Source organism: Stenella coeruleoalba, assembly GCF_951394435.1.
Source record: "Stenella coeruleoalba genome assembly, chromosome: 14".
In the NCBI taxonomy this organism is placed as follows: Eukaryota; Metazoa; Chordata; class Mammalia; order Artiodactyla; family Delphinidae; genus Stenella; species Stenella coeruleoalba.
The window spans coordinates 81,942,436-82,147,585 of NC_137160.1; the positions used below are offsets into that span (position 1 = coordinate 81,942,436).

The window sequence follows — 205,150 nt, forward strand, 5'->3', positions numbered from 1 at the left end:
TCTCAGTATGCTGTCCACATACCTCATTCACTGTGACCACCCCCAAAACTGGAATCCTAAACGTGTTATCCTGTAAGTCCATCATGAACAACAGTCAGGTCGACTTTGGTTGTGAGAAAAGCTGGCCCTAAACATTCTTCCAGCCCAACTAGGCCTGATCTTGGAGGTAAAGATCACGATGAGATGACATGGCACCAGGGCTACAGTAAAAGAGCCTTATACCTGCTCATAACAGGCTTTGCAAACAAACTTCCCATACTTTCAATTTTACTTCTCTCATGAACTCTGTGGGATAGTTGGAGCAAATCATTTTGCAGATGGGAAACTGAGGCTCAGAGAAGTTTTGAATCTGGTTGATTGCTTTACCCTCATATCCTCCCCGGTGTCAACACAGTGATCAGACAGATAAGTGGAGAGGAAGTGGCTTCCCCATCAGAGATCAGATGTGAGCCGTCAGCGTAAGAGACAGCTTCCCCCTCACTCACCTTGAAGTTTCCTGTCCTATCTTTCTGTGTTTTTTTCCACCCACCCTCCAAAGACTACTCGTTGAAGTCTGTTTTAATCCAAGTCCACTAGCTGGCGAACTTCAAAATTTTTTTCCAAACTGAAATCGCCCACCTTGGCTTAATGGGCGTGAGAGGGGTTTTGCCTTCAGCCTCTGTCAAGAACCAGGGACCATTGTATTTGCTTCTCTCTTTTGCAAGAACCCTTTAAGGGAAATAGTTTTGTTATTCCTCATTTTGCAGATGAGGAAACTGTAACTCAGAAAGGGAAAGCCAATCCCCAAGATCACACAGCTTATATAAATGGGGCTGCTGGGGCTCAGACTGGAGCCTGCCTCTGCCATCACATCCTTGTTTTGGATATTGACCATCTTCACTGCTCCCACATAATGAGATAAACCTGTTCAAAGGAGGGTGCAGTGGGCTGGAAGGTCATGAGTTAAGTGCAGGAAAGCAAAACTGTGAAATAAAACACTTGGTCTTAATTCTCCTTTCCTCCCAAAGACCCTACAGCCTCCACATGTGGTCTCATGGTGTCCCCAAAAGCTGGTATCAGGAAAAGACCCAATGGCAGACACCTTAGTGTAAAAACAGTTAAGTCCATATATCACCCCGATGGGGAGTTCCTGGCCTGTCAGAGTGGGAAGGGGTTGAGTAGTCACCTAATTTAATCCCCTCCCTCTACAAACCGCCAGGAAACCACAGACCAGAGAGAAGAATGGGCCAGCCGGGGGTTTGTTCCCCTTTGACGCCCCCAGAATGCCTACCCTGCCGCCCGCTACTAAGTGGTCACTCAATAAATGTTGGGCCCTTGATGGATCACCTTCCCAGCAATATTTGCATTTTCTCTTTATCAGTAATTGGCAGATGAAAGGCTTTGTCCTCCTGTTGAAAGAATCCCAGGCATTTGCTCAAAGTGGGGGGAGGAGGTTATATTGGGCCGAAGGGGGAAGGGCCAAGACCCTTGAGCTCCTTCCTTGGCTAATTGTCCCCGAGGAGTGGACTGTAGGTGAGAGAGCAGAGGGAAGCTTAAGGTGATTCCCCAGGAGAGGGTTGTTTGTTTGTTTGTCTTTTCTTGCAGGAAAAAAAAGACCAGGCCAGTTGTATTTGAAGCATAATAATAATGACTTCCTGGAGCCTCTTGCTCATTCTTACAAAAGGCCCAGTCAGATCCTGGCTGTATTGGCCCCATTCATTCATTTCTTCATTCATCAAAGGTTGATTGAGCGGCTCTGTGCTCTAAAGACAGAAGGTAGAAAAACCAGCTCCGATTGTAGACTTACTCCAGGCTGGGCAAGGGGTGGGCCGCCAGCTTCCCAAGCAAGTTAGGAAGGGCTGATACTCTATGGAACTCTTAGAATCCAGCATTTTCACACTGTTAGAAACTGAAGCTGTCATATTCATGTATAATTACAATAGCTGCTGATTTTTGAGAGCTAACTATGTCTTTGAGCAAAGCCTCTCACATTTGCTATCTCTGAAAACTCGTCAAAGTTCTGAGGGAGGGTCTGTAATTGCCCACTTTTACAGCTGAGGCTCACAGAGAGGTCAAGTAACCTGCCCACATTTTAGGGCTGTGAAATAGCAAAGACAGGATTTGAACCCAGGGCTTGTAGGAATCCAGAGCCCACAGGCTTCTCACTATAACTCCCTGCAGGGCTGCCCCATAGAACATGCAGATGGAAATGTTCTATGTCTGTGCTGTGTAATATAGGAGCTTCTAGACACATGTGACTGTTGAGCGCTTGAAATGTGGCTCGTGGGATAAAGGAACTGAATGTTGAATTTTATTTAATTTTAATTAAATTTAAATAACTATATGTAGCTAGTGTCTATCTTACTGGACACTAGTCCAGTGCAACCTTAGAGTGTTTTCCAGAGTTCATCTCGGGGGAAGGAGGCCAGGAATATCTGCAAAGTTTTTCTAGTAGGAGCCATCTGGTACAATGTGAATGTTTGGAGTGTTAGCCCTTAAACCACCCATTCTGAGTGCCTGCAAGAGCATGGCACCTGGGGATGCCAGTCGGATATAAAATTGTCCCACCTACCCAGATCTGACCAATAAACTTCTCAGGGACAGATCATTGGTGATGGGGCAGGAAGCCTTAGAAATGGATAACTACTTCCTGATATATATCCTATTGGCAGACTCAAACCCAAAGATGCAGTTCATTGTAGCCCTGTTTCCATCAGGAAAAGATTGAAAACGATCTAAAAGTTGGGGAACTGATTAAATAATTCTTGGACCATTTATCTGCCCAATGAAATGCTATCAAATCATTAAAAAGAATAAGGTAGCTCTATATATACTGATGTAAAATGATTTCATGATATCCTTAAATTAAAACAAGGTGCAGAATGATACTAAATTGTGATGACCACTTATGTAAACCAAAGGGGAGATATCTACATCTACATTTTTTTTTTATATGCACAGAAAATTTTCCTTGGAAAGAAATACAATTTTTGAATGGGGAAAAGAACTGGGAAAAGAGAAGAAAACTTTCTTTGGTACAGTGTGAAACTTTTACCATGTATATGCATTAGTGTTGCCTGATTTTGAACCTTATAGATTTAATTTCATTTTATATGTTGCAGTACCTTTTGAATTTTATACTATATAGATGTATTACCTACTCAAAATTGAATTTCATTTTATTTGTGCTTTTTGAGCCTATGAGTTTCAAAATCAGGCCAATCTAAACCAAATAAATATTATTTAGTTATAAATACATAAGTGGTAAAGCATAAATAAAAGCAAAGGAGTGATTAACACAAAATGCAGGAAAAAACTCAACTCTGGGGCAGGGAATATGAACAGTGAAAGGTACTGGTGATTTTCTGTTTCTTAATCTAGATGGTGGACAGCTGAGTGTAATTCTTTAAGAGTACATAAATATTTTATAAATTCGATTGTATTTATGAAATGTTCCACTATTTAAAAATTGTTTTTAAATTGCTTTCTTTCTCTCCCACCCCCAGTTTCTCCTCTCCACACTCCCATCCCCAGAAAACTTAGCAAGTCTCTTGTGTACCCTCCTAGAAATGGTTTATGCTCTTACGAACATCTACATGTATCTTCTTTCATTATTGTGTCACACAAATATACACTGTCCTTCCCCTTCCTTTTTCATTTAATGTGATCTGTAGAACTGCCTCATTCTAAAATATTTAAGGATGAGGTAAATCTGAATGTTGTGATACAGAAAAATTCAAGATTGGTTAAGAATCAAAATAAGTCACAGAATAACATGTATGTAATGATCCCATTTATGTTAAAACAAACTATATATAGGTAATGTATAGATATGCAAAAGAGAAAAAGAAAGAAAGGTAGAGAGAAAGAGAAAGGCTTGAATAGAATAACAAACCATTGTTTGATAACTTCTGAGGAGAGGAGAAAATTTTGAGGGGGTTATATAGTCTATACTTATATATTACTTGCATTTTTAACAACCATTATGCCCTTTTAAATTTATCAAATATTTCAAACATAAAGAAATGCAGAGAAAATAAATATATATATAGCAAGGATTTGTGTATCCAGCACCTACCTTTTCCAAACCTTAGAGTTTTGCCATATTTTGTGTTATTTTTGCAATTCAATAAGTACTCTGGGACAACAGACCACACACTATTACAGTTAAAGTGGCTGTAGTTCCCAGAGACTTTTGTTTGTTTTGGTTTTTGTTTTGCTCCTCAGTCCTTGTGGATTGAAGTATCTGAGTAAGAAAGAGCAGAATTACACATGGCCTTAGTGTCGGGCTTTGGTCATTTGGGGAAGACAGGTTTATGTCTAGAGTTTTGCATATTCTAATATCTCCCTTCCTGCGTGAGAACTGGAAGGAATCTTGGAAATAACAGGTGAGTTAACCAAGGGGTTAACGCCAGGAAGAGAGTCATGAAAGTTCAAAGATACTTTCAAAACTTGCATCTTTGGATTGATGGACAAGTGTATTAACCAATGGAACTCAAAATGCAAGCATTACTTCATCATGTTAAGTTATCATTGGTTGGCAATCCCAGAGGGCTGGACAGCCGGGCTGGCAGTTAACCCTTTCAGGGACGATCATGCCCTGTGCATTCACTTCATTTTGAAAGATGAAGCAGGGACAGATGAAAAGCCTAGAAAGTTCCCCAAACCTTCAAGTGCCACCTTCGGTTCTCACCCCAGAAGAAAGAGTTTCGCCCTGCAAAGAAACACCCGGGGACAAATTTCCTGGAGAAAAGTTTTGAACTTTTAAAATGCAGAATCAGCTGACCTTGCTTAGTAAGAGGAGAGGGGAGGAGAGAGAAGTTTGATTCACTTTTTGTGCTGTCAGAACGGAGACCAATGCTGGAGATGATTCCATTAATCTTACAGAGCAATCAGTCATTGAGAGGATTGAATTGCATTTCCTGCCCGAAGATGTAGAGACAGATGACCTTTGCAGCAGCCCTCAGACCCCCCAGTTCACAGCTGGAGAGAGGATGTGTCAGCATTAACTTTCCGTCTCACCCTGCCCTTTGTTCAAAATTCAAACCCTTTGTGTTCAGGCTGCTGCAAGGGTTTTTATAGTTATTGATGCTGCTAGTTTTGTTTTTTGTTTTTTAACCTCCCACGTCTTGTAACTTCTGAGAAACAAACTCTATTTGGCAGAAGGTAACATCTGGAGGTGCCCCAGAGAGGGAACCAGAATAGACATGGGGGAATATTAAGAGAGGCCATTGGGGCTTTTGGTTTTCATTATTGCCCCTTCCTAGACTCCCTGAATGTTGCAGGCTGAACTGGATAGAGCCAGAAATCCAGCAAAACTAAAAGTAATGCTTCATGTTTACATGGTTCTATTACAAAAAAGCTTTTACATGCATTACCTCATGTAAAAAAACTGCTAGAACAGAAGTATTTACATAAAGGAACATTCTAAATTCCCAAATGTGGGACTTCCTCGGTGGTCCAGTGGCCAAGACTCCACGCTCCCAGGGCAGAGGGGCCTGGGTTCCGTCCCTGGTCAGGGAACTAGATCCCGAATGCTGCAACTAAGAGTTTGCATGTCGCAACTAAGATCCCCACACACAGCAGCAAAGATCCTGCGTGCCGCAACCAAGACCCGGCGCAGCCAAATAAATAAATAAAATAAATTCCCAGATGTAATGAGCTACATGACCTTGGACCAAGGGCCCAAGGTGAGCCTCAGTTATCCCACCTGTAAAATGGGGGTCATGATATCAAATGTATAAGAGATAATATGACAATTGAATGAGCCAAAGTTCTGCAACAGGGTGGTCAGTAAATGGTGTGTCTTCACTAAAATGAAGGCGACCACCTGGACTTCATAACCCTAACTAGTTGTGGAATCAAAATTTGGTTTTCAGGACTTCCCTGGTGGTCCAATAGTTAAGACTCCGCGCTGCCTACGCAGGAGGCGTGGGTTTGATCCCTGGTCAGGGAACTAAGATCCCACCTGCCGCAACTAAGACCTGGCGCAGCCAAATAAATAAATAATTAATATTTTTTTAAAAAGAAAGAGTGGACTTCCCCGGTGATGCAATGGTTAAGAATCCACCTGCCAATGTAGGGGACACGGGTTCAAGCCCTGGTCCAGGAAGATCCCACATGCCGTGGAGCAACTAAGCCCGTGTGCCACAACTACTGAAGCCCGCGTGCCTAGAGCCTGGGCTCTGCAACAAGAGAAGCCACCGCAGTGAGAAGGCTGCGTGCACACCGCAACGAAGAGTAGCCCCCGCTTGCCGCAGATAGAGAAAGCCCACGCGCAGCAACGGAGACCCAACACAGCCAAAATTTAATTAATTAATTTTTAAAATAAAAGAAAGAAATTTAGTTTTCAGGAATTCCCTGGCGTTCCAGTGGTTAGGACTCTGCCCTTCCACTGCAGGGGTCACAGGTTCGATCCCTGGTCCCGGGAACTAAGATACCACAAGCCGCGTGGCAAGGCCAAAAAAAGAAGAAATTTAGTTTTCCCCCAAGAGGAAGGCTGCCTGAGATGAGTGCAACAGCCCTGCTTTTCTCTCCAATATTCCTTGTCTCCCCAACAGGTCTCCTTCAAAGTCTGAACACGCCGAACTATTTTGAGTTCTTCGAATAAAGCTGCTTTCTCTCCTCCAGACCTTGGCCTATGCTCTCTCCACTCAGAGCACTCTCTCCTGCCAGCCCTCCTCCTCATATTTAGAATAGAATAATATAATAGCTCTTATTTATCCTCCTGGCATCATCCGAGATGGCTTCTCTTTGCTGGCCCCTCGTAATGCTTATGACATTATTTCATTGTTGCTTATGCTCTCACCAGACAGTGAGCCCTAGGAGGGCAAGGACCCCGTCTCTCTCATTCATTGATGTATCTTCACGGTAGCACAGTGCCAGCACCTACTCTAAAAGTGTCTAATGGAAGTCCAGCACCCCTAATTTTCCTACGCTAGTCCCCAAATTCCTCCCCTTCAGAAAGCTAGGAATAAAAGTACTAAGATTTTCTCTTTACCTAGCGATCCATTGTATAACACCCTTTGCAGATGCCTTTTTAACCCTCCTCGAAATGACAGTCAGTAATTCACCAATTATTTATTAAGTGCCTCCTAGATTCATACACAGAGCGGACTTTCTAGGAAACCCTCTTCTTTACCCCGCAACACCTATCTATGCCTGAGAGCAGCCCTTTTATCCCGGTGAGGCTAGGATGTTCTGAAATGAGATGGACCGTTGGCTCTTATCCCCAGCCTGAAGAGAGAAATCTTGCCCATTGCAAATTGAGAGCAGGTAAGTTTGCCCAGTTTACCTTAGCACAAAACCTTTTCTCATCCAGAGCACTTCTCACAATTATAATAAAATGCTCACGTATTAATAGTCTACTGTCTGTCTGTCTCACTGAAAGGAGAAGTCTCTGAGACTTGGTCTCACTCACTGCTTATCCTCAACCCCTAGGGATGGGCTCATAAAATATACGCAACAAACATCTGTTGAATGAATGAGTCCTACAAACTCCAAAATATGTCTGTTTTCAGCTTGATAAACTAAACCTTAAAGTGTACCTCTTTGAAGAAGATGCAAGGGTTCTAAGAGGCCCTCGTGAAGTGCAACAGACAAGGTGGTGGCCTGGGGGAGGCAATGCTCTACACTTTTCTAGCTCCAAAGCCCAGGCTCTCCACTCTATTCCAGACTGCCTCCCGGGTTCAGGGTTCATGAGATCTGCTGGGCAGAAACCGAGCCGCTGGGCCACCAGGGGGCAGGGGACCAGCTGTCAACGCTGGCAGCTGAGGCCTGCAAACACGCATCCCACCCCAGACCCCAGACCCTCAGAGTGTGGGAGGCCCCTCAAGCTGGTAATGCTGGATGGGGTGGGGGAGGCCCTATTTGCATGTGAGTGTGGCTTTCGGTGGGGTTGGGTAGCACTCTGTCACTAGCCACTTTCTAAATCTCTCAGCTTGATGGCCTGGAGGCTGGAGACCTAGGGCAGAAGCGAGTGGAGTGCAGAGCCAGCTCTGGGGGCAGGGCAAGGACTGGTAGGCCTCTGGGTCACCAACAGCCCCAAAATGAACTAGGCGGCCTTCATCTTCTGCTCCTAATCTCTAAAATCGATTCGTCAGCCTGAGCCTCGACTCCAGTCTCAACGTTAGCATGTCCCACAAGCAATCGCGCGCTTAATGTCTGCCCCCAGCAAAGCATAGACACCTGAATACTGCTTTGTGAGTCCTCCACTCACCTGGGTTAACTTACCAGCCTTCCAGATCTTCAACTCTTGGAACTGGAACAAAGTTTGATGCTCCTTTTGTTTCCAACGCGAGGCACTCAGTAGGTGCACAGCAAAAAGTGCATGATGGGTTCCTGTGTTTTTCCAGAGTTCAGACTTAGCCTGTGAGCTGTGTGCCTTTGGGGAAAGTGACTTCACCTCTCTGAATCTCATTTTTATGATGGGAAAAATAATAGATTGTTGGGGGGATGAAATGAGATCATAGAACCACCAGCCATAACACTCCACATTTCCTTTTTCTGCTTCCATTTGCTCTGTAGCACTGATCACCATCTATCATATATTTTATTTATTTTGTTTAGTTTTTTTTCTCCTCCCACTAGGATGTCAACTCTGCAAGGCAGGGATTTTATTCTGTTTTGTTTGCCTCTGTACCCCCAGCCTCTCAAACAGAGCTTGGCATGTTGTAAGTTTTCAGTAAATATTTGTTGAATAAATAAATGGATGGATATAAAGAGATTAGTACCCAATAAGTGCCCCATAACGGTAGCTATCGTTAGTTTACCATTCTGATTAAGAACTCAGTCTCTGGAATCTAATTGAAAGCATCGTAATTGGGACAGGGGAAGTTTAACACTGTGATAGGAAGTTAGGCATTCTGGCTGAGAAATCTGTCTGCACCATTTACTAGCTGTGTGATCTAGAACAAGTAGCTTCACCTTACTAAGGCTCAGTTTCCTCATCTGTAAAATGGAGGTAATAATACTACCTCCCTGGTAGGATGTGAGGATCGAATGAGATGGTAAATGCAAAGCACTTAGTAGAGTGCCTGGCACATAATAAGTGCTCAATAAACAATGGTCATCATTACTCATTACAGTAACACTCAGACTAGGGGTAACTTCTGAACCAATTAAACAGTTTTAAGTGCTTAGCTCTAAGCACTTAAAATAGGTAAGGGTCCAGCAAGCTCAATTAATGTTTGTTAAACTTTATCCGTGAGTTCCTCAAGGAACAGGATTTTGTTTACATTGTCATGATCTTAGCCCCCAGTAGATGCTAATTAATGTTAAAACATGTTGGAAAAATTACACACTGAGTTCGATGAGTGAGAACATAGAATAGCTATTAGAATAATAATATCAATTGCCTACTATGTGCCAGGCATGGTGTTGGATGCTAGAGATACGGCAACGAGCTGAAACAAACATGGTGGTCACAACTTTCAGGCTAGTGAAACTTAGCCGAGGGGAGACTTTGTACCAACAGTTGCACAGATAGAACATTGCAACGGATCAGTGAATCACAGCAGAGAAGTATATGAGGCTACGAGATATATAATATGGGTGGGGTGAGGAAAGGGTTGACCCAGGCTGGGATTGAGGAGGAAATCAAGGACCTGTTCCAAGGAAGTGAGGCACAGAGCTGAGCTCTGAGGAGTTAGGCTGAGTGTGGGGGAAGTGTTCTCAGCAGAAAAGATAGCAGATGCAAAGGCCTCATGATGGGGGAGCACATACAGTAAAGGAACTGAAAAAAGGCCCATATGACCCAAATGTAGTGAGCTGCTGGTGGGGGTTAGGGATGAAATAAACTGGAAAAATAAGTAGGAACTTTAAGAACTAATTGGGCAGTATCTGATAAAGCTGAAGGAACATGCAGCCTATGATCCTGCAGTTCTGTGCTAGGAACCTTCTAGAGAAACAGACGCAAGTGCACCAGGAAGCATGAACAAGGATGGTAGCCCCAGCTGCATTGTATGCAATCTCAGAAAACTTGGAACAACTCAAACGTGCATCGACAGGGGAGTGGACACATTACAGATATGTCTTTCTTGGGTTCCTCAGAAAGCGGAGTCTGAATCAAAAGTTTGCAGTACTACTTTATTGGGAAGTGCAGTCCAAGGAAACAAGAGTACAGAAAAGGGGGCGTGAGGCAGGGAAAGAGGGGGAGTGAATGAGAGTACTGAGAAAAGGCCATATTTACTATGGCAACTTAGGACAGTTCTGGGGAGAGGAAGAAGGGAGAAGAATTATCTACTGGCTCCTGATCAAAGGTTTGCCCCATGGGGTGTAAACTTCCTTATTCTTCAGCATTACCCACATGCGAGCACCTAGGCAGTCACTCAGTGTCACACAGGGAAGCCCAGATGGAGGCCATTTGGTCAGAGCCCACGCAGAATCGGTCAACATAGTAATTAATGGTTAGGATGAAACAAGTGGCCAAAGGAAATCACCTGAGAGGGGAGGCGGAAAGGCTCTGAAGAAGCCTGTGACAGGTACCTTGTAAGGTGGAATACTGTGCAGCAGCGAAAAAGAATGACCTAGAGCTCCTTGTGTCTACAAGATGACTCTGACCAAAAAATGTTGAACTGGAAGGCAAGCTGCAGAAGTAGGCACACAGTAAAGTTTATATAAAGTTGAAAAACAGGCCAAAGTAAACAGTGTATATAGAAAAGCAATGTTACAGTAAAGGATAAATCCAAAACTGAGGATAGTAGTTACTTCTGGGGAGTGAGTTGGAGAAGATTGGGATGGGGCGATGCAGAATTTCAATGAGAAATGCTGGTAATGTTAGGGTTTTTCTTGTTACTATTGTTCTTTTTCTTTTTTTTTTTTTAGTGGAACACTTCACAAATATGCATGTCATCCTTGTGTAGTGGCCATGCCAACCTTTGTATTGTTCCAACTTTAGTAGACTGAGGTGAGCACTTTGATTTTTAATTGTGGCAAAATACGTATAACATAGGATTTATCATTTAACCATTTTTAAGTGTACAGTTCAGTAACATTAAGTACATTCACATTGTTGTGCAACTGTCACCACCATCCAACTCTAGAACTTTTTCATTATCCTTGTCTTAGTTAGCTTGGGCCAGTATAACAAAATTCCATAGACTGAGTGGCGTAGACAACAGACATTTATTTCTCACAGTTCTGGAGGCTGGGAAGTCCAAGGTCAAGGTGCCGGCAGATTCATTTCCCAGTCAGGACTCAATTCTAGGTTTGTAAGCAGCTGCCTTCTCCCTGTGTGCTCGTGGAGCCTTTCCTCGGTATGTGTGTGGAAAGGGACCTTTCTCTCTCTCCCCCTCTTATAAGGGCACTAATCCCATCATAAGGATCCTGCTCTCACGACCTAATCTAAACCTAATCACCTTCCAAAGATTCTATCACACTGGGGGTTAGGGCTTCAACATAAAAGTTTTGGGAGGGGCTTCCCTGGTGGCACAGTGATTAGGAATCCACCTGCCAATGCAGGGGACATGGGTTCGAACCCTGGTCTGGGAGGATCCCACATGCTGTGAAGCAGCTAAGCCCGTGCACCACAGCTACTGAGCCTGTGCTCTAGAGCCCACAAGCTACAACTACTGAGCCCGCGTGCCTAGAGCCTGGGCTCCACAAGAGAGGCCACCACAATGAGAAGCCCGTGCACTGCAACGAGGAGTAGCCCCACTCGCCGCAACTAGAGAAAGCCCGCGTGCAGCAACGAAAACCCAATGCAGCCATAAATAAATAAATTCATTTTAAAAAAGTGTTTCAGGTCTTACCTGGTGGCGCAGTGGTTGGGAGTCCGCCTGCTGATGCAGGGGACACGGGTTTGTGCCCCAGTCCGGGAAGATCCCACATGCCGCGGAGCGGCTGGGCCCGTGAGCCATGGCTGCTGAGCCTGCGTGTCCGGAGCCTGTGCTCTGCAACGGGAGAGGCCACAACAGTGAGGCCCGCGTACCGAAAAAAAAAAAAAAAGTGTTTCAGGAGGAAGTAAACATTCAGCCCAAACAATCCCAAACAGAAACTCTACACCTAATGAGTAAATAACTCTCCCCAAATCTCCATCCACCCAGCCTCTGGAAGCTACCATTCTGTTTTCCATTTCTATGAACTTGACTACTCTGGGTACCTCACATAAGTGGAATCACACCATATATGTCCTTTCGTGACTGGCTCATTTCACTGAGCACAATGTCTTCAAGTTTCATCCATATTGTAACGTGTCAGAATTTCCTTCTTTTTTAAGACTGAATACTATTCCATGGTATGTATATAGCGCATTGTTCTTCCATTCATCCACTGATGGACATTTGGATTGTTTCTACCTTTGGCTATTGTGCATAATGCTGCTGTGAAAGTGGTAAAGTTTTGTTTCTTAAATTGATAACAATAATATATTATTATTTTAAACCATATATATGTTTATTTCCTATTTTTTTAAGCTTAGAACTGCATAGTATTCTTCTTCATTTTTATACTTGCTCACAGTGGCACAATCTTTATTACTTTGCATGCCAGTAACTCCAAAAAGTAATTTCACAACTTCATTTTACTACGCCAAACTCCATATTAGCCATTTCTTATCAAAACAATTGGTACATTATTAAAGTTATCTTTGTAAATATTCAAACAAACTGATCATTAACTGTAAGACCCCAATAAAAGACGATGAGCAAATAGTGAATTTTTAAATTATTATTAAAAAAGAAGGGAAGGATGCTGGTGATGGTGGCATAACAGTGGGAATGTACTTGATGACACAGAACTGTACACTTTAAAATGGTTAAAATGGTAAATTTTATGTTATGTAAATTTTATGTTATTTTTTAACCACTATTTTAAAAAATAATAATAATTTATTTATTTTTGGCTGTGCTGGGTCTTCGTTTCTGTGCAAGGGCTTTCTCCAGTTGCGGCAAGCAGGGGCCGCTCTTCATCGCGGTGCGCGGGCCTCTCACTGTGGCGGCCTCTCTTGTTGCGGAGCACAGGCTCCAGACGCGCAGGCTCAGTAGTTGTGGCTCACGGGCCTAGTTGCTCCGTGGCATGTGGGATCCTCCCAAACCGGGGCTCGAACCCGTGTCCCCTGCATCGGCAGGCGGACTCTCAACCACTGCGCCACCAGGGAAGCCCCTAACCACTATTTTTTTTAAAAAGAAGAATGGAAGGAGGGAAGGAAAGTGTCAGATCAGGCAAAGTCTTGTGACTATGGTGAGGATTTGTTTTGTTCTGGTTTTTGGCCGCACTGCATGGCTTGCGGGATCTTCCCCGACCAGGGGTTGAACCCAGGCCACCGCAGTGAGAGCCTGGAATCCTAACTACTAGGTCACCAGGGGAATCCCTTATGGTGAGTACTTGAATCTTTAACAATTTCTGTGCATTGCCTGAATTTTTATAATAGATTATATAGAAGTCCAGGCAAGGAGTTACACCAAGGAAGGAGACCAAATCCTTCACTGATGGCTGGAAAAGTCAGGCCAAATGGGAGGGTGGGTAGCCTGTCAGAGGCTCCCAGCTCACTGCCAGCAGCACCAGGGTTAGGACTGAGCTGCTGCCCTCTTGCCGGAGGTATGAATGAAGGAACAACTGCCAGTAGGGGATCAGCAGTAATCAGACAACAGGCATTCATTGAGCACGTGCTACAGGCAAGATCCTTCCTGGGTGCCCAGGGGATGGACAGGCAGGTGAATGAGGGGTGAGTCTACCTGACCTTCAAAAAGCTAGTTCCCAGGTGAGAAGATAAGACTGGGAAAGGTACCTGCCAATACAAGGTGATAAGGGCCCCCTCTGCACTCTGAACACACCCATGTTATAGGCTTATCTTTGTGTGTTAGAGTTATTTATTTACAGGCCATTTTAGCAGGCAGACTGGGGACTCCTTGAGGGCATTCATTGATTCAGACATTTATTTAACTACTGTGTACCCAGGCACTAATTTGGGGCAGGTGGTATACAGTAGAGGCTTATTAAATGTACATTGCCTAGCATTCAGTAGGCACTCAAATGCTCCTAGAATTGAATAAATCATGCATGAATAAGTAACTTGCACCAGCCCTGGCACACAGTAGGTGTTCAATAAATGTTGAATTGCATAAAGGAAAGACTAGCACAGGGCCTGGCACACAGGAAGTACCCTCCTGCCCTTCTCATCTGCCTCCATCCTGAGCCTGAATCCTGGACACTGAAGCCCTGAGACCAAATTGGACATCCAGACCATCATCATCATCCATCCATCCATCCATCCATTCAAAACACATTTATCAGGGATACTGTGTACCAGTCACTGGGGATACAGCAGCGACCAAGGCAAGGAAAGGTTTTCCTCTCTCATTTGCTCACATTCTAATGGAAGAGAAAGACAATAAATAAATTAAATAAATAAGACAATAAATAAGTAAACAACTTAAAAACAACAACAACAACGAAACAGTAGCATTAAGTGCTTATGTTGACATTAAGTATACTTAGGTGATAAGAGAGACAGCAGGGAGTGGTGGGTGCGATGGATTAATCTGGGAAAGACCTCTCTGAGAAGTCTCTTTAGACTTGAGCTAAAGTCTAAAAGGGAGGAAGTGGCCAGCCATGTGAAGATCTGGGGGGAACGCAATCAGGCAGAGGGAACAGCATGTGCAGAGACACCTTTAGACAAGAGTAGACTTGGCTGTTGGAAGAACTGTGAGAAGCAAGTAAGCTAAAAGGGGTGGGATGGGGCAGAGCATGGTGCTGGAGCAATAGGAAGGCACTAGGTCAGATGAAGCTTTCCCGTACCTTTTCTCAAGGGTAGGGAGCTTGGGTTTTTTTTTTTTTTTTTTTTTTTTTTTTTTTTTTTTTTTAGGGAGCTTGGGTTTTATTCTAACTCAGATGCAAAGCCATTGGAGGGCTTTAAGCAGGCGTGGTAGGCTGAATAATGACCCATGAAGACATCCACGTCCTAATCCCTGGAACCTGCGAATACATTACGCATAAGGCAGAAGGGGCTTTGCAGATGTGATCAAGAATCTTGAGGGACTTCCCGTGGTGGTACAGTGATTAAGAATCCACGCTTCCACTGCAGAGGGCACAGGTTCAGTCCCTCATTGGGCAGCTAAGATCCTGCATGGCGTGTAGCAAAGTGGGGGGGAGCTTTAGATGGAGAGATTATCCTGAATTGTCCTGATGAGCCTAATGTAAACACGAGGGTCCTTTTAAGAAGTAGACAGGGGCCTCCCTGGTGGCGCAGTGGTTGAGAGTCCCCCTGCCGATGCAGGGGACATGGGTTCGTGCCCCCGTCCGGGAAGATCCCACATGCCGCGGAGCGGCTGGGCCCGTGAGCCATGGCCGCTGGGCCTGCGCGTCCGGAGCCTGTGCTCCGCAGCGGGAGAGACCACAACAGTGAGAGGCCCGCGTACCGCAAAAAAAAAAAAAAAAAAAAAGAAGTAGACAGGAGGGCTCAAGAGAGGAGATATGACAACAAAAGCAGAGAGTGGACTAATACGCTTTGAAGAAGGAAGAAGGGGTCACAAGGCAAGGAGTACAGAAGCTGAAAAAGGCAAGGAAATGGACTTCTCCTCAGAGCTTCCAGAAGGAACCAGCCCTGTCATCACCTTAATCTTAGCTCCTTATGATTCATTTTGGACGTCTGATTTCCGGAAGTGTAGGAGAATACACTTGTACTGTTTTTAAGTCACCAAATTTGTGTAGTTTGTTACAGCAGTTTTGTTACAGCAAAATAATACAACCAGAGAAGGGACAGGGTCAGATTTGTTTTAGAAAGATTTTTTTTGGTTGCTGTTACAGAATGGCTTTAGAAGCAGAGACGTCAGGGAGCAGGTTACTGCAGACCTCTCGGCGAGCGATGATGGTGGCCTGGATAAGATGGAAGAGGCGATGCTGACAAGAAGAGCTCAGATTTTAAGAAAATGTGAAGGGCTACAGTCGACTGGGTTTCCTGATGGATTAGATGTGATGGAGAAAGGGCACAGTGAAGGGAAGCAAAGACTCAGGGATGACTCCTAGGGTGATCAGAGCCCCAATTTCCTCACCTTCTCCAGGGCCTCTGGAGAGAACCGCAGAACCACATTGCACTTGACAAGCCGTTCCTGGGATGCTGGGCATTTTTATGTGATTAGGCTAGAATAGTTCTTTGGGAAATAAATGCCCTCGGTCTAAAAGGCTTTTACAAGCTAGGGCAAGAGATTAAAGGCGGCCAGGCTGAGGAGAAATTCCAAGGTCAGGAGACAGCTGGGCATGGAGACTTTTAATCTAAACCTTAAAAGTTTTTATTTTTCACTCCCTGAACCCAGGGTGTGACTTTAAATATGTGTTTGGCAACATCTGCTGTTCTATTTTTCTTTTTAATTATACAGAGAGAGATCCCGGAAACAGCTCAACCCCAGGCCGGGAGAGGTAAAAGAAATCTGGCAGCGGTTGGATGCAGAGACACCAACTAAAAACCTAGTGGACTGAAGTCCTTTTGAAGGAGTGGAGAGACTACCCTGAACTTGGTGTGGTGAGCCCTGACTCAGGGTTTCTAAAAGGAGAATGACAGTCACCAGCTTAGAACAGAAAGAGGACAGATGGGCACGTCTGCAAGATAAAAATATCACTAGCACCAGCATTGCTCCAGTACCTTGAGTTTATTCCCAGGCCTCTGTCCTCTTCTTCCCTTTCATCCTCTGAGCAGAGAACAGCTCACTAGGTGATTCATTCACATTTACAGGGTACTGCCTACTATAGGGCAGGCACCAGGTTCAACTGTTTCTCCGTGTTGTCTTGTTTTATGCAGTCAGCTATTCTGTGAGTTGATACTCATAGATATCATTATCCCCATTTTCTACATGGGGGATCTGAGGCTTAGAGAGATTAAATATAACTCTAGCTCCCCAGTGTTGGGCCTGGGCTTGTTTGCCCTCAAATCCATTCCTTGCCCTTCCTCTGTTTAGCTCTGTATCACAGGAAGGCCAGCCTCTGCAGGCTGCCAAATCAACTGACTTCCTGTATAGATTGACCAATGGGAGTCAGTGATAGGAGCCTGGTGGGCAGGAGGAAGGGAGAAGCCTGCGTATTTCTCCCTCTCTCTGCCTCAGGTAATATTTCCAGTAGCAGCTACATTTCCTATGTTTCCACCTCCCATCAGACAGGCCCACTGTGGGTCCACCTTCTGTCTGGTGACCTCAATCCTTCCTGGGTACCAGAAACACCACCTCCTCCTTTGGTCCCTCCAATCCCAGGGGTGGTACTGGCCTTCCTGCTGTCGCTAATCTGTAGGTTCTTTACCCTCCCTCCCCTGTTTGCGTGCTTCCATGGTTCTTCCATTACCTAGGAAGCAATTCTTTGCATAAATTCCCCTATTCTAGTATCTGCTTTTCCTGGTTGGATTCTCACTGGTTTTCTGCCTTTCGTGAATACTCACAGAGTAGTCAATTCATCAGGTTCGGAATGAAACAATTCCCTCTCCTTGAGCACAGCACATCCCACAAAAAGGAAAATAGTAACCACCATTTATTGAGCATTGTGCTCAGTGCCAGACAAATGTTCTTTTGTGGAACACTCATAGCAGCCCTTTCTGCCAAACCCCATTAATTACTATTCCCATTTGACAGGTGGGTCTCACAGAGGTTGGGTTGCTTGCCCAAAGTGGTACAGTTATAAACTGACAAAGCTGGGATTCGAGGAGCTCCCAGCTCCAAAAATCTGCTTGTCTTTTTCTAATCTCTGCTGACATCTTGAACACACTTGCAACTCCCTGATAAACCTATTAGAACTCAAGTCCCTTGGCTGACTGAAGATCCCACCTCAACTTACTCTAGGGCAAGTATATGAGCTTCCTAGGGCTGCTGTAACAAAGTACCACAAACTGGGTGGCCAAGAACACCAGAAATTTATTGTCTCATGCTTTGGGAGACCAGAAGTCTGAAATCAAGGTATCAGCAGGGCTGTGGTCCCTCTGAAGGCTCCATGGCAAGTTCTGACCCAGGCCTCTCTCCCAGCTTCTGGAAGCCTCAGGCACTCCTTGGCTTGTGGATGGCCGTCTTCTCCCTGTGTCTCTTCATATCATCTTCTCTCTGGGCCTGCCTGTGTGTCCAAATCTCCCCTTTTTATGAGCACACTAGTCATATTGGATTAGGGCTCACTGTAATGAACTAATTTTAACTTGGTTACCTCTCTAAAGACCCTGTTTCCAAATAAGATCGCGCTCCGAGGTACTGGGGGGGACACAATTTAACTAATAACAGTCCTTCTTGACCCAGGTGCTCAGTCTCTACAGTGTGACCTAGTTGGTCCTATTTTTTTTTTTTTCTTGGCGGCTCTGCGCAGCTCGCGGGATCTTAGTTCCCTGACCAGGGATTGAACCCAGGCCCATGGCAGTGAAAGTGCAGAGTCCTAACCACTGGACTGCCAGGGAATTCCCGGACCTGTATTTCTAATGGAGGATGCTAGATTTCCAGGAAGACCCCACCCCTTTAAGAGATGCAATGATTCCCAAGTCATGTATGTATTCCAAAATGTATCCCAACATTTTACCCCAAAATATAGAGAGAGATGTAAAGTACCTAGTATAGCCAAACCAATTTTGAAAAAGGAGGACAAAGTTGAAAGACTTAACCTACTTGACTTCAACACATTTTAAAGCTAGAGTAATCAAGAAAGTATATATTGGCATATTAGCAAATAGAGCAATGGAATAGAATAGAGAATCCAGAAACAGACCCTCACGTATTGTCACTTGATTTTTGACAGAATGATCCATGCATTTCAATAGGGAAATTTTACTCCACTCAAAAATCAGTTTGAGATGGATCGTAAACATAAACATACAAGGAAAAACTCTAAAGCTTTATACTTTTTAAAACTTTTTTAAAATTATTAATTTATTTATTTGGCTGTGCTGGGTCTTAGTTGCAGCATGCATGCATGTGGGATCTAGGGAATACGGGATCTAGTTCCCTGACTAGGGATTGATCCCGGGCCCCCTGCATTGGGAGTGCAGAGTCTTAACTGCTGGACCACCAGGGAGGTCCCTCTAAAGCTTTTTAAAAATCTACATTTAAAAATTTTAAAACATAGGTGAATATCTCCCTGACCTTGGGGTTGGCAAAGATTTCTTAGCCAGGACAGAAAAAGCACTAACCATAAAAGGCATGAGCACAAACACACAGTCCCAGCAATGGCTTCTGACCAGGGAGAAGAGTGAGCCCTAAAAGCCCAGGGCCTGGGGAGCAGGGAGGCAGGGCAGGGGTTCCCCTGGACATGGTCTCTGAGCTTCAGGCACAGAGAATCATTTTGAAATCAACACAAACCCTAATTCTGAATCTTGTAACCAGTCCCCTGCTTCCATCACCCAATTCTTTGACTCTGAAAGCCCCTGGATCACTTACTAATGCTGCCTTCCAGATGTCCTGTGGAGGTGGCACCCGGGCTGGGCAGCAGAGGGATTTCACACATTCTGTGTGACACACAGAAGGAGTCACAGGGAGGCCTGTACCAGCTCCACAGAAGGAGAACTTTTGAACTCTTAGAAATAACTGGTACAGAAGGAGGGCACTGGTCTATAAAGGCACGAGCTCAAGAAATGATGGCTCTGGACTTCCCTGGTGGCGCAGTGGTTAAGAATCCGCCTGCCAATAAGGGGACACGGGTTCGAGCCCTGGTCCGCGAAGATCCCACATGCCACAGAGCAACTAAGCCCGTGCGCCACAACTACTGAGCCTGCGCTCTAGAGCCCGCGAGCCACAACTACTTGAGCCCACGCACCACATCTACTGAAGCCCCCGTGCTCCACAACAAGTGAAGCCACCACAGTGAGAAGTCCGCGCACTGCAACAAAGAGTAGCCCCCGCTCGCCACAACTAGAGAAAGCCCACGCGCAGCAACAAAGACCCAACACAGCCAAAAATAATAAATAAATATAAATAAATGAGATGATGGCTCTTTTATTATTATTAATTTAGGGGTTTCAAACCTAGAGCAATCAGAGGGTAAGGCAGAGATGGGGGAAGGAAATAGAGGCAAGCAACCATGATGGGCTCTGACAGAATGCTCTCTTTTCAAACTGAAAGTGGGGAATTCTTTGAGGCCATTTTGGGCAGGAACGGGCAAGGGATTTCCTCTTCAGCTGGGCATCAGATTTACCCCTCCTAAAATCTGCCTCGGGAAGGTGACTGGGTGTCCAGACTCTGGGTGTCCAGGGTCCATGAATAGGTATTTGTGATGTCTTTATTTTTGCTAAGGGTATTGGTTGCTCAGAGAGGTTAAGTAGTTTGCCCAAGGTCACACTGCAACTGAGTGGCCAAGGGAACAGCCAACCTTAACCACTGCAGAAGACTAAAAGTACTTAAAAACTAAAGCTCATCTAGTTTGGTGCTTCTCAAACTTTACCCAAAAAACTTGCTAAAACTAAACTGTTTTGGTGGGTTTTAGTAACTTGCATTTAAAAAAATACCTCTGGAGATTCTGATGCAGGGGTAGGGGTGACTTTGGTGGTAGTTGAGCCCCAGACTCTGGAGACCCACCAACTGGGTTTAATGTCCTGTACTACTACTTACTGGCTCTCTGTGCATTTTTCTCATCAGCAAAATGGTGATATACACCTGAAGCTAACACAATATTGTAAATCGACTACACTTCAATTTTTTCAAATGGTGATATTAATACAACAGGTTGTTGTAAGGAATTCTCGAGTTCAATATAATATATTCAATACAATAAAATAATAATAAACAACAAAATAATTTAACATATTTAATACAAGATAATATAGATATATTAACATAACAATGTATTTAATAAATGTATCAATTATTCTATTGTATTAATATATTTTATATATTTATTTAAAATAAGTATATAAATTATTTACTAATAAAGAACTTGGAATAGTGCTTGTCATTCATAAGTACTACTTAAGTGCTAAATATTTTGTTTACCCCATGTGATAGGGAGCTTGCTACCTCCCAAGGCAGCTCCTGCCATCTTTGGTCAGCCCCAGGCTGTGCCCACTGGCCACAGTGGTGAAGCAGTTTGCAGCAGTCCCTTCAGCTGGATCTCTATACCCTCATACACAGAGTTGATTGAAAATTTCTATTTGGCTTTTTCAAATACAAACCCCAAAAGGCTGAGAGCACACACCCTCTAGCCACTAAGGGGACCCATACATGGTGCTTGGAGGCACTGCTGGGATGGGTAGCTGGGGTTCCAAGGCTCATTCTCCACTGGCTTGTTTGGTGTTCTTTGGGAAGGTGCTTTCTCTCTGGGGCCTCAGTTTCTGTTAAGTAGGGGCTAGGAATGGGGTAGGTGTATCTCACGGCGCGACTAGCTCTAACAATAGTGGGGAAAAGTTATTAACCACTGGCCCTTCAGGGCTCTAGGACCCTAGAGCAGGAAACAGGAATTGCCCAGATGCTCACCCCTCTCCCAAGCCACCAACCCAAGTCTTGATAGTATTTTTGTTTTTCTTTTCTTTTGCTCTGTGCACATGGTAGGTCTCAAAACCGCACAGAATTAGGAGAGTGGGAGGGGTATGATGTAGGATCTTGAGAAAGGAACCTGGCCCCATCCCCACCCCAAAGCCCCCTGCTGAGCTGCCACTCCCACCTCTTTTGTTCCTCCTTAATCACCAAATCTTTCCTCCCAGCTTCCAGGCTCTTCCCTTCCAGACCTGCTAGCCTCCCTCAGGCCCCATGGGCCCTCAAAACGTTGTGTGTACCCAATTCTGAGTTGGGGGGCTCTTAGAACCAAGGACATTTCATTATCTTTTTCATTGAACCTGTTCCTATTGGGAATCTCCGGTGCGCCATATCCTGTGAGAGGCCCTGGGTGATAAGGAAGTAATTTAAACAGAGGGGAACTTTGCTCTCAGACACTCATCTCCTGGGGGAGCCGGGACGGGGGCGGGGGGAGGAGAGTACAGCCAAACAGGTCAGTACATAAATTAAGTGATTTCAGATACTGTAGTGATCAGAACTATAAGGGAAATAAAACAGGGCGAGGGGACAGAACATGAAACGGGGGCAACTTTAAATAGAGAAGGAAGGTCTCTCTTTGGAGGTGATATTTGAGCTGAGACACAGATGGTAAGTGAAAGAGGTAACAAGTACAAAGGCCACCAAAGAAACAAGCCCAATGGGGTGAGATTTAAAATTCCAAGTTTCCCGGTCTCATAAAAACAAAGGTCTCTGGGAGAATCCCAGAGACTTTTGGGAGGAGGGGGCCTTCAGTTTTAGCCCATAATGTGGGTGAGTGGAGGGGCGCCCTCTAGTGGTGACAAGAGTTAAATTTCACATAGCTGACCTGGAATGCCGCATGCTTGTGACTTGACTCTGGGCTAATTATGAGTTTCACTCATTCCTTTCTCTCCCGCACTTATTCATTCAACAGATATTTACTGAGCAGTGTGCCAAGCAATAACTCTAGATGCTGGGGGTAGAGTTGTGAAACCGACAGTGAAGGTCCCTGCCCTCCTGGAGTCGATACCCTAGGGAACAGTTCTTAGCTCACTACTCTACCCCCACTGCCCCTCTGCCCTCCAGTATTCTGCAGCTTAACTGGCCTCCTAATGATCCAACGGGCAGATATCGTTGCTTCAGCGTCTTTGCATCTGCTGTTCCCTTCCACCCCTGGAAAGCAGGTCCCTGCTTCTTTGCACTGCTGGTTCGGGTCTCAGCTCAAAAGTGACCAAGTCAGAAAGATGTGAACTTATTTTGTTTGTTGTTTGCCTGTTCTCTTCACTAAACTATAAGATTCCATGAAAGTTACCATTTTCTTGGAATCCCTCAGCCTAGCGTTTGATAGGCGCGCAGTAAACTTACTGAATGGGTTTATGATCCTGCACCCCGGCTTGTTTCAGAAGACAGTGAACTGTAAGTGAATGAGTTGGACAAAACAGACAAAAAAAATCCCTGCCCTAAAACAACAACAACAACAAAACACCTTGTCCAGAGCATTTTCAATTAAAATTGCAGCCCCCGCACTACCAGTGCCCCCTTTCCCTGCTTTATTTTTTTCTATACATGTATCACTTTCTAAACTATTATAATTTACTCCTCGGTGTTTGCGTGTCTCCGCCACTAGAAAGTAAGCTCCACGAAGGCAGGGGATTTTGTCCATTTTGTTCACCACCCTACCCTCAGTGCCCAGAACAGTGTTGGCACCCAGCAGGTGCTCAATAAATAGAGAATGAATGAACTCCAGATCACAGTCTGCTTTTTTTCTGCAGACCTTGAGTCACCTTGTTCCAAGGGGGAAACGGGCTTCAGGAGGCGCCCAGAGGTGACTTCAGGTGGCGCGACCCAGGAGTCCGAGCTCTGGAAGAAGGGCCACTGGAGCAGCTGTGGAGATGTGAGGCGCCGGCAGCAGGAGAGCCGTGAGGCCCGGGCGCTGGGGCACTTCCAGGAAGAGACGCGGACGCTGACGGCGCGGGGCCAGGGACTGTGGGCGGTACCGTCCGATGGAACGAGTCACCTGACTCGTGCAGGCCACGCCCACCCCCTCGTGGGCGGGGAGCATGCAAATCAGCCCGCGGCGGCGGCCAATCGTGGTGCGCGCCGGGGGTCCGGGGCCCAGGGATCCGGGACGCTGCCTCGCGCGCAGGCTGTCGTCTCTGCAGACCCGGGCTTTTGCAAGCGGCGTGGCGGGCTTGCGAGCTTGTGCTGTAGTCGCTTCCTCGACCTTCTCGTCTTTAGCGGCCGGCCGGGTCAGGCCGGACCCGCGCAGGGGCCCAGGCGGCGGCTGCCTCAGCCGGAGGCGGAGGCGGAGGTGCGGGGGGTGGTGGGGGCCGCTGCCTTCGCAGGCGCCTGGGCCGGCCCGCGCCTTTTCAGCGTGCTCCATGCATCCGGAGCCCGCCCCGCCCCCGAGCAGCAACAGCCCTGAGCTTCCCCTCAGCTGCGGCAACACTACCAGCGGCAGCCGCCGGAGCCGCCGGCGCAGCGGGGACGGGGAGCCCCCGGGGTCGCCGTCGCCCCCGCCGCCCGCCGTGACCTACCCGGACTGGATCGGCCAGAGTTACTCGGAGGTGATGAGCCTAAACGAGCACTCCATGCAGGCGCTGTCCTGGCGCAAGCTCTACTTGAGCCGCGCCAAGCTCAAAGCCTCCAGCCGGACTTCGGCTCTGCTCTCCGGCTTCGCCATGGTGAGCTCGGGCCGCCGTGCCCTGCCCCCTTTCAGGTCTGGCCACTGTCACCCGCAGACTTGACGGGGCCCACAGGGGAGCTGGCTGGGCGGGCCAGGCGGGCTGGGGGTGAAGGGAAGAGCTGGGAGAAAGCTGTCGTGGACGCGGGAGGGGTCCAGAGGTGCTGGACATGAGAGGTGGGCGACACATGACACCCGATGTGGGAGACGGTATCATACACATGTCCAGGGTTGGGGGGCTCAGATACCTTCAGATGGGCAAGCTTGATGCAGCAAGGAGGGAGAAACAGCAGGATCCTCGACGTAGATCTGTAAGAAGACATTCCCACAGATGTTCAGGGGGAAAGGAAAGACATAACGTGGACTGATCTCTTTGGAAGCAGGTATCAGGAGGTTGGGAGGTAAAGGACTCCTGAGGCGTCTCCCTAGTTCCCCCACACTTGAGGCCAGGTTCTTTTATTACCTGGTAGAGGGGATTTCCCGACACCCTGTCTCCTATGGCATTTTCCGAGGCCTCAGCCTGGGGGTTTGACAACCGCTCCCCACCTCAGTTTCTTCTCCAGAAACTTGCCAGTGAGTCACTGGGTGTGGGGGAGCAGCATGGGACATGTTCCCGTTGAATGGGCTCTTTCTTGATGTAGCTGGTGGACTTAGTTTCCGCTCCCCATTCGGGCTGGGTCGGAGTGAGAACCAGCCTCTGGGGAGTAGGGTAGGTGAGGCTGCAAGTTGGGCTGAGAAGTGGCCCCGAGGATGCCTTCATGCTGGGGATCTTGGAGTCTCCCAGGGCAGGGAGCTACAGAACAAGCCCTGATAATCACTTTCAGTGACCTCAGCCTGCATGAATGGGGTCTGCTCCCGCTCCCCCAAGGTTTTTAGCCCAGAGCACTCAGTGAGTGAGGTAATTCCCTGGCCTTGAGGGAGGGGTGGCTGCACCCTTCGTGTTTTCTTGGGAAAGGAGCGTGTCTGGCACTCTCCCTGTGCTCCTCAAACTAGTGGGCGATGCACGGGAGCAAGAACTTTTTAGAAGCCCTTAGCAGTCCCAGAGCACCCTGGGGCCACGGTGGAAAGGCCAGGTGATTGAGGTTGGGAAAGAGCTCTCCCGGCTCTGCCACTTGCTGCCTGTGCGCCCTCAGACTAATCCCTATGTGGGCCTCGGTTTCTGAATTGGTGAATGAAGGCTGCTACTGAGTTTCTCTGACTTTCAGAATTTAATCGAGGAAGCCTTTGAGAGGGGAGGAGAGAATGTGTGTGTTTGTAAGAAGTGTCACTCTAGCTTTTAATTTAGGTCTATATGAAGGGGTGCTGTCCTATCAGCCCCAAGTCCTAGGAATAGCTGACACTTACCAAGCACCCACTAGGTGCTTGGCACTGTGTAGGTTCCCTAACTTATGCACTAAGTCCTCGACCACTCTTTGAGGTAGTTTTTTCATGGGACTTTCCCGAGGCCACACAGCTCACTGCTGGAGCGGGATTTGAACCCAGGACGGCTGACATCCAGAACTCTCTTGGACACTTGTACCATTTGTGGTGTATGGAGCTTTGAGCCATGTCCTGCCAGGGACCTGTTAGGACCAGGCCTTGTAGGGAACGAGAAATAGAGCAGAAAAACTTCTCTTAAGCAAAATAAAATGTTACAGTTAGGGGGTGGGTGTCGGCTCTTCACAGCAGCTCTCTGGGTTTCAGATGGTGGGATGCTTATATTCCTCTGTTTTCTTTTTTCTTTTTCTTTTCTTTTTTTTTTTTTTTTTGCTGTACGCGGGCCTCTCACTGTTGTGGCCTCTCCCGTTGTGGAGCACAGGCTCCGGACGCGCAGGCTCAGCGGCCATGGCTCACGGGCCCAGCCGCTCAGCGGCATGTGGGATCCTCCCGGACCGGGGCACGAACCCGCGTCCCCTTCATCGGCAGGCGGACTCTCAACCACTGCGCCACTAGGGAAGCCCTGCCTATTCCTCTTTTTCTTGGGGTCATAAATTCACAGCTGCCCAGGCCCCTTCCCACTCCAGGAGAAGTAAGGGTGACGCTTTCCTGCCTTCTTGAATCGTGTCTTAGAAGCCGGGCCTCCTAATCAGATGTCATCTCCCTCTTCCTCTTGCTAAAAACAGTGTGGGGAAGTCAGGCAGCAGGGGTGGCCAGAGGCACTTGGTGGGCCTTGACTCACCCAGGCTGTTTCTTGGGGACCTTTATTTTACCCAGTCAGGGTGGAGAAGGCTTCCTGGCTCCACTGATGAAATCCCCAAAATTCTGCCAGCCGGGAAGGCTAAACCCTATAACCAGCCTCTGTTCTGGGGAAGCAGTTACAAGAGAGTGCATTTGCCATGAGTCTGGAAATGAGTGGAAGAGATGGCGTTAGGGTGGAGAGCGGGTGCTCAGCAGGGCAGGTCTGCCCGCATCCCGATCCCACCAAAGCCACCCAGCCTCGTGAAGGATACTTGGAGAGGAAGGGGTGCCACACAGCCAAGCGCCATGGAAACTAGAGTGAGCAGGTTTCCTGGACTACTCTCCCTTGGCCTGTGAGTCAGCACAACCAACTTCCTGCCCCCAGAGGGCTTCCTTCCTAGAGACCTGGAACACCAGAAGAAGTGACATGATGTGACCTTTGATTTCCAAGGGTGGGAGAGTTGGTGAAGATGCCAGACTCACCTGCGCACAAGGTGAGATTGAGGGAGGGTCTCCCAAGAGCCTGGAGGGGATGGAGAGACTCCCCGTTCGTGGGTGGAAGGGCCTGGCCAGGTGCCCTGAGGCCGTGGGACCTCAGACAGCGGCTTTACTCTTCAGGGCCAGTTTTCTCATGTGTGCAAAGGAGGCACATATTCTGTTCTCCCGTGGACTTGCATGCGGAGTCATTACAAGGTCCGATGGCCCACGAAGGATTGAGGAATTATCTTCAGACAAGATTCCCGTTCCTGATGGCATTTCCAGAAACGGCAGAACTTGTCTGGGCTCAGCACCCAGACTCTTAAAACCAGGGGCCCTGGATGTAGCACATGATCAGCAGCCTGCAAGTGCTCCTTGAGCCGAGGGTGCCATGACTCGGGCCATCTGTGCCTCAGTTTACCTCTCAGCAAGAGGCAGCCAGCCTCGGCCTGACCCTGTCCCCTTGGGGCCGCGGTGAGCACACGTAGCCATCGTGGTGTGCTGGGAAGGGCAGCCTGTAACGTTAGCCTAAGCAGTAGATAATTGGGAAGGGTAAACAAAATGCTTTCTGTGACCTGGGATCAATTATTTTTGGATTATCTGCCTCCTCAAGTTCTCCACCTGCCAGCACCCTTTTGTTCCCAGGTTCCAGAGTGGGTTCAGAAGCTGCTTGGAATTTCTCTGAAAATGAGTTGGAAGGAAGGGCTCAAATCATAAGGCATTATTGAGCCTCTGTGACACGTTCCGAGTTCAGGGGGCGTGGAGATGAGGAACAAATTACTCATGGTGCTCATTACTTTTTTTCTTTTTTAATATTTATTTATTTATTTATTTATTTTTGCTGCATCGGGTCTTAGTTGCGGTTCGTGGCATCCTCCACTGCGGTGTGCGGGCTTCTCTCTAGTTGTGGCCCACGTGCTCAGTAGTTTTGGTGTGTGGGCTTAGTTGCCTCATGGCATGTGGGATCTTAGTTCCCCAACCAGGGATCGAACCCACGTCGCCTGCTTTGGAAGGCAGATTCTTTATTTTATTTTTGGCTGCATTGGGTCTTCGTTGCTGCGCGCGGGCTTTTCTCTAGCTGCAGCGAGCGGGGCCTACTCTTCATTGCGGTGCACTGGCTTCTCATTGCGGTGGCTTCTCTTGTTGCGGAGCACGGGCTCTAGGCACGCGGGCTTCAGTAGTTGCAGCACGTGGGCTCAGTAGTTGTGGCTCTTGGGCTCTAGAGTACAGGCTCAGTAGTTGTGGCACACAGGCTTAGTTGTTTTGCGGCATGTGGGACTTTCCCAGACCAGGGCTCGAACCCCTGTCCCCTGCATTGGCAGGCGGATTCTTAACCACTGCCCCACCAGGGAAGTCCTGGTGCTCTTTACTCATGGTAATCATTGCCATTGTCGATTGGGCTCTTGGAATAGGCTAGACGTTGTACTAAGTATGCTCCTTGTACTATCTCTTGTGATTTTCACAGCCTGGGGAGTGAGGGTAGGTGTGGTTCCGCAGTGAATGACTTGTCCGAGGTTACCTGGCTGGTAAGCTGTGGGGCCCTGTGACTGTGGTGTGGCCCCACTGCTACGGGAGAGGAAGCACCAGAGAGAGTGGTGGGAGGACAGAGCTGGGAGGCTCGCGTATTGTAGAGCAGAGTAAGAACCGGGACTCTGGAGCCAGACAGCTTGGGTTTAAACCCCGGCTCTACCACTTATAACTGTGAGATCCTGGGGAAATTGCTTAATGTCTCTGGGCCTCAGCCTCCTCTTCTGTAAAATGGGGGTAATAGTAATACCAACCTCGTAGGCTTGGTGTGAGGATTCATTTGTATTTGCAAAGCACTTAGAAAAGTACCTGGCCCAGGTACAACGGAAACTCTCTCACCCTTGTTCCCATGATGTTGGGACTGCTTTTTTTTTTTTTGGCCATGCTGTGGCATGTGGGATCCTAGTTTCCCCACCAGGAATTGCATCCGGGCCCACGACAGTGAAAGCACTGAACCTTAACCACTGGCCCACCAGGGAATTCCCAGGGCTTCTTTTATAAGGGTTAAATGGTTTAGAAGAATGTGATTCCAGCCTAGCCTTGAGGGTGGTAGAGTTAGGGCTTAGGGAAGAACCCTTTGTCAGAGGAAGTATTAGGAGCACAGTTACTAAGGTGAGGAATTATAGGGTCTCCAGGAAAAGGCAGAGAGTGTGGTGTGGCTGGAGTTGAGGGTGTGTTGGGGATAGTAGAGGAAGATGAATCTAGCCAGACTAGATGGTGCAGGGCCTTGACTTGCTGTTTGGGACGTTTGAACTCTGGTATCGGCAATGGGGAGCCATGGAAGGTTTTGGAGCAGAGGAGTTCCATGATGAATTCTTGAATAATGTTGAAGATGTTACTATTTACTGAACACCAGGCAAGAGCCTGGATCCTTTTCTTTCATTCTTACTTAATCCTCAGAACAGCTCTTAAACATATGTACTGTCACCTCCGCAGAGGCTTACAGAGGTTCTGATCACCCAGCTAGTAGATTTCAAGCCCCAGTCCCTCTGACTTGGAGTCTTTTCTACTCAACCACCCTCTCACCGTGTCCCTTGCTGTTAGTTGAAAACTGGGCCTTTGAAGTCTTCCAGATGTGCAGTTCTGCACTCTGGGCCATGTACAAATGGAACTTTGCTGAATGTCCCAAGGGGAAGGCACTCCCTGCCTAGCTGAGAAGCCTTTTGGAAAACTTCACAAGTGCCTGTGGCACGTGTCTGGAATTTTCAGCCAGGGTCTCTGTTGAGCTCTGCTGATTTCTGCTGGATCCAGGGCTGATGAAGGAGAGCTCTAGGGCTTCCCAAGGTGGCACTGTGGTAATCAATGTTGGGAAGGCGATTCCTTGGAGAAATGAAACTGAGAAAGTTTAAACAAGAGCAAGTTTCTCTCTGGTGGAACTTCTTCTGGGAGGCCTTGAATATGCTCCCCAGAAGGGATGCCTTAAGCTGATAGAAACACGGGAATTCCCTGGCAGTCCAGTGGTTAGGACTCCATGCTTTCACTGCCAAAGGCGTGGGTTCAATTCCTGGTCCGGGAGCTAAGATCCCGCAAGCTGTGCGGTATGGCCAAGAAAAACAAAAAGAAAACGGATGGAACCACAAACTCTTCAGAGGAGAATCTTCTGGGACTGTGGTTTGACAGCCCTTCTTGGGAGCATTGGTCTAACCCAGGAACGGACCAACTTTTTCTATAAAGTAAATATTTTCAGCTTTGCAGGCCACACAGTCTCAGTGATAACTACAGGTGTCCCCTACTTTTCGAAAGTTCGCTTTACACCACCTCGCTTTTACGAAAGACCTACGTTAGTACCTGTTTTCACTAACCTGAAAGAAACCCAAAGAGAATTTTTACTTTTACCAAAGAAAGGTAAAAAGCGAAAACAGCATTTGCAGTGAGCCATTATAGAGGCAGCCGCACCCCAAGGGGTGAGACTGGCACCACCAAACTCCCTTCCCCGGAACCGCACTCAGCATCTCGGCATCAGGTCGCCAGAGCTTTGAGCTGTGTCTTTTAGCATCTGTGCTTTAATCCCGGTTTATTTGTGCATCTGTTAGTAAGATGTCTCCTAAGGTAATTGCTCCATCCCTTTAGGCCATTTCACCTTACAAAAGGTTTCAGAGGTACATTATAGGGGGAAACCTGTACTCAATTCTGCTATTTTAGCTCAAAAGCAGCCACAGACCTTAGATAAATGAGTGGGCATGGCTGTGTGCCAGTAAAACTTTATTTGCAAAGAAGTACATTGAAGGCCAGTTTGGCGACCTCTGATTTAAGTGGTCTCCAAACTTTTTGAGTGCACACCCCGCTCAAAATATTGTCAACACTAGGCTCAGTATTTGTATACATGTGTATGCACCCTATGTGTATAGGTATACGTATACGTATGGTAATGAATGATGTGTGTGCTAATAAAACATAAGTATTAAAAGGTACATAGGGGACTTCCCTGGCGGTCCAGTGGTTAAGACTCCACACTTCCACTGCAGGGACGCGGGTTCAGTCCTTGGTTGGGGAACTAAGATTGTGTGGCCAGAAATTTAAAAAAAAAAAAAAAGTACATAAAGACAAATCAAAACAACAACAAAAAAGTACATAAAAATACAACATTGAGGGCTTCCCTGGTGGCACAGTGATTGAGAGTCCGCCTGCTGATGTAGGGGACACGGGTTCGTGCCCCGGTCCAGGAGGATCCCACGTGCCGCGGAGCGGCTGGGCCCGTGAGCCATGGCCGCTGAGCCTGCGCGTCCGGAGCCTGTGCGTACCGCAAGGGGAGAGGCCACAGCAGTGAGAGGCCCGCGTACCGCAAAAAAAAAACAAAAAACAAAAAACATTGAAAAGTTGAAAGGATGAGCTGAAAAAGGAATGTCATGAGAGTTCTTAGGGTTTCCGATGGATTACATAGGATTGTCTTTGGACACTTTAGAAACCCTGGGCTGAAATACCCAAAGGTCAAGTCTTGCCTTTAATATTCGTTTAGTGAGGCCCCTAGAGGGACAAGGCCCAGTGCTGGAAGCTAGAGAAACAGGGAAGTAGAGTGGAGGAAACCAGACGTGTCATTACATCTTCAGAACGTGTTTGGCAAGCGTAGCGGTGGAGGAGAGTTGGTGGAGGGACACTTACCACCGTCTGAAAATACTTGCCTAAACGTTTAGTACCTGTCATCCTCCCTGGGGCAGGGATTCTGCTGTCTTCCTGCTTTTTCTCCAGCAGAGCCACAAGATCCTTAAGGCACATAGTAAATTCTCAATGAAAGTTGTCCATGAGGGTAATTCTCTGGCGGTCCAGTGGTTAGGACTCTGCACTTTCACTCCTGAGGGCAGGGGTTCAATCCCTGGTTGAGGAACTAAGATCCCTTAAGCCGCGCAGCGCAGCCACAAAAAAAAAATAGTCCATGAACGAATGAATGGCCCTGTCCTCACCTGGGAGGCCATGGAACAGGGGTGACTTGGAAGGTAAAAACCTGAGGACGTCAAAATTAGCCAGATGAAGAGAAAGGCTAGGCCTGTTCTCTACCCCCTCCCCCCAACCTGCAGGTTCAACCTGTTAGTGGCTTGTGACATTGATTTGCAACCGGCAGGTTTTTTGTGTGTTCTTTTTTTGGAATAAGAGTGGAATGAAACAGAAAGCAGCAGCATGCGTCACGTGTAAGAGGAGGCTGGGTTAGCACGCTTTCAGGGTAATTATTGTTTGGGGAAACTTGTTTCTGTTATAAATGGGTGTGTGTCTATTTAGGGAAACCTTTGGAATACTGGTCGATGGTGGTCAAAAGAGTTTGTAAATTACTGGATGAGCCCTCAATCCTCTCTTAATAGATAGTTTGCATCGGAGGGGGGGCCAGCAGGCTCAGGCAGCGCTCGGTGACCCAGGGTGACTGTGGCATGGCGGCTCCAGTGAACAGGAGAAGCCCAGGCTTGGGAAAGGAGAGTTGTGTCTTCCAGCTGTTGGGCGCCCGGGTCAGGCCAGGCATGGGAAGGCTGCCTTGGAAGGGCCTGGCCTCGGCGCCAGGTGGCAGGGGTCTCCATGGAGCCCAACAGGAGTAAGAAGAGTGGTTGGCATCCGGGCGTGGTGGGCAGACGCCCAGCGAGGCCAGCCAGGCCCTGCCCTTCTCAGGAGCCTCTTCTTGGCTCGTGCTTGAGGTTTGGTGTCCCCGTGGCGGGGTGGTGGTGTCAGAGGTCCGCGGACCAGAGTGAGGTGGGGCTGGCCGTCCCTCGCCCTTCCTCACCCTTTAGGACCCATATGGCCAGGTTTAAGCAGGCCTGTGGCTGGCTGGGAGCTGTTTATTTTAGGTTAACGGCCCAGCACTCTGGCTATATTTACCTTGCGAAGCTGCTTGCAATCTGATCTGATCTCTCTGGGACTCAGCTGGGGCCCTGGGAGTTGCCTGCCAGATTCCGAGAGGCCCCCCCTGGCTTTACCCTCCCTGCCCTTGGGGAGATTTCCAAAGTGGGACGCATTCTGAAAAAAGCAGTAGTTTTTATTCCTGTGAACAGTTTTCCTCAGGAGCCATGATTTGTGCCAGCCATTCGTTCACGCAGCCCCAGGACACTGAGCTTGGTCCCCAATGTGGGAACGGCACACACAGCCCGCCAGCGTGCTCCAAGTTCCAGGAACTGTAGGGTCCGGCGAGGATGATGGGGTTTCTTCTGGAGCACGGCAAGGCCCCTTCTCCTCAGAAGGCCCAGCGTCACAGGCTGAGCTGCCCAGGCTCCCCACCAGCCCAAGACCTCGGGGGAAATTCTGGTGTCCCCAGGCCAGGTGTGTCCCAACAGCTGTGTGTACGGCTCTAGAGCCTGAGGGTCCGGCAAGGTGGTCCCTGTCCTGCCAAGGTGGCCATCTGGCCAGCTGTGCCGTGGGGCACGCATTCTCCTTGTACCGAGGGTTTGGAGCTGGAGCAGGCCAGGCCCAGAGTGGGGGGTCTGAGCCCCTCACCCTCCCCAGGGAACAGAACACGGGCACACAGGGTCAGCTCCCAGCAGCCTCAGCTGAGGGCGTGCAGGGGCTGTTTGTCTTCCACTTTAAGCCCCGTGTTTTTCTTTTTAACTAAGAGTTATTGAGTACCTTCTGGGGGCTGGCCCTTTGTTAAACCCCTGTCAAGACCTCATTTAATCCCCTCAGTGATTGTCTTAGTCTGTCTGGGCTGCTATAACAGAATACCACAAGCTGGGTGGCTTATAAACAACAGATGTTTATTTCTCACAGTTCTGGAGACTAGAAGTCCAAGATCAAGGTGCCAGCAGATTCAGTGTCTGGTGAGGGGCTGGCTTCCGGGTTCATAGACACTGACTACTGTCCTCACCTGGCAGGAGTGGTGAGGGGGTCTCTGCTGGGGGCAACTCTCCTGTAAGGGCACTAGGGCACCACCCCCAAGACATAATCACCCCCAAAGGCCCTACCTCCTCACACCATCACCTTGGGGGTTAGGATTTAAAATACGAATTTAGAGGGTTTGCAGACATTCGGTCTGTAGTAGCAGGTGTGAGGAAAATGGTATTACCCCCTTTGCACAGAGCCTCAGTTTCCTCATTTGTAAAAAAGTAATAATAATGTTGCTAGTAATCATTGACACTTTATTAAGCATATATATATATATATATATATATATATATGACAGATCTTGTGCTAAGGGCTTTGTATTCATTAATCTGTTGAACCCTCATAACAGCCCCTATTTTATAGATGTAGAACCTGTGGCATAGAGAGGTTACCAGCTTTGTAAGTGGAGGAGCCAGTTCACTCCTAATGGCTCTGTAGAGGTAGAGATGCCAGGCTTAAGAGAACATATACCTGTATATGTGTGTGTCGTTCCCCCTGCCCCTGCCGCCGTATAGACCCCCAGCAACCAGCTCAGGGCCTGATGCACCTAATGGGTCTGGACATTTCAGGTTAGTGAATTAGTAGCCAGTGGACCTGAGGCAGTCAAGCAACAGACTCTCCTGCTGGTCCCTTCTCCGGTTTCAGGTTCCGGGGCAGCAGGCCAAAACAGGAAGAGGAAGTGCTGGGGAGGGGGGAACGTGGCAGGAGGTACGCCCTGCCGGAGGTGCCCCCCTTCTCCAGTGTGGTCAGGCCCGGGGACAGAGACCAGGGAGCCCGGGGTGCAGCCCTTAACCTGCCGTGCCCTGGTGGCCTGCCCGGATGCCCTGCATCCCTCACCCGCGTGTGCTGAGCAATCTCAGCGTTGGCCTTAGGCCACCAGTGAGTGATCCTAAAAATGGTCAGAATCCTCATGGCACTGCCCCAGATTTAGATGGGCTTGAAACATTTTACAAACTCCTGGGATGAAAAGTTTATACAATCATCAGTTGTGGGAATTCTAAGACAGAAGTCTGTGACTCCTGTTGAAATTGTCTGCAAAGTCATATGACTGTATATACCTGGCTGTCTTAAGGCGTATCCAGTATTTTCACCAAATTCTCAAAGTGTCCAACCCCAGATCAGCTCTAGACAGCGACCTTAATTTTGTCACATACCCTCCTTTTTCAGAGACAACAGGGAAGGTCTTGACCAAGGTCACCCAGGGAAGCAAGGGTGTTTCTGGAGCCAAAACCCAGGGCTGCCAATTTGGCTTTGGTTTTCTCAGGCTGGACAGGAGGATAGAAACCCAGCGGGTTTCATATAGAGACACTGGGATTGAGGGTGAGGTTTTTAAACTGAATAACAATAATAATAGTAAAGCCTCTTTTATTGAGGGTTTACTCTGTGCCAGGCACTGAGTATTTAATGTGGGATTAACTCAGTCCTCACAACTCTGAGTGATGTACCAGTCTTTTTTTTTTTTTTTTGGCCACACCGCGCAACTTGTGGGATCTTAGTTCCCCGACTAGGGATTGAACCTGGGCCCCGGCAGTGAGAGCACCTAGTCCTAACCACTGGACTGCCAGGGAATTCCCCCAATTTTCTATTTTTTTAATTATTAATTAATTAATTGATTAATTTTGGCTGATCTGGGTCTTAGTTGTGGCATGCGGGATCTAGTTCCCTGACAAGGGATCAAACCTGGGCCCCCTGCACTGGGAGTGCGGAGTCTTACCCACTGGACCCCCAGGGAAGTCCCCCAATATTCTGTTTTTTACAGATAAGGAAACTTAGGCCCAGAAATTTAAAGGAACTTGCCAGAGCCTCACAGCCTAATAAAGGGCAGAGCAGTCAGGGCTCAAAGCAGGCAACCTGGTTCCAGAGCCTGTGCTCCTAACCACTGCCCTACACTGCCTTTCCAGGCCTAGGAAGCCTGTGGAGGTACAAGAAATGAAAGCAAACAGGGCCAGGCCTTACAAACAAGAAAGCTGGGAAGGAAGGAGCCCACTCCCTCCCCCGGAGTAAGGAGGGGTCGGGGCAGGTGTGGGGCTCGTGGGTACATTTCAGCATCAAGCCTCCCCCTTCTGAGCCTGGCACACACAGCGAACCCTTTATGAAGGGTCATTCTCCTTAATGGTGTTGCCATTGGCACTTGCTTCCCCACTCCCTCCAGCCTCTGCAGACAGACCCTGGCAGTGTGCCCACTGCCCGCTTCTCCCGGCCCATATCTGATGAGCTGGATCCTTCACATGGGGGTGATTTGCAAGGCCCAGGTGACAGGAGGTGGGTGGCGGGCCTGGAGCATGCCCCTGGTGACCCCAGATCCACAGGTCTCCAGGAACTGGGGATCAGCCCTGGGGCCCTGAGCCCAGCACTGGGGCTGGAGGAGGAGATGGCCCTGGGGCTTGCCGACTGCACCGCAGCACCCAGCCAGAGCCCAACTCTTCTGGGAAGCCTCTCTTAATTCCTTCTTGGTTGGTGCACTGTGTTCTCAGAAAGGGCCCAGGCATGACCTGGGAGGGCCTTCATCCCTTCACCCCACCCCTCTCCTTGTCCCCAGAGCAGGGCATGAGGAAACCTCTGCTTGGGACTTCCGTGGTGGCGCAGTGGTTAAGAATCTGCCTGCCAATGCAGGGGACACGTGTTCGAGCCCTGGTCCGGAAAGATCCCGCATGCTGCGGAGCAACTAAGCCCATGTACCGCAACTACTGAGCCCGCGTGCTGCAACTACTGAAGCCCGCGTGCCTAGAGCCCATGCTCGGCCACAAGAGAAGCCACTGCGATGAGAAGCCCACGCACCACGATGAAGAGTAGCCCCTGCTCTCTGCAACTAGAGAAAGCCTGTGCGCAGCAACGAAGACCCAACACAGCCAAAAATAAATAAAATAAATTTATTTTAAAAAATAGAATAATTTTCAATAAGAAACCTCTGCTTGGGAATTGGGAGTGTGGTGCCAACAGGAAGGGAGCCTTTTTTCATTCATGTAAACTTTTTTATCATAGTGAAATTTACATAAAACTTACCATTTTAACCATTTGTGATGATTACTATTTGGGAGGTGTTTGCCATCTACCAGGAGCTCTCATTTAATTGTTAAAATAATCCTGTTAACTGATACCATATCCCTACTTTACAAATAAGAGAGTTGAGGCACAGAGAGGTTCAGTGACTTTCCTAAGGACACGTAGCTCGTGAGTGGCAGAACTGGGATTCAAATCCAGGCAGCCCGGGCTCCAAGCCTGCGCCCTCTACCAGTACTTCCTGCCGCTTCTCAACCCTAAGTGGGTGGGTCTTATTATCCCCATTATACAGATATGGACACTGAGGCTCAGAGAGGCTAAGTGACTTACCCAGGGTCCCAGAGCTTGATGGGAGGAGAGCTTCTGAGCCATGACTATCCTGTCACTTAGCCCACCTCTTCCTCCCCCCCCACCCCAGGTGGCGATGGTGGAGGTGCAGCTGGACGCTGACCACGACTACCCGCCGGGGCTGCTCATCGCCTTCAGTGCCTGCACCACGGTGCTGGTGGCCGTGCACCTGTTTGCGCTCATGATCAGCACCTGCATCCTGCCCAATATCGAGGCGGTGAGCAACGTGCACAACCTCAACTCGGTCAAAGAGTCGCCCCACGAGCGCATGCACCGCCACATCGAGCTGGCCTGGGCCTTCTCCACTGTCATCGGCACGCTGCTCTTCCTGGCTGAGGTCGTGCTGCTCTGCTGGGTCAAGTTCTTGCCTCTCAAGAAACAGCCGGGTCAGGTGCGGCCCACCAGCAAGCCCCCGGCCAGCGGCGCAGCCGCCAACGTCAGCAGCAGCACCGGCGGCATCACCCCAGGACAGGCCGCCGCCATCGCCTCCACCACCATTATGGTGCCCTTCGGCCTGATCTTTATCGTCTTTGCTGTCCACTTCTACCGCTCACTGGTCAGCCATAAGACGGACCGACAGTTCCAGGAGCTCAATGAGCTGGCCGAGTTTGCCCGCCTGCAGGACCAGCTGGACCACAGAGGGGACCACCCCCTGACCCCCGGCAGCCACTATGCCTAAGCCCTCCTGGGCTGGGCACTTCGGAGCTTTGGCCTTACGCCCTTCCCCACGACCTTGTCCCGGCCCAGCCTCAAGGACAGCCCGTATAGGGGGCTGGGCTTTTGTCAGGGGGCAGAGAGTGGAGGGAAGAGGCTTTTTTTTAAAGAGAAATTACTGCACTTTGAAACTTTCCTCTAAGAGAATAAGCACTTCCTGTTCTTCCAGCTCCAGGTTCACCTCCTGTTCTGAAGCCACCGGTGGGAGCCAGAGAGGGGACAAACGCTCCCTTTGTCCCTCCTCCTCCCCTGTGCCAGTGCCACCTGGGTGCCTCCTGTCCTTTCCGTCTTGACCCCCCTCCCCGTTCAGTGTCGATTGTGTGCGTGTGTGTGCGTGTGCGAACGCAGAAATATACTCATAAGGGACACCTCCTCTTGTGTCTGTATTTGTTGGGTCTGGACTGCCTGGTATTTCTCCTGGTGCCCCAATAGGTGAGCCTCTAAACAAAAAAATTTTTTTCAACATTTTGGGAAATTTCAAACCCCCAAAAGTTCCATGAAGCGTAACTGAAATATATATACAGTCAATTCTTATTCGCAGTGGTTCTGTTCTATAGTCACAGAACACTGAATTAGTATTTCTCCTAAGAGAAATATGGGGTTATGTTCCTGCAAGCCTCTGGTCACAACATTTTTGTCAACCAATCAATACACAGCCTTGTTTTTTGTGTGTTTCTTTTTAAAGACGCCTTAATATATGTTACATATAACATTGAACTTACACGCTATTGCTATCACAACAGCACTATCACTCACTTGTGACTGAAACTTACATAACACACATTTTCTCCGTAAGGCACATCACAGCCTTCCTGTGCTCTGAACACTAGACAGCACTTCATTGTTACCCTTGGGGACCATTTTAAGTAGTGAAATCACCAACAAAAAGCACCAAAATGTGAAAAACGTAGCACTAAATAGACTGTGAAAAGGATACTTGTTTACAGCATGAGCTGAAAGAAGGCAGAGGGTCACCTTGTTTGACCTCAGCAAGTAGGCAAATTTGCAAATACTGAAAGTGTGAGTAATGAGAATGACAGTATGTTTTCTCCCTGAGCCATATGCATTAGTTACAGATTTCTTCCTTAAACCAAGGACATTCCTCTACAGAACCACAATTCGATGATCAAATTCAGGAAATTTGACATTGATGCGATACTATTATCTAATACAACAACATTCATTTTCAGTTTCCCTCTTTGTCCTAATCATGTCCTTTCTTGTAGTGATTTTTCCATCCAGGATCATGCACTGCATTGGGTTGTCATGTCTCTTTAGTCACCTTTTATTTGGGACAGCCTTTCTTTGTCCTTTGTAATATCAACATTTTTGAAGAGTCTGAGCCAGTGTTTTGTTTTTTTTTAACATCTTTATTGGAGTATAATTGCTTTACAATGGTGTGTTACTTTCTGTTTTATAACAAAGTGAATCAGTTATACATATACATATGTTCCCATATCTCTTCCCTCTTGCGTCTCCCTCCCTCCCACCCCTCCAGGCGGTCACAAAGCACTGAGCTGATCTCCCTGTGCTATGCGTGAGCCGGTGGTTTTGTAGAATGCTGCCTCTGTCTTGTTTCTCTGATATTTCCTCATCTGTATGATCAGGTTATGCATTTTGGAAGGAATTTTTTCTCCATTTTGCAGATGACAAAAATTGATGTCCAAAGAGGATGTTTTCGAGCCTGGAAATCTGGCTCAGAGCCTAGACACTCAAAAAATCTTACGTAGACTGATTCTGGCTTTGCTTAAGAAATCGGAAGATCCAGCAGCAGCATTACTGGGCCTGCCTTCTTGCAGAGCAACAATGAACAGGAGCTGAGTTGCAGCTACCTCTTACCCAGGAGATGTATTTGCCACAGTCCCCACCACTCCCTATTGTATGACACCAGCCCAGCTTCATATGTTACTCACCTGGCCCCAGAGGGCATTTGTGTTTGACAGCTCATTCTGTCCCCTAAACCTGATACAGAAAGTGGTTTTATAAAAACACAAGTGCTCTGGCTGAAGTGAGAGTTGGTTGTGGGAAAGTGTGGCCTTAAGCTTTTGTCCTTCTGTGCAGACTTGGACATGGCCACAGCAGCTTGGTGGGCTGAGTGGAGGAGGGGGACCCCTTTATCCTACTGCAGCTTGCCTCTGTCCTGCATGATATACACCAGGACCCACCCCTCCCCTGTCCCCAGAAGGCCCTCTGACTGGGACCGAGTAGGGTGGGGCAGGTGCCCCTGTGTGAAAATCTCCACTGCTCGCCAGAGAAAACCTAGGCATCTTTCATCCTTCCCCTAAGATACCCACCTCCCTGCTTCTGCAGAGACCTGGGTAGATAATACATTCATAGGTTCCAAACACAGCAGTGAAAAATTGCTGTCCCTCCCCTGTTCCCAGGTTCCCAATTCTCCCCAGAGACAACCATTGTTGCCAGTTTATTTTGTTCCCATCTAGACATTTTATACATAAACAAGTACACATCCTACCTTTTCTGAAAAAATGGTAGTTTTCTATACGCACTGCCACTGTTCTCACCTTAAGAGCAGACAGGCCTAAGTTTAAGCACAGTCACTTTCTAGTTTGGTGACTTGTGAGCCTCCCTGAACCTCAGTTTCCTCCTCTAAAATGACACGAATAATAGCAGGACACCTCATAGGTTGTTGAAGGGTCATGGGAGAGCACCCGTGTAAAGCTGTCAGTGCTGGGCCTAGCACTGAGTGGCTCTGTGGTTGGTTATGTGTCCAGAGGCAGCCAGGCTCAGCTTCCCGGCTTCAGAGGTACCGACTGAGAACGATGCCATGGGTCGGGCCACCTGCTTGGCATTTAGATGGCAGAGAGAACGTCAGTATCAGTGAACGCTTTACTATATGCCGGGTACTTGCTGAGGGCTTTATGAACATTGTGGTATTTCAGGGTTATTTCATGGTATTACACCGTTGAAGTTGGGTTGAATAATTCTTCTGTAGAGTGTTTACATCATAACATGTTTAGCAGGATCACAACCTCTACCCACTGGGTGCCAGTAGAATTCTTCCCTGCCAGCTGTGACAACCAAAAATGTCTCCAGACTTTGCCAGATGTTCCCGGGGAAGGAAGGGGGACAAAACCACCCTCCCTCGGGTTAGAACCACACCTTATTTCATTCTCCAGTAACCACAATAACCCCTGGTGGTAAGTACTGTTATTGTCCCATATTAGAGGAAAGGAAACTTGAAGAACAGAGAGGTTGGGTGACATACACAAGAACACACAGCTAGTAAGTCAGTGCTGGGATTCACACTCAAGGAGTCACTGCAGAACTCCTGTTCCTACCCATTATGTAAGAGTTCCTCTTATCTTGCAGGAATGTTGTCTAGAATTATAGAAAGCCCTTCCCAGAAATCTGCTTTACAACTAATCTTAGTACGTGTTATTTTTACGTCTGCTAGAAAATCCTCAAAACACCTCTGTGAGATATCTGAAGTCCCATTTTACAGATGGGGCAACTGAGGTCACTTACTTAGGATCACAAAGCCAGTAAGTCAGAGGTTCTCTGCCCCAGCTGCAGAGAGTCAGCTGGGGCGCTTTTTGAAGGCCCAGGCCTCACCCCAGACAGATGAGAATCTCTGGGCATGGGATCCAGACATTCCTAGCTTTTAAATCTCCCACAGGATTCCAAGGTTGGGAGCCCCTGTGTTAGGCTGAGAAGCCAGGTCACATTTTAATGCCAAATCTTAGTGACCAATGTACCCAGATGCAGACTCCATCTTCTCGGAATATCTCAGCGATCAGAGACCTGGAGGCACCTACCCCTTTCTGCCCCAAGGTAAATTCATGCAACCCATGGGGACCCCTCTTCTCTACCTGAAACCCCTCCTGAGGCTCCCTCGCACCCCGGCCACCCACCACAGGCCCCGGGCTCACGCTGCCAGGCTCTCCTTTATTCTGGGGTGCTCAGGGATGGGGTCCAAGAATAAAGGCGTCCCCAAGGCCAGCAGGGGAGAGGAGCACTGGCCTCCTACTGGTCAGGAATGATCCAGTGCTGGGAGGAGCAAGGTGCCTTCGGAGGGTGCCGAGTGTGTGCCCAAGTCCCCCTTTGCTCTACCAGTGGGAGCTGCACCGGTCCAAGCAGTTGGGTGACTCCGGTTTGAATTCCTCCTGAAGCGCGGGTGTTCTTTCTGCAGGGGCAAGCTGGGTGGGGTGGGCGGGGCTGGTGTCTCCAAGATGCTGTATCAATGCTCTCCCCTCGACCCCACTTATTACCAACACCAGGAGGGGTAGCACTAAACAAGGGCCCACAAGACAGATAGGCAAGTGGAGGCCCAGGGCCCTCCAGGGCGAGCAGACCACCTGACTCCAATCCGATTAAGCCCAGGGTGCAAATGGGAGGATTTGGCAGGACTTCTGCAGGGAAAAGAGTTTTGAAGGGGAGGAAGCAAAAACAACCAGCAGGACTGCGGGAGGCAAGAAACCCACCCTCTCTGGTCAAGCCCCTGAGCCCCTAGGCCAGAGGAGACCCCAGGAGCTACCCAGACCACATCAGAGGGTGGCAGGTGTGCCCGCCTCTCACCTGGCATCAATCTCCTTCTTCCTGTGTCTTCTTGAACGTGGCCAAAGCTTCCGCCAACACGTCGTCAGGATCTAGAATTTTGACCTGGAGGGAAGCAGCAGGGGTTGGTTTGGGGAGCCTGGAAGGCCCAGGCTGCCAGCCTTCGGGGCGCTCCCTGCTTTGGGGGGGTACTGCCAGCCTCCCTGGGGTCGCCCTGACTGAAAACAAAACCGTGTCTGTTTCCTGGCCGGGCTGGGCTTGGACAGGCTGGGGGTGGCTGTGGGTGCTGTTTTGTCTCTCCCTGGGCTGCATGTGGCCCCAGGATCCGGGAGAGCTTCCCACCTCAGGAATGGGGAACTGGGTAGGCTTGGGGGCCTCATCACGGCCACAGTCAATCATTGTGCCACACTTGGCTATGTTGTCGACCCAGAGGCCTTCGAACAGCTGACCATGGTCCAGGTGGAAGAAGCGCCCCCACCCATTCTTCATGCCTCTCTGCCAGTTGCCTTCGTAGCGGTTCCCGTTCTCTGGGGGAAAGAACAGGGAGTCAGGGGTCTTGGCCCACAGAACCAGGCCAGACTACATATACCCGGGCTGGACCCTTGCCACTGCCGGGCCAGACATCATGCCCACCAGAAAGCCATAGAGCCCTGGGGTGTGAGCGACTTCCCGTTTCAGACCTGTTTCACATCTCACCTCCACTACCTCCCGGAACTTAGATGAGCACCATAGTTTCCTAGCTGTAAAAAATATAGCGAATAATACTGACAGGCAATGTTCTTCCTGCACTTACTCTGTGCCTGGTTCCATGCTGTTTCTGACCTCACGTCTCACAAAAACAGTTCTGTGAAGGATGAAGGATTCCATTTTATACATGGAACTTGAAAAGCTCCAGGAATTTGACTGATTTGCACAAGGTCACAGAACTAGGAAGTGGCAGAGGCAGGGTTTCAAACCAAATCCTGTTCATATCAGGAGCCCCGGCTCTTAATCGGGAATCAATTCCACTTCCCACTGGATCTCGGTGGTGGTGGTGTAAAAATAATAATAATAAAGCCAACATGTCTCAGCTCAGACACTTACCAGCCGTGTGACCTTGAGCAAGTCACTGAACCATTTTGTCTCATTTCCTCATTTGTAAAACAGGGACAAGAGTAGCTCCTCACTCATAAAATTATTCTGAAGATTAAATGAGTCCATACACAGACAGGACTTAGAAGAGTATTGGATGAACTCTAGGTCAGAGGTCAGCAAACTTTTTCTGCAAAGGGGCAGATAGTGTTTTCGGCATCGCGGGCCATAGGGTCTCTGCTGCACATGGTCAACTCTGCCATTGCAGCACAAAAGCAGCCCGTGGGGACTTCCCTCGTGGCACAGTGGTTGGGAATCCGCCTGCCAGTGCAGGGGACACGGATTGGAGCCCTGGTCCGGGAGGATCCCACATGCCGCGGAGTGACTAAGCCCGTGCGCCACAACTACTGAGCCTGCGCTCTAGAGCCCACGCGCCCACGTGCCTAGAGCCCGTGCTCCACAACAAGAGAGGCCACCGCAATGAGAAGCCTGTGCACTGCAACAGGGAGTAGCCCCCGCTCGCCGCAGCTGGAGAAAGCCTGCGTGCAGCAACAAGGACCCAACGCAGCCAAAATTAAATTAAAAAAAATAAATTTATATTTAAAAAGACCCAACGCAGCCAAAAATAAAGTTAATAAAATAATTTTTTTTAAAAAAGCAGCCTGTGGACGATACATAACTGAACGAGCACATCTGTGTGCCAATAAAACTTTATTTACAAAACACGTGTTGGGCTGGATTTGGCCAATAGTTTGCTGAGCTCATACAAGGATGTACTGATTCTGAGCACTTACTATTCCGTGTCATGCTAAGCGTTTTAGAAATATAAACCTCATTTAACCTTCACAATAACTCTAGTTAAGCTTTATTTTTTCCTTACTTTACAGTTGAGAAAAATGAAGCAGAGAGAGTGTAAAGAAATTAATTGCCCAAGTTCCCACAACTAGTAAGAGCTTGAGCTAGAATTTGAACCCAGGCTGGCCGGCTCCAGAGTCCAAGCCTTAGAAACGGTGCACTTAGAGCTCCTTCACTGTGCGGGCCACAGAAGGTGCTCACTGAAAGCAAGCTATTACTACTAGGAGATGCACACTGAAATCAGGCACGGAGGCGGATGCACGGGGGATTGAGAATGACAGAGTGGCTACCCTTAACCCTCCCCAGCTGCCCAATGTCTTGGTTTAGTCAAATCTCTTTGGAGGGTCTTCCCTGGTGGCACAGTGGTTAAGAATCCGCCTGCCAGTGCAGGGGACACGGGTTCGAGCCCTGGTCTGGGAAGATCCCACGTGCCATGGAGCCCGTGTGCCACAGCTACTGAGCCTGCGCACCACAACTACTGAAGCCTGCGTGCTTAGAGCCTGTGCTCTGCAAAAGAGAAGCCACTGCAATAAGAAGCCCATGCACTGCAAGTAGACCCTGCTCGCCGCAACCAGAGAAAGCCTGCTCGCAGCAACGAAAACCCAACACAGCCAAAAAAAAAAAAAAAAAAAAAAATCTCTTTGGAAGTTGGAATCTTGAGTTTTCAGGAGACTGGGCTCTGGTTTGTGTCCTCACCAAGAGTACCTACTTACTACATGGCAGGCACTGGGGAAACAGTGGGGAACAAAACAGACACATTCCCAGTCCTTCTGCAGGCTCACAGTCTGGAGGGGCAATGATACTAGCTTTATCGACAGCCTACTACGTGCTAGGCCCTGTTCTAAGCACTTTACACAGACTCCCTCATCTAATCCTCCCCATAGCCCTATGAAGTGGGTACTGCCATTATTCCCATTTTACAGGAGAGGAAACTGAGGCACAGAGATGAAAAGTAGTTCGCCCAAGATTATACACCTAGTTCTAAGAAGGAAAGGAAGCAAGCGCTGAGAAGAATGTGCTTTAGGTGGAACGTACAAATGCAAAGATCTGGGGGAATCTTCTTTTTTTTTTAATATTTATTTATTTGGCTGCACCAGGTCTTAGTTGTGTCACATGGGATCTTTGTTGCTGCCTGCGGGATCTTCCTTGCAGCATGCAGGATGTTTTAGTTGCAGCATGCGGGAATTTTTTTTTTTTTTTTTTAAGTCGTGGCATGTGAACTCTTACTTGCAGCATGTGGGATCTAGTTCCCTGACCAGGGATCAAACCCAGGCCCCCTGCATTGGGAGCGTGGAGTCTTAGCTACTGGACCCCCAGGGAAGTCCCTGTGGGAATCTTCTTTCTATTCCAGGAAGAGGGAACAGCAGTGCAAGGGCCCTGAGGCAGAAAGTGGGAGCAATTGAAAGAAAGTTAGTATGGCCAAAAAGAAGGGAGTCCAGGGGAAGAGGGGAGGTGAAACTGGAGTGGTGAGCAGGGCCAGATCATGCTGGGCCCCACAGACCACAGTCAGGCCTCTGAACGGAGTCTGAGGGCAATAGGGAGCTATGGAAAGGTTGAAAGCAAGGCAGTGACAAGGTCCAATTTATGAAAAGTTGGCTCTGTTTGCTTTGTAGAGAATGGATTAAGTCCTGATACAAATGCGAGCTTCTCAGAACTCTTTCCTCTGCCTGGGAATGTTCTTCCCCAGCGCAATACATATCCCGCTTCCTTTTCCTCCTTCCATTCTCCATTCAAACAACACCTCTTCAGGGAGGCGGTCTCTGACCAGAAGCCAATCTAAACAGCCCTGACCCCAACTCCTTTGTCATTCTCCAACACGTCTTCCTGTTTTCAAGGGCAATTCCTTAGCACTTCCGACCTCAGAACAGACTGCGTAACCTTGAGCAAATGACTTAACCTCTCTGTGCCTTTGTTCATTTGTAAAGTGCGGTGTAAGAGCACCTATCTTATAGGATTGCATTGTGGATTAAATGAGCTCAGGGCTGTATAAGTGTAGGCTATGATTATTACGACCATAAGACAATGTCTTAATTGTTTATATTTATTGTTAGGCTCCCCTTTTAGAGTATAAACTTCCTGAGGGCAAGGACCGGGTCCTGTCATTCAGCTTAACCCAGTCGGGACAGGTCTATGCGGGGACTTGGCCTGATGGGTCGTGGCCATGAGGGGCCCAGAGGAATGTGACTTGAGGGCGTGGCCGGGTGGGCGTGATCCACAGGCCATTTGGGGTGGGGCTAAGCACTCACTCAGGCGTAACATGCCCTCCCCTTCCGGCTTGTCGTTGCACCACTGGCCCTCGTAGATGTCTCCGTTGCCGTAGTACATGCGGCCCCAACCGCTGCGCTGGTTGCCACACCAGTCACCCTCGTAATACTCCTTGGGTCCGAAAAACTGGATCCCATAGCCCTGAAAGCACGAAGGTGTCCTTGTTCACGACGTCCCACACCACTAGGAACTCCCACCATCCTCCCTGGCACCCAAGCCACACACCTGGGCTTCTCCCCTGCTTCCTCCCCCCGCCCTACATCCAAGCTGACGGTCGTGTATCGAAAAATCTCCCAGGCCGTCCATTCTCCTCTATGCCTTCCTGCAGCCCACCATCATTTCATCCCTTCTCACTGGTCTACCTCCTCCACTCTCCCGTTCTTCCCTGACCCCATGCATCTGCCATACAGCTCCTAGGAGATCTTTACGTTGTCTATCCGATCACATTTGCCCCGTCTCCTCAACTCTGATTTGATCCTATTAAAAGTCGCAGATGCCTGACAATCAGATCAAAGCTACGGACTTTCTCCCCAGAAAAATGGACATAATCACTTATCATGCAGCCGCAGAGAATCACCACAAACTCCCCGCAGATCACACCTGAAGAGGTTGGGTTATGCAGCCCAAGTCTACTCTTCAACATCCTCATCCCCTACATAACCTTCAAGGCCTCACTCCCACCCCTGTGGGCAGACACACCTTGCTGTTTATTATATCCTTCCTTTTGGTATTTCCTCTTCTCCTTTTTTACTCCCTAACTCCTTGCATCTTACGGTGTCACCTTCTACAGGAAGCCTGCCCTGAATTCTCAATGAACTGCCTCTGGACTTTCTGTAAAAACCTCTATCCTAGCACCATATTATATGTAAAATATTTATTTTGGGAGCTTTATCCCCACTGGCCAATAAACATTTTGAGAGTAGAGATCATGAAATGCTGGGCTCTACAACTTGCCAGTGGTGTGACCCCAAGCAAGGCACTGCACCTTCTGCGCCTTTCTGAGCTTGTTTCCTCATCAGTAAAACGGGAATAATAATGATGATGATGATGTTGTTTTGTTGATGTGAGAGTTTACAATATATCATGTTCCAGGGTTACGGTAGCTGTTGTTCCATAGCAATACTGTATTATTATCTGTCTCCATGACCTATGGTGAGGATTCAGGTGTTGATGGGTTGGGGGCATGCCTCTGGCTGGTTTCTATCCCTCAAGACCTTCCTCTCTTGGCCAAGGGTGTGGCCTCTGCTTTCTTTCTTGCTCCCACTCTTCCAAACCCCCGCTGCCACCTCTTATCCAGTCCCAACAGAAGGGGGGTTCTCAGAAAGGGATGCCAGGGGAAAAGAAAGCCAGGAAATGAGTGGGGAGGTTGGGAGGAGACTTTGGCCCCTCACAGCCTGGCTGGCTTCTTGTAGCCACAGGGTTTCATGGGCTCCTCCCTGGGCCCTCTCCTCTTGCTTCCTGTTTCCTGGGTTTTGTTCTGAGAAGCCTTGATGTTCCCCCACCCCTTCCTTCTCCCACCCACACAGCAACCCTGTTCTCCTCCCCTAGATCCCCCCACCCTTTTCTCCCAGGCCTCTCTGACTGCTCCCCCCACACACACACACACAGCCTGCTTTCAGCCTGGCCCACACCCCAGGGCATGATGGGAACCACTCACACATTTCTTATCGCCTTTCCACCAGCCTGAGTAGACTCTCCTGTAATTTCCGGTCTCTTGGTCAGAAAGGCTGAGGGTGCCATAGCCATCTCTCTTCCCAAATTTCCAGTCCCCCTCATAGATGGCTCCGTTCTTCCTCCAGACCTGTGTTCCTTTCCCTAGGGACACAAAGATGAACCAACATGGTAGACATGGCCTTTATGGGGCTGGGGATGCCGGGAGGCAGGTGCTGTGTCTGCTGGGCCTCAGGGGCCCCTAGACTGGACAATTCTCAAGAACTGGGTCAGGGTCTGTGCCCGGTCTCCAGACCCCCAACACCCAGGAAAACCCCCCAAAAGTTCTATTTCTACAGCCCTTTGCCCTGAAGCCAAACTGACATAGCAGACCCCAAGTAGAAATCTGCCTCTTCAGTGTTTCAGCTTCGTCTTTTCTTAAATTTTAATTTTTATTTATTTATTTTTGGTTGCATTGGGTCTTCGTTGCTGCGGGCGGGCTTTCTCTAGTTGTGGTGAACGGGGGCTACTCTTCCTTGTGGTGTGCAGGCTTCTCATTGCAGTGGCTTCTCTTGTTGCGGAGCACGGGCTCTAGGCGCGCAGGCTTCAGTACTTGTAGCACACGGGCTCAGTAGTTGTGGTGCGCAGGCTCAGTAGTTGTGGCGCATGGGCTTAGTTGCTCCATGGCATGTGGGATCTTCCTGGACCAGGGCTTAAACCCGTGTCCCCTGCATTGGCAGGTGGATTCTTAACCATTGTGCCACCAGGGAAGTCCCAAGCTTCATCTTTTAATAATACTGAATGGATACACCAGGTGGTCAGGATTTTTAGAAAATGTTCTGCTTATCTCTTCAGTTCTCCTGAACACACATGGAGACCCATCTCCTACTACTCCAACCCCTCTGTGTCCTCCACTCCCATTTTCCATTCTGCCCTCCAACCACTGTGGTTTCCATGCTGTTCTTGGAACCCACCTGTTATGCTTTCGCCTCAGGGCTTTTGTACCTGCTTCTCCTTTAGCCTGGAAAACTCTTCCCTCTATATTTGCTCACTCCCTACCTCCTGCAAGTCTTTGCTGAAATCTCATTTTCTCAACGAGGCCTACCCTGACCATCCCGTTTAAAATTATTCCATATAAGCTTCTTTTAATCCCTTACCCTGTTCTGTTTCTTTCTATATCACTTCTCAGCTCTTAACATAATAGATAATTCACTTATTTATCATTTATTGTCTATTGTCTGTCTCTTCTAGGAGAATGTACGCTCCACAAGAGCACAGACTGGTCTGTTCTGTTCACTGCTCTATATCCAGCACGGAAGAACAGTGTCTGGCATGTTGTAGGTGACCAATATTTGTTGAACAAAGAGATGAATACAATATTTGCGGAGTACCTATGCACGCCAACTCATGTCTTGGTCCTTGGTAGCTCAGGAACAAATCCAACATTGTCCCTGTGAGCTTTTTGATCTAGTGCAAGTAACTTAACTCTCTGGGCCTCAGGTTCCTCGTCTGCAAAATGGGGATAAGAGTATCTCATGGGGTTGTTCTGTTCACTAAATTCATTAATATATGTAGAACACTTAGGACAATGCCTGCAAATAGAAAAGATGATATCAATGATTTTTGCCCTTGAGGTGGGGTCCAGTCACATCGCAGGGGATGAAGGGTTGTTTACATCTGTTCTTCTTCTAGTTTATTTCCTTTGGGGACACAGCCCTCCCTCTCAGTCCTTCAGGTTTGCGTGGGGCTGACTTCTCCTCCTGGCAAGCCTAGCCAATCAGTGTATTCTATCCACCCAGGCCTCTGTGACTGGTTCAGTGAAGGGCATGTGACCAAGTTGGTCCAATGAGACTGTTTGTCTCCCAGATGAAGGCAGAACTTACCAAGGCCTAAGAGGCCCTATACGATTGGCCCTCTTAACCTGCCCCTTTCTCCCCTCCTTCTCTGTGTTCCAGCCCACTGGCTTCCAGTCCGTTCCTTGAACAAGAGGTAATAGTGAAAAACACCCCCCCATCTCTGATTCCACTATCTAGAAGACATGCTCCCCCCTGCCTGGCTAATCATTTGCATCCTCTGGGCTCGGCTCAAACATGTTCTCATGGCTCCTTTCGTGGCTTCTCTCTGGTCCCCTTTACATCCTGATGATACCACTTTTAGCTGTGTGGCCTTGAGTAAGTCACTTCCTCTCTCTGAGCCCCAGTTTCCTCATCTGTAAAATGGAACATTACCTACTGTGCAGGTTGTCAGTGAGACTGGAAGGACCCTGAGTGTTGGGATTCTTCCAGATGCCCGGTATAGGGCCTGGCACAGACTAGGAGCACAATGAGTATTAGTGGAGTGAGTGGTCTGGGTAACCACTGGGGCCACCCTATCCTTGCCCTGAATGACGGCTCTCTTGACTGCTTCCAGCCTGCTTATACTACAGCAACCCACTTCAGCGTGGTCGAAAGGTGAGTCAAGAGAGGGGGCATTGGACCTGGGTTCTCTGACAGATCTGCTTTCTGCAGCCCCAGCCCCATCAGCTCTATGCCTCCAGTGTCTGAGGGGAGGCAGGGCTCACACGGGAGGACTCAGAGGGCCACACCAGCCCACAAGGTCATATCACAGGCAGGGCAGCCAAGTCCAGAGAATGGGAAATGACTTACCCAAAGTCACACAGCTACTCAGTAATAGAGCCAGGCTCAGAACTTCAGGGTCCTGACACCAAGTCCAGGGCTCTGTCCACACCACAGGCTGCCCACAAGGATTGAAACATGCAGGCAGACATCTTTAACCGCACATAGAGCTCCAAGCAGCTGCTTAAACCCTGGCCTTTAAGTCAGTGCTGAGGGTGGGTGTTGTGTTACACACTGGGTGAGGTCAACTTTGGGGGCCTTCTTGGACAAGGAAGCTCTAAGTAGTGATCCCTGCCATGGTCAGCCCTCCGAGAACACTCCAGAAGTTCCCTTCTGCACAGACTCTTGGCTAAATACTTGATAGATGTCATCTCTTAACAGATAGGTATTATTCCCATTTTACAATGGGGAGACTGGGGCTCGGAGTACTGTAGTAGATCTCTCAAGGTCATAGTTACTGGAGCTGAGATTCTGACCAAGCTTTATGGGCTCAAGCACTTAACGCAGGAAGGCAGGAGAGAAGAATGGTTAAGAGCAGAGAATCTGGAATTGCAAGACTGGACTGAGAAGCCATAACACCTCTTTTGAATAAAAACTTATTTTTTTTTTTTCAGGGCTTAGTTTGTATCACAAAGAGCCCCGTACTTCCTGCTAGTTAAACTGAGCCCAGCCCAGTTAAAGTCAGAGCCCCAGCCACTTGGGGTGGGGGGTGGAAGTATAGGGGGTGGGGGGGTAGGGGGTGGGGGATAGCGGGTGTCCTCCCTCGCCCCCTACTGGTTTGAAGGGCTGAATTTGAAGACCAGAATCCCAGTTGCAAGCTGCTTTCTGGGGGCCACCTTTTCCTCCTGCTAGCCAGCCCCATGCTTAGCCCAGGTGTCAGAGGTAGAGAATGAGCTGGTGTCCTGAGAGTCCCAGCTGAGGCTGTGGCTGGTGCCTAAAGACTGCTCTGTCCCCTACTGGCCCCTTTGCTCAGCTGAAGCCAGGGCCGAGTTGGGTTCCAGAACCCCAGCAGGAGGAGGCCCCTGGTTGGTCCACGTCAGCATTCACTCCTCAGAGATACATGTTATATCCCCAGTGAGCTATGCAAGCTGCTTCCTTGGCCCCGGTTGCCCACCATGGCCCAGACCCACCACCTGAGCCCCCGAAGGTCCCCCACTTACCGTGTTTCATGTTATCCTTCCACTTGCCCACATAGTGATCGCCATTGACAGCGAACACCTGGTGCCTCAGTCCGTTCTTCTGGGCCTTCCGGTCCCATGCTTTCCACAGGGGCTCCGACTTTGGCGGGCACTTGGAGATAGGCATGGTGGCTGCTTCTGTGGGCCAGGGTGTGCTGGCAAAGGGTTAGGGACATCAGGGGCTCAGTTTGCCGTAAGTAATGCCGGGATCCTGGGGCTTCCCAGGGAGACACCTGTCTGAGGTCAAGTGGAACGCGTCACGTGTGTTCTGAGTCCCCAGGGCAGATGAGCAGCCCCTGAGGAGTTTTCTTTTGTGCTGGACTGACCCCCCTGGGAGGCTCTCTCTTCCCTTGCCTCTCCAGGGGCCCCTTGGGGCGGGGGATCTGATGGCACAATTGCTTGGGATGGGAACCCAGGGAAACCAACAGGGCAGAGGGGTTTGTGATGACATCAGCAAGAAGCTGCCCCGGGGGAGAGGGTGAAAGTCACGTATTTAATAACCAGTATGACCAACCAGCGTGGATGCGGGCCTGGAGCCCTCAGTCGTGAACACTACAACCCACTCTGGGGAGTTGGGGCCTAGCCAGGCCACTCTGTCTGGGCTGGCAGACAGCCGTGATGACACAGCCCACAGGGGCACCCCCGCTACCGCCACTGGCTCAACACCCAACACTTTAGCCCCCTGGGTCCCGCCCCCTATGCCTGGTGGACGGGATGGTAGAAAAGCCTAGGGGCTGGCTTGGCAGGGGTTTGTGAGCTGTCAGGAGAGCCCCTCAACTGAAGAGACTGCCTCTTGGGAGACCCCCTGTACCGGTTTGCCCGGGACTGAGGGGCTTCCTAGGACATTGGACTTTCAGTGCTAAAGCTGGAACAGTCCCAGGCACACCAGGATGGTTGATCACCCTCTGCCCTCTGCCCTCTGCCTAGGTACTCTTCCTGTCTGCCTGGTTAGGTGTTTTTCATCAGACCAGGGCTCTCCTCTCCACCCTGCCTGGTGGGGTTTGGGTCTCTCCCCAGACTGGGAGCCCCCCGTCTATGCTCTTCATGTCCCCAGTGCAGACATTCATGTCTATGTGTTTCTCTCCAGGGGACTTGTGCAAGGTGACAAAGATGGTCTCCAAATCTGGAGATCTCTGTTTCCCCTCAGCAGGTACCATCTATCCTGCTCCACAGTTGGGAAATACACACACACACACTCAAGCAGTGCTAGCAGCCAAGGATGGGGGTGGAGGAGTGGAGGGATGGGGGAATGAGGGGATGGGGGTGGGGGACTAGAGTGAACTATTTAACCATCAGCAGGCAGAAGTCTTTTTTGTTTTTGTTTTTGTTTGCCTCACCGTGTTGGCCTGCGGAATCTTAGTTCCCCCGCCAGGGATAGAACCCAGGCCCCCTGCAGTGGAAGCACGAAGTCCTAACCACTGGACTGCCAGGGAATTCCCAGGCAGAGGTATTGACCAATGAGAATGACCTCGGGGCTGAGCAGGTTTCAGGAGATCTTGGTGTCCCAAGCATCCACCCACCCAGGACCAGCATCACAGGTGTGCAACCTGAAGAGTTGCACAGGGCCTGGTCCTTAGAGGGGCGTGTACTTGGTCTCGGCTCTGTCGCTGTTTTGAAATTCTTAATACTGTATGAGCTACTGCCTCACATTTTCATTTTGCATTGGGCCCTGCTTATCAAGGAGTTCCCTGTAGGGCCACAGCAGGGGCCTCAGTGATTCTGACTAAGCTGGCCAACTGTACTGGCTAGTACGTATTTTGACAGTCATGCCTAGGAATTGGGAAAGTCACTCCAGGCAAGGAAGACAGCCAGGGTGAAAACTGGGCAGAGGGAAACAGTCTCAGGTCCTAAATTTAATGTTTTTCTTTTTTCTCCCATTTGCATGTATCATGTGTACTATGATTAATCTTTACATTGAAGTTAATTCACTTAAAACATCAATACATTTATCCAAGGAAGATTTTGCAAACATTACTTGAGTCTTAGCTAGACACTGGGGCTTACAGTTGAGATTAGCAAATGTTCAGAAAGGTGTTAATGCCATATTAGCCCCAAACTGACACTTTCTCCTTGGTTTACTCAGAACCGTTAAGAGAACCCAGAATCTAATAACTTTCTTACGATGTCATTGGGTGATACTTAATGCTTCATCAGTGTAACTCAACCTCTGTCCCACACTTTCAGGAACGTAGATGCTACCCTAGAGGAGGTTGTGGTCTTAATACATAGAGCTCCTGATAGGGAAAGAAAGCTTTGGGGAATTCCCTGGCCGTCCAGTGGTTAGGATAGGACAAGGCGTTTTCACTGCCAGGGCGCGAGTTAGATCGTGGCCGCAAGCCACGCTGCGTGGCCACAAAAAAAAAAAAAAGGGGGGGGGAAAGAAGGCTTTGCCACTCGGTGCGCGTACTCTACTCGTGTTGTTTTGATACTGAATAACAATAATTACCACCATGGAAAGTGGAAGGAGCAGGGCCCAGACGGCCGGCGGTCAGTCGCTAGCCCGCGCCTCGTCACACCTACGCCGGCTCACCTGCGCTGTCCTGCGGGGCGGATCCTGCATCTGGAGTTCTGGGCCGAGAGCGGTGGAGTCGCCGCCCGCAGCCTCCAGCCTCAATCGTCCGCAGCGCGCGTTCCGGCGTCCCAAGCCCTGCCAGGGTCCCTATGGCAACGCGGGGCCCCAGCAAAGCCAGCCGGCAGGGCCCGCCCCTTCCTGCGGAGACTGTGAGCTCGGGGCCGCGTGTGGGGAAGGCTGTAGATCCTCCCGCGAAGAGGAAGGACGTCTTCGGGCCTGCGGAGGTCGAGTACTGGCTGGTGTACCGGCCCGGTGGCCAAAGGCTGGTGGGCGAGCCCAGGAGACCTGATATCCGCGGAGCTTGGGCCACGGTGTGCCCCGGGAGGTTACTGCCCTCCCCACCCCCGCTTCTCTCCCGTCCCGGTTTCCCCAGAGCAAATACCACGCCCGATGCTGGCAGGAAAGTGTCAAAGGCTTTTCTGCCTTGTTGCAAAGACAGAGGGACAAAATTAAAGGGAAAGGCAACATTACGCGTGTTCTTTGTTTTGTGATGGTTTATTAGACTCCTCTGAGAATCTGAGGGAAGCTATATTGCCCCTACACACCGGAAGATGCATATGATTTACGTAGACACAAGTCGGCCCAAGTCATTCCTCAGCTCACTTCCCTACAGTGGTTCCCCTTACCACTCAGAGTAAAAGCCACAGTGCCTACAGTGTCTTCAAAGCGCTGCGTCATTTGCCCACCTCCCTCCCCTTTCCTCTCTGAGTTTGTCCCCTACTCTGTGCGCCCAGTCCCACTCTGCTCTAGCCTCACACTTGCTTCCTTGTGGTTCCTGGAAAATGCTAGGCGTGTTCCTGCCTCAGGGCCTTTGCCTCTTCTGTGCCCTCTGCCAGGCCATTCCTTCCTCCAAATAGCGGCCTGGATCAAGCCCTGCCCTCCAGGGCTTTATTCAAATCACCTCAGTACGAGTGTCTGGACCACCCTATTTAAAATTGGAATCTCCGGGCTTCCCTGGTGGCGCAGTGATTGAGAATCCGCCTGCCAATGCAGGAGACACAGGTTCGAGCCCTGGTCCGGGAAGATCCCACATGCCGCGGAGCAACGAAGCCCGTGCGCCACAACTACTGAAGCCTGCATGCCACAACTACTGAGGCCCACGTGCCTAGGGCCCGTGCTCCGCAACATGAGAGGCCACTGCAATGAGAAGGCTGCGCACCGCATCGAAGAGTGGCCACCGCTCACCGCAACTAGTGAAAAGCCCGCGCGCAGCAACGGACACCCAACGCAGCCAAAAATAAATAAATTTATAAAAATATAAATAAATAAATAAAATAAAACTGGAATCTCCATATATACTTTCTGAAACGTTTTCCTCTTTCCCAACCTCATTCCTGTTTCATGTTCTCTGTAGCACTACACACACACACACACACACACACCCCTTATTTATTGTCTGTCTCTTTGAAGCCAAAAAAAAAAAATTTTTTTTTTTGGTTGTGCCAGGCCGTTTGCAGGGATCTTACCTGACCAAGGTAAGGATCATTGAACCCGTGCCCCCTGCAGTGGAGGCGTGGAGCCCTAACCACTGGACCGCCAGGGAATTCCCAGAATATTTGTTAAGGTATAATTTTTGCTCTAGAGTTCCCCTCAGGATCAGGCTGCACTCACTTGGCTTTTTAACTTACTACCCCCTGCCCCCTCGCCCCCCCGCGCCGTCTATTAGCCAGTTTCTACTGGAAGCAGTTCCTTAACAAATCATATAAATATTATATATACATTTTTTCTTTTTTACAAAACTGGAGCCAACTTGTGACCATAGAAGAAACACAACGGACCCAGAGAATGGCACAGCTTTTCCATGATGAGATTCATTCAAGAACATCATCTTAACACCTGGATAGTTTCTTCACCAGTCTCTTGGTGATGGGCATCAGATTTATTGCCTATGTTCCCCATTGTAAATGTTGATCTGATGAATGTCCTTCCGTTTAAATGTGGTTATGCATCGCAGCTTATTTCCTTAGGAAAGATTCCCAGAGACAGAATTGTGGGTCAAAGGGTGTGAGCATTTTTGAACTCTTGATATATGTCACCAAATTGCCCTCCTGAAAGATTGTATCAGTTCCATACACAGAATAGAAGAGTGTCTGTTTTTTCCCCCATCTTTACCCTTTGCCCACATTGAGTATTATTTTTAAAGCTCTTTACCCATCTCATAGAAAAAAGTCTTGTTCTGATGGCTTTTCTTTGATTACCAGTGGGCTCCCCTTCACTGCTTTGCTGTTCACTCCCACTGGAATGGGAATTTTGCTCTAATTTCCACATGTATCACATTATTTATAGTTAATTTGTTGGGTGTCTCTCTGTCTCATTAGAAGGTAATTGACATAGACCTTATACAGTGTACCTTTTTTTTTTAACATCTTTATTGGGGTATAATTGCTTTACAATGGTGTGTTAGTTTCTGCTTTATAACAAAGTGAATCAGTTATACATATACATATGTTCCCATATCTCTTCCCTCTTGCGTCTCCCTCCCTCCCACCCTCCCTATCCCACCCCTCTATACAGTGTATCTTAATGCCTTACCCAAGGTTCCTTTGGTTGCAGGTAGAGAACCATCTCACACTATCTAATTAAGGAAATTTATTAAGGATACAAGAGTGTTGGAAAGCTGCCAACAGCAAAGCCATTCTCTCTCTCTCTCTCTCTCCATGTCTCCTTCATCTTTCTCATTCTGCCAATCAGCTCTCTCATGCTCATGGTTCCACCTCAGTTCGGTTCCAAACACTCACAGAAATTAATTGGCTCTTTCCAAATTCCAATCCCAAATTCATGACTGGCTCACCTAGGGTCTGGAGTCTGCCCAGGGCCAGTCATGCCGCAGATGCTGTGGTTCTCCTCAAGGCATTCTCCTCTCCTACTCACGTACCTGGCCAGCTGTTCCAGCAGGTTCTATCCTGGTGCAAACCATCCCTGTGCTGTGGCTTTGTCCAGAGCTGCCCTGCCACCCGCTGAGTGGCACCTCAATGGTCTAGTTTTCTCTCTCCCAAGGCCAGGCTAAGACACAGCCTCAAGCCTCAGTCCCACCCCTCCAAGAAGCCCTTTTACAACCACTAATCAAACCCTGGCTCAGGGGAAGCAAGGACTGTCCCCTAGAGAAGAATCTGGGGCAGGTTAACGTTTATCTGCCTCGGCAGGCAATCTGGATGGGCAGGTTACAAATCTATGAGATTATTCTCCTTATGGAGTCAGAATTTGGTAGCATAACTCACAAACTCCTGAGCAGGTGCTATGGACTGGCCACTCCTTAATACCGAAGTGCCAGGAACATCAAGCTTGAGGTCTTCTGTCCCGTACGCCCTTCTGATAATCACTTGCCAGATTTGAATGGCTAGAATTGGGACTTCCCTGGAAGCCCAGTTGTTAAGACTCCATGTTTCCACTGTAGGGGGCCCGGGTTCAATCCCTGGTTAGGGAACTAAGATCCCACAAGCCGAATGGCATGGCCAAAAAACAAACAAAAAAAAGAGAATGGAACGGATAAAAAATGTCATCTATCCATACAGTGGAATATTATTCAGCCATAAAAAGGAATGAAATACTGACACAGGCTACAACATGGATGAACCTCGAAAACATTACGCTAAGTGAGAGAAGCCAGACACCAGACACAAAAGGTCATATGTTGTTTGTTTCCATTCATATGAAATGTCCAGGATAGGCAAATCTATAGAGACAGAAAGTAGATTAGTGGTTACTTTGGGAAGGGGGAGATGGGGAGATGGGAAGGTGATAGTTAAAGGGCAGGTTTGTTTGTTTTTTGCAGTGATGAAAATATTCTAAAATTGACTTGATGAAGGGTGCATAACTCTGTGAATATACTAAGAACCATCGAGTTGTACATTTTAAACGGGTGAATTGTATGGTGAATTCTCTCAATAAAGCTGTTTTTAAAAGTCTCCGGTGCAGAACGAGCGCCCTCTAGGGGCTCTCAGATGTCCAGAGAGAGTCACAGACCACTTTTTTTTTTTTTTTGAGACTTCTGCTAAATTAAAAATCAGAGAAATGCCTAAAGAGGGTAACACAAAGTGCAGAAAATGTTATTTAAATTTTTACTGAAGTATAAAATACATACATAAAAGTGGAAATATCCTCGGTGCATAGCTTGATAGATTTTTGCAAACTGAGCACACCATTCTTGTCACGACTGACTCTCTGGGACTCTCCCTTGGGAACGATGCCAAAAGTCTAAATTTGAGTCCCATCGTATATATGAGGCCACCTTTTTTTTTCTTTTTAGAGTTTATTGCAACTTTGGGAAATTAGTGGTAGACCATATGGTTTTAAAAAACAATATGTGGCTGCACTTAAATTCACATAAAAATAGCATTTTAAAAACCATAATGAAATTTAATCCTTTTACACAGGTTAACAAAATGTATTACAAGAAAAACTAAACATTGGGTTTAACAAAAGCAATATTTTTGAAAGTGGAACAATGGAAATATTTTTTCAAATTTTTTACAAATGGTCACCTCTGGGTCCATTTACCACACTAGGGGATCAAAGTTGTTCAAATACAGCTGTGCTCAACTGAGCCACTTACCTACAGCACAGTAGTACTAGAAATCAATCCTAAGGTCAAGATGTAAGACCATAAGAGACTAGATCCTAAATGTTTTACAGCCTCCTCAGTAAGAGGTGCTTTTCCTTCCCCAAACAGGATGAGGTCACTTCTGAGCGACTCTATGGGACCCCTCTTTTCCTCTCCTTTCTCTCCTTTCTTAATCTCTAGGGTTATGCCATCAAAGGATTTTATAAAAGTAAAAAGTCAATTCCTCAGTTGTACTAGCCACGTTCCAAGTATCCAGTAGGCACTTGTGGCAACTGGCTCTCCTAGGGGACAGCGCAGATACAGAACATTTCCTTTACCATAGAAAGTTCTATTGGACAGTGCTGCTTTCAGGGATGAGCTCTGATCTCTTGTTTTATCCCTTCCTTGCAAGGTTTCCTTTCACTGCCCACAGCTCCCCATCCTTTTTTTTTTTAAAGTTGGTCAAGGAAATGCTCTGTCAGAACCTAACATAATGTCTACCGGGATAAGCCAGGGGAAATTATGGTGTTTGAAAATAGTTCTTAGGCAAAGAAATACAGCTAATAAATCATCCCAAGGAAATATGCACAACCTCACCAGCAATTAAAGAAATGAAAGTTAAAATAACCCTGCCATGCATTACATACTGTCTAGACTAGAAAAATGTGTAAAAATCATGGACTGTGATATTGCCAACACTGTGGGGAAAAATGCACCATTACCTACCACTAGCCATCCTGGCAATTAGTTAAATCCTCCTGAAGAACCATCTGGAACCATGTTACAGAAACTATAAAGCTATTTTCTAATTCCACTTAACGACTACTGACTACTATATATTTAATAGATAGCTGGTATGAGGCACAGTACTTGGTACTTTACAGAGTTTTTAAAAAAATGTACGTGTGTTTTCACAACAATTCTATGAGGGAGGTAGGTAGCCTTACCTTCATTTTAAAAATCTGCAAACTCTTAGGTTCACAAAAGTTAAGGAAGCTACCCAGAGTAAAAGAGCAAAATAAGTGGCTGAGCCAGGATTCAATCTTAGACTTTTTGACCTAGGAAGACCTGCTCAGAACACCACATTGCCTCCCGTTTCAGAGAATTGCCTCCAAGGGAATGGTACAATTAGGGCGGGGAAAGAAATTTACGGAAAAATATACATATTAAAGTAATTATGACACGTATTACAAAGGAAAAATTGGAAAATGCACACAGAAGACAATGTAAGCTGGGCCCGGCACACAGAAGGCTCTCAAAAAAATTTTTTTTAAAAAGCAATTCGGTGAAAAAGATCTTTGGCCCTTTAAAAGTCAGAGGCGGGTAAAACAGAAAGGAGGCGGGTTAAGAACTGACGCGAGAAGCTGCTTGCCTTATTTAAATGAGCGTGCGTAAAGGCTTGCCCTCGTTACTCGCCACGTTCCTCACTCAGTGCGCGTGCGCTGTCTTAACCCTGAGGCGGCTCTCGGCTGCTCCTGCCTATTTAGGTGGGCGGAGACAGTCACGTGAGTTCCGTGGACCTGCCTTCTCCCTCCCAATTAACCAGCCCCGCCCCTCTCTTGCACATGCGCGTACTTCGGCACTAGACCAGGAGGTCGTTGAATGGCTCCAGGAGTTGCGCCTGCGCTGTGGACGCCTCTGCCGGAAGTGGGCGGGATCGTGTTCCAAAGCCGAAAGGGCGGAGGGAGAAAGCGCGGCAAGAGTGGCTGAATGGAAAGCTGAATTTCGGGACCGCCCGAATGCCCTGCTGCACAATTACGGAAACTAGAAATGTAAGGCCAGGATGTGATCACTGGAACTTAATTTTCGATTTTAGAAACGTTTTACAAGACTATTCTTTTTTACATGTGTGTTAAGTAAAGGTTTTAGGTTGAAAGAATTTTCCCTGTTTTCTTTTTCCCCATGACTTTTTTTTTCCCTCTCTCCGCCGCACCGCGGCGCTTGTGGGATCTTAGTTCCCCCACTAGGGATGGAACCTGGGCTCCTGCGGTGGAAGTGCAGAGTCCTAACCACTGGACCACCAGGGAAGTCCCACCATGAATTCTTATATTCTGAAAGACTTCAGGACTCAATAAGGACACATTTGGGTGACTATGTGCCAGGTTGAAAAGAAGTATTATTTAAAAAAAAAAATAAGGCACACCTTCTCGCCCACATAAAAGTAGGTCCTCGTCAGGAAATCATTAGGAAGAGATGTTGAATAAGAGCCAGAAAAGAAACAAGTCTGCATAGAGGTAAGTGTGATTTTGTGACGTAAAAGTTAGAAATGTTTTGGAAGTCCCCTGTGTCAGTTCATCAACTTGATTCCTTGTGGAAAACGTGTTATCTTTGGAGATTCAAAGATGAATATAATTCAGCCCCTGTCCTTGACGAGTTCACACTCAGAAAGGAAGGACGGCAAGGTTCAGGGATACGAATACCCTGGGCAAGGTCCTGGAGGTAAGCATGATAGTGTAGTGACTCCAGACACTGTCTTGACCAAAGTGGAAGGATGGCCTCACACAACATGGGAGATCGTGTTGAACGCCCTATGAACAGAGTGGGGGTAGACTGGGAGTGAGGAGGTCCAGATGCCAGGCTGAGGAAGGTTGGCTCCAAATCCAGTGGCCAGGAACCACTGTGTTTTCTTGAACTTGCTGTGCTGGCAGGGGATGAGGCAGAAGGTGACTTTTTGACCACAGTGATTGGTTGAACAGGGAGAAGTTGGGAAAACTGTCTAAGAAAGTCTCAACCTGGCAGGCAGTAAAACCTCCCCAACTGCCAAGTTATGAATTCTAATTAAGGATGCAAACCATGAAAAGGAAAGGAAAGGTGATTCTTGGGTATCCTTAGGAAGTTGCTCAGACAATTACTGGGCTTTTCTCGTTTGGGTAGCCACCTTCTCTTTAAACTGTTTTCTCCTTGAGACAGAGCATCTTAGAAGAGTCCCAAGCCAAGAATGGACCTGCCCTGAAAGGAATGAACTGTTTCATAGGTACCTCATAAAGAACAGAAAAATAATGAAAATGCAAACAAGGAAACCCTTAAATGGACTCAAAATACACCAGTTAGTACAACCCTCCTCACAGGGGAGTCACACAGGGCCTCATGCTCAGAAGTGCCTTGTGCTTGGCTTAATATTCTGCTGTCACTGTTCTGAAATTCTTAATAACTTTTTATTTTATTTATTAATTTTGACTGCATTGGAGCTTCATTTTTGCGCGCGGGCTCTCTCTAGTTGCAGCAAGCGGGGGCTACTCCGCATTGCGGTTGCACGGGTTTCCCACTGCGGTGGCTTCTCTTGTTGCAGAGCATGGGCTCTAGGCGCACAGGCTTCAGTAGTTGTGGCATGCGGGCTCAGTAGTTGTGGCTTGCGGGCTCTAGAGCTCAGGCTCAGTAGTTGTGGTGCACGGGCTTAGTTGCTCCACGGCATGTTGGGGTCTTCCCGGCCCAGGGCTTGAACCCGTGTCCCCTGCATTGGCAGGCGGATTCTTAACCACTGCACCACCAGAGAAGGCCCTATATTATTTTTTAAACTTAATACTTTAGTTGTTTTCTGCTTAAAAGTAATTCATGCTCAAATGACTATCCCCCAAATCAGGATAGTGGTTACCTTAGGGGAAGGGAGGGAGAAGGTTAGTATCAGGGAAGAGGGGTCTGGGGTTATCTAAGGTGATGGCAATGTCTTCTTTTTGTTGTTGTTGTTGGCAATGTCTTATTCTTGACCTGGGTCTTAGTCACACAGATTCTCTTTATGATTACTATTTAAACTGTACACATACAATTTATGCATTTTTCTGTATACATTATATGTCACCATAAAAAGGTAATATAGTCTCATTGTTGAAAATGTGGAAAGCAAATTTTTTTTTTACTAAAGATGAAGAATGTTGACATATTTCCACCACCCCAGCTCTGTGAGTAGTAGTTTTTCAGGTGAAAGAAAAAAAGACTATTTGTGAATAAATCTTTGTTGAGTTTTGCCTTTTGTTGGAAGAAAAAGAAATTCTGTGAAGTTGCCAGCAGGTGGCGCAATTAAATAAGATTTAGTCTTGCAGGCACAAAAGCAAACCAAACCAAAACCAAAAAGCAGCCAACACTTCCCCTGGTGATTGGAAAACGTTTTGGTGAATTTCCCACTACCTACAATCCTCCTCCAATATCCACCATTATACAAAAGAACCTGGTAAATATGGCTTCATTAGGGAACTGTCAGACCTAATTCTTCAAATGCATCGAAGACACTGGATGTTTTCTCCCTGTTGCTTGACAGAGAGCCTCCAAAATAACAGGGTTGACTGGGACCCAGGATATAGCGCTTTTTGTGTCTGCAACAAATGAGGACAGCAAAGATGTCTAATAATAAATACATTCCTCAAACATTCTTAGATGGCTTTTGTTTTTGTTTGTTTTTTTTTTTGCGGTACGCGGGCCTCTCACTGTTATGGCCTCTCCCGTTGCGGAGCACAGGCTCCGGACGCGCAGGCTCAGCGGCCATGGCTCACAGGCCCAGCCGCTCCGCAGCATGTGGGATCTTCCCGGACCGGGGCATGAACCCGTGTCCCCTGCATCTGCAGGCGGACTGTGAACCACTGCGCCACCAGGGAAGCCCTCTTAGATGGCTTTTGAGACGAATTAGGAAGTGTTCAGTTTCTAAATCTTTATCAAGCACTTCCTTCCACTCACATCTCTTTGATAATGGCCACTGGAGGTTGGGTAAGTTTTCACATAAGAAAAAAAGACGTTTTAATCTGGACACTAAGCCAAAGAAAGAGATCAACGTACTCATCATCCTTCTCATTAAGATACACTTATTTGGGGGACTTCCCTGGTGGTCTAGTGGTTAAGACACCACGCTCCCAATGCAGGGGGCCGGGGTTCAATCCCTGGTCAGGGAACTAGATCCCGCACGCCGCAATTAAGACCCGGTGCAGCCGAATAAATAAATAAATATTTTAAAAAATCAAAGATTTATTTGGGGCAAGGTTGGCCTGAGGACTGGGGACAGGATGGTGGTGGCCATGGGAGATTGGTTACATATGAGGAGGAATGATCAGATAAGTAAATATATTAAGGATGACAGGAGCCAGGTTTCCCACTGCTGGAGAGGGGAATAGTGAATCTGGAAAGGGACAAACTAGAATGAACTCTGTGGACTGGAATTGGATATTGGTGTGAAGTCATGGTTTTCAATATTTATAAATAGAGTTATAAATAAAGGTGTAAATGTGTACATATATACATGCATAATATATAAATATAGACCCTAGATCTGTCCTTAGAGAGAAGAGAATAGTGACATCCCATAGTGATGAACACACACATCTAGTACCCAGAACTTGGTTTCTAGGGAATTTCCTGGTGGTCTAGTGGTCAGGACTCCACGCTTTCACTGCCAAGGGCCTGGGTTCAATCCCTGGTCAGGGAACTAAGATCCTGCATGGCACAGCCAAAAACAAAAAACAAAACAAAACAAACTTGGTGGGACTTCCCCTGGTGGTCCAGCGGTTAAGACTCTGCACTCCCATTGCAGGGGGCCTAGGTTTGATCCCTGGTCAGGGACCTAGATCCCGCATGTCACAACTAAGACCTGGAACAGCCAAATAAATAAATATATTAATTAAAAAATCCAACTTGGTTTCTAAATGCCATTCTCCACTGGAAAGAACCAGGAATGCTTGGAGAAATGGCTGATTTCAGAGTTGGAGCCGGGAAAGTATAAGATGTGCTTGGAACATCTTCTTGTGTCAAAAAGTAAGGAAATGCGGGCTTCCCTGGTGGTGCAGTGGTTAAGAATCCTCCTGCCAGTGCAGGGGACACGGGTTCGAGCCCTTGTCTGGAAAGATCCCACAAGCCGCGGAACAACTAAGCCCGTGCGCCACAACTACTGAGCCTGTGCTCTAGAGCCCGCAAGCCACAACTACTGAGCCTGCGTGCTGCAACTACTGAAGCCCACGTGCCTAGAGCCCATGCTCAGCAACAAGAGAAGCCACCTCAATGAGAAGCCCGCACACCACAATAAAGAGTAGCCCCCTGCTCACCGCAACCTGCGTGGCAACGAAGACCCAACGAAGCCAAAAATAAAATAAATAGAAAATAAATAAATTAGAAAAAAAAAGTAAGGAAATGCTTGAAGAATGTTGGGGATCTATCAAAAAGACAGAAGTCAGCTAAAAGTGAATCTCAGTGGCCAAGTCTGTGACAACTTGAGCATCAAAATAGTTATAGTAATGGATTATAACTCGTTGACTAAGATAAAAAACATGAGTTCATGCTGATATAAATAAATGGAAAGTTTGATGAAGAACAGGGTATTTACGTAGTTAGAGTATCTCCCATAAAATACTTGCAAAGGGAATAAGAGTAACTTGACAGGGGAGAAACCGGGAAAACACTACCTTAAGCAAAGTGAACGTCGTCAGTAGTGGGACACATTGGAATTCTGTGCCACCTGTTGAGCTGCAGTGAGGAGAAAATAGCATCACTTCTGCGGTTGTCCCAGCAAAGATACTAACCTCAGTCTAATCAGAGGACCTATTAGGCAAACCCTAAGTGAGGAAAGTTCTACAAAGTAACTGTCCTGTCCTGTTCAGAAATTTCAAGAGCAGGAAGATGAAGGAAGATTGAGGAACTGTTCCATATGAAAGGAGGCTAAAGAGACATGACAACTACACACGGCAGGTGAGCCTGGATTGGATCCATTTACTATGAAGGACGTTTTTGGCACAATTGGGAAACTTGAATGGGGTCTGAGGATTAGAAGGAGTAATGTATCAGTGTTAATTTCTTGATTTTGATGCTTGTACTTTGGTTGATTAGGAGAATGTTCTTGATTGTGGGAAATGCCCAGTAAAGTACTCAGGAGTGCTGGGGTGAACTGGATGAGCAATCTATGCTGAATGGGTTTGAAAAGTAAGTTATTTGTACTGTACTTGCAACTTTTCTTTAAGTTTGAGATTTTTTGGATAAGTTAAAAAGTATATGTATATAAATCAACACACAGAATGGGAAAAATAGAGACTTCCCTGGTGGCGCAGTGGTTAAGAATCCGCCTGCCAATGCAGGGGACACGGGTTCGATCCCTGGCGCAGGAAGATCCCACATGCTGCGGAGCAACTAAGCCAGTGCGCCACAACTACTGAAGTCCGCGTGCCTAAAGCCTGTGCTCTGCAACAGGAGAAGCCACCGCAGTGAGAAGCCCGCGCACCGCAACGAGGAGGAGTCCCCGCTCGCCGCAACTAGAGAAAGCCCGCGCGCAGCAATGAAGACCCGGTGCAGCCAAAAATAAATAAATAAATACATTTATTTAAAAAAAAAACCCACAGTGAGATACACTTCACACAAAATCACAAGGTTGGCTAAAATGTAAAACAGAGAAAATAACAAGTGTTGACCAGGATGTGGAGAAATTGGAACCCTAGTACTTTGCTGGTGAGGATGTAAAATGCAGCCACTTTGGAAACCAGTTTATTGCTTCCTCAAAATGTTAAAGGTACCATCTGACTAGGCAATTCCACTCCTAAGTGTAATACAAAGTGAAAAGAAAACATGTGTCCACACAAAAACTTGTGCACAAATGTTTGTAGTAGTAGTATTCATAATAATCAAAAAGTGGAAAAAAAATTTTCCATTTACAGTTGAATGGATAAACAAAATGTGTAACTCCAGTCTGAGCCTGAAGGCTTTAGAACCAAGAGAACTGATGGTGTAAATCCCAGTCCCAGGGCAGGAGACTGAAGTCCCAGCTTAACGGGTCAGGCAGAGAGAGAGAATTCTCTCTTCCTCTACCTTTTTGTTCTATTCAGACCCTCAGCTGATTGGACGAGGCCTTCTTATATTGGGGAAGAGAAGCTGCTTTACTCAGTTTACTGATCCAAACAATCGCTTCTGGAAAAACCCTTGCAGACACATCCAGAATAATGTTTAACCAGATACCTGAGCATTCGTGGCTCAGTCAGTTGAGACATAAAGTTAATCATCTTGATAGCTCAATAAAGCTATTATTAAATATATATACATTTTACTGTTCAAAACTGTCAAGGTCGTGAAAAAAACAAGGAAGACCGAGATACTATCACAGACCAGGAGAATATGGAGACATGATACTTAAATGTGGTGTCAGATTGAATCGTGGAACAGAAAAAGGACATCAGTAGAAAGACTGGTTAAACTTGAATAAATTCTGGAGTTTAGTTCATAGTAATATGCCTTTGTTAATTTCTTAGTTTTGATAAAGATGCCATGGTTATGTAAATTGTCAACATTAGGGGAAAATGAGTGAAGGAGAGTAAATGGGAACTCTCTGCACTATCTTTGCCGTTATGTTTGTAAATCTAAAAGTACCCCAGGACTTCCCTGCTGGTCCGGTGGTTAAGACTCTGTGCTCCCAATGCAGGGGGCCCGGGTCCGATCCCTGGTCGGGAAACTAGATCCCACATGCCGCAACTAAGACCCAGCAGAGCCAAATAAGTAAATATTTAAAAAGGAAAAAAGAAAAGACTCTGTGCTTCCACTGCAGGGGGCGCGGGTTTGATCCCTGGTCAGGGAACTAAAATCCCACATGCCGTGCGGCACAGCCAAAAAAAAAAGTATCCCAAAATAAAATGTTTGTTTTTTTAAAACCCAAATATATAAAGTTAGTGCTTTCTGGTGCTTACATATCAGGCACTTTACCTATGTCATCTCATTTAGTCCTCACAACAATCCTACAGAGCAACCCCCAACTTACAGAGAAGGCGAATTATGTACTCAGGGTCACGCATCTGGCAAGTGGCAGGGCTGGGATTTGAACTCAGGTCTGTCTGACTAGTAAATCACACAGCCCCAGCCAGGACTTTACAGTCCCAGGTAGGCCCAGTAATGCAAATAACTGAATAAGGACATAAAGGACATTTTGATACCTGGAGAGTAAATATTAAACAAATAAATTTTTATAGATAATACTGTTTACATTATAAACCTGTGAACAGAAAGATAGGGGTTTAAAATTTCTATCAAACACCTGAACAACATTTCAGGAAAAACATTAAAGGAGGGGTGGTGGTGTGATGAATTGGGAGATTGGGATTGACATATATACACTAATATGTATAAAATGGATAGCTAATAAGAACCTGCTGTATAAAAAAAATTCAAAAAAAAAAAACTGGGTTTAATCTACTGTGTTCAGACTATTAAAACCCTTTTGCCTCTACGTTTTCCGTCTATCAAAACTGCTCTATTGGGGCTTCTCTGGTGGCGCAGTGGTTGAGAGTCTGCCTGCCGATGCAGGGGACACGGGTTCGTGCCCCGGTCCGGGAAGATCCCACATGCCGCGGAGCGGCTGGGCCCATGAGCCATGGCCACTGAGCCTGCATGTCCAGAGCTTGTTCTCCGCAACAGGAGAGGCCACAACAGTGAGAGGCCTGCGTACCGCAAAACAAAAAAAACCAAAAAACTGCTCTATTTAGTGCCACCAATAAATTTTTGTTGCTTTGTTTTCTTCTTTTAAAAATTATTTTAGCAGAAAAAAGAAAATTCCATCAGTTTATATGGTGGACTATTTCTTTTTTTTTTTTTTTTCACTTGCCCCAATATTATTTATTGGAAGAGAAATTCTTTCAATTCCCTTCCTTCCTTCTACCCTCCCACCATATGCTGGACTATTTCTGTTATACTAAATTCACCCAATCTCTTTCAGGGTACACAAATGATCATATAACTTTAATCAGTATATATACATTATTTGGAGATCTACTTTTTTACTTAAACATGCTTTAATGTACCTGTTTAAAGGTATCCATTTAGTTCCCATAATAATTTTTAACAGCCATATAGTATTACATGAAATAGACAGGTTATAGCTTTTTTTTTTTTTCCTGTTTTTTAATTTTTTGGCTGCACCTCGTACCGTGCGGTACCATCTTAGTTCTCCAACCAGGGATTGAACCTGGGCCACCGCAGTGAAAGCACTCAGTCCTAACCACTGGACCGCCAGGGAATTCCCAAGACAGACTGCAGCTTACTTAACTGTTTTCCTCTTGTGGGGCACTTGGGATGCTTCCAGTGTGTGGCTGATCTGAAAAATGCTGCTATAACCATCTTTGCACAAATTGCTTGTTACAGTCTTGGGGACTATTTTTTTTTGTGGGAGGGACTATTTTGAGCAAGGGCGTTTGTGGGAAGCAGACGAAGGAAAAGTCCCTGGAATTTTCACTTCTCCCTGGGCAGCTGCTCTTATTTTAGAATAGGCTCTTGGCATCCTGCAGTGCATAAGTAACACAGCTACCAGTAGCTGGATGAGCTGGGGAAAGTTCTTTCACCTCTCTGTACCTTGGACTCTTGCTATTTCAAGTGTGGTCCTTGAACCAGTAGTATTGGCTGGGAGCTTGTAGAATTACAGAATCTCGGATCCTTCCTAGAACCTACTGAATCACAATATGCATTTTAACAAGATCTCCAGGAGGTGGTTTAAAGCACACTGAAAGCTGGAGAAACCATGCCTTAGAGTACTTACCTGTCGAATAGGGATAATAAAGGTCCTTCCTCATAAGGTCGTCGTGCATTATACATATACATAGTGCATTAACACATATACATAAAGTGCATAGAAGAACGCCAAGCACATAGTAGGTGCTATGTGTTCCTTTATTTTTTGGCCACGCCACGAGGCTCGTGGGATCTTAGTTCCCAGACCAGGGATTGAACCCTAGCCCTGGGCAGTGAAAGCACCAAGTCCTAACTACTGGACCACCAGGGAATTCCCGTTTGCTACTTTTATGACTCTCCCCAGCTGACTGAGCAAATTCTACAGCTGGTAGGTCCCTAAGTAGAGTGCCTTAAAATAAGCAAATAGGAGAGATTTCCCCCTGGTGGTGTAGGGAGGGGGTGGGGGAGGAATCTTGCAATGCACATTCTCACCATTCTCACGTATCACAGTCAAAATCCCTAAGAAGAGGCACATCCAGCCCCAGGAAGCTGATGAGTGAGTCTGAAAGCTCTTTGGGCAGAAACCAGGACAGGGTGGCAGCCAGGTAAGATCTGATACTTCTGGCACCTAAGCAGCTGCACTGATGGGGGTGGCCAGCCTGTGCCATCTACAGAAAGGCTTGTGAATAATGCACGTAAAGTCCTGACCCCACAGAGAACAGTCCCTAAGATTTGCAACCTGACCGCTGGCCAGCTTGCAGAGAAGGTACATCTGCCTAGCTCTCCCTGGGGGGCAAGGCCAGCCTCTTCAGCCCAGGATCGAGCAGCTGCAAGCATAGGTAAAGGGGGATCGTCGTCCGAAATCCTCTGCTTGGTGACATTTAATTCATCCTTCAAGGCCCTGGATTTCCTTTTCTTTTTTTGCTGTACGGGGGCCTCTCACTGTTGTGGCCTCTCCTGTTGCGGAGCACAGGCTCTGGACGTGCAGGCTCAGCGGCCATGGCTCACAGGCCCAGCCGCTCTGTGGCATGTGGGATCTTCCCGGACCGGGGCACGAACCCGTGTCCCCTGCATTGGCAGGCGGACTCAACCACTGCGCCACCAGGGAAGCCCTGGATTTCCTTTTTGATTCTACTAACCCCAATTAAATAAACTATTTTCTGTTTTTTCACCAAGTGAGTGATTTATCTGGTTTTGCAAACTTCATGACACATTGTATCAGGAGTCTCAATCTCAGCTGTCTCCGGCCTACATGAAGTAGGCTAGGGCAGTACAACTGAGCCTGCAGGGGACTGTGGCAGCTGGCGAGCCTCCTGTGAAGCGGACATGTGTTCCTCTGGTCCAGCCCATTGCCGAGCACGAACATGAGCCCAGTGTGGCCAGATCTTTCCACTTTTCAAGAGAAAGTAAAAGTCTGGATTTTTATATGAAACTGTCATCTTTTTCTTAATTAAAAAAATTTTACATTTAAAAACTTACATTAAAAAAAAACTTACATTTAAAACGTCTATATTTAAAAACTTAATTTAAAAACTTTTGTTTATAATCCAGCCAAACTGGAAACATCCCAAAGTTACCTCAACTGGTGAACGGATAAACAAATGGATCCATCCATACAATGAAATACACTCAGCAAAGGGAAAAGGAATGAATTACGGAAACATACAATAATCATCTGAATCTCAACTGCATCATGCTGACTTCTGCTAGCCAAGATGCAGTAATATGGACCAGATTTACTTTCTCACCTGAAACAATAAAAGAATGGAGAAAATAAATATGAAATGATGTGTTTCTTTAAGACGGTGGACATCAGTCAATGGAGGACGGTGATCCCTGAGACACAGGAAACAAGTGGGGTTAGCCCTGTGATTGTCCAGCTTATTGTCTTTTTTTTTTTTGGCTGTGCCATGCATTATGTGGGATCCTAGTTCCCCAGCCAGGAATCGAACCCGCGCCCCCTGCATTGGAAGCATGGAGTCTTAAGCACTGGACTGCCAGGGAAGTCCCCCAGCTTACTGTCTTGAGAGAGTTTCCAGGCCATGGTACAGGGCAAGGGGACCCCAGGTGGAGCCTGGCAGACCCCCTGAGTTGAGACGACAGAACTGAGGGTCCAGGGAAACCAAGGAGGTTAGAATTCTAGAGAGGAGACAGCTGCACATGGAGAATCCAGAGGTCTGCAAAGAGTCCCCTCTAGGATCAGCTGAGCCCTGGTCAACCCATGCTTACAAGTACAACTACCGGAGGCCAGGGAAAGAGCTACCTGAAATGATCAGAGGTAAGAGTGTGTGGCACCTACATAGGCCCAGGAATACAGCCTGTTCCTGCACCAGCCAGACTGGAAAACTTCATGATTCGTGGGCACTGGTCTTGCCTCAGTAGTGGAGAAAAATTAGCTCCAGACTGAGCACTCTTTGGGTCCCAGGTAAGTGATAAAAGCAAGATTCAGGGCTTCCCTGGTGGCGCAATGGTTAAGAATCCGCCTGCCAATGCAGGGGGCACAGGTTCGAGCCCTGGTCCGGGAAGTTCCCACATGCCGCAGAGCAGCTAAGCCCGTGCGCCACAACTACTAAGCCTGCGTGCCTAGAGCCCATGCTCCTCAACAAGAAAAGCCACCGCAGTGAGAAGCCCATGCACCGCAACGAAGAGTAGCCCCCGCTCGCCACAACCAGAGAAAGCCCGCGCGCAGCAACGAAGACCCAATGCAGCCAAAAAAAAAAAAAAAGCAAGATTCAAAAGAATCAAATGGTTTCCAAATAACCACATCCAATATAAAGCTCAAGAATATTTTTTAGAACTACTAAAATACAAAAGAAGGAGGAGGAAAAGGGAGGTGGAAGGCAACAAGGTCGACTTCACAACATCTGACATCCAGTCAACGATAACAGGCTGGCAAAAAAATCCTGTTTCACCCTTTTTGAGAGGTGTTGTTATGGGTTCAATTGTCTCCCAAAAAGATATGTTGAAGTCCCAACCCCCAGAGATGAGAATCATAAATCAAAGTTGGTCATTAATTAGCTGTGAATCTTGAGTAAGTCACGCTCTTTTTCACGCCTCAGATAAGAACTGCAAATATTTCTCTGTGTGCTCTTGTGCATTTTCCCCATGCAGAGTTCTCAGAGGGGTCTATGAACCCCAGAAGTTGAGAACCTCTGCAGTAGATGATCTTTAATGTTTATTCCTTCAACAAATATTTATTGAGGGCCTACTGTGTGCTTTAGGGATCCAATGATGACCAAAACAGAGACAAGATCCCTAAGATCTCATGGAGATTATATTATATACCCATGGAGGGAAACATGCAACCAACATGGAGACAAACACTTCCATAGAATGGTAAGTTGTATGAAGGAGATAAAGCAGGTGAAATGTGACTGGGAGGAGGCATGACCCGTTGGGTGTTCAGGAACAGTTTTTTTTTAGAGCTGTTGTTACAGGTTGACTTTTGTCCCACAGAAAGATATGTTGAAGTTCTAATACTCACTCCCTCAGAATGTGACCTTATTTGGAACTAGGTTTTTGCAGATGTAATTAGTTAAACTGAGATGAGTTCATGTTGGAGTAGCGTGGGCCCTTAATCCAAGGAGACTGGTGTCCTTATAAGAGGAGAGGACACACAGAGACAAGCACGTAGGGAAAGAGGCCATGTAAAACAGAGGCAGAAATTGGAGGGGTGAAGCTGCAAGCCAAAGAATGCTGAGGGTTGACCACCACCACCATAAGCTATGAAGAAGCAAGAGAAGATTCTACTCAGAGTCTCAGAGGGAGTATGATCTTGCTGACTCCTTGATTTCTCACTTCTAGCCTCCAGAACTGTGAGAGAATACATTTCTGTTGTTCAAGCCACCCAGTTTGTGGTACTTAACCCAGTTTGTAATTTGGGCAGCCCTAGGAAACTAATACAGGTGTCATTTGAACTAAGGCTAGAATGATGAGAAAAAGGCAACCATATGAAGATTTAGAGGGAAGAATATTCCATGCAAGGGTAGGAAGAAAAAACCAACAAAAACCGTGGCTGGAGAGTACTTATCGAGAGGGATGAGATAGGAGATGTGACTCGAAAACTAGGCAGGGATAGATCTTGCAGGACCACGCCCGGGAGGTGACGGAATTTGGATTCAATTAGCATTGAGGTGGTTATGTCATTTGAGCGACAGAAACAGCTGTCAAGAGAGTCACCTGGAGTATTAGAGGGCAGGATCTAGGATGTATTGGTTGAAGTAAATAATGACAATGTGAGATGACAGGGCCCTCTCTCCAGGCCGTCGTTGGCTTTGGCTCAGTTAAGGCAATGCTCCCTCCCCGCAATCTCCCTTCTACCTCCGGATCCCAGACACCCCCAATACACACAATTTAAGTAAAATAAGCTCTACAAATGCGGTTTGCGGACAAGTTCCCCACCCAAACTAGGCGAGAGAGATTCTGGAGGCGCAGAAGCATTCCCAAGGTGGGGGCAGCCGTAGACCCTACCAAGTTCTGCAAAGCTACATCAACCCCCCGGCAGGCCCCCGACGCGCGGGGGCGGAGCCGGGGCGGAGCGTACGCATGCGCAGGGCCTGACTCCCGGCGAGGGGTGGGGCGGGCACCAGGGCCGGGGCTGTGACGTCAGGTGCGCGCGTGGCTCCCGCTGCGCAGGAACAGCTGGTGCCTCGGAAGGCGGCCGGCGAGCGGACAGGCGTGGGGTGCTGGTGGCCGGCCGCGCCACGCTGCAGGAGCAACCGCCTCCGCCTCGCACCACTGCACCATGGCCGGCCAGCTGGAGCGTTGCGAGCGCGAGTGGCACGAGCTGGAGGGAGAATTTCAGGAACTGCAGGTAGGACCGGGCCACCTAGTCCTGAAACTCTGCTACCTGATGTGCAGGGTATTCCGCTTCCTGCTTGCCCAGCCCGGGCGGTGGGAACCATTAGGGCCCAGAGGTTGCCCCTGGCTAGGCCCTGGGGGCTGGTGGTCCGCGTGAGCCAGCCCCCTCCCATCTCCCAGTATTTCAGTTCTTCATCCCCTTTGGGCGCCGAGTCGAAGCTCCCCATTTCCCCCGCCCTCGCGCCGGCTCTTTGCTCCGCGCACCTCCTTCGCTGCAGAAAGTTGGTCTATGGCCTCTGAGGGGAAGTTCCAGGCGTGTCCATGTGGGGGAGGCCGGAGGGGACAGGTATGTTTGGGGACTCAAAGAGAAAGCCCAGCGCCCACCTCCTCAGGGGTCTCCCCTGACCCCACCGCCGCCCTCCAGCTTTCGGCAGCTCCACTCGTCCTTTACTCTGGCGGGCCAGCCCTCTCCTCTGCAGCTCCATTTTGAGAGGTGTGCTTGGGAGCCATTCACCTTGAACCTGTAGACTTTGCTTAGGGGTTAGAGACCCCTATTCTCAGTCTTTGGGGCTCCTGTGTCTGTGCCCGCCTCTCCGACGCTGCTGCAGGCCGAGTTTGGCGTTGTGGATGACATCTGTCACTTGTGACAGCTGGGCTGCCTCCCTTAGTGATAGAGGCTGCTCCCAGCCCTCACCCATTTGGCCCAGAGCCTTACACTGGGTGGGGTGAGGGCGGGTGTAAGAGGCCCCTTGAGAGAATGGCATTGCCGCCGCGCGGGCCTGGCAGGAGAAGTTGTTTCCGATAGGAGGTTCGCAGAGGCCTCAGCTATCTACCTTGGTGACTAAAGACGCCTCAGGAAACCTTAGGGTTGGCCAAGAGGGATGCCTGGACCATTTTTGGAGATGAGGCTGTTCCCTCCGCAGCTACCGGATTGTGTCTCTTTTCTCCAGAGTTGGGCTCTGTTTGCCTTAAATCACATGGAACACCCCAGCCCGCTCCTTCCTGTCCTCAGCTGGAGCAGTGACATTTTCTCTGTCCATGTAGCTCTTGTCTGCAGTTTGCTTGGCCTCTTACTGTGTCCAGAGGAGGGGAGGGGAGATTGGCAAGGGTGTCTGTGATGGGTCTTTCTAGATATGATGTCGTAGGTCCAGGTGAATAGAGAGAGGGTTGCTGGAGAGACTGAGCAGGAAGGCAGGTGCTTTTTCAGGCATGAGCACAGAGTAAGGTACCAGAACCAGAAGGGTACTTTTTCTTGGCCTGTCCAGCATGTGTGGGTTCGTGCCCTTTCCTTCAGGCCCAGGGCTTAGGGCCCACTCAGTTCCCAGGGGACCCTTCAGGCTCCACTGCCATCGAGAAGACTCAGCTACTTCTTAACGCTTTGTCCTGCTAGGCTCTCAGGTCATGTGCAGCTGTGGAGCCATGGAGGGTATTAGGGTGGGAAGTGCTTCAGAGCTATGCAATTAATGCACTTAACACCAATTAGATAAAGGAGACTTTTGACTTGTTGTTATGTTCTTACTTGGTGTCTCTGGGACTCAGGTGTGTGAGGGACAGAGAGGAATTGGGAATTAACCCTGGATTTTGTCCCCTGGTGCACAGCAAGGGCTGTAGAAGGACTGACCAGGTGGAAACCGTGATGTCCCCTGCTCACGTCTTCGGCAGTGGGGGAACTGGACTGGACTAGGTCTGACTTCTCACCCTTCCCCCCAACCCCCATAATAAATGTAAGAGCTCTGAACTCCTGAGATGAAAGTCTCTGGAAATACACATATAATAAGTAGGGTATATATTGTCATTATGTTTGTGTTGGGTGGACTTTCAGATATGAGACATTTGTTGGGGAACAGGGAGGTCACAACAGGTAGGCAGGTGGGCAAGGTTAACAATAGGAAGGCTCTTTTTTTTTCACCAGAAAATCCCGGCTTGTCTTAATTTGCCTATATCTGCCTCAGAATCTGGGATTTGTGGGTTTCATGTTCATATCTCTCTGATTCTGTCTTTCTTGGGATGATGTATAATATCTTTGTGTTTTACCTCTTCTTCCCTTTTTCCAGTGAAGGGAGGAAAGAGGAAATCTAATTTCAGATCCTAGAGGATTTGAAAGGTCTTTGGAATTCCTCCCCATCCCTAAAAAAGTCATAATCTCTGGGACTTTCTAGAGGAAAGGATCTGTTTTCTTTTGCCTGTGATTTGCATCTGCCAGGGCCTCTCTGGACTCGGGGGCAAGGTCGAGTCACCGTGAGGACTTTGGTTTTGCCTGGTTGTGGTTTCGGCCATGCCGGTGAATTGAGCATTAGTCTGAGACCAGTGCGTGTTTGGCCCTGTGGCCTGTGGTGTGACCACAGAAGGTCACTTACAGATGTGGTGGCAGGTGATTTAATGTGCATTTCCTGTCTTGCATCTCTGGAAACCTCGTCCCTCTCCACCCAGGAAGGAGGTGGCCCGAAGAAGCCTCTCCCTAACCCTGACCTCACAGAAATGCAGGGTAGGCCATTGTAAGGTTTTTGGCTTTTGTTACCAATGAAACGAGCATCCCTCTGGCTGCTGTGTATAGAATAGACATGAGGCGGACAGGGTGGAAGTAGGAAGATAAGTATTATTTTATTAAAACCCTTGAAAAAAAAAAACCCTGTGAAATAGATCCTGTTATACCCATCTTGCAGAGTGAAAAATGTACCCCAAATCACACGGCTTATGAGTACTGGATTCAGGATTCAAACCCAGGCATTGAACATCAGAGTCTATACTCTTTTTTTTTTTTAATTTTTATTAGAGTACAGCTGATTTACAGTGTTGTGTTAGTTTCAGATGTACAGCAAAGTGAATCAGTTATACATATACGTATATCCACTCTTTTTTTTTTTTTTTAGATTCCTCTCCCATATAGGCTGTTACAGAGTATTGAGTAGAGTTCCCTGTGCTATACAGCAGGTTCTTATTAGTTATCTGTTTTATATATAGTAGTGTGTATATGTCAGTCCCAATCTCCCAACTTATCCCTCCCCCCACATCCCCTGGTAACCATAAGTTTGTTTTCTATATCCATGACAGGGCCTGTATACTCTTAACTACTACCCAAGGCAGGTCTGTGCCCCGGGTACTCTTTTGTTTCTCTCCCATCTTGCATTGCCTTCTGGGCCTCTTTCCCTAGAAGTGGGTTCTGTGGAAAGAACTCCAGACAGGGAGTCAGGATTCCTAGGTTCAGGCCTGAACTCTGCCACTGCCTAGCATCTGACCTTTAGCAAGCCGCCTCTCTGAGCTTTTCTTTATCTAGAAAACAAAGGCTGACAATAATAGCAGCAACGATAAGAGCTGACTGTATGATACATGGATTATTCCATTTAATCTAAACGACAGCCTGGCTTTACAGATGAGAGTGAGGCTAAGAGATGTTAAGCAACTTGAAACTCGAGGAGCCAGAATTTGAACCCAGGCCTGCTGTATCCATCAGATACTTTTTGGGTTCCTAACACAGTGGGCTCCAACAGTATCCTGAGACCCTTGGCTCTCGAAGGAAGCTTTTGGACTTGTGGGGACTCATTTCATTTGTACGGTGCTTTAACATGATGCGTTAGTAAGGATTCTTAGTGGTAAGTGGCAGAAACCCAGTTGAACCAGCTTTAAGCCAAAAAACAAAAATGTTTTATTGGCTCATGTAGTGGGAAGTCCAGTGGGAAATGGCTTCAGGCAAGGCTGGATCCAGGTGCTTCAGTGATGTCTGTGTGTGTGAGTGTGCGTATGTTTCCTCTATGTCAACTTCATTCTCAACAGTCTCTCCCATGTTGTGGCAAAGATGAGCATTGGCAGCCTCAGGCTGATATCTACCAGTTCAGCAAACCTCAGAAACAGAGCATCTTCTCTCCTGTAATTCTGGCAGGAGTCCCAGGGCTAACTCTCATTGGCCCGTCTTGGGTCATGTGATTATCCCTTACTTAACCAGACCCTGTGGCACTAATTGGCTGGGTCTTGGTTAACATGTCTCCCCTGGAGCCCAGGACTGGAATAAGTGCTGTTCAAACCACGTGAAATAAGAGTGGTGGAGGGGTGGTCCCATGAAGGAAAATCAAAATACTGGTAGTAAAAAAAAAAAAAAAACAGAGAAGGATGCTGGACAGGTATCTTTTTAGGAGTAATAGAAACAGTCTATATCTGTGCCTCACAAACTGTGTTAAGGCACCTCCAAGGAGCTGCAGCAAGCTCACAGGGGGACTATGGGATAATTTAAATTTTCAAGGGAAACACAATATCTGTCATTAAAAAGAATGTTTCACACATCTTTTTTTTTTTTTTCGGTATGCGGGCCTCTCACCTGTTGTGGCCTCTCCCGTTGTGGAGCGCAGGCTCAGTGGCCATGGCTTATGGGCCTAGCCGCTCCGCGGCACGTGGGATCTTCCCGGACCAGGGCACGAACCCGTGTCCCCTGCATCGGCAGGCGGACTCTCAACCACTGCACCACCAGGGAAGCCCCACACATCTTTTTAATGATGTCATATCTTTGTGAAGTTGGGTTTTGGGGGCTGATTAAAATCAAATACTATGTGAAAATCAATTTAGAACAAGAAATGAGGATGACAGTGTCCAATCTATTCCCAAGGTTTGAGATTTTGTGCAGAGCCCGACAGGCACACACATCCGTAAATAATTTTGGTTACTTCTGAATGAAATAAAAATACTTTTGTCAATTTCTGTGTATTCTTTTTTCCCCAAGAGGCTACTAAGTTGGTAGGACATAAATACTTTTCAATTATTTGGCTTAAGGACTCTGTGAAAAGTTTACTGAGACGCTAAGGGTGTGGTGAACCAACAAAGTTTGGGAACCTTTGTTTTATGTCCTGATTGTGGTGGTGGTTACACAACTATATGTATTTGCCAAAATTCGTTATGTATACCTGAAAATTGGTGAATTCGTATGTAAATTCTACCTGTAAAGCTGATTTTCAAAAACCAGTACATGCCTGTTAACATATAGCTCATCCCCTAGCTCTTCCACAACTGAGGAAACTTAAGAAGTGGCAGAGTCTGGACATGAAGGCAGTCTGACTCTCAAGCCTAATCACTTAACCATTATGTTATTCTGTCTTCCAAATGCCTGACATGCATGCTGATGCCCTCACTTACTGCTCCTATAACAGACATTACTAATCGATCCTGGCGCATGACTCAGAATCTTTCCCAGTATAGAATTGATACAGTTTAGGTGAAGTCAACTTGCTATCTTTGGTAGTGTTTCCATGGCATACTGAGTCTTAGTTCAGTATATTCAGCATTCAGAAATCTTTATCTGATGTTGATTCCTTGGAAGGAGAACTATATAAATGCAGTCTCTTGAAAACTTAGCACCAGCCACACCTGTAAGTGACCACATTTTAGTGGTGGCCATGGCTCTGTTGCAGTCTGCTGGGTTGCCCACCAACTTGCAATGTTCCTAGACCAGGGCCCTGTCTGAAAATGGCATATGATTCCATTGCTGGCAATTCTTTCTTTCTTTCTTTTTTTAAAATTTTTGGCCGCACCGCGTGGCTTGCAGTTTCTTAGTTCCCCGACCAGGGATGGAACCCTTGCCCCCTGCAGAGTTCGGACTCCTAAGTGTGGACTCCTAACCACTGGACCACCAGGGAATTCTTGATTGCCGGCAGTTCTTGCAATAAACGTTTACTCAAGAGTTGTGACTCAGCCAAGCTGTGTTGAAAGGGCATCTCTAGATGTTTCACAGCTGTGCTGGCACCTGGACTCATTAACCTCATCTTCCCAGTGGGGCAGAGTTTGGGGCCTCAGAGGACAGGAGAGGCGGCAGATCTCCAAATCTTCCAGCAGAAATTCAATTGTTTGTGTCTCCCATACATGGTATAAAAGGATGGTAATCAGACATGTAGGAAAGGAGCTATGGGTATCTCAGCTTACAGAGCCAATGTTAGTGTCTGTCTCTCTCTGATCTATTCTACATTTTTATAAATAATACATATCCACATAGTTAAAAACTCAAATAGGAGATATGTATAAGAATTCTGTAACAGCTGAAAACTGGAAACCTAACTGTCCATCAGAATGGATAATTCCACTGAACATCCATAGAGTGTGGTATGAAGATCAGATGAATAAACTAGAGCTATATGTATCAACATGGATAAATATTTTAAAAAGAAAAGCAACATTGGGAGGAGATATGGGGATATATGTATATGTATAGCTGACTCACTTTGTTATAAAGCAGAAACTAACACAACCTTATAAAGCAATTATACTCCAATAAAGATGTTAAAAAAAACCCCACCAAAACCTCAAAAAAAAAAAAAAAAACAACCCAGCAACATTGTGTGAAAAGTTGCCAAGGGGTATGTATAGTATGACATGTATAATAAAGTTAAAAGCATTCAAAACAGCACTATGTTTTGCTTACTGATACATGTCTATGTAGTACAAATATAAAGACTTGCAAGGGAGTGATATGGGCCAGATTCAGTATAGTGGAGATTTGGGTAGGGCCCTGGCAGGAAGCAAATGACTCTTCCAAATGGGTGTCACTGAAAAAAGTCTAAGGAAGGGACTATTTACAGAGGTGTGGCAGTTTAAAGACGAGGTCCCTGGAGCTGGAACCAGTCCTCATCCTAAGGGGCAGAGGGAAGGGGCCGTCACCAGAGCTTGTTGCAGGGAAAGGGGAGCTGCAGGACAGGAGCTGCAGTGGTCAAAAGCTGTAGCAAAGCAGGGAGGAGGCAGGAGGAACCAATACCCCAGCCTCTCTCTCCTCCCGCTCTCCAGTCTTCTGTCCTGGCATCCCATTGGCTAGGTAGGAGGCAGGGCAAGGGAGCCTGGGAGATGCAGTCCCAGGGCACAGAGAAAGACAGAATTGATCTGGGGTGGGCGTGGGGGTGGACATAACCAGCATAGAGGTTCCCCTCATTGGGGGCAGCAGATGGGAATACCACGTAGAAAGAGTACATAGGGCCTCTCAACTCTTTGGGCCCTATTATTTCTTAAACTGAGGGTGAGAATATGGGTATTAATGTTATATTTGTTTTTTATTATATGATTTTCTGTCTTTTTCAATATGTCTGAAATATTTCATAATAAAATGAGCAGGAGACCAAAAAGTAACCTAACAGTACCAAAAGGTTTATTAAAAAAAATAGGCTCAGGCTTCCCTGGTGGCACAGTGGTTAAGAATCTGCCTGCCAATGCAGGGGACATGGGTTCAAGCCCTGGTCCGGGAAGATCCCACATGCTGCAGAACAACTAAGCCCATGCGCCACAACTACTGAGGCTGCGTTCTAGAGCCCACGAGCCACAACTACTGAGCCCACGTGCCACAACTACTGAAGCCCGCACGCCTAGAGCCCGTGCTCTGCAACAAGAGAAGCCACCGCCTGCGCACTGCAACGAAGAGTAGCCGCTGCTAGCTGCAACTAGAGAAAGCCCATGCACGGCAACAAAGACCCAATGCAGCCAAAAATAAATAAATAAATAAATTTATTTAAAAAATAGTCTCAGTCATTTATGTGGTTATGACCATGCAAATATCATTTACTGAAGAATTGAGTAGTGTATGATGCTTGCGTTTTCTCTCGGAGAAAGAGAAATATTTATTTATTTATTTATTTATTTTTGGCTACTTTGGTTCTTCGTTGCTGTACGTGGCTTTCTCTAGTTGCGGAGAGCGGGGGCCACTCTCCGTTGCAGTACACGGGCCTCTCACTGCGGTGACTTCTCCTGTGGAGCACGGGCTCTAGGCGCACAGGCTCAGTAGTTGTGGCTCGCGGAATCTAGAGCACAGGCTTAGTAGTTGTGGTGCACAGGTTTAGTTGCCCTGTGGCATGTGGGATCTTCCCGGACCAGGACCTGAACCCACGTCCCCTGCACCGGCAGGCGGACTCCCAACCACTGCGCCACCAGGGAAGCCCGAGAAATTTTTCTTTTTAATTAATTTTTTTTAATTAATTTATTTTTGGCTGCATTGGTTCTTTGTTGCTGTGTGCAGGCTTTCTCTAGTTGCAGCGAGCGGGAGCTACTCTTTATTGTGGTGCATGGACTTCCCTTTGTTGCAGAGCAGGGCCTCTAGGTGTGTGGACTTACGTAGTTGTGGCACGTGGGCTCAGTAGTTGTGGCTCGAGGGCTCTAGAGCGCAGGCTTAGTAGTTGTGGCGCACGGGCTTAGTTGCTCTGCAGCACGTGGCATCTTCCCAGGCCAGGGCTCAAAACCATGTCCCCTGCATTGGCAGGAAGATTCTTAACCACTGCGCCACCAGGGAAGTCCAGCATTTGATTCTTTGCTGACAATATTTACCTTATAACTATACTCTTTCCTCCTGCCTCCAAAGCTCCATCTTTAGATATTTTATCAAGTGCGTCTCTTTTTTTTAAAATAGATCTTTATTAGAGTATAATTGCTTCACAATACTGTGTTAGCTGCTGTTGTACGACAAAGTGAATCAGCCATATGCATACATATATCCCCATATCCCCTCCTTCTTGAACCTCCCTCCCATCCTCCCTATTCCACCCCTCTAGGTCATCGCAAAGCACTGAGCTGATCTCCCTGTGCTATGCGGCTGCTTCCCACTAGCTATCTGTTTTGCATTTGGTAGTGTATATATGTCCATGCTACTCTCTCACTTCGTCCCAGCTTACCCATCCCCCTCCCTGTGTCCTCAAGTCCATTCTCTATATCTGCGTTTTTATTCCTGTCCTGCCTCTAGTTTCTTCAGAACCTTTTTTTTTTTTTTAGATTCCATATATATGTGTTAGCATATGGTATTTGTTTTTCTCTTTCTGACTTCACTCTGTATGACAGACTTTATATCCATCCACCTCACTACAAATAACTCAATTTTGTTTCTTTTTATGGCTAGTAATATTCCGTTGTATATATGTGCCACATCTTCTTTATCCATTCATCTGTCGATGGACACTTAGGTTGCTTCCATGTCCTGCCTATTGTAAATAGAGCTTCAGTGAACATTGTGGCACATGACTCTTTTTTTTTTTTTTTTTTTTTGCGGTACATGGGCCTCTCACTGTTGTGGGCGGTACATGGGCCTCTCCCGTTGCGGAGCACAGGCTCCGGACGCGCAGGCTCAGCGGCCATGGCTCACGGGCCCAGCCGCTCCGTGGCATGTGGGATCTTCCCGGACCGGGGCACAAATCCGTGTCCCCTGCATCAGCGCACATGACTCTTTTTGAATTATGGTTTTCTCAGGGTATATGCCCAATAATGGGATTGCTGGGTCATATGATAGTTCTATTTTTAGTCTTTTAAGAGAAATGCAAATCAAAACTACAGTGAGGTATCACCTCACGCCGGTCAGAATGGCCATTATCAAAAAATCTAGAAACAATAAATGCTGGAGAGGGTGTGCTGGAAAGGGAACCCTCCTGCACTGTTGGTGGGAAGGTAAATTGATACAGCCACTACGGAGAACAGTATGGAGGTTCCTTAAGTGTGTCTGTTTTCTTTGCTTGGTCTTGAACTAGATAGTTGGGGGGTTGGGACTTGCTTCGGGCAGCAGAGTAGAGTCCTTTCTTCCATAGCTGCTTGTCTGCTTTGGTGCCCCCAGCATTCTGGGTTATTTTTGGAGGTAGCAACTTAAAGTGGGAGTCAATCATGTTTAATAAGCTGGTCCTCCTTGCACTGTGTGCAGAGACCCAACTCCCAGTTTTCAGTGAGTGTCTCCCTTGCTCCAATACACTGCTGCCTAGTTTAGAAATAAAAATAGTGGTTTGGCATTCTGGCATTTTCTTTGAAAGTTAAACATATACTTACCATATGACCCAACAATTCCATTCCTAGGTATCTATCCAAGAGAAAGGAAAATAGGTATCTACACAAAGACTTGTACATGAATGTTCATGGCAGCATTATTCATAGTACCCAAAAAGTGGAAATAACCCAAATGTCTAACAGCTGGTAGATGAATGAACAAAATGTGATATAAGTGCTGAGTAGTAATAAAAATTGATACATACTACAACATAAATACACGTCAAAAACAGTATGCTACGTGAAAGAAGCCAGACGCAAAGCCACATATTGTATGATTCCATTTATATGAAGTATCCAGAAAAGACATCTATAGGGACAGAAGGGGGATTAGTGGTTGCCAGGAGCTGGGAGGAGGGAAGAGTGGGGAGCGAGTGCTCATAGACACTGGAGATCTTACTGGATAATGGAATGTTTTAAAACTGGATGTGGTGATAGTTGCATAACTTGATAAATGTATAAAAATCACTGAATTGTACACTTAAAATGAGAATGTTATGACATGTAAATTATACTTCAATAAAGTTGTTAAAAAATGATGGTTTAGGGGCTTCCCTGGTGGTGCAGTGGTTGGGAGTCCGCCTGCCGATGCAGGGGACACGGGTTCGTGCCCCGGTCCGGGAAGATCCCACATGCCACGGAGCGGCTGGGCCCGTGAGCCATGGCCGCTGAGCCTGCCTGTCCGGAGCCTGTGCTCCGCAACGGGAGAGGCCACAACAGTGAGAGGCCCGCGTACCGCAAAAAATAAAAATAAAAATAAATGACAGTGACCAGGGCAAGAGCTTGGTAATAAAGAGTCCAAGATTTATGGCTTCTCTTCTTACCTGGTGTGGTTAACTTTGCCCAGATGGAAAGCTCTGTTCTTTGGCATGTTAATCTAGATTCTGACACTTGCCTCTTAAAAAGCCAAACAGAATAAAATGGCATTTGTTTGCTTACATTAATAGGGAAGTCAAAGGTGTACCGCCTTCAGATATAAGCCGATCCAGGGGCTTAAATGAAACCGTCAGGGCTCAGCCTTTGTTTGCCTCTCCATCCTGTTTTCCTCTCAGTTGGGTTCATTCCCAGGCAAGGCAGCCCCATTAGCTCTGCTAAGGTAGCAGGGGTAGCTCCTGCTACCTTGAGAACTAGGGGAAAAAGAGGTTTGTTTTTTTTTCCAACAGTTCTGATAAAACCCCACCACTGAGGTTCATTGGTTTTGAATGCTCGTCCCTGAGTCAGCCAGCCTGGTCAGGAGGCTGATATTCTGATTGGCCAGGCCTGGGTCATTTGCCCTGGAACCTGGGGTAAACCTGCTCCTAGCCAGATCTCATGGACTGAGTGTTGGGGAGGGATGGATCTCCAAAGAAACCATAGGGACATTAACCAGAAAGGGAACAGCTGCTGAGCTGGCAAAAACAACAGAAAGCTTCCATCTGGCGACTAGTTGCATTCAAGGACACAGGGCTGGCTGGATGAAAGGCAGGATTGGATTGCCTCAGTGTGGCTCATCCTCCTGTTCCTGGAAAAAAACATCTCAAAGCACAAGTCCAACTGAGGGTCTGTGGGGACTTCCCTGGTGGCGCAGCGGTTAAGAATCCACCTGCCAATACAGGGGACATGGGTTCCAGCCCTGTTCCGGGAAGATCCCACATGCCGCGGAGCAACTAAGCCCGTGCGCCACGACTAGTGAGCCTGCGCTCTAGAGCCTGCAAGCCACAACTGCGGAGCCCAAGTGCCACAAGTACTGAAGCCCGCGTGCCTAGAGCCCGTGCTGCACAATGAGAAGCCCGCACACCGCAGCGAAGAGTAGCCTCCGCTCGCCACAACTAGAGGAAGCCTGCGCGCAGCAATGAAGACCCAACGCAGCCAAAAAAAAAAAAAAAAGAGACAGCTGTTGTAAAATGGTACAGCCTCTCTGGAAAACGGTATGGCAGTTCCTTGAAAAAGTTAAACGTGGATTACCTTATGATCCAGAAATTCTACTTCTGATTATATACTCAAAAGAATTAAAAGGAGGGACTCGAACAAATATTTATCCACCCATGTTCATAGTAACATTATTCACAATATCCAAAAGATGGAAGCAACCCAGGTGTTCATCAACAGATGAGTGGATAAAATGTGGTATATACATACTGCAGGATATTGTTCAGCCTTAAAAAGGAAGGAAATTCTGCTACATGCTGCAATTTGGATGGACCTTGGAGCCATGATGATATGTCTAAATAAGTCAGGCACAAAAAGTATAAATACTGTATGATTCAACTTATACCTAGAGGAGTCAAATTCATAGAACAAAAAGTAGAGTGGTGGTTGCCAGGGGCTGGGCGGGGAACAGGAAATTGAATTATTGTGTGACAGGTTTGGAGTTTCAGTTGCAATGATGAAAAAGTTCTGGAGATGGATGGTGGTAATGGTTACTCAGTGATGTGAGCATATTAGATGCCACTGAGTTGTACACATAAAATGGTTAAGATGGTAAATTTTATGTGTATTTTGTTACAAGTAGAAAATTTTTTTAAATTTAATGATTAACATGGTAAATTTTATGTTATATATTTTTGCCACAGTTGAAAAAAGACTGAGAGACAGCAGGTCTGGAAAAAATTTAGAATCCAAGAAATGAGTTGATAATCTTTCCTGCTGCTTGTGGGACTGGCATGAGGTAGAATCAGCAGAGACTGGGCGTGGGCAAGGAGTGCCCTGGGAATGGAGAGCATGTCACACTAAGGGCCTTGTTTCCAGCCCCCCAGACCCCACGTTGTCCTCAAGACTGGCAAATCCTGAGCCTGGAGCCGAGGGCAGGGTGGACCGGACGTGTGGTCTCCAGTATCAGATCTCCCTTGGGAAGTGGTTCTAGCCAATGGCAGAGAGAGAGACGGAGAACTCTTAAGGATCAGGAATGATTGTATGTGCCAAGGGACAAAATTATGGGAAGGGCCATGGACTTCCTATCCCTACTCAGTCTGATGCCTTAGGATTGGGCAGAAAATATCACCAGTGAAGCATCGGAAAAGTGCCCATAAGAAAGTCAGTGGGGGGAATTCCCTGGCAGTGCAGTGGTTGGGACTCTGTGCTCTCACTGCAGAGGGCACAGGTTCGGTCCCTGGTTAGGGAACTAGGATCCCGTAGGCCGTGCAGGGTGGCCAAAAAAAAAAAAGTCAGTGGGGATAGCAGTGAGTGTTGCTTGGTGAGGTGTGGAGGACAGCTGTCATATGCTGTGGGTGGGAGTGTAAATTGTCACAGTCACTTTGCAGGCAATTTGCCAAGATCTGTTAAAACTAAAATCAAGCCGGTACCCTGTGACCCAGCAATTCCACTTCTCTTCCCCAGAGACACTTGCACATTTCCCCAGAGAGACAGTGCAAGGATATTATTCAGTGCTGCATTGTCGGTTATAGTCAGAGACTGGAAACAACCTAAACACCCAGTGATAGGAAAATGGCTAAATAAACTGTTGTATGTCCACAGCATGAAGTACTGCACAGGTCTAAAAAAAATGAAATACATCTATATATTCTTATGTGGGTAGATCTATAAGACATATTGTTGAGTGAGAAAAGAAAGTTGTGAAATCATATCTATATTCTGATACTGTTAATATATTTTACAAAATCAGAAGTATGTGCTTTAGGGTATAAGCTATGCTGCTGTAGCAAAGAGGTATCCTAATAAAAGGGTTTAAATGAGGTAGCTTCTTTCTTTCTCGCATAACAGTTCAGAGTGGGATGTGGTCCAGGGTGAGTGGTGTTCCAGTTATCTGTTGCTGCATAAAGCAACAGTTATTGCATTTTGCTCACAGAGTCTGTGGGTCAGGAGTTTAGGCAGGGCATGGTGGGGATGGCTTGACGGTGCTCCATGAGGTCAGCGGCCTTAGCTGGGAAGACGTGAATGGCTGGGAGTAACTCACATGCCTGGGGCTGGAATCATCTGGAGATTTCTTGACCCTCATGTCTGGGACCTGAGCTGGAATAACAAGGTTTGTCTTAGTTGGGGCTATTGATCAGGCTGCCTCCATGTGACTTCTCTATGTGGTTAGGGTTTCCATGCAGCATGGTGGCCCCAGGGTAGTTGAACATTTTGTTCCAAGAGCTTGTGTTCCAGCAAATAAGGCAGAAGCTACATGGCCTTCCGTGACTTTTTCTCAGAAATTTTATAGTGTCACTTCTGCCATTTAAAAAAAATTGAGGTATAGTTGACTTAACAGTACTATATGTTTCAGGTGTACAATATAGTGGTTCACAACTTTCTTTAAAATAAATTTATTTATTTATTTATTTGGTTACGTTGGGTCTTCATTGCTGTGCACAGGCTTTCTCTAGTTGCGGTGAGCGGTGGGTACTATTTGTTGTGGTGCGTGGGCTTCTCATTGCGGTGACTTCTCTTGTGGTGGAGCACGGGCTCCAGGCGCGTGGGCTTCAGTAGTTGTAGCTCACGGGCTCTAGCGCGTAGGCTCAGTAGTTGTGGTGCACAGGCTTAGTTGTTCCGCGGCATGTGGGATCTTCCTGGACCAGGGCTCAAACCTGTGTCCCCTGCATTGGCAGGTGGATTCCTTTTTTTTTTTTAACATCTTTATTGGAGGATAATTGCTTTACATTGTTGTGTTAGTTTCTGCTGTAAAACAACGTGAATCAGTGATATGCATACATATATTCCCATATCCCCTCCCTCTTGCGTCTCCCTCCCACCCTCCTTATCCCACCCCTCTAGGTGGTCACAAAGCACCGAGCTGATCTCCCTGTGCTATGCGGCTGCTTCCCACTAGCTACCTGTTTTACATTTGGTGTGTATATATGTCAATGCCACTCTTTCACTTTGTCCCAGCTTACCCTTCCCCCTCCCCGCGTCCTCAAGTCCATCCTCTACGTCTGTGTCTTTATTCCTGTCCGGCCCCTAGGTTCTTCAGAATCTTTTTTTTTTTTTTAGATTCCATATATATGTGTTAGCGTATGGTATTTGTTTTTCTCTTTCTGACTTACTTCACTCTGTATGTCAGACTCTAGATCCATCCACCTCACTACAAATAACTCAATTTCATTCCTTTTTATGGCTGAGTAATATTCCATTGTATATATATGCCACATCTTCTTTATCCATTCATCTGTTGATGGACACTTAGGTTGCTTCCATGTCCTGGCTATTGTAAATAGAGCTGCAATGAACATTGTGGTACATGACTCTTTTTGAATTATGGTTTTCTCAGGGTATATGCACAGTAGCGGGATTGCTGGGTCATATATGGTAGTTCTATTTTTAGTTTTTTAAGGCACCTCCATACTGTTCTCCACAGTGGCTGTATCAATTTACATTCCCACCAGCAGTGCAAGAGGGTTCCCTTTTCTCCACACCCTCTCCAGCATTTGTTGTTTGTAGATTTTTTGATGATGGCCATTCTGACTGGTGTAAGGTGATACCTCACTGTAGTTTTGATTTGCATTTCTCTAATGATTAGTGATATTGAGCATCCTTTTATGTGTTTTTTGGCAATCTATATGTCTACTTTGGAGAAATGTCTATTTAGGTCTTCTGCCCAATTTTGGATTGGGTTGTTCGTTTTTTTGATATTGAGCTGCGTGAGCTGCTTGTATATTTTGGAGATTAATCCTTTGTCAGTTGCTTCATTTGCAAATATTTTCTCCCGTTCTGAGGGTTGTCCTTTTGTCTTGTTTATGGTTTCCTTTGTTGTGCAAAAGCTTTTAAGTTTCATTAGGTCCCATTTGTTTATTTTTGTTTTTATTTCCATTTCTCTAGGAGGTGGGTCAAAAAGGATCTTGCTGTGATTTATGTCATAGAGTGTTCTGCCTATGTTTTCCTCTAAGAGTTTTATAGTGTCTGGCCTTACATTTAGGTCTTTAATCTATTTTGAGTTTATTTTTGTGTATGGTGTTAGGGAATGTTCTAATTTCATTCTTTTACATGGAGCTCTCCAGCTTTCCCAGCACCACTTATTGAAGAGGCTGTCTTTTCTCCAGTGTATATTCTTGCCTCCTTTATCAAAGATAAGGTGACCATATGTGCGTGGGTTTATCTCTGGGCTTTCTCTCCTGTTCCATTGATGTATATTTCTGTTTTTGTGGCAGGCGGATTCTTAACCACTGAGCCACCAGGGAAGTGCCTAGTGGTTCACAATTTTTAAAGGTTATATTTCACTTATGCTTATGATAAAATGTTGGCTGTATTCCCTGTGTTGTACAGTATATCCTTTTTTTTTTAACATCTCTATTGGAGTATAATTGCTTTACAGTGGTGTGTCAGTTTCTGCTTTATAACAAAGTGAATCACCTATACATATACATATATCCCCATATCTCCTCCCTCTTTCATCTCCCTCCCACCGTCCCTATCCCACCGTCTAGGTGGTCACAAAGCACCAAGCTGATCTCCCTGTGTTATGCGGCTGCTTCCCACTAGCTATCTATTTTACATTTGGTAGTACATATAAGTCCATGCCACTCTCTCACTTCGTCCCAGCTTACCCTTCCCCCTCCCCATGTCCTCAAGTCCATTCTCTACTAGAATATATGCTTGTAACTTATTTATTTTATGCATAGCAGTTTGTACCTCTTAATCCCCTACTCCTATCATGCCCGTCTCCCCCTTCTCTCTTCCCACTGGTAACCACTAGTGTGTTCTCTGTATCTGTGAGTCTGTTCTTGTTATATTCACTAGTTTTATTTTTTTAAGATTCCACATATAAATGATATCATACCGTGTTTGTCTTTCTCTGTCTCACTTATTTCACTAAGCATAATACCCTCCAAGTCCATCCATGTTGTTGAAAATGGCAAAATTTCATTCTTTGTTATGGCTGAGTAGTATTCCACTGTATATATATATATATATATATATATATATATATATATATATATATATACCACATCTTTATCCATTTGTCTGTTGACGGACATTTAGGTTGCCTCCATATCTTGGTTATTGTAAATAATGCTGCTGTGCCTATATCTTTTTTAATTAGTATTTTCATTTTCTTCAGATATATACCCAGGAGTGGAATTGCTGGATCATGTGGTAGTTCTATTTTTATTTTTATTTTTTTTTAATTTTTTTTTTATTTTTAGTTTTTTGAGGAACCTCCGTACTGTTTCCACAGTGGCTGCACCAATTTACATTCCCACCAACAGTGCACAGGGGTTCTCTTTTCTCCACATCCTCGCCAACATTTGTTAATTGTGGTCTTTTTTGATGACAGCCATTCTGACAGGTGTGAGATGATATCTCCCTGTGGTTTTGATTTGCATTTATTTGATGATTAGCAGTGTTGAGCATCTTTTCATGTGCCTGTTGGCTATCTGTATGGCTTCTTTGGAAAAATGTCTATTCAGATCTTCTGCCCATTTTTTAATCAGATTGTTTGCTTTTTGGGTAATTTTGACATATTTTATTGGTCAAATCAGCCATAAGCCTACTTTTAATGGGAGGGAACAGAGAACCCACTTCTCTATGTGAGGAGTGCTAAAGGCTTGGTGGTCTTGTTGTAAAACAGTCACAGGTGGGAAGCCCTGTCACATGAGGTCACCCGGGATCCAGGTTCGTTTGGCTGAGGAGGGTACAGTGGGCTTTGTCATTTGTATTATGTGGCTTCCATCTCTGGTTTCAAGGTAACTGGATCCATTGTTGCCATTTGCCAGCCAGGGAAAGAGAGAGTGGAGGGCAAGCCATTCCTTATAAAAATGTGGTTCAGTTATTCTTGGCAGAAAATGTTGGCTTGACATGTGAAAACTGAATAGCTAGAAATGGCAGGTGTAATGGTTAAAAAAAAAATATGGTTCAGAACTTACATCACTTCTGCTTGCAACCCAGTGGCTAACTCTTGGTCATATTGCTACACCTAGCTGCAAGGGAGGCTGGGAAATGTCTGTAGCTGGACAGCCACGTGCCTGGCTATCACTCAGTAGGGTCCTGTTATTAAAAGGATGCAAAGGAGAATAAGTATTAGGGGCAATTAGTTTTTGCAACAGTGTGTATTTTTCATATATATGTATACATAGTTAAGTGTGTGTATATAGAAATAGGTCTATGTGGAATATAGAAATACATAGATACATACAGTCTGGAAGAATACGTAGAAAAAGATCTAGAAGAAACTGGTAACAGTGGTTACTTCTGGAGAAGTGGGAGAAGACAGGATAGGGGTATATTCAAAGCCGACTCTAGCCATAACTGCAGTGTTTTAATTTTTAACGAGGATGATGTCTTCATGTTTACTTGTGAAATTAAATATTAATTTAAACTGAAGGCCTGGTAAGCATCGGGCTGCCGATGTTTCAGTCTTGGTCTTCTCGTGCTGTGGTGGGACCCAACACCAAAGAGTGCCAGGAGGTGGCATGGCCCAGCTGGCATTGCTGGGGACTCTCAGTCCAAAGACCCCACATTCTCAGAGGCTGCTTAGTTGGGGGGTCTCTCTGCCCCCATCCTCCTCGTCCAGTTCTGGAGGGTTTCCTTTGTTACCAGCAGATATTGGTTGAACATTGAGGACTGTTTTGGCACTGAAGCCTCTCTCTGTACAGATTACTTATTAATTACAGGTAGAAAGCTGGTCACTGTACAGTGGAGAAGACAGGTGAACACCACCTCTCCCAAGCAATCAAAGTTAACATCACAGACACCACGTCCCTCGTGATGGGAGACGCTGAGGGCCCAGCGTCACTTTACTGGCATTTCTGTCCCAGGTGCATAACTAAAATTCAATCATGCGGAAGTATCAGACAAACCAAGGTGGAGGGACATTCTCCAGAACAACTGGACCGAACTCTTTAAAAATGCCGATGTCACAAAAGACGGAAGTTGAGAAGCTGGTCTAGACTATAGGAGACCAAAGTGATATGAATAGTAATATAGGGCATCAAACTGAATCGGGTCCAGGTCTGGGGGGAAATTGCCTTCAAGAGATAGTTAGCATCCAAATTTGAATTTGAATTTGGTTGGTGTTGGAGGTGATAGTATTGTATTGTATCAAAGTTATATTTTCTGTATTTGATAACTGAATGTATAAGAGAATGTCATGTCCTTAGGAAATATGCACTAAAGTATTTAGGAGTAAAGAAGCCTGTTGTCTGCAACTAACTCCCAAATGGTTTAGAACAGGAGTAGACAAACTCTTTTGGCAAGAAGGTCAAGTAGTGAGGATTCTGGGCTTTGCGGGCCATGTGGTCTCTGTCACACTACTCTTGCTCTGCTACTGTGATGTCACAGACAATATATAAATGAATGGGCAGGACCGTGCTCCAGTGAAGTTTATTTATGGATCCCGAAGTTTCAATTTCATGTACTTTTCACGTGTCACGAAGTATTCTTCTTTTGATCTTTTCCAACCAGGCAAAAATTATTTCTAGCTTACTGCCCATACAAAATCAGGGGGCCAGATTTGGCCTGTGGGCTGTAGTTTACTGTCGCCTGATATAGAAAAAGAATACACCCAACACACATAAACGCACACACACATGGGAATAAAGCAAATATGTCATAATGCTAACAGTTGGTGAATCTGGGCGAAAGGTATAGGGGAGTTCTTTGTACTCTTACAATTCTTTTGGAAGTTTGAGATTATTTATTTTATTTTAAATTTTTTGGCCACGTCGTGCGGCTTGTGGAATCTTAGTTCTCTGATCAGGGATCGAACCCAGGCCCCCTGAAGTGGAAGCACCGTATCCTAACCACTGGACTGCCAGGGAATTTCCTGGAAGTTTGAGATTATTTAAAAATTAAAACTTAAATTAAAAAAGAGACACAGTTTTCCTCTCTTGGGGCCCGGGAAGGAGTGAGGAAACTGTGTAAGTCCAGGGGACTGAGCCCTCTCTTCTGGGGGCCGAGGGGGTCTTGCTCACAGCGTTCTTCCATGTGGCTCCGAATTGCTGTCTGTTCACTTCTGGGCCTTCACTTTTTCCTTATTTTCTGGTTTAACCTTCATATCTAGGAACCTGCTTGACAGACATGAGAGTTTAGGCTGTGGCCTCCCTGTCTGACCGTCCTCTTTTTCTCTGTCTCTCTGCTAATACAGTTCTCCACCACCCAAGCAAACAGCCACTTTAAATATGTTCATTGCATTATTGTTTTTAATTTTATGGTCCCCATTCCCCATATTGTTTTCTCCAAATTGTTGGTATTTGTCTTAGATTTTCAAACTCTAGAAGAAACTGGTCGTTTCCCTGTATATGGCATTATTTGGGGGGAGGTGTGCTGTGGCAGCAATGTCGAGAAATTACTGTGTTCCATTCTCCCTGCATTGGGGTGAAGTGTCTTGTATTTCCTCTGGCCTTATGGCCCTGAATGGTTATTTCCAGGAATGAGATGTTGAGTGTATTAGAGTGACTGTGCCTGGGGTAGGGAGGGTTGGCTTTAAGGGAAGAGGTGTGTCCTTTTCTTAGTTGACTTAGCAAGAGCTCTCTTCATTGCCAGGATCAAAAACCCAACTCAAACTGGACTAACTGGAAAGAAATTTATTAATTCATGTAACTAAGAGTATCAGGTAGCATTACATTCAGACTCGGTTAGCTCCAGGGGCTGAAATGGTGCTATGAGAATGCTGTCTCTTACCATGTCTCAATTCTGTTTTCCGTTTGGCTTCATTCTTAGGCAGGCTCTCGCCACTCAGCAGCCCCAGGTGTACCTTCTACCAGATTAGCAAACCCAGGAGAAAGAAGGCATCACTAAACCAATACTTCTAGGTAAAAGTCCCAGGGCTGACTCTCATTGGCTCAGTTTGAGTCATGTGTCCACCTCTGAACCAATCAGTTGCCAGGGGATTGGAGGATACTGATTGGTCAGGCCTGGATCACATGACCACTCTTGGCATGGGAACTGTTAGCTCTACTCAAACCATCTGGATTAAAACTTGACAAGAGGTGGCTGACCTCTCAAAGGCATATTTGGTTGCTGTTCCCATCAGGAAGGATGGAACCTGCGCAGGAAAAAACAGTAGTTCCTTATTACAGAAATGCTGTGCTGTGCTGTGCTGCCTTCCCCAAATCCAGTCCCAATTTTATAAGCCACATCTTTGATAGGTGTAGTTGTATCGTCTTTTTTTCCCTCTTTCTTTTTTAAAAATTAATTTTATTGGAGTATGGTGGCTTTACAATGTGGCATTAGCCTGCACTGCCCAACAAAATGAATCAGCCATACACATACAGATATTCCCTCCCTTTTGGACTTCCCTCCCATTTAGGTTACCACAGTGTAGTAGGTAGAGTTCCCTGTGCTCTACAGTATGTTCCCATCAGTTGTCTATTTTATACGTAGTATCAATAATGTGTAAGTGTCTATCCCAGTCTCCCAGTTCCTCCCACCCCACCCCTTTCTCCCTTGGTATCCATAGTTGTATCATCTTAACTGTGAAACTGTGATTGCTGTAGTCACATCCCCAGACACAAGCAAACTGAAAAATGACCCCATTATGTCCTCCTGCACACGCTACCTGGGCTGCTCCGTCCCTTAGGATATTCACAGGATCTACAGGCAGAAGCTGGAGGAGCTGACCGCACTCCAGACTTCGTGCAGCAGCTCCATCAGCAAGCAGAAGACACGACTGAAGGACCTGAAGCGCACGCTCCAGAGGTAGGCTGGCTGCAACTCAAAGGCTCCCCTGAATCCCAACTCAAAACTGGCCTGGCTTGAGCAGAGAATGGAAATTTTAATGGAAAAAACCAGGAGTGGCTTCAGGCATCACTGGATCCAGGGGTCAAAGGGTGTTTTTAGGAATCTGTTTTTTTCCTCTAAATTCTGCCTTCCTCTAGGTTGGCTTTACTTTGGCTGAGATGGTCACTGAGATGACCACCAACAGTGCCAGGCTTTTATCCTCCAGCCTTTCTTCCTACTGGCTCGGCCACACCAGCGGAAGTTCTGGGCATGATCCCCATTGGCTGGAATTGGTCACGTACCCGTCTGCAAACCAGTCATTGAGACTCTGGTTGGACAAGACTCGGTCATATGTTCACTTTATGGACCTGGGGGATGGGACAGCCCTACTTGAACCCTACGGGATGGGGCGAGGATGAGGCATAGTTCCCCAGAGGAAGGGTGTTCTAATAAGTCCTACTGGGCAGGTAAATAGCAAGTATCCTTCTCACGGGTGTGGGAGCTCACTCCTCACCGGGCTCTCTGGTGGAGGGGGTGAGAAGTCTGGCATCCCTGGTGGGGATATGCTTGAGCTCATGACTTAGTTCAGTTCCTGAGGCCAGGATCACCTGTTCACTTCCTAATCCCGTGTCTTCACGGCTTGAGAAGTGCTCTCATCCCCTGCAGGTGAACGCGTCCACTGGATACTGTGACCCCCCTAGGGAGGCAGGAAAACATGCTCTGAGTGGCTCGTCCCAGGTCACTTAGCTGGGCCTCCATTCCAGAGTTTGTGACAATTCTGGAATCCTGGTCAATTCTTCCTTTCCCTGGTGGACAATTTTGGGGACAGTTACTGATTATACCCCTATCCTTGACTGACCATTTTGGAAATGGAGGCCCGTTAATCATGGTGTAGCGTGTGGATGGTTCCATGTAATGACATCACCACCCTTGGAAAAACACATCTTACTGATGACAGGACTCAAGAGTCTTTCATCTGTCTAGGGTTTTTCAGTCGTGGCACTATTGATAATTCTTTGCTGTTGGGGGCTGTCCTGTGCATGGTCGGACGTTTAGCAGCATCCCTGGCTTCTACCCACTAGATGCCAGTAGAACCCTCTACCCCTGTCTTGACAACCAGAATGTTCCCAGACAGTGTCTTCATGGTTTGGGAAGTGCTCTCATCCCAGGTTTCCCCAGTTGAGAACCACTGAGTTAGAAGGTTGACCCGTGAGTTATGTTCTTACACCAAGGAGCCCTGCTATTCTGAGAGTGTCTGTGACTTGCTTTCCTGGTTTTGAGATTAAGTGTCACCAAAGAATAACAGTCAGACCTTGGTTGGTTGACTGATTATACTTTCAAAGCATCCTTCCTGTCTGTACTCTTAGTAATCTTCAGGTTGTTCCTATAGAGTAGCCTGGAAAGTAGTACTGCCAGTAGATATCCATTGAACTTGTACCTTGTGTCCGGTATTCTAAATGCTTAACATTGCACTTATTCACTTTATTCTCACATTGATATTGTCTATAAGGTAAGACTGATGGGATGTATCCCTGTGTTTGAGGTATGGAAAATAAGGCACAGAGGTTGAAGGACATTCCCAAGGTCACAAGACTAGCAGGGAGTCAGCATCAAACGCAGAGAATACAGGTGGAGGACTGAGGTTGAGAAGCATTGCGATGGCAAGATGGGAGGGCGGTACCCAGAGTTTCCAGATTCTTCCTGCAGTCTGTGTAACGCCCCTGCTTCTCTTTACGCCCACACCTCTCACCACAGGTACAAGCGCCACACCAGTCGGGAGGAGGCAGAGCTCATTCAGCAGTTGGGCGCCAACGTCAAGGAGCGGCAGAACGTCTTCTTTGACATGGAGGCCTACCTGCCCAAGAAGAACGGGTAGGAGCTGGGGACCTACTCCCCAACCCCCAGCGCTGTGGGCAGATGCCCCGGCCTGGAGCACCTGGTCTGTGTGACTCCTGCCTCCCTGTTGGGGCTTGAGTTGGAGGTGAAAAGGAGGGAACAAGGGCAGGAAAGAGAAGGAACCTTCCTTACACATCTCTCCATGGACCCAGGAGGGGACCTCAGCCCCTCCCGTGTGGTAGTGACATTCCTGGAAGGGCTTTTTCAAGGAACAAGATGAAAGATCTGGTTCCCAGGATCTGCCACATGCCTGATGCCACCTGGGCTCCAGAGGAAAGGTGTTCTCTCTTAAGAGAACAAACATTTATGGAGAGCGTGCTGTATGCCTTGCATCGTGCTGGGGGCTCTCCTGATGTCACTCACTTCATCCTCAACAACCTGGTGAGTCAGGTCCAGGAATCTGCATTCTTCAAGGTTCAGAGAAGAGACATTAGGGAATATCTTGCCCAGGTGGCTCAGACCGGGTTTGGCTGAGCCAGGATGTGAACACTAGACATTCTGACTCTAGAGCTTGTGTTCTTTCCATCTTCCTCCTTCAGAGAAGTCCCATCTCCTTCCTCAAGTGACATCACCGCCACCCTGTTCCAGAGAGGGATCCTTACAGTATTGTATCATGACTTGACGTGGGCAGCTAAAAGTACGTCCTGGGAAGCACCCTGACTTTCTTCCTGGTTTGGCCTAGCCCTAAGTCAGAGCCTTCTACCAGAGCCCTTCCTCTTGTCTTCTTTTTTGCTGTATTTGGTTAAAAACTCTAGGCTTTGGGTGGCGATAGCTTTCTACAGAATGAAACAGCATAACCTTCTTTTAGAGTGTGGCTCAGATCCACTTTCCCAGCTCCAATCTCCCTAGTCCTCTGTGCATGTTACATTAGTCAGGAGTCCTTGGACTGTAAATGACAGAAAACCCGACTCAGAGTTGCTTAATTAAAAATAGGGGATTTATTGGCTCTTGTAACTGTAAAGTCCAGGTGTATCTATAGGTATGGCTGGATCCTGCTGCTCAAATGATACTGTTAGGCTGTGTCCCTCATTTAGCTTTCTTTTCACTCTCTTTTCCAGCGTATGAGTTTTATTCTTAGGCAGGCTTTCTCTACAAGCTAGCCCCAGCAGCTCTGGGTTTGCATCCTACCCACTTAGCAAATCCAGTAGAGAATGCCTCTTTGTTCTTTAGTAGTTCTGGGAAACGTCCTGTTACTGATTCTTATTGGCCTAGATTGTGTCACATGATCGTTATTGACCCAATCGGGAAGTTGCACCACCTTGGCTGAACCTGGGTCATGTGCCTTACCCTAGAGCCTAGGGGAAAAGTGATTCTCTGAAGGGAAATTGTACTGCCCTTCTAGGAAGTGGGGACTATATGCTAGGTGGGAAAAATGGATGGTCTTTTCACACCTCTGCTCCAGGTACACCAGATGGGAAATGCCCCTAGAATTTACTCATAGCTAGAAAGAAGGCTTTCCTGTTCCCTTTTCTCCTCTCAAACTTCTACTCATCCTTCAAAGCCCAGTTCACATGTTACCACCTCAGTGAAGCCTTTCCAACCCCCTCTCTCTCCTTCTGTGAAATTAACCCTTCTTCCCCTGAGATCTCATAACCCTTTATTTGCACCTTTATTAGTGTGTTAGAGTACAGGCTATTGTAACAGAAGCCTAATGGCACAATGGCTCAAACATGCGTGGTTTTTGTCTCTTACACACCACAGTCCAGAGGTGAGTGGACTCCTGAAGGCCGAGAGTGGTGGGCTCCCAAGGTCACCTAGGGACTCAGGGTCCTTTTCCAACTTACTACTTCACCCCCGCTTGGGGAGTTGTCCTCAGCTACATGGCCAAAGCCGGCTCACACCATCTCATTTTCAGGAAACAGGGAAGAGTCAGGCAGCAGAGGGCAAGCAGATGCCTTTTTACAAAAATGTTTGCCATTTCCTACTGAAGCCAAACACATACATACCATACGACCCAGAAATTCCACTCCTGGGTGTGTGTGTGTGTGTGTGTGTGTGTGTGTGTGTGTGTGTGTGTGTGTGTGTGTGTGTGTGTGTGTGTGTGGTGGAAATGAGTGCTGAATGTTCACAGCAAGGAAGCTAGACACAAAAAGCCACATATTTCATGAGTCCGTTTATACGAAATGTCCAGGATAGACAAATCCATACAGATGCGATGTAGATTAGTGGTTGCCAGGGGCTGGGGGGAGTGGGGAATGTGCTGATAGTGGGTATGGGCTTTCTTTTGGGGGTGATGAAAATGTTCTGGGATTAGGTGATGCTGATGGTTGCACAACATTATAAATATATCAGAAACCATTAAATTGTATAATTTATTTTTAATTAAAAAAATTTTTATGAGCTCACTTTATTATTTATTCTTTTTTTTTTTTAGTTCCAGGTACACATAGTGAGTTGATATTTCTGTACATTACAAAATGATTACCACTAAGTTGCATACTTTATTTTTTAAAATTTTTTTAATATTTATTTTATTCAACAAGTTTCATGAGCATCTACTTTGTGCCCAGCACCATTCTATGTACAGTGGATAAAGCTCCGAATAAGTCAAAGTTTCTGCGCTTTCAAAGCTTACATTCTAGAAGGGAGTGGGGGATGAAAATATATATGTACATACACACATATGTACATAATATAATCATAATTTTTTTTTATTGCAGTATAGTTGATTTACAATGTTGTGTTAGTTTCTGGTGTACAGCAAAGTGATTCATTTTTATACACACACATTTGTATATTCTCTCATATTCTTTTCCATTATAGGTTATTACAAGATATTGAATATAGTTCCCTGTGCTATACAGTAGGACCTTATTGTTTATCTATTTTATATACACTAGTTTGTATCTGCTAATCCCAAACTCCTAATTTATTCCTCTCCCACCCCTTCCCCTTTGGTAACCATAAGTTTGTTTTCTATGTCTGTGAGTCTGTTTCTGTTTTGTAAATAAGTTCATTTGTATCATATTTTAGTTTCCACATATAAGTGATATCATATGATATTTGTCTTTCTCTGTCTGACTTAATTCACTTAGTATGATAATCTCTAGGTCCTTCCATGTTGCTGCCAATGACATTTCATTTTTATGACCGAGTAGTATTCCATTGTTCATATATATATATATATATATATATATATATATCAATCACATCCTTTTTTATCTATTCATCTTAAATTGTATGCTTTAAAAGTGTTTAAAAGTGTGAATGCTATGGCATGTGAATTATATCTCAAGTTAAAAAAAAAACAAAAACATTCACAGCAGCTCTATTCATAATAGCCAAAAACTGAAAACAGGTCAAATGTTCACCAACAGTAGAATGAATAATTACATTGTGGTACCTCCACTCCATAGCATAATATACACAACGGGAAAGAAGGAACCACTGATGCAGACAATGTGGATGAAGCTCATAGACTTATTATTGAGGGAAAGAATCCAGACATAAAAGAGAATACATTGTATACATTTATGTGAAGTTCAGAAACAGGGAAAGCTAACACAACAGTGGGCATCCTTGCGGGGGGGGCGGTTTACTGACCGGGAGGGGGCATGAGGGCACCTCCTGGAGCTAGAAGCATTTTATTTGATCTGGGTGTTGGTTACATGGATATGTAAATATAGAAAAATTCATCATGTTGTATACTTAAGATTTGTATGCTTAGGAAGAGCCCTTTTTAAATTGACCTAGAAACTGTACACATGCCTTCACCTCATTGGCTGGAGCTTAGTCACGTGCTCACATTAGCTGCAAGGGAGGCTAGGAAACATGGTCTCTAAGCCAGCTGAAATGGGGAGAAATGGGTTAGTCATGAAGGTCATGTCACAGCTGTCACGTTCTCTACTTAATCATTTTCATTCTCGCTCCACATGAGGCTTTTACTGCTGAGCTTAGCACCCTGTTTTCTAATATCCGGTGCTCAGTGCTATGCTTATTAAGCTTGGATATTTTTGGTTGGGGACCACTCCTGGGGCTGTTAACATGGTGACCCTCACAGGTCTTTCCTTCCAGGCTCTACTTAAATCTGGTTCTCGGCAATGTGAATGTGACCCTTCTCAGCAACCAGGCCAAGTAAGTATCCCAGACAACCCTCCACTTGGCTTTACAGAATCCAGGCATCTTGCTCTTGCAACTCAGGAGAAATGGGGCCAAGCTAGTATTTTTGCATAAATAAAAAAACGTTCACAGTTGGGAGTCTGGCTTTGGTGTTTTGGACGAGACTCTGAGGTCTCTTCCTCAGTGGGTAGACCACCTGGGGGAGGTTTCCTTCCTTCCTTTCACAGAGTCAATACCTGGGGTGGACAGGACTGCCACTTTCCCATGAGAAATGGCCCCTGCTCCGTTCCACGCCTTGTTACACACATTCCTCCTGGGAGGTAGGCAGTCCAGTCCTGTCCACCCCAAATCCATCAGTTACCAGGGGAAATGGAGCCGTGGCTTTTCCACTGAAGTAGCTGGTCGGGGGAGGAGACCCTGTCTCTGCTTCCTGCCCATCACAGGCTTGGAACGTTAAACCAGGAGTCCAGGGACATGGAAGCTTTGCACACTGGCCCTCTTTCCCTAACTAATCATCACCGTTAATTCAAAGTCTCTCCCTTAGTGTGATCAGCAGGTCAAGATCTGACGGGGTCAGGGTCCTTCCCCCAGGTGGGCTATAGTTATGTGACCTTTCCTGGGGGTGTCTGTCTCTGCAGATTTGCCTACAAGGATGAGTATGAGAAGTTCAAGCTCTACCTGACCATCATCCTGCTCCTGGGTGCTGTGGCATGTCGATTTGTCCTTCACTACAGGTGATGGGGTGTGGTGGTGTGTGTGTGTGGGCATACGGGGGTGAGGAGAGGGCCATGAGAGAGGGATCCAAGATCTCTCTTGCATCTACAGCCTTTGGTGTGATAAGGTGTAGGGTAAAGAAGGACCATTTCTTTTTTTTTCTTTCATTTTTAAAAAAATTAAATATATTTATTTTTGGCTGCGTTGGGTCTTTGTTGCTGCGCGCGGGCTTTCTTTAGTTGTGGCGAGCGGGGGCTACTCTTTGTTGCGGTGCGCGGGCTTCTCATTGCGGTGGCTTCTCTTGTTGCGGCGCATGGGCTCTAGGCGCATAGGCTTCAGTAGTTGTGGCTTGCGGGCTCTAGAGCACAGGCTCAGTAGTTGTGGCGCACGGGTTTAGTTGCTCCGCGGCATGTGGGATCTTCCAGGACCAGGGCTCGAACCCGTGTCCCCTGCATTGGCAGGCGGATTCTTAACCACTGTGCCACCAGGGAAGCCCAGGAAGGACCATTTCTTATGGGAAATAGCAGTCCTGTCTGCCCTACATCTGTCCAACAAGTATCTACTAAACGGCTGCTGAAGCGACCTTTTAACGTAGTAGTTAAGAAAGAGCCCAAGTGGTCCACCCATACAATGTAATACTATTTGGCCACAAAAAGGAATGAAGTACTGACACATGCTATAACATGGATGAATCTTGAATACATGATGCTGAGTGAAAGAAGCCAGATGCGAAAGGTCACTTACTGTATGAACCCATTTGTATGAAATGTCCAGAATAGGCAGATACCATAGAGACAGAGAACAGATTAGTGGTTGTCAGGGGCTGTGGGGAGGGGAAACGGGGAGTGACTGCTCTGGGCGACATGGGTTTTTATTTTGGAGTGGTGAGAATGTTCTGGAATTAGATAGTGGTGATGGGTGCACAACTCTGTTAATATACTGAAAACCACTGAGTTGTATACTTTAAAAGGGTGAATTTTATGGTATGTGAATTATATCTCAGTTACAAAGAGAAAGGCAGTGGGGGGTAGGGTGGGGAGAAAGGAAGGAAGGAAGGAAGGAAATAAAAAGAAAGGAAGAAAAGAAAGAAGGAAATAGATTGACCACAGACTGCCCATGTTTGAATCCTGGCTTTGAAACTTACTGGCTGTTGCCATGGGCAGCTTCCTCTGGATGCCTCAGTCTCCCCATCTGTAAAACGAGGGTGACACCAGGCCCTGCCTCCCTGGGTTGTCATGACAATTCAGTATGTTAACACGGTGCGTGGCTCTGCCCAGTGCCTGGCACCCAGCATTGTGGTTGAGAGTGCCGGCTGCTCTGTTAGCATAGGACGAGGCCAGTGAGCTGAGGCTGCGCTGCCCCGGGGGTTTCGTTCCTCTCTCTGGCCCTGGCTTTTCTCCCCAAGTGTGGCTTGGGCATTTGGCCCACGTGTCAAGGGTTTATTTCCTGACAGGCGCTTGGCTGGGAGTCCAGTTGCTGGTCTGCCCACTTGAGTGTCCAAACAAAGGCTCTTTCAGGCCCTGGGCCCGTGGCGGCCTGCTGCCTCAGACCTGGCGCATTTCCCTGGAGGGCAAAGGCTGCTCACGCCAGTAACGCCTGCTCACATGCCCCCTGAAAGGGGTAGAAGTTCTTGATGTGCAACCAGATTGCCTTGCCCTGGGGCCTCTAGGGCCCTCAAAGGACAAACCTGTGGTGTGTTGTCGAGATCTAAGGCTCACTGAGGGCCTGGCATTTCCATGTCTCCCATCCCTTTCTGTATTCATTTCCTGGGGCTGTCGTAACAAGGCACCACAAGCTGTGTGGCTTAGAACAATAGAAATATATTTTCTCACAGTTCTGGAGGCCAGAAGGCTGAAATCAAGGTTGAAATCACAGTTGGCAGGGCGGTGCTCGCCCTGAAGGCTCTAGGGGAGGATCCTCCTTTGCCTCTCCCAGCTTCTGATGGTGACCGGCAGTCCTTGGCGTTCCCTTGGTTTAAGACTGACTCCAGCCTCTGCCTCCGTCGTCACGTGGCTATCGTCCCTGTGTCTCTCTCATGGTCTTCTAATGAGGACACAGTCATTGGATTTAGGGCTCACCCTAACCCGGTATGACCTCGGGAATTTCCTGGCGGTCCAGTGGTTAAGACAACACGCTTTCACTGCTAAGGGCCCGGGTTCAATCTCTGGTCGGGGAACTAAGATCCTGCAAGCCATGCGGCATGGCCAAAAAAAAGTAACCCAGTATGACCTCATCTTAACTAAATTACATTTACAAAGATCCTATTTCCCAATAAGGTCATATTCTGAGGTTCTGGGTGGATATGAATTTGGGGGGGGGGGACACTGTTTAGCCCACTACGCCTTCTGTGGGTTAAAAATAGGGCAGGCGAGGGGGCCTGGATGGGCAGCTCATCTCTGAACCTCAGTTTCCTCATCTGTAAAATGGGAAGTAGTACTGTCTTAGTTTGGGTTCCCCCAGAAGAAACCACCCCCACAAGACAAGTATTTGAGTGCCCATAGTTTATTTGGGAGGTGATCCTAGGAAACACTGGTAGGGGAATGGAAGTGAGACAAGGAAGGGTTATCCTGTGGGCACCTGGAGTTCAGTGCTGCTGGGGAACTGTGGGACAGCGAAGGATGTGTCTCACTTATCCCACCTGAGGGGCGAAGGAGCAGGTGGTATTTATCCTCCGACTGCTGTCAGTCTAGGAAGGATTGACTCCAGAGAGTGTTAATCCCTCTGCCCTCCTGCTCTGCCTCTGGCACCAGCAGGGTGAGCTCTGGTGGCCTGAGAAAGCCTCTAGGCGCACCAGGAGTTGCACGTTCCGGCTGTTGGAAGCCATGCAGATGGGAATGGGTGGGGTACATGCACCTGCCATGAGAGCCAGCCCTGTGGGGTTGTTCAAGGGTCCAGAGAGATCGTCCACGTAAAATGCCTGCAGCGTTGCACGTTCCCAGTAGTTAGTGTTCGCCTAGTGTGTCAGGTTGAATAACGGTCCCCAAAGATGTGCGTGTTCCAGTCCTCAGAACCTGCGAACGCGTGACCTTACATGGCAGAAGATCTTTGCAGATGATTCAGTTAAGAATCTTGAGATGGGGAGATTCTCCTGAATTATCCGGGCGACCCAGTGTAATCACAGGGGTCCTAGTAAGTGGGAGGTAGCAGGGTCAGAGTCGGAGATGTGATGACAGAAGCAGAGGTCAGAGTGATGTGAGGCCATGAGACAGGGAATGCGGGCGGCCTCTGGAAGCTGGAAAAGGCAAGGAAGTGGATTCTCTCCTGGAACCTCCAGAAGGAACACAGCTCTGACCTGATGACCTATTTCAGACTCTGACCTCCAGGACTGTAATAGAATAAATGTGTTCCTTTAAGCCACTAAGTATGTGCTCATTTGTTACAGCAGCAACAGGAAACTCAAACACTTTGGCAGGGCAGACTGAGACCAGCACCTCAAGCATGTCCCTAACGTGCCAGGGCCATAAAACTATTTTCACTCCTCTCTTTACTGATATAGGAAGGGACCAGTGGAAACTATGCTGGTAACCACCGCTCGCTTCTGGGGCTGCCTCCTGTCTGGAGATATCTAAGTGACCCTCTGCAGTGGGAGGCCATCTTCACTCCCCCGTTTCCTGTGCAAGTCAAGTAGGCCTTTGATTTCCTCAGAGTTAGGCATATGAGACTCATTTCTTGGACTCTGGGCGCTCTGTGGTGCTTCCCAAGTTATTATGACGGGACACCCATGGCTCTTCCTAGGCTGCAGGCACTGTTCTAGATTCAGCTGATGCTCACAGCAGCTTACCCGGGAGGTGCTGTGACTCTCCCCACTTTACAGATGGGGAGGTGACGGCACGGGAGAATCACTGACTTGTCCTTGGTCCCACAGCTGGGAAGAGGCAGAGACTGGCTTGGAACTCGGGCCCCGTGTCTCCAGAGTCTGTTCCTGACCCTCCCGAGACTACCTCTGCAGGCAGTGGTTCAGCGGGGCTGAGAGTCTGTCATCTGTGACCATGAAACAGGGTCACATAGCTTAAAAGACACCTTCCAATGTCTTTTTTAAAGACAGCATTTAGTATATCAAATTGATTATTTGGTTTAAGATTTAAACAGATATTTTAATATACACATTTATGCAATATGTAGCATTTGTGCTATAATTGTCTACAAAATAAAAAGCGGAGCATGGGACTTCCCTGGTGGTCCAGTGGTTAGGACTCCACACTTCCAATGCAGGGCACGCAGGTTCGATCCCTGGTCGGGGAATTAAGATCCCACATGCCTCACACGGCGTGGCCAAAAGATAACAAATAAATAAGTACATAATAAATAAAAAGTGGAACAATATAAGTGAGCATAATAGGTACAAGTATCCATTTCAACAGGTCAAATTTAGTTATTATCAACACTAATGAAAGCACATTTCCGTATATTTAACCTTCAAGGCCCTACTCAACTGTCATCTCTTCTTTGGGGACTTTACACATTTAAGTAATTAGGAGTCTCTCATCTTCATTCTCACAGACTCTCCCAGACGTCTCCCAACGTCTTTTATTATTGTTAAAGTTGTATCCTCCCATTTCCCTCCCAGGGCCTTTGTAGTTGGGGAAAAGGATCTCCCAGTTCAGGGATAGAATGGAGGAGATCGGGGGTGTTCTCCCTCCCCATGCAGTCATTTCTGTTCCCACGACAAATGGATCTGTGTGACACCAGGAGGTACAGAGCTGCTTCCTGTTGGGGTCAAAGATAGAGTCTTTATCGAGGGCCCGTCAGACAGAGCCAGTGGCAGGGGAGCCCTCTGAGGGGCTGTCTGTTGCTGGCTCTGTCCCAGGATCCTTCACCCAGGAATGCTCATGGAGGGGGTCAACCTTCCCATTGTACAGATGGCAAAGTTGAGGCCAGTCAAGGTCACGCACAGCATGTCTAAGGCTCTCCCCTCTGACCAGGGCACAGCACGACTCTAGCTGCCATGTTCTGCCTGCCTTTAAGGCCTGTTCTGCCCACTGTAGAGGAGGCAGGGGGGTTTTTTAATTTATTTATTTTATTTTTGGCTGTGTTGGGTCTTCATTGCTGCGCGCGGGCTTTCTCTAGTTGCGGCGAGCGGGGGCTACTCTTTGTTGCGGTGCGCAGGCTTCTCGTTGCGGTCAGTGGCTTCTCGTTGCGGAGCACGGGCTCTAGGCACGCGGGCTTCAGTAGTTGCAGCACGCGGGTTCAGTAGTTGTGGCGCACAGGCTTTGTTGCTCCGCAGCATGTGGGATCTTCCCGGACCAGGGCTCGAACCCGTGTCCCCTGCATTGGCAGAAGGATTCTTAACCACTGTACCACGAGGGAAGCCCAGGGAGTTCTTAAGTTCATCTTTTTGTATGTGCAGCAAAGTTTACAGACGGTTTAAGGGGATGGAAGGAGTTTACACTGGAGTTAACACTGCAGATAGTTTAAAATTGCAAATTAGGTTTCCTGCTTAAAGTCCTTCTCTTGTCATCCCACCGGAAATTTCATATCAGACAGATGTCAAATTTAGAAGGGAAACAGGTTGTCGTGGGCTGAGCGGTCAAGGAAGGAGGGGAAACCTCAGCTAGAGCCTTAAGGGCGGGTAGGATTCATGTAGAAAGGTGAGCGGGGGGATGGGCATTCTAGGTGGAGAGAAGACACGCCGCCGCCTTCCCGGGGTCACTGGGGGTTTCTGGAGGCATGCCTCTGTGGGCGGTTCTCGTCCTGGTTTGCTGTCCAGCTGTGGTGGCGGGGACAGCCGTCCCTGGTTCTCATGCCTGCCCCCTCCGCCCCGGGCGCTGTTTCTCTATGCCAGGGTGACAGACGAAGTCTTTAACTTCCTGCTGGTATGGTATTACTGCACCCTGACGATTCGGGAGAGTATTCTCATCAGCAACGGCTCGAGGTAATTGGGGGCCCAGCTTTGTGGCGGGTATGGGGGAGCCAAAGGGAAATCTGTCATGGAGGTGAGGGCTGTCACCCTCGCCTTGCGTTCCCTTCCTCCTTGTGGGGGTGGGGTATTCATGACCGTTCAGACCCAGGGAGGAGGAAAACGGTATCGGCTGCTGCACCTCATTTGCTGTGCTCAGTCTCTTGCTTACAAGAAACCCTAACTCAAATGCACTACTTAACACAGTAGGAAATTTATATTCTCATATCAAGGAATGGGTCCACTGGCACTGACTTCAGGTAAGGCTTAATCCAGGTGTTCAGACAATGTCATCAGGACCCAGTGTCTCTCTGTCTCTCACCTTTGCCTTCTACTCTGCTGTTTTTATTCTCAGATTCCAGGTAGGAGCCCCCGGCAGCTCCAGGCTCACATCTTTATTTCTAGCATTCCCAGCAAAATAGGGCACTGTTCCTCTCTTCCAAGAGTCTCACTGGGTCCTACTGGCACTCACTGATCACGTGCCCATCTCTGAACCAATCGCTGTGGCCAGCGAATGCGCCGCTGTGATTGGCTGGTTGTGAGCCTTGTGCCCACCCCCAGGGCTGTCAATGAAAGCCTAGAAGCTGAGTGTCAGGAGAGGAATGGTTTCGCAGAGGAAAATCAGGGTACTGTCACCAGAAGGTTGAATGGATTCTGGTGAGAAAAGTGGATGGTCCTCTCACAGGGCAATGAGAGTCTCGGGACTGAGTTAAGATCCACGACTTGCCACTTGCAGGACCCATTTTCCACAGGTCGGATGCCTTTTGGGGGTGTCCATTTGAACCTCTGCACACCATTCTTGTCCGTTTTTCCTGAAACAAAAAGTAACAACCTCCCACCCCTCCCCACTTCCTCCTTCCTGGGGGCTGGTAAGGAACGGCCAGGAGCTGTGTGTTTAAGATTGGGGTGTTTGCCAAACCCCCAAATAATTTGCCACCATCTTACTTCTCTGCCCAGTGGTCTCTTATGGCATATCCCTGCCCTGCCGGGCCTTACCCTGAACGTAGAGCCAAGAGGTAAGGACCAGGGGAACAGCAGTTCTTAGGTATGCAGCCCTGTAGCATGTAGCCCTTTAGAAAAGATCAGTGTTTCTCAAACTGCATTCATTCTTGTCCCATGCACACCATTTTTACCATGTCCAATATCACCTGGATGATAATTTTCTCACATTTTAAATCCATCCTTCCTTTCTTTTTCCTACTTAAATAAACATTAATTTATTTTAAAAGGGAACTATTTCACCACCATATGTGGAAAAGCAGCATCAATTGCAGGAAAGAGGAAATAGTGTAAAAATAGATTTTCATTTTCATTGTCTAATTTATTGAAGTCAGTAATCTTCCTTCCTGAGGCCTGCTATTTCTCTTCAGCGTGTGTATGTGTGTAAAAAGGGAGATGAGCAGATCTCGAGAGGCATTAAAGGTGTCCTAGCATTTAACTGAGACTCTCTCCTTGACTTAATCAGGAGAATGGAAAGAAGAGAAAACATGACTTCTCACCACGTGATTCAGTATCATCTAGTGTTACACTCAGGTACCATCTAAAACTTGGTGGTACATGCCCCATGCTTTGGGAAACACTGAAGTAGAAAATCTTACCAAATAAATAACATTTGTAGTTTTCCTTAATTGTAGTGAATAGTGTCTTCCAGCTTTTGGGTGGGGTCGGAGGGGACTCAGAGTAGTACATAGTGGGGAAATGGGCCCAGGACAATGGGCCAGGCTTTCTTGTTACTAATTCTCTTTGTGCATCCCTGGGCTTGCTGTCGGCCTTGGAGTTTCCTCCTTCTGCTGGACTCATATTAAGAGTGTTCAGGGACATGCTACATCTCTAACAGTCACTAACACTTTAGTAAGAGTTATCCTGGTCACTTTTTTCTGTGGATGTGGTTGGGGAGGGGGTGGTGGTCCCCGAGAGGAGGGAGCAGGACTGAGTGGAGGTGCCTGCAAGTGTGGGGCACACCCAGAAAACAGGGAGGAGGGCTGAAGGGGGAAAGTGGGGTTCCAAAGCCCCCTCACTTTCCTGACACTTTAATGGGGCCTTTTCTGGGGCCTCCCTAGGGCTTGTGCTCTGATGGGACAACAGATGTGTTGGTGGTGGGAGTGTGGAATGAGTGGGGTGGGCCCGTAAAGGTGTCTCGTTTTCTGGAATGACTGTGGGAGTTGTGGCCAGTTTGTGGGGGAGGGAGGCACGGCAGGTGGATGGAATCTGGGTGATTAAAACTTGTGACTCATCCTCAACATCTGTTGCGTATTTAGCCTCCATCCTCCCCCAGCTCCTTCTCAGAGCTGATTCCTCTCCTGGGGGCGGGCAAGGGAGATGCCTGTGAGGTTTCCCCTCACACTTGGCACTTATTAGGGAATAGCTAAGAAACCCTTTCAAGAAAGCACAGTGAGGAAGAGGGAGTGGGTCCGGATTGGTATGAATACTACCTTTCTTATTTCTGAAGCGTCTCAGGGCTACCTCTGGAGCTCACAGTCGATACCCAGTAAACACCCCAGGGTCTATGTAGAAATGAATTGAACCCAAGCTCTGCAATGAGGGGAAGGTCATTGGGGCCATACCTGTGTTCGAAAGACAGCTGGAACTGAGCCATATGGGTTTCCTGGAGGCCTGCTGCCCAAGTTTTGGCCTGACGGGGCCTTTTTCATCCTGTTCCCAGTTGCATCCGAGACCTGAATTAGGGGTGTATTGGGGGAAGAAGGCCTGGAGAGGTGGGGTGTGGGGAGGGTGCCCCCCATCATGGGCTGGAGCCACCCTTGGTTTGTGTCTGATGCTTCCCATGTGAGATGTAGCTCATTAGCTCAATTAGTGTAATAAGCAGGTCAACCTCCCTTGCAAATTTTGCAAACGACAGAAAACCACCTGATAGGAGTAAACATAAGGGGTATTTATGGGAGCATATGAATCGTTCAAGGAGGTCAGAAGGGCTCAAACAATGTAACAGCCCCCCTCCTTCTCCTTATTCTGTTATCTCCTTCACTGGCTCCCAGCAGCCCAGGCCAGCATTCTACCAGATCAGCAGTCAGAGAGGAAAGAGCATCTTTCCTCTACTGGCCTAGGGGTGATCTTGAGACAGACTTCCAATTGGCTAGGTGCAGGTCACATGCTCATCCCTGCCCCAATCACTGTGGCTGGAGGGATGCAGAGCCCTGATTGGCTGGCTCTGGGTGATGTGCCCAGTTATCTTAGCTCCACTGAGCCACCCAGACTGAGAGTGGGGGTGAGGTGATTCCCCGAAGGAACGATAAGGGGGAGAACCAGAATAGGGAGTGATTGACAGGCAGGCAAAACAGATGTCCTCTGCCCTAGTTCCGGGCCAGAATGAATAATGAATCAGGAATCACGCTGGCTTTTCTGGCAAGCCAACCCACCAATACCTAGATCTGATGGGTTTTTATAAGGGCCTTTCCTAGGATACAGAGGTGTAGGGGTGGCAGGGGCAAGAGGGTGCCTCCGTGTAGAAGCCATTCCCCCAGCCGCCCAGATTGACCCGAAGCTCAAAGCCAGCCAGGGGTTGAATAGTGACTGCTGCCCAGGTCTTATGCACACACGCAAACATGGCTGAAGGGCCCTGAAGGGAGCTCTCCGGCCACAATCCCCAGATACCAGGACATGCTGTCCCTACATGCTGGCCATGCAGTGTGCCACCCTTCCTGGGGCATCTACCGTCTGCTCATTTAAAAAGCCCACAGGCTGCTGCAGGCTTCGTTTCTGTGGCAGAACGGGCCAGAGGGTGACTGCTAACGGGTGCAGCTTTCTGTCCGGGGTGATACAAAATGTCCTAAAACTGATTGTGGTCGTGTTTGCACAACTCTCCGAATATACTGAAAACCACTGAGTTGTATACTTTAAATGGGTGAATTGTACAGTGTCTGAATGACATCACAGTAAGACTGTCGTATAGACACACACATGTGAACGAAACCAGCCCAGAACCCTGGGGTGTGCAGATGGACCATGGGGCTGCTGAGCGCACGCTGGGAAGAGGCCATTTTTAGCCTCTCCCAATGCCGCTGAGCTGGGTTTATTGGTGGCATCTGTCAGCGCTGGGCTCTGGGCACAGTGAGCTGTGAAATTAAAAGCTGCTGCCCAGCCAAGCTTGTGGCCCAGAGCCTGTGTCTGCCTCCAGCCGTTCCCGTACAGAGAGGGCATTTCTCAAGGGACCTTTGCGGGTAGGACAAAGGACAGTGGGGCTTGCCAGGCCTCCGGGGCTTGCAGAAACTTCTTGGTAGCTCTTCAAGCTGAAAGGCTAAGGATGGGGCCAGCTGTGTTTTCAGTCAGAAAATTAGAGCCAGGGGTCCTTGTAGACTCTTGACGGGCAAGACAGGGACACAGGGAAGGGGAGACTGGGAACAAACAAGTGGACGGATGTCTCATCCTGTCCCTGAACTCCCGTGGCACCTGCATCAGTCTCCTGTCACCTCTGTGCTGGTGGCATCTAGACCAGCTGCACCTCCTGGACATCACTTTTTTCGTTTCAACATCTCTTGAGTACCTACTGTTTACCTGATGCTGTTAGTGGTGGGAATAAAGAGCCACCTAAAACCTTGCTCGTCAGCACAGCCCCTCAAGCATCCACAGGCCATTGCCTTAACCCCCAGTTTATGGCCAGAACTTGTTTTTTTTTTTGGCCACACCCTGCAGCATGTGGGATCTTAGTTCCTTGACTAGGGATCGAACCCACGCCCCCTGCATTGGAAGCACAGAGTCTTAACCACTGGACCGCCAGGGAGGTCCCTTTCATTTCTTTCTTTCTTTTTATTTTAATGGCCAGAACTGTTGAAGGGCTGCAAAGAGAAGACAGGGGTAAGATGCTGTTCCTGCTTTTATGATGTCTGTGTTCGGGCTGGAAGGTTTTAAGAGCAGTCAGATCCACTTATGAGGACAATGCAGATTAAAGCCTCCACGACACACCAATCGTCACATAATAAGACTGGGAGAAATTTTAAAACTGGGTATCCAACATTGGTGAGGGTTTGGGGAGCTCGACAGGCTCCACTGAGGATGGGAGTGGAAATGGGGATAGCCGTTTTGGAGGGTAATTTGAGAAGTAACCACGCACGTGCCCACCGACCCAGCCATCCTGCGTACTTCCTGGTAGCTGCCGTGGAGAAACAGCGTCATCGCACGGGGGGCTTCCACAGTGTGTCGTGGCATCATGGAGCATGATAGCAACATTTCAGGAACGGCAGAGCCACATCCTGAAATGTCGTGTCGCATTTAAGAAGTCAGTGACAGGTCCCCAGATAGCTGCCTGGGAGTCGAGACAAGAAAGCAAGTTGCAGGATGATTTTAGTTCCAAAGAAAAGTCTAATCCAGCAGCTCGTCCCCCAAACCAGCAGACCCTCAGGTGCCACCGTTTGGTGAGCAGGAGCGCCCTGGACCCCATCTCCCCACTTGGCTGCACTCCAGTTCTCTCCCGAGAGAGTTCTGGAAAGACAAAGGTTGAGTGCTACTCCCACGTGGATGCCTCGGGGGTCCCAATTCCTGGCATCCCAGGGTGCATTTGACAGGGCAGATTGCTGCCACATCATGTTCCGATAACTGAGCTCCTGGAGAGGGGCCGGGGAGCCCAGCAGAGGCCTGAAACACTCGGGGACTTCGAAGGATAAAGGCTGCCTGTGACACTGCGGAGCGGGTGACAGCCAGGCTCCCTGTCCTGCTGTGGAGTGAGAGCCCTGAGCTGGGGGACCGCTGGGCTCTGACGGCACGGTTCCCGCAGCTTCTGGACTGACTGGGGCGAGGGCCTGCTGTAGACGGAGGAGCAGATGAGCCTAGGGCATGGGGCTCCCAGAGAGAAGCTGCGTCGGGGATGGTGCGAGATGCAGCGTGTACAGCCCGTTGTCTTTCTGCATCTGTGTGGGGTAACGTAGGTAGCTACAGCTCTGCACAAACGTGTGCGAGTGTTCTGTGTTTATTCAACACGCTTACTGAGCACCTGCTCTGAGCCAGGTGTCACAGATGAACAGACAAAATCCCTGCTCTTTTGAGCAGGGAACGGGGTTCAGGAAACAAATGAGAAGAAAATAATTTCAGATAGCGCGAGCACCATGAAGAAAATGAAGCAGGGTAGTGTGTTACAGATCGGGGCTGTCTAGCTGTTTTATTTATTTATTGTTAACATCTTTATTGGAGTATAATTGCTTTACAATGGTGTGTTAGTTTCTGCTTTATAACAGAGTGAATCAGCCATACATATACATATTCCCCATATCCCCTCCCTCTTGCGTCTCCGTCCCACCCTCTCTATCCCACCCCTCTAGGTGGTCACAAAGCACCGAGCTGATCTCCCTGTGCTATGCGGCTGCTTCCCACTAGCTATCGATTTTACATTTGGTAGTGTATATATGTCAATGCTACTCTCTCACTTCGTCCCAGCTTAACCTTCCCCCTCCCCGTGTCCTCAAGTCCATTCTCTACGTCTGCGTCTTTATTCCTGTTCTGCCCCTGTCTAGCTGTTTTAGATAAGGTGGTCAGGGAAGGCCTCTTGGAGGAGGTGACAGTTGGTCCGAAATTTGAACTTGGACCAGGAGCCAGGCAGGCCAAGGTCTTGGAGCAGAGAGGACAACAAGTTCAAAGACTTTGTTAGTCTGCTCAGGCTGCCATGAAAAGATACTACAGACTAAGGGACTTGGAACAACAAAAATTTATTTTCTCACGACTCTGGAGGCTAGAAGTCAAGATCAAGGTGCCAGCAGAATTGGTTTCTCCTGAGACCGCTCACCCCTGGTGTCTCTTCCTCTGCTTCTAAGGACACCAGCCCTGTTGGATTAGGGCCCCACCCTTATGACCTCATTTAACCTTAATTATCTCTTGAAAGGCCCTGTCTCCAAATATACTCACATTTTAAGGTACTGGGGTTAGGACTTCAACGTAGGAATTTGCGGGGGGGGACACAATTCAGCCCATAATAGACCTCGAGGTAGCAATGGGCCTGGCAGATTCAAAGAAAAGGATGCTTGGAGCCTCTTAGGGTGGGGGGAGGGGGGACGGGGAGGCGGGGCTTGGGGTCATGAGGAGGTTAGGGATGTGTTCTGAGGGTAGTGGGAAGCTGCTGGAGGCCCGAGTGCCTCTCTGGGTCTCTGTGTGATTGTGCATCTTGTTGGACAGAAAGAGAGAAGTCCTGGCGTGGGTACGTTTCTTCCTCCAAGGAGCTATCTCTGGGTCACAGGGCACCCCCCCGCAGACACAAGCTGGGAAGCAGGGAGACACTTGCGTTTCTCTCCCGGCCTGAGCTCCTTTTCTTTCTCTTCTTTTAAGAATCAAAGGCTGGTGGGTGTCTCACCACTACGTGTCCACGTTCCTGTCTGGAGTGATGCTGACCTGGTGAGTGTCCCCCGCTGTGCCCCAGGGCCTCTGCTCACTCTCCCCAAGGAGCCAGTGAATTGAGCACTGGTGGTGGCTGAGGGGTCCAGATGCAGGGGCCTTATGGCCTGACATCTGGGCCATGACGTAAAGCGTGAGCTTACGATGGGGCTGCAGGGACACCCCAAGTCGGCTGGGGACTTCTCCGAGGAACGTCCTGTCTGCCTCCTGGCCGGGGTGACAGCAAGCGAGTCTGGACAGAACAAGCACAGGGACGAGGCTGTGACTGATGGAGGGTTAGGGGGAATCGGTGGGAATTTAGGCTTCAAGATGCCTGCCTGCACTCCCCTGGTTGTAGAATGGATTAAAGCAGTGATGGAAATTACCTGGTCCAGCCCCAGGGACATGGCGATAAAGAAGGTAGAATTGGGTTTTAAATCTTCTTTTCTCTTCTGGTTGGAACAGAGATGGGGTGGGGATGAACAAATGGTTTCAGAGCGGGGGCTCATCTTTGCTTTTCCCCCACTTCTCTGCAGGCCTAACGGACTGATTTATCAGAAGTTTCGCGATCAGTTTTTAGCGTTCTCCATTTTCCAGAGTGAGTGTCTCTTGCTTGGATTCAGGGGAGGCTTGGTGTGGCTTTCACCGATGGAGTCTGTTTTGTGAAGGGTGTGTCTTGTGTGGAAGGGAGGTGAGACTGGGGGAAGTCCCTGGTCGGCCAGGGACAGGGGAGGGTCCCAGAAATCCAGAAGGAGCCATCCACCCCCCATCAACTCCATCCTGCTGCCCAGCCCCTGGCCTTAAGAGAGCAATGTCTGACCCACACCCACGCCCTGGATCTCCAGCCACTGCCTTTTTCTTCCCTGGATCAGAACTGGACCAACTGTACCCTTCAGGAACTGAGGGGTGTTGGGGGCACTAACTCTGTTTTCCTCAAAATGGAAATTTATGTTCTTTTTCTCATTTAAGATAGCTCTGGATTTATATACAACGAGGGGTTACCTCTGAGAAGCAGAAATTGGGTGGTTGGGGGACAGGGAGAGAGTTTTACTCTCTTTACTGTTTGTTCCCCTTAAATTTGATGCCAAGTGCATATTACCTATTCAAAAAATACAATTTAATTTTTAAATAAAACCCTGCTTACAGGCAAATACAAACATAAGCCAAGAAGGAAAATTACATATAATTCCACCCTTAGGGTGTTAATTGATCTATGTCCTTTCAAACATTTTTATTCATAAATATATATATATACACACATATACTGCATTATGTGTAGTCTACAAACATGGGATCCCTCTGCACAGCTTTGTTTATAACCTAGTTTATATTCTATTAACAATTATCGTGGGTATTTTTCCACGTCAACACGGAATTCTGCCTCCTTAATTTTTAGTGACTACAAAGTACCCCATTGTATGGAACTGTCTCTTTCATGTCTTGGTGCTGGGAGCACACAGCTCCCAGCATGGTGCCACCATTCCAGCAAGCATCTGATGAGTGCCAACTGCATGTCTAGGAAAGCTCCAGAAGTTTCTAGCCTAGTTGGGGCTTAGTTGCAGTCTCAGATAACCTGAGCTCTCTTTGAAGGAATAAAAGCAGGTTCAGACGCGCGCGCGCGCGTGTGTGTGTGTGTGTGTGTGTGTCTGTGTGTCTGTGTGTCTGTCTGTGTTGCGGGTGGGAGGAGGTTGTACCCTCTGGGCAATGGAGACCTGCCAGCCTGCAGTGCAGGTGTCGCTGGGTCTTCCAGTCCCTGAGCTGGGCGCTGGGCTCCCCCTGCAGGCTGTGTCCAGTTCCTGCAATATTATTACCAGAGGGGCTGCCTCTACCGGCTGCGGGCCCTAGGGGAGAGGAATCACCTGGACCTCACGGTGGGTGAGTAGCCTAGCCTGGGGGGTGGAGGGGCAAGCACCGGCCCTCCCTGCTCCCCCAGACCTCGCCCTGCACTCCTCACTGGGAACAGGTGCCAGTAAGAACCTGACAAGACCTGCCACACGCGAAGCCAGTCTGCCGACCTCACCCCAGTTGCTTTTCTTTTTTTTTCTTTGGTTTGACATATATACACTAACACAGTTGCTTTTCATAATTCGTCGTGGGATTCCATTTCAGCTGACAAGTGCGAGACCAGCTGTGGGCCAGGCCCTGGATGCTGGCCTCTAGCTTCTTTTTAAATGGATATTTTGTGTCTGTGTCTTATGATGTACATAATCTTAGGCTAGTGTTTTTACACTTATGCAATTTATGTGTGCTTAGCTTTCACTCAGCAAGGTGGGTGCCCCATTAGGAAAAATCGGAGACTCCTCATCTAAACTTTCAGGGGAAAGTGTGGTTAATAAAAACCTTCTATCTTTTAAGATGGTCATTTCCATCGAATTACTCTGCACAGTAGGCTCTATTTCATCAAGACTCGATTGAAGTGATGCATGCAAAAGCCAATTATAAAATGCAAAATCCCGTGCAAATTAAAGAAATTACTAGAAAGCTAGTGCCGGCACATCAGTGTTCTGTAAGAGTTGTCAGCCCACTTGGTTCACGGTGACTTGAGGCGTGAGGGCAGTCAGGCCTGGTGGCAGGTGTTCTGCATGTTTTTTCCTGGGTTACTTTCCTAGTGAGCGCTCACCCACCTGGAGGAGGTGAGGGCTGTGCCCCTCCCCCATCCGTGCGTTTGAACCTGGCTAATCTCAGAGTGACTGGCCTGCCTGGGCCACCTCACACGGGCCCTTCGCTCCCTCCTTCCTCCCCACAGAAGGATTTCAGTCCTGGATGTGGCGAGGCCTCACCTTCCTTCTGCCCTTCCTGTTCTGTGGCCACGTGAGTCCCCCTGGAGTTTGTGGGTATCCCCTACACTGGGCAGACCTCCCGGGAACAGAAGGTCTTCAGGGCTCTCCCTCTCTCACCAGCCATTCCCGAGCTGGGCCCCACGGGGTCCTGGGGCTGAGACGGCCCCAGTGTCCAGGGATGCCAAAGGCAAGAGCCGGAATCGGCCCTCGGGACCAGCACGCCCAACCCCAGGCGGGGTGCCCCAGGTTCATTTTGGGGGGGCTGTCAGTGTCTCAAGGGCAGTTGACGGCAGAAGCTGCGGGGCTTGGCGCTCTCCCTGGGCTTTCCCACGTGGGTCTCCAGGGGACTCCGGTGGGCTGAGCAGTGCCTGTCTCCCCTCTCTGCAGTTCTGGCAGCTCTACAATGCCATCACGTTATTTGAGCTCTCCAGCCACGAGGAATGCAGAGAATGGCAGGTATGGTGTTTTTGTGTGTGTGTGTGTGTGTGTGTGTGTGTGTGTTTTGTGGTGTGTGTGTGGAGCGTGTGTGCGTATTGGTTGGGGGTTTCCTGAGGAAGGTTGGGGCCGCTCGGGGAGAATTCCTTCCTCAGCTCCCCCTGCCCCCTGCCTGCCCTGTAGGGCCCTGCAGTCCAGAGCTCGCTGCAACTGGGGCCTGGGAGACCGTGGGAGGGAATTCGGGAGACCAGGGAGCCCCTCAGTGGTCTGAGAAACCCAAGGAGGTTCGCGCTAGGAGGGGGGCCGCGGGAGGAGCCCCCCAGGACTCTGCCTGACCCCGTAGGACTCACACCCTTCACCCAGTTAGCCCAGATCTCTCTTGTGCCAAGGGGGTTCTGAGCTCCCGGGGGGCGCGGGGGGCATTTCAGCAAGGAGAGCTGACCCAAGCCGGCGCGGCCTTTGCCTTCTTTCTCTTGTGCTTTCTGCCTCGCCTTCCCTGCCCTGGGCACCCCCTTCTCTGCATGCCGCCCGCCCAGGTGTTCGTGTTGGCGCTTACGTTCCTTGTCCTCTTCCTCGGCAACTTCCTGACCACACTCAAAGTCGTGCACACCAAACTCCAGAAGAACAGAAGCGAGGCCAAGAAGCCGTGAGCCACGGGGCCGGCGCCCCTCGACCCCCGGACTTTGAGACTGCAGGGGATCCCTGGCGACACCCTCGCTGCCGGGTTCCTCCCAACCAGTGCCAGTGGCCACTGGCAGCAGTGACCTCAGGGGCCAGCGGCATCGCTGGGAGCAGAGCCGAGGCCCCGGTCCCCGGCCGGACAAGAGGAATGTGACCCCAACCTGTCCGTGCAGTATTAGCCCGCCCCAGCCTCCCTATTTATGACATATTTAATATCGGCTCACCCCCTTCCCTAGAATCTGCCGCCTTCTTACCCCGCTGCTCTCCGCGAGACTGCGTCAGTCTTCCTGGGGGGTGGGGGAGGCTTAGCCTCAGGGTCCCCCTCTGTCCCCCATCCTGTCGTTTGAGCCCTTCAGGTTGGGCTTCGGACGTGCCTCGCTGGGGTTGGGTTTCCGCTGACCTGCTACTTACTGAGTCCCAGGCGGGTGGAAGGAAGCCCTTCCGTGTTCCGGGGAGCCGCCCTCCCCGGGGCACCGCTTCTGCCGTAAGCTCCCGGCCTCCGCGCGTCCGCCGCGCGGGTGTTCAGGTTCTCGGAGAACCGCTGTCCGTGTCTTTGTGCCTCGTACTCTTTGTGCTTCCTGAGTCTTCAGCCTGCTGGCCGCCAGGTGGCCCTGCCTCCCACAGGCCCAGGGCTTGGCCTGAGGCGGGAGGGTTTTCTGAGGGTCACCACCAGAGGGCGCCCCTGCATCGTCTGGCTGGTGTGAGGGCTATTTTTTTTTTTTTCTCTCTCAAAGTTTGGGTCCACTTTTGGGGGCTTCATGACTCCCACCCCTCAGCCCACCTTCCCAGATTCTCTCCGTGAGCACTCAGGGCGTGGGGTCAAGCCCCTCGGCAATGGTTGGGACGTAAGCCAGCGTGGAGGTCACCCACGCTCAGGCTTCCTCCCTTCACCTCAGAGCTTCTGGAACGTGGGGGGCGTCTGAGCAGGCTCACTTCGAGGCGGCGGCCACACTCTAGAGGCCAGGGCAGGTCTGCTGGTCACCTCACGTTAGGTTCTGTATCTGTGGGGAGGGTGAAGAAGCGAACAGTTTGGCTACATTTTCTGCGTCTTCTCATATGGGCCTCAGCCGTCCTTAACGACTTACTTAGAAATCCCTGTCGACCAGAGTACATAGATGGTGTCCCTAATCATGCTCTGGGTGTCAAAGGGGTTTAAACTTTTAAAGTATGAAATTTCCCCTCCCCTCCCCTCCCCCCAGTAAGATTCCACATAAAAATCCAGATTTCCACTTTCCCTAGAGAAATGGAAAGATCTAGAAACATTCCCACAGAGCAGCATCTGGCTGGGCTGAGCTGCCTTGTCTAGGGTGGGGTGCTTGCTTTCTAATTTGCCACAGGCCCCACCACTCCCTTTCATCCCTGCCCTACTTCACTCATTTGGGTCTCCCATCTGGCCCCTTAGGCACTTGGGTTTGCCCTAGACTAGGAGTTGGCGAACTTTTTCTGTGAAGAGCCAGATGGCAAACATTTTAGGCTTTGAGGGCCAGATGGTCTCTCACTCTAGTCTAGTCTGCAACTGGAGGGCAAAAGCAGCCAACGCGTAAACGAATGGGCTGTTTTTCACTAAAACTTTATTTACAAAAATAAAGATTTGGCCCACAGACTGTGGTTTGTGGACCTCTGTCCAAGACCATCATTTGTCCACGGAGCCTTGGACCGAATGCTCTCTTGATTCCCCAGGGCGCGGCAGGGCCTTGGGGAACCTAGGTGGGGTGGGGTAGACTTCAGAAGTCTCTTTCTCAGGCCTAGTGGGCGCTGAAGCACTGGGCAATGGAGGAGGCTGAGGCAGGAGATACCGGGGATGGCAGGACCACCTGAAGCCATTATCTCATCTTAAGTAACGCTGATCCCTGGGCTTACTCAGGAGCCACCAGCTCTCAATCTCTGGGGCATCAGAATCACCTGGGGCACTTGTTTCAAAACTCTTGGGCCCCTGACCCCAGACCTTCTAGGAGGTTCAGTGAATCTGCACTGGGGGTTAATCAAGTCTGTTCTCGCAGGAGGCCAGGATGGCCTTGGTTCCAGATCTCCACATCTTGGCAGAATTGGAGGCTGTGAGAGACGGGAGCTCGATGACTCTTTAAATGAGCCAGTGCCGTCCTTCTGCAGACAGTCTGTAGAGAGACCTGACTTGCCCAAGATCACTCGGAGCTGGTGTCACTTTTCATCTCGGGTTTCTGGCAAGTAGTGGCGAGCGGAGGGGTTGCAGGTGAGGAGACACTGAGCAAGCGTCACATGGATCAGCCAGATAATACTTTTTGCTTTTTGAGAGAGGTTCTTCTCTGCCTCATGTGCGTCCAGCTCTGGAAAGATGGCGGCCAAGCCGAGGGCTGAGACTTAAGTCCTCTGTTTGGCAGGGAGGAGGGAGGGGGCTGGTGCCGGCCCCCCACGTTTGGGGCTGGGGCCTGTGTTCTTGTGATAGGCCTCGGTCCCATGCTGGTGCCTGAGTTCCTGCAGGGAGGAAGCAAGAAGCTGGAGGATGCAGCCGTGCCTATCTCAGGAAACCAGGGAGGCGGGTGACTGGGGAGAGCAGGCTTGGGGGCCGTGTGGAACGCTGCCAAGTCCACATTTATCCTCATACCAGACGTCATTTCTCATCTCAAGCACAGGCTTTGAGGACCTATTGGGTGTGCAGAAGGGGACACACAGCTGGGGGTTGGTAGTGATGAGGGCACTCCTGAGTCCTGGGGACAAATGCTAGTTCCAGGGTACAGAGGGACTGAGTCCAGCACCCTCGCTCACCACCACCATGCAGGCTGGAGGGGAGCTCGTGGTCAGAGCCCCAGCTGGGAAAGGAGAGAGTTCCAGAATGTTCCAAGAGCCTGGCCACAGGCTCTAGACACCAGGCCCGGGAGACGCCCGACTCCGAGTGCCCTTCGAGAGCTGGGGAGGGTGCAGGATCCGGGGAGTAGTCTGGCGCTGGGGACCTGCGTCCTCTCAGTTCTATCGTGAGGGCCGTGGGCCCCGCCGGGAGGTGTCAAAGCAGCAGGCACAGGCGGTGTTGTTTCTGCCGCTGTGCTTTCTTCAGAGCACTGAGGGCAACTTTGGCGGCCTCTCGGAAGACGTCCTCCACGTTCTCCCGAAACTTGGCAGAACATTCCAGGTAGAGGGCAGCTTGGATCTGCTCGCAGGCGCTCTGGCCCTGGTGGGGGGAGGGGCCGCGATTAGACGAGGGGCCTGGAGCATGCGGTCTCCTGTGAGACCCCTCACAGATTTGGGGGCTTGCTGGGGGCGGAGGCCTCGGTGTGGGGACGCTTCACCCCAGGGCCAGCACTCCCCAGTGTGTGCGGATGGACCATGAAGGCCAGTGTGGTGTGGCCTGTGGGCTGTAGCTGCTGGGAGCTCTGTCCTGGCCTCCTGCCCACGCTTCCCCTGAACTCAGGCAGAGACGGGGGCTGACTTCAGCCGAGAACTGGGGTGGTGTGTTGTGTCTGCCAGGCCTGTGAGGAGAGTTGAAGGCCTCAAGACAAAAGGGCTTCCTACGTGCTTCTCTCCCCTGCTCTTCCCGAAAGCGCAGTTAGGGCAACTGAGCTGGCTATTAGAGTAAAAACAGTATTTCTAACACAAATTTATTAATGCCTGTTCCTTTTTATTAAACTTCATTAGTTTTCCTTCGTGTTCCTTTTATTCTGCCATGCCTTACCCAGAAGCCCGCAGGGTTTGGTCAGGCTCATGAAAGGAACCCTGCTTTCCAACGCAGGCCTGCCCTTCCAGGCCTCTGGGGAGATGGGACAGGGTGGTGGTTAAGGGCTCAGGCTCTGGGGCCAGAGTGACTGGGATGGGATCTTGGCTCCACTTCAGGTTAGCTGTGTGACCCTGGGCAAGCTACTTAATCTCTCTGAGTCTCCATCTCTCCTCTGTAATATGGGGGGCGCTAATAGTACCTGCCTCAAGGTTATAAGGATTACATGAGGTAAGTAATGTAAAGTGCTCAGGCAAGTGGCCTATCATTATTAATATCTAAAAATTATTATTCTTAACCCCGGCAATCCAGTGGTTAGGACTCGGTGATTTCACTGCCGTGGCCCTGGGTTCAATCCCTGGTCAGGGAACTAAGGTCCTGCAAGCTGCTCGGGGCGGCAAAAAAAAGAAGATCATTATTTTTAGAATCCTGCTGGCTTCAGCTCCCGAAAGGCTGCTAAGGCACACCAAATGCAGAGGCCAAAGACCTGGGAGGCTTTCTGGCCATGGCTGTGTCCTGGGCTCCTGGCGATGGGGTGCAGCGGAGCGGGGCGGGGGAGGGGCCCCTGGCCCACCTGCGTGTAGGTGATGGGCTCCAGCTGGGCCGCCCGGAGCTTGCGCAGCTGCTCCTTGTCTTTCCTCAGGTCTGTCTTGCAGCCAACGAGCAAGATAGGGATCCCACGGCAGAAGTGGGTGACCTCCGGGAACCACTGTGGAAGGAGAGGGCGGGCATCAGGGCTGGGGCCCCGTCCGTAGCCCCTCCTCCAGAGGCAGGCAGGCTGGGAGAGGGGCCTTACCTTGATGAGAACGTTGTCATAGCTGGTGGGGTTCATGACGTCATAGCAGATGAGCACGAGCTGGGTGTTCTGGTAGGACAGGGGCCGCAGCCGGTCATAATCTTCCTGCCCTGAAACCAGACAGCAGGTAGAGGTCAGGGAGGTACCACTTACTTCTCTACCTGAGTCCCCTGTCTGGGCTCCGATGCAGGAGGGGTTGGGGGTCTCCTGGGCAAGAGACTCTAGGCCTCGGTTTCCCGTCTGTAAACCAGAGGTGGCGGGCTTCCCTGGTGGCGCAGTGGTTGAGAGTCCGCCTGCCGATGCAGGGGACACGGGTTCGTGCCCCGGTCCGGGAGGATCCCACGAGCCGCGGAGCGGCTGGGCCCGTGAGCCATGGCCGCTGGGCCTGCGCGTCCGGAGCCTGTGCTCCGCAACGGGGGAGGCCGCAACAGTGAGAGGCCCGCGTACCGCAAAAAAAAAAAAAAAAAAAAAAAAACAGAGGTGGCAGCCCGCAGTCCTACACGAGATAAAAGCCATGCAGGGACTTCCCTGGTGACACACTGGATAAGACTCCACGCTCCCAGTGCAGGGGGCCCAGGTTCGATCCCTAGTCAGGGAACTAGATCCCACATGTATGCCGCAACTAAGAGTTCACGTGCCACAACAAAGGATCCCACGTTCTGCAACTGAGCCTGCCTGCTGCAACTAAGACCCATCACAACCAAATAAATAAATATTAAAAAAAAAATAGCCATGCAGTGATCAGAGATAGGCCTGATTGCAGGGTAAGTGCTGGAAAAACTGCTAGTAATCATGCCAGTGATGATCACCCCTCCCTCCCATCCTTATCCCTGGTGCTCAGGTTAATAGCGCAGACTCTGAAGCCAAATCTGAAGTGAAGCCTCCCCTCCCTGAAGTTTCAGACCAGTGGGGTTGGGTAGGCCCAGGACACTGCAGTCAACCGTGGAGTGCGCCCCCCGCCCCCCGGCCCCCCTCCCGCCGGCTGAGAGGTGCATGGCCTCTGGTTGAGCTCCTCCTGCCATTCCTGCCAACACTAGGAGGAGGGTGGGGGCATGCTAGAGGTGACAGACCGTGCGCCCATCCAGGTCCACTCGGCACAGTGGCTGTCAACCCCTCTGCATACCAGACTCACCAGGAAGAACTGACAACTTCTGACACTCGGTCCCTCCCAGCACCACCTGAATCAGAACCCAAGGCTGGGCTTGGGCGACGGTTGGTTTAAAAAAAAAAACTTTTTTAGTAATTTTTTATATTGACAATTTCAAACTTACAGAAAAATTACAACAGAGAGCACAGAACTCCCTTACTCAGATTCACCGAGGCCTTACGTTTTGCCCGCTTGCTTTATCTGTATATATACACTTTGAATCACGTGAGAAGGAACTGCAGACCTTCGGCTCCCCCACCCCCACCCCCACCCCCCCCCCCACCCCCACGGGAGAGTTCCTATGCGGTTTTTCTAAGAACAAGGACGTCCTCTCACCTACTCAGGACAAGTATGAAACTCAGAAACCAACACTGACATTGTACTCTTCTAATCCAATCCATAAGCTGTATTCAGATTTCACCAATAATGTCCTGTAGTATTTTTTTCCCTAGTTCAGAAGCAGGCCCGGGATCACACACTGTGCGTGGTTGTCATGCCCTATTTTTTGTTTAAAACTACCACAGTGAGAACTGAGAGTCTTTCAGGCCCTATGGCGACCCCTGGCCACCTCTGCAGAAAGACCCAGGCGGTGACTACCTTCCAGGGAACACAGAACTCAGAGCCCAGGAATTCCTGCCCCTTCCTCTAGCCTGTGGGTGCCAGGGAGGTGCCACCTGCCCTCTGATCCCTCCGTGCCAAAGGCCTCTCAGGACAAGCAGCCTCTCCCAAGAGCACAAACAGGACACATCCTGCTCCCAGACCCCTGCTGATGACAGGACACGGCCGCCATCTCCTTTCCCACTGGCCCTCCTCAGCCCAGGGATCCTTGATGGTGTGCAGTGACTGGGAACCCAGATCTAATGATGGCTGGGCCGGGAGGACTGTCTGTGCTGTCACTCAGCCAAAGTTCCCTCAACACTGGAGAAGGGGTGAGGGGTAGTCAGGGCCCCGCAGACTCAGGCCCTCCTGCCCTCATTACCAGAAAGCTGGAGAGATCCTTGTAAGATGGTGGGAAACCGGCCCAACGTGCTCTTCCAGCCCATCTCCCCTTCCCATACATGTCCCCTCTCCTGACCTTTGTCCACATCTTTCTGATAGGGTAGTCACTAGCCCCATGTGGCTATTTGAGTTAATTAACATTAAAAATTCAGGTTCTCCGTTGCATTGGCTACATTTCAAGTAATTAACTGCCCCACGGGGCTAGTGGCTACCGTAATGGGCAGTGCGGGTGTGGAACATCTCCATCATTGCAGAAAGTTCTGCTGGACGGCATGGCACTATCCTCATCCAAGCCACCGTCAGTCTTCTGTGCCACCTCCTCCCTGGCCTCCTGCTGCCCCTCAATCCATTATCCACCTGGCAGCTGGATGGATGGTAACACAAGTAAAATCACACCCCTCTCCCCTCAACTGAAACACCTTCAGTGGCTCCCTACTGCCCTTTGCAGAGAATCCAAGCCCCTCCCAGTGGTCCACATGACCCTGCTGCCCACCAGTCTCGACTTCATCCCCCTTCCTCCTGCCCCACTCACTCGCTGCAGTACAACCAAGGCAGCCTCCTTGCTGTTTCTCAAACCTATCAAGCTCTTGTGCCACACCTGGAATGCTTTTCCCTCATTTTTTCCCCCATTTCCTTCCTAGCATTTCATTTTTAAACATTCAGACTGACCATCCACAGTATTTCCTTTTTCAAGATACTTGCCTTCTCTCTACTACTTACTGGTAATGCCACCTTATACGTCACACTTTTTCTTTTGGCGACCGCGCGGCCTTGGGATCTTGGTTCCCCAACCAAGAATTGAACCTGGGCCCTTGGCAGAGAAAGCCCAGAATCCTAGCCATTAGGCCACTGGGGAACGCCCATCACACTTTTTAGAGTGCCTTTGCCTATAAATGATTAAGAAACCTTTACAGGAACTTCCCTGGTGGCACAGTGGTTAAGAATCCACCTGCCAATGCAGGGGACACGGGTTTGAGCCCTGGTCCAGGAAGATCCCACGTGCCGCGGAGCAGCTAAGCCCGTGCACCACAACTGCTGAGCCTTCGCTCTAGAGCCCGCAAGCCACAACTACTGAGCCCGCGAGCCACAACTACTGATGTCCACGTGCCTAGAGCCTGTGCTCTGCAACGAGAAGCCACCGCAGTGAGAAGCCTGCAAACCGCAATGAAGAGTAGCCTCCGCTCACCGCAACTAGAGGAAGCCTGCGCGCAGCAACGAAGACCCATGAAAAGAAAAAGAACAGCAAAGACCCAACGCAGCCAAAACAAAGGAAACCTTGACAACAACCACCTGCCTGATGTGCTAGTCAGGGATCTTATGAATACTCCCATTTACATATAAAGAAACATGAGATGTGAACTGACCCCTCTGAGGTCACCGAATCAGAGCCAGGCCTGACTCCACATTCATTCAAGTCCAAGGCCAGCGTTCCTTCTGCTGATACGCAGCAATGCTCTATTCTGCTCTGTAGTGTGCAAAAACAGGTTCTGGGCCTCTACGATGTAATGATGCGGCTCAGAATTCTGGCCTCACATACACTCTGATTCCCTTTTAGAAACACGGCAGGAGGAGACAAGCAGTTGTAAAATGGGGCTACGGTGTTCTGACATCTCCTCCCATCTTGCCCGGCTGATTCCTCAGAGAGGCCTTCCCTCACCACGCAAAGTCCATCCACAGCCTGTACTCACACATTTGTTTACCGCCTGTCTCCCGGGAGACTGTAAGCACCCTGAGGGCAGGGTCCATGTCTGTCTAAAAATCATTCCTGGCACAGGGTAGGTGTCCAGTCACTATTGGCTGGTGGGTGGTTGAGAAGTTGTTCATCTCTTGTCAGACTTAGCAGAGACGAGGGCTGAGACATGCCACTGGGCTTTGCAATTAGGGCCTGTGCTGACTGCAGCAAGCTTGATGAGGGCGGAGCCAGACTGCAGTGGGTTGAATGAGGAAGTCAGACCAAGCCTGCTCCTGGCTCAGGGCCTCTCCCTTGCTGTTCCCTCTTCTAGAAGGCTCTTCCCAGGTAATAGCATGGCTCACTCCCTCCTTTCCTTCAGGTCTCTGCAGAAATGTCACCTCTTCCAAGAGAACTTTCCAGACTGCTCTGAAACAAGAGCCTCCTTTGCAGTCTGTCCCATGACCAGCTATGGCTTTATTTTTCTTCCTAGCAAGTATCACTACCTGACATCACAGTTGTTTTTGTTTGTGGGGGGAGATGTCCCTCATGAGCACGTAAGACCCTGAGGACAGGCCATCTCTGTACTCCTCACTGTTAGATCACCTGGCGCACACAGGCTCTATAAACATTTGGGGAATGAACGAACGAACAAACGAGCCGGTGAATAAAGTGGAATAATCATCTCTATGGCTTTCAGGTTTGCAAGGGCATTTCACTTCCATCACCCGTTAATTTTTTTTTTTTTTTTTGGCCGCACCTCGCAGCGCGCGGGATCTTAGTTCCCCGACCAGGGATCGAACGCGTGCCCCCTGAAATGGAAGCGCGTATTCCTAACCACTGGACCGCCAGGGAAGTCCCACCCGTGTTAATTTAAGCAGTCGCCCCCCCACACACCCCCCCGGGAAGCTGGGCGGGCAAGTTCTTCCTGTTAGGAGCCCACGTGGCTGGGGGTGGGGCTGCAGGTTTCAAGGTCACTGACAGGCTCCCTGTGAGCTGAAGCACCAACGCGGTTCCCAGCTCCAAGGCCAGTTTCCTGCCCAGACGCTGTAGAAGCTCCAGTCCTCCCGGGAAGCCTTCCTAATTGGGAATTAATCTCTGGACCTCAGTTTCCTCATCTGTGAAATGCGTATGTGAGGAGCAGGTGAGCCTCGATAATAACAGTAAAAATGGTTAGTATCAACAATATTTATTGGCAGTGCTCTCACTCATCACATGCCAGGCCCAATTCAAAGCCCTTTACCTGCATAGACTCATCACTCCTCACTATGATTCCTCACTACTGGCTACTGTTTTTGTTTTGTTTTGTTTTGTTTTTGTCGAGTCATGCAGCTTGTGGGATTTTAGTTCCCCGATCAGGGATTGAACCCAGGCCCTTGCCCGTGAAAGCGCGGAGTCCTAACCACTGGACCGCCAGGGAATTCCCACTACTGCTATTGTTATCACCAATTTACAGATGCAGAAACTGAAGCACAGAGAGGTGAAGTGACTTGCCCAACGTCACACAGCCAAAGGGAAGCTTCATAAAGGACAGAAGACCATAGGTAGAACTATTGGGGTGCTTCTCTCTCAATCCACCCCAGAGGATAGGGAGCTGTCCTCACTCTACAAGCCCCAACCCTGACCCAGTGAGGAAAGGCTGCCAACAAGGGGATCTTGAGAGGGAGGGACTCTGGGAGAGGATGGGTAGCCAGCCCAGATCCCATCACCTCTTCCCAGTTCTCTTTTTTTTTTTTTTTTTTTTTTGCAGTACGCGGCCTCTCACCTTGTGGCCTCTCCCGTTGTGGAGCACAGGCTCTGGACGCGCAGGTTCAGCGGCCATGGCTCACAGGCCCAGCCGCTCCGCGGCATGTGGGATCTTCCCGGACCGGGGCACGAACCCGTGTGCCCTGCATCGGCAGGCGGACTCTCAACCACTGCGCCATCAGGGAAGCCCCCAGTTGTCTTCTTGACTTGACTGTGCCTGGCTCAGCTTTCCCCAGGAGTTCAGTGTGAGCCTCCACATAGGGACCACGCCTGCAGACTATGGACTTCTGGGTGCTGTCGACCTCATGGCTCCTTGGGAGGAGTGGAGTGTCCTGGACACCCCACCCCTATGAGTCAGGAGAGCCAAGCTCCACTCAGACTCATTTTCCATGATCTTGGCACCTTCCCTCTCTGGGCCTCAGTTTCCTTATCTGAAAAAGGGGGTGATAATCCTGCCCTTGATATTGGAAGTAAAGGACTTGTAGGCTGAGCAATGCTGGGCGAAGGTGTGGGCCTGCGGTTACTATTGAAATAGAAACTGAATGGGGACCTGGGTGGGGGATTCTAACCGCAGATCTTGGGACCCACGAGCTCTAGGAGGCCTCCCATCCACTAGGTGATACAATTACCCTCCCCATTTACTCACAGTGATGCCCAGGCTTAAAGGGGGCAAAGTCATCTGCCCAGAGGCGAACAGGGGTCCCACTCTGGCCTCTGCAGATGGGCTTGAGAGGTTAAAAAAGCCCCCCGAGGGCTTCCCTGGTGGCGCAGTGGTTGAGAGTCCACCTGCCGATGCAGGAGACACGGGTTTGTGCCCCGGTCCGGGAAGATCCCACATGCCGCAGAGCGGCTAGACCCATAAGCCATGGCCGCTGAGCCAGCACGTCCGGAGCCTGTGCTCCACAACGAGAGAGGCCACGACAGTGAGAGGCCCACATAACGCAAAAAAAAAAAAAAAAAAAAAAAAGCCCCTCGGGTTATGTGCAAAAGGACACATTTGCTTCTGGAGAGGAAAGGTCTTCTGATCCACAGCTCCCCCGGAAGCTGCCCATCTTCCTGAAGCTGGCGGTGCCGCAGGGCCTGAGGAAGTGAGGCTCACGCGAGCGTTATTTCCTTTGTGGGAAGCTCTGCCATGACAGTCATCTTCCCGGGGGCATGGTCTCTAAGACCTGGTGCCGGGTAGAGGAGAGGGTGTCATTGGGCCACAGTGGTCCCCAAATCTGCCAGAGGACATCTACAGGCACGTGGTTCCCATCTCTGGCCGGGGTGTTGGTCAGGGGAGGGAGGGGTGCAGGCAGCGTGAGAAGGGGAAGCTGCCAGAAGAGGAACCCACTTTTACTAGTGCTACTGGGGCCCGCCCACCTGTGTCTCCTAACCGCGGTCTGGAGCTCAGACCACGCATGCGCCATAGACCCACAGCGTCAGCTCCCCCGCCTCCAGGGCTCCTGGCTCCTAGGCACCCCTCTTGTCCGTGATTCCTGTCTCAGCGACTTCTTTGCGCCCCACTTTTCCTACTGTTCCCATCTCTGGCTGGGAAGGGGACCACAGCTCCTCGACCTCCCGGGGCAACTCCAGCCAGTCCTGTGATGCCCCACCCCAAAGCCCAGATAGCTCTGTCTCCGGTTGGTGTCTTAACATCCCACCTCGCCCCCACCTCCCCTCTCTCTGCCCAGGAAACTTCAGACTTCACCGCAGCTTCCTGCCTCTGAGGGTGTCTGGGCAGGCAGATGAGCTGCTAGGGCAATGGGTGCTCACAGCGCCCGCCCCCTTCACCTTTGCGCACTGCACTGAGAGCTCCATCACCCCTCCATCCACCCTCCCGCCGCAGTGGTGTCTGTAACTGCTTCCGCAGGACGGAGACAAGTAGCCAGACTCTCCTCCCACACGGACCCCTGTGGCTGAGGTCCTGGGTGTGGAGAAATTCAGCCTCTCGGGGGGGGGGGGGCACCCCATCCCACAGCTCTGAGCACCACTGGTTGGCTGGAAAGATGCTCGCTCCCCTGCCCCCCACCTCCCACCATAGGGTCTAGCCCATCAGGTTCTAGAACCTTCTACCATAACCTTTACTAGACTTGGGGCTTCCCTGGTGGCACAGTGGTTAACAATCTGCCTGCCAGTACAGGGGACACGGGTTCGAGCCCTGGTCCGGGAAGATCCCACATGCCGCGGAGCAACTAAGCCCGTGCACCATAACTACTGAGCCTGCACTCTAGAGCCCGTGAGCCACAACTACTGAGCCCGCAAGCCACAAGTACTGAAGCCTGCATGCCTAGAGCCCGTGCTCCACAACAGGAGAAGCCACCGCAGTGAGAAGCCCACGCACCGCAACGAAGAGTAGCCCCTGCTCGCGCAACTAGAGAAAGCCCACACGCAGCAACAAAGACCCAACGGGGCCATAAATAAATAAATAAACAGATAGATAAATAAATAAATAAAACCACCATTACTCATCTCTACCTGGGCCACTCCCTTCACCCTGTCTCTATCTTTTTCTAGTTGATCACCTGGCCATTCTTTCTGCCACTTTCTTCGGATATCTGTCCACCCCAGAGAGAGAGACGAATCTCATCACCTTTATCACAAAGGACCTTCTCCAGGGGTGTCTCTGCACCCAGGTTTCTTTTTCATTCATTCATTCCACAAGCCTCGCTCTAGGACAAGCACCACGCTGGGCACTGGCGTGTGGAAGAGGAGTGACCCAGGCTTTCCTTCATGCTCCTCCTGACAGTGGGGCTTCTCAAGTCACAGCGGGACACCCTTGAGGGAACAGCCACGTTTCTTCCCCCCAGAATATCCCTCCTGGGCCGTCCTGCTGACTGTGAGGCCAGTCTACTCCCCCAGGGATGCCACTGAGAGGTTCAAACCCCAGCTCTGCTTTTCTGCCGCCTGGAACAGTCCTGCTGGGAAAGCAGAGGGTGGGGGCCGGCACAGAGCTCTGCAGGCAGCGGGTTCAAAAGAATAGGCTTGGGCTGGGGCCTGGGCCTGAATGGCAGGAGGTTAAAAAATCACAATGACAGTGAGCCCTTTGCAAAAGCCAGGCCCTGCACTAAGTGCTGCATGTCACATGAATTTGATGTAATCCTCACAACTATTTTAGCCTTGATTACAGAGAAGGAAACTGAGGCCTAGGTGCCCCCACTGACACGCAGCCAGGGGGGCCAGCATCAAAGCCCAGGTCTGACTCCAAAGCATGTGGCAGGAAGCTGTGGACAGGTAATCATCGCCCTGAGTGGTCACTGCTCCTGGTGATTTGGGAAGGAGCTCTCCCCATCCCTCCCACAGTAGCTCTTAGTGAAAATCATTCCTTATACCAAGTAGAAGCTTTCCAGAACCTCTACAGGACAATCTACGCTGATAAGTTCTTTGAGCATCTTTCTCTGGGTGAGGCCAGAAAGACCAGAAGTGATCCTTACTCTGGGTCCGATGAGGGAGGCTGCGGTGAAGCCCTGAGGGCAGAGGAAGGAAGAGGGTGAAATCTTCCCTCTGACTCTCCCTGCCCCACCAGCACTCCACCCACAAAGTGGGGTTAATGAACCTGCCCCCACCTGGGTCCCGGACAGGAAACATGTGAAACTGAAAGTGTCCCAAACACACCACAATTTTTACTGCTCTTGTGGCCACGCCCTTGGGAATTCCTCAGACGCCTTTGGCTTTCCCAGTTCAAGGGGCTGGAGGCATGGCCCTGTTCTGGGGGCAGCCCTGCAGGGCCCTCATCCAACAAGAGAGGGCCCTTAGAGGCCACTATAGGGGGGACACACCCATATGGCAAAGTCAGGAATGAAGGAGGGGTTTGGGGCTGGGAGAGGCCCTTTCCTGAACCTCTCCAGAGTGGAATGAGAGATGTTACTGGCAGCCTTATGGAGCGGTGGGCAGGAGGGGGTGGTCCTGGATTTTGGCCCTATCCAAGACAAGCTGGAAGACTTGACCTCATACATACAAGGCTTGGCCGACAGGGGAAGGGACACCTGATGACATAGTCCCCTGCAAATTACTGAACACTGAGTCACAGAGGCTGGGTGAGGCCCCAGCTGGGATCCTGAGCTTTGCTCCCCAAAGTTGATTCAGCCCAGAGGGGCGTCAGGGCAGGATGGAAGCTCCCCAAGGGTACCAGTACCAGCAGTGTTACCCAAATCCTCCCGTTGGCTGTGCTCCTCCACCCATCCCCCAACAATAGGAACGCTGATGACTGTGACGCAATTAGCATAAATACACTTGCCTTAGGAGCTGCAGGTGGCAGAGAGAACCTTATTTTGAACGTACATTCCCTAGAGCTCTGTTCCTTCTTCAGTGCCAGGAAGAAACAGAACTGTAGCCACAGAATCCTAGAACCACAGGCTCAAAATTATAGACCATAGAATTCAGAGTCATGCACCATAGTCCATGGAATTCCAGACACATGGGACTCAGAATGTGTAGCTCTAGGGCCCTAGAGCCTCAGGGCTGTTGGCCACAGAATCCTGGAGTCACAGGCTCTGATCTATAGCCCAAAGTATTCTAGAACATAGGACCCAGAAATGCAGCCCACTGAACCCTAGCACCAGGGGACTCAAATCTGCAGCCCACGGAATCCTAAGAGACCACAGCATGTAACACGAAATCCTGGAACCATAATAAGCAGCAGCAAAGCCCACGGTTTCTAGAGCCATAGGAGAGGAAGGAACCCGTGAGCCCTCAGAACATCAGCGCTAAGAGGGTGGCTCAGGAACTCACCTCTTCCAAATACCCTCCTTTTACAGATGGGGCGCCTCTGTCGGCCTCCAGCACCACCCAGTCAGGCGGTGGTCAACCGGTTCCCAGCCAGCGCCCCTCCGCGGCCTCCAGGAGTGACGGGATGTCAGGGCCCCGGGAGAGGCAGAAGGGCGGGCGGGGATGCCCGGCGGGGAATGCCCCTCAGGGGAAACGCTCCTGGCGGACCCTAGGACCCTCGCCGCGCAGACGCACTCACCGGCGGTGTCGTATAAGTTCAGGGTCACCTCCTTGCTGCCCACGGTCACGCTGGCCGTGTACTTCTCGAACACGGATGGGGCGTAGTGCTGTCGGAGAACGGGCAGTGTTGGTTCTTAAGAGGTGCGGCGGGGACCCAGGGTCCGACTGGATCCCCACCCCCACCTTCACCCCATCCGGCTCAGCCCCCCTCACTCTGCTGGGCTCTGGAATTCCCGAGGGGGCGCCCCGGGGTGACGGCCGCCTCTCCGTGCGCAGGACGCCAGGGACCTGGGGTCCGGGTTCGGGGCGCAGGCTGAGGTCTGTCCCTCACCCCCAGTGGTCCCAAGCCCGTCTCCCTCGCCCCCAGCCTGCTTCCAGCCCCCCGGCGGGCCTCACCTCGGGGAAGGACCCCTGGCTGTACACCATGAGCAGCGAACTCTTGCCGCAGCCGCCGTCGCCCACAACCACGATTTTCAGCTGCTTCTTGCCCGGGCCCGGGGCGGCAGTCGGGGCTGGGGCCCCAGGGTTGTCCATAGCCGGGAGCAGGCAGCACTGGCGGCGGCGCCCTGAGGAGAGCGCTAAGGTTGAGCGATCCGGGGCGGGCGGGGCGCGGGCTGGCCCCTAGGGCGGGGCTAAGAGAAGCCCCGCCCTCGAAGGCGGCACCTCCTCCGCCAGGCAGCCAGCCGGGGTCGACCTCCCAGACTATTTCCTTCCTGCTAGGCTCTCGGCCCAGAGTCTTCACCTCTCATTCCCAGGGAAACTGAGGCAACTGAGAAACGGAGTGCTCAGCGGCAAGCGCAGCTCCCATCTCTCCTGCGAGTCACGGCGCCCCCCACACCCCAACCAGCAAGATCTGATAGTTTCCGCCCCTTCCCGCCTGGCACCCTTGATTGGCAGTCTCTGTCTTCAGGCAGGGACCCTCTGATTGGCCGACTCGGCCTCCTCCATCGGGCAGGGTCTCTTTGATTGGCGGACTGCCCCCCAGCCCTCGGGTTCGAGGAGCCTTGGTCTCAAGCTCTGGGAAAAGCCCCCCAGCTTCTCCCCGCCCCAACTATGTGGCCTCGAGGAAGTCCACTCTGACCTGTTTTCCCCCAGAAGGTAGCGTCGGTGGTTCCAAGAAAGATCCTGGCATAGGGGTCCTGTCTGCCCACGTGGTCTGGCCCTATGGGAGTGAGCCCGTGTGTGGGTTGGGGAATAGCGGTTCCGCTTACCTATCACCCCACCTCCCAAAGGTGGAGATCTGGCGCCCTCTGCCGAGCGATGGCCTCGGCGCGGCAACTTTGGTAACAGGTGAGTGGCCCCAGAACCCTTTCGAGGGTTGGCCCCAAACCAAGCGGGCGGGAACCTCTTTCTAGCAAGGCCCAGAGGCGTGGGAACCAAGCAAGACGCCGTCGAGAAGGGGAAGGGGAAGGTCAAGGTAAATCTAGTTGAGATCAGCTGGGCCCCCTTCCGTCCACTTTGGAGACTGATAACCCTGCTCCCACCAAGAAATTTGTGTTCTCCAGCCAGCAGCCACATATCCTTCATCCCAAGCTTTCTCCTCAACCCCCGGACCCAAACTGCTATTTACTGAGCATTCACTCTGGCCAGGTACTATCAGGGCGTCTGGGCAAAACCACCCCTGCCTCCCACCCCTTCCCTCCCTTGGACTGTCTTTTGCACAAACCAGGCCAGTGGTCAGGACTGGCAGAGGGACCCCCAAGATCAGGCATGTACCAGGCAGGCACTGGGACATGGCTAGGTGAGAGAGCAGAATCTTTCCCAGCTGGGGTAGGACATCTGACAGTTTCCTCAGAGAAGGGCTGGCAGGATTCAGGATCTTCTTGCCCTCATCCCACCCAGAAGATTCCCCACTTTCAGGTACTCAGCAAGGATCAGGTAAATTTTACTTCGGAAAGGAAATCGTCAACCTGGCACCATAAATGCCAGGTCAACGTTTTCAGAGACTGCAAGGCATAATCTGACCACCAGATGGCAGCAGAGACTGCCCCAGGAAGCCCCCAAAGAGCCCAGAGCTGGGAAGAGAAGACCCAGCTCCAGGTTCTTAAGCGGAAAGCCCTACTCTGTCACCGGGCCAGAGGGCATCTGCTGGGTCAAGCACCCCTAGACAAATATACAGCAATTCATTCATTCCTTCTTTGCAGCACACGTTTATTGAGAGGCAATTGTGTTCCTGCCTTTGAGGAACTCAGTCCTGGGGGAAGCAGTCTAAAGGAGTCTGCGAGACGAGAACAATTCAGACACCGGAGCCCCCGTGGGGTTCAGAGGAAGTTGAGAGCTGGGCAACACATGAACTAAGCTTGGCAGTGCTTGCAGGAAGGGCCAGTGGAAGTAGGATGGGTACCCAGCCTGAGTAAATGCATGGTGGCTGGAAACCCCATCAGGTTTGGCAGTGGCTGGGGCATGAGGAGGGAGGCCAGACATGGTTGTCAACGTGGTGAGGGTTAGATCACAGGGGCCTGGCTATCAGGCTCAAGATGGGTGTCAGACAGAGGCTCTGAACAGAGGAGCCCAGCCAAAGCTCTTTCCGGTGACCAGGGGGGAGCTGTGATTGGCTGGTGAGGACAGAGCTGGGGCCATCTCTACACAGTGGCAGCCTGGGGCTGGCAGAAGAGGAGGGGGAGGAAGCCATCACTCAGGGAGAGGGAGGACGGAAGAGGGCTTTGAGGGAGGGGAGGACCACTTACCTTTGAGCCAGGCACAGGCCTGACCTCACATCAGATACCCTGAAGCTCAGGGAGTGACTGGGAGAGTAAGACTACCTCATCTGGGAAGGGCCTTGAGAGAACTCACTTAGAGTTTGCCCATTCTGAGCAAACTGTGGGAACTGCTCCAGCCCGTAGGGAGAGGGCACTTAACTTTTCCTCAAAATCCTCAGACCTCGGTTTCCACCTTTTCTGTCTAACTAATGGATTTCAACTTATAACAGAAAAAATGACTTACACGAAAGCAGGTCTTCCCAGGCCGGCCCAGGTCCAGGCAGGACAGCTGACACTGGCCCCAGCCTGCCCACCCACCCCTGCCTGGCTGCGAGGCTGGCACAGAGCCCCAGCCCCACCCTGCCTGGAGCGTGTTTGATTTGGACCTGGCTCCAGTGGTGGTGTAGGGGCTGGATCTGTAGCTAAAAATACCCGGCAGCCAGGCTAGCTGCTCGGAGCTTCCTTGGAGGTGCTGTGCCAGGGCAGGCCAGCTGAGGCACTGGGAACACCCACAGGCCCGGGGAGCCCTACTCCCTTACCTGCAAAATGTTCCGAGGACCCATGCCATTCTTCTATTCACCAGGAATTCCTGGAGAGATTTAGGAGGGTAAGAAAAAATTCTTTAAACTGGTTCTTGCCACAAAGCTGTTGAGACACAGAAGCCTAGGGGAGCTGGCAGGTGGCATCTGCGGGGGTGAACTGATTTGTGCTCACATCTAGGCCTGGGATCTAGTGAGGCCAACTGACCACAAGAGAGAAGTAGGGCCAGATCCACTTCTGTCTTGTCAGGGCAAGGTCTGGCCAGCACAGGTCAGGACGGGGACGTTAACGACAATGCTAATGGCTTCCACTTCCCTGGTGCCTCAGCATACTCTGGGAGGTCACTACACACCTGAGGGGTCATCCACCCCACGTGAGACAGAAGTAACTGACCATCCTCTGGGGCCCCAGGGATGGGAGGTGGCCCAGCGCAGCCTGGGGGATCAAGGCTGTCTATCCCTGTCCCAGGACTCTCTCCAGGCTCAACATGTGGTGGTGGGCTCAGGGGAGTCACCACCAGAGTACAAAGAGCTACCTCCACAAAGCCAGACTGAGAGACAGGTCAAAGGTTATCTGCCAACCTCCTCCTCCTGATTCACAGGAGAGACCACGACTCCTGGAGGGGTAGGAACTCATCGAGGTCACTGGCCAGATGGAGACAGCACTGGACCCAGGCGGCCTCTGAGATGGCAGGGTGCCCATCTCCACAGTCCAGGCAGAGGTTCAGTTTCCACCCAGGGGGTCCAAAAGGTCGTACTCCACGCCTCGGCTCTCGCCCAACGGGCCGGAAGGGGCGGGCCCCTGGCGTCCAGTAGGAAGGCAGGTCCGGCCACCTCCGGCCGCCCTTCCGCTGGCGTGGCCCTCTCCAGGCAGGCTCCACCGGCTGGGCGCCAGGAGCAGCCCCGCCCCGAGCTTGCTGGGCGACCGGTGGGTGGAGCCACGCTCTCGGCAGAGGAACCAGTCTGAGGACTGATAGGCTGCCCCGCCCCTCCCTTCACCTAGGAGGTACTGGCGTGCCAGACAAAGAAATTAGAAAGAGGGGGTGAAAAAAGGAAGCGGGGAGGGGTACGATCCTTCCAGGTCATCGGGACCCCTCTCCCTTCCAAGAATCACACCCGGACCACAATGGAGCGCCTCATTGTTCCCTAATTGGTCCGAGGGCGGGAGTGGAGGAACTGGCTGTAACCCTCCAAGCTGCTGCTGGGAGGGAGAGGTTTAAATCAATTATTTAACTATCCAACGCCCACGGGAGATAAAGACCCCAGCCCCGTGGAGCCCCAAGGGCTCTATCAGAAGGGATGCAGGACACCCTCAGGGGGCAGAAAGGTCACCTGAGAATCCAGGGAGTTGAATGAACTCATCAATGACAGAGCCGAATTTAAACCGCCGGATTGGGGCAGACTGTGGAAGGAGGGAAAGGCTCGTATGATACTAATAATGTGAGCCTCGCCAACTTTTACAAAGTGCTCACCCTGGGTAGGGGGAAGGGAGTCTGGTGCCAGGTGTGGTCGGCTGCACCCCTTGCCCCCCAGCAAAAGACAGCATGGACCAAATCCAGCTTATCTGGAGACCCTCATGGCGCCAAGGCATGACAGCCAGAAGGACCTAAGAGTACCACGCTGGTTACTTTCAACCAAATAGCTTTCCCAGCTCCCAGGCGGTGACGCCAGCAGACAGCTAGCACTGGCAGGAGCCCAGAATAACCCAGCAGCTGGGGCTAGGGGGTGCCATGCACACAGGTGCTGGGCTGGAAGACACCTGGAATCTCATCCTGACTGCCGGTGGTGACCTCCTGACCTTGGGTGAGTCACGTTACTCTCCGGGTGGGGGGAACCCCCCAAACCATGACCCATCATGGAACAACAGCCTGTGGACTTGAGGAAAAGCCACCATCCCAACTCACACACTGGAGTAAAAATGGAGCTGGCTCCCAGCCTGCAGAATGTCAGCCTTCCCCTTTGCCCTGAGGCTGTGCCACGTGCTACGAGGTGGGCTGGTGGGGGAGGAGCTCTCGGACAGCCCAGCCCCACCCCCCGCAGCCACCTCCGAAGGGGGGCCAACTGGTGTGAAGCCTGTGAGGCCGGCCCCCTTAATCGCACTTAATCCGCCCTCCACCCTTTACTGCAGGCTTCATTATCATCACTTTACACAGGAGACTCGCCCAAGGTCAACCAGCACAGGGGAGAGTCAAACCCACAGCTGCCTGCCTTAGAGCCTCCCTCGATTAAGCACCAACACGCCCCCAACAAAACCTCTGGGTCAAGCCCTACGGCTCCCCCAGTCCTCACTCCAGCCCCCAAACTGAAGGACGGGATAAAAGTGAGCAGAGCCTATTAGACCCGGAAGTCAAGCCTCGGCCCGAACGGGGGAGGCGGCGCAATCAGCAGCACCTGGACCCAAATGGCTCATCAAAGTAATCACAAACTAAAGATCACGTGGGAGAGGGGTCAGAGATCAAGGGCCGCACTGTCTCCAGCTGCGGAGCTTCCTGGAGATAAAGAGAATGGGAAACTGCATGCTGTCAGCTTGCGTAAGGAGAATAAGGAGAGAGCTGCCATCTCTACGAAGCGACACCTCCGCACCAAGAAATAGTTCGGGGTTCCAAGAGCACATGCTTGGATCCTCACAACACCCCAGGTGTTACCTGGCCCAAAGGTTCTCAAAATGTCTCCACAAGGCAGCATCAGCATCACCTGGGAACTTGTTAGAAATGCAAGCTCTCAGGCCCCACCTACTGAATGAGAAACTCAAGGACCGGGCCTCGGAGTCGATTCTAATGAGCCACCCGTGTGATTCGGCTGCACACTCAACTTTGACAATCACTGACCCATCTGTGCAGATGGTGAAACTGGGGCTGAGGATCTGTGCTGCTTACGCAAGGTCACAGCAGGTGAAATGGCTAGCCAGGTTTCAAATCCGGGTTTCTCCCGTTCTACAAACAGGGCTTTTTCTTTTCTTTTTTTTTTGGTGGGGGGGGGGCCTGGGTGAGGTGGAATCGTGGGAATTCCCTGGAAGGGGAAGAGTCAAGAAACCTCTTTCTTAAAGAAAGCTGGCCCAGATCTCAGGTCTTTCTGTTCTTCACCTCCCTAGCAGCCAGACATCAGAGGGGAAGAGGCCAGCTCACACAGTCACCCCACACGCCCCCAGCGGAGGCCGGAAGGGAGGGCCAGGGCCGGGCCCGGTTTCCTGGCAGCTGCCTGTGTCTTTCAGAAGAGGCATCCAGGGCACTCCACCCACCAAACACACAACTGGGAAATATTGGGTTGGCCAAAAAGTTCGTTCGGGCTTTTGTACGATGTTACGGAAAGACCCGAACTAACTTTTGGGCCAACCTAATACATGCAAGTGCAGCCTCTCCTATGCTCCTAAATATGGCAAAGAATTGCACGCCCCAAACTCCTGACAACGGAAGCTGACAGGCGGGGATGGATGGACCAAGCAGGCCCAGCAGGCAGCCGATTTCAGTCCCACACATCTGTGGGGGGGAAGGGCTGCAGAACCAGACTAGCAGGTTTGGGGTGCCCGCCCTCCCTGGGCTCCAGGCCAAAGCCCCCCAAATATCTCTCGCAGGCTGGGAAAGGGCTCACACCTACCTTGGTGGGAGGACTGTCAAACTAGGCCTGCTTCTGTCCAAAGGAGGACGGTCCACTCTGGGGGTACCGGGCCCCTTCTCCGGTCATGATCCTGGGGGGAAAAATCGGAGGGTGTTTTAGGGCGTCGATGGCCACAAACCGGATACGGTCTCCATGAGGGAAGGGGAGCCTTACAAATGCCTCTCCCCCCTTCCCAGCTGCCAAGGCAGCCCTCACTCCAGAATGAATAGGAGGGGGGTGTGGATGAATCACCAAGGTTCAGCCGGGGCGCCGAGCAGCAGGCGGCGGCTCATCTGCATTTCCAAAGGCCCGCCCCGTCCGCATCCCCTCCCCCAGGAAGGGCCGGAGATGCGAGGGTTTACCCCAGAGCCCTCCGCCTCTGGGGATCCCGGGGAAGGCCCGCTCGGCTTTCCCAGGCCCCAAACCCCACCCCACCTTCCAGAGCGCCGGCTGGCCGGCTGTGCCTGGACGGCCACCTAGGGACGTCGGCGGCCAGCGTGAGGGCCTCACGCCCCAAGTGGGGACAAAAGGGGCCCACCTGCCCCTCGGGCTCGGCTATCAAAGGGCGGTTGGAAGCCGGACGTGGGCGCCGAAGCTCGGGGTGGGCAGCAGGGACGGCCTGGGATCAGGGCCGGGCCGCGGGGAATAAGTCCACGGCCTCTGGAGGAGCCGGTCGGGGTCAGGGGGTGGCCTCGAGGCCCCGACTGCCCCGGTGGCCCTTTGCTACTGGCTCCCGCGCGGGAGGGAAGAGAAAAGACCCCGCGACCGCGCCGGCCTCCTCGTGCCCCCGGGGGCCCCCAGGTCGGGAGCGGGGTCCGAGGACGTTGCGGAACCCGCGCTCTTCGTCGAGGTTTCCCCGGGCCAGGGGCGTCCCCGCAGGCGGAGGCCTGGAACGCGGGCGGCGCCGCGGCGGCCTCCCCTCCCCCCACCCGCGGCCCCGCCGCCTCCTTCCCTCCTCCCGCCTGGCGCGCGGCGGCCGCCACCGCCCGAGCCGCGGGCGGCGCGCGAAATGGCGCCCGTCTGACCGCCTCGCCCGGCAGAGGCGAGCGCGAAAGCCGCGGCGCGCGACGCCCCCAGGCCTGCGGCCCCCAAAACGGCCTCCGTGACCACCCCTCGACCCGGGGCGCTGTGTCCTGCGGGCTCTCGGGGCCCGGCCCGGCCGAGGGGCCGCCGCCTGCTCCGGGCTCCCAACGACAACCGGGAAAGGAGGGAGGAAGGAAGAAAGCGGCCGCCATTAGCCACCCGCAGTCCCGCCCTGGCTCCTGCCCCGGCCTCGGCCTCGGCCCCGGCCCAGCCGGCGGCTCTGCTCTGAACCTGAAAATAAAACTCGTGTTTGGGAGGGAGGAGCGAGCGCGGCCGGGAGCACAGGCAGCGCTCGGGCTGCAGGCGGGAGAGATGCTGCGTCATGGTGCCAACATGGACGCCGGCCTTTTGTCCTTTTTCGCTCAGGAAGCGCAGGCGCACCCCGGAGCCCCGAAAAGCCGGCTTCGGAGGGCGAGACCCCCACAATCAAAAGGGAAAGAGACCCCAGGCCCGGAAGGAGAGGCTTCCTCGGCTTTTGTGCCCCCATTCCCCAAAGCACTTCAATTTCTTCTCCCCCCAAGGCTCAGACCTAGAAAAGCGAGGACGAGCGCAGGCGGCTCCGTGGATGCCCCACGTCGCTGGGGAGACCTTCCTCTCGCCTCCGGGGCAGAAGGGGCAAAAGGGTCTGAAGAGCCCTCCTCGTTCCCACCCCCCCACCCCTCCCGATCCGGCTGCCAAACATGAAGCTCCTGAAACCTTCTCCCCTCAGCTCCCAAACATTTGCAGCCCTTGGCCTGCTCGAAAAAACATTTCCTCGAAGGGGTAAAAGGCAGTTTTGTTGTTGTTGTTGTTGTTGTTTTTACTTACCCGCTCAGCCCGGTGCCATGGAGTCTGGAAGATCAAGCTGGGCGGAGGTTTTGGAGGTGTTATTGTAAAAAATATCTTTTAGGGGGATTGTTTAGTTGGGAATATTTGGAGTAGTGGTGGTGTCTTTTTTGTTGTTGTTACCTTTTTAAAGTTACACTCTCATGGCATTTTCAGCTCCTTCCACTTCTGCAAATTTTCCAGGGTTGGGTTGGCAAAAGGCGGCTTCGCTGAGGACTGTTTACTGCTCTGGATATAGCAATGGTGTGACCGTCATTAAGAGACAAAAGGCGAAAATACACAGTCAAATCAAACAAAAGGCAAAAGACGCACCGGCCATCCCAACCACCATAGAAAATACCCCCGAGTTAACGATGGTGTTTGGCTCGAACCAGCTAGGACTTGTTTTCCAGTTTTAATCTAGTTTCCTGTGACGGCTTTAGTCTCTTTACACAAAGAGGTCTTCCTTTCCCTCACCCACCCCCCCTACCAAGACGAGAAAAACAGAGATGTTTTTCTTCAAATAGATAGATTTTCAAAGAAAGTGTACATGTTACTGGGAAGAAAGCTGACTAGCACTTATTGCTATAAACATTTTCAAAAGCTTAAAGCTAAAACCCTAGCTGTATAAAAGCAAAATCGTCTAAAAGCATTTTAACTGTTTTATGTTAGACAAGAGCGACAAAGACATACATGCAGATGAAGGTTCAGAAAATTAAGGACATCTCAGCAACATTAACAATGAAAACTGCACTGCGTAAGGACAGAATGGACTGGGTACTTACAATGTAAAAGGTTTTTAAAAAACTTAAAAGAGTAACGACTGCTTACAATTTTTTGTTGCTGCCATTTCGCTAGTCCTAAAACTATACATTTAAAACATTACCTTGTTAAAAAGAGAGCAGAAGGAGTTAATAAGATGGCCAGGTTTAAGTGTTTAATAGAGGAAACTATATATATATAAAAATTTATTGTTCAGTCAAGAGAATACAGATTAAGACAGCTCCAAGCTCCCCCCACCCACCCAAGAAAAAAAAAAGAGGAAAAAAATTAAATATGTCGTTTACTTAGGTTTTTTGGAATTCAAAATTGTTAACTGCTGACATTAATGGTGTGCTATGACCTAGTTATACAAGACAAAGATGGATTCCAAGTCATAAGGAAAAATCCAGATCTTTTTAAAAAGTCTTCTTCATTCTTCCAATTGTGAGTCCTTTAGCCTGTTGACAAATGTTAAACACAACACTGAGGCGTCCTGAACTGGATGGTGGAGTCAAAGGAAAAACATTCCCCATTTGCAACAAAGGAAAAACCCACTTGGCCATTTAATTCCATTGCAGAAAAATGGCTCCCCTCATCTGTTGGCCTCTCCTTGGTGTCTGATGAAGGATGTTTTGAGAGCAGCGTCTAATAACTCAAGCCCTATAGAAGCCGCGCGCTGATTGGCTGCCGCACCCTGCCGCCCTGCTCCAGCCAATTACCTACCCACGGCCAAATTACAAACCCCGAAAAGAGCCCCAATGTGAAATACACCACCACGAAGCCCCAGCGAGGCGACTTCCTCGCCTCGGCCGCCCGACAGGAGAGGCAGAGGGGGCTACAAACGCGTCCTCGCGAAGCCCGGGAGCCTTGGAGTTGAACTCACAAAATGGAAGCCGCGCGCTGATTGGCCGCCGCCACTCCCGGACCTTTAATAAAGAAAGGGGAAGGAAAGATAAATGCAAAAAAGGGGGACTCTCTCCTTCGTCGGTGACTGGAGGAAGGGGGGGTGCGGGGAGAGAAGCATGTGTTCACAATTACAGGGCGCTCCTCTCCAAAAATAAAAACAGAAAAAAGCTTCTATCACCCAGGTCCAGGCAAGGGCTGCATCCTCCCAGGAATGTGAATGCTAATTTGGTTAAAATCCTGGTTTCCCTTCCCCAGCTCCGCTCTGGGGGGAGGGGGTCGCGGGGCAGAAGAGGAAGCCGGAGCCGAGATACCTCGATTGCAACTCGTCTTGGAGCCTCCTTGCCGCCCCTCACGGCTCCCAGCGTCCAAACACACAATCAGACACACACCCCAAAACCCAGCCCTTTCCCCTGAGCCCCCACGCGCCCACCTCCGGTTTTGGCAGTTTGGAAACAGTTTTGGAGGCCCCAGGCGCACGCCGCGGCGGCCGCGGCTCGGAGGGTAACCCCAGCCGCGGGAGGTAGAGCTCGGGGAGACCCCCTCCCCCGCCAGCCAAGCCCCCCACCTAAGTCCCAGCAGAATAAATAAATTAAAAGGCCTTCCCCCCGGGAGGGGGGAGGCAGTGTGGGAGCGCGAGAGTGAGGGGTGGGGGGCCGCTGGGGCCCGGGGCTTTGGCGGCGCAGCTGCCGCCGCCGGGAGAGTGCCTGGGGAAGCGGCGAGGAAGGAGAGGGGAGGAGGAAGAGGAGGAGGAGGAGGAAGAGGAGGAGGGTGAGCGCTCGGGTCGGGCTCCTTAGCGGTGTATTGTGGGATGTGCGGCTACTGGGAGCCGAGCCTCCGCCGCCAGCCGCCTCCCGGGCAGCAGCAGCAGCAGCAGCAGCAGAGGCGGCGGCAGCAGCTCCGGGCCCGGCAGCCGCGGCGGCGGCGCTCCCCCCTCCCGGCCCCCAGTCCGGCCGCCCCGGCCTCGGTTCCCGCGGGGGACACCATGTACTGGCTGGCGGCGCAGGGAGGCCGGCGCCCGGCGGGGATGTAAGCGCGGCTCGGGGAGGGAGAGGCCGCTGCCGGCAGCCGGGCGGCCCGAGCCCCCAGCCCCCAGCCCCGGCCCAGGCCCCCGCTCCGGCCGAGCGGTCGGGCGGGCGGGCGGCGCCAGGCCTGCCGCGAACCCCGCGCCCGAGCCGGGCGGAGCGAGCGAGCTAGCGCCACGCCGGGCGGCCGGGCGGGTACCATGGGCCGGAGCCTGGGTCCTCCGGGTGCCCCGGGCCCCGCCAGTCTGCACCAAGGGCCCCCGGGAGCCCCTCGCAGCCGCCCCGAGATGGTGGCCGAGCGGGCGGGCGCCTAATTCTCCGGAAGGGTTATTCTCTCGCTCCATTCTTATTTTGGGGGGAGCCAGCGAGACAGCTCCTTTTGGGGCGCGCTGGTAAGGTGGGAGGGGGTGGGGGCTGGACGATTTGATTCCTTCGCGTGTGTGTAGAAGCGGCCGCCGCCGCCACCGCGGCGGAGACGACAACAACTTGCTCGTTTTCAGGTTGGGTTAACGGCATGGAGAACAGTCACCCCCCCCACCACCACCACCAGCAGCCCCCGCCGCAGCCCGGCCCTTCGGGCGAGAGGAGGAACCACCATTGGAGAAGTTACAAGTTGATGATTGACCCGGCTTTGAAAAAGGGGCATCATAAACTGTACCGCTACGATGGGCAGCATTTCAGCCTGGCGGTGAGTAGCCGGCGCGCCTCCCCGCCGCCCGCACCCACCCTCCGAGCCGTGGCGAGGAGGGTGGGGGCGGAAGGATCCGATCGGCCCGGGGACCCCCCTCCTGACCACCCGGCCAACTGTCAGCCGGGTCCGTAGTCCTGGAGTTTGACAAGTGCCTGGAGAAGGGCGGGGGGGGGGGGGGCTTGCCCCTGTCCCTGGGGAGTTGGACCAGGCCACCCATTACGTCCCCCCCCACCGCTTCCTTCCCACAGATGTCCAGCAACCGCCCGGTGGAAATTGTCGAAGATCCCCGGGTCGTCGGGATCTGGACCAAAAACAAGGAGCTGGAGCTGTCGGTGCCCAAATTCAAAGTAGGGCCCCTCCCCCCTGCCCCGCGCCCCTGACCCCCCTCCCCAAGCCCCGAATTCGAAAATAACGCCAGTCTTGACCGAGCCCAGCCGGATTCTGAGTTCCCGCCGTCCGGGGCCTGGGAAGTTTTGGCGGGGAGGGGGAGATGGCAAAGAGAGGGGTGTCCCCTCTCGGCTACTGTAAACAGAATAACACTCGGTGAAACTGTAATCAAGGCGCTGATACAGTATCCTGCCCGCCCAGCTGGGGGCTCCGGGTCCCCACCTGGCTCCTGCCAGCCCAAGGGCTCGGCCCTGGGACCCGCCCCCCTTCCCAGCCTTGTGGCTTTAGGGGTACAACTTCCTAGCCCAAGGGGTCGCCCCTGCGCTGGCAGCAGGGAGAGGAGGATAGAGTAGGGGGTGGGGAAAGAGAAACTGTTTCTTTTTCCCCTTTCCTTTCGAACCCAGAGGACTTCCACGTTCCAAACGATTTAATCCTCCGCTTCCCGGGCCCGCCCGCGTGCATTTTTTTTTCCAAAAAAAAATTTTTATTTTTTACCTTTCATTGTTTTCAAAGGGCGGGCGAGTGGGGAATTTTGTGTTTTCCATTCGGTTTCAGTGTTCTCAACCTCCCTTCCCCCTCGTCCCCTGCCAGATCGATGAGTTCTATGTGGGCCCGGTGCCTCCGAAGCAGGTGACATTTGCCAAGCTGAATGATAACATCCGTGAAAACTTCCTGAGGGACATGTGCAAGAAGTATGGGGAGGTGGAGGAGGTGGAGATTTTGTACAATCCCAAGACCAAGAAGCACTTGGGCATCGCCAAAGTGGTCTTTGCCACGGTCAGGGGAGCCAAGGAGGCGGTTCAGCACTTGCACAGCACTTCGGTCATGGGCAATATCATCCACGTGGAGCTGGACACCAAAGGTGAGTGGAGGCCCGCTCAGGACAGCCATCGCGGAGGAGCCACAGGACCTGTCAGTGTGACCCCCTCCTCTCCCAGAGCCCCTCTTGCAGTGTTGGGGAGCCCCTCACTCTTCCTTAGGTGCCCCCTACAACCTTTTCTTTTGCCCCCTCCTGAGGGTAGAGTCACGTGGAGCCAAATGTGTTGTCTGTTGCTAGGAGACAAGCTGTAATTTACCAAATGTGCCGGTCCTTGGCCACTGAACCCCAAGGGACCACCCGGAGGCTTCCCCTCCGCTGACACCCCCTCGGGCCCCGCGCGGAGCCCTGGTGGCCTGGGTTTAGGCAGTCCCCAGTGTTGCCGTCTGTGTTAGGAGAGAAAGCAGGGTTCGTTTATTTGTGGTGGGGGCGCTGACGGAGAGCCACTAGAACGCCTTTAAATATCCAAAGAGTACGTCCCTCCACTAAAAAGAGAGTCCTCCAGGGATCTGGAGTGCCCCTCCCCCACAGGCCGCCCCTTCCCCTTGGAAGTGGGAACCAATCTGGGCCCAGAGTGTGGTTTCATTGATAATGCTCCCTTTGGAGCTGGGCGGGCTGCTCCCGGTGCTCTAGGGTTGACACTGTCTTCCCTCCTCTCTCTTAAAGAGACAGCACCACCTCCCAAGCAGCGGAATCCCGCTCTGTGCTCACCGAGCCTCTGAGCGGCTGCTGGGAGAGCCGGGCTGGGGAAGCCATACCTCCCACCCTCAGGGTCCTGGGAGGCTTCTCCTCCGTGCTGGCTGGGGGGCTGGCAGGACTCTAGGGCATCCCCTAAAGTTTGCCTGTGACCTCTCTAGAGAAGTTCGTACCAATATAGAAGAAAGTGCCCGGTGCTCTGAGGCCCAGCCAGCCCTGTGACTGGGCAGGGACTGTTGGGTCCAGAGCCCCTGGGACGTCCCCTGGGAGACGCTGCATGGGAGGGTTTAGGTGAGTGGCTTCCAAGGGTTTCGTGAGCACGGGGTTTAGGGGCAACCCGGGCACACCAAACCCAAGACTGGAAAATGTAATCCTTTCTTTTTTGCCTTTAATAATGAGCACATATTGACTGTCTCTAAGACCTTGCTTGGGGATGCGGAGGGATACTGCTTCTGGATGGGCACAGTTATCCTATAAACTCTTGCCAAACCTGTGCCTAATTCTGAGGTTCCTCAGGGCACAAGCCAGGTTCCTGTTCCAGTCACAGCGCCCTTCACCCCCCTTCTCTAGTTTCTCAAGTCTGTTGGGGAGACCCCTTGGGTGGTTGCAGGCTGACCTCTCCCTGAGAATCAAATGTAGAGCCCCTCTCCCATCACATGCCCATTTTAAGGAGTAGTCAGCCCTCACCAAAATTTCATTTCTGCAAAAAAAAAGAAAAAAGAAAAGGCCCTTAGAGACTGCCACCAAGTTTGTATTTCAAGAAAGAGACCGGTAAAGAGTAACTCAAGGAATGCGTCTCCTTTGCATATGTAAGCAGCTGCCTCAGAGGGCTCTATAAATATAGATAATCTGGCCCCCTGGTCTATAGAGGCCTCTCTCTGCCAGGGGGTGGGGCTGGGGTGGAGGGTTACCAGAGTGGTTCAGTGGGCCGGGGGAGGACCTTGTGGAGTTCACAGTAACGCAGTACTAGAGTGCATTTTACAAACTCTGACAGGCACCTGAGAGAGTTAACAACAAAACTGTCACTCCTGTGTCACTGGGTTTCCTCTTCACTTGCTACAAGGCCCTGGATGTTAAGTGGGAAGGTGAGAGGATGGGGATTACCCCTTTCTTTGGGTGGCATGGCCCAGGTGACAGGAAGGGGCTTTGTGTTGAGGCTGGCATTTCTGTATTTGGGGGAGTCCCAGCGCCACGAGGCATTAAATTCTGAATCTCAGGATCAGAAAAATCATACAGTTTAGGAGCTTCATTGAACAGATCGGACTCCGGAGTGAGGTACAAAGAGAGAGAAGTGGGAACTTGGTCAGGGTTACTTAGCTTCCCTAGGCCTGGGGTCCCAGGCACAGGGGCCCCAGGCACAGGGGCCCTACAAGGATGCCCACCTGTGCGGGCTGCCCCATCCTGGAGCCTCACTGAGTCCTCCCTCCCTTGCCTTTTCCACAGGGGAAACCCGCATGCGGTTCTACGAACTGTTGGTCACGGGCCGATACACACCCCAAACCCTCCCAGTGGGCGAGCTGGATGCTGTCTCTCCAATCGTGAATGAGACCCTGCAGGTGGGTTTATGGCTGTCAGTCCTTTCCCCGCCTCCCCACTCCATCACCAGCTCCCTTGATGTGGCTGGCCCCCACCCCACTTCACCATCTCCAGTGTCAGACACCAGGAAAGGAGCCTGGCTGTGCCCACCAAGGCTTCCAGCAGGGGGTCTGAAAGCCCTGTTTGCCAAAGCTGTCCTCTGGCACGGCCCCCAGCCCTCTCTCTGCACACGCTGGGATTCCCATCCCAGAGATCCAGAGTCCACGTGCTTTCCACGTTAATGCTGAAACACTGCTGTGTCCAGGGTCCTAGTCTCTGGTGTCCCGTGCACCCCTCTACCCCTGCCCCCAGAAAGCCGAGTTCAAGTCCCTCCTTCCAGAGCAGGATGGATTCCTTCCCCACCCACCGCCTCCCAGGACCTCACCTGGACCACCATCTCATGGGGAGGTTCTCATCCCAGCTCCTACCCCAGCATCAACCCAGCCACCCTCTGGAATAGCTTTTCCAGAGTGAACAGTCTTTGCTTACTTGCAAAGTAAGCTGTCAGCTGTTTATCAGGCACTTTACGTGTTACACTACTTTTTTTTTTCTTTTCCGGTACGCGGGCCTCTCACTGTTGTGGCCTCTCCCGTTGCGGAGCACAGGCTCCGGACGCGCAGGCTCAGCGGCCATGGCTCACGGGCCCAGCCGCTCCACGGCATGTGGGATCCTCCCGGACCGGGGCACGAACCTGTGTCCCCTGCATCGGCAGGCGGACTCTCAACCACTGTGCCACCAGGGAAGCCCTACGTGTTACACTATTTAAACCCTAAAACATCAAGAGGTTGGAGGGACAAGGCCCTTGGCCGCCCCCTCACTTCCAAGACCATCTTCTGCTATCTCTACCTGGAAGGTCTTTGATATCTGACAGCCTGGGGCAGGAAGGAAATCCCAGTTCACACCAAGATGTCAGGGTCTTATCTTTACTCTGCTTTAGGGATTAGGAAAAACCCTCAAGGTTCTCTGAGGATAATTGGCTACCCCAAGATTAGAGAAGGTGAGGACCATCCAGACACTCCTCTTAAATCTCCCCCCTTCCCTCTGCCACCGCTGCTTCCGTTCACTATGCTGCAGCTCTAGAGTGACCAGTTTGGCTCCGAGCTCCCCGGTAGCTGGAGTGAGAGGGGAAAACAGTCCCATTCTATTGCATGTTTTCCCCCCAGTGATCTCAGACCTCTCTCTCTCTCTCTCTCTCTCTCTCTCTCAAGCTGTCAGATGCCCTGAAGCGCCTCAAAGATGGTGGCCTGTCTGCAGGCTGTGGCTCTGGCTCATCCTCTGTCACCCCCAATAGTGGTGGGACACCCTTCTCCCAGGACACTGCTTATTCCAGCTGCCGCTTGGACACGCCCAACTCCTACGGACAGGGCACACCGCTCACGCCGCGCCTGGGCACCCCCTTCTCGCAGGACTCCAGCTACTCCAGCCGCCAGCCCACGCCCTCCTACCTCTTCAGCCAGGACCCCACAGTGACCTTCAAGGCTCGGCGCCACGAGAGCAAGTTCACGGACGCCTACAACCGCCGCCACGAGCATCATTATGTCCACAACTCTTCTGCAGTCACCGCAGTGGCAGGGGCCACAGCCACCTTCAGGGGCTCCGTGGACCTCCCATTCGGGGCAGTCAGCAGCAGTGGGGGCGGCAGTGGCCCTCCATTCAAGGCCCAGCCACAGGATTCAGCCACGTTTGCCCACACTCCACCGCCTACCCAAGCAGCCTCCGCTCCTGGAGTCACATTCAAGTCGGCTTTCTCTCCATATCAGACTCCTGTACCCCCTTTCCCCCCGCCCCCTGAGGAGCCCGCTGCCGCAACCCCCTTTGGGGCCCGTGACAGTGGGGAGTTCCGGAGAGTACCTGTGCCCCCGCCCCTGCCGCCCACTGAGCCCCTGACAAAGGAGAAGCCAGGCACGCCACCTGGACCCCCGCCCCCTGATGCCAACAGCATGGAGCTGGGCGGCCGGCCGACCTTCGGCTGGAGCCCTGAGCCCTGTGACAGTCCTGGTACGCCCACGCTGGAGTCGTCGCCTGCAGGGCCCGAGAAGCCCCACGACAGCCTGGACTCACGGATCGAGATGCTGCTGAAGGAGCAGCGCACCAAGCTGCCCTTCCTTCGGGAGCAGGACTCAGACACGGAGCTGCAGATGGAGGGCAGCCCTATCTCCTCCTCCTCCTCCCAGCTCTCCCCACTGGCCCCCTTTGGCGCTAACTCTCAGCCTGGCTTTCGAGGCCCCACACCACCCTCCTCACGCCCATCCAGCACCGGCCTGGAGGACATCAGTCCCACACCACTGCCCGACTCGGATGAGGATGATGAGCTTGACCTGGGCCTGGGGCCCCGGCCCCCACCCGAGCCAGGCCCCCCAGACCCTACCGGTCTTCTGGGTCAGACAACTGAGGTGGCCTTGGACCTGGCTGGAGACAGGACCCCCACCTCAGAGAAGATGGATGAGGTACCATGGTGTCTGTCCATCTCTGTCTGGGATTGGTTTTGTCGGTCTTGTGGCTCCCTCTTTCCTCCTTGAAACATTCTCCCCGTCGGATAACTAGCTAAGACACAGAAGCAGCAGGGCTAGAGCAGCCAAAATAACAGATCACAAATAAAAAGAGAATGAAAAGAGGATACGAAAAGCACCAGGGGCTATGACTGAGCAGCTGGTTTGCTCTGAGCTCCCTAGCAGCTTTGGTGAAAAGGGAAACATGACCTAGATCTGTTACTCTCCTTGCTAGGTATGGGAAGTCAAGACCTTTTCCTGGGGATAAATTCTGACTTGAGCTTCTTTGGTTGGAGTTTGCTGAGATCCCAGAGAGGTGGACTGTGGTGATGGTTTGGGGCCTCCTTCTCTGTTGGGAGGCTGGGACCTGATCAGGACTGGTCCTGACACTCAGGCAGATTTGGGAAGAGGGATCAGCCAGAGTGTTCTGCTGAGCTAGGTCAGGTGGCAGCTCTGGAGCACTGTCTCCTAGAACCTGGTGCCCTCTGAAGAGATGGGAAACCATGGTGGGCAGGGAGGACATTGAAATGTTCCTCCTCCCTCTCCCCCTGCGTCCAGGACTGAAGGAGTTAAGGGCTAGCCCGGGGGAGGGCCACAGCCAGAACCAGGCTGAGTTGACCACCCCCCACCCTCTGCCCACCCAGAGATCCTCCTCTGGGGTCTCACTGCAGCCTGAGGGTTGGGGTGGGTGCTGCTGCATGCCACATTCCCTTGGGGGAGGATTCCGTCATCTTCCTTGGCTCTGCTCCTCCCCCCTCCTGGTCCAGGCACCTGCCCTGGCCCTCCTGGCCTGGCAGGCATGAACAGCAGGAGCTCAGACACAGCTCTTCGCCCCCCGTGGGCGGTAGGGAGGAGGGTCCCTCCTCCCCGAGTCCTTTGATTAGGCCGATGTGGCCGCCTCAGGGAAGAACAGAGAGGAACTTGGCTTGCCTGGGAGGGGATTGCAGGTGGCTGGGGCTCCTGGGGGCCTCCAGGCTGTTCTGGGGAAGTGGTTTCTGGCGCTAAGGGGTTCAGGCAGGGAGAGCTGACAGGTGTGCAGAGGTGGGGGGGCTGCTGGCCCTGCTGCCATCCTCCCTTCTTCCCTCCCTCTCCTGCCGGAGGTTAGGGGATGTTTATTTAACCATGCTCACTGGCTGATCCAGGGCCGGGAAGCCCAGAGGAGCCAGAGGGAATGAGCTTTCCCACGGTGTCACTGTAGGAAAGGGGAGACTGAGGCCCAGAGAGCTGGGGTCGGGGATGCCCCGGGACATCAGCCCAGGGAAGCCCGGGAGTACTGATAACCTCCAAGATGGCCCTCGGGAGCCCCCTGCTGACAGTCGGGAGAGCAGCTCCCGGGTTCCTCCGGCCTGAACCCGAGGGAATCCCAGCCTAGGCTGACCACATGGGAGAGCAGCACAGGGGGACACTCCCTTTCTTCACAGAGGCTGATAGTTAAAAGTTCCGGCTCCAGTCCTTAAGTCTTGAGCCCCACCCCTGTCACTTACTGGTCATGTGGCCTTAGGGAAGTTACTTTCCCTGCCTGAGTCTCAGTTTCGTCATCTGTGAAATGGGATAGTGAGAGTAGCTGCCTCACACTAATCTCGGCTTAAGTGAGGTGCCACCTGGGAAGCTCCAGGCACGGCTGGAGCTGACGCCGAATATTCAGCCGCCAGTTCCCGCCGGTTCTCTGCCCCCCGCCCCCGGACGCGGGAGGGGCGGAGGGAGGGGCAGGGCCGCGGGCTGGGCTGGATCAGGGTCTCCTTGTGATTGGCTGGCAGCCGTGGCGGCGTTAACCCTATGCGTGCTGCGCTTGCCTTGCTGGGCGCTGTCCAGGACTGATCTGGCGCTGTCCCTGAGTATCAGGCTGAGCCTGCCAGAGCCTCCCTCAGCATGTGTGTGGGACCCCGAGAGGCAGAGTGTGTGTGTCTGTAGAGGGGACAGAGCAAAAGCGGGGGCTTTCTTCTGCCTTAGGTTTGCTTTTCCTCTTCTCTCTCCCCCGCCCCCCATTTCCCTTTGAAGCCTCCCTCACCTGTACGTCTGACCTCTGACCTTACAGCCTGCACAGACCCTGCCCCCTCAGCCTTCAAATGCACTCCCTGGCAACCTACAAAGGCTCTGTCTTCCCAGCCACGTTCATCCAGGCCAGGGCCTGAGCCCCCTTCTCGCCTTGGGTCCTGACACAAGAGCCTGGGGGTAGCCCATCCCTCCTCGCCCTACCCCTGCTTTGCCTTCTTGCTCCACCTCTACCTTGTGGACCCCGTGCCCCCCTCCAGTTCCAGGCCTCTGCATCCACCTCCCCAAAGCCCCATGTCTGAATGAAAAGAAGTCCTTTCCCGTTTCACAGCCAGGTCATGCTCGACTCCTCCCATTCACGTGGTGCCACGGTCCTGGATTCCCACAACAACCCCCTGACGCCTCGCTCAGCAGGCACCCTGGGCTCGCATCCCAGCCCGCTTTCTGACTGGCTGGGCCTCTTGGGCCAGTGATTTATGTATAGCTCTCTGAGTGTGTTTCCTCACCTGTCAAAAGGGATTGGACTAGAGCCCTACGTTGTGAGGTTAGGGTGCGGATGAGAAATACGAGATATTATGTGCTGACAACACTCAGCCCCACCGTGGCCCGTATTAAGACTATATGAAAAGAGTAACTAAGGAAAAACGTAAAGACATACCTCCTATTCGTGCACCCTCACTACTGCTAAACGCCCCCGCTGCTCGTGTCACCTTCTCTGCCAGGCCCTCTCTGCCACAGTGAAGACTACAGGCCAACTGGGAACAAAGGCTAGTGAGCCACTTCCTGGTTCAAATCCGGGCTCCATCTCTTAGTGGTTGTGTGGCCTGGGCAAGTTACTTAAGCTCTCAAGTGTTCCAACTTCCTCATCACTAAAACTGGTGATAACAGACCTACTTTACAGGGTTGTTCTGAGGATTAACTGAGTTAAGGTACGTAAAGTGCTTAGAAAGGTGCCTGGCCTGTAGAAAAGGCTAGAGAAGTTTCAACTATTAGTATTATCTTCTCTGAATGCAAATTGAAACAGAGTCTCTCAAATTGAAACAATCTTTTTCCCTCTTCACACCTCACTCCCCTTCCCAGCTTTCTTTTTCTCCATGAAGGACTATATATTTCACATTCCTCCTAGTTATCCTTTGCCTTGTCCCTCCAGAAGTTCAGCTCCAAGACAGCAGTAATTTCGTCTGTCTTGTTCACCACTGTGTTCCTAGCACCTGGAACAGTGCCTGGTACACAGCAGGTGCTGAGCAAATGTTTGTTGAATGAATGAATGAGTGAATCTGCATGATAACCCCGTGAGGCAGGTACTGTGGTGCTCATCATGCAGATGGGGAGACTGAGGCTTAGAGAGATTAAATCACTTGCTTGAGGCCACGTGGCTGGCAAGGGAGAGGACCAGGATCAGAGCTGCGGAAGCCACGTTGCTCTCTCTGTCTTGTAGAAGGCTTCTTCTCTGACCTGCGGGTGTTCAGCAGGGGGATCTGGGAGCCTGCTGGGCCACCCGGGCTCACCCTCACCTCTCTCTCCTTGCTCTCCCTGCAGGGGCAGCAGTCCTCGGGGGAGGACATGGAGATCTCAGATGATGAGATGCCCTTGGCCCCCATCACCAGCGCTGACTGCCCCAAGCCCATGGTGGTGACCCCCGGGACGGGGGCTGTGGCAGCTCCCTCTGTGCTGGCCCCGACCTTGCCGTTGCCCCCGCCTCCTGGCTTCCCACCACTGCCCCCGCCCCCGCCGCCCCCCCCGCCCCAGCCTGGCTTCCCCATGCCCCCTCCTCTGCCCCCGCCACCGCCCCCACCGCCCCCAGCCCACCCCGCTGTGACAGTGCCCCCACCACCGCTGCCAGCACCACCGCCCGGTGTCCCACCCCCGCCCATTCTGCCGCCGTTGCCGCCCTTCCCACCGGGGCTGTTTCCCGTGATGCAGGTGGACATGAGCCATGTGCTGGGCGGCCAGTGGGGCGGCATGCCCATGTCCTTCCAGATGCAGACGCAAATGCTGAGCCGTCTGATGACGGGCCAGGGCGCTTGCCCCTACCCGCCCTTCATGGCCGCCGCAGCCGCAGCCGCCTCCGCTGGGCTGCAGTTCGTCAACCTGCCGCCCTACCGGGGCCCCTTCTCCCTTAGCAACACTGGCCCCGGCCGCGGGCAGCCCTGGCCACCCCTGCCCAAGTTTGACCCGTCAGTGCCACCACCAGGCTATGTGCCACGCCAGGAGGACCCGCACAAGGCCACGGTGGACGGTGTCCTGCTGGTGGTGCTCAAAGAGCTCAAGGCCATCATGAAGCGGGACCTGAACCGCAAGATGGTGGAGGTGGTGGCCTTCCGGGCCTTCGACGAGTGGTGGGACAAGAAGGAGCGGATGGCCAAGGTGGGTGGGCGGCAGAGACCCGGCCAGGCAGCCTCTCTCCTCCCCAGGCACGTACTGGAAACACCGCCACCCAGACCCCCAAAGCAGAATAGTGTGAGTGTTATTTTGTGAAAGCAATGTGTCAATGACACAGGTGTGTACTTACAATGCGTTCCTTTTGGGTTCCAACCTCCAAAGCGCGAGGGCCCCTGCTCCGGTGCGGGCAGCGGTAGTAGCCGCTTTGCAGGTGAGGAAGCCGAGGGTCAGGGAGGCAGAGTGGGGCCCTGGGGGCGTCCTGAGTAGTCGGCACAAAATGAGGTAGGTTCCAGGAAAGGAAGTGCCCAGTTACCACGTGGCTGTCACTGTTGAGAGGACGGCAGGCTGCTCAGGGGACAGGGCTGGTGGCAGCGCCGTAACCATGGTCACCTCCCCCTCCTCTCTTGCACCCCAGGCCTCGCTGACCCCGGTGAAGTCCGGTGAGCACAAGGACGAAGACAGGCCGAAGCCCAAGGACCGCATCGCCTCCTGCCTGCTGGAGTCGTGGGGCAAGGGCGAGGGCCTGGGCTACGAGGGCCTGGGCCTGAGCATTGGGCTGCGCGGGGCCATCCGCCTGCCCTCCTTCAAGGTCAAGAGGAAAGAGCCGCCGGACACCGCCTCGTCTGGCGACCAGAAGCGGTTGCGACCCTCAGCCTCCGTGGATGAGGAGGATGAAGGTTTGCGCCCCTCCGCTCGCCGGGTGCTGGGGTCTCCTCCTCTCCCGCGCCCCTGGCCCAGCTCTGACAGCCCTCCTTCCCCACAGAGTCTGAGCGGGAGCGGGACCGCGACATGGCGGATGCCCCCTGTGAGCTCGCCAAGCGGGACCCCAAGGGCGTGGGTGTGCGGCGGCGGCCAGCCCGGCCCCTGGAGCTGGACAGTGGCGGGGAGGAGGACGAGAAGGAGTCGCTGTCGGTGTCCTCATCGTCGTCGGCGTCCTCGTCCTCGGAGTCCTCGACAACCTCGCCCTCATCCTCAGCCTCCGACAAGGAGGAGCGAGAAAGCGCGGAGGAGGAGGGGGAGGGGGAGGAGGAGGAGGGGGAGGAGGAGGAAGGCCCCAGGAGCCAGATCTCCTCCTCCTCGACCTCATCCCTGTCCGATAAGGTACCGTTCGGGCTGGGGAGGCCTGGGGTGCTGGGCCAGGGGAGGAGGCCCTTCGGCTCACCTTTCCTCCGTCCCTCCCCCCCCAGGATGACGATGATGAAGACAGCGACGACAGGGACGAGTCTGAGAATGACGACGAGGACGCAGCCCTGTCGGAGATGAGTGAGAAGGAAGAAGGGGACTCAGATGGAGGTGAGCGGGGCTCCCGGCCCAGCCCGGGGTTCCTCTGCAGAGCGCAGAGCCCGTGCAATAGTCAGCTATACTCTGGGGGCAGATCTCTTGACTTTGAAGTGTGCACTCAGTAAAGCACAAACAGGGCATGGCCTATGATTCCTTTCTCGTGAAGTGTCCAGAAGGGGTCAATCCATAGAGACAGAAAGCAGACTAGTGGTCGCTGGGGTTAGGGGACAGTGGATAGACGGGTGATCGCTAAAGGGAACGGGCTTCTTCTAGACAAGGGCTAGTTATCCACATTGTGAATATACTGAATACCACTGTATCGTTTACTTTAAGACGGTTAGTTTTATGTTATGTGGATTTCACCTCAGTTTAAAAAAACATGATGACTAGTTAGTACCGACACGTGCACGCGCGCGCACGCACACACGCACACACACACGCGCGCACACGCACACACACCTGAGGGCTATGTTCAGCCCAGTGCCGCCAGTTGTGAGACGTTTGGTGAAGTACCTGGCTGGAGCACAGCAGATAATGACAGCGCCCCTGCCTGTGTCCCCCGCCCAGAGGAGACAGTGAGCATCGCCACCTCCAAGGCTGGAGCCGAGTCCTCCAGTGAGAGCTCTGAGTCTTCTGACTTCGAATCAAGCTCCGGGTCCTCCTCATCACCTTCCGAAGATGAAGAAGAACTGGCAGCAGGGGAGGAAGATGAGGCGGAAGGGGAGGAGGCAGCTGCAGAAGAAAGCGTGGCTCCCGCTGCCCCTGACGAGGACTTTGAGGACGTGGCCACAGGAGCACCCGTGACGGAGTCGCTGGTCCCAGAAGAGGAGGTGGACATCGAGGCTGAGGACGAAGCCTCCGAGGCGCGGACCCCGATGCTGGAAGAGCCTCCCTTGCCTGTGGGTGTCGAGGAGCTGGCTGGCTGCAAGGAGCCCCCCGACGAGCCAGGCCTGAACCAGGAAGGGGCCAGGTTGCTGTCTCCAGAGCCCCCTGCTGGAGAGATGGAGGCCCGGCCCCTGCCATCCCCGGAGCCCACCCCAGGTAACACTTGCAGCCCCTGGGAGGGCGGTGGGCATGGAAGCAGGATGTCCTCACCGTGAGAGTGAGCCCAGCCTCCTTTATACTAATCACTTCACCTTAACTAGTCAGTTTCCTCATCTGTAAAATGGGATCCGTGTGTTGTGCTTCCCCTATGAGGTCATATGGGAGGACAGAGTGAGATGACTTATGACGTGCCAGCATGGAGCCTGGCACCTGTTAGATCCCAGAGGGGTCTGCTGCTGTCACCATTCCTCTGTCAGTATTTCCCTGGGGTCTAGTCCTTGGACCATTAATTAGTCCCATGAGATGCTCCCAGGAGAGGGCGTGTGGGTGCATGCAGGTGTGTATGGTCATTTCAGTGACAGAAAGCAGCAGAGAAGGCCTCGGGGTGCTGGGCCAGTTGAGAAGAGGCCATGGACGCTGCCCCCTCCACCATCTTGGTGGAGCTGCACAAAGCATGTTAAAGGCTCTAACAACGCTGTCCAATGGAACTTTCTGCAGTGATAGAAACGTTCTCTCTCTGTCCTGTCCAATACTGTAGCCACTAGACACTGTGTTGCTAAGAGCAGTTGAAAGGTGGAGAGTGCCACTGTGGAACAGAATTTGTGACGTTGTCTCATTTTCATTAGTATAAACTTACATAGCCACATGTGGTTAGTTTGTACCGGTAATAGTCCTTGAGGAAAGAAACCCGTTGTATTTTGTTTAATTCTGTGTTATTTGGCTATAGAACCACAGGTCTTTGAATATTGTTAAACGTATTAATTGAGCCTCTATTGTCGTCCCCAGTACTGTTTTATGAACTGATAATACAACAGTGGACCAAACAGACAAAAATACCTGGGGCTTACACTCTGGGGCAGGGTGATGGATGACAGCAGATAAGTTAGAAAATGTATTCTGTGACAGTAGAGATAAATGCTAAGAGAAAACCTTAAAGGCTCTGAAAAGTCCTGCAGCAAAGAGACTTGTTGGATTTTATTTGATAGAGCTCATTTTTTTGGTCCCTGGGATGTTCCCGGTTCACAGGAACACCGTTCTAAAGACAGTGTTGAGGGCTACAACCATGTCTCCTGCATCTTTGATTTACTTCCACCAACATTTATCAGACACCTACTGTGTGCCTGGCACTGGGCCGGGTGCTGAGCGGTCCTTGAGCGGCTTAGCTGGAGGAGGACAGTCCATATACTCACAGAACCCCTAGGGACCCAGAGGGTATGAGTGCATACCCAGAGACGTGTCAAGTGCATAGTAGGGCAGCATGAGTAGGGCGCTGAGGGACATCTGAATCAAATAATAAAGGTCTGGTTTTTGCCCACCTCTCTGCAGAGAACAACCTGGAAGCGGAGCCTGCGCCCCCCGCGCTGCTCTCCTTACCTCTGCAGCCACCGTTGCCGCCCGCTCGACCACCCCGGCCACCCAGCCCACCACCAGAGCCCGAGACCCCAGACCTCCCGCTCCCAACAGTCCCTCTGGAGCCTCCCCATGAGGACCAGCCCCCACGTACTCCAGGCCTCTGTGGCAGCTTGGCCAAGTCGCAGAGCGCAGAGGCCGTGCCGGCCACACCGAGTGGGGAGCCCCTGCCGTCGGGGGGCAGCAGTGGCCTGCCCCTGAGCTCCCCGCAGCTGCCAGGCAGCCCCTTCTCCTACCCATCCCCATCCCCCAGCTTGAGCAGCGGGGGCCTCCCGAGGACACCTGGCCGGGACTTCAGCTTCACACCCACCTTCCCTGAGCCTGGTGGGCCCCTGCTCCTGCCTGTCTGTCCCCTCCCAGCTGGCCGGCGTGATGACCGGTCTGGCCCTCTGGCCTCCCCTGTGCTCTTGGAGACAGGCCTGCCGCTCCCTCTGCCCTTGCCCTTGCCCCTGCCCTTGGCATTGCCCGTACCCGTCCTGCGGGCCCAGACTCGGGCCCCCACCCAGCTGCCACCCCTGCTGCCTGCTCCGCTGGCCCCCTGCCCACCCCCCATCAAGAGGAAGCCGGGCCGGCCCCGGCGATCCCCGCCGGCTGTGCTCTCCTTGGATGGGCCCTTGGTCCGGGCACCAGGAGGGCCCCCCCTGGGCAGGGACCTCCTGCTTCTGCCAGGCCAGCCACAGACCCCTGTCTTCCCCAGCACCCACGACCCCCGGACCGTGACCCTGGACTTCCGGAACGCGGGGATCCCGGCTCCCCCCCCACCCTTGCCCCCCCAGCCTCCTCCGCCCCCACCTCCGCCACCTGTTGAGCCCACCAAGCTGCCCTTTAAGGAGCTAGAGAACCAGTGGCCCTCTGAGGCCATCCCTCCGGGTCCCCGTGGGCGCGACGAGATCACCGAGGAGTTCATGGACCTGGCCAAGGTGCGGGGGCCCTGGCGCCGGCCACCGAAGAAGCGCCACGAGGACCTGGTGGCCTCAGCCTCCCCCGAGCTCTCACCGCCGCAGCCCCTCTTTCGGCCCCGCTCAGAATTTGAGGAGATGACCATCCTGTATGACATTTGGAATGGCGGCATCGACGAGGAGGACATCCGCTTCCTGTGTGTCACCTACGAGCGTCTGCTGCAGCAGGACAACGGCATGGACTGGCTCAATGACACGCTCTGGGTCTACCATCCCTATATCCTGCCAGGCAGGGTGGGGGGGCTGCACCTCCCAGGATAGCGCACATCACTGTCACTTACGGAGCAGTGTCTATGCCGGCACCGTGCCAGGCTCTGTACAGAGTCATCACTGGCACTTTTAAACACTGCCCTCTGTGCCAGAATTGGCAGGTCTGGGGGCTAAATGTAACAATGTGATTGTACAACATGACAGAAGCAGGGGCTGACAGAAGGTTCACTCTCCCTGGCTCCCTCTCATCGCCTAATTTAATCTTCCCAACAGCCTAGTGAGGTAGGGGCTGCTATTATTCCCATTTTACATCTGAAGAAGCCGAGGCTCAGAGAGGTTAAGTTACCTGCCCGAAGTCACACAGCTATGAAGTAGCAGAGTAGAGATTTGAACCCAGGCAAATGTGGCTCCAGAATCTGCGTTCTCAGCCACGATGCCACGCCACAGTCGGTTGTTACCACAACCCTATGAAGTTGGCGCTGCTTTTATCCCTGTTGTACCAAATGAGTTTATTGAGTTTATTTACTCTGTGTCAGGAACTCTGCTAAGCAGCCTAAGCATCTGTAGTCATTCCACGGGGCATCGTCATCCCCAACTTGCATATGGGGAAACTGAGGCAGAGGGTGGTTTTAAAAAAAAAAAAAACACCCAAGGCCATGCAGCTGGGTACCTGTCAGAGTTCTGACCACGGTGGAGTTGGCCAGTGGGCAGGTGCAGGGAAGTGGTGTAGGTGTGGGCTGTGGAGCTGGGCGTCCTCGGCCTCCTGCAGATGGGTCTGAGGGTGGAGAGGCCAGGCCCGGGAGGGCGGGTCTCCAGGCAGGACTGGGAGGGGCTCTCCGAGAATGTCCATGTGGCCCTTGACCCACACCCACCCACCAGCCTCTCTTCAGCTAAGAAGAAGAAACGGGACGACGGCATCCGGGAGCACGTGACAGGCTGCGCCCGCAGTGAGGGCTTCTACACCATCGACAAGAAGGACAAGCTCAGATACCTCAACAGCAGCCGCGCCAGCACCGACGAGCCCCCCACGGACACCCAGGTACGGCCATCGGGGCCTGGACACCCCGGAGCCTCCCGGGCTGCGCAGAGGGTGGGGCCCTCCTGGAGGGGGTGTCAGGCACCGGGAGCGGTTGTGGAGCCAGAGGGGCCGGTGCATGGAGCACGAAGCATGCCACTCCCCTGGGTGCTCAAGTGTGAGAGGTGAGGTGAGGGGCGGGTAGGGGAGAGCCTCCGAAGGGTTTTAATCAGGGATACGAACAGAGTTGAGTTGCATTTCCAGAAGTTTCCTTCATTCTTCTTGAAATTAAGGAAATAAATTGGGTAGGTTGGACATGGGGGGCCGTGTGGGAAAAAGAAGATGCATTTGAAAGACTCTCAGGAATATTCGAACATTAGAAGGTCAGATGGATGGGACTGGGGGGCCTGACTGGTTACAGGAGGCAGAATGGGGTGGGACGCTGCTGGGTCCGGCCTTGGGGACTGCGTACCTGGATGCCAAGCACTGAGGTGAGAAGGAAGGTGGGACCCCCACTTTGGGATGGTTTGAGTTTCGGGGTTTGTGGAACATCCAGGTCGTGAGGTCTGGCGGACGGTTAGATATATGGGTACAGTAGAGAGCTTGGGAGAGGGACGTCTGGTCTGGGGACCTAAATTTGGGCATCATGAGGATGGAAATGTTAGCCAAAGGCCACAGCAGGGGTGAGCCGACCCGGGAGAACATCTGGAGGGGAGTGAAGCTCCAGGTGTCAATGGTGGGGACAGAGGAAGAGGGAGGCCAAGAGAGGGAAGGGATGCGAGGCTGCTGGGAAGAACCGTGATTTTGAATGAAGCCACGGGGTGTTAGGTAGACAGACACCCACCATCTCTGTCCAAAAAGCGGAGGTGCTTTCAAATCTAGCTGAGAAGGGAAACGACAGCAAGAGTGAAGAGAACGCTGCGTCGTCTTGTTTAAGATTAGAGGAACTTGATCACGTTCAGATTCCGACGGGAAGGACCCCGTAGAGGAGAGGTGGCTATTAGGAAGCTCGGAGCAAGGAAGCTGGGAAGCTAGGGCCACAGAGCTCACGGTGGGGTTGCCAAGGATGAGACGGGGATGCGGGTTCCCTGTGGCCAGCTCCCCCAGGCGGCCGCGCCCCTCTCTGATCCGTCACCCGCCATCCCCATCCTTGTACCCATCCTCACAGGGCATGAGCATCCCAGCGCAGCCTCACGCCTCCACACGGGCCGGCTCGGAGCGGCGTTCCGAGCAGCGCCGCCTGTTGTCCTCCTTCACTGGCAGCTGTGACAGTGACCTGCTCAAGTTCAACCAGCTCAAGGTGAGGCTGGGCCCCACCTGGGGCGGCCACAGAATCCGGAACCAGGGCTCTCACCCCCATCCCCTTCCCTCCCCCAGTTCCGGAAGAAAAAGCTCAAATTCTGCAAGAGTCACATTCACGACTGGGGCCTGTTCGCCATGGAGCCCATCGCAGCCGACGAGATGGTCATCGAGTACGTGGGCCAGAACATCCGCCAGGTAAGCGCTGCTGGCCAGGACAGGTGTCGGGGTGGGGCTGCGGCCAGCCCTGCCCAGACTGAGGCCTCTTCCTGGCCAGGTGATTGCGGACATGCGGGAGAAACGTTACGAGGACGAGGGCATCGGTAGCAGCTACATGTTCCGGGTGGACCACGACACCATCATCGACGCCACCAAGTGCGGCAACTTCGCGCGTTTCATCAACCACAGCTGCAACGTGAGTGCCCGGCTCGGGGCAGCCGCCCCTGCTGCTGTGCCAGGAGGACCCGCAACCGGAGGGCACAGGAACCGGCGCGGCCTCCTTCCCGAGCTCGGGGCCCACAAGGATAGCGGGGAGGGAGGTGGAGGTGTGAGGCCTTATCCAAGGAGCCGTTCTCCTCTGAGTTTCAGTTTTCTCATCTGCAAAATGCGCATAATGAGACCAGAGGTGCTCGTGACATGGTCCATACAGCTGGTATTAACAGAGTTCCTTCCCCGTGCTGGGCGTTTTCGATGCCTCTGGGGCATTGCTGGCCAGTAGAACTTTCGACAGTGACGGAAGTGCCCTGCATCCTTGCTGTCCACTGATATACACGTGTGGTGTTGAGTGCTTGAAACGTGGCTAGTGTGGCTAAAAAACTGAGTGTTTTTTTTTGCGGTACGCGGGCCTCTCACCGCTGTGGCCTCTCCCGTTGCGGAGCACAGGCTCCGGACGCGCAGGCCCAGCCGGCCATGGCTCACGGGCCCAGCCGCTCCCCGGCATGTGGGATCCTCCCGGAGTGGGGCACGAACCCGTGTCCCCTGCATCGGCAGGCAGACTCTCAACCACTGCGCCACCAGGGAAGCCCCCAAAACTGAGTGTTTAATTTAACTTAAAGAGTCACACTCGGCTACTGACGGCTGACATGGCACAGGTCTGGGTGTGGAGGTGGGCGTTGATAACAAGGGTGGTCCTCTCGTGAATATAAGCACGGGGAGCTTCAAATGGAGGACAGGCACCCCTGGCTGTAGGTTCAGGTCTTGGCATCGCTACTTAGTGAGCGACTGTAGGCAGGTCACTTCATGTCTCGGTGCTTCAGTTTCCTAATCTGTAAAACTGGGATGATAACAGTCCCTCCTCGTGGGGTGTTGGGAGGACCAAGCGGGTTACCGAGGGCAGGCCTTCTGTGCAGATATAGCGGGCGCTCAGTACGTGCCAGCTCGCATGACTGTGACTTGATCATACCCTGGGGCCCGTAGGGACTTCGCTGTGCGTCTCCTGTGAGAGCTGAGGGGTAAGAGGGAATTACCCGGGTGCAGTAATGAGTGAGTGAGGTGAGGCCTGGGGCAGGGAGGGAGAACACCTGTTTGAGGGGCAGTGGGATGAGGTAGGGGGCAGAGGGCAGGGTGAGAGGATGAGGTTGGCGGGGTTGGTGGTGGCTGGGTCACTCAGCCTTGTAAGCAGAGCTGAGAACTTTCTCTAAAAGCCGAGGCCGGCTATTGCCCTGGGGTGACGGGATTTGCTGTCCCTTTGGAAACATTTCCCTGGCAGCTGGGTCAGGAGTTATTCCGAGTTCAGAGAGGCAGCGGGAGCCGCTGCAGTCCAGGCAAGTGATGACAGAATCAAGAGGCCCTTTGAGGCAGAAGCCGCTGGGCGTGGTGGGCTGGATCCAGCACTGCTAGAGGGGAGGCGGGGGGCAGATGCTTGGGGGACTGGGTGCGTGGAATGGCCGCTCCCTAGGTCTGAGTTTACTGACTCAAAGTTGTCTCCTTGAGCTGCCAAAAGGTGGACATGGAGCAGCTAGTTGGATCTGGGGGCCTGGAGTGCAGGCAGGCAAACCTTTTCTGTAAAGGACCAGGTAGTAAGTATTTTTGGCCGTGTGGCCCAGACCATCTCATAGCAACTACTTAACTGCCATTGTAACAAAGGTAGCCATAGGCAATATGTAGTGAATGAGCGTGTGCCAATAAAACTTTATTTTCAAGAACAGGCAGCTGGGGGCCGGAGTTTGCTGACCCCTTCTCTAGAGCTCAGAAGTAGGGCCTGGGCTAGAAACATAAATTTGGGGATCACCTGCAGTATAAAAGTAAATTGGATATTTCCCTGCAAAATTTATTATTATGACAATCATGATTCTTATTTAATATCAGAGACAGGGGGCCCTGGTCCGCCAGATGGGGGAGCCGAGGCCTAGGGCAGGTGGCCAGTGGGCAGTGGGGTCATGGGGCCAGTACATCAGGCCTTGAGCACGGGGCTCGGTCAGGTTTGGGGGACTGCGGTCAGGGAGGGCCCGGGTGGGGTCCCAGGTGGGTCCGCTCACCCTCCCCCCCACATCCCACCCACAGCCCAACTGCTACGCCAAGGTCATCACCGTGGAGTCGCAGAAGAAGATCGTCATCTACTCGAAGCAGCACATCAATGTCAACGAGGAGATCACCTACGACTACAAGTTCCCCATCGAGGACGTCAAGATCCCCTGCCTCTGCGGCTCCGAGAACTGCCGGGGGACCCTCAACTAGGCCCGGTGCCTGGGGATGTCAGCCGCCCCCGGCGCCCGAGCGTGGACCCCTGGCCCCGGGGCCAGACCCCACCTCCCACCCCCATTTCAGGTGCTGTCCCTCTACCCAGCAGCCGTGCCAGGGCCTGGCGCCCCCAACACTACCCCCAGGACCCACCGCAGCTCCGGCCCCTCAGTGGGAAAGGGCTTCTCTGTCTCTCAGCCCATGTCTCTTTCATTTTTTTAAAGAAATGCTCCTTTCGGGACTTTGGTTTCCGGTGTAAATGTCTCCCCCCACCCCCCTACCTCCCCGGCGTCTCCCCTTCCTCCACCTCTTTCTCTCTGTCTTCTCTGTCCAGCCTTCCCTTCCCGGTCAGCCTCTTCCCATGAATGCTGCTACGTTGTTTTCGTCTTCTCATTCTTTTCTTCTTCTTCATGAGAAAAGACGCTTTAACCATTGAAATGTGAAGGCAGAATCAGAGAGTGGGGACCCCAGGCAGGGGCTGCGTGGTTTGATGGTGTGTCGGTCCACGTTCTGGAACCCTCCGGGCCCGGGCGCCGGGCCAGGTGCTGCAGAGGAGGGGGGTCGGGCCAGGCGGCTTTGACCTCAGAACACTACGGAAGGCCCGCTCTCTGCCGGCGGCGGACTCAGTGAGAAGACCCCCCTCTTTCCGACCCCCCTCCAGTCTGTTCCTTCCCCAGCAGCCTGGGGGTACCTTCCCCCCTCCCCCAGCAGACCCTGGTGGAGCCACGCTGGTCCCAGGCAGGAATTTCCCCTGGGGCTCTCCCTGCCACCCCACACCCCTCCACCCCCCAAATCTTGGGTTCAGTGTTTACTTTCTCATTCGAATGCCAGCGGGGGGGCGGGGGCTGGGGGGAGCTGGAAGGGTTGTGTTTACTTACCCTCTCCTGCCCTCACCTTCACCCCCAGGGGAGAGAAGCACCTCCCACCAGGGCAGGCGGGTCCTGAGTCCCGCCACTACGGGTGTCTGACCGAATGCCTGACCGAATGCGCGTGTGGCGTATTTTTGTTTGCTTATAAGCTTCACCCGCTCGCCCCCAGCCTGTAGCCTGACTCACCCTGCCAGCAAGCCCCTCGCCCCAAGAAGTCAAGAGCATATTTATTTTCAGAGTGAGAAGATTTATTTCTCCCAGAGAAAGGAAAATCTTGGAAAAGATTTAAAAACTCAGATCTACGTCTGACAGGTTTTTGGTTTTTTTTTAACCCTTGGCATCATCTTTAGAGTTCCTTTCCACGGATTTTTTTTTTTTGTGCGTGTATAAAATCAAAACAAAGGGGGAAAAATAGGTTTTTGAAGTTCAGAACAGATTTCTGTACATAGGCTGCCATAAAGGACTTTTTTTCGGGAACATTGTTTCTTGTAGAAACATGTGGGAAGACTTTTTTGCTTATTTCTTTGTACTTCCAAAAAAAACCACACACACACACACACACAAGCAAGTCCCCCGCACCCCAGAAAGCAAAGAAGGCATGTAAATAATTTATGGAAAGTGACTGTTGTGACCAGGAGTCATCCTCACCAAGACGGGAGAGCTCCCGGCGGGGCTGCCCCGACCCTGCAGATGCAGGCCCGGAGCCTCTGGTATCTCAGCTTGTGTCAAGCTTGTTATCATGTAAATTCTGTACAAAGAATTGTTATTTTTCTCTTTTTTTTTTGTCGTTGGTGGTTTTGTTGTGTTTTTCTTTTTTTTTTTTTTTTTTTTTCAATTTCTTTACCCCATGCCCTCTCTGTTTGAGACTATGCCCACCGGTTTCAATCTTCATGAAATCGGTGGCATTAAGACACGGAGGGGGACCTGGGCACAGCGGCAACCTTCTCTTCCTTTTGCGGTTTTCTGCCTCATTGTGCAACTGAGGAAATATTTATTTTTCACATGAGGAAATGTGTAGTTTGTAGAGATGGCCGATTTAAGTTACTTCTGGAGCCCCCAAGGGGCTGTCTTCAGTCTGTCCCCTCCTCCCGTAAAAGAAGTGGGGCAGGGGTAATGTGAGGAAACCAGGGTCCAGGGTCCTGCCTCACCCCTCACTCTGGCCTCACCTTGCCCAACCAGCCTTCCCTACGGGCGAGCAAGGGCCTGGACCCTCCCTGTCCCCAGGAACCACCACCCCCCCGTCCCACCCCTGAAATGGCTTGCAATAGCCAGAAATGTGTCAACTCATTTTTCTTTCAATGCCTTCATTTTCATTGAAAAATGAAAATGCTTTTGAAGAATTGGGGGTTTCTGCTTTTTCTTTTTCTTGTCCTTGCCCCCCGCCGCCTCCCTCCTCCAGCAAAGAAGAGAACCCGTAAGTTTTAGGGATGTTTGTGCATATAGATTCTCATCGTACGTAACTTGTTTTGAAGAGAAGTGTTTCCGTTGTGGGTGTGTCTTGCTGTAAATATTTGTTCATATTTTTGTGAATTCAATACTATGTACCATTGTATTATAGTAACTTTTATAAAGCAAACCATAAATATACTGACTTTTCTTACAGATACGCCATCTCCCTTGCTCTCCTCTCTCTTCTCCTCCTTCTTTCTTTCTGTTGGGGGCACACCCTGCTCGCTAAGGAGTGGGTGCTCCGGTAGTCAGGGGTAGGGGTGGAAGGAGCTAGGTGGGGTGTGGTACATTCAGACCATCTGCTTTTTTAAAAACCTATATATATTTTTCTTCCACTTTTATTGAGCTGTAATTGACATACAGCACTGTAAGACCAGCTGTTCTTAAACTCTAAGCCTGTAGGTGGATTCTTTGAACTGGGACAAGTTATAGTCAGACTAGACCTTCCACAGCTTTCAAGTTTTCCTTCTAGAACTCTTCTTAAAGCCTTAGGTATCTAACACTGCTAATGGTCTACAATTAAAGGAAACAAGATCAAATATCCTATTTCTATTACTAGAAGATCTTGGAAAGGTGGTTCCTCAGAAATGATTAACACTAAGGGGACATCACTCCGGTCTGTGAGGCAGGAGGGGGCTGATAAAACAGTCACCAGTTGAGAAGAATTAAATGTATGCAGTGTTGTGGGTATTCCACAGGTTCTGTGCCCCATAGGTCTCAACTCTGCCTGATCCAGTGGTGGGGTAACTGAGGGACCCACGGAGAGTTTGTTAGACGATGTCCACTTATCTTTGAGAAGGACAGGCTCAGAACCTCAGCAAAAAGCAGCGTGACTGAAAAGAAGTTCACTTCTTACTAAGGAAGCGCAAATTATACCATGATACCACTTCCCCTGTCAGGTGGCAGATACCAGTGTCGGTGAGCGCGGGGTGAGGGGCACTTACGCACCGTTAGTGGAAGCATTAGTTGCTGCACCCTTTAGGAGGAAAAATTACATGTTAATGATCAATCTTTAAAATGCACATAAACTCTTGGCCCAAATGTTCCACTGTCAGGAATTGAACCTGAGAGCCATGAGCAGGCAAGGATACTGTACAAGGACGTTCTTTGCAGCCTTACTTGCGAGCAAAGAAATGAAGGCAAGGGAGGTGTCTCATTGGTGGGCTGTTTTCTTGGAATTGTCCATCCAGACAGGTGGACACCACTAGAGTTGGATTCGTGGGAACAGAAAAGGAGTTGACAGGCAGGGCCAGAAAAGAGAAGGTAGGGGCAGCTGCTGGCCATTCGCTTATTCATTCAACCAATATTTATTGAGCACCTACTATGTGCCAGGTACTCCTCTAGGCACTGGGGCTACAGGAGTGGAGAAAACGTACTTCCTGTCTTCATGGTGATTGTGTCCTTGTGGGTGAGTCAGGCAAACATGAAGAATAAATGCTATGATAAGGAGAAAAATAGCTATGAGAAGTGGGTGTCAGTGGGAGAGAGGCGAAACTTTAAACAGGGTGGTCAGGGAAGCCCACTTACCTGACATGTGAACAAAACTCAAAGGAGAAAAGGGAGTCAGCCCTGTGGAGACCCAGGTCAAAGGAGATAGGGAGTTAGCCTGTGGAGACCTGGGGGAAAGGTATTCCAGGCAGAAGGAACAGTGAGTGCCAAGGTCCTGTGGCAGAAGACTGCCCGGTGTACTTGAGGACCAGCAAGGAGGCCTGTGTAGCTGCAGCTGAGTGACGGGGAAGGGTGAGTAAAGCAAATGAGCTCTGAGAGGTAGACCTGGTGGGGGAGTGGGGGAGGCAAACGCTGCAGAGCCTTGCAGGGCAGCACAGGGACAACCCAGGGCGTCCAGCCCAAGGCTCACCAAAGAAACACACGTGCAAATCTGAGCTTCCTTCAGCTTTCCTCTCCAACCTGCTGCTGTATTTTCCACCTCGATCAATGGCGTTTCTATCCCACGCCTCCACCCACAACTGCTGCCGCTGGTTACCTAAGCTCAAAGGCTGGAAATCCTGGGCTTCTCCTTTCCCCCAGCTACCAAGGCTGATGGTTCTTCTACGGTATTCAAATGCATCCACCTCTCCCTCTGTCCCTCAGTCCCACAGGGAAAGTCCTCTCTTCACTGCTTCTGCTGTGGGGGCCAAAGCGAAGCCTCAACTCAACACGTCTGCGTCAGAGCAGACGGGGCTGTGCTGGAGAGGGGCAGGTGCCAGGTAGACTTGGGCGAGAGCCCCTCATCCAGGCCCCTCTCTAGAAATAACAAGAGCAAACACATAGCACTGAGGCTGTGCCAGCAACAGTTTTAAACATCTTTGATATCAAACTCACCGTAGTGCAGGACTCCCCTGGCAGTCCAGCGGTTAAGACGCCATGCTTCCACTGCAGGGAGCCCGGGGTTTGATACCTGGTCGGGGAACTAAGATCCTGCATACCACTCAGCCACAAACAAACAAAACGAACAAAAAACAACCACCAAAAAACAGTAGCGCTAGGAGGTATTATCCTTATTTAACAGACAAGGGAAACCGAGGCACTGAGAGACCAAGTAGCTTGCCCAAGACCACACACAGCTAGTAAGCGGCTGACAAGGTAGTGGGGCTCCCTAGTCTGTGTTCAGCTAATGAGGGTCGGCTCTGTCCATGCCCCATCTGAAGAGGCACCTACTGCCCTGTGCCAGCTGGTTGTCACTGCACAGGAAGGCAAGGCCAGAACTGCCTGGTTGTCCCAGGTGGAACCAGAACCGTAGACTTTGTATGTGAAATATCCTGACCTTCTGAAAGGTTGACTCGAATTTGTTAAAATCAGGCAGACGAAATAAAATACATCTGTGAGCCAGATCTGGCCCGTGAGCTACCAGTTTGCAGCCCCCTGTGTTACAGAATTTCCCTTCTTTGCATGAACCATGGGAAAATAGAGGGAGGGTATCTTTGGCCAGCAGCACTGGCCTGGGACCTGCCGTTGTTCCTCTGGTTTCTCACTGCTGTTCTTTTCATTTCTGAATTCATGATCCTAGAAGCCCTGATTTCTATAACCTGAGGGGGGTGGAAAAATTCCTCCCAATTCCTCCATTACAACAACTCCGATTTTTTTTTCTTACACTGAGATCCATCTGCTTCTAGTTCTGAGTTGACTCCTCCCCAGGGAGGGTTGTCAAGCATCAGAAGTAGGGAATTCCCTGGCCGGCCGGTGGTTAGGGCTTCGCACTCTCACCGCCCAGGGCCAGGGTTCGATCCTTGATTGGAACTAAGATCCCACAGGCTGTGCGGTGCAGCCAAAAAAAAAAAAAGAAAGAAAAAGAAAAAGAAAAGAAAACAAAGAAAAAAAAGAAAAGCAGAGAAAGAAAAAATCAAAATCAGAAGCAGAAGAGGTCCTATTTGCCCCCACCTCCTTTTCTCCAGTTTTGAAGAAAATTTTCCTTCTGTTTTAGGACCAGTAGCTCCTTTCCCAACTGTGTCACTCTTTTTTGCAAGGGCCATTCACACTTGAGTATGAACTAGGCTCTCTTCAAATGGAGTCCACGTCTGGAGCAGGGTTGGGGGGAGTAGAGCTGCACAGGGGGTGTGGGGGAGTAGGCACTGGTGTCTGCCGTGCTGCTGGTAGAGGGCAGAAGCTGAGGGGCGCAGATCCCTTCTAACAGCTCTCACACCAGGAACCATGTGCCATGGGTGCTGAGCGAGGATGATGCCCCAAAGTCCCTGGACTAACACTTTCCTAAGTCCAGAGGTTTGGGTTCAGGGCAGCAAAGTTGGGTACAGCTCATCCTTGGAGATCAGAACGCCATCAGACAGGATGCTGCCAAGCTTTGTCCCACCTTAGGGCCTTTACCCTTGCTGTACCCTCTTCCTGGGATGCTCTTTCCCCAGATTTTCCCATGGCTGGCTCCCAAATGTCACCTCCCAGAGGGGCCTTCCCTCGATCGACATTAGTCCTTCCTCCCACCTTCACCTCTACACAAGCTCATCACCCGCTTTATTTTCTTAATAGCATTTACCACTCTACAAAACGCTATTGTCTGTCTTTCCCTTTAGCGTGTAGGCCCTCTGCACCTCTTGGTTCCAGAACTCCCCGCAACCTGCGCGGTCCTACTCAGCCCAGCGCTAGCCCCCGGCGCCTCCTCGGCTCCCGCAGCCTCTGAACTCCTAACGTGGATGTCTCCTACAGTGCTGCCGCCCTGAGCTCCCCCTGGCGGCCAAAGAACCTCACTGCTCCAGCCCGGCACAAACACGTGGACACGCCTTGGACCCCAGTCCGCTTTATTCCGGAGGGCGGGAGACTGAACAGCCCAACCGAGAGGGCGAGTTAGGAGGTAGGCGGAGTCTTGTGTGTGTGTGAGGTCCCGGAGGCGGCTGGTGGGCGGGGTCTAAAGGGAGCGGCCAGTAAGGAGGGCTCGCTCGCTGTTCAGGGCCTGTGGAGTGGGCGCGTTCCAGGACGAGGGGGCGTGGCCCACCGTGCGCCGGCAGGTGGGCGGGGCTTCGGTGGGTCAGGCGGCACCAGAGCGGCCTACATGCCGGGCACAGTCCCGTTGGTCTCCATGTCGGTGAGGTTGCCCCGCAGGTCCTGCTCCTCCTCGAAGGCCTTGAACAGTGAGTTGAAGTTGCCGGCTCCAAAACCCTGGAGCGGGAGAAAGGAGGTGAGCTGCGGACCCAGAAAGCCAACCGCTGGGGACAGGCGGTCCTTAGTGGTACCTGGTGGTTGTAGCGCTGAATGACTTCCAGGAAGAGCGTGGGCCGGTCCTGCATGGGCTTGGTGAAAATCTGCAGGAGGTAGCCTTTCTCGTCGTAGTCCACCAGGATTTTCAGCTCCTAGGTGGGAGACAGGGGACTGGGTAAGGGGGAGGCTGGCTGGCCCCTCTAGCCTGAAATGGTGGGATATTTAGAAAGGCCATGGGGGCTCCTGCACCCCCAAAGCCAAGAAAAGACCCTTTTCTGCAGCAGTTCCAGACACCTCCACCTCCCCGCCTCAGCCCCTGTGTTAGCCACCCAAGGCTGGCCTGGACCACCCAAGTAGCACCCACACAGCTCTCCCTGCTTCTGCTCTTGCCTCCTTACAATCCATCTTCCTCACATTCAGGGGTCTTTCAAAATCAGATCATCTCACTCCCCTGTTTAAAACTCTCCAGTGGGGCTTCCCTGGTGGCGCAGTGGTTGAGAGTCTGCCTGCCGATGCAGGGGACACGGGCTCGTGCCCCGGTCCGGGAAGATCCCACGTGCCGTGGAGCGGCTGGGCCCGTGAGCCATGGCCGCTGAGCCTGCGCGTCTGGAGCCTGTGCTCCGCAACAGGAGAGGCCACAACAGTGAGAGGCCCACGTACGGCAAAAAAAAAGTAGAAGTAGAGTTACCATATGACCGACCCAGGAATTTAACTCCTAGGTATCTACCCAAGAGAATTAAAACGTATGTCCACACAGCTACTTGTTACCCAGATGATCATAGCATTATTCATGATAGCCAAAAAGTGGAAACAAATGTCCATCAACTGATGAGTGGGTAAGCAAAATGTGGTCTATTCATCCAATGGAATATTATTCAGCTGTAAAAAGGAACAAAGTACTGACACGTGCTACAATATGGATGAACCTTGAAAACATGATGCTGAGTGAAAGAAACCAGTCACAAAAGATTATGTGATTCCATTTATATGACATGTTCAGAAAAAGCAGCTCTATAGAGACAGAAGATCAGTGGTTGCCTAGGGCTGAGGGTGAGGAGGTGGAATGGGGAGATTGAGAGGTGGTTTCTAAGAGGTTTCAGGTCTCCTTTTAGAGTGATGAAAATATTCCAAAATTGATTTCAATGATGGCTGCATAATATAGTGAAGAGCCAAAACCCACTGAATTATGTATTTTAAAAAATGATGTATGTTATGTGCCTTAAATATCAATAAAGCTGTCAAAAACAAAACCAGAAAAACCTCCAATGGTTTCTGGCCACAGAAGAACAAAATCCGAACTCCTAAATAGCCTACCAGAGGAATCGGCTCCTGCCTACCTCTTTGACCTGGGCCACTCCTCAAACACCTCCTTTCATTCACTCTGGCCCTCTTTCTGTTTCTCAAATACTCAGAGCTTGCTCTTACCTCAGGACATTTGCACTTGCTGTTCCCTCTGCCAGGACTGCTCTTTCTCTAGGTCTTCACACAGCCAACTCCCTTTCATCATCTTGATTTCACTGAAATGTCACCTCCTCAGAGAGGCCTTCCCTGACTGCCTCCTATGTAGCAGCCCCAGATCACTCTCTGTCATAGCCTGTTTTAAGTTTCTGCACAGCACCAACTCTCTCTCTCTCTCCAATGGTGTTTGTGTTATTTATTTGTCATCTGTCTTCTCACTAGAATGCAAGTTCCATGACGGCAGGGACCTGGTCTGCTTTCCTGGCTGCATCCCAGTGCCTGATGCAAGGTTGAGACAGCATTTGTGAGGCAAGATGGAACTCAGGGCTTGTTCTCCTCGGCTGACCGAGGATCCTGTTCGAGGCCTTACCTCCAGAACATCAATATTCTCCTTCACCCGGATCTTGGCCGACTTGAGCTTCTCCCGCAGTTGTTTGTAGTATGTGGACGGAACAGCCAAAAACTCCATGCCTCTCTCTCTCAAGTGGCGAATCTGTCTCAGAGCAGGGTCAAGGTCAGTCCTCTCTCCATGCTCAACACTCCCAGCCAGGGGGAAGTGCTGGGCCAGGAGGAGGCAGGGTCCCTACTCCAGCTTCCCCAAACTGCCAGGATGCAGTGTGACCTCATCCCCTTCCTTTTTTGGGCCTTGTGGGTCCCGATGGAAGAACAGCAATCACTAACATTTATGGGACCTCACTACGTGCCTCTCTCGAGCACTTTCTATGTACTGTCTCATTATGTCAATGCACTAATCTTTTGAGACATTTAGATGATTGTTCTCCCCATTTCATAGCTGGGAAAACTGAGGCATTGAGAGATTAAGTATTAATATCTATTCTCAACATAGGAGCCAGAGGGATTTTACTAAAATACAAGTCAAATCATGTCACTCCTCTGCTTACCAACCGTGGTGTCTCAGAGTCAAATTTAAAGTCCTCACTATCTGCCCCCACTCCTACCTTCTGACCGCATCTCCTACCCTTCTCTTCCTTGTTCATTCTGTTCCAGCTGTTCCTTTAACCTTCCTCTACCCTGGATGTCCCTTATTCCTGGGGCGCTTTCCCCAGATTTCCACTGCTTCCTCTCTCCTCTGCATTTTTTTTTTTTTGGGGTACACGGGCCTCTCACTGTTGTGCCCTCTCCTGTTGCGGAGCACAGGCTCCAGACGCGCAGGCTCAGCAGCCATGGCTCACAGGCCTAGCCGCTCCGCGGCATGTGGGATCTTCCCAGACTGGGGCACGAACCCGTGTCCCCTGCATCGGCAGGCAGATTCTCAACCACTGTGCCACCAGGGAAGCCCAATGTCTTCTGCATTCTTAAATGTCTCCTTCTTAGCGCCAGGACTTTGGTGACCGCCTAATTTAAATATACAAAGTCCTGGGACTTCCCTGGTGGTCCAGTGGGTAAGACTCTGCCCTCCCAGTGCAGGGGCCTGGGTTCGATCCCTGGTCAGGGAACTAGATCCTACATGACGCAACTAAGAAGCCCGTGTGCCACAACGAAGATCCCGTGTGCCGCAGCTAAGGGACCTGGTACAGCCAAAATAAATAAATAAAAAAGAAAAAGAAAAGCTTGAAATTAAAAAAAAAAAAATGTCCTTCACCCTCCCTCGCCCATGGCCCTGCTTGATTTTCCTCTAGAGCACTCACTGCCATCTAACAGAGATATTTTACTAATTTTGTTTTGTGCCTCCGTAAGGGTAGAAACTATTGTCTTGTTGGCTAATGTGTCCCAAGTACCTGAAACAGTGCCTGGCACATAGTAGGTGCTCAATAAGCATCTATTGCGTGAATGAATGAATGAAGTTGCCATGGTCATGGTGAATTCTTGGTTGGGCTGGGGCTGAATGGGACAGGCCAGGCTCTTGTCCACTTGGTCGTACTGCCACATTAAGAACAGGTAGGACCCAGCCTCCCCAAGGGCTGGAGCCATAGACTCAGGACATTTAGTTTGGATGAAAGGACCTAGTGGATCTTGTAGCTTAATATCCTCATTTTCAATTTGATGCAACTGAAGCCCAGAGAGGGGGTTGAATCCCCCAAAGACTCATAGTACGTTACTGGCAGAACCAGGTCTAGAGCCCAGGCTTCTTGTTACTCTGGCACTTGCTACTTCTGTAGCAGAGAGACCAAACTCTCTAGGGTGGGAATATGCCTGCACATGAATGGCACGAGCCAGTAAGGGAGCACTGTCAGCCGTCTGGGCTGATGAAGGGGACCCAGGACTGCCACTCGTCACCCCCATCCCCAGCCTCTGACTCCGTTTGCAGAGTTTGGCTCTGGAGCTGAATGGGAGGTGAATTAGGACCAGGAATGGGCTTCTAACCGCTGTGATGATGTCTTCAGTCTTGAGAGCGATGTGCTGGACCCCAGCGCCCCCGTTATAGTCCACATATTCCTGTGGGAGGGGAGCAAGGAAACCATTGTCAGTGGCCCCGTCACCCACACCCCTGCCCCTGCAAGAGCCCTCAAACCTCTTCCCTGCTTCGTTCTTCCCCAGCCAAGGCCCCCGGGGCCCGAGGGAGGCCCCACCTGGATCTGGGACTTCTTCCTGCCCGGCGCTGGCTCGTTGATGGGCATTTTGATGGACTCCTCGTAATTGGCCACCACGATGGACCGCAGAGAGCTGTACTCCGTGTGCACCTGCGTGTCATCCACGGACCAGAAACGGTGGAACTGCAGGTTCTTCAGGTACCTGTGGGGGGTGGCCGGAAGGGCACAATGGCTCTGATGTTGGCCTGGGACCTGCCCCCTGCCCCTATTCCACCTTCCAGAATTTGTTCCCTGAGCAGGCTCCAAAAAGGGTACCACCTTTCACATCACGCACATCATAGGTTTGTACCTTTATTATGACAATTTTCCTTTGGGTGGAAGTAAAGCATCTGATAACAAGATCCGTATACATGGCACCGCTCCAACAGATGGAGGTGCTTTTGAGAAAGGGTACTTGCTTCTAATTTGCACACACGTGCTCTTTGGGTAGTGACAGCCTTCCTCCAAGCCTCTCTGGACTGTGACACCCCCTGTGTTGATTCCCCAAGGTTCCTCAGAGGGAGGACCGGTGGGTCACTTTGGGCCTTAAATCCTCTGGTCTCCATGGTGACAGCTTTTCAGGGAACAGATGAATCAGTGACCTCAGACTAACCTGGCCCCACCTCGTGCTCTATTTCCTGACAACACCTGGGAGTGGGCCTGTCACACATGTGGGAAGGGCTTGGGCCAGGGACTCACCATTCTGAGGCAGACAGCATCTCCTGATCAGGCTGGTTTCCCACAATGTGATCAATTCTCTCGAGACTGCAGTTGGGCCTGGGAGAGGGAGGCAGTTAGGGGGTGAGGAGAAGGCTACTCCCTAAATCTCTTCCTTCCACCAGCCCCTCAATAACAGTAACTGCTCATTATTTCCATAGCACTTACTATAGACACACTATCTGCATCAACTCACGCACTGTTACTAGCCCCATTTTACAGATGAAGAAACTGAGGCTTAGAAAAATAACTTGCCAAGGTTAAATAGCTAGTAAGTGACAGAGCTGGGATTTGAACCAAAGCAGTTGGGTTCCAGACCCTAGGCTCTTGGCCTCTATGCTGCCTCTTCAAGCCATCCTGGGATGCTCAGGGGCTCCCCAGCAGGGACCAAGATACTCTGTCCCTTCTGCGTGGAAGAGAGGGCACCCCACCCTTGCCCCAAGGGGCACTCACAGCTTGGAAAGTAGGGGGTCGACGAATGCTGGGGCCTCGAATCCAGGCAGGAACCAGCCGGTGTAGTTCATCTTCTCCACCAGGGTGTGTGTAGTATCCCCATACTGTGGGTGGCGAACAGCCTGAGGTCCCACCCCTGCTGAGGCCAGGCTGCATTTCATGGTGCCAACATAGCCCTGGGTTCCAACCCAGACCTGGCCCTAACTCCAAGTGTGATTTTGGGCAAGTCACTTCCCCTTTCCAAAATGAATTGCAGTCTGACATTTGGGAATTTGACAGTCTGTCTGCCCCACAGGACCGGAAGCTCTGTGGAGGCGGGGATGCCGTTTTGCTCATGATGCTGTCCTGGCACATAATAGGTGCTCGATTAAAATGTGTTGCCTGAATGAAGATGATGAGGGTGTTGGATCTAATTATATGGAAGGGCCTTTTCAATCATTCTAACAATCTTTGAGTTGTATTAAATCTTGAGGAGGAAGGACCTATGATTGTATCAGGTGCTAAACAGACTTGGTAATCTTTGCTGCGTGTCTGTGATATGCCAAGCGCTGTTGTTCTAAGTGCTATACACGAATCATCTCATTTGATCCTTTAAATGACCGTGGGAGGAGTTATAGCTGAAGAAACAGGCACAGAACGGTTAATTAGCGTGTGGCAGATCACACAGGTGGACCACGCAGGTGGTAACTTGCTCATTTAAACGGAGTCCCAGGGAGGTGAAGTGATTTGCCCAAAGTCACATAGCTTGAGTGGGGCGGGGCTTCCCTCCCACCTTCTTCCCCAGACCCACGCATCTCCTTCCTTGCATCCCCATGCTATCATCCCCCACTGGGGAGGAAGGGAAGCCCAGAGGCGTGACTGGTAGCCCTCCTCAGCCTCTGCACACCAGCCAAGAATACAGGAGATCAGGGTCCAGGGAGAATGTCTGCACTTTGAGGCACAAGTGTGGGATGGTATAATGGAGTCAGGGGCTGGGGGGGGGGGTCCTGGCATCTAAGTGGGTGCTGACAGCAGGAGACGTGGGGCACTGAGGTTAACTCACCGTCTGCAGCACAGCAAACTTCACCTTCCCAAACTTATCTTGCTCTACCCAGGGTTCCCGCACGATCTTGGCGCCTCGTTCCCGGGCTTTCTGCAGAGGAGATGGGGTGGGGAGGTGGTCAGTGCTGGACCCTCAGTGCTGGACCCTTTGGCTGCCGCTGCTGGATCCCCTCTGCGTGGTCCTGCCGCAGCCTCCTCCAGTTTTTCCAGCCCCAGGCAGGAACTCCAGCGAACTTTAGCTGTTGCCCTTGACACCCATGGCTCATGCCCATTTGGCAGATAGGGAAACTGAGGTCCAGGCCCAGAGCTGGGGCTATTTAAGACAAAACAGGTGGGGGTGGGGGTCTGTCCTGCCTGTCCTGTGCTAACTCACTCTGTGGCCCTTCGCCCTCTCTAGTCCTCAGTTTCTTCATCTGTAAAAAGGGTGATTGGATAAGACAAATACAAGCTGACATTTATGGAGCACCTACTATGTGTCATACCCTCTGCCAAGTGCCTTACATGCATGAATCATGTATTTGATATTTAGCAAAACCTTATTACTGCATGTCTATGCTTATCACATGTCAGGCACTGTTGTAAGTACTAGCCTCTTTAATCTGCACAGCAACATTACATGAAAGGCACTATAATTGTCTCTATTTTATAGATGAGAACATTGAGGCACAGAGAATTTAAGTCACTCACCTGAAGTCACACAGCTAATAAGATAGAGACCCAGCAGTCTGCCTCTGGAATCTACACTCTGAACATCTAAACTGCCTCTTGAATACAGCGTTTGGTACAGTCAGGCCCAAGAAATGATAATTGTGACCTCGTTTCCTCTTTGTAACAACTCAGTGAGGTAGGTGGTTATCCCCATTTTACAGATGCAGAAACTGAGGCTCAGACAGAGGTTGCACGGCTACTAAGGGGCAGGGTGTCACTGGAACTCAGGTGTGTGTCAGCCAACATCTGGGCACATCACTCCAGCGTGGCAGTGTCCTCCAGCCCTGACTGATGGGGGTCCCTGTCGCAGACAGAGGGCAGGCCGAGCCTTACTGCTTCGTCTCCGCACCAGCCCAGGTGCGGCCTCACCTGCACGATGTAGTCACAGTCCTCCACCTCGAAGGCAATGTCCTTCACTCCGTCGCCATGTTTCACCAGGTGATCACCCATCTCTGTGACCGGCAGGGGAGGCAGGTGGCGCTGGAGTCATGGCCCCTCCCTGAACCCTGATCCACCCCTGTGTCCCTAACCCCCACCCACAAAACCATGTCTCCACTCCCTGGCACCCCGAACCCTCTGGGGCCCCCTCACCTTTGTTCCAGGGGTTGAGGGCAGAGGAGAAGATGAACACAATCTAAGATGTAGAGCAGAAGGGAGGTGTGGCTGGTGGCTCAGGTGAGCTTCTGGAGGTGCATCCCCGGCCCCCCTCCCTGCCCACCAGTGAGATACCCCTGGTGGGACATTAGGACAAGACCCCTCTTCCCAGCCAGGCAGGACTGTTGACCCTGGGTTCCTGTCCTTTCTCAGCCTTAGCTTCCCCTCTGGTCCTGAGGGATGGGGGCTTCTCCCGTGACAGACCCTCCTGGGGCCTTGGGATGAGCTGCCAGTCAAGCCTCCCAGTGGGGAGAGCCCCAGGGATCCATGGACCAGGGCACTGCTTAGATTTCCAGTCTGACGTCTGAGGCCTTTGCCAACTTTTCCTGAACGTCTGTGAGACCAGCGTCGGGCCAGGCCGAGAAGTAGACCAAACCAAGAAGGTCCCTGTTGCATGTCGTACGAAGGTGCCGGTGGAGGGCCCAGTGAAGGCTGACCTCAGTGCACGCTCCGCTAACCACACCGGGCAGCCTGGAAGAGCACTGGGCCGCCTGGAGGAAGGGCTTCCTGGCCTCCTGCACCCAGAGGTGCCAGAGCTGTCAGGGAGCTCAGAGACCAGCAGGGAGAGAGATGGCCCTCCTGGATGGGTAGGGTCCTGGGCGGAGACTCACCTTCCCTTGCTTGATCACGTGGCTGACTGTCTCCCGGGAACCCGTCTCCAGGCCCTTGTAGGCTAGGGGTTCAAAGCCCATCTTGTTGCAGTAGTACGACGCAGCCTGAATCACAGAGTTGCAGACGGGCCCGTGAGGGTCGAAGGGCAGGCCCCCAGTCCCCCAAGCCTATCTGCCCTGTTGCCCCAGCTGCCGAGATCCTCCTGGGAAGAAAGCCTGCTCCCTGGCCCACGCTGATCTCAGGTAAGTTTCCCACTGGGATCCGTGGCCCTGATTGTGTAATTAGGATCCAAAGAGTGACTGTCCATCCTGGGACTCTCCCAACATTGGCCCTGATCCTCCCGTCCCAGGGCCCAATCACAGACCCAGCTGGAGACCTGCCCTTGTCCTAGAGGCCCCCTTGCCTGCCCTCTATCCACTCCCAACACCTTGCCCAGCTTTTACCTGCTTCGCGTTGCCAACCCAGAAGGTCACAGAGTGAAAGTGGAGGAATCGGCCTCTCTCAGGCTGCAGAAGAAGAGAAGGGGCAAGGCTTAGTCCCTAGAAGTGGGTCTAGAAAAGTGCAAGTGGAGAGGTGTCCCCTAGCCACCTCCCTTGTCCCACCCTCAATCCAAGAACTGAGGAGAAGCCAGCCCGCCCCACCCTGCTGCCCTGAAGGCTTGCCAAGCCTCGAAAGGTTTCTCATGTAGAAACTGAGCTCCTGTGGGCTCAGGATTGGTGAGCCCCCCTCTCCCCTGGGAGGCCTGCCCAAGTTTCACAGGGGGAAACAGCCTTATGCTGCAGCGACACAGATTTAAGTTAGACCTTAGAAAGAACTTCCAGACAGGATTAAGGGATTGGCAGGAATTTAAGAAGAGGTAAAAGTTTTTCTTAGGAGGGCAAGGTTGAGTCCAGCTCAGTCTAGACGTGGCAGGGGGGGCAGAGATGAACTTGAGTGTGCATCCAGAACGTCACGTAACCCTTGTAGCTATTATTCCTCTTCTGCTCTTTGCTAGCATCCCGGTCTCCCGGGGCCCTGACCCCACATTTCCCCTCCTGCTTACCTTCTCTCCTTTGTTGCTGTAAGTCGTCTAAGGAGAAAGAAAAGGACAGTAAGACATGGAAACTTGGACACAAGGTGCTTCTGGAAATCTCACTCCAGATCCGTGGCCGTTGGCAAAAGCTGCCATGGCTCCAGGCAGGCTCTTACCATGACTGATCGTGGTCACACTTCCTCCTGGGAAGACTGGGATGAGAGGCCAGCAGAGTGCTGGACAGAAATATTTAACACCCAGCAAGTCCCGCCCCTGGCCTCCTGGCCTTCCTGGGGGTGGGAGGTGATCCTGGAAGCTCCTAGGCCTGGAAGCCTCTGATCCAGGCACGGCCTCATTGGACAGGGTGATGCTGTCAGGCCTAGAAAGGGGGAGTGACTCGCCCAAGGCCACCAGCCAGTTGGGGGCAGAGCCGGGGCCAGAAGCCAAGGGCACATTCTTTCCAGGACCCTGGGCTGGGACTGCGATCTTTGCCCTCCAGAATCCAAAGCTGAGAAGCCAAGGCCAGCTTGGGTGCAGAGGTGGCTCCAGCATTCTTATTCAGGGAGAATTTGAGGGGGATTAGGGACTGGTCTTGAAGCCAGCCACTTGTTTGCGTAGCAAGTGTATGGTTTATATTTAGGTAAAAAGCTTGTATTCAATAGTGGTTAGAGGCATGGGTGTGGGGGTTTGGATCCTGGAGGTCTACATACTATGTGACTGGGGAAAGTTACCGAACTCCTCTAAGCCTCAGTCTCCCATCTGTAAAATGGGAACAATAGTAGTGTAGCAGGGCATTAAATGAGATAAACATAAGCTTTTGGAATAGAATCTGGCACACAGTAAGATCTCTGTTAATGCTGGTTATGATTAGTTATGTTTCTTTGGGGCTTTGCGTGGGGGGCTGATGGAGAATAGGGAGGCCTTGGCGTTGCCACAGCCTGGGTGTTGGGAAAGAGGTTGTGGCCCTACTCCTGGCCCAGAGTGGTGGGAAGGGGGAGCTTACGGCCCTGGGAGGAGGAAGGCCTGGGTTCCTCCCCAGCATCCCCCATACCCTAATCCTCAAGGCTCACTTTCCTGGAAGATGGAGTGGTAACTGCTGGCCAGCTGTGGCATTTACCTGAGGGCTCCAGGACAGCCCCCTGCCTCTAGCTCCACGTCCGTCCCCAGAAACTCTGTTGCTGAGACATCTTCCTGGGGAACTGACTTCATCAACTATCCTCTTTGCCTGGAAACTCTTCCAAGACCCTGAAGCTGGCAGTCTCAGCCAGGGACTGTGCCAACCCCACCCCACCCTCTTGCATTTTGGCTCCCTAAATGTCCTGCATTAGCCGTTTTTGTTGTTGTTGTCTTTTGAGAGTAATATTTATTTTATATACTCATAGGTTTTCTTTCCAATTTATTTAAACTAAAAAAAAAAAAAGTTTATGGGACTTCCCTGGCAGTCCATTGGTTAAGACTCTGCGCTTCCACTGCAGGGGCCGCGGGTTCGATCCCTGCTCGGGGAACTAGATGCCACATGCATGCCACAACTGAGTCCATATACTGCAGCTAAGAAGCCCGCATGCCACAACTAAAGATCTGAGGTGCTGCAACTAAAGATCCTGCATACCACACCTAAGACCTGGCGCAGCCAAAATAAATAAATAAATATTGAAAAAATATTACACTGTGTATATATATACACACCACATTTTCTTTATCCATTCAGCCATTGATGGGCACTTAGGCTGCTTCTATATCTTGGATATTGTAAATAATGCTGCAATGAACATGGGGATGCAGATATCTTTCTGAGTTAGTATTTTTGTTTCCTTTGATATATACCCAGAAGTAGAATTGCTGGATCATAGTTCTACTTTTAATTTTTTGAGGAATCTCCATATTGTTTTCCATAGTGGCTGCACCAATTTACATTCCCACCAGCAGTGCACAAGGGTTTCCTTTTCTCCACATCCTTGCCAATGCTTATGTCTTGTCTTTTTTTTTTTTTTTTGTGCGGTACGTGGGCCTCTCACTGTTGTGGCCTCTCCCGTTGCGGAGCACAGGCTCCGGACGTGCAGGCTCAGCAGCCATGGCTCACGGGCCCAGCCGCTCCGCGGCATGTGGGATCTTCCCGGACCGGGGCACGAACCTGTGTCCCCTGCATCGGGAGGCAGACTCTCAACCACTGTACCACCAGGGAAGCCCATGTCTTGTCTTTTTGATGATAGCCATTCTAACAGGTGTGAGGTGATAGCTTATGGTGGTCTTGATTTGCGTTTTCCTGACGATTAGTGATGTTCTCCATCTTTTCATGTACCTGTTTGCCATCTGTACGTATGTCTTTGGAAGAATGTCTAGATCTTCTGCCCATTTTTCAATCCGATTATTTGTTTTTTTGCTAGTGAGTTATGAGTTCTTTATATTCAGTATATTTTAGATGTTATCCCCTTATCAAATATATGATTGGCAAATATTTCTTCCCACTCAGTAAGTGGCCTTTTCATTTTGTTTATGGTTTCCTTTGCTGTGCAGAAACTTTTTAGTTTGATGCTAGTCCCACTTGTTTATTTTTGCTTTTGCTTTTGGTGTGAGAAGCCTTTTTTTTTTTTAATACAGAAAAACATAATCTTGGCAAGTTATGACCTCTTGGATCATTCAATCCAACATTCTCATTTCTCATATGAGAAAAACTGACAAACAGCAAGAAGGTGCCTGACATTACTCCCCTCTTTTCTTCCTCCCCCTCCTCCCTCCCTGCCTCCCATGTCTTTCCCTACCAACCAGGGAGCAGAGAGGGGCTTGTAGCAGGGAGGAGTCCCCCTCCCCACCCTCCTCAGCAAAACCTGCTAGGTCCCCTGGGCCACTCTCAAGTTTCCACCTCTTCCAGGAAGCCCTCTCAGAACTCCCCAGCCCCAGGTCAGAGGTTCAGCTGCTTAGTTGCCATGGGTCAGCTTTAGTCAGCAACCCCCGAGGTGGGGCCCAGGACAATCAGAGAACTTTCCTAAGCCACCCAGTTAGCAAGTGGCAGAGTAGAACTGGAATGGGAATCAGGCTATTCTAACTCCAGAGCCCACACTTTTCACCTCTGTCTTGCCTTCTAGACAAATGGGAGATATTGATCCCCCAACTAGACAGATGGGGAAACCAAGGCTCGGAGAGGGAACATATGTCCCTGGGGTTGTGGAGCTGGTAAGAACAGAGATCCAAGCTCTGGCCTATTTGCTTCTGAAGCTGGATCCCCTTCCAGCAGTCCAGACACCTTTTTCCTTTTCTCTGTTTTCTGGGCAAATCTGGAGGCAGGCGAGGAGGCCCCACCTCCTTATCCTGCCCCTGTTGGGCCAGCCTGCCCTCAGTGCCCACCTTGGTCTCCCGGGTCTAGGTTTCCAACCGAGAAAATGGGGGTGGAAGTGGCCCAGAGTGGCGCTCACAGGCCAGAAGGTTCCACGGTGGGCAGGTGTCTCCGCGCAGCCCTCCCGTCCCGGGTGAGGGGGACCTCGGCAGCTGACTCAAACCCCCGCTCGCGGAACCTGGCCTGGCCTGTGTCCTCGGCACAGTCAGTGTTTGCTGAATCAAGGAAGCATGTCAGCAGCAGCCTTGGATGCCAAAGGCAAGTGTCCGGCTCAGCTGGCCAGGGCTGTTGTCTTTGTCCCTCCTACCCTCTGGACTTTGCTCCCGGAAACACTGTGGGTCTCAGTCACGCTCAGGATACACCCCTAGGTGCCTCCCCTATCTGTGGGCAGGGGTGGGGGAGGGGGGGCCCGCAGGACCCAGTTTTTGGAGACCCCGTGTCCCCTCCCAGATGCTCCCTCTCAGGCTGGGCCCAGTTGGAGAAGAGGTTAGCGGCGGGTGGGTGTGGCTGTCTGGGCTCTTCGTTCCCGAGTGGCCAGTTTACGCCCCTCCTGAGCTAGCAGCTGGGTTCCAGAGGCCTTGCTCAAGGAGCCCACTATTCAGATGGGCTCACTGACTCACCCTCCACTGTGCCCTGGTGTGTAGAACAGGGTGAACACAGCAGGCTTGAGGCTGCTGTTTGTAGAAAGACCTGCTTGCGAGGTTGAGCCTTGGTTGGCATCGAGGAACTTGGGTTTCAGGAAGGTTCCCACCATCCCCAGAAATGATAAGAGGCCTAAACTGTACAGACAGTGTGGCTTCTGCCGAACACCTGCTTGTCTCCTGGGAGCCTGGGACTTTGGTGCGTGCTGTGCAGTGGGTGCCTTCGTGACCAGCCTCCCATGAAAACCCTGGAGCTTTAGGCTCAGGCCCACTTCCCTGGTAAACACTTCATAACCTCTTGCTGGAGGAAATAAGTGCATCCTGTGCGACCCCACTGGGAGAAGACCCTTAGCATCTTGCCCCTGGTTTCCTCTGGACCTTACCCACACTTCTTTTCCCTGGGCTGAGTTTGCTCCTTTTGCTGTAATACAACTTAGCCGTGAGTATGACTATGTGCTGGGTCCTGTGATCCTTCCTCATACATCATCAGACTTGGGGGTGGTATTGGGAACCCCTGACACAGTGGTGGCAGCCGTGGGATTCTCCTGACAGACCCTCGACTCACTGAAAGATGGCAGAAATACTGTTTTGGGAAAGGAAGGTTGGATTTGCAAGGGATGTCCTTCCTAAGATGTGAATGTGAGTTTCCTAGCTGTGTAATACTGTCTCTCTTCTTCCTCATGACCATGACCAAGGTGGCCTTGGCCCTGAGCTCCTTTCTGAAGACCTTGCTGAGCACTCAGTACCTGCCAGGGGCCTTCGGGTGGCCTGCGTGGCCTCCCGGGATGGTTGACCAGCCTTTGATGCCTGGGTGGCTGTGGAGTTGCCGGCAGTGTGAGATAGCAGCTTAACTACAGCCGAACCTGTTGTGAGGTAAAAATTACCTCTGGGGTTTGACGGCAACAGATGGAGCCCCAAAAGAGCTGACTAGCTGCATCCCCGTGGTTTCTCCAGGCTGCACAGACCAAAACGAGGGGGAAATGCCCGGTGTGGGTGTTGCCTTTGGTTTTTTGTTCTCTCCTCTAGACAGGAGGAAGAACAGCCCAAACGTTCCCAAAGGTGAGCTTTAGGTGGCCCCCCAGATGTTGAAAGTTTGCATTAGTTTTTCCTCTAAGGGGGAAGAAAAAAGTTAAATCTGTTCCCAGAGCTGGAGAAAAGCTTTAGTTAAACCAGAGGGGAAAAAAGGGCAGGGGGGGATGCTCTAGCTGCTGCTGCCACAGCCTCGCCCACCCGACCCCCTGCCCCCCTCCCGCCCCTGCCGTGAATGTTGAATTTATTGCTAGGGGTTTAAATAGATTTGCAATGAAAATAAAGGGGGAGGAATTTTTTTTAATGGCTTTGTGTTTTATAGCTATTACATATGGATGTACGATTAAAGCAGATATAAAATGTTACATGATTATAATTTCGTAAGTATGAGAAGGATCATCATTAGGGAGAGCTGCAAGAAAAAAAAAAAGCATCACTGGGACAAAACTTTCTTGCATTTTGCCACATGGGCAGCTTGGAATTTGAGTTCTTTGAGTATCGGAAACAGAACAATTATTACTATGATTTTTGCCTATTGGATCCTTCTGAGAATAAAAAGGAGACAGTGAAAAAAGAGAGCCAATCTCTAAATGGAGATACACTTTTGAGGTTTGGAAACAGTCTTTAGTTGCTAATGAGCTCCTGTGAAATCACGTCTGACTTTAGAGACAGTTTGCCATGACTTGCATATTCTTGAGGGACTCAGCTTGTGTTCTAAGGCCAACATGACAAAAAGGGCATGGGAGGGCCTCGGTTGTCTCCTGAACTTGGGACACAGCTCTCTGGTTTTTTTTTTTTTTTTTTTTTGCGGTACGCGGGCCTCTCACTGCTGTGGCCTCACCCCTTGCAGAGCACAGGCTCCGGACACTCAGGCTCAGCGGCCATGGCTCACGGGCCCAGCCGCTCCGCGGCATGTGGGATCTTCCCGGGCCGGGGCACGAACCCGTGTCCCCCGCACTGGCAGGCGGACTCTCAACCACTGCGCCACCAGGGAAGCCCAGCTCTCTGGTTTTGATACAGCAGAAGAGAAGCTGCTGTTCCCCCCGACCCCAGCTTTATTGAGGAGTAATTGACAAACTACTGAGAAGAGAAGCTCATCAGGTTTAAACTCCACAATGTGGCTTATGCAGATCATCTGCTTGCCTCTGGGAGTCCGGAGTTTTGGTACATTGTACCAGGCAGAGGCTTCGCAGGATTTCCAAAGATGTCCATGGCAAAAAAAAAACAAAAAAAAAGGCATAAGATCTCACGCTATAGCTACTACCCACGTGAATCCCCACCCTCATTTATAAGCCTGTTCATTTGTCTTGGTTCATCTGCCATCATCGAAAATACTGTAAACAACTTAAATGTCCATCAACAGGGGGTTGGTTAAATACGAGGAAACATTAAGTAACTATAAAACGAATGAAGAAACTTTCTATCTAGTGGTGGGGAAATACCTTCAAGATACATTGTTAAGTTAAAAAAAAAAGGCACAGAACAGTGCCTTTTATAACTTTTTATAACTTACCATTTGTAGAAAAAAACCACTGTTTATGGATCTTTTAAAATTTTGTTCTTTCAGTTTATTTGAATTTTCCACAGTGTAAAACATGTCATTGATTGTCAGCCACTGAATGGAATTTATTTAAGTTTTATAACTTTAAGTATTTGTTGATTTTAAGTGTAGTTGGAGTATAGTTGATTTACAATGTTGTGTTAGTTTCAGGTGTACAGCAAAGTGAATCAGTCCCAAATGGAATTTAAATAAAGAGAACCAGTTCAGCCTTGCCCTTTGGAATCCTCTTCTTTTGGGAGCACCCCAGGCTGTAGTTTATTTCCTTCTCTTCATGTCTAATTTCCCTTCTGGTTCGGCAGCACAAAATATTTGCATGATTTACATGATTTCAGAAGTTTTAAAATGGCTTCTTGAGGGTCATAGTTATTGAAGTGTAATTTATATAGAGTGAAATTCGCCCTTTTCAGTGTACAGTTCTATGAGTTTTGAAAACATATAGTCACGTGACTGTCAACCACTATCAAGATATAAAACAATTCCATTACCCAGAAACATACCCACCCCCCCATTCACCGCTGTGTACCTTTATAGTCAATCCCTCCCCCACCCCATTCCCTGATAACCATTGATCTATTTTCTGTCTACATAATTTTGCCTTTTCCAGCATGTCATATAAATGAGTCAGACAGCAAGCAGCTTTGTGAGCCTGGCTTCTTTTACTCAACATCATGCATTTGAGGGTCCTCCATGTTGGTGCCTCTATGTGGACTGTATTTCTTTTCATTTTTGAGAAGAGTTTCGTAGCATTGGTCTACCAGAGTTTGTTAACACTTCTTATTAACTCTTTAAAATCAGCTGACTGACAAATCGAACAAGACTTGAGTCTTGGTTACAAGACAATATAAAAGTAGGGACTGGGCTTCACTGGTGGTTGAGAATCTGCCTCAATGCAGGGGACACGGGTTTGAGCCCTGGTCCGGGAAGATCCCACAGGCCGAGGAGCAACTAAGCCCGTGTGCCACAAATACAGAGCCTGCACTCTAGAGCCCACGAGCCACAACTACTGAAGCCCGCACGCCTAGAGCCCGTGCTCCGCAACAAGAGAAGCCACCGCAATGAGAATCCTGTGCACTGCAGCGAAGAGTAGCCCCTGCTGGCCGAAACTAGAGAAAAGCCCGCGCACAGCAACGAAAGACCCAACGCAGCCAATTTAAATTTATTTAAATAAATTTATTTTTTAAAAAACTTGCAACTTAAAAAAAAGTAGGGGCTTAGAGACACTTTCCTTCATCTTACAAAGAGAAAAGTTTATGCTATGCTCTCTAAACATGTTACCTCAAACAGAAGTTTCAGAATTTTATTTATTTATTTATTTATTTATTGGCTGCACCACGAGGCATGCGAGATCTTAGTTCCCTGACCAGGGATCGAACTTGTGACCCCTGCAGTGGAAGCGTGGAGCCTTAACCACTGGACCGCCAGGAAAGTCCCTAGAATTTTATTTAAAGCAATAAAAGCAATTGAAACCCAACTAAAATAAGTTGTATGGAAGCAGGGAGTGGAAAGGCGCAAAGTTGGTGTGAAAAAGTCCTTTTTCTTAAAAAAAAAAATGTCTTTGTCCTTCATAATAAGCTGTCAGTGAGTAGGTAAGTCCAGAAAACAAAACAAGAAACTCCCAAATGAGTATGGCCTCTAAGAAGAGGAGGGAGGTGTGTGGAAGCAGGGAAGGAGGTCATTTCTATTTCTTAAAGTCCTTTTATTTTTATTTTAAAAAATTTATTTATTTAGGCTGCGCCCAGTCTTAGTTTCGGCATGCAGGATCTTCACTGCAGCATGCGGGATCTTTAGTTGTGGCATGTGGGATCTAGTTCCCCAACCAGGGATCGAACCCGGGCCCCCTGCATTGGGAGTGCGGAGTCTCACCCACTGGACCGCCAGGGAACTCCCTTAAAGCCCTTTTAGAGGACAGTGACCACAAGGGTCACAATGAGGGTTTCTGGGGTGCTGGGAATATTGATTACAAAGTGTGTTCACTTTGTGAACATTCATTGAGATGTGTGTGCCTAAGATTTGTGTACTTTCAGGATGGATATTATCTTTCAATAAAGAAAACAATTTATTGTGGTGCAATACACATAATGTAAAATTTACTATCAATGACACTTAGTATATTCACAATGTTCTGCAAGCATCAATACTACCTACTTCCAGAACATTCTCCGTATCCCCAAAAAGAAATCCTATACCCCTTAGCTGTCACTCTCCAGTTTCCCTGCCCTCTAACCCTAGAAGACCACTAATCAGCTTTCCGTCTGTATGAATTTGTCTATTCTGAACATTTTATATAAATGGACTCATGCGATATGTGGTCCTATGTGACTGGCTTCTTTCACTCAGCACAATATTTTCAAAGTGCATCCATGTTGTAGCCTGTGCCAGTTCTTCATTTCTTTTTATGGTTGACTATTCCATCATATGCATATACCACATTTTTGTTTATCCATATTCATCAATTGGTGAGTTGATTTTTGGCTATCATGAATAATGCTGCTAGGACTGTTAGCATACGAGTTTTTGTGTGGACATACGTTCTCATTTCTCTTGTGGATATACCTAGGAGTGGAATTGTTGGGTCATAGAGTAAGTCTGTGTTGAACATTTTGAGGAGCTGCCAGATTGTTTTCTACAGCGGCTGCACCACTTTACATTCCCACCAGCAATGCATGAGAGTTCCAATTTCCCCACATCCTCTGCTAACAGTTGTTGTCATCTACCTTTTTTATTCTAGCTGTTGCATCTCTTATTGAAGTGGTTTCCCCCACCCCTTACCCCCGACACTGCACGTCTTGTGAGATCTTAGTTCCCCGACCAGGGATCAAATCCATGCCCCCTGCAGTGGAAGCGCGGAGTCCTAACCACTGGACCTCCAGGGAAGTCCCCTCATTGTGGTTTTGATTTGCATTTACCTAATGGCTAACGATGTTGATTATTATGTGCTTATTTTTAATTTGCATACCTACTTTGGAGGAATATCTGCTCATATCCTTTGCCTACATTTTAATTGTATTATTTGTCTTTTTACTACTGAGTTGTAATGGTTCCTTATGTATTCCCTTTTCAGGAATCAAGTCCCTTGTCAAATATATGATTTGCAAATATTTTTTCCCATTCTGTGGGTTGTCTTTTCACTTTCTTGCTGGAATCATGGGCAGCACAAAATTTTTTAATTTTGGTGAAGTCTGACTTATCTATTTTTTCTTTTGGTGTTGTATCTAAGGAGGGGGGCTGATTTTTTAACTTAAAAGATCTTCGGCTGAAGGAGTGTGATCTGTCTCAAATTGTCACCTCTGGAAGCAGAGCACTTTAAAAAAAGATAATAATAAGAACAACAAAAACTCAGATTTTCTGGTCGCTTTGTTTTATGTGCCAGGCACTAGACTAAGCATGCTAAGTGCTGTGTCCTTTATTTTTATTTTATTTATTTATTTTTTATAAACAAATTTATTTATTTTTGGCTGCGTTGGGTCTTCGTTGCTGAGCGTGGGCTTTCTTTAGTTGTGGCGAGCGGGGGCTACTCTTTGTTGTGGTGCATTGGCTCAGTAGTTGTGGTGCACGGGCTTAGTTGCTCCACAGCATGTGGGATCTTCCTGGATCAGGGCTCAAACCTGTGTCCCCTGCATTGGCAGGCAGATTCTTCTTTTTTTTATTTTAAAATGAATTTATTTATTTATATTTGGCTGCGTTGGGTCTTCGTTGCTGTGCGTGAGCTTTTTCTAGTTGTGGCGAGCAGGGGCTACTCTTCGTCGCGGTGTGTGGGCTTCTCATTGCGGTGGCTCCTCTTGTTGTGGAGCACGGGCTCTAGGTGCGCAGGCTTCAGAGTTGTGGCACACGGGCTCAGTAGTTGTGGCTCGCGGGCTCTAGAGCTCAGGCTCAGTAGTTGTGGCACACGGGCTTAGTTGCTCCGTGGCACGTGGGATCTTCCCGGACCAGGGCTCGAACCCGTGTCTCCTGCATTGGCAGGCAGATTCTTAACCACTGTGCCACCAGGGAAGTCCCTATGCCCTTTAATTATTAAATCCTCTAACAACCCTGTGAGATAGGGGCTATCATCCCCATTTTACAGATTGGAAAATGGAGGTTTACAGGCGTGTCCTTTAGACCACAACTAAAAAGTGACAGAACTGAGAATTGAACCCAAGCCTGACTCTCTCCAAAGTCTATATGCTAGCCACTTCCCACCATGCTGTCGTCGTTTTTGGAAAATGCTTTGGGAATGACCCCTAATCCCATTTTCAAGCAGCAGGAGCAAACCAGCCTCCTGGACCCTGGAGAAACTTCCTCTTCCTTTGGCGTGTGGCTGACTGGGAAGGGTTGGCTTGGCGGGGGTGCAGGGAGGGGATATGAGGGAGGTAGGAGCACTGCAGGCCTGCAGGGGGGCTCTGTGGACAGGCTAGCGGGGAGCAAAGCCCTGGTGTAGGCAGAGGTGGGGACTCCTGCTGAGCAATCTTGGGCAAGTCACTTCACCTCTCTGAGCCTCAGTTTCCTCATCTGTAAAATGGGAATTATAGTAGTACCTCCCTCATAGGATTGTTACGAGGATCATCTGAGCTAGTGTACGTAAAGTGCTTTGCTTGATGCCTGGCACACGATAGACTCCATTAACAGTTACCGATGATGCTTATTATAAGGAATGTGGGAGGGTCTCAAATATCAGGTTAGGGGGCTTGGGCTTTATCTTTGAGAGAATGAAGAGCTTTTGAAGATTTTATAGCAGAGTTGCAACATCATCAGGACTTTAAAGGCTTCTGCTCAAGGTCAGCACAGGGAAAAGCTGTGGATAGCTGCTGTGCTTGGACTGGAGTGGCCCAGTGGCCTATTTGTGATTCTTTATTATATTTGAGGAACATAAATAAACCAAAAGGCTTTTTTTACATTTGAAAATTGGACCCCCAAACAGTTAAACAGCCCTGTGCCCTGTTTCCTAGAATCTACAACTCCAGACTCCCAAACAGACAGAACTAATGAGGATTCAGAGGCACAAGCCCGTGGATAGAACCTCCCCATCCTCTGTCAGGCTCCACAGACTCCCCAACAGGGCTGAAATAACAGTTGGGGAACAGAGGGTGTGAGGGCTGGCCAGGGTGCCCAGCTGTTATCAGGGCTAGTGCAGTGGGGCAGGGCCAGCTGGGTGGGTCTGGTTCTTATCTCTTGGGGCACAGAGCCCACGTGCCTGAGCTTTGGGGTGACAGGCAGCTTTATCACCAGGCATCAGTGGTGGCCTGGAGGGTCCAGAGAGTTGATGGCATGGGATACGGGATCCCTGGGCTCTGGAGACAATGTGATCTTGGGCCACTTCCAGCTCCTCTCTGAGTCTCAGTGTCCCAAACTGTGTAAGCAATGGGTGCCCAGCGTCTGATGTGCCCAGGACAGAAGGCTGTCTTCTGTGCTTGGCTTTGGGGCGTTGAGCAGTGTCCTGGATTTTGTTGGTTTTGCCTCTCCAGCATCCATTCCTCCTTTAACTACAGCATCTCACTTTTCCTTTGAGGAACCATCCCTTTCCCTTCTCTGTCCATGTGGTTTGGGGGCATGTGAGCCAAGACTGGCCAATGAGAATCTCTGTGATTGGTTCAGGTTTGGGTGCCTGACCACAGCCAGCCAATGTGGGTTTGCCCTGGGACTTTTGCTTGAGAAAGAGCCTCTCTCTGAGCTCTGGGTTTTCTGAGCTAATTGAATGGTGCTGTGGTGCCCATGTCTGACTCCATGGAGGGCAAATGTGCCTGTGTATAGAGCCAGCACAGCAAAAGCAAGGATGAGAGAAGGAGACAGATTCCTGATATCTGAGTGACCTGTTTCAGGCATGCTTCTGGGTGAGCCAAAATTTCCCCTTCTTGGGACTTCCCTGATGCTCCAGTGGTTAAGACTCCGTGCTTTCACTGCAGGGGGGCATGGGTTCAATCCCTGGTTGGGGAGCTAAGGTCCCCCATGTTGCGCGGCATGGCCAAAAAAAAAAAAAAATTCCCTTCCTTTGTTTAAGCTACTTTGAGTTGGATTTCTGGTATTTACAACCACTAATCCTGACTAACACAAAGAGACAAAGACTAAGAATAATAGTAACAACAACAACACTGTCTATGAGCACTTATTCAATATCAGGAAGCAAGGTGGGGGGCAGTGGCAGTTGTCTGTTCAGCCACTGGCATTGATATTGTTGAGATTTGCTGGCACAAAATGATAAAGTCAACAGACTTCTAGCAGTTTTTATTATTATTTTAAAATTCTCTGTGGACAGTGCAGCCCTGGGGTAGGCATGGAGATAGATATTCTGTTCCACCTCCCTTCAAGGAAGGACTTGCTGCCCGAGTGCGGGGGTGGGCATGGGGGGAGTGGCTGGCTATCAGCTCCTATGGGATCTCCCGCAGCTGCACGGACTTTGCCCGAGGTCGCCTCTTCCCAGGGCAGCCCACACCTGGTGGCTGAACAAGGCAGGGGTGGAAAGGTGGCCCTTTCAGCCCAGTGGGGGACAACTCAGACCCACAAGTCTGTTTCCAGAGCCCCTGGTTGGGGTTGGCCAAGGCCTGTTGGGCCTCCACCACTGACTACTCCTTCTCCCCAGTCTGGCTTCCCCCCTTCATTTCACTGGTGTTGACACCTAAAAACATCTTGTACCCCAAACTCTGTCTCAGCCTCTGCTTCTGGAGAACCCATTCCATGACCAGCCTTGCTACCTGCACCTGGGGTGGGCAGCACCCCTTGCCTTTCCCCACTGGGTGTGCCACTCCCAAGCACTGTGCCTATTTTATCTTCTCAACTCACTATTATTTCTCCCATTTTACAGGTGAGGAAACTGAGACTCAATAAGATGAAGACTTGCCCAAATAATAAATTGTCGGGACTTGCCTGCTAGCTCAGTGGTTAAGAATCTGCCTCCCAATGCAGGGGACATGGGTTCGAGCCCTGGTCCGGGAACATCCCACATGCCGCAGAGCAACTAAGCCTGTGCACCACAGTTACTGAGCCTGCGCTCTAGAGCCCTCGAGCCACAACTACTGAGCCCGCGTGCTGCAACTACTGAAGTCCACACGCCTAGAACCCGTGCTCCGCAACAAGAGAAGCCACCACAGTGAAAAGCCTGCGCACCGCAATGAAGAGTAGCCCCCGCTCGCCACAACCAGAGAAAGCCCACGGGCAGCAGTGAAGACCCAACACAGCCAAAAAAAAAAAAAAAGCCCGTGCACTGCAACGAAGACTCGCCCTGCTTGCCGCAACTAGAGAAAGCCTGCACGCACCCAATGCAGCCAAAAATAAATTAAAAATTAATTAATTAAACAAAAACCAGGCTGTGAGCAAAAAACCAAAATAACAGACAAGCATCTGTATTTGGACAGAGAGCCAATAGTTTGCTCACCCCTGCCCTAGACAATCAATACAACAATTAAGCATTAGTTTGTAGCAGTTGCTGAATTCTGTGGTATAAGTACCCCTATGGCCAGTTTCAAACTACTAACGTAAAGTAGTTTGAACTTGGAGTTGAGAACAGTATAAGTAGTAACATATCACACAGAAAAATAGGCAAAAGCCTAGGTAGTACTAAAATGTAGTGAAATAATTAGGAAATGATGAGATTTGAGCATTTATTACCTTTGTTTTCATGATAGTTTATTTAGATGTAAGTTTATATTAATTTTTTTCTGCTTTTTAATGTAATTTTTAATATACGTAATTTAATTTTAAGTAATCTGGTATTTAAAAAAATTTTTTGACAAACTTCCTGAAGAATTCACAGTGGGCTCTCCTGAGCCTGTAGGAACTGCTCTGCTCTGCTTGCCTGAGGTTTAGGGGGCGGGAGGCCCCCATGACTGGGGAAAGGGCAGAGGACATCAGTGGCCCTGGAGGAGGAGCAACTGCTATGACATCAGGGCCCAAGGCACATCAAAGGGTTTTCTCTTTCCTCTCTGGCCAAACAACTATCTCGTCAGTTGCTCCATTATTTGCATAAGCCCAGGGTGCAGTTACTCAAGATCAGCCATTGATCCCTTTCGAACTGAACCTGTGTCCCTACCATCCAAAGTCCCTAAACTTTTGAACATCTGACACCCTTCAGTTCGGAACACTGACTTTCATTCTTCACAAGGGCAATAGGGGAGTTAGCTTTGGCCTCCGATTTGCTGTGTTGCCTTCAACATATTGCTTAACCTCTCTGAACTCCCTTTTTCCATTTCTGAATATTAGGGAGCGCTCTTATGAGTCTTTGGTACCTACAGGAATAGAAGTGACCATGTGTCCAATGCTTTGCATTTAATATAACAGCCCTATGAAGTAGGTGTTATTATTATACCCATTTTACAGTTAAGGAAACTGAGGCTTGGAGAAGCTAAGTGGCTCATACTATAAGTGGTAGAGTTGGGATTCATTCCCTCTACTCCCAGTCCAAGTTTCTCATTTTTTTCTGGTGTGTCTCCCTGCATCTGGAGATCTTCAAGATTTTTACAGATGAAAGGGGTCTGAGGGCTTCCGTGGTGGCACGGTGGTTAAGAATCTGCCCCCCAATGCAGGGGACACGGGTTTAAGCCCTGGTCCGGGAAGATCCCACATGCCACGGAGCAACTAAGCCCGTGCGCCACAACTACTGAGCCTGCGCTCTAGAGCCTGCCTGCCACAACTACTGAAGCCCCCATGCTCCGGAACAAGAGAGGCCACTGCAATGAGAAGCCCATGCACTGCAACAAAGAGTAGACCCTGCTCACGACAACTAAAGAAAGCCCGCAAACAACCTAAATGCCCATCAACAGACAAATGGGTAAAGAAGATATGGTACATATATACAATGGAATATTACTCAGCCATAAAAAGGAATGAAATTGGGTCATTTGTAGAAACATGGATGGATCTAGAGACTCATACAGAGTGAAGTAAGTCAGAAAGAGAAAAACAAATATCGTATATTAATGCATATATGTGGAACCTAGGAAAATGGTACAGGTGAACCGGTTTGCAGGGCAGAAATGGAGACACAGATGTAGAGAACAAACGTATGGACACCAAGGGGGGAAAGCAGCAGTGGTGGTGGTGGTGGGATGAATTGGGAGATTGGCATTGACATATGTACATGAATATGTATAAAATAGATAACTGATAAGAACCTGCTGTATAAAAAATAAAATTAAAAGCCCACGCACAGCAACGAAAAACCAATGCAGCCAAAAATAAATAAATATATTTTTTTAAAAAAGGCGGGGGGTTCTGAGTAGTCATTAGTCCTGGGTCTTGAAACCCAAATGCCCCAGAAGCCAGGAGAGTGACGTAGAAGAGAGAAGAGCTGGGTGGAACTGTGGAGTCGTAGGCTCACGCCTTGTCGACAAGAGTGATGATTACTCAGCTACAGCCAGTTATCCCCTGTGGGGATGTGGGCTAGTTTGGCCAGATTTTGTTCAAGAGAAGCTGGAAATTTGAATTTTTATGTGAAATCCATTGATTTAAAAATTGTTCTGTTTTGGGGAATTCCCTGGCTGTCCAGTGGTTAGGACACCGCACTCTCACTACCAAGGGCCTGGGTTCAGTCCTTGGTTGGGGAACTAAGATCCCACAAGCCTCGCGGTGTGCCCCCCCCGAAAAATTGTTTTAATTCCATTAATAGGAAATACCCAGAATAGGGAAATCCATAGAGACAGAATGCAGATTGGTGGGTGCCAGGGGCTGGGGGGAGGGAGGACTGGGGAGTCACTTTTAATGGGTATGGGGTTTTCCTTTTGGGGTGATGAGAATGTCTTGGAACTAGATAGAGGTGGTGGTTACACGACGTTGTGAATGTACGAAATGAATTGTTCACTTAAAATGGTTAATTTTATGTCATGTGGCTTTCATCTCAATAAAAAAAATTGTATTCTAACATTTTTCTTTCTTTTCTTTTTTCTTTTTTTTTTTTTGCGGTACGCGGGCCTCTCACTGCTGTGGCCTCTCCCGTTGCGGAGCACAGGCTCCAGACGCGCAGGCTCAGCGGCCATGGCTCACAGGCCCAGCCGCTCCGCGGCATGTGGGATCTTCCCGGACCGGGGCACGAACCCGTGTCCCCTGCATCGGCAGGCGGACTCTCAACCACTGCGCCACCAGGGAAGCCCCTAACATTTTTTATGAGTGTGTTTTTTGATATTGATAGAAAGTATTTTTATCAAAGATTAATAATACACAGAAAAATGCAAAAAGTATATGGCTTTCTGAATTTTCACAAACTGACCACACCTATTTAACCAGCTCAGATATATATTTTATTTTGTTTTTTGTAACAGAATTAATGCAAGTTGATATAGAAAAACATACACATAATTAAAAGTGAAAAAAAAGAGAAAAAAGGAAAAAGAAAGTACAGAAAACTAACCCATTCATAATCCTTCAACCACAGAAAACCACCATGGACAATTCGGGCATATCCACCCAGACCACTTTCTAAAAATGTATAAACATATGATACTTTTCTGTGACATTTTGTGTATATTTTGTAAACACTGTTCATGGTAATAAATACCTGTGTTGATCATAAGTGTGGGTGTGTTTCTTTGAAAGGCTGTGTCGTGATTATTTTAACCAACTCTAGAACCAAATGTTTAGGTTGTTGCCAAAATCTTGCCATTAGAAACAGCATCTACAATGATCTATCTCACTTGAAGTTACAGTTCTGTGCTCTTAAACAATTATTCCTGTGTTAAATTACTTTGAATTCATATTAGCAAATATCCTATTTTCTAAATTGCTTTCTCTCCTGCCCTTTCTACTCTGCCCAGCTACTAAATATTAACGATCTCACATGTATAATCCCCTACCTTGCTTCATGCTTAGGCAATCATATACAAGCATATTACGGGCACATATAAGGGGGAAATGACTTTGTTGTATGAAAACAGTATCATGCACTATGTGGCTCTCTGCACCTTACTTTCCCCAATGTTTAAGTATTGGCATTTGTGCTGGATATTCTGTGTGCCCCTCCAAGGCTCTTCGCTCTCTGTCTTACTCTACGCCCTAAGCCCCTTTGCTCTCCGGCAATCAGAGGCTCCAGCAGATGAGAGGAGACGGGAGGAGACTGGCAGTGGGGAGATGGGGGGTGGGGGAGCCCCCTCTGCCAGAGGTTATTTTTTAAATATTTATTTGGCTGCTCTGGGTCTTAGATGCAGCCTGTGGGATCTTTAGTCGCGGCATTTGGAATATAGTTCCCTGACCAGGGATTGAACCCGGACCCCCTGTATTGGGAGCATGGAGTCTTAGCCACTGGACCACCAGGGAAGTCCTCAGATTTTTTTTAACGTTAGCTGTGTTCCTCTACTGAAGACCACACTCCTATGGGTGGCTACGACCCTCTCTGGGATCCCAAACTGCTCCCTCCCCTTGCCCCTTCAGATCTGAGGGTGATAGCCCACCCCATTGTTGCCAGTCCTAGCTGGTTTCATTATCCCTTATTTGCTCCCTTAAACTTGCCGGTGACTCTGTAAATAACCTTTTCATTAAACATACCTTAAATACCCTTCTGAGTATGCCCGCTGTTTCATGATGGGGCCCTGAACTGACTCGGCAACTAAAATTCTTAAAACTCTCAGTGAGCCAACTCACACAAACCTGCCACCAGTTAAGACCTTGGAGGGAATTCCCTGGTGGCCCACTGGTTAGGACTCCATGCTTTCACTGCCTTGGGCCCGGGTTTGATCCTTGGTCGGGGAACTAAGATCAAGCTTCGGGGTGTGGCCCGCCCCCCCCCAAAAAAGAACTTGGAGTCCAGCCTCTTGATTTATAGATGCAGGTACTGAGGGTTATTGACTTCCCAGTTTGCCTGGCTCCCAGTAGGCCAGGGCAGAGGGAAAATATGGAAGATCTGCAGGGTGCTGGAGGCGGGGAATATGATTGTGACTGCCCAGGTCTTGTGGGTAGCTCTCGGGTCTACTTCCCAATTCCCTTTCTCCTGGCCTCCTTCTTGTTCTGAAATGAAAATGAGGAAGGTATGGATGTTTGGAAGAGGCAAACAATTTAAGTTCTCCTACATCTTGGTAGCTTTGTAAAACAAAGGCTATGTTGCCTGCCTGTGGCCACTGCAGGTAAGACAAACCAGAACATATGCACCGCAATGTTCATTGCAGCAATCTTTACAATAGCCAGGACATGGAAGCCACCTAAATGTCCATCGACAGAGGAATGGATAAAGAAGATGTGGCACATATATACAATGGAATACTACTCAGCCATAAAAAAGAACAAAAGATTACCATTTGCAGCAACATGGATGGACCTAGAGATTGCCATACTGAGTGAAGTACGCTGAAGACACAGAAAGACAAATATCATATGATATGGCTTACATGTGGAATCTTAAAAAAAAGGGTACAAATGAAATTATTTATGAAACAGAAGTAGAGTCACAGGTGTAGAAAACAAATTTATGGTTACCAGGGGATAAGGTGGGGAGGGATAAATTGGGAGATTGGGATTGACATATACACACTACTATACATAAAATAGATAACTAATAAGGACCTACTGTATAGCACAGGGAACTGTACCCAATACTCTGTAATGGCCTATATGGGAAAAGAATCTAAAAAAAAAAAAGGAGTGGATATATGTATATGCATAACTGATACACTTTGCTGTACACCTGAAACTAACACAACATTGTAAATCATCTATACTCCAATAAAAATTAAAAAAAAAAGATGAACCAGAACAATCGGAATAGGGAAGGAGCAGATTATTCTCTCCGTGTGTTCCCTTAGAATCCTTGATTAAACACTCAGCCAGATATCTGAAGCTAAGCCTCAGTTCACAGCCTCTGAGTCCTCAGTGCGTGGGACACACAGGTAAACATGCATTTATGATACCAGATGGAAAGTGCAGTAAACAGTCCAGGTTTGGAGCAGGTTAGAGGATGATTCCCAGGAGAGGTGATGTTTGAGCTGGATGGATCCTATTATTTTATTTTTATTTATTTATTTATGGCTGTGTTGGGTCTTCGTTGCTGTGCGCAGGCTTTCTCTAGTTGCGGCGAGCAGGGGCTACTCTTCGTTGCGGTGTGCAGGCTTCTCATTGCGGTGGCTTCTCTTGTTGTGGAGCACGGGCTCTAGGTGCTCGGGCTTCAGTAGTTGTAGCACGCGGGCTTCCGTAGTTGTGATGCGCAGGCTCTAGAGCGCAGGCTTAATAGTTGTGACTCGCTGGCTTAGTTGCTCCGCGGCATGTGGGATCTTCCTGGACCAGGGCTAGAACCTGTGTCCCCTGCATTGTCAGGCAGATTCTTAACCACTGTGCCACCAGGGAAGTCCAGAGCTGGATGGATCTTAAAGGAGGAGCTGAAACCAGCCTGACCTGAGATGATGTCCTAGAGAAGGGATGAGCAGGTGCTAAGACCCAGTGCTGAGAGAGACTGAGCAATAAATGTGCCAGAAACTGCTGGCAATTTAGTGTGGCTGGATGTGTGTGTGTGTGTGTGTGTGTGTTGGGGGCGGGCGTAGGGGTCAAAAGTCAAGCAGGGATCAGAAAGGTCTTGAGGGATAAGAAAAGGTGCTGGAAAGCCATTGAAAGCTTTTAAGCAGCGGAGTGACCATGTTATTCCTTGGGTAGGTTATTCTGGCTGCTGTGTGGAGAACGGATGGAAGCGGCAGCTGGCAGCTGAGACAAGTTGAGGGGCCTCGGAAATCTGGGGTGGTGAGATGAGAGCAGAGGTGGAGGTGATGGAAAGGCTTTGAGAGCTATGAAAGCATATGAAGGGACAGGATCTAGGTCCATTATAATAATAACAACTTAATATAGTGACTTAAACAATAGCTCTGGTTTCCGACTGTATAGGAAAACAATTTTTTTTTGGAAAAATAAATTTCAAATTTTACTTTGCCTCTTTTTCTCGCTCTCATTTTATACATACATACATATGTGTGTATAGCTTTTTTTCCTGAGCAACTTGCAAATTTGTTTCAGAAATCATGACACTGAACCTCTAAACACTTCAGCATTCATTTCCTTTGAATAAGATTTTCTAATATAATCACAATACCATTATCTTACTAAGGAAATTTAATAACCATACACTATAATATGAAGTCCATATTCAAATTTCACCAATTGTCTTTTTTTTTTTTAATTTATTTGGCTGCACCAGGTCTTAGTTACGGCATGCCGGATTTCTTAGTTGTGGCATGCATGTGGGATCTAGTTCCCCAACCAGGGATGGAACCTGGGCCCCCTGAACTGGGAGCGTGGAGTCTTAGCCACTGGACCACCAGGGAAGTCCCCTAATAATGTCTTTTAAAGCTGTTGTTTTTTTGTTTTTGTTTTTTGCGGTACGCGGGCCTCTCGCTGTTGTGGCCTCTCCCGTTGCGGAGCACAGGCTCCAGACGCGCAGGCTCAGCGGCCATGGCTCACGGGCCCAGCCGCTCCGTGGCATGTGGGATCCTCCCGGACGGGGGCACGAACCTGCGTCCCCTGAATCGGCAGGCGGACTCCCAACCACTGCGCCACCAGGGAAGCCCAGTTTTTTATTTTTAAAATTCAAAGATTGTGTGTTGCAGCTAGTTATTGTGTCTCTCTCTTTTTTCTTTTCTTGCATCAGTGTTAGAAATGTTTACTTAAGAGATAATTGAGGCAGGAGTTCCCTGGTGTTCTGGCGGTCCAGTGGTTAGGACTTGGCTTTCACTGCAGTGGCTGGGGTTCAGTCCCTGGCTGGGGAACTCAGATCCCGCAAGCCATGGTGCGGCTGAAAAAAAAAAAAAAAAGAGATAATTGAACAAAATGTAGGAGGCCTAATGTAATCAGTTCTACTTTTTTCTGTGTAAAGGTTATTTTAGCAACTTTTTATTTTGAAATAATTTCAAAGTTACATAAAAGTTGCAGTGATAGTACAAAGAATGTTCCTATATGTTTCACCCGGAGTCACCAATGATTTACACTTTGTCACATTTACCTTTTCATTCTCTTGTCTACAACTCTATCTACATATGTAGAGAGATTTTTTTGTGGACCATTTGAAAGTAAGTTGCTTCTCTTGCCTCTAAATACTACAGGGTGCATTTTCTAAGGACATTGTCTTAAATAACCCAATAGGAGTATCAAAATCAGGGAATTTAACATTGGTACTATATTCAAATTTCCCCAGTTGTCCCAAGGATGTTCTGTATAGTGTTTTTTTTTTTGTTTCTTTTTTTTTTGAGGGAACCAGGATCCAATCAAGGATCACATATTGCATTTAATTGTTGTGTCTCTTTAGTCCTTAATCTAAGTGATTGCCTAGTTTCTGTGTGGATATTTCACAATAATGACCTTTTTGAAGGGTTCAGGACAGTTGTTTTGAAGAATGTCCCTCAATTTGGGTTTGTCTGCTTGTTTTTCATGACCGGATTCAGGGCAAACATGTTTGACTACAACATAGGTGATGGTGTATCCTTTTCAGTGCAAAATCTTAGGGGGGACATGTTAAGATGTTAAGTTTCACCATTTGGTTAAGCTGGGTTCAAATTTGGGCTGTTTATTTTTCTAGTTGGGCAAGTGGATTATTGAGATGGTTTTCTCAGCTGTCAAATGAGGGTAATAATAATCCTCATTTATGAGGTTGTTGAATTCATACACATAGGGCCCTTAGAACAGTGTGATGCACTGTAAGTATTTGATAAATTATTAGTATTACTATTACTGTCATCATCAATACTATTTGTACTAAAATTTATAGAGACCTTAATATGAGACAGGCACTGAGTCCAGTGCTCAATACTTTACCCCTCCAGTACCTAGGACAGTGTATGGTACAAAGGAGGCATTCAATAAATATTTGTTGGCAAAATGTCAGCACTATGAGATAGATTGCTATCAATACCCAACCAACTCACAGATGAGGAAACTGAGACTCAGAGGAGTGAAGTAGTTTACCTAGGTCACTACTGGCAGTAAGAGGCAAGAGCCCAGATTTGAACCCAAGCTTGTAGGCTTTGTGAAACAGGGCATGAGGAATCTATTTTGTAAACCCTCAAGCGCCGTGTAGATGCAGAGCTGCAATGGAGCACCATGCACAGTGCTCAGGTACATACATGCAGTAGGCGCTCAATACATAGCTGAATGAATGAGGAAAGAAAATGAAT

At 50.2% G+C, this 205,150-nt stretch overlaps 6 protein-coding genes and 1 long non-coding RNA gene across 13 annotated transcripts; 4 read left to right on the top strand and 3 right to left on the bottom strand.

Moving 5' to 3' along the window:
* Nucleotides 1-23,378: 23,378 nt before the first annotated feature.
* On the top strand, nt 23,379-37,928 carry LOC307196882 (calcium release-activated calcium channel protein 1). The gene is made up of 2 exons (XM_079942329.1): nt 23,379-24,052; nt 36,923-37,928. Exons 1-2 carry the CDS (start codon nt 23,429-23,431, stop codon nt 37,529-37,531), a joined length of 1,233 nt encoding a protein of 410 aa, XP_079798455.1. The 5' UTR covers nt 23,379-23,428; the 3' UTR covers nt 37,532-37,928.
* A 3,053-nt stretch (nt 37,929-40,981) lies between these two features.
* MORN3 (MORN repeat containing 3) lies at nt 40,982-54,375 on the bottom strand. Its single transcript, XM_079942470.1, has 7 exons — nt 54,246-54,375; nt 51,698-51,952; nt 47,930-48,087; nt 46,254-46,413; nt 42,424-42,608; nt 42,103-42,186; nt 40,982-41,723 (listed from the first exon to the last, which is right to left on the bottom strand). Exons 2-6 carry the CDS (start codon nt 51,840-51,842, stop codon nt 42,109-42,111), a joined length of 726 nt encoding a protein of 241 aa, XP_079798596.1. The 5' UTR covers nt 51,843-51,952; nt 54,246-54,375; the 3' UTR covers nt 40,982-41,723; nt 42,103-42,108.
* A 6,014-nt stretch (nt 54,376-60,389) lies between these two features.
* On the top strand, nt 60,390-119,089 carry TMEM120B (transmembrane protein 120B). 3 transcript variants are annotated; one of them, XM_079943600.1, is made up of 12 exons: nt 60,390-60,599; nt 95,195-95,313; nt 97,090-97,206; nt 101,245-101,304; nt 101,928-102,023; nt 107,786-107,875; nt 115,163-115,228; nt 115,744-115,805; nt 116,990-117,082; nt 117,954-118,018; nt 118,375-118,443; nt 118,959-119,089. In XM_079943600.1, exons 1-12 carry the CDS (start codon nt 60,567-60,569, stop codon nt 119,070-119,072), a joined length of 984 nt encoding a protein of 327 aa, XP_079799726.1. In that variant the 5' UTR covers nt 60,390-60,566; the 3' UTR covers nt 119,073-119,089. The 3 variants fall into 3 exon arrangements, with proteins under 3 accessions (XP_079799726.1, XP_079799724.1, XP_079799725.1); XM_079943598.1 differs by lacking the exon at nt 60,390-60,599 and adding an exon at nt 72,441-72,549; XM_079943599.1 differs by lacking the exon at nt 60,390-60,599 and adding an exon at nt 73,853-74,026.
* Nucleotides 119,090-119,097: 8 nt separating this feature from the next.
* On the bottom strand, nt 119,098-144,162 carry RHOF (ras homolog family member F, filopodia associated). 5 transcript variants are annotated; one of them, XM_079943601.1, is made up of 10 exons: nt 144,105-144,162; nt 142,932-143,036; nt 140,901-140,991; nt 137,307-137,356; nt 135,150-135,230; nt 134,465-134,634; nt 134,088-134,175; nt 123,582-123,691; nt 123,360-123,494; nt 119,098-122,245 (listed from the first exon to the last, which is right to left on the bottom strand). In XM_079943601.1, the coding sequence occupies exons 6-10, from the start codon at nt 134,600-134,602 to the stop codon at nt 122,081-122,083; spliced, it is 636 nt and encodes a 211-aa protein (XP_079799727.1). In that variant the 5' UTR covers nt 134,603-134,634; nt 135,150-135,230; nt 137,307-137,356; nt 140,901-140,991; nt 142,932-143,036; nt 144,105-144,162; the 3' UTR covers nt 119,098-122,080. The 5 variants fall into 5 exon arrangements, with proteins under 5 accessions (XP_079799727.1, XP_079799729.1, XP_079799728.1 ...); XM_079943603.1 differs by having other exon boundaries at nt 143,855-144,154; XM_079943602.1 differs by lacking the exon at nt 135,150-135,230.
* Nucleotides 144,163-145,977: 1,815 nt separating this feature from the next.
* SETD1B (SET domain containing 1B, histone lysine methyltransferase) lies at nt 145,978-166,723 on the top strand. Its single transcript, XM_079942621.1, has 16 exons — nt 145,978-146,165; nt 146,417-146,515; nt 147,147-147,417; nt 149,512-149,624; nt 150,852-152,090; nt 155,664-156,491; nt 156,922-157,183; nt 157,270-157,607; nt 157,694-157,799; nt 158,355-158,828; nt 160,158-161,413; nt 162,279-162,449; nt 163,594-163,725; nt 163,803-163,922; nt 164,002-164,139; nt 166,227-166,723. Exons 1-16 carry the CDS (start codon nt 145,992-145,994, stop codon nt 166,398-166,400), a joined length of 5,895 nt encoding a protein of 1,964 aa, XP_079798747.1. The 5' UTR covers nt 145,978-145,991; the 3' UTR covers nt 166,401-166,723.
* A 6,066-nt stretch (nt 166,724-172,789) lies between these two features.
* Nucleotides 172,790-182,764, bottom strand: HPD (4-hydroxyphenylpyruvate dioxygenase). Its single transcript, XM_079942938.1, has 14 exons — nt 182,728-182,764; nt 182,582-182,608; nt 181,983-182,045; nt 181,539-181,643; nt 180,865-180,907; nt 180,643-180,725; nt 179,567-179,656; nt 178,525-178,628; nt 178,054-178,131; nt 177,355-177,517; nt 177,149-177,220; nt 175,194-175,316; nt 173,401-173,517; nt 172,790-173,326 (listed from the first exon to the last, which is right to left on the bottom strand). Exons 1-14 carry the CDS (start codon nt 182,728-182,730, stop codon nt 173,216-173,218), a joined length of 1,182 nt encoding a protein of 393 aa, XP_079799064.1. The 5' UTR covers nt 182,731-182,764; the 3' UTR covers nt 172,790-173,215.
* On the top strand, nt 173,206-180,402 carry LOC307197205. Its single transcript, XR_013831349.1, has 3 exons — nt 173,206-173,345; nt 177,323-177,513; nt 180,215-180,402. It is a non-coding gene; the product is annotated as an uncharacterized lncRNA (long non-coding RNA).
* Nucleotides 182,765-205,150: the final 22,386 nt, after the last annotated feature.

What these genes read in the sequence shown, in the direction of transcription:
- SETD1B (XM_079942621.1), top strand. Translation starts at nt 145,992, where the DNA reads ATGGAGAACAGTCACCCCCCCCACCACCACCACCAGCAGCCCCCGCCG. An exon ending in CCTCATCCCTGTCCGATAAG is followed by an intron (nt 157,608 to 157,693) that starts GTACCGTTCGGG and finishes CTCCCCCCCCAG; the next exon opens with GATGACGATGATGAAGACAG. An exon ending in TCAAGTTCAACCAGCTCAAG is followed by an intron (nt 163,726 to 163,802) that starts GTGAGGCTGGGC and finishes TCCCTCCCCCAG; the next exon opens with TTCCGGAAGAAAAAGCTCAA.
- TMEM120B (XM_079943598.1), top strand. Translation starts at nt 72,442, where the DNA reads ATGATGACCAAAACAGAGACAAGATCCCTAAGATCTCATGGAGATTAT. An exon ending in AGCGTTCTCCATTTTCCAGA is followed by an intron (nt 115,806 to 116,989) that starts GTGAGTGTCTCT and finishes CTCCCCCTGCAG; the next exon opens with GCTGTGTCCAGTTCCTGCAA. An exon ending in AGGAATGCAGAGAATGGCAG is followed by an intron (nt 118,444 to 118,958) that starts GTATGGTGTTTT and finishes CCGCCCGCCCAG; the next exon opens with GTGTTCGTGTTGGCGCTTAC.
- RHOF (XM_079943602.1), bottom strand. Translation starts at nt 134,602, where the DNA reads ATGGACAACCCTGGGGCCCCAGCCCCGACTGCCGCCCCGGGCCCGGGC. An exon ending in GAACTTATACGACACCGCCG is followed by an intron (nt 123,692 to 134,087) that starts GTGAGTGCGTCT and finishes GTCTGGTTTCAG; the next exon opens with GGCAGGAAGATTATGACCGG. An exon ending in AGCCCATCACCTACACGCAG is followed by an intron (nt 122,246 to 123,359) that starts GTGGGCCAGGGG and finishes TCCCCCCACCAG; the next exon opens with GGCCAGAGCGCCTGCGAGCA.
- LOC307196882 (XM_079942329.1), top strand. Translation starts at nt 23,429, where the DNA reads ATGCAAATCAGCCCGCGGCGGCGGCCAATCGTGGTGCGCGCCGGGGGT. An exon ending in TGCTCTCCGGCTTCGCCATG is followed by an intron (nt 24,053 to 36,922) that starts GTGAGCTCGGGC and finishes CCCCCACCCCAG; the next exon opens with GTGGCGATGGTGGAGGTGCA.
- MORN3 (XM_079942470.1), bottom strand. Translation starts at nt 51,842, where the DNA reads ATGCCTATCTCCAAGTGCCCGCCAAAGTCGGAGCCCCTGTGGAAAGCA. An exon ending in GGAAAGGCGATAAGAAATGT is followed by an intron (nt 46,414 to 47,929) that starts GTGAGTGGTTCC and finishes TCGTGCTTTCAG; the next exon opens with GGCTATGGGATCCAGTTTTT. An exon ending in GGAGGGCATGTTACGCCTGA is followed by an intron (nt 42,609 to 46,253) that starts GTGAGTGCTTAG and finishes TCTTTCCCCCAG; the next exon opens with AGAACGGGAACCGCTACGAA.
- HPD (XM_079942938.1), bottom strand. An exon ending in CCTCAACCCCTGGAACAAAG is followed by an intron (nt 180,726 to 180,864) that starts GTGAGGGGGCCC and finishes TGCCGGTCACAG; the next exon opens with AGATGGGTGATCACCTGGTG. An exon ending in CTGAAGACATCATCACAGCG is followed by an intron (nt 175,317 to 177,148) that starts GTTAGAAGCCCA and finishes GCTCTGAGACAG; the next exon opens with ATTCGCCACTTGAGAGAGAG.